At 39.5% G+C, this 241,636-nt stretch overlaps 3 protein-coding genes across 19 annotated transcripts; 2 read left to right on the forward strand and 1 right to left on the reverse strand.

The window, feature by feature from the left end:
- Positions 1–25,116: 25,116 nt before the first annotated feature.
- Positions 25,117–68,310, forward strand: NPL (N-acetylneuraminate pyruvate lyase). 15 transcript variants are annotated; one of them, XM_070591552.1, is made up of 12 exons: positions 28,032–28,152; positions 31,882–31,967; positions 40,992–41,065; positions 42,806–42,893; positions 47,004–47,061; positions 48,093–48,168; positions 56,062–56,154; positions 57,432–57,580; positions 57,705–57,751; positions 60,026–60,131; positions 63,232–63,271; positions 65,911–68,310. In XM_070591552.1, exons 2-12 carry the CDS (start codon positions 31,900–31,902, stop codon positions 66,093–66,095), a joined length of 984 nt encoding a protein of 327 aa, XP_070447653.1. In that variant the 5' UTR covers positions 28,032–28,152; positions 31,882–31,899; the 3' UTR covers positions 66,096–68,310. The 15 variants fall into 15 exon arrangements, with proteins under 15 accessions (XP_070447661.1, XP_070447653.1, XP_070447654.1 ...); XM_070591553.1 differs by having other exon boundaries at positions 60,047–60,131; XM_008521677.2 differs by having other exon boundaries at positions 28,074–28,246.
- Positions 68,311–83,913: 15,603 nt separating this feature from the next.
- Positions 83,914–132,259, forward strand: DHX9 (DExH-box helicase 9). 3 transcript variants are annotated; one of them, XM_070591096.1, is made up of 29 exons: positions 83,963–84,094; positions 85,426–85,504; positions 87,131–87,255; positions 87,911–88,051; positions 98,972–99,083; positions 100,068–100,180; positions 100,773–100,921; positions 103,297–103,343; positions 105,204–105,340; positions 105,699–105,788; positions 105,884–106,045; positions 106,187–106,264; positions 106,982–107,173; positions 109,911–110,052; positions 110,485–110,567; positions 114,864–115,020; positions 117,361–117,461; positions 118,989–119,202; positions 119,384–119,478; positions 119,757–119,830; positions 121,005–121,157; positions 123,084–123,244; positions 124,067–124,178; positions 125,024–125,185; positions 125,300–125,427; positions 127,446–127,675; positions 127,842–127,957; positions 128,568–128,768; positions 131,613–132,259. In XM_070591096.1, exons 3-29 carry the CDS (start codon positions 87,145–87,147, stop codon positions 132,004–132,006), a joined length of 3,855 nt encoding a protein of 1,284 aa, XP_070447197.1. In that variant the 5' UTR covers positions 83,963–84,094; positions 85,426–85,504; positions 87,131–87,144; the 3' UTR covers positions 132,007–132,259. The 3 variants fall into 3 exon arrangements, with proteins under 3 accessions (XP_008519959.1, XP_070447197.1, XP_008519967.1); XM_008521737.2 differs by lacking the exon at positions 85,426–85,504 and having other exon boundaries at positions 83,914–84,094; positions 87,123–87,255; XM_008521745.2 differs by lacking the exons at positions 83,963–84,094; positions 85,426–85,504; positions 87,131–87,255; ... (2 more) ...; positions 100,068–100,180; positions 100,773–100,921 and adding an exon at positions 102,324–102,460.
- A 7,485-nt stretch (positions 132,260–139,744) lies between these two features.
- On the reverse strand, positions 139,745–172,132 carry SHCBP1L (SHC binding and spindle associated 1 like). The gene is made up of 10 exons (XM_008521920.2): positions 171,377–172,132; positions 169,205–169,354; positions 160,441–160,655; positions 159,032–159,118; positions 158,742–158,960; positions 152,934–153,039; positions 143,596–143,749; positions 142,144–142,394; positions 140,973–141,095; positions 139,745–140,104 (listed from the first exon to the last, which is right to left on the reverse strand). Exons 1-10 carry the CDS (start codon positions 171,785–171,787, stop codon positions 139,853–139,855), a joined length of 1,968 nt encoding a protein of 655 aa, XP_008520142.2. The 5' UTR covers positions 171,788–172,132; the 3' UTR covers positions 139,745–139,852.
- Positions 172,133–241,636: the final 69,504 nt, after the last annotated feature.

A 241,636-nucleotide genomic window follows, 5' to 3' on the forward strand; every position in this document is an offset into this window, starting at 1 on the left:
ATTGAGTATGTTCCCAACTTTTATATCCAATTTCAATGTTCTTCTTTCTGAGATTATGGCTTTTCTATATTTTTTATATTAAAATGTCTTTTCTTTTATCAGACAGTACTGATATTAGATAACACTTTGTTTTGCATTTTAATATTTTTACTTGACGGTATAAAGTACTATAAACCCTATGTCTGTTCCCCAAGTTTTAAAACTGTATTTATTGCTCTGTGAAATCCGCAAGGCTGGGAAGCACTGTCTTATGAATTTTGTTTTATTCACTCCTCTCCTTTTAGAGATGAATGTCCAACAAGACAATGGGACTTCTGCTCCAGGATATGGGTTCAGAAGCACAAGCCTCAGAGCACGGTTTTGAGACTTGGGTTTGACCCCAGGCACTGCTCTTCTCCACCTGTGTGACATTGGGCAAGGAACTTGATCACGCCAAGCCTCAATTTCCTCATTTGTAAAGCAAGAATCATTTTTACCTCATAAGATTGTGGAAGGATTAAATGAGATAATGAATATAAAAGCATTTTTCATATTGCTAAATAAAGTTGTTCTCATTACTGTCATTGTCATCATCGTCATCTTTATTATTTTAACTCAATACTGCCTGGTTAATGGCAGAAATTGGCTTGCATGTTGGGTTTGGGCTCCACACTGGGTTGACTCCCCATCTAGTGATCTTCAAACTACCACTTAGTGAATCTATGTCAGATTGAGTTTTCTATTTAGCTCAAGAAACATTAACCACTTATTTAATATTCCTGCCAAAATTGCATAGTCTGACTCTAATCATGAGGGAACATCAGACAAAACTTAATTGGAGGGACATTCTAAAAAATAACTGGCCTAAATTCTTCAAAAATGTCAGTGTCATGAAAATCAAAGGCCAGAAAACCATCCCAGCTGTATGATTCTGGACTGGATCCTGGACCAGAAAAAAAGCATTGCTATTAAAAAACATTATGGGAACAACCGACAAAATGTGAATAAGATCTGTAATTAGATAATAATATCCCATTGTTAGATATCCTGAGTGAATATTCTTCGTAGAAAATATATACTGAAGTATTTAGGGACAAAGGGGTATGATTTCTGAAACTTGTCAAATGGTTCAGAAAAGGATATACATACAGAGAGAAAGAGAGAGAGAAATAAAAGAAAAAGAGAAAAGAGAGAGGGACTATGATAAAGCTAATTTGGCAAACTGTTAAAAGTCCCCATTACATGTAAGGCACTGTGCATGATAATAATACATGATATTATATAGGACTTTACAGTTTACAACATACTTTCACACGATTTCCCATTTGACTCGATTCTTACTGAATTCTCAGTGAAGTACAATGAAGCTGTATCTTATGAGGGTGGAGTGGGGAGGAAGGGTCTAAAATTTTAGCCAAGAAGGCAAAAAATTATAAACAGTTAAAAAAAAATTACCCTCCTAGAATATCCTTTATGTTTACCGAGTTATCTTGTAAACACAAAGGATTTGGCCTTCTACTGGGGGCCAGATTGTGACAAAGATATGATTCTTTAATCGTTCTACTGACTTATTAAGAATATACAGACTTAGAGAGGCAAGATTCTCACACTGTAGAGGTACACAGGAACTGAGACCCGCTGAAGAAACAGAGGGTCCGTGTCTCCCTTCTCACACTCACTCCACATCTGATGCTCACTCCTTGAGGAGATTGTTAACACAATTACCTACCGTGTTTAAATACCTCTCACCTTCAATGAACTGGTTTGGTTTTGCTGAGTACAGGTTGCTGAATTGAAGACAGTTCCATGTGCGTATAATGGGACTCGGGTAGGGCAGCGTGCAGGGTTTGGTTGATTGTGGCTCAGAATCTGTTCTCACCTATTTCCAGTTGCCTTCCAACTGGAAGCGAAAAACTACATTTTCCAGATTCGAGAAAGGGGTCTAGATGTGACTTAAGTTCTGCCAGTTAGATGCACTCATGAGAGATTTGGAAGGTGGAAGTGGGGTAGAAGCCGTCTTCCTACTGCTTTTGCTCTTTTCTGCTGAGAAGCTTTTCGTGTTTTCAGTGTCCAGTCTCTGCTTTCATGGATCTTGAGAGGTGGTGGATCTTGAGAGGTGGTTGGGCAAGGGAGATCACCAGACTCCGCATTCCACCATCCAGATGATTTGGGGAGCGAGCAGCAGTAGCCGCTTGTTAATACTGTCTTTCTGATCTCTAGATCTATGCCATTGTGTCGTGAAAGTCAGTGATTGCAGCCTCTGACTGCCCTTCCTAACAGGGGCAGAGGTTGCCATTTCCCTGTGGGTCGGTTCTGCAACGTTCTCGGAGTCATTCTGGAGGCCCAGCTTAAAACCCACTCCTCCTAACTCTTCCAATAATTTTGGAAGCTCCCAATCTCCTATATTAATCCCCCTTCTACTTAAAATACCTGGAGCAGTTTCTGCTTCCTGAACTGAACCCTAACTGATTTTTCTCTGTTTTCCAGATACAGAGAGACAGGCTACCAGCGGTTAAAGTGGTGCAGTACGCGAATGAAGCTCTCATACAATCAAACACAATAGCTGAGATTTACTGCACCTGGTCCGTGAACACAAAGCTGACTTCGGGTGTCTAGAACACATTTCTGTCTTAGATTACACAGTCCCAAAACAGAGACAGCACCTCTGCGCAAACTACGTAAAGGTGCCTAACATTGACCAGGCTCAATGAATAATAAATATTCAAATTGTTATTCCATAGTTTCTCTTCAGGAAATTAAAGCAAACTTCCCTCCATTATTGGCTCAAGTTTTTACATTCTAAGGCAAGAAAGTTAGGGGAGGGCTCCAGACAGAAATGAATAGGGGTGATGTTAACTCTTCAGATTCAGTAACGATGAGCACAGGTTCGGAAAACACTCAACAGGGAACTTAACGAGGAGGAGGAGCTCAAAATCAAAGTACCCATATACAAATGCAGTCTCTATCTTACTTCTGGAAAGAGAAAAGAGCAAAGATAGGTAGGTAATGGAGAGCGTTAACACATATCCAACATACAGGGCTCTTGATCAATTTTCACAGCAAATTTAAGAAGCAAGTATTAGTATTATCACCATTTCCTGAGTGAGGGGACTAAGGCTCAGGTGAAGTGAAGTATCCACTCAAGGTCAAGGTCGCACAGCTAGTAAACATCCCAACCCAGCTGGAGGACCACGTATCCTAGCCCAGGCTTACCTAACGCCAAAGTTGTTTCCTTTAACCACTTGCAAAATAACGCAGCTCTCCACAAAGGTGAATGATTGCTAATATTTTTTTCCACCCCCAAAATAGTGTTTTCTAAACTGAAATAGGAAACCATTGATTAAACCCAGCAGCCCTCATTAATCAGTTTCTTGAGTGAAAAATAAAACAGCAGGTTCCAGCATTTTTATTCTTAGCTCCCTTATTAGGAGAAAGGAGAGGGAAATTTGCATCGAGACCCAACATCACTGATTCAAATCCATCTTTCTCCTGCCTGGCCGCCTGCCCCTGGACTCCCACCCACACAGCCCTTCACCAGTCCCACTACGCCACAACTCAGCACCTCCCCCTGAACCCACGCAGGATTTCCATTCCCTATAGCCATTTATTCCTCCACAGTGAGTGACACCCATAGGATTCTGTTTCCCTAATGTGAACAATGAGTTTTCCCTCAACAGCAACTGGCTAAATTCTTGAGGTTCAAGTCACAATGCATCTGCCATGTGAGCCCTCTCCCCACCTCACCCGCCCTGCTGTCCAGATGCTCCCTGCTCTTGGTTACAGCGCCAAGGTTCTAGCACCCCTCCCCGCCACCACACAAATGCCCACCATTCCCTTAGAACTGACACCGAGGCTTCACTACTCACTGTTACAAAAAGAACTTTGGAATCTCTAAGAGTCATAACCTTTCCCCATTTTTCTTTTCTGCTGATGGATTCCGGACAGCAGTAGGGATTGCAGTAAGACATCCATCATCTTGTGGGGCTTACAAGCAGCTGGAGAGACATCCTCAGCCAACATAACTGCAAGCTGGCTTTAATCATGGTGTGCTGACCTCAGCTTCCAGGAACATTGCCTTGGTGCATCATTCTATTCCTTTATGCTGAATGCTCTAAGGAAAGCTTTCCGGGTCTCACCATCCAAACCCCAGGGGAAGGCTGGCCCCATTGCCCAGTGGTTAAGCTTGGGCGTGCTCCGCTCCAGTGGCCCTGGTTCATGGGTTTGGATCTCAGGCTCAGACCTCTTCCGCTCATCAGCCATGCTGTGGAGGCATCCCACATACAAAATAGAGGACGCCTGGCATGGATGTTAGCTCAGGGCTAATCTTCCTCAAGCAAAAAGAGAGGAAGATTGGCAACGGATGTTAGCTCAGGGTGACTATTCCTCACCAAAAGTAATAATAATAAATGAACCCCAGGGAAGGGGAAACTACAACTAAATCCTAGCAACAAATGTATATTCTGGGGAGATTGTAGAAAACTCTTATATCATTTGCAAAGATAATAGGAAAACACTTGTATCTTAAAAGTCCATGGGCCTGGAAAGAAGACAATTTAAGCTAAAATCTGAGGACCTAAAAGTATTTGCAAATGTTAGCAAAATCTGTGCCAAACAAATGTTCTATCTTGTTGAATTTCACTGATTTTTTCCAAAAATGTGCATTGAGTGTTTCCACATTTTCTAAGATGACTCTTAGATTACCAATAAGGCTAGTCACTTTTTATAATCAATGGTAATCTGAATTTTTGAGTCTTCCTCAAAATTTCACTACTTTCAGTTCTGCAAAAATAAAACTCAGCTGACTTGAACATCATTCCATGATCAGTACGGCTTTTGATTATGTGAGGGGATGGCTCAGAAATGGTGGGCTGCTGTCCCCTGCGTCTGAGGGGACAAAACAACCCTGACTATTTCGTTTGAATTGGCAAGTGCTTAGATCAGTGGCCTCCAACTATTTTGCACACGCACCCCACTAAAAAATGTTAAGCACACTCCCTACATGCTAGGCCATAATAACAAAGAGACTCAAATGTGTATAATGGCTCAAAGAGACAGAAGTTTATTTCTCGGTCCTATAACAGCCTGAGGTGAATGTTCTTAGTAAGTGAGCATCTCCCCTCCCAGCAGGATTTCAGGGATGCACTTTCCTTCCATCTCAGGCCTCCAGCACCCCCAGGACCTGGCCATTTTCTGCATCTAAGCCAGCAGGAGGGAGAAGTGTGCAAAGGAGGCATGACTGCTTCTCAAAAGCCTTGGTCCAGAACTGACGTATATCACTTCCGCTCACCCTTCATTGGGGAGAACAGGTAACAGCTACTTACAAGGGGTCTGAGAAAGTTGCCCCTGGCTGGGCAGCAGCTTCCAGCTACAACTGCATATTCTGGAGTGAAGGATAGATTTTGGTGAACAGCTAGCTGTCTACCACAACTCACAGTTTATTCTTTCCTTTATTCAGTTATTCTTATTTATTTATAAATGGCATACTTACATGTACACATATAAAACATCATACTAACATGCATTTTGTAAAGCACATACAGAAATAGACATTAAAAAGGATGAGAAGAGAAACAAGTTTAGGTGGAGGTTTTAAATGTTCCTCCTGCAGCCCATTGGATCATCCTGTGCCTCTCCTGGTCAGGATTCATCCCCTAGATTTACTGCTCAAGACCCTGGGAGGTCCTGAAAGTTAGGAAGTACTCTTCTAGAGGAGAGTTTTAGGAAATGAAGGACGTCACTCTCTCCTAGGCTTTCCTGTCTTTGTAGATGGTGTCACGCACACAGCTGCTCAAGCCCCAGACCTAGAAATCATCTTCAATTCCTCACTGCCATTTACCTTCATATCCAGTCCCCAGCTGGTCCTGTCTGCTCACCCTCCCAACCAGGCCCAGAATCCCTGCTCCTCTCTCCACCTCTATGACTCCCATCCTACCCCAGATACTATCGCCTCTTATCTGGAACTCTGTAATAGTCTCTTGTCCTGAAAATCCACCCTCCATTGGACAGCCAGTGGGGTCTTTAAAACATGTAGAAAAGATTAGGTAATTGCCCTGCAAATTCTCCAGCTGGTTGACACTTCTGATAAAATCCAACCTCCTTATCCCAGCTTACAAAGCACAGTAAGAACTCAATAAATAGCGCTTGAATATTGTTAAATGTATGGACAGTAAAAAAAAAAAAAAGAAAGAAAAAGGCTGAAAAATATATACAAAACTGTAGTTATCTTTACTGTTAATTTGCTCAATGGCGTTTCTTATAATTGAAAACAAAGTTGTTTACATTTTGTGAAGAAGAAGAAAGAGAAGGAGAGGGGAAAAGAGGAGGATAAAAAGAAGAAATGAAGGAATCTGTTTCCAGGGAAATTCCACTTTAACAACCAATTACTATTTTTACTACTATTTTCCCCTTCTAATTCAAGCAGATTCTAGCTTACATGCTTTGCAAGTGTTTAGCAGCAAGAAAGAATAGAAAAGATATGCTACTTCCCAGCTTTCTTTTTTTCCCAAAGAACAAAACCCATTGAGCAGAATAGAGTTTGATGAGAGAAAAAGTGCCTCAGAGGAAAAGCAGGGATGGGATTTCCCTCCGAGAAAAAGAAACTGCCCTGAGTCGAGGGGAAAAGAGAGAGGTCTAAGGGACCTTGGAGGAAAAGGCCATGTGCAGCCTAAGGAAAGCTGGGAGGCTGGGTTCTCACCCAGGGCTGCTAGATCCTCATAGGGTTCAGGGCCCCAAGGGCCAAAGACAGCAGTAGTCTCAGTAGAAACAGCATAGATAATTGTCCAACACAATGTGTTGACCCTGCATAAGGCCCCAGAATCTTGGCACAGGCTCATGGGAAGTAAGAGAGTTTAGCCCAGAATGACAGAGGCCAAATTTCCAGCCAGTCCTAGACGTTGGTTGTGCAGAGCCAATATTAAGTTGATTTACAGAAACAAAAGAAATGTCATATTTCTTGGGCACCTTTATTTGTGTCCTAAGATTTATACCTACTATCTTCTTGCACAAAAATGTGCAAAGGATTTATCACCTTCATAAATTAGTTCTGATTCAATGTCATCACTATGATAATGTCACTCTTACTCCCATGCATTCTAATACGCTTTCCTGGGGCAGGAGGGTGGAGTGAAAGGGGTGGAATTATGCATCATGCTGGTGTTGTCCCAGAGAATGCATCTCATACATGCATTATCAGCTGGCATGCATTTCAGTGGGCAAAAAGCTGATAACCAGTGTTCTATGCCTATCTATCTCATTCTGACTTCATTACAGTTGTTTGTTTGCATGCCTAGCCATGCCTACTACAGAGCTTCGGACGCAAGGAGATGAGATGGCAAAGCAGGTTCTGGCCTAAGACTGTCTGGGGTGGAAATCAGGCTCTGCCAGCTCAACAAACTCTGTGATACGGACGAAGGTTCCTAATCCGTCTCTCTTCTCATCTGAGGATAATAATATTCTTACTTCATGTTGTTATTATGAGGATTAAATATGATAATAATTTTAAGATGCTTAGCACAGTGCCTGTCACATGATAAGCTCCATTAATGTTAACTGTAATTACCAGCTTTTATTATAGTAGGCATTTGGAAAATGCTGAATGAATAAATGAATGAATGACCCATCCCCCAGAATATTAAAAGCAAAAAATTTCCAAAACTACAATGAGATATCACCTTATACCAATCAGAATGGCTATAATTACCAAAACAAAAAACAGCAAATGTTAGAGAGGATGTGGAGAAAAGGGGACCCTCATACACTGCTGGTGGGAATGCATATTGGTGCAGCCACTATGGAAAATAGTATGGAGATTTCTCAAAAAATTAAAAATAGAAATACCTCACGATCCAGCTATCCCACTACTGCGTATTTATCCAAAGAACTTGAAACCAATGATCCAAAGACATTTATGCACCCCTATGTTCATTGCAGCATTATTCACAATAGCCAAGATGTGGAAGCAACCCAAGTGCCCACCTATAGATGAATGGATAAAGAAGATGTGGTGTATACATATACAATGGAATAGTACTCAGCCATAAAAAAGACAAAGTCATCCCATTTGCAACAACATGGATGGAACTTGAGGATATGATATTAAGAGAAACAAGCCAGACAGAGAAAGACAAATACTGTGTGATTTCACCCATGTGTGGAAGATAACAAATACAGGGATAGAGAGAACAGATTAGTGGTTACCAGAGGAGAAGGAGGTTGAGGGGATGGGAGAAAGGGATAAAGGGGCATATATGTATGGTGATAGATAAAAATTAGACTACTGGGGTGAGCACAATGAAGTGTATTCAGGAGCTGATAAACTATAACGTACACCTGAAATTACACAATGTTATAAACCATTACCATCCTAATAAAATTACTTGGGAAAAAAAGAAGCAGAAAATTTCCCAAGAAATATAGAATTGACCAGGTTATCCTCTATTTAAGTGCTGTTCTGGGCCAAATACTACCACACTTTGTTTTTGCTACTAAAGCGCATCCATTGGGGTACTTGTCACATGTCTGAGGGGTGGTGAGGTGCTGCATGGAACATGCCCTCTCACTTGGGGGTCAATAGCCGACATTGTCAATAACTTCAGCCACGATCAGGAATGTGCTTTGTGATTATGCCAAAGAATTTTTTTCTAGAAATGCTAGGTGTCTTCCGTGGGAATCAATCTTTCAATTTTGGCCTCAAGTAGCATTAGAATAAATCAATTTGAGGAATAATGGGAAATCAAGAAATTTGTATCCTTCTGCTGTGGATGTTCTTAAAACAACCCTCAGCCAACAATTCACCAGGGTGACCACTTGGACAGCAGCCATGTAAAAACACTCAAATTTCAAGAAATAGTGTTGATAAATTCCTTTCCAAATATTCTCTAGAAGAACTTCCGTGATGAAAAAAAAATGATGCATATATGATCAATAGGTCTATGTTGCTTTCCCACGCAAATTCAAAGGGAAAATCACAAGCATGTCATATTTTCTCACATCTTTGTGCTTTTGTCCATGCGATTCCCTTAGCCTGGAATGTCCTCCATGCCCCCATCCCCACTCACCCCCCTTATCCCAGCAAATCATAACAGTACGGTGCAGAGGTTGGTGGCACAGGTTCAAATCCCAGCTCCACATTTCCCCAGCTAGGCGACACTGGGCACGTTATTTAACTTCTCTGTGATTCAGGTTCCTATGGGGATGATAATTGTACCAAGCTTGTAGGGTTTTCAGAAAATTAAATAGGTTAATATATGGAAAATGCTTAGAATAGGACAGCTTGTGGAACATAGTAAGCACTACATAATCGGTGTCATCATTGTCCTTCACATCCCAGCTCCAGCTCTAAACCCTTGAGAAGATTCTTTCATTCCCCTGGGCAGAGTCACACACTTCCTCATCCGTGCTCGCACCTGTCTCTATTGTGGTATGTATCACGTTCAATTACAGCCATCGGTGTGTATGTCTGCCTTGTCACTATGCAAAAATATGAGGAATGCAAACACCATCATTTTACCCTGAGAGTCTTCAGGCCTTACAACAGAGCCATGAACACAATAGATGTGCAATAAATATTTGGTTTACATACGAATGCATTAATTAAATGCTATTTAAGCTTTTCGAACTTCCCATGCAGTCAGTATTTTCCCCTCCTTGCATGAAACTGTGGAGCAATTGCTGTTGCCATGGCTGCTTCTGAAGTCAAATGAGGTAAGGTTTTGAACTCTCTCAGAGTTTGTATGATAGTCGCTAGTATCATAAAAATTCATTATTAGCACCGTTAACGGAGCAGATTAACGTTATCACTGAGGCGGCAGAATGACTCTGCTTGGCACGTGTTCTCTGTAGAGATGAGCCTGAAAGCTTCCTCGGGCAGCTCTCAAGCAGTGCATCCCTCCAGTGTTGCTGGGACATGGGACAAGCCTCAGTTCCAGCTGAGAGGAGATGTGGGAGTGGTTAGTCACAGTCAATCTGCAAGTGGAGAAGGACCTTGGCAAGAGTGTGATCCAAGGAGACACTAAAAATAACAGGTCCATGGAAGGCCAAGGGAACTTCCCCTTGTGAAAGTGAGAAGGGGATGATGAAATAAGCTTCCTGGCAGTTAAAAGAAAACATCCTGAGTTGGAGTGTGAGAGAGGAACCAGCGAAGGCTCTGGCCGCTTTGGGAAGGCAGCGTGGAGCAGCGGGGAAAGCACCAGATTTGGAATCAAAGGAATCAAATCTTAATTCTTCCATTTGACGAGTTTTCTTCTCTTTAAAATGGAGAATCGAACGAAGAAAAGTATAAAACACCATATAAATATAAAACACCATATAAACATAGCAATGATTCAGTATAGTTAGAAAGGTCCCTTTCACACATGAACTCATAGAAAGGGCTCCCACCCTGAACAGAAGCCTCTCCATCTTCTCCACTCTAGGGTTGAAAGAGATGTCTCGGCCTCCTTTTCATTTAAGTTAGCAAGTTTTAAAGTTCAGAGGGACAATAGGCTTAAAGGTTTTCTTACAGATAAAACTTTTTATTGGGAATCTGCTTTTTTGTGGCCACTATAGCTTTGAAATGTAGGAAGCCATACAGTGTGATTTATGACCTATTTGGAATTTTCTTACCTTAAAAGCAAACATTTAAGATGCAAACTGCCAGGCATGTGCTTCAGGAGCTGGCTGCTCTAGCTGGTAAGGGCCGATGTTGCGCATCTCTTCCCAACTCCATGTTCGGCAACAGTACATTGATAGCTTGAAATTAGCCATGGTGGGAATATTTAACCCAGGCAATTGACAAATGTTATAAATTAGGACGTTTTGGTTTTTTTTTTTCTAAAGGCTGACTTACCAGCGCAGTACTGAGTCAAGAGTCCCCCAGCCATCACCCTCCAATCCTAGTGCTACAAAAAGGAAACTGAAACCACACACATAAATATTAGATGGGGAACATTATAGAGATACAATACTATGAGGATAGAAAAAACAATGAAAAACGCTGGTATACCAACTGCACATTTCCACTGCATGGGATTCTGGCAATGAGATATCTTGAGTTCTTTTTAACTGAGAGTAACTGTAATATGCCATAGAATTTTGAATCAGCCTTATTTGGAGCCTCAAATGAATATACTCAAAGTCACGTTACAGCTGGAATTCAAACATCTCAATTGCGCTTTGAGGGTAATAGAATGATGGAATCACCACATTGTCAAAATAGGTGATCTGTCATTGATCCCAGTGAGCTAATGAAGTGCTGCATTTATAACCTTTCAATCTACATAATTGTCAAATGAACGAATAGTCTTTGTTTCCTCTTACATGTTTTATCTATTCTCTTAAAGTTTAAATGGATTGTTCCTTTCCTTCTGGAACTCCAGACGTTATGCTATGTTCTCAAGGCTGGTGCTTATGTTGGGGAAGAGAATGATGCCTTGCATGTATAAGGTGCTTGATGGTTCTCAGAGGCCTTTCTCACATGTAATGCTCAATTAATACTTACACATACCCCCCAAAGTAAGGTGCACCCATTTTCAGATGAGGAAAAAGATATTCAACATGATAACAAGAGCTGTGGACTCTGCACCCTACTGTCATTATTTCTACTGGACACTGGACACTGACTGTCATAGCCATCAACACTGCTACGCTAGATTGACTATCAACCTGCCCCTTCTTTTGTGTCACTCTTACAGTCATAAAGCTAAGGACAAGAGCTTAAATCTCATGTCCATACACTACAGCTTATGTCAAAATTTCAAGTGAACCAGTATCCAGTCTTGTTTTGGCTTCTGCTGTAGGACGAAGATCCTTCACCTAGCAGGACTCACAAAATGGTAGATTTTCCAAACATATGAGGGAGTTCAAAGTCTGGACAGAAGAATTATTATTATTATTATTATTATTATTATTATTATTATTATAGCGAGCATCTATCCTATTCATAGCAGTCTATCATCTTTTGAGTCTCCTTCCTGTATTTGGGGAAATATTCAAGTTATGAGTCATCACTGCTCCAACATAGGAGTCAGAATGCAAACTTTCAGCCTCCCTTGCAGCTAGGATTCACATGCATGAATTAGTTACTGCCAATCAGGTATGCCAGCATAAGATTTTGATTCTGAAGTAAAGAACAAAAGGAAAGAGGCTCTGCATGGACCTTCCATCTTTGCATCTTTGCTGGCGAGGAGGAGACAGAGGTGTTTGGTGTTCTGTGGTGGAAGCAGCAGCAGTGGCTATTTCCCAGGGATTGCAATGGTGTATTTCTCATGGAGGAGCAGCGGTTTTCCATTAGACCTGCAGCTGGGTTTGTGGTGTTGTTTCTCAAGGCTTGTCCTCAAGCCCATTTTTCCAGTCCACCCAACAGTTCTGTGGTCCACCCAATATTTTTTAAATAAAATGCTTTCCATTTATTCAGCAAGTGTGAGTTTCTTTTGCTTAGAGAATGCTGACTAATACAAAAACTCTGACTAATCCAATTATTTTTCTTATATCTCAGATGTGGAAACTGAGGCTTTAAGAGTTTGTTAAGGGGCCAGCCCTGTGGCCAAGTGGTTGGGTTCATGCACTCCACCTCGGGGGCCCAGGGTTTCATCGGTTTGATCCTGGGCATGGATCTAGCACCACTCATCAAGCCATCCTGAGGCGGCACCCCGCATAGCACAACCAGAGGGATCTACAGCTGGAGTGTGTATTGGGGGGCTTTAGGGAGAGGAAGAAGAACAAAGAAAGAAGAATGGCAACAGATGTTAGCTCAGGTGCCAATCTTTAAAAAAAAAAAAAAAGGTTTGGGGGCTTGCCAGTGGCGCAGCGGTTAAGTGGACACATTCTGCTTCGACAGCTCAGGGTTCGCCAGTTCGGATCCAGGGTGCAGACGTAGCACCGCTTGGCAAAAGCCATGCTGTGGTAGATGTCCCATATATAAAGTGGAGGAAGATGGGCATGGATATTAGCTCAGGGCCAGTCTTCCTCAGCAAAAAGAGGAGGATTGGCAGCAGTTAGCTCAGGGCTAATCTTCCTTAAAAAAAAAAGTTAAATTGCTCAAGATCACAAAGTTAGTCAGTGACAGAGCAAGGATTTGAACCAGGACTATGATAATCCAAAGCCCACATTGTAAGCCAGAAGGATGACACCACAAGGCCGTAAAGCTGATGCATTGGAGTTGAGTTGCTATTTTTTCAAGTTAGAATAAATTATAAACATATCTACTCTAACCTGAAGTTCTGAGAAATAAAGTCACAAAACAGAGGCCACAACCCAAATCTTCCGATCTGATATGCTTTCCGAGGTACCTCTCATCTTCACAATCCCGTCACATTTTTGCTTTATGTATTTTGAGATGGATTTTTAAGTGCAATTGAGTGCACGAATATTATACAGGGAGGAGATTACCACTGTTTCTTGCATCCCATACCTTCCTTCTGTATTCAATGTGCAAAGTATGTTCTTTGGGAGTTCTTTCAACAAGAGTCTATTTTTTAAACTATTCATCAAAAAATACCCTTATTTTTCCCTCATTCTTGAATGACAGTTCAGTTGGATATAGATTTCTAGGTTGAACATCATTTTTCATCAACACCCTGAAGATATTATTTCATCATTTTCTAGTGTCTGTTGTGGCTGATAGGAAGTATGCTATTGATCTACTTGTCTTTCTTTTGTGATTAATGTGTTTTTTCCTAGCTGTTTTTAATGTTTTTATTTTACTTTAATAGTCTGCAATATCAGCCCAATTTGCTTGGTTTATTCTTAAATAGAGCTTGGGGCGTGCTCCATTTTCAGTCTTAGGACCCTTGTCTTTCATTAATTCTGGAAAACTCCCACTCATGATATCTTCTAATGTTGCCTCACCTCTGTGGGATAAAATGCTAGTTGCCCTCCAATATCCATTTTTCTCTATTTTCTTTGAGAATAGAACTATCAATTTTTTCTGGAACATGGGTAGAAACTCTTCCTGCCTCCTCAATGGCTTTGTAATATGAAAAGTGATACATGTATCTTCTGAATAGTGCTCTTAAAGGAAATGGGCATGCATGCCCCTTTTCTCTTCCCTGAAAACTCCCCCACACCACCCCTGCCTAGGAGGCAGACCTGAGGGCTGGAGCTAAAAAAGCCGGGAGGGATCCTGAAACAGAAGCCACAAAGTGAAAATAACAGAGCCACTCTACCAGCCCTTGACATCTGGACTGCTATATGGGAGAGAAATAAATTTCTATCTTGTTTAGGCCTCTATATTTTAGGGTCTTTTTTTTTTAAGCCACTTCTATTGTATCTTAACAATGTATCTCTGTTCTCTCTACTCTCCCCTTTCCTCATGGCTTCCTTTATGTGTGTGTGTGTGTGTGTGTACGTTTGTGTTTATGTGCACACGCACACACACACACACACACACACACACACACACACCCATTCTCATTCTAACCTCCATTTCTCCTATGCATGTTCATACTCTTCTCCCTCATTGTTCCTCTGTGCTGTGCTCTGGGTGACTGTCTTCATTCTTTCTTCCAGTTCTCTCGTTCTCTTCAGCTGTCTAATGTGCTATTTAACATGTCCCTTTGAGTTTCTAATGTCAACAAACATATTTTTAATTTCTATACTTTCTATGTGGTTCTTTTTCAAATAAACCTGCTCTTTTTTCGTAATAAACTATTCTTTCATGGTATTCCTCCCTTTATGTCTCTGACATTTAAAGGATACTTACTTCGTAACCTCTTTCAGATTTTTTAGCTCAGTTCTTAGGTTGCTAATTTTCCGGTTTATCTTTGCATTTCCCCTTCAATGTGATTCATTTCCTCATTTGTTTGGTTTTTCATTTTTTTTTTTTTCTTAGGAAGACTGGCCCTGAGCTAACAGATGTAGCCAATCGTGCTCTTTTTGATTGAGGAAGATTGTCGCTGAGTTAACATCTGTGCCAGTCTTCCTTGATTCTATGTGGGACGCCGCCACAGTGTGATTTGATGAGCAGCGCTAGGCCTGCGTCTGGGATCTGAAGCTGCAAACACCGGGCCACTGAAGCAGAGCGCACAGACTTCACCACTGCACCACCGGGCCGGCCCCTGGTTTGTAATTTTTCATTAAGACTTCGTCTTCAGCAGGGCTGGTTATCCCAGTGGACACCTGTGTGCCTAAGTTGTAGGAGTAGCCCAGCACAGCAGTTTGTTTGTTTCTGGGGAAATTCTGAGCGTTCAAACGTCCTGGACCAGTTTTTACGGTAATTTCTCAAGTTGAGATTTCTATATCCCATAGGTTGTATAAATTTGAATCCTACAATTTACTCCTGGAGAGGCCCAAGGGACACTTAACTTTTCCCACCCACAGCCCCAGACCAATGACAAGCTTCCTACCCGCTTCCTCACAACAGTTGTCAATGTTTTCTCTAGTCCCTTCTTCATGTACGAAGGTCCCCCTGGGCTCCAGGATTCATTGACAGAACTCTGTCACAGTTAGGGTTACCAGGTAAGATACAGAACACCCAGTTAAATTTGAATTTCAGATAAACAATTTTTACTGTAAGTATGTCCCATTCAACTTTTAGGACATACTTGCACTAAAAAAAAATTCACTGTTTATCTGTAATTCAAATTTCCCTGGGCATCCTGTATTTGTATTTGCTAAATTTGACAACCCTAGTCACACTGCCCTGCCCGAGCTTGGGCTAAGGCTACACATCCTATTCCTGCGTGGCCCTCAACACCACAGCCCCCAGTCTTAAAGTTCAAGACTTCAGAGCTTGAGCTCCAGGGACGCTGCCCATCTCAGCAAAAGAAGTTTTCCTTTAGGATGGATTCTTCAAAAAGAGGCAAACATGTCCCAGTTTTAGCTAAGGTTTGACTTCCAAAAAATCTGGCTGTCCAAAGATTTCCTCTATATTTTGGGGGCATAGGAAAGAAAGTAAAATTCTTTCGCTGCATTTTATTTTCACTGGGCCAACGGGAAGATGAGAAGCTAGAGGATGAGGTAAAAATAGAAAATTATTAACTGAATGCATTCAAATATGTATATTTTAAGACCTTAAATTAGTCGAAACCTAGAAAAATGGAAGACATCAAATCATAGGTTGAGGAAATAAAATGTTTTTGTATTAAAATGTTTCAGAGAAAGGCCCCTTTCAAAACAGTTCTAAATAAAGTTCTCGGAATAGAAAACGAGTATTTTGTTTTCACTTTTAGACATGGAAAATCCCAGGGGCCAAAAATTCCAAAATCCCTTCCAGATCTTTTCTGACGTTTTTCAATAATTCCACATCCCTCACGTGGTTTCAAGGCAGGGCCTGATTTGGCCTGGACCCCACATTCACCAAAGATCTCAAATTCAGGCTTCTGACATAACCTCCAAGTATTTTCACTTCCTGTTCTTGTATTTTACAAGTTAAAGGTATCGATTTGTTCAAGACAAGCATTTCAATACACCACAAATTTTTTTTAACTCTGTTTTGCTACATGTATATTTTTTTTAATATTCCAGAAGTCTTAGAAATTGATTCATGCCCTGGGCTTTCCGCTCCTCTGATGGGCTCTGCTGCTAAAAATTCACATTGTACGAGCCTGAAAGAGTGTGCATACTTCCGAAACCTCTCCCACCTTGATTTGAGTTCACAAAAGTAAGGTATACACTCTGCTAAATAGGAATTAATTATAGTGGAAAGGAGAGTGGCATAATTCTTCCGATGCTTGTGTCTTGGCCCAGAACTTCTTCGTTGTGTGAGATCTTTGGCTCTAACCTACCTCCTAGGTCTGTGGGAATCCCTCCAGGACAGCTCTACTCCACTCTAGGAAAACTCCCTGGATGACAGTGCAAAGCAACTCCCCAAACTTCCAAAACAAATCAAATCAGAGAGCTGGAGGATTTTTAATACACATTTTATTACAGAGTAAGCCATGTAGCTTGGAAATTACACAAAAGCATAAAGTGGAAACTACATCTATCTTCACCACTCAGATGTTTCTCTGCATAAAACATATTTTTAACAAAAGTGGAATCATACTCTACAAGTTTCAGATTTTTTTTTTACTTATCTACATACTGTAAACATTTTCTATCATATTAAATATCTTTCTATGGTAACATTTTGGTGACTACACATTCCATTTTATAAATATGTGTTAATTTATTTCATCAGTCCTCTATTTGGGGACATTTAGATGTCCCCAGTTTCTCTCAACTCTGTGATAATTATCTTTGTAGAACAGTTATTCTTGCAATCAGCTGTGATTACATCCTTAGGATGATTCCCCAGAAGTGAAACTGATAAGCTGTAGAATATGCATATTTTCAAGATTTGAAGTACACATTGCTAAATTATCTTGCAAAAGTTTTATCAGTCCTGCCAGTAGTAGTCAAGAGTATCTATTTATTTGCTTTAAGGAATCCTGTATAAAGATAGACTAGTAAGTGATTATCATATAAAAGAATTCTTCGTTAATGAAAAAAATTTATGACACGATTTCTTTAAATACTGAACTCTCCTAGTACACGTAAAACATTTTTCAATTTAAAATACAATTTTAGGTTTCTGTGGAAATTTTCTGTAACATAATTAATAAAGAAAATAAGGTATTTCTCTATTCTCCTTTTTAATGGAGAATACCACCTCTCAAAGAACTCTTTCTCTTTCTGTCCTCATCCAGACTGAGACGAGACTCCACGGTACAGTACGGTTATTCTGTTCTTAATCCATCTTCTATTTCATATTCAGTTTCCCATCATGCACTGGGTAAACACGGCAGCCTGACATGATGAGAAGCCTTCCCTGAAGACTACAGCCCACACTCATCCATCCCTTCACTGAACTCCTATTATACTTATTGTCTGTACCACACAATTAGCACTTTATTATATACTGTCTTGTTCTCTAATTGTCTGTACCACACAATTTAGCACTTTATTACATTCTGTCAGATTCTGTAATTCTGTCATGTATTTTTGTCTTGTCTCTCCACCTAGATTATAAGCATCAGGGTGGCAGGGACTCTGTATGGTCCTGCTTTAGCATTTCCCACAGTGCCAAACACTGTTCCAGGAACAGCAAAGTGGGCCTTCAGCAAATGCTGGCTGGTTTATTGGTTGGTGGGTGGGCAGGTTGGTGAGCGGGTTGAGAGACTGGTTGACTGATTTTCTGAAGGGCTTGAAGTAGGCTGTGTTATCTAGAACCTAGAGCAGGAAACAGAGAAGTTGCAGGTAACAGAAGTCTTGTGCCCCATGGTCATTCCAGCCACTATCCTTCAGTCCAACCTGCCCTGTTGCCTAGCAAGCCATTCAGTTTCTCTCTACCTAAGTTTTTCTATGTATACATAGAACACGGAAACCAAAACACATAACCAGACAATACCACTTTTTAAATCTCATAAAAATCAAATGTATTTCCTCTGAAGATTTTACATTATAACATTCTCTGACTGGGGAGGCACTGCCATGTAGAGGAGAGAGGTCAAGCTTTGGAATTAAAGAGACTGCTTACTAGTTGTGTGATCTTCAACAAATTGCTTAACTTCTCTCTCTCTCTCTGAAACTAAACCATCATTCCTCATCTCTGAAATCATTCCAAAGACCGTGATTATTTATGATATTGCCACTGTGTGCCTGTAATTGCCACAAGAATATTCTTATTTTTTCCAATTTCTGCAAATGCCATGCCTTGAAGTAAGTGTTAAGTATTATTATCCTAATAAACATAATTAGTGTCTCTGTTTGTCTCACACACTAGTTGAAGAATGTCTGTCTCAGCTGTGATTCATAGGTTTGCTTCTCAGAGAAGAAAGTCAGGTAATTATACAACTTCTTTATCTTTCTTGGTTGAAGAGTCATTTACACTTACTGGTCTATCACACATCAGCCTTACTTCTAATAACTAATAAGAGAATAAACGCCCCATCTCCAGCATTAACAAACCCATGCCTCAGTGTGTCACTTTTACCTCTGCCACAAACATTTAGGTGGATCAAGCATTGAGTCAACCACATTTCTCTGAATTGGGGATGATACAAATAAAATGTTCTGTCCGTGTGTGTCATCTGCTTTTTCCCCTTCTGATCGATATGTTTTGCCATACTGTACCCTTTACCATGTTTTTGTCCTTGTTTTTTCAATTGGCAGATACACAGTAAAATGTGACTAGTCAATCACTGTTCCACATGTTATTCTCTCAAAAAAGATCAATTTAAGCCTCTCCTAAAAGTGCTACTCTGACCCTGGATCTTCTCCACCCTTGAAAACCCAAGGAGCCTCCAGAGCTCTGAATGGCGATTTGCAGGATGGAGGCCTCCCTTCCAGAGGAGCTTCCCTCCCTCGGCATGTGTCGCCTGAGCATCCCTTTGGTAAAGATGAGCTGTTTCCTTTTGCAAATCTCTGCTAACTGACCATGTTCAATTATTCTTTCAAGAGTATTTATCAAGGTCTGCCATGTAACAGGCAAGGCCAGGCTGCTGGAGATACAAAGATGAATATCACTCAGTTAGGAACTCACACTTGAGAAACCCACAGTCTAATGGGAAAGCAGCCAGGCCAACAGATAATTACCGTGCCGTGGGATAAGTGTGAATAGACTATGTGTGGCCAGGGTGTCAGCCTGAGCCCAGTTGTGCCCACCACTAAGCATCAACTTCTTCTGATAAATCTAAGCGAGCAGTTGATCTGGTTAGAGCTGATTAGACTGAGGGAAATGACTGCTTGAAGATGTTTTTGTGGCAGCCTAGGGGTGGAGAAAGGAGGATAGGAAGGGGTGGTGTTGGGGTGGTGAAAGGGGGATGGGAAGGAAAAAATGTCTCATCTCTGACTTTGGTTCCCTGCCTTAGCTCCAGAGACTCATGCCTGAGCGCTGTGGAGGGAGAACCTACAGGTAGAGAGGGAAGGGGCTCGGTGAGACACTGGACACAAGTCATGCTGCTTTGGGGCCTGGATGAAAAAATGCAGCAAAGCAGAAGAAAAGGGGTTTCTCTCCACATCTTTAGGCACCAGGAGAGAGCAACCTTGGCCGAGAGTGACTGTGACAGTGGCTGAGATGAGACAGTGCCCCCCAGTGGCTTCATGGCAGGGGACACCAACAAGGAGCTCAAAGTAGAAGGAAAGAAAGGATGGGAGGGAGCATATTGGAGGTACCACCATCCCTCCCAGAGAAACTGGGGGAGACTTGGAGGGAAGGGTGGTTCTGCACTAGGCAGGTGAAGGCACAAACCAATGCAACGTGTCATTACCGTTAATATAATAACCATTACCATTAGGGCTGAGGCATAGATAAAACTTAGAGAAACACAGCTTCTATTTACACAAAAGTTGTGTGAACATGAAAAAGCACTTATTACCTTAAACCGAGCAATGTTATATGTCAATTATATCTCAATAAGCCTGGCGAAAAACTTTTTTTAAAACTCTGTAGAGATAGAAGTTAACTTGGAGAAAACTGATAGTAATGCAAGTAACCCTTGTTCAGAGAAATCCAAGTTGTGTCCAGTGGAATGCAACTGGTCATCAAGCTCTGGATATGCCCAGTTCTGCTGGTCTTACGTCGATCTGTAAATTCATTTCTTGAATTGCTTCTCAGTCCACATACATGTGGTCCTTTGAGTTCTCCTTCGAACTGGTTGTAACATCTTCCTGGTTTCCGTATTAATTATTGAGTTAAATAAAATCTTTGACATGTGTTTGGAAAAAACCCACAGGATTAAGCAAAGTGATACCTCTCCTAGTTATTAACAGGACAGAGGTCTTGTAGGTGGAGAGACAAGAGGTCCAAGACAAGTAACAAAAGGAGATTCAGACACCCGTGTGGGGTGGGGAGGGGGGGGGGCTGGAAGTGGAGACTGAGTGATGGTGAGAGGGAGTTCGGCCAGGCTTCTCCTTCCCCACGAGGACAGGGGCTGACGGAAGGCTCTGCGTGGAGGCGTTCCTGGTAAGATGGAATGAAAGAAATCGGCCCTGAGGCTGTAGACAGACTGGAGTCAGATGACTTGCCAGAAATGTCCAGAACCAATTTCTAAAAATATGACTTATCTCCTGAGCTGAACAAAATGAAATTCCATCTAAAGTATGTGAGTGAATAGAATTCAAACAAAAAAAAATCCATTCCAAACAGTACTAAAGGGCACCCTGGAAAATAAGTTGACAGCTGCTGGCGTGCAATAGTACAATGGCACAGGTTATTAAAATATTTAAATATTTCCCTACCAGTTTGCATAAAGCCACAGCTCCAAGCCCCTGGAGTGCTGCCCCCACAGAATTTCAATCAATCATTGAAGGGTTAAAGCTTAGACATCAGAGCATTCCCAGTAACCCTCCGGCAGCCATCCCTTTGGCCAACGCTGAACCAGTTGTTCAATATTCTGAATTAACACTGTTATCCTTCCAGGTAACATACCTGCATATACAGGTATCTCCTTACACACACCCCTTTTTTTCTTTTAATACAAATGAAAGAACTGAATAAATACTGTTCTGTATTTTGCTTTTTGTACCTGCTTGGTCCACCTTTAAATGCATGATCAAATATAGGTTGTATGTTTTTCTTTCAGAGCTAACATAATTTAGCTATAGCTAAGATACCTACCCTGAGAAACGGAGCACAGCAACAAAGAGTGCGACTCTGGAATAACTTAGGGGAGCTTTCCAGTAGGCCCAGAAGAAGCTGGCCAATGGGGACAGTGGCAATGACACTGCAAGCTGCAATCTGAGTGTACTAGTCCAGGATAACTATGATGGCTTAGGGGGAAGGAATAAGGAGGCACAGGACCACATAACTCTCCCCAAGTGCTCCCCAGAGGCGATCTGGGCTCCTGCCTTGTGTTACCAGCTGACAGAAGGCCTACACCTCCGGAGCCCACTATTAGCACCTAAATTTAGCTGTTACGCAGAATTGAACCAGCCTTGGATGCAAGCAAATTAAATTTCAAATTGTACTGACCTCACTGAACTATTTCCAGGGAATTTCCCCTTCATTCAAAAGGGACAGAAAACGAAAGTTCTTCATAAAAGAACTAAAATATATTTCTCCTAATTGCCCATCTTCAATTCAAATGCTGAAAGGAAGCTTAGAGTTTTATTCATGAGGGAGAAAATACTTATAAACTAAACTTGCACCATAATTTTAAGTATCCTCTACACATCAAAAAGTCGAGACCACTGGTCTTCGTCTTCACAGCCATTTCATCTTCAAAACTCAAAGAACTAGTATTTAGGGGGGAGGGATGTCTAATTTCTGTTTCTATAAATCGTATTTTTTCATTATTTTAATACTAATGAGAGAGACGAAGATTAAAGAAGAATGTTTAAAATGGAAGATGTTAACTGCATAGATTTTTGGGAAAAGGAGGATGGGAAAATGGGATCACGAAAAGATTGTCTAATGTTTTTTGGTTTACTGATATTCCCAGACACTTCCAGTTTGGAAAGGAGTCATTAACAGAGAAAGCAATTTCTGCTGATAGACTGTCACCTAGTGGTGAGTTTTTACCATATTCATAATATGAGCAGCTACTGAGCTTTGGGATGGATGCTTTCAGAAGATATGTTTATTTCTCTTTGAGATCCCTGGGGAACATTTTAGACCACTGTCACAAGTAGCATAGACCCATTTGTGTGCTTCCCAAAGGCCTAATGCTCATGTAGGCAATCGTAATACAGGCTGAACAACTCTCAAAAGGAAGCTTTGCCTCTGTAATTATTTGAATATTGTCAAAGATGCCCTGCCAAGCAAAATCAACATTATCAACTTTCTCTTCTCTTTTCAACAAATGGCACCCTCATAATTCCCCCTTGCTGGTAGTCAAACTAAGCCCAAATTTTCAAAGGGTTTTCCAATTATTAGGGAATGACAAACCGATGTGTGCAACCCATTGGCACATCAGTGCGGAGATACAATTCCGAATGAGGGTCTCAAAGCCCACAACAAGGCAACATCCCCAGATTTAATCCACGCTAGGAATCCCTCCCTTCTCACCCTCAAAGAGGCATTACAATCCTCTTCGTCCAGCTCCTGTGTCCTGGTGCTCCCTAGTTTCCCGTCTCTGTGCTAACACCACCCCTCTTGGCCACCAGGGGCCCTACTGCTGCATCAACACCAGTCAACAAGGAGGCATTCTCTTCCCACCAGTGCAAAAGCCTATGTTCAGGCCACAGAGTTATCAGCGTTCATTCTGCATTTCACACTATTTCAACTATTTATTGAGTGCCCACCATGTAGCAGGCACTACGTGTGTCCCAGGAAACAGGACAGGTCATTGTCCTGACCAAACTTCCATACTAATAAGAGAGAACTAAACACACTAATAAGTTGTGATAGGAAGGGAAAGTACTGGGTGCTATGAGGAGGAGGGTGTCACCCAGATTGGGGGGGGGGGGCGGGGGGTGGGGGTCTGTGCTTGGTAACCTCTCAGGAAGGTTACTTTTGAGCCACGATCTGAAGGATGAGTAGAAGTCAGCCAGCTGCCGAGCATCCTGGGCATGTGTAAACGCCCTGATCTTGGTAAGGACTTGGGGCTCCTGCAGAACTGAACAGAGGCCAGAATGCTGTAAACTAACTGCACTGGGAAAAGGACACCGCAAAATTCCAGGAGGTTTAAAATCTGCAATCACAATAGTAGCATTATTCATAATAGCCCCAAAGTAGAAACAACTCAGAAGTCCATCAACCAACAAATGGATAAATAAAATGTGGCATAGTCATACAATGGGATATTATTTGGCCATAAAAAGGAACAAAGTACTGACGCATGCTGCAATATAGATGAACCTTCAGAACATTACACTAAGGGAGAGAAGCCAGACGCAAAAAACTACATAACGTATGATTCCATTATATGAAATGTCCAGAATAGGCAAATCTACAGAAACAGAAAGACTAGTGGTTGCTTAGGGCTGGGGGCACAGAGTGGGAAGGAAAAGGGGAGTGACTGCTAATGGGTACAGGTTTTTGGGGTGGATGAAAATGTTCTAAAATTGATTGTGGTGATGGTTGCACAACTCTGTGAATATAGTAGATTTTTGAACTATTGTATGCTTAAAATGGGTGAATTGTATTGTATTGAATTATATCTCAATAAAGTCATTATTTTAAAAAAACCTGGGGTCCAGCCCCATGGCCAAGTGGTTAAAATTCCACATGCTCCATTCCGGCCACCCAGGTTCATGGGTTCAGATCTGGGACACAACCCTACTTGACTCATCAGCCATGCTGTGGAGGCCTCCCATATAAAAGTAGAGGAGGATTGGCACAGATGTTAGCTCAGAGCTAATCTTCCTCAAGTGAAAAAAGAGGAAGATTGGTAATGGATGTTAGCCCAGGGCCAATCTTCCTCACCAAAAAAAAAAAAAAATCTGGAATCACAGATCCCAAGTTAAGAATGCCAAATATGGAAGTACATCTCTCCTGTTCAATTCATTTTTTCCTTCAGGCTCCTTCTTCTTAAGAATCCAGTATGCATTCACCAAAGGGCTGAGCCAGGAGACAGTTGAGCATGACTGCACTATACTGTTCTCAAAATTGTCCCTTCCTGTGACCCCAAAGGGTTCTCTGAAACCAAGCTTATGCACAGGCTTTTCTTTTCTCCTCTCAAGAGATGTCCCTCTACTAGATGGCACTCAGCCTCAGAAGTTGAACCCTAAAAAGGAAGGGCCTTTGTCCTGGGGACTGGCAATCAGTCCAAATTCTAGCCACAGCCTGCTCCCTTCTCTGAAGATCTCTGGACTTTGATGCAAAAATGAACCCCAGCTTTTCCACCAGCCCCACTGACATACCCATACAACCAGAACTTCTGGGAGTAATTCTCATACCTCTAACCTGGTTATATGTTCTTTACACTGAGTGGAAAGGTCTCTCGCTCACCTATGCACAGAGCTTTTTCTGGTCCACAATGCAATGCAACACTTCAAAATCCAACTTAGTTCTCCTTCATGGATGTTCCCCAATGTAGCGGTATGTTGGCTGTCTAAAATCCATTTCCTCTTTTCTGGTAAAGGCAACTGTGACATTGTGATTTTATAATAAGAAATATATATTTGCTCCTCATCCAGTTGCTGGCGCAGAACTCCTAAACCCTTGGCATCTTCTAAGTGATGAGAGCATAAATCTATCTTTTGTTATGTTAATGAGGTGACTCTTGGAAAGCACCTAAAGATGGGGTTTGGTTGCCGGGAGAACCAACCTGTGATTAGAATGTTGGAACTTTCATTCCCACTCCCTGACCTCAAGGGAGCCAAGAGGGGCTGAAGGTTGAACAATTGCCAATGGCCAATGATTTCATCAATCATGCCTATATAATGAAGCCTCCATAACAACCCAAAAGGACAGGGCTCAGAGAGCTTGTGGGCTGGTGAACATGTGGAGGAGCTGGGAGTGGCACGCCTGAAGAGGGCATGGAAGCTTCACACACTTTCCCCAGGCCTTGTCCTATGCATCTCTTCCATCTGGCTGTTCCTGAGTTATATCCTTTTATAATAAACCCGTGATCCAGTAAGTAAAATGTTTCTCTGAGCTCTGTGAGCTGCTCTGGCAAATTAATCCACCCAAGGAGGGGGTCACAGGAATCTCTGATTTATAGCCAGTTGGTCAGAAGTATGGGTAACACCCTAGGCTTGCAATTGTTATCTGAAGTCCAAGGAGGGGATCATGGGAACCACCAATCTGTAGCAGGCTGGTCAGAAGCTCAGGGAGCAGCCTGGGTCTGAAGTGGCAGCTGAAGTTGGGTCGGGGGCAGTCTTGTTGGACTGAACTCTTAACCTGTGGAATCCGATGCTATGGGTAGTGTCAGAACTGAGTTAAATTGTAGGACACCCAGATGGTGTTGGGGGACTGCTGCTTGTTAGTATGGGGAACCCACACATGGGAACTGGTACTAGAACCTTTCAGCAACCTTACAAGAAGGTGCGGGGAGCCTCTGTGGGAACCACCCTTCCGCCACGGTCAGTTCAGTAGCCTGTGATAGGGCTCTATGTCCTGCTCCAAGGATGGAACGTGTGGCCAGTTACAGTGCACTAGGTTCCCCAAGCCCTTTCTTCTACATCACCAGGTTTCAAACCTGAATTGTAGCAAAGAAAATATGACATGGAACCCCAAGAGATTTTTTAAAAACAACGGAGAGTTGAAGGGAGTAAATGTCTCCGAATCCACCCTCTTGGCCTGCAGGTGGAGAGGCACCACGCTCTGCACCGTGGGAAAAACAGAGAAACAGGATGTGGTGCCTGCTTTGAGCACTCCCAGTGGAGTTAGGGGGCAAGAAATAAAAGCATGAAAAGTTAAGTAATGATGATTTTAAAACACCAGATAACAACAGAAGAAACGTCACAGAGCCCTCCGCCCTTATCAGAAAGTGTTAGAGGATGCCACTGGGAGCCTTTTGCTGACTCTCCCTTCTTTTAAGGCCTACTCGGTCATCCAAGACTGAGCTCAGGTATCACCTCCTCCAGGAAGACTTCTCCGAAACACTCTCCTGCCTCATCATACTCACAAACATACACGCACTCGCCTCTCCACCCAGATTAGCCTCCCCTCAGCGTTTCTTAATATCTTTGCACAGGTCTGTATATTTTTAAAGATGTCTCTCCCACAATTCACAGTAGAGGCCATGAATTTCTTAAGGGCATATGGTGGATACTGTGATGTGCCCCTCACCACTCAGTGAGACTCTTCCTCCCACACCCTCTTTCTTGCTGTCTCCTACCACAGGTGTCAGCCCTGCGTGACAATCTGAGGGCTCTCCCTGCCTTCTCCGGTTTCCTCCGCCAATAAGTCTCCTGCACGTCAAATCCCATTTTAGCATCTGCTTCTGGACAAAACCTAAGACATTATTCTAAGGAGTTCCTTTGTATTACCACATTTATATAAACAGTAGCTGATGCATTTAGAATATTGCTTTATTGGTTGACAATATTAAGCCTAATGACCTATACCTTTTGGGTACTGAAATACTTAGTTTTGCATATATTAAAGAGTGATTTTGAAAAAAATTACTAACATTGTCCCGTTAGGATCTAACTTTCCTGTTAATATTACAAAACAAACAGAGGTTCCAAGGACTCTTCCTTCCTTTTTTGCAGGGTAACATAGAGTAGTGGTTAAAAGTACCAGCTCCCAGATTACTGAAATCAAATGACAGCTCAACCACTCATTGGCTCTATGGCCTTTGGCAAATCACTTCAGCTCTTTAACCCTGTTTCTGATCTGTAAAATGGGATGATGCTTCCTTATCTGTAAAATACGAATTAAAAAATTAGTACCCACCACGTAGGATTGTTTTACGAATTAATTTCTGGTACTATGCGCAATGAAAGGACCATTGTAACAGATTTAAAAAAGCATTTTGCAAACTAGAAAGCCCTTTGGGAAATTTATTTTCTCTAAATGAAATAAGCATCAGCCATTTATGGAAAATTGAGGTTAACTCATATCAGCAAGAGAAAGCTGGACTTGTTTATGGCTATGCTTCCCACTTATTAACACAGTACATGATATTAGAAAATAAACTCTTGACATTCCCGCAAGTAGAGATTTTGATGAAAGATGCTTTTCCCTTTCAAAAGTCTTTCGATTGTTCTCCAGAATACGCCAGAAAAGCTGCTGCATTCGTAACTGATCCGCTTTTAATACCCGTTCATCACTTTTGAACTTGAGCTTGCGGGCAGCAGCCCCGGCCTGAAGAGCACAGAGGCCCCGCCGGGCCGTCAGTGTTCTCAGCGTGCTTCTGAAACAGCAGCCCAAATTTCAACACCCAGAACCACGAAAATCCTGTCGTTGCAGGGCCCTGCTCAGAAGGAAAGTAAGACGGGAACGAGCCCAGGAGGCGTCCGCAAGCGGAAGGACCGGCCGGGAGAAAGAGGAAGGGAGAGGTTTGGCCACGGCGGGATCAGGCGCGTGTGAGCGCGAGCTCCCGGGCACCGAGGTGCAAGTTCGGACGCTTGCAACTCTCGGGGGCCCGGGGCGGCGCGCGCGTGTTCCTTTAGCCCACACCGTTCGGGGACCGCCCAGGGAAGAGGAGACTCCACGGATGCATAACGTCTTGGGGGCGCGGGACGCGTGACCGTGCAGCCACACCAGCGCCGCAGAAAGAGGCGCTCAACTACGGTCCCCAGGGCCCCGGGGCGTGGCGGGCACGTGGTGCCGGGCGGAGCATCCGCGGGGCCATAAAGAGCGCGGCGGGGCGGCGCGGAGCGGCGGCTGCACAGCGCGGAGCGGCGGTGGGTGCCGCGGCGGCGGAGGCTGACCTCGCGGCTCGGGTGAGCGCGGCCCGCGCCGGCGTGGATGGACTGACCGGGACGGACAGACCCCCAGGGGGTTCGGGCAGAGGGACGCGGGGGACGAGACTCGGGGGTGGGTGAGACGGGGACGGCCTGAAGGGAAGGGGGAAGGCAGATAAGCTGGGAAATGGAGCTGGAGGAAGTGTGAATGCGACACTCTGCGGGCCGGGAGCAAGTGCCCGACAGACCCGGGCAGAGGGACCTGCGCCCCTGGATTCTTTCACACCGCATAGCCGGTCTCTAAGGATCCTTTGCCCAAAATGATCAGAATCATCAGTTGAGCAGAAGAGAGTTTAGAGATTAAATTGGATATAATTCTTTCATCTTACGGGACATTGGTTGTATTTCTGCGTTTTGTTGTTTTTGTTTTTTTCAGTTTCTCTGTTATTTCTTCCTTTCCAAAGATTTCTCTCTCAAGTCATCTTCTTGCCCAGAGCCGCATCCTTCTCTTCCTCCGGAGATTTTTGTTTTTTTTTTTGAAACTTTGCCCTTTTAAGATCATTTGACTTGGGCAACCTGAATTCTTTGTACTAAGTGTTCTTGTCTGTGGATATAGGTAATAAGATCCAAGAATAATAGCCCCTCCCCAGTGTTTCAGTAAGAACATTCTAAGTTCACATTAAGCCTCAAATTTAGAAACTGTCGATCGTTCTCAGTTACAGTTGGTGTTACACAGTTGCAGTTGTGATCTTTTCTCCATCTGTCCCATAAGAGTCTCACAGTTCACAAAGTTAGCAAACTTGGCTCATTTATTTGGTGTATTGCTCTGTGCAGAGAGATTTTTGAAGCCGTTCCTGCTCCCTGATGGCTTACAGTTCAGAAAAGGAGCAGAAACTACCCTGCTAATAACTCTGATATAAGGTTTTTAATAAAAAGCAAGTGTTTGAGGACTTCTAAGAGGTAAAAAATTGTATTCATCTTGGCAGATCAGGGAATGTTCCCTAGCGTTTAAAAAGTGAGTTTTAAAAGTTGGCTAGACTGAAGGGGCTACAGTGGGAGATAATGGCATTCCCAGGTGGGGGAACCACAGGAGAAAGGGAAGCAGGCCAGTCAGTACAAGGTAGGGAGGAGCAACGGGAGACAGTGCAGTGCATGCACTCCAGGCATGAAGAGATCTGTCCAGAAACCCAGACCAGGGAGTTTGGTGTTTATCCTGTGGAAGCCAGGGGATGTTATTGGCATTTTCTGTGCAGGGCAAAGGCAGAGCAGAAATATCTGTGCTACTGGAAGATTAATCTGGCAGCCTGTGTGGATTGAAGAAGAGTGAGGATTAGGATAGAGATGCCCGACTCCCATCCCACACCCCCACAGGCCCCCAGGGTTTGAGTTTTTAATTAATCAGACTGCACCTAAGTGCACTTAACTTGATTTCTTTCCATAAAAGATAGGTATATATAACTGCCAGTCCAAGCTTCCGACCGTCCTAAGCATATCAGTGTAACTGCCCTAAGTATGGAGTAAATGCTACTAAAAGCACAACAATATGGAATTTCTAGTAACATCCTAGTAGTGTTGAACTTAGGAGAATTTTAATGCTGAACCCAGCTCTCACGCTTAAAGTTTCTTGAGCCCCTATGGGCCCCTAGGTCCTGGGCTTATGCGCATTGGCCTAGATAAGAGGTAACAAAGGGTAAGTTATGAGAAGGGCAGTAAGTGGGGGCGGAAAGGATTGCAGGAAAAGAAGATAAGAGAAGTGAAGTGACTTAGTCCCTGAACTGACAAGAGTAAGGAGGGTTGAAGAGGAGTTACCAGTAGAGCTGAGATGACAGGAAAGAGGGTGCTGGCAAGGGACTAATAATCTACTTGCTAACGTGCTATAGCCATCAGACAGGCTTCACGGAGCAGACTGCACTCACCCTTATTATGTACCTGGCTCTGTTGTTAATCACTTTACAAGAAGTAGTGCGTTTAATTCTCAACAATCCTAAGAAATATGGTCATGTTATCCCCATTTACAGAAGGGGAAACTGAAGCACAGAGAGGTTGAATAACAGTGCCAAGGTCACAAAGCTAGCAGGTAGTGGAGCCAGGATGCAGACCCATGAAGTCTGACTCTAGGGCTAGCGCTCTCAGCCCTCTACTGTAAGAAACAAAGGAAGAAATCCTTCAGAGAATGAGACGGCAAGTTCCCCTTGGGGTATTGAGATGCTTGCAGAAGTGCCGGGAGGAGATATGCAGCAGGCATAGTATCGATCGTATCTGATGCTCAGACATTCCTCTGGGGTAGACAGGACCTGTGTAATTGGTCTGATGTTTTCCTCCTAGACCAGGTGATTACATTTTATCTTTCAAAACTTCCAACAGGAGTTTAGTCTCATCCTCAAACTAGGAAAAGTCGGAGAAATCTTAGTATCCTATATATCTGGTGAGGTTCTCCTTGATTGCCCTTCAGAACAGAGCAAAGCTACTTGAAGGATTTGACTTAATTTCAGGAGCAAGTCTTGCTGGGGACTCATCTGTTTGTAAGGGGAGGTATCAGATTGGCTTTCCACAAGAACCACAACTTTTGCTATATTGTACTCTTTCATGATTTTGTCCTGTTTCTGGTTTTAGGGGCTCACCTGAGCTGGGATGCTTGGGAGATATAGAAAAAGTAGAAGATGTGACCTCTGTACTCCAGAAGTTTATACTCCTTTTTGGGGATATGACAGCTATAAAAAGCAAACAAAATGAGCTAGTTCATAATAATTATATGTGTCAGATTTAAGTATAGTGGGCACTGGGTTTTTAAATATACCAGTGACCTCAGAACTTATACCCCCTCTTGTTGATTACCTATAGACATCACTGTATTTGCTCTAAGCCAACCATCTTTTATGTAATTGTCACCAAATACTATTTGATATTTTATTTTCTTCTTTAATTGTTAGACTCTGCTTTTGTAGTTTCAAATTTTTATGTCTTCCAGCTCAAAAAATAATAATGCTTCTGTGACTAGTAAGTGGCGGAGCTGGGAGTTGAACCAGGCAGTCTGCCTGCAGAGTCCAGACTATTAAGCACAATGCTCTATTGCTCTCATTGCCAGTTTTGGACAACTTCTTGGCTTTTTTATGCTGATTATGGACATGTACACTCTCTGCCCGATGGTGAGGGATCCTTTTGCCCCACGTGAGTGAGGTCAAGTTGACTCGGTACTGGTCTCCCCATCTGTGGAGGTCATCATCCAAACAATCTGAACACCTCATTCAGTCACCCACACATTCATCACTTTTTAATTGAACACGAGGCGTTCAGCAAAGTGCTCAATGCGGGGAAAGGAAAGACAATGAGATATGTCCCCTGTCCTGGGAGCTTGGTCTAGTGGGGGAGAGGTGAATAAATAATTGTGATGCAGTTTACATGGTTTGCTGGAACTAGGAAAACAGGGCAAAACTGGTCAAAATTAGAATTTGAAAGAATCGCTCGATAAATTTGAAAATAGTTTGATTGCCTCAGTCATCTATATAGATAAAATGGGAGGCCTTTGTGATGATAGTTTCCCGGAACATTGCTGCCTTCTTGTCACCACCGTCTCCTGTCTTTAGAGAATAATTTCCTCCCCTATAGAATTAAGCTCTAAAATTTTACATTCCTCTCATTTGCTCTGTGTGTTTGTGTCCTTGTAAGCATTTCTCACAGTTCTAAACTGGGAACAGACTTTGCCCAGGAGTTTTATCATTAATTAGCGTTCCTTGAAGAAGGAAAAGAATCACATTGTATGTTTTCCAGACTCTTGTCAGCAGCTCAATGGCCTCCCCGAAGAAGAAACTTCAAGGTCTTGTTGCTGCAACCATCACGCCGATGACCGAGCATGGGTAACTATCATTTGGGACCTAAAGAAATTTGTTCTCACTCTGCCAAAATGGACAGAAGGTCTCGATCATAACAGTCACTCAGACTCTGCCTCTGTCGCCAAAGGGCGGCTTCTGTCAGTCACCCTGCTGCACTGTCTCTGACCCCAAGTCAGAGAGGAGGTCTCTATACCACAAATAGTGCAGACAGAGAGAAGGTAAGATGTGGCAGCTTGCCTGTCTGCCAGTGTCTGTAGCTCCACAAAGCAAATCCTCCTTGGATTTCATCAGAGCCCCGGCTTTGCCAAATAAAGCCAGTGGAGCTGAATAAGGAGAATCTCATTTGAGCAAGATTTGATGTCAAGCACTGGCCTGTCCCCTCTGGATCCTGTCTCTAGACACCTGCGTGACTTCACCCCAGGCTATTCATAGACTTCATGAAAATGTCCTGCCCTGAGGAAAGTGGGAAAGGTAACTAACTGCAAGGTGGCCCCCTTAGGGGTGTTTACAGTCTCATTCCAACATTGGTTAAATGTTGGGGAGCCTGCAGGAGTGGGAGGTTACAGCAGATGTTTGCTGAGAAATCATTACCCAAGCAAGTATTTTACTTCCAGATGAATAGTATGGTGGTTCCTTTGCTTATACTATCAGATAATTTGCCATAGGTGTTCATGCACAGACTATAACTCCTCTCTGGATATTGCCATTAATAAAAAGGGGATTCATCTACCTCCTGGATCTAAATGTTTTTGACCTGTTAAAGGAATCAGTCTACCGAAATAGAATTTTGGCTTCTTTAAGCTTCTCCTTTCTTCCTCTATAAAATATAATGATAATCATACCTACATCATGGAGTTATGAGCATTAAATGAGATTATCCATATAATACTGCTTAGCACAGGGTCAGTATGTACTTAGGTCAATAAGTTTGAACTGCTATTGTGGCATAAGTTGGGTGAAAGGAAGATGAGGTATTTAAGATATCTTTAAATAAGACTTTCGTTTTTTTGGTCTTCTGTTGGTGAATTTGTAAACCTTAAGCCTACCCCTTTAAAGTAGATGAAATTTCTCATGACACTCTTCTCATTCAAAGTTGGCCATATCACAGTTTTCCCTTAGATCATTGGAGTTCAAGGCTTCCAGCTTCTAAGATTCATGAAAAATCACATCTTTACTGGGTCTAAGTAAAATTCTTGGTGAGATGGCATTTAGATTACTCAGTGGTTAACAGCAATTTTTTTTTTCTGTTGCTCTCTTTCCACTAGTTCTAGAAAAGCCTGAAGTCAGCTTTTTCTCAGTGTGTCAGACACTTATTGGGCAGATAAAACAGAAGACATGTGATTGCATGAGCAAGCAGAGTTTACTTCCTATTATGGAGTAATATCCTGTTTACAAGCTCAAAACACTAAGTCTGGTTGATGCTCCTGTAACCTGTTTAATCAGACCCCTCGTAGTCTACAAGTGGCTTCTTAAAACAGCCCTTTTTGTTCATCTGGGACTCACTGAGAGTATCAGTGTGTTTGTCCTCCTTATTCTGCTGTTTTCCTGGGACAGCAGGCCCTGTGTATTAGAGGTTTCAAAAATGACTCTGCTTTGCTGGGTCCTTCTCCTTTTCCCAAATACCTCTGGCCCTGCTGCCTCCATTTCACTATTTCCTCTTTTTTCATCAATTCTTTTCTCTTCCAGGACCCTCACTTTCCTCAGGTGTGAAATCAAAATAAGAATGCATTTTTTTGTAAGGGCCTTGTTAGAATTAAACTAAATTATAATGTGTGTTAGTATGTAGCACAGAGTAGGCACATAAGCTTTGTTAGTTTCCTTCTCCCACCACCTGCTCCATGCAAACATTCCTATAGGTACAAAGCAGGTTTGGAGCACGTGCCAAGAGCAAGTGAGCATTAACTTACTTGCCCACAAGGGAATCTGCACTTCAGACACGTTTCCAAGACACAGGACAAAAAGAAAGGTCACTGGAATCTAACACCTGGAAATTCTGCCTGGTGACCTGCTGTCACAGAAATTTTCCTAACCTGGCTCATGCTGTATACCTTGGCCTCCATAATTTGGAATGGCTGAGCAATAACTATTCCCCTGCATCCTTTTGTCTTAGTAATTCTAAGGAATATTCATTAATGATTCAACTCTCTGAATTTAAGTTGATATCCTGCACTGGGGGAGATTGGCAGAAAGAACATGGTTAAATGGATTTTAGTTAGAGTATCTGGGTTCTTGACCACCAGCTAGTTGTCTGACCCTGGGGAGGTCTTGTCACTGTTTAAAAGTTCCCTTTCATATTTGCAAAGAGAAGGTGTTCAACCACATTATCCCTAAGACCTATTTGAATTCTAAGAGTCTGTGGTCCTTTCGTGTTGTCATTAGGGATATTGTGGTGATCCCCATGAATGAGAATGTGTGAAGTCCCTGCAACTCCAGTGCAGCCTCCACACTGGCGCCCAGTGAGCGTCCTCAGAAATAAAGCTAATCATGCCACTCTTCTCTTTAAGAATCTCTGTTGACTCCCTTTTGTGTAAGCCTTGCTACTCATTGTATGTCCGTGGGCCATTTGCTCCAACATCACATAGGAACTTGCTAGAAATGCAGAATCTCGGGCCCTACTACATACCGCTGAACCGGAACCTGCGTCCCCGGATCATTCTGTAGCACATTAAGGTCTGAGACGAACTGGTCTAAAGTGTAAAGCCCAGACTCTGGGATGACATAGTTAGTCCTTTACAATCTACCTTTCCTGCTTTGTTTCTGTTTCCCCAAACACTTCGTACCCTTTCTTCCCTCTGTGCCTTTCCCCATTCTGTTTCCTCTGCCTTTTTCTGTCGCCAGTGTCTCCTTTCTCTACTCCACTGCACACTTCTGTTCACTGGTCAAAACCCACCTTTGGTGAGTCTTTCCCATTTTCCCTAAAAAGAGTTAGAGAGCCCTCCCCTGTGAGCCCACAGCACCGTGTACATATCTTTTCACATTACATTAGAATTGTGTCATTATAATAATTACTACAATAACTCTGTTACATATCTATCTCTCCCAACAGGCTTTGAGCTGCTTAACCTTACTCAACAGGTATTTACTGAGTATCAGGCAATACTGAGGACTGAGCGTGTATGTTATTTATCTTTGTATCTTAAACATGTGGCACAGGGTGTGGTACATTTATTTCGTGATGGGTACTTTTGTTATTTCATGAGGAAAGGGAGCTAACACTGACTGGCTAAACACCATGTGTCAGTCACTGTCCTGGGCAGCTTAATATACACGTTGCCATTTAATCTTCACAGCAACTCTGTTAAAGGGCTCTTATCTCTGTTTTTGCAGTTGATGAAACCAAGATCCTAAAGATTAATGCTTACCCCAGCCACATGACTGAAAAGGAAGAGTTTTTCTCTACCCATCCCAACTCTTATCTTTTTCTACACCAGAGTGAAAGGCTTTTGCTTTCCTTAGTTGTTTCAAGAAGTCACTTTTTCCTTCAGGCAAGTACCCAGTCATTAGGACAGAAAGTCCATTTTCAGATTGGCCAAGATGTCAATAAAAAGTCGTGTTTTCTCCCTTTAATGTCCTTGACTTCACCATGGGAATCTTCACAACACCCTGTAGTAAAAACAAAGTTAGAGCGGTTCTGGCCCACTGGAGTCGGAGTTGTATAGATTATTGTCTTTTTAACTGTGTTGGGACACTCAATGACCCAGGCTCCCAGAACAGAACGTTGTCTACCTCTGGCAAGATGGGGCAGTACGGTCCCTGCATGCTTCTCTGCTGAAGGAGTTTTGAAATAGCCGAGTAGAGTTATTTTGCCGAAAGCGTACATAACTTCCATCTGACTTTGACTGCTGAGAGTTATACATAACAGGCAAAAAAGTGGCATGTCAGATTTTCTGATGTGCATGCCAGATCATGCCAGTTATGAAAAGAGCCTGTCCTGGTGATTCTGTATTCTCAAAGTGAAAGTCTTTCACTGTGTGTCATGCACCAGGAGAGGAAATGAACAGCAATAGGGAAAGCCACGTCAGAAAAATTCTGTTATCCTTATACCCTAAGGGAAGAGAGAAAGTTCGCATGCAGTTTCACAGTTTGGTTTGTCCAAAAATAATTTGGTAAACTTTTTCTCCTCTTATATAGTTTGAAAGCAAACTAAATGTCCAAGAATAGAGGATTAGCTAAATCGTTTATGTTCGGCTGTACATGAAATGCTGTGTAGCCAGTGTAATAATGGTATCTGAAGATGTGGGAAAATATTCAATTTGGGCTGCTAAGTGAAAAAAATATAATGCTATGTACAATATGACTTTATTTATTTAGGAAAATACTATATTATGTATTTGTGAATAGAAAAATATCAAACTAATAAGTAATAATCTCCAGGGAGATCCTGAGGGTTTTTTCCCCTTTTTTATTGTGTGTAGCTTCTAAAATAAACTATATAGCTTTTGTAATATGAAAAAAATAAGTACTTTTATTTAAAAAAGAAAAATCATGGACCTAAGGCAAAGAATCCGAAGCCATGAGAATTGAAATTAAGACATTGAATTGGAGTTAAGTATGGGAATGACCGCAGCAGGCATGGCATTTGGTCCTGGGACACTCTCCCCTGTGGTGACCAGTGGTTAGATCTGTGCTTGGAGCTCACAGAGGAAGAGACAATGCAATGGAAAGCCAAGCCAGTGTTTTCAAGTGAACTGGCTGTGCCACCTCTTGCTTCCCTGAGCAACAAGCCCCAACCAGCCAGCCAGTGGGGAGAAGAAGAATCTAATCTGGTCGTTTCTATCCTCTCTAGCGACTTCCTGATAACGGATGGAGTGCCTGCAGCAAGGACCATAAACCCAGATACCAAGGGGAGGGCGAGTAGGGTGGGAAAACAGGGAAAGAAGCGAAGTCCCAGAGACAATTATCATCCTGTTGCCTCCTTAGCCCTGCTATTTGGGGCACCTTTGTGACAAATGTGACAACAGCCATGGGTGATTTCACTGCGCTCACTTGTGACTGGAGCTGCTGAGCATCTCTGCCGAGGGCCACAAATTTGCACCTCTAAACAGGCAGGAATCTGAAATCCCTGAGGTGACCTGGGGGGCTTCTGTGCCTCCGAAGGGGGCAGTCACTGCTCTTCCCAGCCAGTTGGTGCTGTATGGAAATGTAGGCCTGGCCTTGTTAGATCTTCTGGCTTTGCAAATAAAGTCTTTTTTTTTTTTTTAACATGAAAAAAATTCTAACATTGTGAAAGTCAAACAGTGTGCTTAGGAATCATCCCTTATCAACCTGTGATCTCTCTAAGGGGATTTGGTAGTTCCAAAAGGCCGTAAGTCCAGGGATGTTTTTGGGTGACTCTGCCACTGCCCCAGAAGTCCCACGATTAGTGTCACTCTTGTGGGCTAGGGGCATTTTATAAGACGCGGAAAACTGTGCTTTCTTGAAGAGATAGATGACATATCACCCGTTAGCACCCCTAACCTGAGTGAAATTGTCGTAGCTGTCATCCAGCAAGGCCTAACGGAGCGTGGGGAGGGCGTAGTGTAGACAGAAGCACTACCCACTGAAGCCATAAAATAGTGTGGAATTCACTGAGGAAGGAGAAGGAACCATGGGTTTCACGTACTGGCCTAGATCTGCCTAGGGTGCAGCCAACTGCCAGGAAAGAGGAGGACGCTGGAGTAGGGCCAGACAAATAGCAGCTCTGGAGGATGTAGGTGGGAGGGAGGATGATGGGATTTCATCCTATTTATTATTCCACCTCCTCCCTGGAGTTTCCTTCCCAGCCTCCCTCATTGGAATTAGCAGTCCCCCTGCTGAACCCCTGTACACTTTAACTCAGTCATATCCTTCATCATATTTTCCTCAATATTTTAGTTATTTATATATGCTATCTCCTTTGCTCAGTTAAAATCATAGTGGAATTTAAACGCATCGTGCCAGTATGGGTATAAGCTGCCTTTAAGGCAGAGATGATGGGTATTTCACCATCGTTGTAAGTTTCTGAGTCACACCTCCTTTACCAGCCTTTATTGAGCATCCGCGCCGTGCCAAGTGCAGACGAGGGATTGTAAGTGTAAAAGGCACAGCTCCTGCCTTTCAAGTTCTTGCTCAAGCCTGGAGAATGGATATAAACAATTTACCGAATGATTTTCATGATGACAGAGATGTGAGCTTTGCTGAGAGTGTGAGATATTTCCAGTTTTTGTCACTGAGGAGTAATAACAGCATTTAATTGGAGCCAGACAGAATGCTGAGCACTTGTACTGGGCTCATTAGAGGCCTACTCGAGGGGAGTGGGCAGTGTCCCTGCTGAGTTTAGAGTCCACGTTGGGGGATACACACATACGCCCTAGAAGACTCAGTTGGTTTCTTCTCCTTAAGGATTTCTGAAAATGGAAGCAAGCTCTCCAGCTTCCCTTCCCAAATGAGAAAGCATTAGATTAAACCAGAGGAATGCAGATCAGAGTGAGGACAGTGCCTAGCAGGCCTCGACCATCCAGAGCTCTGCAGGCCTCTCCTTGGTGAAAAAGCCAGGCCTGCTCTCAGTGTCTTTGAGGGTGTGGCCGAGGTGGGACAGGGAGGTATCAAGACTTCAGTGAGGGCCGGCCAGCCCAGTGGCGCAGCGGTTAAGTTCGCACATTCCACTTCGCACGTTCCACTTCTCGGCGGCCCGAGGTTCACTGGTTCGGATCCCAGGTGCGGACATGGCACCATTTGGCACACCATGCTGTGGTAGGCGTCCCACATATAAAGTAGAGGAAGATGGGCATGGATGTTAGCTCAGGGCTAATCTTCCTCAAAAAAAAAAAAAAAAAAAGACTTCAGTGAAAGTATACAGGAGCCACTGTGTTTGAATCTGTGACTCTGACAGGCTATTGCCCAGTGAGTTTATTTCCAGTTTCCAACCTGTGATTCATAAGTCTCCTGGGTCTGCCAGAGGCTGTTTCCTGGTTGCTTGCATGAGTAGATGGACATCAGTGGTCAAAACCAGAGTTAGTGTCACACAAACAAAGCGCCTGCTGATTGTCCTGCATTTCAGAGCTTATCCCAAGTGGGGAAGAGCTGATGGAAGCAGCAAGGAGCAGGTGTACAGTCATGAGCCACATAATGACGTTTTGGTCAACAGTGGACGCATGGTCCCATAAGATTAATACTATATAGTCTAGGTGTGTAGTAAGCTACACCACCTAGGTTTGTGTAAGTCCACCTGTGATGTTTGCACAACAAGAAATTGCCTAACAGCACATTTCTCAGAACTTCTCCCCGTCGTTAAGCAACTCATTACTGTATTGTAAAGGTGTGGTTCCAAGAGGCCAGAAATGTCTGAGGCAGAGAGATTTCGAGAAGTTGAGCAGGTCAGGCTGACCTAAATGAGGGTCTCGAGATGTATTGTCTAGGCACCTCACTTCTCCATCCTCCATTTAGGTAAGAACAATCTAAATTCGTTCCTGTCATGCATTCAAGGAGCCTTCCCTGCTTAGCAAAACTGAGACCAGGATTCTGCATTTGAGCGAGTGGGGCAGGGCAGTGCTGGGGCGTGAGCCATCACAGAGGGAGTCTGCTCCCCTTGGAGGCTTATAACTACATGAAAGCACACCTTTTCCCAAGTGGCAGGCTCCAGCTAGTTGTCATTTGCGTGTTGTGGGCATTGATTGCCTGTGCAGTCTTTGTTTTATCTCTGTTGTTTCTATTCCCTTTGACAAATACCTTTTGATGTCTTTGTTTTCTCTATGCATCAGATTTTTTGTGTTGTTTTTGTTTTTTAAGGAATATAATAATAAAGATGAAAAGAATGTTAATAAGGTTAAAATTAAGTTAGGATTCTCTGGCCCCGTTGACAAAAATGCAAACGGCAGCCAACTGGTACTTTGTGTTCTTGGCAAGGTAACCAGGGGTTCTGCAACATTTAACGCAGACTTGCCACACAGTTTTCCTTTGGATTTTCTCTCTCAATCCCCCATCCTTCCCACCTTCATTTTGATGGAGAACAGGTCGCTTTCTATGATTTGTGTGTGAGTCCGTTTCCAGATTTTAAAATCAATATGACGTTAAGGAAAAGAGCCTTTGTTTTCTTAAGCATCAGATCCTTACAAGGTCAGAGCTCTTCAAACTGCACAGTGCATGCAGATCACATGAGGATCTTGTTACAATGCAGATTTTCACTGGGTAGGGCTCCGTGGGACCTGGGACTCTGCATTTCTAACAAACTCCCCCAGGTGCCTTGCCTGCTGCTCCGCAGACACGCTTTGAGAGGCAAAGTGACACAAAGTTCCTTTCCAAATGTTAATCCTGTTCGATTTAAAGCTAGCAAAAACAGTTTAAGCCTTCATTTGTTATCACAAATATTAAGTGCTGGGGCTGACCCGGTGACCTATTGGTGAAGTTCACGCACTCTGCCTCGGCAGCCTGGGGTTCACAGATTCAGATCCTGGGTGCAGACATATGCACTGCTCATCAAGCCATACTGTGGTGGTGTCCCACGTACAAAATGGAGGAAGATTGGCACAGATTTTAGCTCGGCGACAATCTTCCTCAAGCAAAAAGAGGAAGATTGGCAATAGATGTTAGCTCAGAGGCAATCTTCCTCACCAAAAAACAAGAAAGAAAAAAAGAAAAAACTGTTAACTGCTGAAATTCTTAAATTGTTAAGATTGAATTTTCCTATCTTGTAAACCTAAAAAATTATTGTTTCCCACTGAATGGAAAATGTTAAGTTCTTTTTTAACCATGCTCCCAAACATTGCTCTTCCTAAAAAGGGCAAAAGATGATTAAGTAACTACTTTTTAAATATTACTTGTGATGAGATTTAAAGGTAAAGCCTTTGTTGATAACTAATAGTGTTTTGCTCACATAAGTGAGACACACCTGGCTGAGTAGAGAAATCACCAGACTCAAGAGAAAAAAAAAGCATTACTCAGAGCAGGCTAAGAATTTCACAAACTGATTAGGTGGATTTTAATAAATATTAACAAGAGAGAAGAGTTTATAGACTTGGAGTTTGGTTGAATAAAAATGTCAAAAAAAAGCTAAATATGCATTGTTTTCTATTTCTTTTTCCTGTCTTTTAGAGAAATCAACTTTTCAGTAATTGGTCAGTATGTGGATTATCTTGTGAAAGAACAGGGAGTGAAGAATATTTTTGGTAAGTCATTTTTAGAGATTTCACTACATATCTCTAGCTCAGTCCTCAGAAAATAGCTCTCAACTGATTGCTAACCAGGAGGTCACAGTGTCACTGTGTCATCGGTTGTGACTGAGCCTGGCTAAGCTGTGTAAAATCCATGAATTTGTGGACTCATCCATTTTAAGCCTATAAAGCACTCAGGAGATTATCTAATTTGCTGGTGTGCCTTCCAAACAGATAAGCTATTATTTGTATTCCCATTTAAAGAAGAAAATCTATGGCTCAGGTATATTATTTAGGTTGCTCAAGTCCACTCAGCCAAGAGGTGGTAGGGTAACTACAAAACCCAGCCTTCTCTCTCTTAAGGGGCTTCACTCTCACTTCACCCAGACCTCTCCTACTGTAAGCGTAAGAAAGGCTCTGAGTGCAGCACACAGAGGAATCGTGGGTCTAGCACTTACCCTCATTTACTTCGTAGACGATGGAAATTAAAAGATCAGACCTTGAACATTTTAAGCCTGAGAACTATACTTACCTGTGATTGAGCTGCCCCTCATGTTGCGTTCTGGTCACTCGGCCCCTTGGATTGCTTCTCATTCTGGGGACACTACACCTTGGCCCTGAGCTATTGCTCTGCCAGCAGGGGCCCCTTCAGAACTGGAGGCACCGTGGTCATAATCAGAACAGGCTAAAACTTCTGTGAAGAGGTGTCCAGCCCACATGTCAAAAGCGAAACCTGATTATAGAACCTCTCGGTGTCCCTCTATAGCTCCAGGCCATAGATGGGGAGACAGATTCTTCCTCCTCAGAGGGATACAGGTTCCCATGGGTTTGGGGAAGAAGTAGGAACATCCCTGCTGCTGGAGCATGCTTGACTTGTGTCAAGACCCCAAAGGAATGATAAAAACTTTCCTGCTGCCCCTCACCTCCCACCCTCCTCCTCTACCCCAAATGAGTGCTCAGCATTGGAGATCCAAAGTGCCGCCATATGCATTAGGCCCCAGTAATGTATCCTAGTGCCATTTGCATCCTTTCTGTGATCCATTAAGAGATGATTGTCATAGAAGGGAAAGTTTGGGAATCATACAGATGTAGATTCAAACTTAGGTTATTTAGTGATTCACAACGTCACATTTTCATTTGTAAATGAGAAGAATCATTCGTACTTTGCTGGGTTGTTGTGAGAATAAGTGAATATATAAGAGTGCTTGCTACAAGAAATATTAATATCCTAGTGCTTTCTTATGAATTATCATTTAAAACATGAGCTGTCATAGAGCACTGCCATGTCAGACTTAGACAGAGGTCATGTTAGATCTGTCATATATACCACTGTCCTCGTAAGTAACTCCCACTTACGACCACTTGACATCCCAGTACTCAATGGTCTTGATTTTCCTGCCCTTCAAACCCAAATATAGAACTGGGGGATGTGTTTGGAGATTTGCCTAAAATGTGGGCAGTCATCTCTGTCTCCATTCGAAATATGTGCTCTCTGTCCCTGATAGCAAGGACAGATTGTAATTACAAGTCATAATTAACCTTCCTGCTGCCTTTGACAAGAGGAAGGCAGAAAAAAGACTGAGTCTCAGGTGAAAGTGGAAACATGGCATTTTCCCCTCCTGGATTCTGTCTTCTGATGTTTCTCTGTGTCACTTGCTCGTAAGCAGGGATTTCTGACCCTGCACTCCCAGCATTGGCGTTGGAGGAGCAAAGTGTGTTTGTTGGTCCCACTGACTGCCTCTTTGTTTGGAACAGTGAACGGCACAACGGGAGAAGGCCTGTCCCTGAGCATCTCAGAGCGCCGCCGGGTCGCAGAGGAGTGGGTGACAAAAGGGAGGAACAAGTGAGTGGCCCCACGGTGATAAAAACTCTCATCTGCAAGAGCTGGAGTGCAGCTCTTCCCTGGGTGGCACAGCCTCCCCACCTTCTGCTCAGAGGTCAGGCTCAAGGTCAGCTTGTGGGAAAATGAGCAGGACCCGAGGATCCTAACACCTGGGCAAAGAGCTGAGGCAGAGGAGCGCCCTTCCTTTCTGTGTGCAAGAGCAGCCGGACTGCAAGACACACCTGGCCCTTAGAGGTTCCATCTGGAAACTGGAAACTGCCTCTTATCTATCTACCAGGCCAGTCCCCCCTGGGTTACCTGTCCTTGGGCTAAGGGGACATGAGAGGAAGGTGCTGGTGACCGACTCTGCTCTGCTCCTGGCTCTTCTGCTGAACAACTCATGCTCCTTCCCTTCTCAGGATGGATGCCTATCAACCCTGTTGCTTCCTCAGAGATCTTCTTAGTGCATGACTCAGCATGCTCTTTATGGTACTTCCTCATAATCTTATGGAACTTTCTGCATCCTCCAAGCTTCAGTGTAGTGATATATTTTTGTTATAATGCTCAATTCATGCCAGGGTTAAACAAATAGGACAGGATCAGTTCAAGAAGCACATTCAATTAATCAAGCTTTATTCATTGTCTATTTTGGGGGCCACCCCAGTGGTGCAGTGGTTAAGTTTGCACATTCCACTTCGGCAGCCCAGGGTTTGCTGGTTCAGATCCCAGGTGCGGACATGGCACCGCTTGTCCAGCCATGCTGTGGCAGACATCCCACATATAAAGTAGAGGAAGATGGGCATGGATGTTAGCTCAGGGCCAGTCTTCCTCAGCAAAAAAAAAAGAGGAGAATTGGTGGCAGATGTTAGCTCAGGGCTAATCTTCCTCAAAAAAGAAAAGTGCATTTTCTATTTTTTGGTTGTGTGTTATGCACTGTGCTGGCACTAAGGATATAAAACAGCTCTCTGCACTCAGGTTGCTTACTGTCCAATGGAGATGTCAGATCATGGAAACTAACCTTCTGATCCTTGTGATAAATAGTATAAACAGGCATCAGGGAAAGGAGTGATTGCTGTTGCCTTAGGGAGAGGCGAAGAGTAGAGGGAAGTCCCAAGTGAGCCAGGAGCAGAGGTGGTCAGTGTGAAGCCCATGGCCACCTTGGGAATCTTTTATTTTTTGAGGAAGATTAGCCCTGAGCTAACTACTGCCAATCCTCCTCTTTTTGCTGAGGAAGATAGGCTCTGAGTTGACATCTGTGCCCATCTTCCTCTACTTTATACGTGGGATGCCTACCACAGCATGGTGTGCCAAGCGGTGCCATGTCCACACTTGGGATCAGAACTGGCGAACCCCGGGCCTCTGAGAATCAGAACTTGCGAACTTAACTGCTGCGCCACTGGGCCAGCCCCACCTTGGGAATCTTTAAATGGCTCCCGAGCACCTTGAGGACTCTGAAATTGTATTGCATGCCAAGTTGAGTGTATGTCCACATAAGCATTTTCTGGTGATCCGTCAGCTTTCAGCTAATTTTCCATCAGGTCCTGGTTCCAAAAATATTAAAGACCATGGGCAGAGTGAGAAAAGAGGAAGGTTAAGGATAAACATTAAGAAAAGCACCAGATGGGCTGGCCCGGTGGCGCACTGGTTAAGTTCGCACGTTCCACTTCTCGGCGGCCCAGAGTTCGCTGGTTCGGATCCCGGGTTTGGGCATGGCACCACTTGGCAAAAAGCTATGCTGTGGTAGGCATCCCATGTATAAAGTAGAGGAAGATGGGCATGGATGTTAGCTCAGGGCCAGTCTTCCTCAGCAAAAAGAGGAGGATTGGCAGCAGTTAGCTCAGGGCTAATCTTTCTCAAAAAAAAAAAAAAAGAAAAGCACCAGAAATAAGGGGGACAGCAAAGTGGGCAGAGACAGAAAGCTCTCAGGAGGGTAGGAGGGAGGTCGGGAGTGAATGTTGTCACTGCCAGAAGGGTGGTTTCAGAGAGCTGCGATGCAGCGTGGAGGTCAAGAGCGAGGACTGTAGAGCCAGCCCGCCTGAGTTTGGGTTCTGGCTCTGCCTCTTACTAGCTCTGTGAACTCAGGCAAGTCACTTAACTGCCCTGTGCTTCATCTGTAAAATAGGAATAATAGCACCTATCTTGTAAGGTGGTGGTGAGGATTCGAACAGTGCCTGACACATAGTGCTAAGTATTATATATGAATTCATTGTAATTATTTGCAGAAGATGCTGTGTTCGTTATAACATTTGTTATAATAATTATTAGATGCTGTGAAAGTCAGTAGATAGAGGACTGAGAAGACCATTTGAAGTGACCTATGACCTCGAGAGCAGAGCCAGCAGGTTATTGTGGCAGAAGCAGGCTGCGGTGAGCTGTAGAATGCAGCAGACGTGTGGAAGTGGGGGCAGCGAATGCAGCTTATTCTCACAAAAACTTTCCTGGTGAAGGGAAGGAGAGATGCATTAGTAGATTAAGGAGGAGGAAGCAGGATTCAAAGAAGGGTAGTTTCTTTTCTTCAAGTGGAGAAGTCTTGAGCACGTTTCTATGTTGAAAGCACACTGCCATGGGAGAAGAGATTAAAAGAAAGTAGAGAGCTGATGCCTTTGATGGAAGGTCTTGGCAGGGGGCTTGAAATAAAACCAAAAGTAGATGGAGTAACTTTAGAAGACAGCTGAGAAGCTGGGAGGAAAGCGTAGACGGTGACATAGCTGAGTGTAGAGGTGAAGAGGGGGAAAAGTGAGAGAGACTGTGTGAAACCATCTTTATCTTTGGTGTGTAAGAAGCGAAGACATCTGCCAAGAACAAGGAGTCGCGGTGGAATTTAGAGCTTGAGGAGAATAGTCGAGATTTGGAGTAACGGCTGCAGGAAATTGGAAAGGGAAGTGAGTCATGGCGACCAGAAGGCTTTTTGGAGCCTCATTCTCCTGAATTGGGAAATTTCAAGTTTGTATTAAAGCCATAGGGTGGTTTTCTCTAGAAGCAGGGTGGAGAGGAGGAGGGTAGAGGTGATTGCTTTAACCTAAGCCTGGAGGAAGGGTAGTGAAGGGTTTAAGGAGGTTGTGCGGGAAAGCTGTTGGTAAGAGGAAAACACATCAGTCAGCCTTCTCTTCTCCTTTCAGAAGTCTTCTCTATCCTTTAAAAAGGCAACCCTGATCATGTCGCTTCCCACTAGTTCCTATTTTACCTAAGATACAACAAGTCAAGGATCATGGGAGGACTCAGTGATTGGGCCTAAGCAGGCACGTGATGTCTCCATCCCTTGAGGATGGCATGTGTGTCATTCAGAGTCCCTCGCTGACTGAGTTCACGGCTGAGTTTTGTTAATCCTTCCTGAGAACACCAGTCCTGCCGTGGCCTCCCCCCGTGGGGCCATGTGAAGCACCCCCAAAGGTGAACATTGGAGTCTCAGAAAACCTCTCTTGCGGCCAAATTCTGAGGACTTACAAGATAGGGAAAAGATTTTTACACCGAATTCATTTCTCATATAGCTGGTTTCTGGTTGTACTCTTTGAGGAATCTCTTTATTTTTATCTCCAACCAAAAATATCTCAGTTTTATACTTATCTTCACGCACATGGCACTATCAAATACAGCCTCTAAAACAATGCTTAGTCGGGTCCGGCCCAGTGGTGCAGCCATTAAGTTCGCACATTCTGCTTTGGCACCCGGGATTCACTGGTTCAGATCCCGGGTACAAACCTACACAGTGCTTGTCAAGCCATACTGTGATAGGCGTCCCACATATAAAGTAGAGGAGGATGGGCACGGATGTTAGCTCAGGGCCAGTCTTCCTCAGCAAAAAGAGGAGGATTGGCAGCGGGCATTAACTCGGGGCTAATCTTCCTCAAAAAGAAAACAATGCTTGGTCAAAATAAGTATTCAAGTATTGATTAATCAATTTATTGGTTTCAAAATTCCACTGCCTGGTTGAACCTTAAATTTTATTCCCTGGACATTATTTTTAGTCCCTAATTACATTAATCTTAAATAGACCACTGTAGAATTTAATAGTCTTGAGATTGAGATTAATGAGATGTTCACTAACTGCTGAAACCAGCACAAACCAGGATGGCGAGGCCATCTGTGTTCCTGTAAACTTCGAGTGATGCCACAGTGTGTTCTCTTTTGCAGGTTGGATCAGGTAGTAATTCACGTAGGAGCGCTGAGCTTGAAGGAGTCACAAGAACTGGTATGTATGCAGGTCCATCTGCGAGAGACCACTCAAGGGGCCTCCTCACTGGTAGTGACGTTTTTCATGAAATTTGGCTAATTTTCTACTCTCTAGTGGTGCATCGGTTGGCATATTTAAAAAGTTTGTTGCTAAGCTCTAGTATCTAAGCTGTAGGTGAAATAGTAAATCACTTATTCCAGGATAGTTGTGACATTGTAATTTATAATAATATGTATTTGGTCTTTGTCCCATTTCTGGCACACAGCTCCTAAAATCCTTGGAATTTCCTGTGATGAGAGCAATAAAGATGTCTCTTTTTATGTTAATAAGGTGATTTTTGGAAAGCACCTAAGAATGGGGGCTGGTTACCAGGAGAACCAACCATGTAACTAGAGAGTTGGAACTTTCAGCCCCAACCCTCAACCTCCAGGGAGGGGAAGGGATGGAGCTGGAAGTTGAAACAATTGACGATGGCCCACGATTTAATCAATCAGCCTACCTAATGAAGCCTCCATAGAAACCTAAAAGGGCGAGTTTCAAAGAGCTTCCAGATAGGTGAACCTGTGGAGATTTGGGGAGGGTGGCACCCTGGAGCTGAGAGAGGGCATGGACTCCCCAACCTTTCTTCATCCCTCGCCCTATGCATCTCTTCCATCTGGTTGTTCCTGAGTTATATCCTTTTGTAATAAACTTGTGATCCAGTAAGTAAAAGGCTTCTGAGTTCCGTGAGCTGCTCTAGCAAATTAATCAGCCCGAGGAAGGGGTTGTTGCAACCTCCCATCTATAACCAGTCAGTCAGAAGCATATGTGATAACCTGGGCCTGGGACTGACATGTGAAGGCAGTTGTGGGGGGGGTGTAGTCTTGTGGGACTGAGTCCTTAACCTGTGGAATCTGACTATCTCCGGGTACATAGTGTCAGAGTTGAATTGAACTGTAGGACACCCAACTGGTGTTGGAGAATTTGCTTGTTGGTCTGGGGAAACACTCACACCCACACACATCAGAATTGTGTCCAGACCCGTAACGGTCATCCTTCTTCTTTTGAAGGCCCAACATGCAGCAGAAATAGGAGCTGATGGCATCGCTGTCATTGCACCTTTCTTTCTCAAGCCATGGAACAAAGGTGAGTAGATAGGTCCAAACACACAGTGCTTCACACAGTCCACTTCTTTTTGCCTTCATTCAAAATGGTTATATTTAATTCATGAAAGTAAAGGTTTGTGGACTGGAGGCATGAAGTTGCATTGGTGTAGCAGTTCTCCCAAATATTTGGCCTCCTTGGATCCGTAAAATAAGACTATTAAACAGCCTCAACTCTTTTGCCAAGAATTCCGATTGAATCATTCACCAAGCCCCGGGTCAACCTATAAGTGCCTGTGTTTGGGTCAGGGGTCCACTCCTTGTCCAATCAGTTGTGCAGAGTAACAGTCACATGGGAAAGCATGGGACCATTTTTCTCAAAAAAGAGAAATATAAATGATGGGCCTTTTGAGACTACAGATTTTATTCAACCTTGAGTCAGTGATGAACTTGAAAAGAAGTTTCACAGAAATATCCATTGTCTTCCAAAATATCAAGTTACTCCTTTCTCCTTCTCCTCTGCTTTCTCTATAGAAACTGTTTCTGGTTTCCAAGTATACTGAGTCTTTTTAATCCTTTTGATTAGCAAAAAAAGAAATACAAATTTTAAAATGATTAAAAACAGACAAGATGTTATTTGTAGGCAGGATTAAGTAAATCCACAACTAAAGGTATGATGGGTCAAAATTACCGTGAAATATCACCTATTATTGATAGAAGAAAATAGTTGTTAATATAGATAAGTAATTTAAATATTGCTATTTTAGGAATCTAGAATGGAAAAATTTTGAAGTTTTTTTCCACATGGTTTAAAAAAATTTTACATGAATACCTTTCCCAAAAGATAGACAAAGGAAAAATAGCATATTATACATAATAATTTTGTCAGAAATATTTATTGTAGACGAAATACATCATCACAGTATTCAGAGGAAGTACGTAAGATTCTCTCTCCTACTATCCAAAGCGTAAGCAATTCTGCTGGATTTATTTATCATCTGCAGTGATGTTGCAGTTGAACCTCACATTGGATGATGTAGGAAATCCCAATTCCTTAGTAAACAAGAGTGAGCTCTCTTCTGATATATCTGGATTTCTCCCAAAAAGGGAAAAGTACCAAACTATGGTTGAATTATTTTGCAATGTGCCACTACTCTTATAACTTCCCTCTTTGAGTGGTTGTTCTTTATCTTTTTATTGTAGAATTTTCTCAGTTACAACTTTATTATTTTGATTCTAATGCAAAGTCCTTGTTGTTCACTGACCATACTTAGCTGCCCTCTGGGGCAAAAGAGCAAGAGTCCTGCTGATGGTCTTCTGCTTTTTATAAGAGTATTTCATGAACCTCTCTTAATACGTGGGAAGGTTTGCACCAGTTTTGTGGGTTTTTTAATCCATGTATCAGAACTTTGGGTCTATTTTATTTCCAGTTTCTTTTTTTTTTAATTGAGGCAACATTTGCTTATAACATATACATTTCAGGTGTACATCATTATATTTCAATTTCTGTGTAAACTGTATCATGTTCTCCACCCAAAGACTAATTAACATCCATCACCATACACATGTGCCCTATTACCCCTTTCACCCTTTTCCCTTCCCTCCTCGCTCTGGTAACCACCAATCTAATCTCTGTATCTATGTGTTTGTTTGTTGTTGCTTTTCTCTTCCACTGAGTGAAATCATACAGTATTTTACTTTCTCCACCCAACTTATTTCACTCAGCATAATACCCTCAAGGTCCCTCCATGTTGTCACAAATGACAAGATTTCATCTTTGTTATGGCTGAGTAGTATTCCATTGTGTATATATATCACATCTTCTTTATCCCTTCATCCATTGATGGGCGTTTAGGTTGTTTCCAAGTCTTGGCTATTGTGAATACAGTGAGGAACATAGGGGTGCAAATAGCTTTTCGCATTCGTGTTTTCATGTTCTTTGGATAAATACCCAGAAGTGGGATAGCTGGATCATATGGTAGTTCTATTCTTAATTTTTTGAGGAATCTCCATAGTGTTTTCCACAGTAGCTGCACCACTTTACATTCCCACCTTTTCTCCACATCCTCTCCAACTCTTGTTATTTCTTGTCTTTTTAATTATAGCCATTCTGATGGGTGTGAGGTGATATCTCATTGTAGTTTTGATTTGCATTCAGTGGGTGTAATGCCTTCAGCTTTGTTCTTTTTTCTCAGGATTCCTTTAGCTATTTGGGGCGTTTTGTCATTCCATATAAATTTTAAGATTCTTTGTTCTATTTCTGTGAAAAATGTTCGTGAAACTTTGGTAGGGATTGCATTGAATCTGTAGATTGCTTTAGGAAGTATGGAGATTTTAACTATGTTAATTCTTCTAATCCAAGAGCACAGAATGTCTTTCCATTTCTTTGTGTCTTCTTCAATTTCTTTCAACAGTGTTTTATAGTTTTCACTGTACAGATCTTTCACCTCTTTGGTTAAGTTTATTCCTAGGTATTTTATTCCCTTTGTTGCAATTGTAAATGGGATTGTATTCTTAATTTCTCTTTCTGCTACTTCATTGTTAGTGTATAGAAAAGCAACTGATTTTTGTATGTTGATTTTGTATCCTGCAATATACAATGAATAAATGTATTCATTTATTATTTCCAAAAGTTTTTTAGTGGATTCTTTAGGGTTTTCTATATATAAAATCATGTCATCTGCAAATAGTGACAATTTCACTTCTTCCTTTCCAGTTTGGATCCCTTTTGTTTCTTTTTCTTGCCTGATTGCTCTGGCTAAGACTTCCAACACTATGTTAAAGAAGCGTGGTGAAAGAGGTCATCCTTGTCTGATGCCTGTTCTTAGAGAGATAGCTTTCAGTTTTTCTCCATTGAGAATGATATTAGCTGTGGGTTTGTCATATGTGGCCTTTATTATGTTGAGGTACTTTCCTTCTATACCCATTTTATTCAGAGTTTTTGTCATAAATGGATGCTGTATCTTGTCAAATGCTTTCTCTGCATCTATTTGATGCATCTATTTAGATGGCCATGTGATTTCTATTCTTCATTTTGTTAATGTGATGTATCATGTTGATTGATTTGTGGATGTTGAACCATCCTTGCATCCCTGGAATAAATCCCACTTGATCATGGTGTGTGATCTTTTTCCTGTATTGTTGTATTCGATTTGCTAGTATTTTGTTGAGGATTTTTGCATTAATGTTCATCAATGATATTGGCCTATAATTTTCTTTTTTTTTTGTCTGGTTTTGGTATCAGGGTAATGTTGGCTTCATAGAATGAGTTAGGAAGCTTCTCCTCCTCTTCAATTTTTTGGAAGTTTGAGAAGGATAGGTATTAAGTCTTCTTTGAATGTTTGGTAAAATTTGCCAGGGAAGCCATCTGATCCTGGACTTTTATTTTTTGGGAGGTTTTTGATTACTGTTTTGATCTCCTTACTGGTGATTGGTCTATTCAGATTTTCTGTTTCTTCTTGAGTCAGTTTTGGAAGGTTGTATGATTCTAAGAATTTGTCCATTTCTTCTAGATTATCCAATTTGTTGGTGTATACTTTTTTGTAGTATTGTCTCATAGTCTTTTGTATTTCTGAGGTGTTTGTTGTAATTTCTCCTCTTTGATTTCTGATCTTATTTATTTGACCCTCCTCTCTTATTTTCTTGTTAAGTCTAGCTAAAGGTATGTCAATTTTGTTTATCTTTTCAAAGAACCAGCTCTTGGTTTCATTGATTTTTTCTATTTTTTTTTAAATCTCTATTTCGCTTATTTCTGCTCTGATTTTATTATGTCCTTCCTTCTACTGATTTTGGTCTTTGTTTGTTCTTTTTCCAGTTCCTTTAAGTGTACTGTTAGATTGTTTATTTGAGATTTTTCTTGTTTGCTGAAGTAGGCCTGAATTGCTATAAACTTCCCTCTTACAACCACTTTTGCCATATCCCACAGATTTTGGCATGTCGTATTTTCATTTTCATTTGTCTCCAGGTATTTTTTGCTTTCTCCTTTGATTTCTTCATTGACCCAATCATTGTTTAGTAGCTTTTTGTTTAATCTCCACATATTTGTGGCTTTTCCAATTTTCTTTCTGTAGTTGATTTCTAGTTTCATACAGTTGTGGTCAGAAAAGATGCTTGGTATTATTTCAGTTTTCTTAAATTTATTGAAACTTGTTTTGTGGCCAAATATTCAGTCAGTCCTGGAGAATGTTCCATGTGCATTTGAAAAGAATGTGTATTCTGAGGTTTTTGGATGGGATGTTCTGTATATGTCTGCTAAGTCCATCTGGTCTCATGCATCATTTAAGGCCAATGTTCCCTTATTGATCTTCTGTTTGGATGATCTATCCACTGATGTAAGTGGAGTGTTAAAGTCCCCTACTATTATTGTGTTGCTGTCTATTTCTCCTTTTATGTCTGTTAATAATTGCTTTATATATTTAGGTGAGCCTGTGTTGGGTGCATAGATATTTACAAGTGTTATATCCTCTTGTTGAATTGTTCCCTTTATCCTTATGTAATGTGTTTCTTTGTCTCTTGTTACAGTTTTTGCTTTAAAGTCTATTTTGTTTAATATAGGTATTGCTACCCCAGCTTTCTTTTCATCGCCATTTGCGTGGAGTATCTTTCCAGCCCTTCGCTTTCAGTTTGTGAATGTCTTTAGGTCTGAAGTGTGTCTCGTATGCAGCATATATGTGGGTCTTGTTTTTTCGTCTAATCAGCCACCCTTTGCCATTTGCTTGGAGCATTTAGTCCATCGATATTTAAAGTAGCTTTTGATAAGTATGTGCTTATTGCCATTTTGTCACTTTTTCTCTGGCTGTTTTAGCAGTTCTTCTCTGTTCCTTTCTTCTTCTCTTGTTCTCTTCCCTTGCAGTTTGATGGCTTTCTTTAGTATTATATTTGGGTTTCTTTCTCTTAATTTTTTGTGTATTAATTATAAGTTTCTGGTTTGCAATTACCATGAAGTTTATATATAATAATCTACATATATAACGATCTATATTAAGTTGATGGTCTCCTTAGGTTGACCTCCTGCTAAAAGCTCTACTCTTTTACTCCCCTCCTCCCACATTTTATGTTTTTGATATCATATCTAACCTCTTTTTTAATGTGTATCCATTACCCTCATATCATGGAAATAGGTAATTTCAGTAATTTTGTCCTTTGACCCTCTTATTATCTTCATAGGTGGTTGATCTGCTACCTTTACTGTATTTTTGCCTTTACCAGTGATTTTATTGTGCGTTTTTTTTTTTTTTTTGGATAATTTCCTTATTCCTATTTGTGGCCTTCTCTTTCCCACTTAAATAAGTCCCTTTAGCATTTCTTGTGAGACTGGTTTCTTGGTGATAAAAGTTCTTTAATTTTTATTTGTCTGGGAAACTCTTTATCTCCACTTCCATTCTGGATGATAACCTTGCCAGGTAGAGTATTCTTGGCTAGAGGTCTTTTCCTTTCAGCACCTTAAATATATCATGCCACTCCCTTCTAGCCTGTAAGGTTTCTGCTGAGAAGTCGGCTGATAGCCTTTTGGGGTTTCCGTTGTATGTAACTTATTGCCTTTCTATTGGGGCTTTTAGGATTCTCTCTTTATTTTTAATTTTTGACATTTTAATTATAATGTGTCTTGGTGTGGGCCTCTTTGGGTTTATCTTGTTTGGTGTTCTCTGCAGTTCCTGTACCTGGATGTCTGTTTCCTTCCTTAGGTTAGGAAAGTTTTCAGCTATTATTTCTTCAAATAGATTCTCTGCCCCTTTGTCTCTGTCTTCTTCTTGGACCCCTATAATATGAATGTTGGTATGTTTGATGTTGTCACAGAGGTCCCTTAGACTGTTCTCGTTCTTTATAATTCTTTTTTATTTTATCTGTTCAGTTTGGGTGAGTTCCTCTAGTCTTTCATCCAGCTCGCTGATCCATTCTTCTGTATCATCTCCTCCACTGTTGAGTCCCTCTAGTGAATTTTTCATTTCCAATATTGTATTCTTCATTTCTGATTGGTTCCTTTTTAATTTTCCAGTTCTTTGTTGAAGGTCTCACTGAGTTCATCCATTCTTATCCCAAGATCAGTGAGCATCCTTATGACTTTTTGTTTTGAGCTCTTTGTTAGGTAGATTGTTTATTTCTGTTTCTTTAGTTCTTTATCTGGGCTTTTGTCCTATTCCCTTACTTGGAACATGTTTCTTTACCTCCTCATTTTGCCTCTTTCTGTGTGCTTATATCTATGTATTAGGTAGGTCAGCTACATCTACCAATCTTGGAGATGTGGGCTTATGTAAGAGATGCCTTATGGGGCCCAGCAGTGTGCTTCCCTCTCATCACCTGTTCTGAATGTTCCAGGAATTTCCACTGTCTGGACTGTGTATGCCCTTTTGTTGTGGCATGGTTGCTCTTGCTGCGGGCACACATGTAGGCTAGGCTGGCCCCTGGGCTGGCTGGTTTAAGGCTCATCTGTGTGCAGCTGCTGTAGTCACTTTAGTCACTTAGTGGGTGAGGCAAGCCCCTACATGTGGCTGGCTGCAAGGTCTAATAGCACACACCTGCTGCTGTTTAGCTGTTACGTAAGTCAGGCCCCCAGAGTGGCTGGTGCTAGACTTAGGAGCTCACAATTGCTGTATGCCTCTCATAAGGCTCCCTGCAGTGCAAAGCTATTGTTAGCTCTCTCAGGAGCACAGATGGGTGGATCCAGCCCCAGGCATGGCAGCACACAATTGTTTCAGGCATTGGAAGGTGCGGCAGATCCCCCGTGTGGCTATTTGAGATAGCCAGTGGCACAAGTCTGCTGTGGCTGATATGCCCCACCGCCCGTGGGCCTACATACCCCACCAACACAGGCCAACCCCTCACGCATGCCCTGCTGAGGGGAACCCATTCACCCTGCTGCAGAGATCCCACACGCCCCACTTATGTGGGCCCACAGGCTTGCTGGTGGGTAGGGCCTGTCCTTCACATAGGCTGCCAGCCCTGGCTGAGCTGAATTAAATCGTGCTCTAATGGGAGGGTCAAACCCCTGTGCTAACAGGCCAGAGGGAGAAATCCAATAGCATCTGCCAGCGTCTGTGTCAGCATGCCTGTACCGGGTCACAATAATGGCTGTCGCCAGTGTCTCAGTCCCTAGAGAGATGGGACCAGCTGCTCCTGCCTCTGTGAGATGCACTCAGAGCTTAGCAAGTGAGTCTCTTTTACCAAAGGACTGTGTACTTTTCTTTCTTGTGTTTTTGTGTTAGAACAGGTGAATCTATGTGTGGGCCCTTTAAGAGCATGCTTTTCTTTCTCTGAAGTTTTATAGTTTTTCTGGGGGTATTCCCATTGCTTGGAAAAGCCAGAAAAGCCAAGTATTATGGGAACTTGTCTTGGTTGTGCTGAATTCAAAGGCTGGGATGCCTATCGTGGCATAGATCTCCCACTCAGATCTCCCCACTCCTTGGGGAAAAGCTTTCGTGCCTTTAAGATTGCTCCTGGCCGTGAAGCACCACCCTAGGATGTGGTTTTTCCCTCAGCAGAGGGGTATTTCTGCCTCTTCCACCCCTGTCAGTGTTGTCCCTTGTTGTGGGGGTTCTTTTTTTCCAGTTTCTGGATCTCTCTCACAGGGAAGTTGTTCCACAGGTAGTTGGAGATTTGTTGCGTCCGTGGGAGGTGGTGAGTTCAGAGTCCTGCTATGCCACCGTCTCCCCAGAATCCTCTACACCAGTTTTTTTAATAACAGTTTACTATGGCAGGAAAGTGATCATCTTGTTTTGGCTTCTCTACAGAAAGGAAAATAAAACTTTCAGTGAAGTCAGTTGCAAAGACATTGCAGTAGCAATCTCGGGGATGGTAAGAGTGGTCAAGAACTTTTGGCTTCCAAAAAGGATGGTTACATTTCACTGGAGGGTTCTTTTTTTTTTTTTTTTTTTTTTAACCAGGGAAAGCCAGTGTTTTCCGCTTGTTCACACTATGACTTTTCCTGCTGTTCTTTCAGATGTCCTGATTAATTTCCTAAAGGAGGTGGCTGCTGCTGCCCCTGCATTGCCATTTTATTACTATCACATCCCTGCCTTGACAGGGGTAAAAAGTAAGTACTCCTTCTTTCCCTCCATGTCTCACGTCTTACTCTGTTTCGCTAAGAAACCCCGACTCCATCCCACCGCACCCCACCCCACGTCACAAAAGCATGACACTATTGCCTACGTGTTCCAGTTGCTTCAGAATAAGTCATTCATCAAAAATAAGTCAGCCCTTATCAATCACTGACACCATCTTATAATGAAGGTTAAGTATGAAAGATGAGTTGACCCCTAGGCACGTCCACACACTTTGTGTCAATCACACACCTCTCCTTCTTATATGGGGAGGTACAGCCTATACACCCCATAGGACAGGGACTGTGTCTACCTTGTACTCTACTGTATGCTCAGTGCCTGGCACTTAGGAACATACTCTGATCCCTTCTCACTTTTCTTCTAGCTTTTCTTTTACTAGTATTATTATACTTCTCCAGCAAGAAGATTGTTGCAATTAGATGAAATTTCTTAGATTATTTTTTAAATCCCATTCCTTTCTAAGTTCCTTAAAAGAAAAATAGAAGCTGTGCTTTATAAATGTGTAAACATTCATCTACTGTCTTCAAGGAAGGGAAGCCTTAGAGCTATAATTTTTGTTTTTTTTAAAGATTGGCACCTGAGGGGCCAGCCCAGTGGCATGGCAGTTAAGTGCGCATGTTCCCCTGTGGCAGCCTGGGCATTTGCTGGTTCAGGTCCCAGGTGCAGACATGGCACTGCTTGGCAAGCCATGCTGTGGTAGGCATCCCACATATAAAGTAGAGGAAGATGGGCAGAGATGTTAGCTCAGGGCCAGTCTTCCTCAGCAAAAAAAGGAGGATTGGCAGCAGTTAGCTCAGGGCTAATCTTCCTCAAAAAAAAAAAAAAGATTGACACCTGAGCTAACAACTGTTGCCAATCTTTTTTTTGTTTTAATTCTCCCCAAAGCCCCCCAGTACATAGTTGTAGATTCTAGTTGTGAGTGCCACTGGTTGTGCTATGTGGAACGCTGCCTCGGCATGGCCTGATGAGTGGTTCCATGTCTGCGCCCAGGATCCGAACCCGTGAAACCCTGGGCAGCTGAAGTGAGCGCGAACTTAACCACTCGGCTACAGGGCCTGCCCCTGGGGCTATAATTTGACAAGTACATAGGAACTACTCAGCAAGGGCAAGTGATTATGTCCAATCTGCAGTCAGTTCCAGCTGAGAACAGCCCCTGGTAGCTCAATGCAGATGTGTAGGTCTCTTTGAGATGTTATTTGATATTTTCCGGAGGTGTGCAGATTAATGAGTCGTTTATTGTTTTGAGCAGTTCGTGCCGAGGAGGTGTTAGATGGGATTCAGGAGAAGATCCCCACCTTCCAAGGGCTGAAATTCAGTGACACAGATCTCTTAGACTTCGCGCAGTGTGTTGATCAAAATCGCCAACGACAGTTTGCTTTCCTTTTTGGGGTGGATGAGGTAAGTCACCCCCCTGGCATATCCCAGTAGGTTAGTTTCCCTCCAAAACAATTTATGTAGCTTCTTATGTAGTAGCATCTTTTTCTCTTTTTCATAAAAGTGAATACTCTTTGTTTCTGATTAGCAACTGTTGAGTGCTCTGGTGATGGGAGCTACTGGAGCAGTGGGCAGGTAAGTATGACTCATTTTTCCCAACGGTTATAAATGTACAGTCCCCCCACAGAGACATTCATCATCTAAGTAGTTGTATTTCTTGCATGTACACCTTTTCTAATAGAAGCTGCTTTTCTTTCCCACATTCTTTCAGTGAAAGGAAATTAAGTAGAGCTTAGCAGTTAGCAACTCAGTCGTTATTAGAATCATCTGTTGCCTTAGCGGTGTGGCACTCAAGCTGAGAGCATGCACCGAATTTCTTTGTCAGAAATCATTTGGTTACAAATAACAGAAACCCATTCAAACTAACTTACATGAAAGAAGGTAAGTTATTATAAAATACTGGGAGATTACATAAAACCCAAGAGGCAGAAGTACAGCCAGGCCTCAGAGAGGATGAGAACCTGGAACTGCAGAGCCCTCAACAGCCAAGGCAGATCCTTCTACACCTTTGGCCCTTTGGACTCTCACCTCTGCATCTCTCTGCACATCTCTTTATTTCCCTCTGTCTTTCTTTCCAGATGGGCTTTCTCTGATTCCACTTGCACATGGCCAATCATGATGCCCAAATGTAGCATCTTAGGACGTTGCTAGATAGCACTGCCTAGTCCAGGTGTCCACCTAAAATCCAGTCAGCTGCAGCCAGGAAAGTAGAATCACTGCTCAGCAGAAGGCTTAAGGAAGGTGGGCAATTCGATTAGCATGTCCACTGCACGTGTTAATCTAATTCATTAGAAGCGCACCTGCAAGCAGATTGATCAAAATATTTGCATTAACTGAAAGTACGTTTCCTCCCAGTAGGAAAAGTACAAGGGAAGCAAAGTAATATTCATAATGTGTCTGGGTGAGTGAGGCTTTGAGGAAGAGTAATTGAGTTGGATGGTTTTAAGGGCTTGTTCACCAACCAGGGTGGCCTGCAGTATCCATCACCACTACAGGGACATTTCTACCGAGGAAACCAGAATGCCTGCATCTGCTGAACATGGAACATTTTTTTCCCCTGGAAATTCTTACTTTTTTGACTCTTGTTTTTTGACCTCCATACTAGATGTTTTAATTCTGTCAACATAATCTATAAGCAAAGTGCATTTGGTTAGACTTCGTTTCTTCTTGATTATCATCACATTCCTCTCTGTCTAACTGAGGATACACCTAAGACCACTGGGATTAGAATTTTAGTAATCTGAAACTCTTCAGACATTCATGTACATGTCATGACTTAGGAATATTTCACATCTGCAAGTGACTTATCTCCGCTCATAGATTTTATTTTTCCTTAATTTATTACCAGAAGATGATGCGACTTCACGTTCCTGGAATCCCTTGCTGTTGACTCCAGGGTCTACATATATGAGGTACCAACAACATTCTGTTCTTGGTACATCAAGATAAATACATTTTTCTGATACTAACTTACTATATGAGAAGTCATTAGAAACTGAGGAAACATCCTTGTTACGAATTTCTATAACCTTCTGCCTGCTGGTTTCCCTAAGAATTCCATGATTGGTCTAAGATAATTTTCTTTATTGGTACGGTTAGGGATTTTTTTTTTCAAGTCCACAAGAACATTTTATGAGATCAAATAACATTCTCACCTTCATTTTTGTTCACTTGTAATAAAAGGCAGCATGAAGTGATGGAAAGCCTCTGTGACAATTCTGTGGCCTTTTTTTGAGCCATAGTTTCTTCACAGTGAAATAGAAAACAGGTCTAACTGGCAGGACTTTGAGAGGATTGGACATAATTTATGTCAAGCACCTGGAATATAATAGACACTCAACAAATGGTCTTTCATTTTATTATTATCATTATTAATATTATTAGAAACTAGGTAATAAATAAGTTGGCAAAGAATTTAGGTCATCTGCTGGGATTTTCCCCTTTTACTGTGGTGCTCCATTCACCCAGTTCCTCAGCATAAGGCTTTAGGACTCTCCTCAGATACTGCATTTTATCCACAGTTCTTACCCAGCACTGCACCTCTGTGTGGGCCCTGGGGCAGGTGCCGGCCTCAGTAGCTCCCTAGCAAATACACCTCCATCTTTCACTCTTTTTTCTTTTTCCTAACTATCTTTTTTCTGTTTTTCTTCCTTTATTTGCTTTGGTGTTCTCTGCCTCCTCCTGGCACTGCGTGGTCTTGCTGGAAACCTCAGAACTTGAAGACACCTGATCCTCTGATAGATTAGGGCCTAAACAGACTTCTGGAAGTCCTGGCATATTTTTTTCCCTCTTAAGCAGCAAAGGGGTTTGAAGATCTGGACCTTTCTCACTGAGTTATTGATCCTGCAGGATGTGCTGTTTTCTTTCTAGCACCTATAATTACCTGGGAAAAAAGACAAACCAGATGTTGGAGGCTTTTGAACGAAAGGACTTCTCTTCAGCCCTGAACCATCAGGTTAACTTTTTCTTCACTTCACATAAATCGCAGCCTTTTTCTTCCCCACTGGATAATTCTTATTCTCTCTCATCAGCATTCCTACCATGCCTGCCCTCATTAAAATCGCCTAGCTGCCTCTTTCTTTGCTTTCCTTCTGTTCCTTACTTTTTCTTGTTTAAAACCAAACCTGTCCTTGTTATCCATGTTCCCTACATGTCTAATCAGTACAGGCCCCATACGGGAATGACTCCTCTCTGTTCCTCCTAGAAATGATCTTATTTTTACTGTATGTTCAAAGTATTTTTGTGACTGTAAAATAATAGTGATAGATTTCTGGGGAAATGACCACATGCTATCCCCTTGAGGACGTCACACCTGAGTCACCAGGGTATATGTGAAGCTGGTAACCTAAAATGGGGAGACTCAATCCAAAGTTAGAGCAGGTCAGTGCTCTTCACCCTGGAAATGTGCTGAGAACTGAAAACATCCACCAGGCAGGAAACAAGAGCCTTGTGGTTGATCCAGGAGAAGATACTGACTTTGAAACAGGAAAAGCAGCAGGAGCTGATATGTTACAGGGAGGACCCCAGAGGAAATGGTGGTTGCTGTTAATGTTACATAGAGGACAACCTCTCTGTGCAGAAAATGAAGAACCTCACTGAAAGGTAGAACCAGTCGCAGCAGCTGAGTAGGGTGTGTACTGTAGACAAATGGGATGAGGTAGAAAGAAATAGGGTAGGCACAAGCAAAAGACTTTTGGAGGCTCAAAGGCACAGGGGTTTTCAGAGTAATAAAAGTGACTGAGAGGAGCATCCCAAGAAAATAAGTGGGAATGAAAGGCATAAGCAAGATCAGGGCAGGTGGTCGGTCCCAGTAGAGCTCAGATAAGGGGTCTTTTTGGACTGGACAGGCCACCATCAGGGCAATCAGAGATTACAGAGCAGAAGTGCAAAGCATCCTGGAGGTTAGAGGAAGTGACCTGAGCTCCAACCCAGAAGCATATGAGGAAGCAGTTGCCAGGAGTGATGAATAATCCCCCACCCTTTAGTCCTGAACAGTGAGCCAACCTGAATCTACATTCTACGTAAAGTTTAAATACCTTATTTAATTTTCCCTTTGTTCAGCCCCAGACCCAGTGAAGCTGAGAGCAGGAACAGGGTAAGGACTTAGGAAGCTATGCCAAGTAAACTAAACATTGGCAAGACTTTGGTTTAAATTAAGATAAGAGGTCTGAATTGTACGGACTCTGCCATCTCTTTGCATTCACGGTTATTATCTTTTCCCTTAGTTTCCAAGAAAAAGTTATTTCTGAAAATTCCAGCCCGTTCTGAGCTGAATGACAGGGAAATCATAGGATGGAGCAAACTGAGACAGCTGTGATATGGACCCTTTCACTCAGTGGTTTCTTTTGTTGGCTGATCCAGTTTCCATCTTTTTTTCTTTTCCTTTAGTCCCACTCAAATAAATCATCCCACTCAACAGTATTGGTAAGGAATTTAGTTTACCACATTCTCTGTTTCTTCTTACTGAAGGCAAGTAGGAGTGGGTCTCATTTACTCATTTATTCATATACAAAGGGCTGAGCTGAGTGCAGAATTTCAATAAAGCTGGTCTCTGTCCTAAAGGAGTTTGCAATCAAGTGAAGAAGCAGACAAGTAAAAAGTTAGGGCTAAATTTATTCATTATCATGGACTTAAATGCCCTCTGTTATGCTTACATAAAGGAAATGACACGTGTACAAAGATATTCCTTACAGCATTGTTTATAATAACAAAAGGTGGAAACAACCAAATATCCATCCATAAGGAAATTGTTAAATACATTATGTTTGAGTTATGCAATGGAATTACATATGGTCCTTTATAAGGATGAGATATTTTGTATGTACAGATCTGGAAATATCTCCATGATACATTAAGTATCAAAAAGCAGCAAAGTATGGACTTGTGAATGTAATGTGCTATAGCTTGTGTATGAGGGGAAAAAAGAACATATATATATATATATTTGTTTGTAAGGCTCCGGGTATTAAAATTTTATTCTGCATTGAATTTTTTATTAGTAGTATACAATTGATTAAAACAACATAAAAGTAAAATGTTATTGAAAATGCATCTCTTAATGAGATGGATGGGAGTCTTCTTTTAATGAATTAGTTCATGAATTCATGGATGAATATTACTTAATGCTAGGATGAGTTAAAGTTCAGCATCAGTACTATTTCTGTTTTTTGTTTGCAGAGAAATAAGTGCTGTGAAACCCCATTCCTATAAGTTAGTAGATGAGAATAGAAGAAATTTTGTTATAGAAGTGTCACTCAATTCTTCGAACGATTTTTTAGTCATATGCCAAAAATCACGGAATGCTTGATCATTTAATGATTTTCAGCTGACAACCTGAGTAACAACATTGAAAGCAAAAAATTGAAAACTCTACGATTTTTTAGAGGACTTGTTATCCATTAATTAGAGGAATCACTCTGTCACTCTTTGTCAGTGCCAATACCAACATTTTGATTGGCTCCTTTATTTGGTTCCCAGAGGTGTCCCTAGGCAGTGATATACGAGGTATGTTTTTCAAAAATGGGAGAAGGACTGTGAAAGGGGAAATATAAAAGGACAACCTGCTCCTCCATTACATGTGAATTCTTATTCTGATCAGTTTTAGAAAATAGCACTTATGGAAGTTGAGGCTATAGAAATTAATTCCCATAAATCTTAGCCGCAGCCAAGTGCCCCTTAGGTATCTTGGAAAGTGCCCCAGAGGTTAGTGTGCTCCTCTTTGAAAACAACTGTGCCAGCTGATCAGTTTACCTACATAAGCCAGGTGGGTAAAGGATGCCTTCCCCCATCTTATCTCTCTTGTACAATTCTATTGTTGGACCTTCTTTTCTGCGTGGGCCCATTTTATAAAACTTGTATGTATGAAAAGATCCTAATATATCCTGGATGGATCTCAACCATCCTCTGTGGCTGTCTTTCTCCACTCTGACAGACCTTCAGAAAACTAAGGTGTGTGGACTTTTTAGTTTGGGGTTTCTGCAATTTGACCTCTAAGTGCTTGAAGTTGTTATCACAGTTCGGTAATACTGACTATACATTTGTTTGTTCCTTTTCAGTTTTGTATTCAGAGATTCATCAACTTTGTGGTCAAACTAGGTAAGTTTCCTGCTTTGTCTGCTACTGGAGAGCGTAAAGGAAATGGACTTTTCACTGAGGGTTTGAGAGAAAGTGAGGAGGGACTTGCATCACTTTCTCTGAAGGTTCAACAAGAACGCCTTTTAGTGTTCTGTTGTGAGCAGAGTTTTATTTCCAATACTAACCTTCAGGGCCAACCCTATAAATTGGTGAAGTACACCTAGTTGGAGGGACTTTGGCCCCCTTCTACAAATCTCTCTCCTCCATTTTAGCACTTTGTTCACCTCCCCACTCTGCACACACACCATTTTTTGTTCCTTCTCTCCTATACCAGCAGCACCCCCTCCCTTTACTTGCCTCTGCTCATTAAAATTCTACTGCCCCACTGTGGCTGATTTCAGCCTAAGTGCTTGGAAGAAGGGAATCTGAATATAGATCTTACTAAACTGTGAATGACTGACAGCTCTCCCAAGAGTATTTGCAATTTAAAGAGAGTTTATTCACAGGTAAGCTTAAATGGATGGAGGTTTGGATGACAATGTAAAATTTGAGGAAAATGTTGTGAATTTGAGTAAAGAAATCTCTCCAGAGTCTCCTAAGTCTTATCCCATGGCAAATGACAAATGCCATCATTCACTCCATTTCTATAAGAGATTGGCCCTTCTTGAGAACCTGGGTCAAGTCCAGGAAAAGTTTTAGGTTTCTTCTTGGCAGATCTCCCACCTCCTTTACAGAACCTTTCTACCTCATCCTGGCAACTTCTCCTGAGCGCCAAGCACCTGTTATGTGTTATGCCCCTCATTCTCACAGGGTTCTCAGCTAGCTACCTTAATCCTGCAAAGACAATGTTTCCCATTTGCTTTTCCACCTTCATGAGTTTTGTGGTATTTGTGTGCTACCAGTGCTATTAATTGCCTATTATTATTCCCTTGTTGTAAGCAATGCTTTTCACAGAATTTTGGGTTTGGTATGATATTTATATGTCCCTAAAATGCGTTAAAGTAGATATCAAACTATTAAATTTTTAAAAGAACTAAAAGTTTACCTGTGTATATAAGATCACTTTGCACAGCAGCCATAATATTGCAACAGTTTTGCAAAATATAGCTCTAAGACGTTAGCTGAAAGGATTGTCTCTTTGGCCATAATATTTGCATTTTAAAAGGGGACTCCTGAAGGTAGTTTTTATGATCTAGAAGAACATATCTTCAAAGAACTCATTTCACACTGCCTTTGGGGTTCTAGTTTTCGTGGTTTAGTCAAAGAGAGACTTATCTTAATAAACTTTTAGTCTTATAAAGGTAGCTCCCTATTCCACCATATGTAATAAGCCTATGAGGGCCATTTTGCATTCATCAAACTATATTCTATATATTTAATCATGCTAGTATTTTTCTTCCCAATGGTCAGTTGTTACTGTAACTAAGTTAACTTGGATCTGAGAACAATAGCCAGTTAAGAAAACAAATATCTTTCTCTCTGTGCTGTGTTCTGGATTATTTCCTTAGGTCTACCTTCAAAATCACTAATTCTATCTTTAGCTATGTTTTCTCCTATTTAGTTTCACTAATTATATATGTTTCATTTCTTTTTGGCTTTATTTCAAGTTTTCCTGTTCTTTTTATATTTTAGCCTATGGCTTCTACTCCTTTTATCTCCATGAAGTCTCTTTTGGAATTTTGTATCAGCTGTTCTCAGGATGTGAAATTTGTCAGTTGTGCATTTGCTGGCTCTCATGTGGCTTCTTTTTCCTCACATGCTTAGTAATTTCTGAACTCATCTTCAGAACTGTTGTTTTCTGGGGAATCCATTGTGAGGTGGATTGTGAGGTGTCCTATGAAGAGCTTTTACATTTGCCTCTGCTAGGACACTATAGTTTCACCAGTTCTAATCAGTCTTTAGGGTAATTTCTTAGTCTGGTTCCTATAAAAGTGTGCAATGCAAATATGGGTCCATATTTCTGTATAGCACAGGATTGGCATTTCTTTCATATGATCTTTTTCCATCCACAGCCCAAGCTTCTTTGCTTCTCTATCCTCAGGCCAATGGGCTGGATATTTTTCTATTGCTTTTCCTAAAAGGCTGGCTACCAGCTTCACAAAGGGAATTTAATTCCAGCTCCTTGCTGTGCACAGACCCAAGGCTTCATTTTGCATTCCTGCTCCAGTGTTATAACACCAGCTCTAAAACAGTGGCTTTGAGTCATAAACTACTTTAAATAGTACATTTCTCAGGGACTTCTTAGATGTGCTTGAAATAAATTCTGTGCTGGCGATGAAGTCCTACATCATTTGATCAACAACAGTATATCCCTAAATCAGATGATCCTCACGGACCATTTGGCTTCAGTTACTCCTCACCACCCTGACCTCTTTATCCCTGATACCTTTGGTCCCTCCTTGCTTTCGAGGTTGACTTTGAGTCTTCATTTTATAGTTTGTCAACTTGTTAAAAATTTTCCCACGTTTCTATGTATTTGAATCAGGAAGAAGGATTTCCTACATCTGCTCAGTCTGCCGTATTGACTAGAAATGTTCCCATCTTTTAGTACCCCCTTATCCTATCACAGTAGTCACTGTAAGAATGTGATCTCTTCTTTGGGATGTTGTGGTGAAGCTGACAGTCCCAGTCACGTTCCCTCATTTATTTTTCCTGTCTAGGTTTTGGAGTGTCACAGACCAAAGCCATCATGACTCTGGTCTCCGGGATTCCGATGGGCCCACCCCGGCTTCCACTGCAGAAGGCCTCGAGGGAGTTTACGGATAATGCTGAAGCTAAACTGAGGAGCCTGGATTTCCTTTCTTTCAACGACTTAAAGGATGGAAACTTGGAAGCCTGTAGTTAGTGCCTCTCTATTAAATCAGAGTGTGTACGTTGAGATATAATCCACCTTGAATAATCCATTTGTTTCTCAAGAACTTTTTAGAAGAACTTAAACTAAACTCTTTCCTAGCAAGTGAAATCTCACATCAACAAGTATTTAAGTACCTACTATGATCATTAAAGAGTTTTATTTTGTGAAGAGGCAAAAAAAGGAGTGATGAGCTGTAAGTCATTCAATATTTCACAAAATATTTGTGGAGAAATTTCTGCTTATATGGATGAGATGGAATCAAGAGGAAAATTTTAATTGGTTAATTCCAGCTGTCTTTAGGAGGTCTCATTATCTTGATTTCTGACTCTTAATCCCATTTTAAGCTTTTCTAATTTCAAACCACTGTAACATACTTTCATTTTAATAAATATTCACTTGGAATCTAGGGCTATTGCTTTTAGGCACGCCCGCTAACTTTAATGCCAAATTACAACATGCCTCAACTACACACAACTGTTAACACACCAGCTACCTTGGCTGCTCAGTCTAACTCAAGAACATCTGCTTTCAGATTAATTGCAACATCACAATTTTCCCCCCAAAACACTGGGTAAGGTAAAAACTTGCTTCAGTTCTTATAACCAAAGGTCCGGTTAGGGTGGTTTTCACATAACAAAGGAAAGGTCTTCCCCAAAGAAGAATTCAAGTCTCTGCTTGTCGCTATACAGAAAACTCAAAGTTTCAAACAAAGAGCTCTGCTCTGGGCACCACGAACTTCCCCTCTCCTCACTGAGAAGAAAGTCTCTCCCCCGTAGCACCCTGAACTATTGGAGGCGAAGGCCTTTTTGTTTTTCTTGCTTGAGAAAGACTGTCCCTGAGCTAACATCTGTGCCAATCTTCCGCTGTTGTGTATATGGGATGCTGCCACAGCATGGCTTGATGAACGGTGTGGAGGTCCACTCTGGGGTTCCGAACCCATGAACCCCAGGCCGCCAATGTGGAATGCTCGAACTTAACCATTATGCCACCAGACTGGCCCCTGTCCACGCCTTCTTTACTCTTTTCTTTCTCCGTAATATATCTCTGGCTGTTCAGTCTCCTTTCTAACAAACCCTGGTGTGTGCTTTCTACTAAGACAGTATATTGACAGTTAACCCCTGGTGATGTTAAACTTGATTATCCAGTCTGTTAATTACCTGAGATTTGGTTTTTGTTTCTTCTCTAATTAGTCTGCTCATTGGCAGAGGAAAAGTATTTGCAATTCATATCAGTTTACTCTTTAATTCTTAAAATTAAAAAGAGAACTTTTTCAAAATGAGAATTATAAATTATCAGTGGACTCAGTTATCTTTTCTAACCCTCTCTTCAATTGGTCAGCTGGTTAAGAAGAGTTACATTTGTATCTCCTCATTTTTTTTTCTAGTTATTTTATTGAGGTCGTGTTGGCTTTCAACATTGTGTAAATTTCAGGTGTATGTTGTTATATTTCAGTTTCTGTATAGATTGCACCGTGTTCACCACCAACAGTCCAGTTTTTATCTGTCACCATACATATGTGTCCCTTTACCCCCTTGGCCCTCTCCCCACCCACTTTCCTCCAGTAACCACTAATCTGTTCTCCTTATCTGTGTTTGTTTAACTTCCACACATGAGTCCTCACTCCTCTTTTCGCCCAGGAATGACATATACTGTTTTCTCGTATTTCTTTCTCTTTCAAGAGTAAGGTATCTGAATTAAAAATTGATCCACAATGGGTTATGTGAGCTTATATTCTATCACATTGAAACTTTTATTTCTTTATAGCTGTTAACTTCTTGAAAGAAGAAAAGTGAGGTTTTTGTTACAATGTTTGGTTCTGGATGTGATATCCTTACTTAATGATATTAAAGCCAAATTAATATTTCAATGAAGATAAATCTTGGGCATCCAAGCAAAGAACTCTGTTTTTCTGTTTTTGCTCTGTGAAGTCGAAGCTTAGAGGACTTTTAAGATGGTTAATGAAATCTTCTGAACACAGAGTAATATCATGATTGAAAATGATAGCTCTATCTATTTTAACATGCAATTCCTTAGAAATGAATGATTATATATAGCAGTAGATTACTAATTCATCACAAGTAAAATTTTGGAATATTATGAACTTACTATTATCTTTGAATTAGTTTTTAATGTTAAAACTAAAGTAATGATGTGAAATATTTCATTCAACACAATACTAAAAGCTGATTTTTAACCTCTGTTTCAAGATGGAAATCTGAAATCGTTTCATTGGGGATGGTTGGAAGGACAAAGTGGTTTCAGGGCTGGTTTTACTTAGGATCTCTCTTGGGTTTATTCAAAGTTGTAGGAAGATAACCAGAGTGTGTGGGGTTGGTGGGTAATGTGCATTGTTCCTCAGAAAGGCCGTTTGCTACAACTTGAGGGAAATTTCCTCTTTATGATCACCTGAAGGGCACAGAACATCTCTGCTCTCAGGAATCTGAAGTCTAAGAGGAGGCGAGGCTGGGCTGGGGGACTTTCTAGAGTGACTCTGTAACCCAAGGCCATGTACACCCCTGGGCTCACCTAGGCTTTTCATATGAGGAGAAATGGAATGGGACATACAAGCCCATCAAATCAAGAAGAGCAAACAATGTATCTAACTCATTTAACCATCCCTCTTATCGCGTGCTCACTCAGCCCCCAATTTCCTTCAATGAAACTAAGGAAACTTGGAACCAAAATTATGCAAACAGCAGAGCTAAGCCCTAGGTAGAGGTGGGACATCACCTTGCACTTGGGTTTCTGGAGCTGAGAAATGGCTACCTGGTGGACAAAATAACTGACCTAAATCATGTTTTTCTTTGTCAACCCCTTTGGTGACTCTTAGGAAATCATTTGATACACAGGAGACGTCTTTTGCAGTTTAAATTAGACAACCAAAAGAAAAAGCTTACAGGAATTTCTTAAATTTTATCACACAGTTAGTAAATGTAATGGAATGGGTTCCATAAAATGCATACAGAACTCGTATCCAGCAAGACTTGTTACCTACACGAGTACACCGGTTACAGGGAGTGTTCAAGTTCTGTGCCAGGTGGATCACCTGAGGAGACTAGACATCAAGTCTTCACCCCTGATACATCTTCTATACAGCAGCTGGGATTCCTTTTATAAATGCCAGGGTCCCAGGTTTGAGCCATATGTTGGGTGAGGCCATGTAGGCACAGAAGTGTTTGCAAATGCCAACCTTTGGTGTGAGGAACAGCCCTCCTCCCACCCATTAGCCAGCAACCTAATAGAGTTATCTTTGAGGTCCTAGAAGTGGGCTCCCCCTAGCAGGCAAGCACATCAGCATCTCAGAGTGCTCTATAGTCCAAGTCCAGTTTGCCCCATTTATAGGTCACCCTGCAGCAGGTAGAAGGAGGTGGTACAATTACCACGTAGACCGTTCCTGGGAATCCTTGGACTTGGGTGAAACAAAGTGATCCGCCTCAGGACTTCATCGAATAGGCACATCTAAAGCATCTCGTACTGAGGGCTGCAAATAATATTCACAAGCCTAGATTGTCTTCAGGTTGCAATCGCTACCTGGACTCCCCAGAACACTGATCCAACTAGCGTTGTCCTTTTCCTAAGGAAACAGCCTCAATCAGCTTTGATGTCCCAATTTGAACAGCCCTCCAGAATCATTTTACTGAGTATCCTTCACCTTTTGCTCTTGTGCTCGTCTATATAGAACTGCACCTGTCTGTAGGTCTTCCGTCAGGATCACTCAGTATGGCCAGAGGAAAGTGACGGAGGATGGGGGTGCAGGAGAAGAGAGACCAACTTCCATGAGGTGGTGAGGGAGGGTACTCTGATTCCATCAGACTTAATCTGAGATTAGGAGGCTGGGAAGGAGCCAGGCAGGTAAAGAGTGGCAGAGGATGCATTCCAAGTAGGAGCCACAGATTTGACAATTCCAAGCCACAGAAGAGTCTGGAGTGTGAAGAACTGAACAAAAGTCGGTGGACTAGAGTTCAGACACCAAGAAAAGAATAGGAAGGAAACAGTTTAAAAGGTTTGGAAGGAGACAGGTCCTATAAGCCCTTATAAGTCATAGGAGCATTAAACTAAAAGTGTTTTTAAACTAAAGGTGTTTTTCTGACTATAACTTTATTTTTAATGTAAAATAACTATAAGCCCCACAAAAGACTGAAAAATTGGTAAAGGAAACAGTGCAGAAGGAAGAAAAGAAAGTTTACAATACGCCTTTATTATATTATAGTTTATGTACAAACTATATTGTTACAAATTGTTGTTTATAAAGTTTTGTGGAAAAATTGATGTATTTTTCTATTTGAAATCTTTCGTTTTCTTGGGTTTGGATAATAGGGATCATGATTCTTCTGGTTAAAATTAAGCAAAATATTTTTTACTTTAGTGGCTTTTTATTTAGCTGTCGGGTTTTCAGGAGTGAATTAAACATATTATTTAAGGATAAGTACACTTACATTCTGTACCAGATAATTCTAGTATCTAAACCTTTACAGGCACGATTCTGATGTCTGTTTTTTTCTGCTAGTTCTCACTCCTGGTACTTTAGATCCTCACATCTTGTGATTTTTAAATTTGAGATTGTGTTCAATGGAACTTTATATGTGGGAATTATTTGAAGTCTGGATGAAACATGCATTCTACCCAAGAGGACGTGGTTTTAATTCATCCAGGTGATTTATCCCTGCTGACTAGTGACCACTTTAAAATAATTGACTTGAGATTTTGGGGAGTATCACAGGAAGTGAATCTTTTTTTTCCCTCTACCCAGCATGTAGTTTGTAACAGACAAGTTTCCCTAATATACTTTTCTTTGGGGTTTGTTTTTTGTTGTTATACTGTGTTTGTTTTTCTTTTTGTTTCATTGTTGCCGTTGTTGTTCACTGTTCACTGAAGGCGTGAGGCATCCTGGCTGGCTGTGCGGTGGTCTCAGCCTCTGCTCTGGACAGCCTCCAGGCTTGGTCTCCTTTCTCCTAAGCCCCATGCAGCTCTTAGTAAAAGGAAGGTCAAGTTCATCAGGGGTCAGCACACTCTTTCAGGGCAGGTGCTTAAACAGGGTTCCCTTGCCTCTTGGAATTCATTCATTCACTTCATGTTTCTTTACCTTTAAGGCATTTTCATACTTTCTTGGCAGCACAGTAATGCATTTTTTAAATTGTATTCAACATTTTTGCTATTTTTCAGTGGTATTATTTAGGGCATCCTCCCTCCCCCCTATTTTTTTTCAAGCTTCTAGAATCTTTCGCTTTAGATACCTCTTTTAAATACAGCAAATTTATATTGTGCTTACGTGTTCCAATCCGACAGTCATTTTCTCCTAATGGGTGAGCATATCCCATTTACCTTTATTGAAAGTTTTTCTAAAGTAGTTCATAAAAATACAGTACGTTCTATACTAGTATCCAGTAGAAAATTACAAATTCTGAATATGTGAAACTATTTAACATTGAAAAAAAGTAAAACCCCATAACCTTATAGAAAGGTATTACTGGTATGAGTGAGAGCTGGTATAAAGCAGGCAACAAAATGCTCGAATATACAAATGCATGGGGAAATAATGCTTCACACTGTAACATGAGAATCGTAACAGCAAATGTGAATATCATGTTTCGATGACTATGTAAGTAAGAAACAAGCCAAACTGTAAAGTTAAACTAATTCCTATAGAATAAAGGCAGAGAAAGCAAATATAACTGTAAAAGTGGAAAAAAGCAAGTTGCAAAATCCAATGAACTTGAATAAATTTCTGTACAAGTAGCCACAGAACTTGTAGATAAACAAATGATTTAACAGAAATTGGTACAATGGATATAGAAAAATAATACATGGGATTGACTTCTACTGTCGTGCTTGCTTGTTAAAGCAAAAAAAGCAAATATTCACTGACCTATATGCACAGCAAGCCATAAAAAAGTAATAATTCTAATAGAAATTGGCATTTCAATGAATACCATGACTATATTAACAAGGAAGAATATAATTTTAAAGGTATCAGATATGTTTTATTCTTCATCCTCAAAATCTGGACACTCATTTCTGCTGGAATCCAGGTTACACGCTTCATCTGTGACATTCATCACGTTAAGAGTCATCAGTCCTTTAAGTCATAGCCCATTATCAGTACCATTATTGCACTTTTTAAAAATAATTTAACTTTTCTCTTGTTTTAAAGCATTGCATTTGCTGTGTCTGGGTACATTTCAGGCCCTGTCCTTATTTTCTCCAACTCTGTTTTGTTTGCTCGGTTAGTGGGCACCCACAGTTGTTCTCAGCAGCATCCTTCTCTGGGTCTACAGCATCGTTTGAACTTAACGGTAGACCAAACTCTCCCTGGCTTTTGAGCCATGGGTTACTGTAGTGACACGTTTAAAACTAAATCTTGGAAGAATGATCCAGATTCTGCCTCTGATCAGCTTGGTGTTTTGTGGCTTGTTATTTTAACAAAATTATGCCTAGTGGGTAAAATGTGCATTCTTACTGGGATGTTCTGGGTTGGTGCCTTTTGTCCCTAAAGGGTGGCACATCACTTTTTGTGCTCTAGGACATACTGATCACTGCAGCTCACCCTGGATCCTCATCTGTACACCTCTCGGCAACCTTGCTCTTGGTGGGGCCTCAGCCTTTCAACCATATATGGGTGCAATGAACACAATGTGATTTTCAGATGTTATGTTTTTTTAGAAAAAAATAGTTTTAAATATGGTGTATGCCAGGTACTGAACTTCACATGCTTATTTATTCTTTATACTTACTTTATAATGTAGGTAATGATATTTCATCCAATGTAAGATGCTATTGATTGTAAGACATCATTATTTTATATACCTCTGAGAAAGAAAAAAACAGATAAAGTTTGACATGCCATCTCATTCCAGAGATATCAAAATGTTTTGTAAAAATGTGTTTTAGAAGTGATACAATATAGCATCTTCCCATTTTTAAAATCAAGTAACTGTGGCAGGAAGAAGTTAAATATCTTTATCAAGGTCACACATGGTCTGTGGCAGAGCCATGATATGAATCTTAACTCCGTAACACTAGACCATATTTTACACCAGGAATCTTAAAACCATTTGTCTACTATTAACAACACCTCTTAGCCAGTGTTCAAGATTCAAGCCCAAGGAGCTACTGATGTAGTGGAGAGTTGGGTTCAGTAAAGTACAAAATGGCAAACAGTATAACATGGTTGTATGGGAGGCAGGGCTGCCTCGTGGTTATGAGGATGACCTCAGATCCAGGCTGTGTGGGTTCAAGTCCCAGCTCCACCATTTACCAGCTGTGTGACCTACAATATGTTATTCAACTTCTCAGTCCTTCAGTTACCTCGTCTATAACATGGAAATTATATCTACCTTCTTGTGAATACACAAAGTAATACATGTAAAGTTCATAGAAGAGTGTCTGGCACATCATATGCACAGTGAAGTATTAGTTATTAGTTTTGGTAGCTATCCACGGCATTCAGTATGTGTTTATACAACAGAGAAACATATCACTGCTAAACCTTTTAACTGGTAGCTGGCAAAATACAGTGGAAAATGATACTAAACCCAAGGCAAGAGCTGAAATGGAAATTTGCATTTAGTATTACTACAGCCCAGATTATAGTACCACCCTCATATTTTTTCCTAGGTTGCGAATTTTTGACTCTGCTTCCATCTAACAGTAGAGGGTACGGAATGGAGAATATCTGTGAGCTCTTGAATGGCCCATGTGTGACTATTTGAAACAGTAACTAACACAAGAAGAGAATGCCTTTTGCTAAGTGATTTTAGAGGAACGTCAGGTCAAAGAGGTATAGACAAGAAATGGGAAACCAATGAGTCACCATCATTGAGAGATTTGAAGTATTTATGTGTGTATGGGGTAGGGAGGTATGTGACGACTTTTTGTATTAAAAATGTTACTCTTGGGGCCGGCCCAGTGGCGCAGCAGTTAAGTTTACACGTTCTGCTTTGGCGGCCCAGGGTTCGCCAGTTTGGATCCCAAGTGCGGACCTATGCACTGCTTGTCAAGCCATGCTGTGGCAGGCATCCCACATATAAAGTAGAGGAAGATGGGCACGGATGTTAGCTCAGGGCCAGTCTTCCTCAACAAAAAGAGGAGGATTGGCAGCAGATGTTAGCTCAGGGCTAATCTTTTTCTTCAAAAAAAAATGTTACTCTTGAAGCACTGTGATGAGTACCTGGGAAGACAGACTGGGAACAAGTAAACCATTTGGTGGTCTGCTGCAATAGGTAACCAACAATGAAGCTCTGAACTAAGGAAGTGGTAGCAGGGATGGAGAGGAGGGAATGAAATGAAAGATACTTAAAAAGAAGAATCTACAGAACCCGGATATGGAAGATACTTGTGTTTATTATTTATTCTGTGTAACAAATCACCCCAAAACTTAGCAGCTTGAAACTGCAAATATTTATTAACTCACACAGTTTCTGAGGGTCAAGAATCCAGGAGCAGTGTGACTGGGTGGTTCTGGCTTAGGGTTGCAGTCAAGCTTCACTCATCTCAAGGTCCAACTGGAGCTAGACAGTCTGCTTCCAGGTTCACTCACACAGTTGTGGGCAGGCCTCAGTTCCTTGTGGCTGTTGGTCAGAGGCTTCAGTTTTTCACCACACTATGGCACCTTGCTTCCCCTAGAAAGATCCGAGTGAGCGAGAGAAGAGAGTAAGAGCAAGCATGAGCAAACCAAAGCCCAAAACAAAAGCCACAGTCTTTTAAAGCAATCTCAGAAATCACCTACCATCCCCTTCTGTATGCCTTTAATTAGTCAAAAAGATCAACCCTAGTACAATGTAGGATGGGACTACACAGGGTATAAATTTTAGATGGCAAAGAGTACTGTTGGCCATCTTAAAGGCTGTCACAATAATGAAGGAATCAGGATTGACGCCCAAGAATCAAAGCCTGGGGGACATCATGTAGAGAGGTCCACCATGCATTTACACGTGTTGGTCTGAAGCTCAGAAGAAGGTTTTGGAAGGAGATAGATGTTTAGAAGATAGCAACACATGGATGGTAGTTGAAACCATGGGAAGAATAAGATTGTCCAGGCAGAGTGTATATACAGTGCTAAGAACAGAACCTGGGCATGACTGGCGTTCGGCGTGCATATGAAGGAAGTTGTGTAGTAGTCTGAGATGGAGTGATCAGAGACATGTGAGCAGAGCTGTGCTCAAAGGAACTCCAAAAGCCTCAAATGGGAGGGGTGAAGGTGCTCAGAGAGCCTTTGCTTCAGGAGTCTCATCCTTGGAGGAGAACATAAAGCTTGGGGAAACAGGCAGTTGGCAAGCGTTGCCATCCTCAAAGGACCAAGGGTCTTCTAACCACCACTGAAGGCCGCTTTGAAGTGTGGAAAGCCCTTGAACCTCAGCAGTTGGGTACCGCATGCGGTGCCACTGCCAACCGCCCCATCACGGGCTGAGTCTGAGGCTCAGGAGGCAGGCTCCACGGCAGCTCAGAAGCAGCACAATTCAACATCAGGCTTCCCAGCTGCAGAGCAGGAGGCCGGAGCTGAAAGACCAGCATCCACCCTACCCCTGACTCAAGAGAAGGGAAGACTCAACCCAGAGGAGCCAAAGGACCTGCCCAGACCACGGCCAGTGGTGAGCGAGTAAATGGTTAACAGCTGGCTCTGGCAGAGGTTGGGGAAAGAAGCCCAGATTTGTAGCATTTGCCAGTTTCCATGGTCTTAAGTATTCCCACCATGATGATTTCAAACTACAACATGACGTCAGCTGGCTCACAGACTTCCTGGAAGTTGAACAGTTGGCTCTCAGGAGCATGACACTAATATTTTTCTTCATGTATTATTATATCATTTAAATTTTTTGCAATCATTTATGCATTGTTTTGTTTTAAGATTGGCACCTGACCTAACATCTGTTGCCAATCTTCTTTTTTTTTCCTTCTCCCCAAAGCGCCCCCTCAGTACAAAGTTGTATATTCTAGGTGTAGGTCCTTCTGGTGGTGCTGTGTGGGACACTGCCTCAGCATGGCTTGATGAGCGGTCTAGGTTGGCGCCCAGGATCCGAACCAGCAAAACTCTGGGCTGCCAAAGCGGAGCACATGAACTTAACCACAGGGCCAACGCCTATGCATTAACTTAAGAATTAGATAGATAAATTATTTTTTAAATAAAAAGGCATATTAGCAACCAATCTTAGCCTAGGACCCAGGCTGACTCTCCCTAGAGAGGTGACATCTGATTCATCTGGACCAAGAGGAGTGACCATACTGTTCAGTAGCAGATACCCAAAGTCCTGCACTTCAGGACTTGGGTTAGATTCCTGATGAAGCACAGTTCCTGGGCACTCAAACAGTGGTACCTGCCACATTCCAAGCCGTAGGCCAACAGAGACCACTCTCAGGAATCAGAGCCAATGTCCCTTCTCTTAGTCTTTTCCTGCAGGTTTCTTCCCGCACTCCCATCCACATGGTTTTCATCCTTCCAACAGGAAAACCATCATTTGCTCTCTGGTCAATGGACCATCAACAACCCACTTAAAACACTTCAAACTTAGCCTCATAAAATTCATTTAGTCTTCCTAAGAGCAAATAAGACCATGGTCTTTTTAATGTTCTACCATTCTCTCAAGAGTGTGACCTACAGAAATGTGAGATAATAAACAGGTGTTGTGTTAGCCACTAAGATTGAGTACTTTGTTATGTGGCAACAGAAAACTAGTATAGCCACTTAGTGACTCTTTTGTGGAAACACTGCATTCAATCTACACTTTCTTTTTCTTCAGTCTTTGAATTTCTTCTTCAAAAGGCTGCCCAAAGTCTTTTAAATTCTTTCGAATCATGATCAGGAGACTCAACCATCTCTAAGCCCTCCTCACTGATGATAGTTAGAATTAATGGCTACATGGGCTGGCCTGGTGGCGCAGCAGTTAAGTGCACACGTTCTGCTTTGGCAGCCCTGGGTTTGCTGGTTCGGATTCCGGGTGCGGACATGCCACTGCTTGGCACACTGTGCTGTGGTAGGCGTCCCACACACAGAGTAAAGAAGGATCGGCACAGATGTTAGCTCAGGGCCAGTCTTCCTCACAAAAAGAGGAGGATTGGCGGCAGATGTTAGCTCAGGCTAATTCTCCTCAAACAAAAGAAAAAAAAGAATTAATGGCCACAGAGCTGGGGTCACATTTTAATAAAATTATTAAATATTGCTTTGATGGAATCTCAATACTGCAAGCAGTTCAAAGGGCTGTGGTTTCCCCCATTGCAAAAAACCCCAAAAGACAAAAAAACAAAAGCAGAAGGACCAAAGACTTAACCAAGAATGTTCATATCAGCTCTCTTCGTATTAGCCAAAACTAGAACAAATGTCCATAAACAGGAGAATGAGAAAACAAATTGTGGAATATTCATAAAATGGAAGACTAAACAGCAATAAAAAAAAGTACTGCTATGCCTAACAACATGGATGCATCTCCAAAATACTCTATTGAGTGAAATAAGCCAGACACAAAACAGTACATACTACACAATTCTACTTTTATGAAGTTCAGGAACAGGCAAAACAATCGTGATAAATGTCAGAATAGTGGTTACTTTTGGGAAGGGACACAAGATAACTTTCTGGATGATGGAAATGGTCAGTGTCTGGCTCTGGGGGTGGTCCCACTGGTTACACATAGGTACAAAATCCGAGGGCTGTGCACGTAAGGGTTGTTCACGTTCACCTTTATGTATGTAAATACTACCTCCATTTTTTTTAAAAATAGAAAGGACCGGAATTAATTGAATTGATTACATGTGAAAATTTGGGGTGAGTTCCTTCAGCTTAGTCTGCATCTAGTTGAAAACATGCTGATCTGCCCCAACAGTTTACCCCCTTGGAGGAGTTCAGGAAAGAGTCATGCTGGTGCCACACAGACAGAAGAATCACAGAACTTTCTTACAGGGCACTGTCTGAAAATGGATCAGAAGAAATGAAATAAACTACAAAAACTATGGCCACTAGGTCTGCTTCCAAGGCAGGAGTTAGGATTGATGCGGGCTCGGAGAGCCAAAGAGTCGAAAGAAAGATTTCTTGGATTCTCGAGATCTCGTAGGAGTGCTCCTTTATTCAGAGGATAGCATGGGGACGGGACCTATGAGCAGTGAAGAGCTGCAATGTGTTGAGGGTTAGGGCTAAATTTATAAGGCATTTGTGCGTGAGTTATTTTTACTAGACAAAGGAAAGATGATGTAAAAAGTCATTAAATGGTATCAGTGCAGGTGGGGTCTGGTTACTGTGTGGTCGTACCACTTTAGATATGTATTGGGTCATATAGATCGGCAGGTAGGCCAGGATGCCCTGGGCTTCTCTCCCTGGGGCAACCCTGATCCACACCATAAAATCCATCAGGTCATATAGATCAGCATGTAAGCCAGGACACCTTGGGCTTCTCTACCTGGGGCAGCCTTGACCCACATCAGGATCACATGGAGAAACAATAGCCATTTATCCCCCACCATCACTTCCTCCCAAATATCCAGTTATTTGGGTCCCAGACCGTCCCTGTTGAAATAAATTTCTAGGCCCAAGATGGAGCTGCTCCTGTCCAGGGTGCCACATGGCTGTTTTATTGTCCACCATTCAGATGTTAGCTTAAATATTACCATCTCAGAGAGGATTTCCTTGAGCAGCCATTGTAAAATAGCCACCCAGTCAAATTGTATCCCAGAGTTATATTTAATCCTCTGCATAACACTTATTACCAGTGAATATTTTACTTGCTTCTTTGTTTATTGTTTGTCTCTCTGCTAAAATGCAATCTCTTTATTGAATCTGTGACTTTGTGTCTTCCATAAGTTTTGGAAAATATCTCTTCATATATTGCTTTTGTTCCATTCAATGTCTCTTCTACGTCTGAAACTTGAATTACATGGACCTTTGTACCATGTTTGAGTCATCTTTTAGGTTCTTTTATGTACTTATCATTTGTCTTTCTCTGCAAGGTCAATCTGGATCTTTTCTACTGATCTATTTCCCATTGACTAATCCTCTTTTCTGCTATGTACAAACTATTTTAAACTCATTAATTGAGTTTTGAATTTTAGTTATTGTATTTTTACTTCTAAAATTTCTATTTGATTCTTTTTCATTTATTCCAGCTCTCTGTAAAATATCTCCAATGTTTTCATCTATTTTCTTAAACATATTAATCACAAGTCTTACGCAGTCTCTGATAATTTCAATGTCTGAATCATTTATGGCTCTGTTTCTATTATATTTTTTCTCTTGATTTTCAGTCATTTGGCCTGTCTCCTGGCTTGCCTGGAGATTTTTTTTTCTAAAGAATGTGGAAAACTCTATAAAAAAAAAATTGAGAGGTTGTAGATTATTTTATCTTCCTCTTCTGGCAGGAAGAGTAAAGCAGAGCACTTTGGTCTAATCAGGAAATGAGAGGATTCAAGGCTAGCTTTCATTCTCCAGAGTCTGTCCTTCCCCTTAGAATGTAGCTCTGCAGGGGGTCTCAGATGAAAGCCTGCAGCGTTTACCAGGGCCTCTCTTCCCTGGTGGACTCCAGGCTTGTCTCTCCAGTCCCACGAGACTGCTGAGAGCTCTGCTTAGCTTTTCAGCCTCTTACCACTGTTCTCTACTTGGCATTTTGATCTTTTGCCCCAGGCAGCTTGGGATTCAGCAAATGCCTCAAAGTGAGAAGTGACACAAAATCTCTGTTGTTCTCTCTTCCCGGGGATTTTGGCCCCTCATATGTTAGCTGCCCTGATTGCTTTCTAATGCTTGAAACAGCTGTTTTCTTTTGACTTTTTTTTTCCTTCAGATTTTAGAGTTGTTCTTGGCAGGAGGGTTGGTCTGATAAAAGCTATTCTATCGCAGAAGTCTCTAAGTGTAATCTCCATGAGCAAAGGATCTCATCTATCTTGTTTATGGCTGTTTCCTCTAGAACAGTGCCTAGTACCAAAAAAAGCCTTCAACAAATAATTGTTTTAATTAACATAAGTAGGAATTAGACCATGTGTCTGTCTTTGACATCTTTATCATTTACAATCTTCCATATCTATCTGAGTCTAGAATTGTTGAAATCTCCCTTTTTAAATAATCCCTCCCTCCCATTCCTCTCCCCCATAACATACATCCATTCTAATGTGTTTAATGTGTATCTTTAAAAATTTTGTATGCAAAATATATATTGTCATTTTTAATCTATATAAATGATCTTATATAACTTATTTTGTTCCTTATTCTTTTCACTTATCCCTGTACCCTCAAGGTCTATGTATATCCAATTCATTTCTTCTGCTGCATTTGATTCCATGGTTAACGTCCACTACATTTTATCTATCTAGGGAGGAACACCCAGATTGCCTACAGCTCCCTGCCAATACAAATAATACTGTAATAAATATATCTGATTGTTCTCTTTTGGAATTACATGAGAATTTCTTTGATATGTATATATATATATATATCTTACTATATATGTGTTCATTAGAATCAAATTCATTAGAATTTGATGTGTGTATATATATATATAATCACTATAAATATATATAGGTATATATATATCCAAGAGCAGAGTCTTTTGATTTTACCCACTTACACAATTTGTTTGACTAAGTAGTATCAGATTTCTCTCAGAATGACTGTACCAGTCTACTTTTTTACCAAGTGGGTATGGTGAATCTTTTATTCCCACATCACCACCAACACTTGACATTTATTCACTTTTTTAATTTTTGCCAATCTAATGGATATGTGGTGACATCTGAGTGCTGTTTTCATTGCATTTCTCTTGTTACTAATTCTTTTGAACACCTTGAGTATGCTTAGTGACCTTTTGGTTTTCCTCTTCTGAAAACTGCTGCTTCGTGTCCTTTGCTCATTTTTCTGTGAGGATTGCTACATTTTTCTTATTGATTTGAAGGAGTTCCTTGAATAGTTTAGAACAGTTAATCATCTCTTGACAACCTCAAACATCATGAATATCTTCCCCAACTCTGTCAACTATCTATTAACTTCATTCATGGTGTCTTTTTTTCTTCTTCTTCTTCTTCTTTTTTTCTTTTTGAGGAAGATTAGCCCTGTGCTAACGTCTGCCGCCAATCCTCCTCTTTTTGCTGAGGAAGACTGGCCCTGAGCTAACATCCATGCCCATCTTCCTCTACTTTATATGTGGGATGCCTGCCACAGCATGGTTTGCCAAGCGGTGCCATGTCCACACCCGGGATCTGAACCAACGAACCCTGGGCCACCAAAGCAGAACGTGAGAACTTAACCGCTGGGCCATGGTGTCTTTTATTAAGCAGATATCCTTAATTTAGATATAATCAATGCCTTTAGTTTTTTGCCTTATGGTTTGTACCTTCGAACTTTTCTTTAAGGGGACTATTTTTTTATAGATCTTTCTCGTCAACCTGTCTGACATCCAGGTTCCACGGGTGCACTGATAAGACGGCCAGAAGAGTCTGGCCCACAGGACCTTCTGGACTGGATACCTTCTTGGAATGCAGACAGCACCCACCCTCTCTGCCTGCCTGCCTTCATTTTGCCTTTCTCTCTACCCCCCCTGAAATTTCACTTCTTTTGCCTTTTTATATGCTCTTAATGTAAACCTACCAATTTTAACCTAATTTATTCTGGGTTTCGAAGTGAAAAGAGTGTAATACTCCACTCATAGGTGGAAGTTAAACATAGAGACAAAGAGAACTGATTGGTGGTTACCAGGGGAAAGAGGGGGTGGGGGGAGGACACAAAGGGTGAAGTGGTGCACTGACAACATGACTAACAATAATGTACAACTGAAATTTCACAAGGTTGTATAATTCAAGAAGAATCCTGAATACAAGGACTTCAACCTATTCAACAGCATAAGCAACTTCCTAAGAGTCTGAAGTCAAGCCACCCCAGCAGTCAGAAGTCTCTGTGAGACTTTTTTTTTTTTTAATTAAAAAACCCTTCATCCCTGTCTGGGTACAACATTGTATATGCTAGTACAAGAGTGATGAAGGGCACAAGTGTCATTAGTGTTCATAACCTTCTGAGTGGGCTCCAACTTCACCAGCCCTGGCCTCCTCAAGACAACATGACCTTGCTTAAATGCTAGTTCTGGTATCAGGCTTTCTTATTTCATTCCCTCTCCCCAGCCCTTTGTGTATTTGAAAAACAGAGTGATGAGCCAAAGCATCCTCTTCCATTTCTCATCATCCATTTTAACCATAAATGTCGGTTATAACCATCCCATCCTCCTTGCCAGAAACTTTGCCTCAGTCCAGTCGATTGGCAGAAGTAACAAATGGTCTGAGAAAACTTGCCAGTTTTTTCCCCCCATACAATCTACAGATTAAATTTAATATATATCTTTATAACCTTTATTATCTACCAACCTCAGGAACTAAGTTATTTCTAGCCAGAAAGGTACATCTGAAATGTTAAGTAACCCATTTGAAACAGACCTTTTATTATTTGATCCTTAAGAGTGATCTGTAGCCTCAGTTCCACATTCTTAGGTAGAAAGAATGTTACTTATTTCCTTATCATAGCTTAAAATAAATTCCCACACTTCTCTGTCTTGCTTTGCCAACCTCTGTAGTTTTCTAGATAGTCATATACTGGGAACAGTTAATAGTTGGATTGAAATCTGTCCACTTTCTTTATTTCTGGAGCATGTTTTGAAGCTTCATCTGCAAATGTTAAGGAAGGTCTTAGAGGGAGCTGGTTGCCAGGGGCAACCTACAAAGGTAATGCCGGTCCCCTGGGGATTGTAGGTCTCAGATGTAATGCCTAAATTAAGAACCAAATCAATAATAAAATTTTCCTTAGTCCTTGGAGGGTAAAGATCCACCTGTGAAAATTTTATTTACACTTACTACGCTGACACTTTTGCTGTGTTCATTGCCTACTACAAAACAATTGCAATCCATTTATGCTAATTGAGTTTCCCTTATCACAAATAACTATCAGGTACCTGCTGCTTTGATTACTCTGATGGGTAAAAAATAAATTAAAAATTAAGGTTTTTCCCTCAGTGATTTTATTCTTAATTGAAGACAGCAAATATATGGAGAAAATAAAAGGAGGAGTAAATGATAAACTGTGTTGTTCTGATTGTAAGAGCTACAAAGTGAAAGGGATTGATTACTGTGAGCAAGAAGAGTTAAGAAAAAATGTAATGAAAGAGATGGAAAATAAGGATGGATAGTATGATGGGCCCAGATAATGGGACAACCACTATCTGGAACAAACCCAACTTGAAATGTTTTGTAATGTTGCCTTCATGGGAAGAATTAGAGTTAAAAATTTTAACAGTGACTATTATATGATAGTTAAGGATACAAATTATTCCAAAGACTCTGAAGACAAAGGATATCCAATTTAAGCAAAGACAACCCTGCAGGTTTTATCTACTCATTAAACTAGTTTTTCCCAGGCACTTAGGATGTGCCAAGCACTGCGGTGAGTGGCCTAAGCTAGCCAGGCAGGGGTCCTGCGTTCATGAGCTTATTTTTCTTTCAGGAGATGTTCGCATTACAGTATCGAAATCACTACAATAACACCTATTGAACATTTATCATGTGCCAGGTACTGTGCTAAGCCCCTTCACGTGCCATCTCAATCATCTCAACAACCCTATGAAGCTAGCACTCTAGATTTCCAGTTCTGGCTTCAAAGAACCTCATCTGTCCCTATAACAGAAGGTGCGAAACATTTTGCATCATCAAAACTACCCAAAATGTTCCAAAGCAGCTAGGCCACGACGGGAAAAAGCCGGCCTAGGGAGCGGCGGGCAAGGGTCAGCCGATCTCCCAGGCGACGGGACGCTCCCCATCGCGAGGTTGCGGCGGCCCCGCCCCTCCCGCGGGACGCCCTCGGGCCGGGCTGGCTTCCTGCGCATGCGTACGACCACTGACCCCGCCCCTCTGGCGCCGCGGTCGGAGCCATTTCGTCGCCGCCTCCACGCTAGTTGCGGCGCGTTTGCCGGGTGTTTGTGAGGAAGGCCGGCGTCAAGGGCCGCCTGGAGAGAGCTGTGCTCTCCGGCACCGGGAAGCGGAGGCCGGTAAGAGCAAGGCGTCTTCGCCACCCGTTGGGGCGGCGTGGAGCCCCGCGGCCCTGCAGCCGGGCTTTGTTGCGGAGCGCGGCGACGGGTGGGGGAAGGGGAGCCGCCCGCCGGGTTCCCGGATTGCGGGTTGGGAGCCTCTAGCTGCACGGCGCTGGCGCTGCTGGGAGCAGCGTTGTGGCCCCCACTCCTTCTCCCGGCCATCCCCAGTCCTGTGTCCGAAGCAGACAAACCCCACTTTCTCCTCCGACCTTCGTGCGGCGGTGGCGCTGTCGCCGCCGATCGAAAGGGGGTGAATGGTCTGGTGGGGAGCCCGCCGTGACGCGGACGCGCCCAGGGCCTTTCATTCATTCGTTCAGGCCGTAAATACGGGGCGCTGCCCCGCGGGCGCTGTGGACGGAGCGGTGCACACGTTAGGCGCAGTCCCTCCCCTTCCCTCGCGGAGGTCGCGGGCCTGGTGGGGGAGGGGGACTCCAGGAAAACAAATGCCTGCGGGTTTCGGGAAAGAGGAGTTACAGAGGGAGAGGGAGAGAGCTGCTTTAGATGGGATGGAAAGGGGTGGCGTTTCCGAAGAGGTAGCCCTGTGGGCTGGGATCTCGGCCTTCAGACCGAGGGTGCGTCAGCTGTGAGGATGCGGAGGGAAAGCTGAACTGCAGAGGCAGCAGGGATTAGTGAGCGCTGAAAGGCGGCCATGTGACTGGAGTGTGGCGAGATGGATTTAAGAGGAGAATGGATTTTAGGGTGGCCAGAGTGGAAACGGGGAAATCACTTAGGACGTTATTGGAGTCCTCCAGGTGTGCAGTAGCGGTGGCCGGGGAGATGGAGAGAAGCGAATGGGTTACTGACATGTTTTGGAGGGAGAATTGCGTAGTAGATTAGCAGTCGGATTACCCGGTTTGGAATTCTGAGTCCCCCCCCACGTAGAGCTCTGTCCTTTGGGCAAGTTGTTCTTTGTCTCAGTTTACTCACCTGTGAAAAGGAGATGACGATAATGCTTATTTATATAGTTGTTGTAAGGGTTATGTAAAATAGTTCGCGTAGATGATCCTGTAAGGATTCTTACTGCCTGGCACGTAGGAAGGGCTCCACACGGGATCGCTATGGAGGATCTTGAAGGAGTGGATGACTCCCAAATTGTGACGTGAGTGGATGGTGGTGCCGTTTAAGGAGATAGGAACACAGGGGATTAGGAGGAGGAGGAACAGGTTTGGGAAGAAATTTAAAATTCTGTTTTGACTGAGATGCCACGTTAGTATTCACCTGGGTATGTTACTGCTGCAGTTGGATGAACGTGATATTTTTTTAATTTTTTAATTTTTTTTTTGCTGAAGAAGATTAACCCTGAGCTAACGTCTGTGCCAGTCTTCTACTTTACATGTGGGTGGCTACCACAGCGTGGCTGATAAGTGGGTAGGTCCCAGCCCGGCATCTGAACCCTCAAACCCCCAAACCCCAGGGCCTCTGAAGGAAATGCCCTGAATTTAATAACCACTATGCCAGGAGGCTGCCTCTGGATGAACTTTATTTCGAAATTTGAAGAGAGAAGATTGAATTTTCAACATATATATACTTGGGAATCATTGGCATACAGTTGATATTGAATATTACAGTTAGGTGAAACTAGGGAGGAGGGAATTTGATAGTGTAGTCCTTCATATGTCATGATACTCATTCATCCTGAGGACTTGTTTTTTGAATTAATTATTCGGGGGGGAGTTTATATATAGACATCTTCAGCTTTCCATAATTTTTCAGTTAATAGGATGTCCCCAGGGTTAGCCCGTGACTACGGAATAGACTTATTAACAAGTTTATACTAGGGGGTCCAGTGTGATGACATTAGACTTATGTGCTAACAGAATGCACTAAACATTAACAGAAGACCAAAGTTTAATGTTAGTAATGGGGTTTCTTCTCACAGCAAACTAAATTCATAACATATTTTCATTGGTTCTAAATTTGATCTCAGATACCTTGTTTATAATTTAGACTTAGATTCATGGGTTCCGTATGTTTTGGTATCTTATAATTGGAGTAGAGGGAGAATGCCAACTATGTTGCGCTTCTACAAAACCTAATATCCTCAAGTTTTAATGATAAAACATAAAGGAGAGATTGGTACAGAATATTTAACATTACTGTTTTCGGTTCAAGTACTGAATATTTAATACATTTGGACTTAATATAATATATAACCTGCAACTTTAAGGACAGTCTACCAAGGAGACGTGATCGGAATGAGAATAAACTATTGAGTTTATGCACAAAATGATTGGTAACCATTTCATAATGTAGTAACTTGGATTTGAATTTAGGCCTCCATGGTGGGTGACTTGGAAAAAAGTTACTTAAACTTTCTATGCCCTAGTTTCTTCCTCTGTAAAAGATGATAATAGTATCTACCATATAATGTTATCTACCATTGTGAGAACTGAGTTAAAACACATAAGCTGCCTATTCTAAAAACAAAAATGGGGCGGGGTAGGGGGACACATTACATAAAATATTTTTTACAAAAAGATAAAAATCACTCATAGTCACCCAAAGATAACCATTTTGGGGGCTATTTCTTTCTAGTCTTGATTTATGCATATATGCTTTTTATGTAATTCAAATCTTACAGTTTTTCTTTTAATGTGCCATGACTTTCCAATCATGTCTAAAATTTCCTCATAGGCAATTTTAATAGCAGCATGATAGACTATCCTGTACTTAACTTAGATTTTCAGTAAATTCCAATTATTGGTTATTTCCAGATTGTTAATTTCCAATACTTGCTCTTATAAATAATGCTGGATTTTTGTTTGTTTTGGATTTTTTTGGTAAGGAAGATTGACCCGAGCTAACCATGCCAATCTTGCTCTATTTTGTATGTGGGACGCCTCCACAGCGTGGTTTGATGAGTGGTCTGTAGGTCTGTGCCCACAGTCCAAACCTCGGGCACCCAAAGCAGAGCGTGCAAACTTAACCGCTGTACCTTCGGGTTGGCCCCAATAATGCTGTTTTTAACTAACTTTTGTTTTCTTAGGTCTGAAGAAGGCACTTGAATCATGGGTGATGTTAAAAATTTTCTGTATGCCTGGTGTGGCAAAAGGAAGATGACCCCATCCTATGAAATTAGAGCAGTGGGGAACAAAAACAGGCAGAAATTCACGTGTGAGGTAATAAAGAATAACGTTTACATTTATGTGATTTTTGAGGCTTGTTTTGGTGTTAAAAGAACATTTTCTATTTGGAAATGTTAAAGTGTTGCATGTTAGAGAATGCTCTTTATTGTGATTTGCCTGCTGTTGTTTCATTATAAATCATTTTCAAGTGAACATTACTTTTAGAACAATCTGATAGGTAGATTGTTCTAATTAGAACATGCATCTTCCTCAGCTTCCATACCTACCAGCAGTGCAGATTAGAAAAGTTGCATCTGCTGTTTGCACTTCTACTGACTCCTGTAGAAAGTAGAGCAGTTCTTGATCGCTTCCAGTTGAAGTGCTTAAAATAAATACAAATGGAGAGCTTGTTCTTGGATCTTATGAAATTGGATTTTAATGTGGAACATTCTGTTACGTGAGAAGAGAATATCTAAGCCACATAAGTTAATATTCTTCTTTTTGGATTAGTTTATCGAGGGACAGCATGATTCAAGCTTTTTCATAAGCTAGCCTGTGAAGTCTCATAGGTGTGTTATTTTCAGTGTGTTTATAGAGTATGTCTCCAACAGTTAACTGTTATCCCTTAATGGACTATTGAATTATGAACTTTTTAAATCCCAGGATTACCCAGGTCAATCTCAATACATTTTTTCCTTGTCTGTTAAAGGTTCGAGTGGAAGGATATAATTACACTGGCATGGGCAATTCCACCAATAAAAAAGATGCACAGAGCAATGCTGCCAGAGACTTTGTTAACTATTTGGTTCGAATAAATGAAGTAAAGAGTGAAGAAGTCCCAGCTATTGGGGTAAGTACTTATGGCTAAGCACTTGAGATGTATAAGGTTATGCCAACCCACTATGTATGGTGATGCATACATAGTGGCCCATACATATAAAAGTCAGGAACAATTTAAGACACTGTTTGCTCCCATTGACACTTAGGTAGCAGGGAGAAAATAGTATTTTGTGCAATGGAATATCATTATTGTGTTTTTTATTAGCTTTAATTATATTATGTAAATATGCAACAGAGCCCCCTCTCTAGTACTGTTTTTAAGAAATGTTTTATTTCTCATTTAATTAAAAGATGAAAATTTGAATTTTCACAAAAATAGAGGGATTGTCATTATAAAAAGATGTACATTATGACTTAAGTAAATTCCTTAGGTAACTTAAATGAAAGATTCAGTTTTCATAAAACCTTCAGGAATGATATCTGTGTCGGTTTTAACTATTTTCACTGAGTTTTTATATTCTGACTTGTTTATAAAGGTAAAAATGTTTTATAGGCATAGCTCAAAGATACTGCAGGTTCGGTTCCAGACCACCCTGATGAAGCAAACATTGAAATAAAGCATGTCACACAAATTTTTTGGTTTCTCAGTGCATATAAAAGTTATGTTTATACTGTATTGTAGTCTGTTCAGTATGCAATAGCATCGTGTCTTGAAAAACAATAAATACATTAACTAAAAAAACCTTGATTGCTAAAAAATGCTAACCATTGTCCAAGCCTTCAGCAAGTTGTAAGCTTTTTGCTGGTGGGGGGGGTCTTTTTAAAAAATGCAATAAAATGAGATACACCTGTATTTCTTCCATTGCTTTGACCCAGAAGTCAAGAGACTTACTTTCTAGTAGATTGTACCACTAAAAGATTATAGGATTTTGATTATATTGGTTTGCACATCTGTAAAGTGAAGGGATTGGACAAGATGATCTTGAAGATTCTTTGAAAAGAATGTTGCAAATATCTTTCAAATATTTGAAACCATTGCCATTTGCTCCATCTGTTACGACCTATTCTGTATCTTTTAGCCTTTTCCTCTTTTGTAGTATAGATCTGCTCTTAGCAGATTCTCTTTAATTTTCTTTTATGTGAAATGTTTTTTATTTTACCTTTTTTCTTGAATATTTTCACTGGATATAGAATTCTGGGTTGCCAGTTTCCTTCTCTCAGCACCTTAAAGATAATGTTCCATTATTACTTTATTGTCTAATGAGAAGTCAACTATAGTCAAATTATTTTCCTCTATAAGTAATGTGTTGTTTTCTTTGGTTGCTTTCATTTTTTTCTTATCTTTGATTTACAGCAGTTTGACTGTAATGTGAGTACATATGGTTTTCTTTGTACTTAATGCTGCTTGGGGTTTACTAAGATTCTTAGTCTGTAAATTTATGTCTTTCACAAATTTGGGAAACTTTGGCTATTGTATCTGCAGCCTCATTTTTTCTCCTGGGGTTTGTATGTTAACATATATGTTAAACCTTCTGACATTATCCCAAAGGTCCCTGAGGTTTTCTTCTTTTTTTCCTACTTTCTCTCTGTTCTTCAGATTGGGTGATTTCTGTTGATTATCTTCAATCCACTGATTGTTTTCTCTGTCACTTCCATTTGTTGTTAAGCCTATCCAGTGAATTTTTTATTTCAGATTCTGTTTTTTGTTTCTAGAATTTTCAGCTTTTTTTTTTTTTTTCAGATTTTATTTCTCTGGTGACATTTCTTACCTTTCATTCATTATAATCATGTGCTCATAATATGAATGTGAATTTCCTTGATGTCATTGTTCATAGTTATAATAGCTGCTTTTAACATCCTTGGCTACCAATTCTAACCTTTGGGCCATCTCAAAGTTGGGCTCTCTTGATTGTATTTTCGCTTGAGATTAGATCGCCTTTTCCTGTATGTAAAGTAATTTTGGTTTATGTCCTGGGTAATTGTGAATATTATGTTGTAGAGACTCTAAATTATATTTCTTAAAAAAGTATTGCTTTTGTTGTTTTGGTGTCAAGCAATTAATTTGGTTGGGCTCAAACCGCAAACACTATCTTTTGAGTAACAGCTCAAATCTCACTTCAGTTTCTGATCCTTTGCTAGCTGGCTTGGAGTCTGTCCTGTATATGTGTAGTTCAAGGGTTAGCCAGAGATTTGGGCAGAGTTTATACACAGAATTTGAGGTTCTTCCTTTCCTTTACAGGATTCCCTCCTCACTTCTTGCAGCTTTGGTTTTCCCAAACTTTTACCCTCTGATTCTTCAGGCCAGAAAGACTGAGTTTTCTATTGGAGATTTAGCTACCTCACATGGTTTCCTTTAAGCTAAAAGCCGTAATAAACAGGAATTACACTCTTGCGATTCCTTGCTTTCTCATTTCAAGTTCCCTCGAGAATCTGACAGCTTTTGTTTATTTTTCAGTGCCTGCATATAGTTGTGGGGGTCTTTGGGGCGGGGCGGGACAGGGTGGGAGGTGAGAGGGTTGTGTTTTTTTTTTCCCTAGAGCTCATGTTGGTTATTTGCTGGAGGAGTCAGTCTAGTAGGAGCTTACTTGGCCATATCAGAAACAATACCCTGTTGTCTTTTTCTTATTAGCATTTTAACACGTTCAGATCTTTCCCATTAAATGCTCTAACTATGCATTTCCTGCTTTCTCCCTCACTTCCTTTGTTCCTGCTACACAGGCCTCCTTACATTCCTCAAATATGCCAGTCCTTTTCTGCCTCAAGACTTTTGTACTTAACTATTCTTTGTGCCTTGAGCACTCTTCCCCAGCCATCCTATTTAAAATTGCAAATCCACTGCTACCTTCACCTTGGTACTTTTTATTTCTTTTCACTGTTTCATTTTTTCCATAGCACTGACTAACTTCTAACCTCTCAGTTGGAGGTGATTGTATCTGCCACAGATACTCGGCAGTGCATGGAGACATTTTTGTTGTTACAACTGGAAAGGGGTGGTGGTAACACTGACATCTGGGAGGTGGAGGCTGGGGATGTTATAAACCCTACAATGCGCAGGACAGCTTCCTACAACAAAGGATTATCCAGCCCAAAATGTCAGTTGTATTGAGATTGAAAAACCTTCTTCTAACCTAATTTTTCCCCCTAGATCCTCATATTTCATGAGAGCAGGGATTTTTGTCTCATTTTAGTTCATTATACTGTTCCCAGCATCTAGAATAGTTCCTGGTCTGTATAGCAGGCATGTAAATGTTTTTTGGTTTAATGAATGAATGAATGATAAGTGGATGTATTTGGGAAGAAATCATATTACAAGCCAATCTCTACTTTTAACTATCATCTTTATCTTACCTCCCTGTCTCCGCCAAACTCTTGTTCATGTCACTTACTTCATCTAGCACTTAACCTTTCACTCCACAAAACGCACTTGCCAAAAGTGACCCGTTTCTAAATGAAAAGGATACTTTTAAAACTTTTTATTGTAGATAATTTTAAATATGTATAAAAGTAAGAATCATATCATGAACCCCAGTGTTTCCATAGTGCAGTTGCAACACTTTTCAACATGACCAGTTATGATTCATCTCCAAGTTCTGTCTACCTCCTTCCTTCTAGATTACTTTGAAGCAAATCCCAGACATCCTATCTTTTGTCTGTTACTATGTCAGTTTGTATCTCTCAAAGATAATCCTTTTTAAAGGCATAATAATTCCATTATCAAACCTAAAACAAAACAGAAAAAACATATAATGTCCTCAAATATCTCTCAAGGAGGGGGAAATTTCCCCCTTCCACCTCTCCTGAGTTCCTGTGGCTGGACTAATAATGAAATTGATGTAAGACTAAATTAACAAGAGAAAAGTCAATTTAATGCGTACATATGGGAGATCATAAAAATGATGCTCCAAGAGTGAACAAAGCAGGCAGTTCACATATATTTTACACAAAGAAACCATAAGTTCATGAGGAATTGACAGGACAAAAAAACTTAGGTTTAGGGTACATAGTTAGTGAAGAATTTAAGCAGAGTTTAGGCTTGAAGTGGTAAATTAGTAAAAGGTTTGTTTATACAGGCTTCAGCCCCGAATTCCCTAGCTCAGGTGATAAGGATGCAGGGACAACACCTTTAACGTGTGAGATTTATTTCCTGCATTCAGAGAGACAGAGAAGGGTCAGAGTGCCCTTCTTGTACTGGCTATTTCTGAAGTGACTTTAATTGAAAATAATCAGTATGCCGTTCTATATGAATGTGTTGGGGCGGCCTGTCCTGGGCCCCAGCATAGCCAATTAGTATTCAGATTTTCCTGATTGTTTCATAAATCTATTTTTTAGTTTGTTTAAATCATGCTCTAAATGATGTCCATATTCTGTTGTTGATTGATATCTCTTAATCTTTTAATTACTAGATTCTCTCTTCCTCTTGCTTTCTCTCTCATTTTTCTTTGCAGTTTGTTGAAGAAAGCACATCATTTAGTTTCCCACAGTTTGGATTTTGCAGATTGCATTGCTGTGGTATTATGAAACATGTTTCCCTGCCTCTCCATTTCCCGTAATTGGTAGTTAGATCTAGAGACTTGATCAGATTCCGATTTGATTGGAGTGGAGGGGCAGGAACGAGAAATCACCAAAGGTAATGTTCTATACTTCCATTAGGAGGAGGCACATGATGTTAGCAGCCACTGGTGATCATTGTGTAGATTTATTATTTTGTTAGCAGATTCTTTTGATTTTTAGCTGGAATGCTTTTATAACATTAAACCTTTCCTTATCAATAATTTAGTCACCCTGAGGTATAATTTATACAGGACAAGCAAGATAAATGTTTGATTCTTTCCCTTTATTTTAACAATTTAAAAAAATAATAAAGTGGTTCCTAGCACTTTCCAAAGGTCATCACTAGTTTTATTTTTTTCCAGAATCATCAGGAACTCATTGATTCAAATATGTAATGTATTTTGATTCATTTGTTGTCTTCTTTTTGATGTTTAAATTGTCTCATTTTTGGCTAGATGTTTAAGTTGTCTCATTTTTGGCTCAGATTGATTCCTGAGGTTTTGTTTGTTTTTTGGTTTTTTTTTTTTTTTTTTGTGAGTAAGATTGGCCCTGAGGTAACATCTGTGCCAATCTTCCTCTCTTTTGTGTGTGGGTCACTACCACAGCATGGCTGATGAGTGGGTGTATGTACATGTCTGCGATCCAAACCCACAAACCCCAGCTGCCAAAGTGGCACATGCCAAACTTAGTCACTACACCACTGGGCCAGCCCAGGTGTTTTTTAATTTCAATGTTCTCTAGGGACATGCACTTAGAAAAATTGATCTAAAATGAAAAATGTAATGGAGAACTTCAGTCCATTGATTTCACGAGTTCTTTTGCCATTTCTGAGTTTCCTGGGTCCCCCGGCATCGTTCCTGTGATTCGGTACAGGTCACAGCGTGACAGCATCTGCAGCAGAGGAACATCAAGGATCACCTTTTTAAAATCAGATAATTATATAAAACGTTTACATAGATTTGACTTTAAATCAGTAAAATAAGTATATTTAGAAAAATCTGGCCTCTGTCCTGCCTCTTCCATCCTTTTTCACATCTTCCAGTTTTTTGTTTTTTAATTTTTGATCAATATTCCTTTTTCTAACTATAAGCAAATTATGTATATATATTAATATCCTTTACCCCAGCTCTCATTTCTTATGCTAACACTATCTTATTGTACATATTTTTCTTTTTCTCCACCTACCGTGTTTTTTACTTGCATAGTACCATAGGTTACTCAACCAGCCTCTGTTGATGGACATTTGTTTCTTTGGTTTTTTTCCTTTTACTGTTACAAATAATGCTGAAATGAATAGCCTTATGCATATGTATTTTTCTTTGTCTGTGGGAAAGATTGCTTGAAATAAGATTGCTAGGTTAAAGGATATATGCGTATGTGATTTGGCAAGCTGTTACATTTCTCTCTCCATAGGAGTTGTATTATTTGCATTGCGAAAAGCAGTGGTTCTCAACAGGGGCGAATTTACCTTCCTGGGGGTGTTTGGCAATGCCTGGATGTGTTTTTGACTCTCAGGACTTGAGGGGGAGGAAGTGTGCTGCTGGCATCTAGTGGCTAGAGGCCGGGGATGCTGCTGAACATCCTAGGATGTTCAGAACAGTCCTCTACAACATAGAATTAACTAGCCAAAATGTCAGTAGTGTCAAAGAGCAACCTTGGTCTACAACCTCACCATTGGCATATTTTTGTCAATCTGTGGTAGATATCTCAGTGTCTCTTTTATTTGCCTTTCTCTTACTGTAAGTGAAGTTGAAGATCTTTTGACATTTAAAGGCCATCTGCATTTCTTTTTCAATGAACTTGTTCCATATGTCTTACCCGTTTTTCTATTGGATTCTTAGTCGTTATCTTCTTTGCATTTGTTTGTGATGTGTTTTCTTCTATACCAAAAAAAAAGGTGTTCTTAATGTAAATTGAACACCCTCCCTTCCCCCCCATCAGTGTTCCAGCTTTATTGTTCACATCTTTCATCTCAACACACTGTTTCTTTGTTTTTTCTAGCACCCAGTTTTCTTGATTATCTTCCTGTCTTTCTGACTGTTCCTTAATTTTATTTTTCATCTTCCCCTCACTCAGTAGGGTTTGGCCCTATACCCTTAAATGTAAGTCTTGCATACCATAATTATCGCATCCTTTGTTCATACTATTCTGTAAGCTTCACATTCTGTTAGGTATTGGAAATTGTATCTTTTTTGTAATGAATTCATCAGTTCTTGACTTTTACTTAGACTAAAACATGATTAATCTTTTATTACTACTTGACAGGGAGCTATATATATTTCTTCATCTTGAACAAGACCTTTTGTTTCGATAGATCAACTTTAATCTAACAGGCTTTCAAAAGTAAGACTACAGTGAGAATTCATGAGACTTCCTTATACAACTCTTCTCCTTTCTTAAAACTTGAATTTTTAAATTATATATACTAAGCAGTTTTTCTGGCTTTGCTTCCTTCTGTTAGATGAAAACGTTTTTGGTTTTTATGGGGATTTTGTTTGATTTATTCATAGAAACAATATGCCCTTTGAAATAGTGAACCTGTTTCGTCACTTGTGTTGGGGGGGGTTGGTCACATCAATCTGTCAGTAAGTATATATTGAATAGTATGAATTCTTAATGTAATATTGCAAGATTTTGAGAATACTTGAATAATTTTATATTTCAGTGTATCTATATCAATAGATTTACTAGTTTTGGTAGTCTTTAAAAAATTATTTGTCAATTTAAGAGAGAAAATGATAGTTTGTTTTAATATTATGCATTTCTTTAGTTAATAATTGGAACACTTCTCAATGTTAACTATTTCTAATTTCCTCCTTAGAATTGCCTGTTCTTCACTTTTCACTAGTTCATGTTTTACTGACTATATATAATTCCTTCTAGAACTAAAAAAATCAATTTTACAGCATTTAAATACATGTTCATTGTAGAAATTTGGGGCAACATAAAAATTATAAAGAAGTCAAATATATTGCCAGTGTTGCTGAAATCTACTATTTAAATGTTTAAGTATTTAAATGTGTATTTTAACATGATAGAATATATATTGTATGTATGTTTTATAACCTGCTTTTTTAAAATATAATAAACATTTTGTCATGTCATTAAACCTTCTTCTTTAAGCAGAGCCAAGGTTATACACCATGACACACTTTTAATACACTCTTTCCTTCCACTTTTATCTTAATTGATCAAGAAATGTAAAAAAGAAAATCCTCCCTGTCTTAGTTTGAGCTACTGTAACAAAGTACTGTAGACTGGTGGCTTATAAATAACCAAAACTTATTTCTCACACTTCTAGAGGCTGGGAAGTGTAAGATCAAGGCTCTAGCTGATTCACTGTCTGGTGAGGGCCCACTTCCTGGTTCATACAAGTCTGTCTTGCTATATCCTCACGTGGTGGAAAATCCAGAGAGCTCTCTGTGGTCTTTTTTATAAGGGCACTAATCCATTCATGAGGGTGCCGCCCTCATGACCTAATCACCTCCCAAAGGCCCCACCTCCTAATAGTATCATATTGGAGGTTAGGATTTCTTTATTTTTCTTTATTTAATTTTTTTGAGGAAGATTAGCTCTGAGCTAACTACTGCCAATCCTCCTCTCTTTGCCGAGGAAGACTGGCCCTGAGCTAACATCCATGCCCATCTTCCTCCACTTTATACGCGGGATGCCTGCCACAGCATGGCTTTTGCCAAGCAGTGCCATGTCCATACCCGGGATCTAAACCGGCGAACCCTGGGCCACTGAGGTGGAACGTGTGCGCTTAACTGCTACGCCACCGGGCCAGCCCTGGAGGTTAGGATTTCAATATATGAATTTTGGGGAGACAGAGCATCCAATTCATAGCACTTCTCATCACTGGAAAATAGGAAGTTGTTTACTTCCTCAAGTCTTAAGGAAGAAGTTTTTTAAGTTGATATAGATAGAGAGTGAGGTAGAGCATAATTGTGGCCCTAGAGTGGGCAAAGTGGTAGAAAGAGGAAAAGTAAACATTGTGGTACCAGTGCTGCCTACTGGTTTTTTCGTGGGACCTGGCTGTTAGGCTCTTCCCAGAGTAGGCTGTACTTCATCTCCACAGCCCTGCCCTTGGAGGAGCACGGTGCCTCAAGCCATATGCTATTGGTATAAAATAATAAATCTTTCAGTGAGGAAGATTGAAAATAAAGACATGAATAAAGCTATAGCAGGCAAATGAAGTACAAAATAAAATAGTAGCAAAACTAATAGCAAAATCAACTTTAAGGAAGAAAGCAGAAAAGACGTCAGTTCACAATGTACCAGTCCACCTAGCATTAGAAATGCTAGTGTATATATTGGCAAAACTAAAATGATAAATTGAGAAAGTAGCAAAGGGATGAAAAATGCTGAGGACACAGTGGGTCTGTATCACAACTGAGGTACTTTGAGCTTAGGAAAACCCTAGTCTTAAAAGGAGGATGCTGGCAAACCTGCCACCTGTCTTTATTATCCTCCTTGGGAAACAGTCTGCCTCCTACCCTGGAGGAAGATATTATCTCTGTCTTGCAAGGTTATTTGCTTTTTAAACATCCTTGAAAAGATGGTTAAACAGGACTTGGAGAAACACAACATATCCATGGAGAATTGTCTCACCAGATAGAAGACTTGATGAAATGTAGAGCCATACCATGTTTCTGGATGAAAGGTTATATAATAAGGTGTCAATCAGTTCATTATAAGGAAGTCAGTTCTCCCTGAGTCAATTATATAAATTTAATATATTATTTGATAAATTAGATTAAAAAGTTAATTGGGAAAAGTTATTACTGAAGAATAGCTAAGAAGAATTTGAGAAAGTTAAAAGTAGTTTTCATAATACTAGCTCCAAAATGAAAAAAAATACATATTAGAAGACAATGCCAAATAGGGTTCAGGATACTGAAGGCCATTTTATGCAGGATGACCAGGCAGAAACTAGATTTGACTACAGAAACAAAAACAAAATTTTGGGGGGGCAATAAGCATCATTAATAAAGTTAAGAGGAAAAGGGCAAGCAAAAATTATTTGTAACTTGTATGACAAAGAGTGAATGGCACTGAAATGTTAAATTCTTAGAAATTGATGAGAACAGTGAATGTCCAGATAGAATAATGGACAAAGAAAATGTAAATTAAAATAATAGGTTGCTATGACAAAAAATGAAACTAGTATATTATGATAAAGATGTAAGATGCATGCCATATTTCCCAGAATTGGAGAGGATGTGGGGAAGTAGATTCTCATAGATAGTGCTGGTGCAAGTATGGAAGTAAGCAACCTTTCTGTAGAGCACTAAGGTGCTTTTTAAAAGTTTGATGCCTTTTAACCCAGGAATTTCACTCCTATGAATTTTTCCTGAAAGAAATAAGCCAAAATACAGGGAGTTTATGGTAGTATTGTTTTATAATTTAAGATTGACTAGTCTAATGTCCATGAACATGTTATTACTTGAGTTATATGTAGTACATCCGTACAATGGAGTAGTAAGTCATTAAAACTCATGTAGACTGGGGCCAGCCCCATGGCGTAGTAGTTAAGTGTGGCATGTTGTGTTTTGACGGCCTGGGTTCATGGAGTTGGATCCTGGGCATGGACCTACACCAATAGTCAAGCCACACTGTGGCAGTGACCCACATACAAAATAGAGGAAGATTGGCACAGATGTTAGCTCAGGGCTAATCTTCCTCACCAAAGGAAAAAAAAAATTCATGTAGATCAGTATTTAAAGAAATAGATGACATACATAAAATATTTTACATTTGTTTTGAAACTTGATGTTCCCTCTCTCTCTGGAAATCTCTTTTCCCGGATAACTTGCTTCATATCTCTTCTCAGATGTTACCTAATGAATGCAGCTTTCACTGTTTGCTTTATTTAAATAGTGCTCTCTCACAGTCCTTATTTTTCTTTTCTGCTTTTTTTTTTCTAGAGTATTATGTCATACTTGGCATATTATGTATGTATTTATTGTCTATCTATCAGAATATAGAATTAGAATATAACTATTTGAATATAGCTCTCCAAGTACAGAACATTTGTCTGTTTTGTTCGTTGTTTTATCCTCAGTACTCAGAACAATGTCTACCATGTAAAGGGCTCCTAACATACTTCTTGAATGTTGAATATTATATGTATAAAGATATTAAGTTGAAAAAGTCAATTAACTATACAGCATAAACCTTTCCTTCTTTTTGTGGAACATTTTATATTTGTGTACATATTGTATATATAATCTCCAGATGGAGAATTATGGATAATTTTGTTACCCTTATTCTTTTCTTCCTGAAATGAGAATGTCATATTTTTTAATCACTGAAAACAAAGATGTTAATGTTATGGGGAGAAGAGGGGTGACACAAGGGCCTCTTTTAAGTATAAAATAGTTTACTAGTCCCTGTGAAGGTAAAATTACTGACACTACCTTGACTTTTCCTCTTGCAGGTAGCACCTCCTCCATCCCCACTTACTGATATACCTGACACAGCAAATACTGGTGGAGGTTTACCAACAACCATGGGAGGGCCACTTCCTCCACATCTGGCTCTCAAGGCAGGTAAGGGACTTGCATGTTTCCACATGACTGAGAATAAGATATACACAGTCTTGCTTGGTCATCATCTCAATAGTATAGAAAGAAATAGCTACAGTAAACTTGTAATGCCGAGAGAATCCAAGGCCTTCATAAATTTGCAGATACCATCAGATCATTTAATTTCTCTTATAAAGTGTGGTACAGCTTAAATCCTTGCTGTCATTAGCGTTTACTAATTTTTGATCTCTGGATAGATTTTGCATAGGCTAAAACATTTGATTAAAGGGTCTTATTTATTCCCCTTTTTGTTTCTAACTTACTCCTACCGAATATATTATATAGACTTGTTTACCTTGTGGATCCAAGCCATTGCTGAATTTGTTATATTATCAAAACTTCTATTGGAATGTCCACTGTAGGGTAGATTAACTAGGATATTAGCCAAATTACTTTAAATCTCAGATCCATGTATATATGAAACGAGAATAACAGTAGTAATTACTTTATAAGATTGTTGTGAGGAGTAAATTTTTTTAAAAGCTTGTAATAAACTTAGTAAAGTTAATAGTAACTACTGTTTTTAGTTACTGTCTCATTCATCACTTTCTCACACGTTTTCAGCTTCTCCTTATTTCCGTCATCAGCACTAGCAGTTAGCTTTCTTTCAAGATCATATTTAGCAAAGAAACAGTTTTATCATTTAATCAGTTATTACATATGTAGCAAATGAAAACCAAAGCTACATTGATAATGTATGACGGATTGTCAGTCACTTATGATCATTACTAGTGCTTTCGCCTGCATACCAGCCTTGGAATTAGCAATTTTGACCTCTACTTCAGTCATGTAACACTTTTCAAATAAGTCATGGAAATTTTGGGTCCATTTCTAAATAATTGAAACCTCCAATTTCTAATTATGGAGTGCCAAAAACTAAATTAGGACCATCCTTTAAAATATTTAGTTTGATTCATCAAGAGAACAAGCATTTTCTTTCCTTAATAGAAAATAATTCTGGAGTTGGGGCCTCTGGCTATGGTGTTCCTGGACCCACCTGGGATCGAGGAGCCAACTTGAAGGATTATTACTCAAGAAAGGAAGAGCAAGAAGTGCAAGCGGTAAGGTTATCACCCTATATTCAACTCCAGGAATGTGATTTAGGACTTAGTGCACAGCAGTATTTAAAATATTTGCAACTTAGTAATTTGATGATTGTTTTAAGTGGTTGAGACTGCTTGTACACACAAGATACCACAAACCTAGGCTAACCATTAAATCTGGTCACTAGCGTTACATATGAAATAAAACAGTATTTTTCCTGGTAGTAATAAAAGGTCTCCTCAAGTGCTTTATTGGAAATGTAGTCACCTCAGTAAACCTCATTTCATGAGCACTCATAGTGAAAAGGTCTTGATAGGACAGCTTACTTTTCCACTTAATATATTTAAAGTGTTAAAACTACAAAAAAAATTGTCAGAGATTTCCTAGTAACAGTTTAAATATAGTACATTAACAAATAGCTTGTTTGTACATTGGGGCCATGAGATGCAGTAAAAACTAATTCTGGCTCAGTTTTGACTAGTAAAATAGCTTTTCCATTATAAAGGATGGTACAAAGAAAGTATTGTTATAAATTTCTGTACTTTAAATATGCATAACTGAACTAAATAAAATTAGTGCAGCCAAATTTAATTATCATTGATTCAACAGACACTAGAATCAGAAGAAGTGGATTTAAATGCTGGGCTTCACGGAAACTGGACCTTGGAAAATGCTAAGGCTCGTCTGAATCAATATTTCCAAAAAGAAAAGATCCAAGGAGAATATAAGTACACCCAAGTGGGTCCTGATCACAACAGGTTTGCTTGTTTCACTCTTTCCCTTCTATAATAAGTTAGGGTTGTTTTGTCTATTCATTGTTCTATTTTTGTACATGTTATCTGGTTGAGTTTGTGAATTAGCAACAAATTGTGAAAAAGTATATACTTTGCACAAGAAAATTTGTCATTGATTTGTAATGTGCAGTTTACTATAGTTTCATTTATGAGTGTGATTTTAGCTGTGTTAAGTTGTTCTGCAAAAATATGCTGTTTGTTGTTGCTAAACTTTTAAGATTCTCATTTGAATTTGAGAGGCAAAAGTCATAGCCACAAGTGGTGATTTGTACGTAATTAACTTAAAAATCAGCCTGAGGTGGTGAGTTTATTCACCATGGTATTGTTAGAGGCAGTTATGATTATTTCTTTAATGGGTCAAGTTAGACACTTAAGGTTGAGAGTCTCAGAGGTAGATTGCAGTCTCAGAATTTCCCTTCAGCTTTGAAAGTTGCCAGCTCTCAAGAGTTCTGTTGTTGACGTTTTAAGGGCTTATTATAAAGCTGAAGGACAGCCTCAGTCTGTGAATTAAATTAACCTACTTTTATTGTTAAATTTATAAACTGAACATAAAGGGAGGTTGTTGTAACAGTGACAGTGTGTTTCTCAGCCTGCTTGCTGTTCTTCCTGAGAGCATTCCAGGGTGTAGTAATTATTACTCCCAGGAAGGCTCATATGGATTAGACTCTTCTGGGGGCACTATATTTTCATTGGAAGGGAGGGAAGGTTATAATGGAAACCTTCTTGATGATTTAATTTGCTGTCCTTTACTTATATGAAATAAATTATTCAAAATACATTAAAAGTATTTTCCTTGAAAATCAAAGTGTTCTCCCTTGGGTACATGTAGTAACCCTAAAATAATTATTACTAAAATAAAACTTTGACACTGTGGTCAAAATGATCTTCAGAGCATGGTTCCCTCTGCTGCCCACTGTTTTGTTCAATCCTGAATTCTCAAATACTTAATTCTGATGTCAGACTTTTAAAAACCCTTACAGGTTGTAAAGAAAAGATAACATTTGTTGATGATTTTACTTTTAATATTTTGTCTTTCTGAACCAATTGGGTTTAGTAGCATTTGGTGACCTTAAGAACAGTTAGATAAGTGTGGCTGAAGCTTGTTGTAAATTTTTTTTAACAGTATCTTACCATTGGCTTCTGATACAAAGAATTGAAGAATTCAGGATATGACGATGAGGGAGGCCAAAGACAGTTGGGGGAGCTAGGACAGCATTGCTCCTTGTATGTCTTTTATTTAAAGGCATAACAGACAGCAACACCAGAGGTCTGTGTTCATACACACATGTGCTACTGCTTAGGCTGAACTAAGCAATCACATGGGAAACTATTGTAAACTGATTTCTGGTGTCGCTGTTCCCCCTAGGTGGAGGAGAATGAGATTGAGTGCTGACTTTAAGCCTGGCTGAGAAACATACTGGCATCGGTGTCATTAATGAAAGGGTGGATGTTGTTCCCCTGAAAGCCAGTGGCCTTTGACCCCTGAAGCCGCTGTGCCTGAAGGTCAGTTCACAAGAGGTATAGGAAGGAGTCTTAACATTTATTTTTTTCTTAAGCCTCACCTAACCTTTTATTCACAGCACAAAGTCAAGGTTAGAGTATACCTGAACAGTGGAAGGACCAGAAAGCGTAGTTTTCAGAGGGTAGTTTTTCCCTCGTTAAAACCTAAATTCATTTCCTAGAATCTGCTGGCAATTTTAGTTATAATTTTCAAAAATACTTTGCTCTCCAGAACCTGAATTAAATAAATGTGATATAAATAAGCTAAACTTTTTATCAAGGGCTGCTTCCAACTGCAGGCAGATACCAGACCCCTGCCTCAGGAGCCACTGATATATGCATAGTGTTTGTGTGTCCATGTGTATGTGTGCCTGCATGCATATATTTAGCTTAGCTTAACAGATTGAAGTTATTACTGGGTGGCCTGTGCAAAGGGATCTTAAAATAATCACTATAATTTAGAGAGTTTTGGAGCTATTTTATTTTTTGGCCCCAAGCTAAGTAGAAAATTCCTCTTCATCGAGTGCATTATAGCTATTCAACTGCAACCTTTGCAATAAGGGTAAGAGTAAGTAAATACAGAATCTAAAACCCTAACATTTTCTTTTCGTAAACAATTGGCTCATGGACTTTGATTATAGCCGTCTTCTGCCATGTCATACATTATTTGAAGTTTACTTCAATACTTCATTTGTTCTAGGATCGAACAGAAATAAATGTTTACAGTGGTTTTTTTGCTGTGATTTGCCTAAGCAGTTGGAAACCTGCCTGATTTGGGAGTCCTGGATTTAGTAATTTCTAACAGAAATTCCTAACCTTGTTTGTGTATGTTGTTACAGGAGCTTTATTGCAGAAATGACCATTTATATCAAGCAGCTGGGCAGAAGTAAGTGTTACTGCTTCTCTGATACTCTGAGTCTTGTATAGTGGAATAATATTCACATTAAAGTCTTGAGCCACATATATGTAAGCTCTGTTAATTGAAAGAGTGCATGTTAGAAGGTGGCATCTAGGATGTTGTAGAATATTAGTAATTATATGAAGTAGAGGGCCCAGTTTGCATGTGAGGAAAAGAGTATGCCAGCATCATATTTCAAAGAGTAAGAGATGGTAGACTACTTAGGAGCCTGCTAGTGTCAAAGAACTTTAAAACATCTTTTTTATCTTTTTACGTGAAAGTGTTCCTTAGTATTCAGGTAAAACTAGCTAGGTGAAATTTAGAAAGGAGTGAATCAGATGATGAGATTAGAAGCCTAAAGGTGAATGTATAGCATTTAAGGGTCATAGAGTCAAGAACAAAAGGTGAGAAAGTTACCCTGAGTAGTAGATTGGGGTTATTCATAAAGGAAATAAAAAAGCAAAGACATGATGCGTGTATTCTTTATTCTTAGATAATATCTAAGTTTAAAGCAGGCAGTGTGTTAGCTTGAAAGTAAGGAACTAGCCCTGTGTACCTGGTTTTGTTACTAACAAAGTTTTGTGACTTTGAATAAATCGCACCTTACTTGCTGGACTCGATTTATTTATCTGCACATTGAGAGGAATGGCCTAAGATTCTTTCCAGCGTGAGAATTGTATGACTAACAATGATGATTTAAATTTAGTATATGAAAGACTTTCCTGATAGAATCAAACCTTTGAATGAGTCATCAGGAGATGATGTTGAATTCTTTATCCTAGACTTTAAAAATAAGTTATTTTGAATGGATGAAATGTTAAGAGGGTAAAGGCAGTCTGACTTCTGACAGCCCATTGATCTGACCATCATTAATTTGACTGAATTGGCTAATTAGGCAGGAAGGTATCTGTGCCCCTTCCGTGCTCTGTGTCATCTCTCCTAAAGCTGAATGATACTGGAGGAGAGGAATATAGCATTTTCTTTAAGGATATGAGTAACTACTAGATTCAGTCTAATGCCAGGATCAGCAGACTACAGCCCTCTGGCCAAATACAGCCCATTACCTGTTTTATAAATGACATTTTATTGGAACATAGCTACATTTGTTTATGTCAGGGGATAGCAAACTTCTGTAAAAGGCCAGATCATTTATATTTTAAGCTTTGCAGGTCACGTACATCACTTGTTATATTTGTCTTATTTTTACAGCTCTTTAAAAACATAAAAGCTGTTTTTAGTCCCTGGGACTGTAGTTTGTCAAACTCTAGTTTAAGTAGTGTGCATGGATGCTTTACACTTTTTTTTTTTTGAGGAAGATTAGCCCTGTGCTAACTACCTCTTTTTGCTGAGGAATACTGGCCCTGAGTTAACATCCATGCCCATCTTCCTCTACTTTATATGTGGGACACCTGCCACAGCATGACTTGCCAAGTGGTGCCATGTCCGCACCTGGGATCTGAACTGACGAACCCTGGGCCACCGAGAAGCGGAACGAGCAAACTTAACTGCTGCACCACCAGGCCGGCCCTGCTTTCACACTTTAAAGGCAGAGTTGAGTAGTTGTGATAGTGACCGTGTGGCCTGCAAAACCTAAAATATTTGTGAACTAGGTTATTTGCTGTTATAATGATGGTTTGTATGTAATCAAGATGGTTGGTTATTTAGTTGATAAACTGTATGAAATTGCTTTTGGTTAGCAGTTAGAATGAAAAAGAACTTAGAACCCGTGGCATACTCTGTATTTTAGTGTGGCTTTTGTACCTAAACCCCTAGTTGCTTATGCTAAGGTATTTATTTACTCAGATGATTTATCCTTCTGTCCTCGGTAATCCTGACCTTAAATTATAGGGATTTTTGCACGCGAACATGGATCAAATAAAAAACTGGCAGCACAGTCCTGTGCTCTGTCGCTTGTCAGACAACTCTACCATCTTGAAGTGATTGAAGCTTACTCTGGACTTACAAAGAAGAAAGAAGGAGAGACAGTGAGTCTTTAGACTTAGTAGCCCAAGGAGATATTATAAGATTCAAGTATTTGAAAACAACAAAACAGGGCAAGAAAAAGCAAACTGAAAAAAAAAAAGATTCAAGTATTTGGCTCAAGTTTAGTTTATAGTTTTAGTAGTCTTACCTCAAGACATGGAAATGGCGTAATTTTGTGTTCATAGTGGGTAACAAGTAAATAATTGGTGAAGTAATTCTTTCACGAAAGGGAACTGACTCATTGGCTTTAGGAATAGTGTAGACCTAGGGCTGACTGCGTATGTTTAACCCTGCCATAGTAGATGTGAGTAGTGCACATGTGTGTGTTACATGATTTTCATGACCATACTTTCTCTCTAGGTGGAGCCTTACAAAGTTAACCTCTCTCAGGATTTAGAGCATCAGCTGCAAAACATCATTCAAGAGCTAAATCTTGAGATCATTCCCCCGGTAAGCATACAGCTATTTATTTCACTTTTATATAGAACTTTCTAGTCAGATAAGCAACTGGTATTGCTTTTTCTGTTTTTCTTATTTTTCAATAGCCTGATGATCCTTCTGTGCCTGTTGTACTCAACCTTGGCAAATTGGCTCACTTTGAGCCGTCTCAGCGACAAAACCAAATGGGTGTGGTTCCTTGGTCACCTCCACAATCCAACTGGAATCCATGGACTAGTAGCAACATTGATGAGGGGCCCCTGGCTTATGTAAGTACAGCATTGTTTTTGAGATCAGACTCTTGTGTTTTACTCTTGCATGTACTTCAAAAGGATGTCTAGATAAAAAATAACTTCAGTTTGAGGCAGAGTTATGTGCTTTTGTTTGACTGTTGCCTTCCCATTTTACAGGCTACTCCAGAACAAATAAGCATGGACCTCAAGAATGAATTAATGTACCAGCTGGAACAGGATCATGATTTGCAAGCAGTAAGTCTGTGAAGTATTTAGACATATGGTGCCCAGAGCCTCAGAACTTTCTAAGTGTGGGCAAAAGGAACGTGAAGAATGTATTTTGCCCTTTCTAGGAAGGAAGATCAAAGATATTTTCTAAACTTCTAATCCTAGTTTCCTCTGAGGGTAGTTGTTGTCAGTTAAGCGCCTGTGAGTTTTAGTTAATATGAGTGGAAAGATTTGGAGTAATGCTCTTTTTTTGTTTTTGGTGTTTTTCACTATTTTATGAATAAAGCAATGTTGAAATGTTAGAAGAAAGGGAATGTATATGGAATGTTCAAGGAGAAAGGAGGAAAATAAGGGTGTGGACAAGGCCGCAAGATAGATTCTTCAGAAATTTAGTAAAAAAGAGGCAGTTCTATTAGAGATAGAAATACATACTTTTATGAGAAAGTATATTTTGAGTACTAAGCCAGTGGGAAGGAATACGTTTTTGCAGAGACAGCACATTTTTTTAACGTTAAGACAGTTACTTTGGGGGCCGGTCCTGTGGCCGAGTGGTTAAGTTCGCACGCTCTGCTTCGGTGGGCCAGGGTTTTGCTGGTTCGAATCCTGGGGTGCGGACAGACTATGTATTGGGGAGCTTAGGGAGAACAAGTAAAAGTAAAATCTTTAAAAAAAAAAAAAAAAGACAGTTACTTCTAATGTGTATATTGGTAGAAATCTGACTGAGGTGTAAATTTTCTAATATAGATCTTACAGGAGAGGGAGTTACTGCCTGTGAAGAAATTTGAAAGTGAAATCCTGGAAGCGATTAGTCAAAATTCAGTTGTCATCATCCGAGGTGCTACTGGATGTGGTAAAACCACACAAGTTCCCCAGTTTATTCTAGATGACTTTATCCAGAATGACCGAGCAGCAGAGTGTAATATTGTAGTCACTCAGGTAAGTAGCGAGCCAACTTACAAAGGTGTGTATCTGGTGTGGCTGCAGTTTGAGAGGTGGAAATACCTGTAGGCTACTTAAGCCGTATGTGAAAAGGTGGCTCTACAGGTACTGATAGATGTTTTATCGGTGAGCCTTGCTTTGTATTTATTCACTGTGGGACGGTATGTAAAACAATTATGGAAGCACAGGAGATCAAGGGAAAAGGGGTAAATTATTCAAGGGATACGAAGATCAGCTTCTTCATAGGCTGTCAAGTGGCATCCAGTCTGGGAAGTGTTGAAACATTCATTAGTAGTCTTAGATTAAGCAGTGTTCTCCCACACAAAATGCCTATCCTGCCAGTCTTTATAATGAGCTAAGAATTATCATAAGGATTAGATTACTTTTTAATTGCCTTTTTTCTGAGCATAGTACATACGCCTTGGGAAAAAATTAGCCAATAGAGTAAATTTTAAAAGAAACGAAAGCCCACTCAAGATCCCACCATCCAGAAGAAATCATTTTACTTTTAGTCTTTATCCTTTCAGACTTTATTGTATACAAGCTGCATGTACACCATCTTAACCTGTCCCTGTTATGTAAACGTTGTGGCGTTAGAGCAACAGCGTAATTATTTAATGACTTTATAATTTTCCATTTTATGCTTATACCCTTATTCTTAAATGATGGAAGATTTTTAAAGATTCTTCCTAATATTTTGGTATTACATATGCTGTGATGAACGTACTTGCGCATAGATCTTTATACACTTGTTTGATTATTTCATTGGAATAAATTCCTAGATGTAGGATTATCGGATCAAAGGGTGTGCGTATTTTCACTTTTTTGCACTTTGCCATACTGCCCTCAGGAAAAATCACACAGATTTCCAGTCGAGTCAGTTGTAAATAAAAGAAGTGCTTCTCTTTAGAATGTATTTTAAATATTTTCGTTTTACAGACAGGGCCGTTGAGGAAACTAGAAGCTGCTAAGTCAGAGAAGCATATAAAATATGAGGAGGAGATTGTAGGGTCATTTGTTTCTTTGTTGTTGAGTCTTGATATTGATGTTTTCTGTTCATACTCAAGGAAATTTGGTCAGTAGGGTGTCTGAAGATGGTTGTTTCAAGGTGATAAAAGCAACCCCTGAATTCCCAGTAGCGTTATGGTTACACCTCAGGAGAGTCAAATTTCCTAGTGAATTTCAAGTTCTTCTAGAAGCCAGTTATTTAGTAGACATGTTGAAAACTGTAGGAAAAACAAAAGTAGAGAAAGTAGTATTGAGCATTTACCTGTTTATAGAATGCAAAGAACTTCTTTAAAGGATCCAGAAAACTTTGTATTTTATATCTCTAGTGAAATATCATTCTTACATTCCCTCGCATGGCTATGAGCAGAACTCTCTTGATGGACAGACAGAGTTCAGTCCTTCGTGTGACACTATTACTGAGGGCTGGTGAGGTGCAGAGTACTTATCAGAGTGGTCAATAAAAGCTAGCCTAGTTCAGCAAGTCAAGGCACATAAACCAGACAAAATACGAGGTCAGGAAAATTCAACACAGTATGTTCAAGAAGGCATCTTTTAATCCCTTATTTTTGTGGACAGAATAAATACGAACTAGCTGATTGTACACTTACCTGTATTTGTTACTAACCCCATATCCTAAGGGACCCTTGTATTAGGGATATAGAAATTAATAAATTGTATTTTGTGTTAATTCAAAGGATATTGATAGCTATAGTGAAGTTATTGGGTTTTTGGTTTTTTGGTTTTTTTTAAGATTGTGTTAGCCTCTGATTTCCTAAATAGTCTTGTCGTAACTTGGAATGTCATCATGTAGGTACTGAGCTAAATATGAAACTCAGAAAGTTTTCTCAAGCAAGGAACTAAAATACAACCTGACATTAGGAACTTTTTCACACAATAAACTCCAAAACAACTTAGAAGCATCTGGTCTTTATAAATCTGTATGTCCCTCCATAGCTGTACCTTTAGGGCATCGTAATAGGCGTAGTATCCACGAAGTAAATATTGTTTTGTGTACTTAGAAGATAAGGAACCCTAAGGAACAGTTTTCAGAAAAATGAAGGCCCAAAGCTTAAAACATTAACCTGTAGCATTCCCTTTAGGGTTCAGCATATTTGTTGCTGGAAACAGTAGTATACAGTTTTTCTTGATATGTAAGCTCATCAAAGACAGGAGTGATTTCATTCAGTTTCCTCTCTCTTGCACCTTCTGTGGCACCTGTTGCAAATATGCAATGAATGCTTACCTTGTGAGTTAATAAGTGAATGAAAGGTGGCTGCAGTAGATTTGGCATAGAAGATTGTTCACCTTCCTAATACCCATATATCTCAGTTAAGTAATTTTCTAAACGTATGCCTTCACTGTGGTAGGCAGTTACAAGAAAAGTTACATGCACGCTCTGCCCCCTTCCCTACTGGAAAATCACTCTGCATATCATTAAGAGTTTGGGCCAATGGTGGAGAAATTTGATTTTCTATAAAAACCTTGGAGTCATTTTATATACAAAATGAAAAACAGCATTTTTTGAGTGTCTGCCATAGAATTAACTGGTAACATTTTTTGTCCTGATTTTTTTCTTTAATAAGATTTGGAGCTTCCTAAGGATAACATTACTATTGGTTCTGTTGTTTACTGGGACAGATTTACTACAATAATTTAATAATTCTAATAAACAAATGTAACTGCAATTTTGTAGCTTTTATATCAGTTTTCTTTTTCCTTGTCTCAGCCCAGGAGAATCAGTGCGGTTTCTGTGGCCGAGCGAGTTGCATATGAGAGAGGAGAAGAGCCCGGAAAAAGCTGTGGCTATAGTGTTCGATTTGAGTCTGTACTTCCTCGCCCTCATGCCAGTATAATGTTTTGTACCGTAGGTCAGTAATGAGTTTTATTTTAGTGTTTCATTTGTGTTTTGTATTGTATTGTTTGTGAAGAACACTCGGTAGCAACACAAAATGGCTGGAAATCCAGGAGCCAATCGCAGGATTCTTAAGTAGAACTTTTGGCAGTTTTTTCCTTCATGGATAGTATGTACCTGCTGGTGGATATAGCTCAGAGAAAATGAAATACGTTACTAGAGTTCTGTCTTTGAATAGACAAATGTGTTCATTAAACAAATGTGTTTCAGAGTACACTAAAGCCTTTTTAATAATTTAAATATACAAGTGATTATTTCTTTCCTAAATTGATGCTTGGGGTTATATTAGTTGAAGCATAGTTGTCTAGAATTTGTTTCTTTGCACTTTTCTATGCCCCCCTACTTTAATCAAAATAGAAACTCATCTCCAGTTGTTTTTCTTTTCAAGGTGTGCTCCTAAGAAAATTAGAAGCAGGCATTCGAGGAATCAGTCATGTAATTGTAGATGAAATACACGAAAGAGACATAAATGTGAGTAACTTGAGCGTTATAGTAAGATACTGATCCTAATATTCTGTACAAAGAGAAATCAAAGTAGAGTCTTTGTTTTATTTCCCTTTTCTTCATGCTTGCGTTTTCTTTTTTTTTTTTTTTTTTTTTTTTTTTAAGAGGAGAATGATGATTTTTTTTTTTTTTTTTTTTTTTATTTTTTTTTAAAGATTTTATTTATTTTTTTTTTCCTTTTTCTCCCCAAAGCCCCCGGTACATAGTTGCGTATTCTTCGTTGTGGGTTCCTCTAGTTGTGGCATGTGGGACGCTGCCTCAGCGTGGTCTGACGAGCAGTGCCATGTCCGCGCCCAGGATTCGAACCGACGAAACACTGGGCCGCCTGCAGCGGAGCGCGCGAACTTAACCACTCGGCCACGGGGCCAGCCCCCATGCTTGCGTTTTCTATCAAAACTATGAACTTCAGTCACCTAAGATGTTGGACACCTTTTTTTTAGCAAGGCCATTAAGCCTGTTTTTCCTTTATTAAACTCACACAATTCTAAAAGCGATTAGTAAGTATAGGGACCAACCCTGTGGCTGAGTGGTTAAGTTTGCATGCTTCGCTTCGGTGGCCCAGGGTTTCATGAGTTCAGATTGTGGGTACAGACGTGGCACCTCTCATGAGGTCATGCTGAGACAGCATTCCATATAGCACAACCAGAGGCACTCGCAACTAGAATATACAACTATGTACTGGGGGGCTTTGGGGAGAAGAATAAGAAAAAAAAGAAGAAGATTGGCAACATGTTAGCTCAGGTGCCAGTCTTTAAAGAAAAAGTATAATAGCAGTGCTCAGTAAGAACTAGCATAATTCAGCAACTGAACTAATGTTTATGACTATGAATAGATAATGGAATTTTAATAATCAGTTTTTCTTTGAATTGGAGATTTTATAATTTTAAAATTTAATATAATTAATAATGTCGTCTTGGATGTTTACAGCTCTTATCTTTTTTAGATGTTAATGATAATCCTGCCAGAATTAGGAAAAAACTAGAATTTCATCCCCTTTCTTCTTCTGGTCCTTGGCAGAACTTGTATAGAATTAACTTATTATATAATTGTATAATTCAAAAATTGATACTATAAAGCAATGACTTGCTTTTATACCACTATTTTACATATCCAAACAGGTGTTATTGGATGGGGACAGTATGTCATTCAAACTGTCACCAGACTCCTATTCCGCAAAACATTCATCGGAAGGCCTCCTCTTTAGAAAATACTTTTACAGCCATTGTTGTTAATCATCTTTAGTTTTGCCAAAACTTTGACCTTTATGATTGAGCTAAAGGAAGTAAGAAAGTTTGGATGGTTTATCAGATGGCTTTTTAAATCAGAAATTTTTGCTAATTTTTGTCATTGAGGCTAAAATTTTTGCTGTTTTTGTCATTCAAAATCGCTTGAACTCTTTATAGGTTTTTTTTTTCTAATTAGTTAAAATTATTCAATATTGTCTAACTAGCATGGTAACATACCAGTATTCTTAAAGTTTAAATTATTCCAAATCATACTGAAAACATAATGGATTATCATTGCAGTTTTCGTAAGAAAAATTAAGTGGTTTTGGTCAACTTTCCTGGAAAGACTGTCAGGTCTATACTAATATACCATTCACAGTGAAAAATGCCTTTGCAGAAACTTTTTATGTTCTCTTTCAGATGAACCTTAGCTAAATTTGTCACTTTATGGGGAACACCCAAAGGAACTTAACAGACCAATTATTTTAAACAGTGGGAGAATAGGAAAATTTAACAATGTGGCTGAATAGAAGATTAATACACAGAATTCAGTTGCATTATATATATTATAAACGAACAGCTAGAAAACAACTAAAAAGATACCATTGCAGTAGTCAGTATGTCAAGTACCTAAGAATAAATCCAGCAAAAAGACATGCATGATCCCTATAAGAAAAATAAAACTTTATTACAGAACATTAAAAAAGACCAGATCATGTTCTTGGCTAGGAGGACTGAATATTATATGGATGTCAGTTGTCCCCAAGTTGATCCACAGTTTGAATGCAATTCTAATCAAATTCTCAGCCGGATTTTTCACAGAATTTAATAGGCTGATTATAAATACTTATGGGTAAGATGTATGGCAAAATATAACCAGGACTTCTGAATAAGAGCAGAATGGAAGGTCTTGCTTTACAGATATGAAGACTTAATTTGAAGCTATAATAATTAAGGTAGTATAGTATGTGGATTGACAGTTTGACCAGTGGAATAATACAGAGTGTAGAAACAGATTGTGTGTTGTATGCAGCTTTGGTCTAAGAGTGATGGCATATCAGATCAGTGGAAAAGGGAGTGGGCTATTTAATAAATGGAGCTAGAAACATGGTCATCCATAAGGAGATAGTTGAAATTGGATCCTTACTTCGTAACCAAACACGGAAATCAACTCCAGATAGATTAAGGATTTAAATGCCAAGGCAATTTTAACTCTTGAATAGAAAAATCTATTCAAGTAAACATCTAAACAGCACTATCTGATAGAAATATACTCTGAGCCACATAAGTAATTTTTAATTTTCTAGTTACGTATTTTAAGATGAAACAGGTGAAATAAGCTCAGTATATCTACATATTTTCTACATGTAGTCAATATAAAAAAATATATTGAGATATTTTACACACTTTTTGATCTTAAGTCTTCAAAATATGTGTATTTTATGCTTACAGCACATTTCAACTCAGATTAAGCACATTTCATATCCTCAGCCACGTGTGGCCAGTGGCCACTGTACTAGGTAACATAGTTCTAGATCTTCTGGAAGGATTTCTTAAAATGTGAAATACACTAAACATGAAATAAAAGACTGATGTATTTGTCTATATTAAAATTAGTTGTTCATTCAAAAGATAATTTAAGGTACACCGCAAGCTAGAAGATTCTAATGTAGCCAACAAAATTTTAATATAGAAATATGTAAACACCACCTACAAATCAGTAAGAAAAGTACAGACGACTCAATAGAAAATAAGCAAAAAATACAAACAGACATTTTACAAAAGAAAGCACATGTTTAGCTAATAAACATGAGGTGGTGTTCAGTCACATTGGTGAATAGGAAAGTTTAGATCAAGACTATAATAAAGTACTTACTACTTTATATCAATTTGACTAATAAAATTTAAGTGGTGATGCCAAGTGTTAGAGAATATGAGGATTAGCAGGATCTCTTATCCACTGCTCATGGTGGTATGTGAATTGATGGAACCACTTAGGCGAATAGTTCAGCATTGTCTCCTGAAGTTCAACATTTACACACCCTTTAACTTTATAGTTCCATATCCACACTTAGCTATAGAAGCTTACATATGTCGAGCAGAAGACATGAACAAAATGTTCATAGTGGCAAATGTTCACAATAATAAAATCCTGGAAACAACTCAGATACCTTGAGTAGGTACCACCAGATACCGACTGGTGAATTAATTGTTATATTCACACATTGGAGTATTAAACAGTCATCAGAATAACTGTAGTAACACTTAGGGATGAATCTTAGCAGTACTATAGTATGTAGAAAAGGAAATCCCAAAAGATTATATAAAATATCATGTTCCTGTAAAGTTAAGAATAGGTAAATTTAAAAACATATTTCTACATATGTTTATATATATATATATTTTAGGTATCTGTATACATGAGAGGAAAGTTATGGAAAGGAATAATAAAAGATTCAAGATGGTGATTTTCTTTAATTGAAGGAGGCAGAGTGATGGGCGAGAGGACTACACAGCCAGAGAAAAGTTTTATCAGAGTTTTAGCTTCTGTGTTGTTAGGTGGGCTAAAGGATACTTTGCGTTATTAAATAACAAATGTCTTGGCCATTATTTTGTTTGATTGAACCAAATATGACCTTTTCAGTATTTTTAAGATTAACTTTACAGGTGATTGGATAACTGATTTTTGGCTCATCGTGGCTTTCCCCTTTTCTCTAGTTAAAGTTTGTGCCTACATAAATTTCCTTGAAAAGTCTTAGGTGAATTCTTTGCTCTCGTTAGTGTTTGTTTCTCTTCCCTTCCCATACCCACATAGCACTCATTTCTAATCCCAACAGCTGTTAGACTACAGGTGTTCTTAAAAATACCGTTAACTGCATCCCATTGTAACCCTTTATCTTAACACTTCTACAAGCCACCTAAGAAACCGAGTTTCACTGATGTCTTGTGGCTGTATAGCACAAGAAATCCTTTAGGTCTCTCATTAGCACAGACTTACTATGCAATTTTTGTTTCATTTGTGTTTGTGTTTTAATAGACTGACTTCCTTTTGGTAGTGTTGCGTGATGTGGTTCAGGCTTATCCTGAAGTTCGCATTGTTCTTATGTCTGCTACTATTGATACCAGCATGTTCTGTGAATATTTCTTCAATTGCCCTATCATTGAAGTTTTTGGGAGGACTTACCCAGTTCAAGGTAAGTATTGTGGGAGTCAGGTGGGAGGGCGAACATCTTTTGTGCAGTAGTGTTTGGATTTTCTTAATTCTGGAGATTGGAGTAGTAGTCTAAAGGATATTTAAAATACTGGCCACATTGGACTATTAGATGCATCGTAGTATCTTGGGATTTTAGTTGAGCAGCAGTGAGTACAATCTGAGGAGGAGAACAAGTTTCATTCACTGCTTGAGGAATTTGCATATCCAGTAAACTTCCTGGCCTTTACTTAGAGCCAAACTTAACTTTTAAAATTATATACAGTCAAGTGTGAATCAATATGGCCTATAGACTTCATGGGAAATACTGTTAAAAGTTCACGCAGCCAGGGCCGACTTAACAAGAGAATCATTCTTAGAGCCAGAGCAAGCAGATTTTGAAATGAGATTAAGTAGTGTTTCAAGGTCAAGTATTTCTGAGTAGCTAAGAGCTTCTTTACTTCCTTTAGAAGTTTTATCATCACCATCTTCTAGGAAAGTCATGTAGTAGCTTGGTTAAAAAAATGTATTACAGGGCCAGCCGTGGTGGGCTAGTGGTTAAGTTCAGCACACAGTGCTTTGGTGGCCAGGGTTCAGTTCCCAAGAACAGAGCTACGCTGCTTGTCTGTCAGTGGCTTTGCTGAGGTGGTGGCTCACATACAAATAAAAAGGAAGATTGGCAGTGGGTGTTAGCTGAGGGCAGATCATCCTCAGCAAAAAATTAAAAAATAGTCTAATTGAGGGCTTGAAAATAAGCTGAAAAATTTGCAGTGCAGATATGAAATGATGAGTAGGTACATAAGGGTTCTGATTTTTGAAATTCGAAAGTAAGGGTAGCTCTGAGAAGCCAATGCAGTTGTATCTTACGAGGGTACAGGTTAACAATTCTAAAACTGCTTTACGTGTATACTGGGATTGAAAAAATAAGTAAATGGATGTTAGGTGGTGGGAACCAGGTTTATCTTTGGAGTGAGAGGTTACAAGAAAGGAGGGAAGGCTTGAAGGAACCATGTGGTACTGGATTATAGTTGGAGACGTCAGTGAGAATTTGTGTTTAGATACAAATGGATAGGTACAGAAGTAATTATAGATGTGTGTGGATACATGGGTTAGTATACATACATATTTCCTAGCTCTGTCTGCTGAGTAGGCCTAGAAGCAGTGACATCCCAGTAGTAGGGAACATGCCCAACATCCAGATCTTATTTCCAATACGGTCTCCAATTAAAGGAACCAGTTGTCCTTGGAGAAATGGGTGATTCTAAGGCTGAAGCAGTGACTATACAAGATGAACCTGGAGCATCTTGCAGTGCCTGAAAGTAAGAAAGTGCTTTAAAACAGCACACAATAATGGGAACAAAGGGGACAGAAGAGCCAACCTGAAAGCTGTTAATGGTCAAAGCTGGAATAATTTGAGCAAAAAACCAAAATAACATAGTGCTGGATTATAACCCTAAGTATAAAATATAAATACCTATGGATCTATATGATGGTTGAAGAAATAAATAGGTAATAAAGACAAACCTCTCATATGGAAGAATTCCAAAAAACTTATATGGATACTCTCCCTCTCCCTCAAAAAATGTGAAGCTTAACTCCCTATCCATTGAGTGTACTGTGCTTAATGACTTGCTTCCAAAGAGTAGAAGATTGATGGGGGAACTGAGAGTAACTTAACGGTGGAGTAACTTGACAGACACTACAGTCCTCAGGTAAGGAAGTTTAACATCATCAGTGATGAGTCACGTTGATAGTATGTACCCTTGATGTATTGTGATGAGAATGGCACTTTGGGGCACTTAGGGTACAGAGGTGAAATGTTTAGATTATGGGACACATCTGGGCCCATCAGACAACCTCAGGAGCATAATTGATCAGCCAGATGTTCCAACCTTTGCATTGAGGTCCTTCTTCAGAGTAGTAACTAAAAGGAACCCATTTTATGTGTACATTCTGGTAGAGGAAGGATGGACTGTGGTATGTTACTGTATTGACATTACTTCTTTGTACATGTACCTCCCCCACCGTGGGAATGTACAACGTAGTGCACATGCACAATAGGCATTCCGTGAACTCCTTGACTGAATATTGTATATAGAGGATAGCCTGACTGGCTTTGTAGGAACGTGTAATAAGATACCTCACCGTCCTCCAAGGTCCAAGAAGTGGGAACACTGAGTTTGATTGGGAAAAGAGGCTATTGCCACTAGAATTTGTTGGCAGTTTTGAAGAATCAGATTGAAGGGTATTAAGGTAATTTTGTATTAGGAGTTCGAAAATGAGTTTTACAGACTGCTGCATTCTGAAAGTTGGTAGTACTTACCTAACTGGATTGTCCTGGCAGAATATTTTTTGGAAGACTGTATTCAGATGACCCACTTTGTTCCTCCACCAAAGGACAAGAAGAAGAAGGATAAGGAGGAGGATGGTGGTGAGGATGATGATGTAAGTGAATTTCATGAAGAACTTTGATTTTGGGCAAATGATTGTAGGGAAGAGAATGATTTTAGTTAAAAACATACAATGAGTTAGCATTATAAAAAACTTTTTAATGGGGCTGGCCTGGTGGCACAGCGGTTAAGTTTGCACGTTCTGTTTCAGCGGCCCAGGGTTTGCCAGTTCGTGGGCATGGCACCGCTTAGCAAGCCATGCTGTGGTAGGCGTCCCACATATAAAGTGGAGGGAGATGGACACGGATGTAAGCTCAGGGCGAGTCTTCCTCAAAAAAAAAAAAAACTTTTTAAAAAACTGACTACAATGTCTGTCTTTGAATTGACTCATTTCACTCCAAAGAGTTCCACATTCAATGACAAGCTCTTTTCATACTCTGAGTTAAATCATCTCTGGCATGAAGATCAAAACAAAAGAAGAGGAAAGGGTAAGATGGTTAAAGGCCCCATGCAGCTAGAGATAACTCCATTTTATAAGGCTTTGGCTACTCAGTTTTCCATGGGCCGAAGCACCTGGGAAACAGGTAAAAGGCAGTCTTGTGCCCCACCCCAGTCCTACTAAATCAGAATCTACATTTCAATAAGATAATCCAGATGATCCATGTGTACGGTAAAGTTGAAGAAGCAGCAACTGTAGATTAGAGAGACTGTATGGTGATGACATTATCAGATGGAGAGAGTTTTAAACTAGAGCGTAAGGAGGGGGTTCCTAAGAAGAAACAGTAAAGAAAAGCGACAGTTACTCTGTAGTGCTTGAGAATTGGACCCAGGATAATATAAAAATGCATCTTGGAGCTGGAAATTTGAACAGAATGAATAGTGTAAGACAGCCAGCAATGCAGAATTTGATAGAAAACAACCTGGGATTGGGTATTTTTAATCAGAAGACCTCAAGGATGTAAACAAATAGCAAATAGAAAGCTTATCAGAGGAAAAGAAGACCAATTTTAACAGCTTTGTTTGTTATTACTGAAGGCTTGGTTTATCATTGATTCTAAGGCAGACTTTTTGGAAAATACCACATTATTTCAGAAATAGGTGGAAATGATCAAATACCCTGCCTGCAGGACACTTGTCTAAGAATTAAAGGACTTAATATTTGGCATGAGATGAGCCTGGAAATCACACAGGAAGGCATTGTGTATAGATGAAGTAATTATATAGGGATTGATACACAGAGAGGATCCTAGGAACAGTTCATTAATCAGTAAGGAAAGTATTTTTGAAAAACCGAGAGTTTTTAGTCCCAAGAGTTAAATATTCTTGGTAGAAGGAGCCATTAGAAGTTTCAGAGGCAAATTTAAGAGTTTGTGCTTGAATTTTAGTCATGTTCTATGGGAAATATTACTCAGTAGAAAAATTTGGTATGTCAACCAGTAGGTTCTACATTTTTGGAAATTAAATTACTATATGCTAGATGTGACTTATCAGAATTAATAAGGACATTGGGTGTCATTTGAATGTTACCTCATGAGCTGTAGTAATTGAGACAGTCCAGAATATATCTCCCTATTTTTTGTAGGCAAATTGCAACCTGATCTGTGGTGATGAATACGGTCCAGAAACAAAGATGAGCATGGCTCAATTGAATGAAAAGGAAACTCCTTTTGAACTCATTGAGGCTCTACTTAAGTACATTGAGACCCTTAATGTTCCTGGAGCTGTGTTGGTTTTTCTGCCTGGCTGGAATTTGATTTATACTATGCAGAAGCATTTGGAAATGAATCCGCATTTTGGTGAGTCTTTGAATTCTCACATATTTGAGAGAGAAAAATGAGTATTTTTGCTTGTGCTGTAGCCAAAATGTGAAAACAGAATTTAGTGTTGTGTCAGTTTTTGAATAAAAAGATGCATAATGTAGAGCAGTTTTAAACTAGGCTCCTAGTTTTAGACCTTAACCTTTTTGTATTGTTATAGGAAGCCATAGGTATCAGATTCTACCTCTGCATTCTCAGATTCCTCGAGAGGAACAGCGCAAAGTGTTTGATCCGGTACCAGCTGGAGTAACCAAGGTAAATGATAAACATTAAGTTTTGGGGTTGGAAGTGACATAGATATCAAACAAATGTTATGTGCCTTCAAAGAACTATCCAAAAAATTGTAATCCATATAAATTGAGGAAGAAAGGGTCTTTTCTTCCTGAGCTTAGCAGATTTTTCATTATCCAGTGATTTTTTTAAAGACTTCTGTAATTCTCCGTGTTAGCTGTTACACAAGCAAATCAGTCTTTTCAAGTACATAACAGGAAAATATTTTCTGAAGTGTAATTTTTCTTAATGTCTCTTCACAGGTTATTTTGTCCACAAATATTGCTGAGACAAGCATTACTATAAATGATGTTGTTTATGTCATTGACTCCTGCAAGTAAGTTCCCAAGGAACCTGTTTGCCTAGAATAAATCTTCAGAATGTCCCATGTAATATCTAATATCAGTTAAGAGAATCAGAAACACCTTATTTTTATCATCAAAATTACTGTGCATCTGTATTTCCTGGGTAATAGGCTAATTGATAATTCTTGGTATCGATCATCACAAATCACTTATCATGGTAAAAAGTGACAAAGCTTAACTCTAACTTCTGGCTACTTCCCACTGCTCTTCTGCTGGTGTTTTGCTCATTTTGCCTTGGGTGTTTCCCTTGACCACTGCCATACAATAGCATGTATAAAGATGACCAATATTTAGCTCAGGACAAGTATCCTACCTGTAGGTCACTCATTTAAGAATTAAAAGACTTCATATTTGATATGAGATGAGCCTGAGAAATACACAGGGAGGCATTATGTATAGGTAAGTAATATGTGGTAATCGATATATGGAGGGGACAAAAAAAGACAAATGTCCCCTGTGTCCCATGTGTTCTGATGTCCCATGTGTTCTCTGTATAGTCCCTCAGCCGTTGCTGGCAGTTGAAACAGATTTGCCAGTGCCCACTTTAGGGTGTGGCTCTTTTGTGCCAATCCCAATTGTTTAGGGCTAGCTGCCTGTCTGTAACATTGAAGGATTCTGAGATTGCACAGAGGTTCAAAAGGACCACACATGCACTGCTTGGTGATATCATCAGAATTGCCACGTATTCTGGTTTAGTGCATAATCTTTAGATCATAGATACCTTAAAAGTTAAGCTAAACTTTGGGATAGAGTTGGCCTGCATAGTTATCAGTTACTTGCATATATGTGCCAGATTCTGTGTAAAAGCTTTACATTCATTAATTCACTTAAAGTTTATGCATAAAAACCCTATGAGAAAGGTAATAGTGTTATACTCATTTTCCGATGAGGAAAATGAGGGACAGAAAGGTTAGTAACATGGGCAAGATCATCCATCAAGTTAGTAAGTGGCACGTGTGCATTATTGCCTTTTAGTAGGTTGATAGCTAGGAGAGTATGGAGTCAAATTCTTATTGGTGCTGTTCACAAATAGACATCACAAGTAAGCATAGCTATCTGGAGAGCATCTACCACTTACTGGAAATATAATAGTTATGTATTGGTAGTACATATGAGTCTTAGAATTAACCACCCTTTCCTATTTAGGCAGAAAGTGAAGCTGTTCACTGCTCACAACAATATGACCAACTATGCTACAGTATGGGCATCTAAAACAAACCTTGAGCAGCGGAAAGGACGAGCTGGCCGTGTGCGGCCTGGATTCTGTTTCCACCTCTGTAGCCGAGCCCGCTTTGAAAGGTGAGGCTAGTTCATGAGTAAAGGTTTTTTCTTGAAGAAAGATTTTTTTTTTTTAACCCTTTACATATCCACACCCCACCCCACCCCCGCCCTGCTATGAACTTAATGAACTCAGTGCATAATTGCCACCAGTTAAGTATATTGGAGGAAACATCTTGGATAATGAGATTGTGGTAAGAATGAAAAGAAATCAGAAATAGTTCATGGTGGCATGTTCAATATTGGTTTACTAATAACCTTTTAAAGGAGGCTATCTGGACATTATTTTGGCTCCACATAGCTTTATCACGTTGGGATTACTGATGTTTATAGAGTGGTTAGCTTTCTCAAATTACATTAAAATAATAGTACTTATATATATATAGAATGTTTCTTTTTTTCCCTGTTAGCACATCACCTGTCTCGTATGATTTTCCTTATGTGCCTGAGATACAGAGGGTATTATTTGGATAAGGAAACTAAAGCTCAAGGAGCCTAGCTGACTTGTCCAGGACTGAAATCCAAGTCTGTTAATACCTTGTCTGTTTTCATTTATACTACAGAGTCTTTTTTGGGAGTGTTTGTGATGGGACCTATTGGTTAAAAAATCTTTATCTCTCTGAGTTATAGATTTAAGATATGTACTTAGGTGTGTGTTTCTAGAGATCCATGTGGTGTGCATTAGCTTTAACCACTTGATAAGGTAGGTTGGGGTTTTGTGTGTGTGTATGTTTATCACGATAAAGAATTGTGGGACAGACTAATTTAGATGACCAGATGTGTATAATGCACTGAAGAAAAATCAAAACAGTTTTGATGTACTTTTATACTGGTAACATATGGCTCCCTAGTAATTATAAATGTGGGTTTATTTGAGCATCAGAAGTTAACTCAGGAGACTGGCTGCAACATTTGGAAGATATACCTAGTTCTTTTTAAAGGTTAGATTGTCCCTTGAACTGAAGAAACAACTACTGTACTCTTAACGTCTTAGAGTAAAACCACCTGGTAATTAGTAATGGCATGAATAGACCTAAAGAAGGGATTTTTGTTTTTTTCTCTGTAGGGTGAGGAATAGATATGCTATATGCATTTATGTAAACCTGATTTCTGTTCATCTAAGTCCTGCCAGCAGTGTTGGAACCACCTGTAAATGGTTCCCATGAATCTTCCTCATAAATAATTTGTAGGGAATAAGTCTGAATTAGAAATGTACAGACCTGGATTTTAATGCTACTTGTGCCTGATATATTGCATACCCTTAAACATTTACACTCTGGGCCTATTTCCCCATTCTATAAAATGAGAGTAAGTTACTTAATCTTTCTGTGTCTGTTTCTTCAGTTGAAAAAGGAAAATAATGTAATACCTCATTCATAGGATTAGTTGAAGAACTAAATGAGTTAATAGTGTAAAATACTGAAAACAGTACTTAACATGTAAGTGCTCAGTAAATGTTAGCTATTATCATTGTTTATGTTAATTTATTATAACTTTCCTTGTTAAAATTGTAAAGGGTTAGATGATCTGTAAGGTCCTTTCCAGTTGCCCTAAATTTATATGGACCAGGAAGGGGGGGGGGGTAGTGGGGAAATGTTAGTATTAGCCCATATCTCTCACAGAAGGTCTCGCTACCGTTTTTGACCCATGTTTGTCATCAGGCAGGACCTCAAGCACCCATAGGTGGGAGTAAGAAAATGAGGATTGTGCATAATTTTTTTCATCTTCCTTCATTCAGCTGAAAATGCCATTAAGCTATAAGTGTAAAGTCGTAAGCCAATACTGAACCAGTTAGAGAGTCTTTGTGGTAAATATAAAATGTTCTTTGATGATTGTAAAAGGATGAAGGATAGGCAACTATATCTATCTGATTCTTTCTCTGCAAAGATTTTATTAAACAAACGTGTACACAGGGGACAGTGGTTATTTATGCTTGTTTCCTCTTAGACTGGAAACCCACATGACACCAGAGATGTTCCGAACACCATTGCATGAAATTGCTTTGAGCATAAAACTTCTGCGTCTGGGAGCAATTGGCCAATTCCTGGCCAAGGCAATTGAACCTCCACCTTTGGATGCTGTGATTGAAGCAGAGCACACTCTTAGAGGTACCCACAAATACAGACCTACCTAACACATGTTAATTATACCATCTGTCTTGTCCTGGCATGTAACACTTAACAAATGAATCAAGAAGACGATACAGTCCACAGGGCTGTGATAATAAGGCTTCCAAAGTTGCCTTATGTACTAGTATGGTCAGTATTATCAAATGAACAATATGAGGTAAGAAAGTGGTAACGTGAGTCTTACTTCGGAAAGAAATGGAGAAAAGGCAGGATGTCATCCCTTAACCAACATATAATGATCAGAACATGAATTACTCATGGTCCCCATGGTATTTTGTGTTCATCTCTTAGAAGATCTATCTATGTTTTCTAGTCACACTTACTATGGAAGCAGTGTAGTTCAGTAGGAAGAATAAGGGCGTTGGAGCTGGGGGATCTGAATTTGAGTTTTGAATCTAGTACTCATCTGCTAGATGAACTTCAGACTTTTGTTCTTCAGATTTCATTTCCTTCTCTCTCAAAATTATCAGTAGATAGTATGAGACTTATGAGCACATAGGTACTTATGCTGCCGTTATAGTTATTACTGTATTTATAGACTTCTCATCGACCGTCTTTAGCTTTACAACATACGGGGCCTAATTCTGGTACCTTCTTGTTATTAGGTGCTCCAGGATTTGGCTTTTTTCTATTTTTAAGAGAATTGTTGGCTGTGGGCATGATGCTGGCAGTTGGCTTGACAAATAATGAAAACTTAAGTATATGATTGTAACCTTAATCTATAAAGAAATGTTTTATCTTTGCCTAGGTTAAAGGGTTGTTTGTTACTGTTTCTGCTCACAAAGAAATATCTCCCCATAGAGCTTGATGCGTTAGATGCCAATGATGAGTTGACTCCTCTGGGACGAATCCTGGCGAAACTCCCCATTGAGCCTCGTCTTGGCAAAATGATGATAATGGGGTGTATTTTCTAGTAAGTGGTTTGTTTTATTGCTGGTAGTTAAATGGTAGAACAATTTGACAAATCTTATCCCACGCCCCACAAAAACAGGATGGGCTCAGATAGAAGAAAAAATTAAATATTCTTAAGTAGAGAAGTGGCATACTTTAGATACTGAGAAAAAGTATGAACCAGTAGATGAACACTAGGCCCAACTTGTTGAGGGAAGAGCACAGATTTCTCAAAAGAGAAGTATAGTTCCTCTTAGGAGGTTAAGTAGTTGTCCTTGAACGAGAAGTAGCATTAGGAAAACAGGTGTATCTTATTAGAAAGTTTTGAAAATTAAGACATTTGGTAAGATGGGAAAGAGAATAGGGAAAGAAAAATATAAATTTTGATCATAATTTATGGTAAATGTTCATCCATTAATATAAGAACTCATTTTTTCCCTTTCTGCTTTTGGAGAGAGCAGCGGTAAAGTTCTTTGTTAAGCCAATTTCAGTGCTGATAAAGCAGGATCATAGCCGATAAAGACTGACCCACAGTTGACAATCCTGCTTGAGCTGCTGGAACAAGAATGTGATCTAGGGGACTGGCCCAGTAATGTAGTGGTTAAGTTCTCATGCTCTGCCTCAGCAGCCCAGGGTTCACTGGTTGGGATCCTGGGTGTGGACCTACACACAGCTCATCAAGCCATGCTGTGGTGGCATCCCACGTGGAAGAACTAGAAGGACATAGGATATATAACTATGTACTGGGGCTTTGGGGAGAGAGAAAGAAAGGAGGAAGCTGGGCAAGAGATGTTAGCTCAGGGCCAGTCTTCCTCACCCAAAAAGAAGAGAAAGAAAGACAAAAGATGTGATCTGTCTGTGTTTCAGTGTGGGAGATGCTGTCTGTACTATCTCTGCTGCCACCTGCTTTCCAGAGCCTTTCATCAGTGAAGGGAAGCGACTGGGCTATGTGCATCGAAATTTTGCTGGAAACAGATTTTCTGATCATGTGGCCCTTTTATCAGTATTCCAAGCTTGGGATGATGCTAGGTATGAGCTTGAAAGAGGAGAGTTGTAAAATTTGGGTGAACTGTCTCTAGTTGCTAATCTCTATCTAGTTCTCTGGGTTTTGAGAATGACTCTCAGCATACCTGTTTATTTTAGAATGGGTGGAGAAGAAGCAGAGATACGTTTTTGTGAGCACAAAAGACTCAATATGGCTACACTAAGAATGACCTGGGAAGCCAAAGTTCAGCTCAAAGAGATTCTCATTAATTCTGGATTTCCAGAAGGTAAAACTCTCACATTCTTAAGACATATCTGAAGTGACATTTATGTAGTACACACACATGCAGTGCAGTGTATTTTAGCTTTAAACTTTGGACCCTATGCCTTTTCTGTGTTCCCAGCTATTTCTTGGTTCTTTGTACTATGGTGATAATCAGTTTTTCACATTAATTCAGTCTTTTAAAAAAGGAAGAAAAGGTTATACTCAGATTGTACCATAGTACACAGATGATTCCTAGATGTTTTAAGAATTGTGCTACTTTTGGGGAGGTTTTTTAAAAATCTCTTTTATCTTGTGAAGAGTACTGATCTAGCTTTTAGTGCTTTAGAATCAGGAGTATGTTGAATAACCTCAAATAGTGGTTTGTGAAGTGATTTATCAGTGTGCCCGTATATTCATTGTTAGATGTGAAGTAAACTCTATCCTGTTAAATTTTCAGTGGCTTTGATGTTTTGGTGTACGAGGACAGTTACAGAGGACTTCAACATGTGATGTAGAAATTGTAATCTAACTGCTCACTTCTTGTGTGTGGTTGAGCTGTTGTACCAAGAGAGACTGAGTTATTTCCTAAAACATTGAGAGCTGGAACACATAACCAGAAATAGCTGTTTAGTTGAGACATAGAAAGTAGTTGGACAGATGGCAAATTTTAAAGGGATATTATCTAAATACAGTAGTCCCCTCTTGTTCAAGGAGGATGCATTCCAAGACCCTCAGTGGATGCTTGAACCCTCTATATACTATGCTTTTTCCTATACATACATACCTATGGTAGAGCTTAATTTATAAGTGAAGCATAGTAAGAGATTAACAACGATAACTAATAATAAAATAGAACAATTATAACAATATACTGTAGTAAAAGTTACCATAAATCTTAACAACCTCAACATATGATTTTCTTTCTTCGTTGAGTCAAGAACTTGTACCTGCTTCACTTAAAGGACACACTTTACAGCTTCTCTTTGCCATATCCGAATTGCCAGCATTGCTACTTTTGCACTTCGAGGCCATTAAGTGAACTAAGGGTTACTTGAACACAAGCACTGCCATGTCTCAGCAATTGATCTGATAACTGCAGTTGCTACTAAGTGACTAACAAGTGGGTAGTGTACACAGTGTGGACGAAGGGATGATTCACGTCTTGGGTTAGGACAGAGTGGAATGGCCTAAGAACAGTGTGCATTTTAAAACTTATGGATTGTTTATTTCTGGAATTTTCCGTTTAGTATTTTCGGACTACTGCTGATCACAGGTAACTGAAACTGTAGAAAGCAAAATTGTTCGTATGGGGGGACTACTGTAGTTCTCATCTGTTGTAAATTGACTAAATTAGTATATTTTTATCAAAATCAAAGGAAAAGGGAAGAACATTTTTTATATGATAGAATCTTCATGACAATCCTAAGATGCAGCTATTACTACTCCATTTTATAGAAGAGGAAAGTGACACAGAAGTTTAAATTACTTGTCCAAACTCGTTCAATTAGGAGGTTATAAGACTAGAATTCAGGTTTGTCTTAGAACAAAATATATTCACATTCCTAGCACTTAACCCTCATACTTTCCAAACTGTGATGAAGTACTCATAAAACATAGTCTGAGTGAAAACATCAGCCCTCATTCCAGTGGGTTCCCTTTAGATCGGTACTCCATCTTCTCTAGAAGGAACAGCTGTTTAAGAACAGCAGATGGAATACTTAGACTGGCGGCGTATTAGTCTCTTATTCTGAGAGTAGATGATTGAGAGATTTTTTCTTTTAAAGTAATCACTCCAAGCTTATCTTATGGTTGAGTCTATAAGAGACTATAGACATTTTAGTTTTCTTATTGTGGAAACTTAGCAGAATTTCTCCTTGAACTTAATCTGGGTACAAGAGTTCTGAGAAGAGAGGAAGTTAGGCAGATTATTTGAAAAAAGAGGGTGGAGGAGGAGTCAGTTCTCCTAATTCTCTTAGTTTATATGCAATGTGAGTAGCAGCCAGATATCTGATTTTTTTTTTACCCCGTTCCTCTTAACAGATTGTTTGTTGACACAAGTGTTTACTAACACTGGACCAGATAATAATTTGGATGTTGTTATCTCTCTCCTGGCCTTTGGTGTATACCCAAATGTATGCTATCATAAGGAAAAGAGAAAGATTCTCACCACTGAAGGGCGTAATGCACTTATCCATAAGTCATCTGTTAATTGTCCTTTTAGCAGCCAAGACATGAAATACCCGTCTCCCTTCTTTGTATTTGGTGAAAAGGTAAGAAAAGATTAGTTTAGAAGTTTATTGAAAATCCAAATCATCTTAACTCATTAATGGGCGGTCGGAATATGAGTTTTAATTTTCAAAGCATAGTTCATTATGTGGCAGTTGACTGTCAGTTGGAATGTCAAGTATTTCTCTTTGCCTCTTTCTCCATCTGCAGATTCGAACCCGGGCCATCTCTGCTAAAGGCATGACCTTAGTCACCCCATTGCAGCTGCTTCTCTTTGCATCCAAGAAAGTCCAATCTGATGGGCAGATTGTGCTTGTAGATGACTGGTATGCATTTTCAGATGTGAACTCCAGACTGAATTCTTAGAGTAGTATATCATGGTAGTGTGGTTCATGCCTAGTGGTAAGTCTTAAATCAGCTATACCAGTAGAAGCAAATGCATTGGGCCTTGGAACTGCATCTACCACCATGAATACTATACTAAGGAATTAGAATCTGGAGTTTGAGTACCTTTTTCATGTACTCTATACATTGGTTAGAGACTGGTGGTAAGTGTGTAGAAAGCACTTGGCAAAAAGGGAATACAGCTTAGTGAACAGTCATATTCCTGAAAACTTAAAAAACTCCAACAATCTGAGTCTAGTTTCATTTTTTGTAGGAGCCTGAGAGATCTGTATTGCTAACAGTATTTTGCTTGATAGATTTTGTGGTTTACAACTTGTGCCAATAGCTAGCAGTGAATTTTATGTAGTGTAGATTATTGTTATTCTTCATACCTGTGTTTGCTTAAGTCTGAGGCTGTTACAGTAGTTGGAAGTATTGGTACTTGGTAAGAAGTTAAATTTATTTCATCACTTGCCATGTGTAAAATTGAGAGGTAATAGTCTTTTTCTGTGTGTACCCCCTCTCGTTTTTTATTGTTTTTCTCTATTTTAGGATCAAATTGCAAATATCTCATGAAGCTGCTGCTTGTGTCACTGCTCTCCGGGCAGCCATGGAGGCTCTGGTTGTTGAAGTAACCAAACAGCCTAATATCATCAGCCAGTTGGACCCTGTTAATGAGCGAATGCTGAACACAATCCGCCAGATCTCTAGGCCTTCAGCTGCTGGTATCAACCTTATGATCGGCACGACACGGTGAGTACCACAAGAACTTCTCTTGGAACCACGCAGAGGACAGTAAGCTTATACTGGCCTAAAATTCCCATAGTTAGTTGGTAGAGGCCTTGTTATTTAAGTTAAAAATCTAGACAAACACTGAATATGAAATTTAGTTCTGGTTAACACACTCATAAAAAAGGATGTTACTTGCTTTTGTCTCTGTTAATAATCTGTTACATCAGTGCATGTTACAGCTAGAAAGGGACCTTAAAAGTACATACAGAGTCCAGGGTGGGTCACATGACAGGAAAGTGACGGAGCCCAGACGGTCCTCTTTGCACAGTGCTGTTTTGCCATCTCTAAAGAAAAAATGTTGATGAGGGGTAAGTTGCTGCTGCTTCAGATGAAAAGCTTCAGGGTTTATCTTAGGGAAATACAAGAATGTGGATACCTTAAAGCAAAGAAGTGTGAAATTTCTCTTAATTCTTAAAAAGTTTTCTTTGCTTTAGTTTTTTTCACCTTTTAAATTTCTCTTTGGCCACAATTTTTTATTTGGAAATATTTAATAACTGGGGAAAAGGCATAAGAATAGTACAGTGAGCATGCCATACAGTCTTTTAACTTAGGTTCAGCGTTTGTCAGCATTTTGTGACACTTGCTTTTATATATATGACACACACCTGCTTCTTTTGCTTAATCATTTGTGATTAAGTTGCAGACGTTATGACATTTACATCAATATACTTCATATATCTTTTAAGAATATACCTACAATTCCCTGATCATACTAAAAAAATTTAAGTGTTACAGTAACACTACCTAATACACAAATGTGTAAAACTTTTTATACTTACCTAAAAATGTTCTTGAATCTCTTCATCAAGGATCACTTATTGCATTTGGTTATAAACTGTTAGAATTTTATTACACAGAACTGCTATGTGCTTTATGGATTCTGGTTTCCCATTTTGGCTATAACTGAGTTAATTGCTTTTTAAAATTTATTAACCAAACACATAGTACTTAGTGTGTGCCAGGCACCATGCAGGTGCTTTTCTGATATTAACTCATTTTGATGTTTGGTCTATCCCCTTTAATATAAATAAATAAACTAGATACAGAAAAGTTAAGACCCAGGGTCATAGAGTTAGTGAGTGGTAGAACTGGAGTCCAACTCAGGCGATATGACTCCCAAAACAGTGCTCTAATTATGATGCTACATTGTGCTCCTCCCAGCGGGTGAGGTGTGTAGAGGAATTATTGAGAAAAGGAGAATCTACAAAAACAAAGATAGAAGGTAATTATCCTAGGAAGATACAGATGCTGTGCTCATGGGTGTTGAGAAGAGGATAAGTTACTTTCGGCAGGAGGGATGGTGATCGAGGAGGCTTCACATATAATCTGCTCTGTGAAGGGCAAAAGTCCAGAAACTAGAAAGGATGAGATAAATACAAGAAAGATTTTAGGATGTATGAATATAATTATGGCCTGAATTACAGTAGGGAGAATTGAAATGGGGAGAAATAAATAGATGAGACAGGTTTGCATAGGAGGAATATACAGTTTGGAGTATGTTGAATTGGAGTAGTTGGTGAGACATCATGATTTCTGCACATTTTCTTTGTTTGCCACCTGAAATAGATTTAGCTGTAAACGAATTACCAAAGACATTTTTCAAAAACATATTTGAGGGCCGGCCTGGTGGTGCAGCGGTTAAGTTCACACATTCCACTTCGGCGGCCTAGGGTTTGCCAGTTCAGATCCTGGGTGTGGACACGGCACCACTTGGCAGGCAAGCCATGCTGTGGTAGGCCTCCCGCATATAACGTAGAGGAAGATGGGCACGGATATGAGCTCAGGGCCAGTCTTCCTCAGCAAAAAGAGGAGGATTGGCAGCAGATGTTAGCTCAGCGCTAATCATCCTCAAAAAAAAAAAAATTTCAGAGTTAATGCAGGAAAATATTTGGTGATAAAGATCAAGTAATTTATTGCTAGCTCCAGGAGCCTCATTCTAGTGTATTATTGCTTTGTTAGAATGCTTTATAGTTGAGCTCAGTGAAAGAGAACTATCTTAAAGTTGTAAGAACTGTTGGGGAAGTGGGAGAATTCCTCTCTCCCCCCCCCCTTTTCCTTAAGGTTCTTATGACTGGTCAAATAATTAAAAAGGCAGGTTAGCAGGAGAAAATCAAACGAAGTTTAATAGCATGTATGCGTGGGAGAAACCCAGGAGAAGCTGAGTAACTCAGCCATCTGGCTGAGGCTGCCTGTTTAAATATCTTCAGCTATAGACAAGGAGGATTTTGGGGTAGTGACTTGGGATTTCAGAGGGAAAGGCAATTTACCTGGAGATGGAATGCAAATGTTTGTTAAATAGGTTTTGCTGGGCCAAAAAAATGTGTCTGTTGGTGTCTTTCTATCACACTTATTTTACATCATACTATAGCTGTCATATGTGATGAGCTCCTTCCTGGAACAGGCCTTCTGTGTTAAATTCTTTCAGACAGTTTGGAGGCGGGGGGAGGTTGATGCTCTTTCTGAGTCTTCTGAGCCCTTAGTGTTTTCAGCTCGAAATAAGCCCCATACCAGAGTGGCGCATCTTGGAGTGGCCTGCCCTGAACCCCATTAGGACATACTGCCAAAATTTAAAATCTTTGAGAATGAATCAGAAAGAACGTAAGAAAAGCACGTGGTTCCATTTGATGCAAGCTCCTGTGTCTCTCTTGGAGTAGCAGATTTATTTCATTTCAGTTTGTATTTGTGCATTTGGCTTCATTCCGTTTATGCATTAAATTTTCAAATATGACTAAAGGTTTCTATTTTGTGACTAGTTGACAAGTATTAAGGAGGCTTTGCTAAAGTGGTGGTTTTATCTTTTCCTAGGTATGGAGATGGTCCTCGTCCTCCCAAGATGGCCCGATATGATAATGGAAGTGGATACAGAAGGGGAGGTTCTGGTTACGGCAGTGGTGGCTATGGCAGTGGAGGCTATGGCAGCAGAGGCTATGGAGGTGGCAGAGGCTATGGTGGAGGTGGAGGCTATGGTGGCAGCGGCTATGGTGGTGGCTCCAACTCCTATCGGGGAGGCTATGGTGGAGGTGGTGGCGGAGGCTACAGAGGAGGTTCACTAGGTGGCTATGGAGGCAGCTCGGGAGGAGACTACAGAGGGTCTAGTGGAGGAGGCTACAGAGGTTCCGGGGGATTTCAGCGAGGAGGTGGCAGAGGGGGCTATGGGAGTGGCTACTTCGGACAAGGAAGAGGAGGTGGTGGCTATTAAAGCTGGTTATGTCAGTGCCTATGCATAGAGAGTAAAAAAAAATGCATGCTACCTATTTCCCCAAGTTGTTTATTTGCTGCCGATAAGTAAACCCGTTTTCCACCCATTCTGTGGTTCACTGTAGTTTAAGGAAACCAAGCGTATAGATACGTTAGTGATTTTGTTTATATTATGTAAAATATAATGACCTATTATAAAAGTACCACAGTTTGTATTTTTTCTTTAAGAAGTAAAGATTTGCCTTTAAAATTAACTTGATATTTTCTTGAGTTTAGTTTAATACAGTAGGAAATGATGTTATTTTATTCAGCATTACACTAATTACAGTATTCAGTATTACACTGAATGCTGGCCATATAGTTAATTGTTGATCTTACATGTTAGAATAATTTTACAGTGCCAATTATATGTTAGTTTTAAACATCAGAGGAAAAACTGTCCACTCTGTTTCAAAGTATGCCAAGTGCTATTATTTCTTGTAGTAGTCAGAATAAATCACCTCGGAATGGGATTGTTATTCTTGCAGTAAATACTAGCCAGTACACAATGCACATGGACCTCTGCACCCGAATAAAATTTTTGACCTAGGGCTAAACATTTCAACTTTTTCTCAAGCTTTATCTTTGAAAAATCTAAGACCAAGGTCAGCATTCTCTTTTCTATGTTCGTTTCCAGTGTAAAAATTAATTTTTAAAAAATTAATTTTAATTAGAAGTTAATCCACAAAACTCTTGAATAAAGAGTTTAGGCAAAGAATGAAGGTAACTGAAGCTTTACTAGTGCAGAAAGTTTGGATATTTCACAAATAACTGTCTACATTAACATGTATTCCAAAGGATATTTGTTAAACTGGTTTATTTTAGTAGAGATGTTTATACATTTATAAAGCTTTACAGTTCCCAATGAATTTTCACATATTTCTCATTTGAGAAATAGCACAGTATAGTAGAGATTACAAAGGTTTTAGACTAGGCAGAACTGGGCTCATATCTTAATGCTGCTGTCTGACACATGGGTGATCTCGGGCAAGTTAGATTTTGTCTTAGTGTCCTTTTCAAAATCCACTTCTCATTCTACATATGTCCTTCACCTCACCTTACTGTCACTAAGCTGGTGACTATCTATTTGGACTCTCAAATCTGTACCTCCAACTGACATTTCCATTCTGAGTATCAAACCATATAAACAAGCTGCTCACTGGGCATACATTTCTGCTTAGATATCCCACAGAAATAAAAATTCAGCACTTTGCAAACTGAAGAAAACCCCCAATTCACCCTATGCCCTGTAGTCTGTTCCCTGTTCACTTGTTTTGTTTGTTTTTTAATCACAGATAGAAGCTTTCAGCTACTTAATTGCCAGAGCTGTGTATGTTACCACATGTAGTCGGGTCACCTTCCAAAACATCTTTTAGTCATGCTTTTATAAACCAATGGCCTCTGTTCTATTCAGACTCTCATTAACTTGGATGTACAGTGATGCAGCAGCCTCTTAACTGATCTTCCTGCCTGTGGTCCTGCCTGTCTGCAGTCCCTCCTCCACACTGCAGCTGGAATAAACATTCCCATACAAATCTAATACCACCATCACCCGCTCCTGGCTTAACCAGTGCTTCCTGTTGCCTTCAGGGTAAAGCTCAACTCCCTTCTTACCTCCTCACTCCCACAGCCGTATGGAACTTCTGGCATCATTAGTGCACCATGCTTTCTCTTGCCCTTTGCACATGTCCTGAAAACTTCCATAAAAGGTGTTAGTACTTGGCTGGTACTCATTCTTCCAACAACTTCAACTAGAAATGAGATGTCAAATGATGGCTGCAAAAAGGCCAGAAGCGATGTGAACTTACATTCTCAAAATTTGAAAGAACCACTCAGGTGTAGTTCTAATAATCTTTTGGTATTCAGCTAAAAACCTAAGGAAATCCCTATGGAGATTTCTAGAACTCTTTGTGCAGCTTCCTCCTCTTTGTACTGTCCCACAAGTTTTAGCTACCCTCTCCAAACTTCAATCTCTTTCTCTTCAACTCAGTGAGTCTGTGCTCTGCTTGGTTCTTTCTTCCTCTGCTATGATCCAGAAAGTGCCTCCACACAGAAGGAGTCATCTTAGGACTCATCTCATCTCTTTCCCTTATTTTGGGGATCATAGTTCTGCATTGCTTGTTGTATGATATCTGAAAGCAGTTGATTCATATACACATACACATAGCTACGCAATATATATATGTAAACATATAATTATGTGAGTATGTGCATCTGTGTATATATTGGTTTTTTAAGATAGTTTGATTTTCTAGTTGTTTACATTGGAGGGACTCAAGTATCAGACTGTCATAGCTGTAACTGGAAGTCAGCTTAAGTCAGTTTTTAACATCCACAGATTCCTTTGAAGGAATGATCAGACTTACAGAGCAGAAAGCTACATTTAATGTTACTCTGTGGTATATTAATACCTGGAGACATCAGTGTGTTGCATTTCCTTCCTTTCTCAACCGTCCTCCTACAGTCTGCCTACGACAGAGAATATTCAGTCTAAGGGATGGTGCAGCAGGTGTGAGATGACTGGGGAAAGGTTTTCCAAAATGAGGGCTGATTACATCCCTGAATAGGAGATTCAGGAGGTGAAAGGGGCTGGATGCAGAGAATTTTGGGAGAAAGGTGTCAAGTTGCTGCTCACCACTCCTCCTCTCACCACACACATACATTGGGGTTTGGGAATATAGTAAGAGTTGGCGCTGACAAAATTGGGTCTACCCTTCTAGAATTTCAGGCACGGATGAGTGTGGGCCTCATCTTGTACCTGTTCTGTGATTGGCAGCTTATATACTGGCATCTTCACTGTGTACTTCTAAGTTTGAAGGTTGTAGCAGTGACAACCTGAGAGTGATGTGGAAGAGAAATGTAAATTTCCTTTGGCTCAGAGAAATGCCCAAAAGTTAACTGGGGGAATAAGCTGATGTGCCAGTTCCAGGAAGCGAGGCTGCAGAGCTCTCTGTGTCAAGAGAAAATATGTTGGCACAGTGTCCTTGAGCAATCAGCTACAACTTGATGGGATCTCCCGTGCTGTGAAGCTCCACATAAAACCCTCTGGACATAAGCTATGTCAGAGGAACAGACCAGGAGAACATGAACAGTTGTATCAGTTCAGAGTCAGCACAGACAACTAGAAAGAGGACATCATCACCTGTGGTTAGGCACATATTTGAATGCCAGTTTCCCTCTCTCTGAATCTAGAAGCAGAATTGGGATGGGAGGATAGTAAAGAACACCAGAAACTGAATTTTTGATTGGACTGGAACTGACTTGTGAGTTTTGATTTTAACTGGAAAAAGCTTCCTGAATTCCACTGGATTTATCTGAAAGGTTTAGATTTGAATTGGCCAGAAGACAGGAAAGTTATTAGAAGTGTACTTGTGTACCTTTAATATTTGTGGACTGTCCTATTACTTGCAGTATAAAAGTTTTCTGAATTGTGGGGAAAATTTACTATTGAATCTTTCAAAGTTAACTGATGTCATCTGAACTTATCAGACTACTTTGGTTATAATTTAGCTTTTAAGAAAATCTACTTCCTGGGAACTAACTGAGATGACCAACTTGCCCAGTTTGCCCAAAACTATGTGGTTTCCTGAGACACTCGAAGTCCTGAAACTGGGAAAGTCCTCAGCAAACCAGGATGAGCTGGTGACCTTAGGATTAATGTTAATAGGAGATCTTTCAGGAATTTCCAAACTTTGAAATTGCGTATTTCTTTCAAATCTAAAAATAAAAATTTAAGTTAAAGGAAACAAAAAGAATTGGCTACATAATCCAATGTTTAATGTTTTTCATCTTAATTGGTAAACCTGCATAATATTTTCATGTTAACCTGTAAAAAGTAAAATATACTTAGTGGTTATTTTTAATATTTTAGTAGTTACTCAAATAATTCAAATTTATAACTAAAATATTCGGAAGCACAATAGGATTAGGTTAACCTGCTGATCTAAATAAAATGAACATTTTTTTGGTGTTGCTAATTGTTCTAAGCACTTCCAAATTAAGCTAGTATTCTAATGGTACCTGCCAATGGCTTCAAAATTTTATTGGTAAATAAATGTTCATCTTTCTTATGCAACTGCAAAATTTGAAAATATCAGATTACCAAAAAATAGATAATGGCATAATGTTTAGTATTAAAATATTAATGAGTTATAAAGTTGCCTGAGTTTTTTACAGAACAAATCAGTGCCCTGTAGGAAAAAAAAAATTGTTAAAAGACAACTGTTTTAGGCCTCAATTGAATAACAATAAAAAATATGTAAAAGAAAACTTAAATATTATCTAGTTCAGTGGTTTTAAGCTTTTGAGGGCTGAGAGGCTCTTGAGAATATGATGAAAGCTATGGACTCTCAACCAAAAATGATGAACACCAAATTTTTTGCTTATTGGGGCCGGTCTGGTGGCGTAGTGGTTAAGTTTGCGCGCTCCGCTTCGGCAGCCCAGGGTTCGCCAGTTCAGATCCCTGGTGTGGACCTATACCCCGTTTATCAAGCCGTACTTGGGCAGGCATCCCACCTATAAAGTAGAGGAAGATGGGCACAGATGTTAGCTCAGGGTCAATCTTCCTCAAAAAAGATTTTCACTTAACATTTAGGTAGTTCACAGACTCTCTAAATTTGTCTGTACTTTAAGAAGACCTGATTTGGTTCAATCACTGAACATATAGTATATTTATGTAGTTTTCTCTTTCACTTTAATACTTTGAAAAATTAGAGCCCTGTTCTCAAATTTATTGCTTTCTGGTTGTAACTGTTAAATCTATAGCATGCATACACTTCCCAACTTGGGTGTCTCACAAAGAATAGCAACTTGTTCCTATAACCAGAGCAACTTCTCTACCTTGTGCTGCTGAGGAGCGCCTTTCAGTCCTTTGGTTTGTAAACCACCTGCCGCTTTCACTGCTTCTACCTCATAGACTGACAAGCGGCTCCAGCTTTATGGTTCCCATTCTGCTCTTCAACTGAGGGTCTACCTTAGCTGCTACTGGCATGGCAGTGGCATGGCCACTTTCAGTGTTAGGCCCTTACGAAAAGGCCAAAAGGGGTTCTAATTCATCCCTTTTCATTCCACACCAAAGCCACTCTTCTAATCTCGATTTAGCCAGTCCCCACCCCCTGAATCCTACCATTTCCATCCTCACCAACTGTGATGAGATAACCCTTAAAAGTCCTGGATTGTAAAACTCCTTTCAGTCTTTTGCCTAGGCAGAGACCCATTGGTAGCATTCTTTTAAAACTACTTGCCATTCACAGTAGTTTGGGATGTGATGGCTACTAAGACCCGCTGTCTGTACTCCAAGAAATTCTAGTAGGAATTGTACTCCAAGACAGTCTAGTAGGAAAGCCAAGTATGTGCACGAAAAGGGAGGGCAGGGCAGAAATATGGAACCATCTCTCCTTTAGGTTCTACATTAGAATCTCTTTTAAACATAGACAAACTATGCACTGGATAGTTGGTCCTGGTGGAGGAAACTCTTTTTAAATCCTATTTTAGGAGTAAAATTAGAATTGGGCCTCCCTTGACCTAGAAAATTGGTTAAGATAGGTGGTAGAATAATGGCCCCCTAAAGATATCCACATCCTAATTCCCAGACCCTGTGAATACATATCTTAGGTGACAAAAGGGACTTTGCAAATGTGAGTAAGGTTAAGGACTGTAAGATGGGGAAATTACCCGGGATTCCCCGGGTGGGCGCAATCTAATCAAGAGTCCTTAAAAGTGGAAGAGGGAGGCAGAAGAGTGGGTCAGAGAGAGAAGACTGAAGAGGAGGCAGGAGAAATTCAAAGCAGGAAAGGGACTCAATCCATTGTCGGCTTTGAATATGGAGAAAGGAGGCCGTAACCCAAGGAATGCAGTGTCCACTGGAAGCTGGAAACAGCTCTCAGCTGACAACCATCGAGGAATGGATCGCCATCCTACAACTGCACGGAACTGAATTCTGCCAACAACTCAAATGGGCAAGGAAACAAATCCCCTAGAATGTCCAGGAAGAAACAAAGCCCTATCAACACTTTGATTTTAGCCCAGTGGGACCCATGTCAGACTTTAACCTACAGAACTATAAGGTGATAAATTGGTGTTAGGCCTCTAAATTTGTGGTGATTCGTTATGATGAAGGGAAATAGGGGTGGGAAGGTGAAGGAAGGAGAAAACTTTATGAAAGATCAAATTTTTACAAAGTCTTAAAAATGCTTTGTTGGGGCCAGCCCCATGGCTGAGTGGTGAAGTTCGCGTGCTGTGCTTCAGTGGCCCAGGGTTTCGCTGGTTCAGATCCTGGGTGCAGACCTAGAACCACTCATCAAGCCATGCTGAGGTGGCATCCCACGTGCCACAACTAGAAGGACCCACAACTAAAATATACAACTGTGTATTGGGGGGCTTTGGAGAGAAAAAGGAAAACTTTAAAAAAAAAAAAAGCGGCTTCATGCATGGTTTAGGGTTATGAGACTACATATAAACTATTCTGAAGTGGGCCTGGGAAAAGAGAAATTAGAAACCAATGGCAGCAAGAGAAAGAAGACAGATAACCAGCGAGTGAGCAGTTTGCTCACACAAGGCTATTGCTCTTTCTGCTCACTCTGAAAAGATCCTGTCTGTCCATTCTCTACTCTTCCTGAGGCCAAAAACAGGTGGAGGAAGAGGATTGGAAAGGAAAATCCCCACCATTATAGCTCATTGAATTCACTCTAGAAACATTGTTCTTGTTAAGGCCTGCATGGGCATTCCCTCAAACTATCCTTTGTGTCATCCAGCTAACAAGACCTGGTGTAAAAAAAAAAAAAAGACTAGACAGTGAAACACTAAAGAACAGCCTTATTCAACTCAGCTTTAAGAGATTCTCCATGGTGACACGGGGTCACCTTTACTAGGTTACAGGTAACAGGAAGTAAAAGTCAAATTGAGGAAGGAAAAGTTTAAGCCTGAGTGCTTATTTCCTTTTATATCCTAAAGTCAATATAAGTTCCGTTTTGTGGAAGAAATGTTTAGCTGTATCTTAGAATTGAACTATTTTAGTAAAGGACACATGGCCATCCAATTTAAAGATTCTATTTCCTGGCTCCGTTTGCAGTTAGGTGTAGCCATGTGATTAGATTCTAGCTGGAGGGAGGCATGAAAGTTGAAATAATGTGTGCAACGTTGTAGAAAGCTTCCGTCCCTTCTGTTTGGATGGAATTTAGACATAATGGCTTGAGCAACAACTGCTATCTTGGACCGTTTGTGGTTTTGAATGGAAACCATACCATGGTAAAACAAGGTAGAAGCAGCTTGAATTTCTAACATGGAACACCTACCTACCAGCCCTACGCCGAGTACCAACGTGAAACCTCTACTAGCCCTATAGGGGACCTCTCGGCTTCCTGAATGTGGGGGAGAAGTACACTGCTAGATTGTTTACCTCTCAGTTTTGGAGTACCTTGTTTCCTGCAGCTCGAACCTAATCCTATAGGATATCGTGCTATCTTACCTTTTTCTGTTCTCTACATAGAACACCTAATGCTACTTTATTGGACTAAGAGTATTAAAAACAATGTTTAAAACCATATTTGTTCTTGGAATTAGTGATGATGGTAGTACTATGTACTAAAAATAGACTAAATACCACTGAATTACATATGTTAAAGGGTGATTTTTATAATGTGTGACACATCTCAAAATTTTATTTTAAAAACATGTTAAATGAATCACTCAAAGGAAGACCATTAAAATGTTTAAATATTTTTAATTGTTTTAAATTTAAAACTACCATTTCTGTGGGATATGAGATTTATTAAATATCTGAAATATAAAACAACATAAATCCAGATGCTTTAACTTGTGACTATTCTGATATCCCCCTTTAAGTTTGCTTCTATTTTATTATTATTCATTTCCAGATTCAGATTTTGAATTACTTTGGAGAGCATATTATCGTCTTTTTTATCTCCTGAAGCAGCCCCTTTGTTGAGGGCTTCTTCTGCTACAATAAAAAACTGTTCAGTTGGTTGGAGAATGCTTACTCCATAGCCATTGTTGTTGTAAATATGATTATTAGTCATCTTCAATTTCGGTGCTGGAAGAACCTGTTAAATTATTCAAGGAAATCAGTTTTTCAATAATTTCTATAAAAATAAAATATGAACTAATGAACATGTCATAAACTCTAGAACTTATTCTTGAGTTTACACATTTCTTTAAAACAACTGAATCAGTTTTGAACAAGTGTTATTTTCCTTACACTGATTAATTTTATATTAACTACAAAAATGTGTAATGAGGAAATAGTAAATGTTTTTAATTTACTTTTATCAGTTACTGATAAACATAACTGATTCTGTATGGGGTTACAGCAGTGTCCCATGAAGTTGACTTTTACATGATCGATATGAAGATAAATAATTTCAGATAATGAAAATGATAAACATGGAAATAATTTCAAATAATGATATCTAAACTAGAGTTCTAGGGAAAAACTTCATTAACTACACGAGTCTAGAGAGGCACCTGGAAAGGCAGAATTTATAGAAGAAAGTCGGAATGGGAAAGCATTTCACTTAGAAGATGTTGCTATATACTTTAGTTGGTGAGCTTAAATGATTTTACAGAGTTTGAAAGTAAGACAAATTATTAATGTATTATTCTCTTAATTTGCTGTACTTTCTAAAATGTATTACAGATCTGCTCAAGTGAAAGTCAAACATTTTTATAAAAGCAAAACTCATCCATTTTCTCATATTTGAAGTTATTTGCTAAGAATTTAAGTTGAAACTATTAAATTATAAGACTAAATTTGTTCCCTATCAGCCATCATTTAAACCATATTTTAATTATTTGTACTATTTTCCAAATCAGATAACATTTAGACTAAATATTAAGACTAAAACTAATCTTTTAATATCTTTCTAATAATTATAACTCATAATGACTCTATGTTAAGAAATATGAGAATACCTTCATATTAACTCCACCTAAGGTGCTTTTTGAACTGTCACTGGTTCTGATGTTATTACAATGATGAATTTCATTCCTTTCCAAAATGGCTATGCTCCCAGGATACAGCTCAACACCAGCACCCTGTAATTTAAAAGCAAATAAAACAGTCTACAAAACACATACCTCTCCAAAATTTTCTTTATATTTGAAAACTGTAATTTTGTATTAGCACTCTGAACACGCTAAGTTATATAAAAATATTTGACAGTGAATGCAACAATTTATTGTAGAGATAATATTTAAAAATGCTGAAAACTATATCTGTTAGAGAATGATTAGGCCTAGAAGGAAGGCTGAAGTCATATAGTCCATTACACTGTTCTCCCACCCAAATGATGTCTCCAGAAGGGAGTCAAAAATCCCTTTAAATTAAGCAGTTCTTTTCAATAGTTTCAAAAATTTATTTATGTAAACACAAAGTCCCTCATAATGCTGCTAAAGTCTATTTCCTCCTTTTAGTGGAAAGTAAGAAAAAGTCATTCTATAAAAAGACCCTCTTATTTTTCTGCTTCCTTTAATCTTTTTTCTCATTCAATTTTCCAGTCCTTTAATGATCTTTTTGATTAGTTAGCTCAAGACTCAAGCTGTCAGAGAACTAATCATAATACCTTACAGCAATGTCTGATAGCTTATAAGTACTTATTTTTCCTTTTAAATAAATCATCAAGTAACTGACTCATCTGTTTTATTGCCACTGATTCCTGGATTTTTTGTGTGTGTGAGAGAAAGACTGTCCCTGAGCTAACATCTGTGCCAGTCTTTCTCTAGTTTGTATGTGAGATGCTGCCACAGCATGGCTTGATGAGCGGTGTGTAGGTCCTGCACCCAGAATCCAAACCCGTGAACCCTGGGCCACCAAAGTGGAGTGCACGAACTTACCCACTACACCACCAGGCTGGCCCCCCTAGATTTTTTTAAAATCACGCTTAAGGCTAGTAATTCCCTACTTTGGACTTAGTCCATTTTTCCTAAGTGTACTATAACACTCTTGTACTTCTCATTTTATTTTTGTTAGTTTCTAAGCTTGCTTATAATTCAATTCAAAGATCAAGTAATTGTTACCCTTTGCATATTAAGATTAAAGTTATCTATCGTCATATAAAGCTGTAGTTTTTATAAAATGAAGTACCTGGGCACCAGTTATCTCACTGTCTGTAATTGTCAAAGCAGCCCCTGTAAGAACACACACTCCTGTTCCTTCACATTTTAATATACAGTTTTCTATAGTCAGGTGACCAGACTCCACCACCACAATACCATCAACTGTCCCTTGTTGTATCAAAGATAGATGCATTAATTTCACATTATCAGCTTTGGACACCACAAAACTGTCATGAGAAGGTTCAGAAGTAATCATAATTTCCTCTCTCTTTCCAACTCCTGATTAATAGGGATAAAAATACATAATTATATCAGTAATCCCAAAGTTTAAAGCCTTTTAGTCATGCAATAATACTGTTATTCTTTTCACATATTTTTAATAATATATGTAATTATTCAGTTGTTAACTAATTAGATACTTAACTATAATGTAATCTTTTGTTCTTATTTTGATGCCATGATGGAAGAATCCGGGTTTAGAATCAATCTAAATGTACCTATGGTATTTAGTCAGCATACTCATTCCACTACATATTTCCCTAAATTATATAAGCAGCAGTCATCTACAAAATGTCTAAGATAGAAAAAGTATCTTCCCATACCCTGGTTTCAAAGCCATAATAAATTACCACAACTGAAAAAGACTGGCAGAGCTTGAATTAGGTTACAAGATTAATGTAATCGTATCCATAATTTTGCTCTAGAGTAGTAAAAGTAATTGTCTAAATTTAACATCAATCCAAAAATAAGGGGTTGGAGCTTCAAGAAGACTACAAATATTTAAAATTACAAATAGGATCCTTATTACCCACGTGTAGCTCAGCAAAATACTACTGATTACAGTCATCAAAATCGAGTGAAAATTGTGTTCAATTTTGAATTGACAGGCAAAGGTTAAGTCACCTGTTCTTTTCCTTTAGCCAGACAGTGGGAATACCCTTACTTCAAGGTAAAAGGGGAGGATAAAAGTTACTAAATATGTTCAGAATCTAAAAGAAATTTAGTAAGCTCTGCTTTTCTACTTATATTTTAGCAAATTTGCTAAATTAGCAAACTTGAATTAACCTTTTTGAGACAACGCTGAGTATATTTTACTATAGCGTTTCATTTGGGTTCTCCTACTAAAGTGATCTGAAGAGCAGTGGTGATAGCTGAGAAAAAAAGTAGTTTGAGTAAAAATATAGAGGGAGCTAGGAGAAAATATTATGAACTGGTTTTTTAATTTTTTCTGGTTTTGATCATTTATTTAGAATCCGTGCTTGTGCTACAATACCAGATTGGTTTGCTCTGGTGCAGTATGTCCAAATAAGGTCACAGATAATATGAACAGATGAGAAAATCTTATGTAAAGAGCACATAAGGGATTTTTGTGAAACAGACTCTGTTCTGATTTCTAGTAATTTGATTAACCATGTTTATAATATATAAATTTGTCCTGCATACACTGCTATAAAAAGACTGCAAAGGATGCCCTGCTAACCCTTTATAATGATGTCATCAGTCAATAGAGCAAGATTTATAGCTTGATATTCTCCTGGAAAAATAACTACTGTGTCTCCACTATAACAGCTGTCCAAAGCCAAATCCAAATCATCATGCTGTTGGAGAAGTGTGTCTGAAGATAAGTCCTTCACCTGAAAAGAAGAAATAAAACAGTACACCTTCAACAGTAACCGAAACTGACGCAGGTCATTTTAATCAGTTAACTTACTGGTGACGTGCTTTTCCCAGACTTACCTTGCGTAGGTAAAACACTGTAAACACTGTATATTCATGTTCTTTGCTCAAAGTATCAATCCATCAATTAAGAGAATGATGAAATGATATTTTCTTTGCGATCACTAACAATTTTACAGCTATTAAATACTGTGTGCCAGAAGTCATATCTTAAGCTTTACATATTACCTCCTAAGCCTCACAACAGTTCTTTGAGGTAAAGTATTATCCCCTTTTAAGGTTAAGGAAACTGAAATTCAGTGAGATTAAATGACTTGCCCAAAGACAGAGAGTTAGTGAGTGGTGAAGCTGAGCTTTAGATCCAGGTCTTTATGACACCAGATCTCTTTCTAACATACTACTTTGTTTTCTTTAACTCATACTGACCCTGTAATTTTGGTAAATCAACAACATTTTATATATTAAAGATTCTAGAACTAAAAACAAGCAGTACCAGCAATTTGCAGTGGGAGTGGTAACCGGAGAGTGAGGAACTTTTAATATAAAACTTGGAAACTAAAAATACATTCTGAAAAAATGCCTACTCTTTTATCCTAATAGAAATGGCATTATCATTCATATATCTTTTTTCTTATAAAATTTGCATGTTATTAAAAAACATAGAAAATGAAAACATTACAAAAATGGAAATTTTAACCTATAAATTTTTACCTAAGTAAAATCTATTTATATAGATATTTCCTTTTAGTCTTTTTCACATGCATATATTCATTTATTCATAATACTAATATACCATACATGTATATGGTTTTGAATCCTGATTTTTCATTACATTAGATCACATTTCCCCATGTCTTTAAATATTTTTGCAAAGCCTAATTTTTACTAGTTACATAGTAATGCATCATATGGATGTAGCATAGTTTATTATAATTATATGACTAATTTCTAACTCTTATTTAGATGGTTTACAAATTTCTAATATTATGAAAATATTACAAAAATTAAATGCTTATGCACACCTCTAGTTATTTCTTTAGGATAAATTACTAGATAGGGAATTCCTGAGTCAAAAATATAAAACATTTTAAGCCTCTTGGATACATATTGCTAAAGGGCCCTCCAGAAAAGTTGAACCAATTAAAGCTTGGTTTAAGAACTCATTTTCCGGGGCTGGCCCCATGGCCGAGTGGTTAAGATCGCGCGCTCTGCTGCAGAGGGCCCAGGGTTTCGTTGGTTCGAATCCTGGGTGCGGACATGGCACTGCTCATCACGCTGAGGCAGTGTCCCACATACCACAACTAGAAGGACCCACAATGAAGACTATAATACAACTATGTTCTGGGGGGTCTTTGGGGAGAAAAAGGAAAAAAAAATTTTAAAAACATTTATAAAATATTTGCCACTTTAATAGGCAAAAATCCTCACTGCCTTATTTTAATTTCCATTCCTTTGATAAGCAAGAATGAATGAACATTTTTTTCCCAATACATAGGAAACTTTTATAATCCTCACTAAATCAGCAAACCACTATATTCATTTGTGCTGGTATTGCATATCGCAATCTCTAAATGCTTTAGAGGCAGACAGTACCACGATTACCTCTGTAAATAAATAATTTTGAAGAACTCTAGAATTCGTTTCTATGTTTTTCTTATTCATTGAAACAGGAAACACAGGAGAGAGAAAAAACATTTGCTGGGGGAAGACAATGAGTTTAATTTTGGTGCCAATTAATTTGAGGTACCAGTGGAGTTGCTAAGGAGAGGTATCAGTAGACTGTGGACACAAGGGTCTAGAGTATAGGACTGAGATCCGACTAGGCATAGAGATCGTGGAGTTGTTAACTTATATGATATTTCGAGCATAGAAATGGATGAGATTAGCTCCAAGAATGTGGAAAGAGGGAAAGACAGCACCCTAGGACAGAGCACCAAGGAATAACATTTCAAGGATAGGCAGAAACAGAAGATCTCACAAAGAAAGCTGAGGAGTGGCCAAAGAGGTGGTAAGAAAATCAGGAGACTAAGAGGTCATAAAAGGAGAAAGCAGTTGATAATGTCAAATGCTGCTGAAAGATTAAATGAAAGGGTAATCCCTGAGTTGTGCTTACTGCATTTTACCACCGCTTTGTCCCACATGACCACAAGAGCATTTTCACTAGTATTCTGGAGGCAGAAGCCAGATCATAGTGAATAGAGGCATGAATGTGAAAGAAGCAAAGACAAATGCAGACAAATAGTACAAGAAATTTTGCTCCACAAAGCAAGAGATAGATATGAAGTATTTAGGGTAGATATTATTTTGTTATTTAAGATAGAACAAAACTGAATATGTCTCAATGTGTTCAGAAAGGAGAGCATAAAGAAGAAGACACAAGAAAGAGGTGACATCATAGAAATGGAGTAAAGAGCTCCAAGAATTGGTTCTTCCACTGAAGCAAACAGTAACTTAGCAAAAAATGACAGAATCAACTTTTTTGGAACTTGAATCTAATCAAACATAGCAACCAAGGGAATGCTTAATGAAGAGGCGGTTAAATTTTCAGTAAGAAAGTATTGTGGTGGTTTTGCTTACCTGCCTACCATTCCCCATTCTCCAGCTTGGCAGCAGCTGTGAAAATAACAAACCATGTTTCTGGTGTGGCTTGCTGGTGCTGGGGTTGGTGTTGGGTGGGGGCAATAGGACCTTATTCTCAAAAAATTGTGGTTTTTCATTTTGATTTGTCTGATGGTCAGTTATCTCAGGGGAGGGACTGGCAAAGAAGCTGACCTTGTTTCACCCCTCTCAGGATGGAGCAGCTTTGCAGGCTGCATCTGATGAAAGCATTTAAAGACATACACTACCCATGGCTGCCTTGGGCAAAGGATGGAGAAAGGGGCAAGGAAAAGCCTGCAAGGGGGGCAGGCTGAGGAGGAAGATTCTTGGGGGAGTAAGGGCTACCTCATATACTGAGTACTCTCCAGTGAAATGCACATGCTCAGGGCTGGATGCATGCACAGAAGAGATCTAAAAGGACCCCTAGGCTTGTGAGTTCAGCTGATCATTGGACCCTGTGCAAGCAGGAGGTGAAAGCTAAGGCAGAGTTGTAGGCAGCCTGGCTTAGTTTTGAAGGAGTGCCTCAGCTCAGGGCTAAGTGCAAAAACTGAGAGTATTTTTTTTGTCTTTTTAGTTTCAAGTGTTTAAGGAAATCTCTGTCAGGTCACTAGCTAACTACTGAGATACCATAATAGAGACTTCAGTAGCTACACACAAAAAGGAATACAGCCTTTGCAAAATAGTTTTGAAAATTCACTCAACATTTAGACAACTGCAGCCCTAAACAATCAATACAGCAAACCCTGGGGATGGGGTAGAGTCTGATTTCAAGAGTTGATACATTATAATATTCAAAATACCAAGTTTTCAACAAAAAATTACAAGACATACAAAGAAACAGGAAACTATGGTCCATTCACAGGGTAAAAATATACTGATGGAAACCATCTCTGAGGAAGTCCAGACAAGACTTTGGACTTACCAGACAAAGATTTAAAATCAACTGTCTTGGGGCCAGCCCAGTGGCGTAGTAGTTAAGTTCGCATGATCCACTTCAGGCCTGGGGTTCACCAGCTCAGATCCTGGGCACGGACCTATACACTGCTCATCAAGCCATGCTGTGGCAGCGTCCCACATACAAAATAGAGGAAGACTGGCACAGATGTTAGCTTAGGGCCAATCTTCTAAAGGAAACCATGGACAAAGAACTAAAGGAACCAAGAGGATAATCTATGGACAAATAAAGAACACCAATAAAGAGATAAAGGAACCAAACAGAAATTCTATAGCTGAAAAATACAATAGCTGAAATGAAAAACTCACTAGAGAGGTTTGACATCAGATCTGAGCAGGCAGAAGAAAGAATCAACAAACTTGAAGACAGGATAATTGAAATTATCCAGTTTGAAGAGCAGAAAGAAAAAAGCACAAAGAAAAAAAAACAAATCTGAAGGGACCAGTGGTGTACTGTCAAAAATACCAGTAAGATCCACACCAACACAAACCATAGACTGTCAAAAGTCAAAACAAAGAGTCTTGAAAGCAGCAAGAGAGAAGCAATCAATATGTACAAGGAATTGGCAGTAATATTAACAGCTGATTTCTAAACAGAAACCATGGAATTCGGAAAGCAGTGAGATGACATTTAAAGTGCTGAAAGGAAAAAACTGTCAACCAAAAATTCTATATCTAGCAAAACTATTCTTCAAAAATGAAGAAGAGGGGCCGGCCCTGTGGCTGAATGGTTAAGTTCTCACTCCGCTTCCCATGGCCCAGGGTTTCCTAGTTTGGATCCTGGGCACAGACATGGCACCACTTGTCAGGCCACGTTGAGGCGGCGTCCCACGTACCACAGCTAGAAGTACCTACAACTAAAAAATCACAACTATGTGCTGGGGGCATTTGGGGAGGGTAAAAAAAGCAGGGAAAAAAAAGAGGATTGGCAACAGTTGTTAGCTCAGGTGCCAATCTTTAAAAAAAATAAAATAAAATGAAGAAGAATTGGGGCCGGCCCAGTGGTGTAGTGGTTAAGTTCACATCCTCTGCTTCAGCAGCCTGGTTTTCACTAGTTTGGATCCCAGGCACGGACCTACACACTGCTTATCAAGCCATGCTGTGGCAGGCATCCCACATATAAAATAGAGGAAGATGGACACAGACGTTAGCTCAGGGCTAATCTTCCTCCAAAAAAAAAAAAAAGAAACTGAATTAAGACATACCCAGATAAACAAAGGCTGGATGTTCCCTATAAGAAATGCTAAAGGGAGTCCTTCAGACTGAAGGAAAAGGAGACTAGCTAGTAACTCGAAACCATATGAAGAAATAAAGAACTCTAGGTAACTACATGGGTAAATATAAAGCCAGTATTACTGTAATATTGGTTTGTAACTCCTCTTTTTGTTTCCTATATGATTTAAAAGAGCAATGTATATAATAATTAAAACTCCATGTTAATGGGCAAGTATAAAGATGTAATTTGTGTCAATAGCAACATGAAGGGGAGATGGAGCTGTACAGGAGCAGAGTATTTATATGCTATTAAAGCTAGGTTGGTATCAATTCAAACTAGATTGTTATAAATTTAGGAAATTAATTGTAATCCTTATGGTAACCAGTAAGAATATAACTAAAAAATATACAGAAAAGAAATAAGGAGTGAATCAATACACTAGAAAAATATCATTAAGCACAAGAGAATATGACATATAGAAAACAAATAGCAAAATGGCAAAACTAAGTCCTTTCTTATCGGTAATCACTTCAAATGTAAGTAGATTAAGATCACCAATTAAAAGACAGACTGGTAGAATGGATAAAGAAACATGATCCAACTATGTGATGTCTACAAGGGACTCATTTTAGATCCAAAGACACAAATTGCTTAATAGTGAAAGGATAGAAAAAGATATTCCATACAAATAGTAACCAAAAGAGAATTGCAGTGGCTATATTAATATTAGACAAAATAGATTTTAAGTCAAAAATTGTTACCAGAGACAAAGAAGAACATTATATACAAACAAAAAATTTTTAATTCATCAAGAAGATATACTAAGCATATATGCACCAAACGAGGCTCCAAAATATATGAAGCAAACATTAACAGAATTTAAGGGAGAAATAGACAATTCTACAGTAATAGTTGGGAGACTTCCATACTCCTCTTTCAGTATGACTAGAACATCTAGTCATTCTCCTAGACAGAAGAGCAATAAGGAAATAGAGGACTTGAATAATACTATAAACCAGCTAGACCTAACACACACAAATAAACCTAAATACATATACAGAACCCAACACAGAAGGATACATATTCTTCTCAAGTGCACATGGAACATTCTCCAGGATACACCATATGTTAAGCCACAAAACAAGTCTCAATAAATGTATCATCTTTGACCACAATGAAATTGTTAGAAATCAATAAAACCAGGAAAACTGGAAAATTCACAAATATGTGGAAATTAGACAACACAAACTTAAATAACCAGTGGTTCAAAGAAGAAAACCCAGGAAAATAATAAAATGCTTTGAGATGAATGAAAAATGAAAACACAACATACCAAAACTTATTGGATCCTAAAAGCAGAGTTCAGAGTGAAATTTATAGCAATAAACACCTATATTAAAAAAGAAAGATCTCATATCAACAATTTAACTTTATTTCCTTTTTTTTGTGAGGAAGACTGTTGCTGAACTAACATCTTTGCCAATCTTCCTCTATTTTGTATGTAGGATGCCACCACCGTGTGGCTTGATGAGAAGTGCTAGGTCCACACCTGGGATCCAAACCCGCAAACCCTGGGGCTGCCAAAGCAGAGCACATGAACTTAACCACTATGCCACTGGGCTGGCCCCAACATGGTTTTTCTCTCTCTATTTAAAGCACTCTGCAAATAAGGAAATTGAGGTTCAAAAGTTAGGCAGCTTGCCCTAGATTACAAGTTATTAAGCAGTCTCAGACAGGCTATTTATACACTGAGCTAGCTATCTACAAAGTCCATGTCTTTTCACTACACTACTTGGGAAGATCACCAACATAAAGATGATGAGCCTGGATGAAACCATTTAAGGAGAGAATATAGAGCAGGAAGAATACCAAGTAAAGAATCTTGAAAGTTGAGGGGCCAGCCTGGTGGCGCAGTGGTTAAGTTCACACGTTCCGCCTCAATGGCCCAGGGTGTGCTGGTTCGGATCGCAGGAGTGGACCTACGCACCACTTGGCAAGCCCTGCTGTGGCAGGCATCCCACATATAAAGTAGAGGAAGACGGGCACAGATGTTAGGTCGGGGCCAGTCTTCCTCAGCAAAAAGAACAGGATTGGCAGCAGATGTTAGCTCAGGGCTAATCTTCCTCAAAAAATAACAAAAAAACCTAAAACAAACACAAAAAAAAATCAAAGAAATTTCTCCCTGTCACATAGAAAAATAAAGCCAAAACCAGATTTACAAACAAAAAAGTAAAAATAAAAATGATAAAATAAGGCTGGAGATAAAAAGAAATCTATATCCTTACTTTCTACAAAGATAATTGGTAGAAAAATTAATATTATTGAATAATCTGATCCAATAAGTAATTAAAAGGAATATTAAATTTTGTTGAAAATAATAAAAATGGGTAGGATAGCAGACAAGACCAGTCTAATAAGTCAGCTTTCTCTCTCTCTGCTCTCCTCTTAGGTGAGTCCTTGCTGGACTTCTTTCAGTTCCTCCTAAATACTATACTGTCTTGTCAAGCACTCATTTACTAATTCAACAAAATCTGTTGGGCACCTACTATGTGTCAAGCATCATGCTAGGTGACTGGATGAATGGTAAACACACACCCCTTGCTCTCAAAAGCTCATATTCTAGTAAAAGAGACAGACATTCAATAGATAGCCACAAAAATTATTAAATACAGTCGATAAGGAAAAGTGCAGGGTGCTATAGGAGTATAGCAGTCTAACATATTCTGGAAGGCTGAGAAAGCCTTTTTCTGTGGAAATGATATTTAAATTGAGACATGAAGGATGTGCAGCAGCTCTGAGAAACAATATGGTGTACACCAGGATGTGGCATTAGAGAGGGGGGAAAGTGGGTATATGAAGGTGATGAGGGATGTGATTAGGATAACTCTCAGAAAACTGTAATTAGCAGATGGGTAGATGGTGGTGCCATTTACTGGAACACAGAACTCTAGAATAAAAACAGGTTAATGGATAAGATCGTGCATTTAATTGTGGACATGTGAGTTGAAGTACTTGTGAGATAATTAATTGGTGATGAGCACTTGGACATACAGTTTTGGACATATAGGCAGTTGGACATACAGGTTTGGAGCTCTGAACAAAATCTTGGCTGTGGATATACATTTTAGATGATCAGTATCTATAATCAAAGTCATGGGAAGAGACCAGATAAATCACTTTGGGATAATATAGTGCAGAAAAAAAATAAGCACCAAGCATTTAGAGGACAGGAGAAGAAAAAGCAACTAGAGAGAATGAAAATGAGGCAAGTATAGTAACAGAAGACAATGAAAAAGAATATTCCAAGGAGAGAGTTGTGAAATGCTACTGAGAGGAGATGGAAATATTTACTCTTTGACTTAGAACATTTTTCCCTCGTGGCTGGTTAAATTTATACCCATCCTTCAGGTTTCAGGTGAATTATTTCTTCCAGCCAGCATTGTCAGAATTCCTAATTCTGACTATGTACCTGTCCTATGTGCATCCTGTACATACTCCTATCATAGTATTTATCATTTTGTGTGGTAACTGTAACTGCCTATTTACTCATCCACCATAACTCAAACTTGTCAAATGTATAAAGCAGACCACACGTCGGTCTGGTTCAAAATTCTATCTCCTTCAAAATTATGTTTTTGCCACTGATTTAGCCATATGAAACTCATCTCATCACCCTATTCTGGGTCTGAAGCTGCTGTCTCTAAAAGTGTCATCTCATTGTGCTTCCTATCAGTTAGTGCTGGAGAAATCTTGAATAGCTTATGTACAAAACTGTTTTAAAATTTTATATTCTTTTGAAACATTGGTTCTTTGGGGTTGGGGCGCACTGGCCACTCCATTTGGTTGTGAGAGCTCTCTACAGTCTGAGGGTTGGCAGTGTGCTGATCTTCTGAAGTTTCTTTCCCTACCCGATCCTCCCTTTTTGGAGGTTTCTGTGAGCGCTATCAGGTGTGCCTCCTGCAGCTTATTGGCTTAAAATGTACTCTCCTTTGGTGTGGTTTCTTTGGGGGCCAACTGGGAGAAAGAGAAACCAATAGTGCAACGTTTTGGTACTAAAAATTGATGTGTCTTTTTGAAATTAAAAAAAAAACCTCCAAAAAAACCAAATTCTATCTCCTTCAAAAGCAGTCTTTCTCATATTTGTCTCCCATCCTTCCCATAGCTACTAGCATGGTGCCTAGCAGCAAGGTTAGTATGAGTAAATAGTTCTTGACACTTATTTAATTAGTACTTATTATATGCCAATCACTGAGGTGGATGTAATGGAGGAAATAAGGCATTAATGCCAGACAAGAACCCTACCCTCAAAGACCTTCTTTTCTGATTATATGCAGCTAAAACTTAAATGAATAAAAATGAAGTGTATTTCTTACCATGTCAGTAGTCATCACTTTTGCTACAATATGTGTTATAGTCTTTCCAAAGTCTCTTCTTCCTTTCCTACGCCTCAGAATTCTTGGGAAAAAAGGTCCATGAACTCTAGAGTAGAAAACATTTATTTATTTTAAATTAACATTAAATTAACATGGAAAAGACAACTACACTTACATAGAAAATACAAATTGGTACTAAGCATCTTTGAGAAGTAGATTTCACTAATTTTAAGCTCCTTGAGAACAATGGAATGATTAAAATCTTTTAGATAACTGAGTGTTTAAACCCTTGAAATCTAAAATCTTTTCATTTTAATGGTTTGTACCTGGAAATCTGCATGCAACCCACTACAATCATAATCCATGAAATTATAGCGTCAACACAAAGCAGAGGTGGGTTATGTTTGTGATACTGAGGCATGAGAATGTTTGGGGATATTCCTAATTTTAGATACTACGTTCAATTAACAGATTGTTTTGTTTCAAAGGGTACAATCTCCAGAGATACAGTTGGCAACTGGCCTCCCAGCAGAACAATTTTAGCTTCTCTCGTAGATGTTTTTTTTATTGTTCATTGTTCAGCATTTCTAATTAATTCCATTCTTTCTCTTCTTTCTGTTTTCCTTTACAGTTCCTGTTTCCTCTCCCTTAATCATTTCATTGTATCGAAAGAAAGAAAACAAATTTGAGTGTAACTTTTATCATTTTGTCTGTCAGCCGAAAGGGACATTCCTTTTCCAGTAGATATAGATTTACCAGTATTCACCTTAGATGTAATCTTTTGCATTCTCTGCAGCACTTTATTGCTTGATGCTAATGGGATGTACCTTTAGTACCAATATTTTTCAGCTTTATTTCAATTACCAAATATTTTGCGAAGCTTAAAATTTCAGGAAACTGTTTCTAAGAATTTACCATACAAGTTATTAAAATTTGAATTCCAACATATTAGCAATGCCCTCCAAAGCAAAAGTTTCATTTAACACTTCAAAATCAAACCCAGTCAGGGGCTGGCCCCGTGGCTGAGTGGTTAAGTTCGTGCGCTCTGCTGCAGGTGGCCCAGTGTTTCGTTGGTTCGAATCCTGGGTGCGGACATGGCACTGCTCATCAAACCACGCTGAGGCAGCGTCCCACGTACCACAACTAGAAGGACCCACAGTGAAGAATATACAACTATGTACCGGGGGGCTTTGGGGAGAAAAAGGAAAAAAATAAAATTAAAAAAAAAAAAATCAAACCCAGTCAACATTTTTTTTATACCAATTTAAGCAAGTGGTTTTGATCTTGAGAAAGAGAACTACTCACACATTTTTTCACCATATACCTGATTACTAGCTGCTCAAAGAGTAAAGCATCCTATGTTTAGGAAATACAGTAGTTTATCATGCAAGCCTAGTTTTAAAATCAAAGGTCTATTTAAGTGGTTTTCTTTAAATCAAATTTATTAAGGCATCATTTACATAACACTCATTTTAAGTGAACCACATTTCATGAGGTTTCATAAATGTATACACATTTAGCTTAGTCACAATAACCAGGACGCAGAACATTCCCATCACACTAAGTTCCTTCATGCATCTTTGCAGTCAATGCTCCACACCCACTCCCGGGCAACCACTGATCTGCTTACTGTCAGATTTCCCTTTCTTGGAATTTTTAAATGGAATTTTAAAGTGGAATAAGACACTACGTACTCTTTTGTACCTGGCTGTTTTCACTCAGCCTATTTTGAGATCCATCATGTTATTTTGGGTATCAGCAATTTGCTTCTTTATATTGCTGAGCAGTACGTCATTATAGGATTTTCTTTTCCCTTCCTCTTCTCCCCAAAGCCTCCCAGTACATAGTTGTATATTGTAGTTGTAGGTCCTTCTGATTGTGCTATATGGGATGCTGCCTCAGCATGGCCTGATGAGCAGTGCCATGTCCGCACCCAGGATCCAAACCAGCAAAACTCTGGGCCCCGAAAGTGGAGCACATGATCTTAACCACTCTAAAGACACGCTAAAGGGCTAGGCCACTCAGCCATGGGGCCAGCCCCTTTTTTAACCTTTCTTATAGGGCCAGGCTATTGGTGACAAATTCCCTCCATTTTTTTTTTCAGGGGGGTCAAAGAAAGCTCATTTCCTCTTCAGTTTTGAAGGATAATCTCACTGGATCTAGAATTCTAGCTTGGTGGTTCTTTCTTTCAACACTTTGAATATTTCACTCCTGTCTCATCTTGTTTGCATGGTTTCTTATAAGAAGTCCATTGTAATACTTATTCTTGCTCACTTACAGGTAAGGTGTTCCCTGAGCTTCTTTCAAGCCTTTTTCTTTATCTGTGGTTTCCATCAGTTTGAATATGATATGCCTAGGTATAGATTTTTTGGTATTTATCCTGCTGGGTGTTCTCTGAGCTTTCTGGATCTGTGGTTTGGTGTCTACATTTAATTTTGGAAAATTTTCACTATTAATTCAAGTATTTCTTGTACAGCATTTATTCTTTCTTCTTTTCTGGTATTCCAATTACACATATGCTATGCCCTTTGAAATGGTCCCACAGTTTTTGCGTGTTTTGTTCTGTTTTTTCATTCTTCTTTTCTCTTTGCATTTCAGTTTGAGAAAATTCTATTGATATATCTTCAAGCTCAGATTCTTTCCTCAGTTGTGTCCCATCTATTGGTGAGCCCATCAAAGGTATTCTTCAATTCTATTTACAGTGTTTTTGATTTCTAGCATTTTCTTTTAATTCATTCTTAGTTTCCATCTTTTGCTTACATTACATCTGTTCTTGCACATTATGTACTTTCTTCCATTAGAGCCTTTGACATACTAATCAATTATTTTAAATTCCCTATCTGATTAATTCCAAAATCATACCTGAGATTGGTTCTGATGTCTGCTCTCCCTCTTCAGACTTAGTTTTTTCTAGCCTTTTAGCACGTCTTGTGATTTTTTGTTGAAAGCCAGGCATGACATATTGCCTAATAGGAACTGAGGTGAATAGGTCTTTAGTGTGAAGCTCTATATTAATCTGGCCAGGAGATGGGCTGTGTTTAATGTTTGCTGTAGCTGTAGGTGTCAGAGACTTCAGATTCCTGTACTTTCCATATTTTTGTCTCCTCTGTTGTCTTTGGGACTCCCTAAAGACTCCTCTTTAGACAGGCTGTGGTTTGCAGCTCTTTTAGCTATAATCCAGTTATTAAACTGGAGCCCTATTGGTGTGGCTGTAAGGTATGGTGGAGAGGAAGGGCTCTATAATCTTATGACTAAATATTAGTCTTTTAGTGGGTCTATGTTCCTGGACTGTGACCTTCACATGCATTGCTTAGTCCCCGTCCCTGACCAGACAGGAAGGCTAGAGGGGGCTGGAGTCAGGGAAATGCCCGTCCCCTAGGTGGGAAAAGGCTCTGGTAGTCTTTGCCCCTGGAGAGCAGATCTTTGTCATGGAGGATAGTCTGGGTGTATTTCACAATGGTTACTTTCCCCTCTTCCTGCCAGAATCATAATGGGATCTTTCCTGGCTCTTCACCTGAGAACCTCGTGAGATTCCTGGAGATAAAAACCCACAAAGGTGTGGAATCTAAGAACTGTAGGCCCTCAGGAATTTCTCACTCTCATGCTTTTCTATACTCAGACTCCAGCAATTTATCAAAATTATCATTTAAGGGTTATTACAGTTTATGGCTCTAGCAGGTTCTTTCTAGGTAAGCTGATCTTGGCTGTGACTCTTTGAATTTACCTATCTTTCCAGATTTTAGGGTGGCCATTTGCCCTGTGACCTCAGTTCTCTGATCGGTCTAAGAAAGACATTTTCAGTTTGTTCAGCCGTTTTCTTGTTGTAAGGATGGGAGTGATAGCTCACAAGCTCTTCATATATCAGAGCTGAATCTGGAAGTCCTTGGTTCTTTTTTATAGTTTCCATTTCTCCGTTGATATTCTGTGTACTTATTAACAATATATTTTCCTCTAATTCTGTAATCATGTTCTCCTTTAATTCATTGAACATATTTATGATAGCTGTTTTAAAGTCTTTGTATGATAAATCCCACATCTGGGTCCACTCAAAATCAGATTCTATTAACTGCCTTTTTTCCTGAGTATGGATCTACTTTTCCAGTTTATCTGCATGTCTATTAATTTTTGGTTGAATGCTGAAGATTTTGGATAATGGATTCTAGTAATTCTGGATTCTATTATGTTCTTCTGAGGACTGTTAGTCTTGTATTCTAAAAGGCAGTTCACTAGCCTGGCCTCAAAATCTAAAATGTTTCCCTTGAGGTATGTGGCAGCTGACATCTCTGCTCAGTTCTCTCAACTTGCATGCTTCAGTTTCAGGGTTCCTTTTTTAGCATGGTTCCCAGATTTCTCTCCCCCATCAATGCTAGCATACTTTAGTGGTCAGCCAAGGATATGGACAGAGTTTATGCTCAGATTTTGGATGTCATTCCTCTTGCAGCTCTCTTACTTTCAAGATATCCCACCTAAATTTCCAGCTGCTCTGCCAGCCCTGAACTCTGTCCTTTGTCACCTTGAAAGACTGCATTTTTTGCTGCCAGAGCTATGAGAATTGGTGAGCACCTGCAGAACAAAAAGCCACAAATTCCCATTTCTTACCCATTACAAGGATAAATTCATTTCAAGGATAAACTCTTCTAGTTGCTGCCTGCTTTTAGTCATTTCATAATGCTTTCAAATAGCTGAATACTTTTAATATATTTTGTCCAGATTTTATGATTGTTATCCATGGAAGGGTTTTACCAATTGAATCACTCCACCATTCCCAGAACTAGATTCTCTGTGATTATAACTGTTAAGATGACAGAACTCTGTGATGCCCTATGTAATTAGAATCTAAAGTCTAGTGATGATAACCTGTATTCAAATCCAACTGTAGTTGAATCTGGATTTCTAGATAAATTAATTTCAAAAATATTATCTATATTGACTTCCTAAAGTAATTCCAAATTATATGGATCCCAATAACAACGAAACATCAAAAATAGGCACTAGAATAGGATTCTTAGTGATTAAAAAAATAGGTCAAATTTGAAATAAAATAGAAAAAGAAAATACTTAGGCTAACAGTTAATTGTTAGACAAGTAAAATATGGCTCAGAATTCCTAAGGCAAAGAATGAGTAAAGGTAGAACACAAAGGAAGGAGTTTAACAATTTAGCATGAAATAGTCAGAAGTCCTCTGGCTCCATTCAAGATTTTCCATTAATTTTGGGAACATGAGCAAGAAGTCCTGTTTCCCCTCTATTTAAAACAAAGACAGAAATATATACTTTTTTTTTTTAAAGCTTCAGTGTATGGTTGTGAATCTTAGAGAAACATATACTTTTACTGCACAGTATGTAAAAATATTTTAATACATTTTGAAGTATTCTGGAGAATGATGCTGGTTAAATCTACATGGTTTTATTTATCATCAAAACAACTTATCAACTTATGTTGGTCAGAAAAGCAGAAGTTATGAGGCAGCCAAATTCATTAACTCTCTCTTTACTTTGCATATTGTATGTGGAGGAAGTCTACCTCCTCTTTTCTTATGCTTTGGTCAAAATCAAGAAGGTAAAGATGAAAGATAAGGATAGGACAAGATTTATGAGGTTTTTTGCATTAAAAAATGATTTCAGTGAATTCAGCTAATAGAAAAATAATTTTCAATATTGGTAGTTGGATCTTGTGTTTATCTCATAAATTGGACATCTAATTTTATAACCTATTTCAATCAGGGTAACATATGACAAGTTAAGTGACAGGATAAAAGAATGACCATGTAATCTTTTTGTTTCCATTTAAAATAGAACAAGTTATTACCGGAGGCGTAAATCTTCCCACATTTTCAATAATCCACAGAGCATTACTATCTCATAGTATTTTTTCCAGCATTCAACAGCCTCTGCTGCAGATGGATCTTCTTTAATATTGCTCTGATACTCAATGAGCTCTACACGCTTGTTTTTATATTTCTCCAAAGTTTTTTTGAAACGTTGTGCAATAGGACCAGGTATTGTTCCATCTTGTATATCACACCACCTGAAAAGTATCAATATAGTTACAATGTTTATCTCATATAATGTGCTCAATAAGTTTTTAACTATACTTACAAATTAATTCTTTCTTCAATCAAAGCAGTATAATTCTCACAACTTTCTTCATCATCCCAGTCTCTCCAAAGAAAGTCATAAAAAAACCTAAGATAAATCAAATTAACATGAAAGTGATCAAAAACAGTCAGTATCATGTATAGAATTAAAAAGACATTCTCATGTCAGAATTCTTTACATGAATCTTAATTCTTGAGAAAAATATTTTTAGGGTCTGGCCCTGCGGCCAAGTGGTTAAGTTTGGGCACTCTGCTTTGGCGGCCCAGGGTTTCACTGGTTCAAATCCTGGGCGCAGACATGGCACCGCTTGTCGAGCCATGCTGAGGCAGCATCCCACATGCCACAACTAGAAGGACCCACAGTTAAAAATACACAACTATGTACTAGAGGGCTTTGGGAGAAAAAGGAAAAATAAAATCTTAAAAAAAAAAAAATTCACCCTTTAAAAAAAAAAGAAAAAAATATTTTTAAATGACCTTTCAGTGAACTAATATTAAAGGTAAAACTGTAACAATTAGATGATCTAGATTCTATTTGAGGTTACTACAGATAAGACAATGTTTCTTGTAGTGGGACTACAGAATTCAGGTTCCAAATTTCATAGATTTTGGCTCTTGATTTTGTTTACCCAAGAAATAATACTTAAGATTATAATTAAATTTGTATATTGAGGAGGGGAAGCATTAGAAAAACAAAAACATACCCTCAAATATTCTGCATTATGGTTTTGGATAGCTTCTCTCAAATTGTATCAACTTGTAAGAAGCAATCATAATATGGACGATGACATCTAGCATTTGTAATGCCCTTAAATGTGAAAAATGAAGTCTAATATATTTAACATGCTTAAATATAAACAGAATTTAAAGTTACTTATCTCTAGAATTTTTTTTAATTCAACAAGTTTTTAATTTGTAAAATGCAAGATCAAAATATGGTAAACTGGGGCCGGCCCAGTTGAACAGCAGTTAAGTTCGCACGTTCCGCTTCTTGGTGGCCAGGGGATGGCCAGTTCAGATCCTGGGTGTGGACATGGCACCACTTTGTGGCAAAGGCCATGCTGTGGTAAGTGTCCCACATATAAAGTAGAGGAAGATGGGCATGGATGTTAGCTCAGGGCCAGTCTTCCTCAGCAAAAAGAGGAGGATTAGCAGTAGTTAGCTCAGGGCTAATCTTCCTCAAAAAAAAAAAAAAAAAAGGTAAACTTTTCATTGCCCACATATAATCCTTTTGCAAAAGAACGTTTAAAAGAATTACAAATATGTTCATTACAAATGGGCAAATTGAATTCAGCAGTGAGTAAAAAATCAATAAATATTTATAAAGTGTTTGTATGAACAAAACTTACATATTAAATTAACTTTTTGAATATGATAATTTTAACTTTCAGAAGTAAAAAGCTCTAATACCTTACAACTTCCAAGGCCAAAGCAATATCATGTATATCAGAATCTTGTCCTTCAACAGGGTACACTTCCAAGAGAGGCACACTATGCTCGAGTTCTTCCAAAATCTCATCAACCAAATCCCTTGGAATATTTGCAATGTTACAAGAAAAGGGCTCAGCAACAGAAACAGTAACTTTGAAACAAGATGATAAGCTTTGGCGTGGTTTACAAGTTACCTAAGATGAATATGATAAAATTTGTAATTGCAAATGAAAGTATACCACAAAGATTTTTTCTCATATATAAGCTACTTATAAAATTTCTTTTAAATTTTTTATGACTTCTCTAACAACATAGAGACTAGAGGTCAATATGAAATAAAATTCAACATAATTTATCAAACCCTACTTCTTAGACACATTAGTTTTCAAGGTTCACGAGAGGAATTACATATTATTTATTTTTAAGTTTGAGGTGCCAGACTTTTGGATTTTATAGAACAGTAGTATTTTTTTTTAATTTTGGACTAACTTTGCCATGAAAGTATGTTTTAAAAAATCCTACTATCTATATTACATCATTTGTAAATAAAGGAGGCTATCCAAATACCAAAAAAAAGTAGCAAGGACACAATCAAAGAGTAAAGTCCTTAAGTTGAATAAATTTTGCTTGGTAAACAACATACTATATTGTGTTTAGTTGTCTCATTTCATCACAATATAGTAATAACCTCCAGCACTTGTCTGAAAATCAGTGCTTGAGAACCACTGAGTCGACAGTACTGTTTTAAAAGTTGATAAATTATATTAAATATTAACACAAAATTAAAAATTAATAGAAGTTGGTAAAAGGGTACAAACTTTCAGTTTAAGATGAATAAAGTCTGAGGATCTAATGTATGGCATAGTCATTACAGTTGATAATGTATTATATAACTGAGATTTGCTAAAAGAGAACTTAAATTTTCTCACCAAAACAAGGGGGTAAATATGTGAGGTGATGGATGTGTTAATTAACTCAATGGGGGAAATACTGTCACAATGTATATCAAACCATCATATTATATACTTCAAATATCTTACAATTTTGTCAATTATACCTTAATAAAGCTGAAAAAAATTAACATTTCCAATAATAAATTTTGAAAATTTTCAAGTACATGTCCAATAAAATTCTTTATTTTTATTGACCTAATAGAGCTATTTACCCTAAAGCTACTTATAGCAGCTTTATTCCTAACTGCCAAAACTTGTAATCAACAAAGACATCCTTTGTAGGTAATGGATAAACGGTACATCCAGACAATGGAATATTATTCAGCACTAAAAAGAAATGAGCCATCAGCCATGAAAAGACATGAAGGAATCTTACGCATTACTAAGTGAAAGGAGTCAATCCGAAAAGGCTACATACTATAAGATTTCAACTATATGACATTCTAGAAAAGACAAAACTATGGAGACAGTAAAAAGACCAGCGGTTGCCAGAGGTTGGGTGGGGTGAATAGGTGGAGAACAGAGGCTTTTCAGGGCAGTGAAAATACTCTGTATGATACTATAATGATAGGTACATGTCATTATACATTTTGTCCAAACCCATAGAATGTACAACGTCAAGAGTGAACCTTAATGTAAACTATGGACTTTGGGTGATTATGCTGTGTCAATGTTCAAGGTTCATCAATTATAACAAATGTACCACTCTGGTAGGGGATGTTGATAATGGGAGAGGCTATACATGTGTGGGGGCATGGGGTATACAAGAAATCTCTGTATCTTTCTCTTAATTATGCTGTGAACCTAAAGCTCTCTTAAAAAATAAAGTCTTTAAAAGATTTAATGTTATATTAAATATTAATACAAAGCTAAAAATTACACAAACATTTCCAATAATCAATTTTGTAAAATTTCAAGTTCATGTCCAATAAAAAGTATTTTTAGGAAAATTTAGGTAAAGAAACATTTTAAATATCACTAAGTGTTACAGCATCAATATATATGACAATAATCATTTAAATATAGGAAATATCCTCAAATCCCTAACTAAACTTTGAAGTACAAATTTTATATCAATTTAATATAATTTTATTTTTCAAGGAAGTTATGGGACAGAAAAAAAGTAGGAAAAATAGAATAACAGTTTAAAGCTGGGTGTTTGAATATAAGTGATCTACAATCCATATTAGTGGCATAACAAAAACATATTTCCCAAAAGTAAATATAAAATTTGATAGAGCCTTATATTTTAAAAAAAATTTAGTTTTTATTTTTTAAATCAGTATTATACATGCATTACTGCTCTTCAGAGTTCAGGTTCCCCATTAGAACTCCACTGATACCACCCTGGCTGGGAGAGAGAGGAGTACCTCATTACCGCTCCCACATTGTCTCCACTAACACCATGCAGTGGTGGTGAAAGTTCTGGTTATCTGCTGCACTGTTTCTGACACCATAGGGAGTGGAAGGAGTCTCTCCTTACAGGTGGGGGTGGTAGTCTAGGCTTCCCATTTAGTCTACATTGACACCATGGGGCTTGGGGAAGTTTCTTATCACTCAGCTCTCCATTTTCTTCCCACTAGGTCTTCTCTAACACCACTGTGGCAGTGGGGTTAGTGTGCTTTGTTATAACTAGGCAAGGGTGGAAGTCTAAGCTCTTCACTTCGTCTTTTCCTGCAGAGGGGAGAGAGGGGGAACAGTTTTTTCCTGTGTTATTGGCTGCCCCTTTCCAGATCCTTTGGCTAGAGAAAGCAGGCTTTGGAGGGGACTTTTTCTGGGGGGGCTCTACACTCTTTGGTGTTTCCCTGTTGCCAGCTCCTCTGGGATATACGAAGCAAAGCCCAGGAAACTCACCGTCATGTAATTCCTTGGGTCACAAGGTCCCTAGCCAATCTGCCTTCTCTCCACCTTTCAGAGTCTTCCTCTGTTTGCTTTATATATATAATCCAGGTGTGTTGTTGTTGTTCACTCTGAAGATTTACCCTGAGCTAACATCTGTGCCAATCTTCCTCCACTTTGTATGTGGGTCACTGCCACAGCATGGGTGAAGAGTGGTGTAGGTCCATGCCCATGATCCAAACCCGCAAACCTGGGCCACTGAAGCAGAGCATGCCGAACTTAACCACTATGTCACAGGGCTGGCCCCAGTCCAGGGTTTATAGTTGTACTTGGTAGGAGGAATAGAGAAAAGTATTTCCACTCCATCTTCCTGGAAAAGGAAGTCCCTGTTTCCCAAATAGCTTTCAAGCAATTATTCTTTCTTAGCTCCAACTTCAACCCTATTTCTAGAGTTCTAAGTACAGTCAATTCCTGAGCCTTTGGAGTTATGCTATGTAAATCAAAGCTTTTTTTAGCTTTCCCTACTACAAACTTAGAAGTCAACTTTCTCAGTTCTAAGTCAGTTGCCACTTATTTATCTGTTTTATGCCTTCTAAATTTTGTTGCTATTGCCTCCTTTCCCATCTCTTGTCCTCAGCTACCTTTTTAAAAATTTCTTGGGGTCAGCCTGGTGGCATATTGGTTAAGTGCGCACGTTCTGCTTCAGCGGCCAGGGGTTGACCAGTTTGGATCCCAGGTGCGGAAATGGCACCATGTGTCAAGCCACGCTGTAGTAGGTGTCCCACATATAAAGTAGAGGAAGATGGGCACGGATGTTAGCTCAGGGCCAGTCTTCCTCAGGAAAAAAAAAGAGGAGGATTGGCAGATGTTAGCTCAGAGCTAATCTTCGTCGGAAAAAATTAAAAATTAAAAAAATTAAAAATTAAAAAAAACTAATAAAAATTTCTTTGCTGTCATGTGGTGGAGGACTCTGGGGACAAAGAGAAGCTCCTACAAGTTTTCAGAGAGAAAAAAATATATAGGTATTATCAAAGGATCAATGATGCTGGCTCCTCAACCAGCAACACCAGAACCTTGAAGACAATGAAATAGTATTTTCCAAATTCTGGGCGTGAAATTGAACCTTGAATTCATGTACCCAGTCAATCTACCAAATAAATAGGAAAATACTGTAAAGATATTTTTAAGCACACAAGATTGCCATAATTTTATCTGCTATTAGGATAAGGTCCCTGGCCAAACTGAGAGCATAAACTAAGAAAAAAGAAAGACAGGAATTCTGGGAAATAGGTTATTTGCAGAAGAGAATGGTGAAAGGAATTCCTAGGATGATGATGGAGGGAGATCTCAAAAGGATAGCTATCTAACAGGTCTAGAGATCACCAATCTACATTGTAGATCAGAAGGATGCAAGAGATACTTATTTAAGAAGACAAAACTGACAGACATGTCTGAATATAGTGAGAAGATTTACATGATTGAGGAAAAATTTTGGGATAAACTAGTGAGAAAATTAACACAATGAAAAAACAAGGTTATTAACTCTAGAAAAAAATTTTTAAATGTCTAGGAAAGGAAAATTAACCATAGTACACTAAATAGTTTATCTATCTATGAAGTGAATTTTATCTATCTATGAAGGTAAACACTCAGTATCTGATCAAATCAAAATTATTATTTAAGTATTTGAGAAGATGGGAGCATGTAGAAAATACGACTATGAGGTAGAACAGTGAATAGTAGTGGTGATGATATACAGAAGATCTAAATCCCCATTTTCCATAGTAGGAGGCTATATGTAAAAGCTAAAATAGAGAAATCAAGAAGTAGCAATATAAGCATGATACTTGGAGATAGAGAATTAATTATAATAATTAACTAAACTGGTTGAAACTGCACCTGGAAAATATAGGAAATGGCAGCAAAGGTGGATAGAGGTTGGGCGACTGCATTGTTTCATAACAAAAGTTGTAATTCTATTGACTCTAAAAATTATGTGCATGAGTAACACTGATAAAACTAAAAACACTTAACAACAAATGGATAGACAGAAGGTAAGGAAATTGAGGCTATTAATTTAATATAAACTACTATTTTGGGGACATTTACAATGAAATAAAGGAGAGAGACAGAGCAGCAGCTAGAGGAAAGAGAAGGGTCCCAAGCAGTCCAAAATGTGAATTTAAATGCCTCCTAATTTGTTCAGAAAGCAAGTTACAGAACAGGCTTTAAAACCAAGAAGTCTATTACTGGAGTTGGAAGTATGTGGAAATAGCCACGATGTAAGATGTGAATGTTGAGAGCAGCTCAAAGTGACTATTTCCCTCTTTAGAACTATCATATAGTAGAATCTGGTAAACAACCAGTTTCCAGAATCCACTGAGACTTCCCTTAAACAACTCCAAATTAAGGATTCTCTAAGCCTGATCAAGGGATTTAAGCAAAATTCTAAAGCATGTTGACAAAAAAGTGGGGATGGGTTTCAACAAAAAAGCTTATTGATAGTGACTAGCTATGCTCTTTGTACAGAATTTTTAAAATCAACCATAATCCTTTCACCAGAGACAACCACTGTTAACTTTTTGCTCTTTACCTTCCAGTTCTACTCCTAAGTATTTATGTAATTTACATAGTTGGATCACACTGTATAACTAGCTTTGTGTCGTCTATTTTATTTTACATACACAATGAGCACTTTTCTAAATCATTACAAGTGTTTTTGTTAATCTAAGATTTATGACTACATAATATTCTATCTCATGGATAGATCTATCATTTATTTGACCAGCCTCCTATTATTAAACTTCTATGGTATTCCCAAATTTTTATTTCATAAATATCACTGTGGTCACCTTAATACATACATCTTTTTTCTGCATTTCTGATTTCTATAGAATACATTTCTAGAAATAAAGTGAACCTTTTAATTTTAATTTACTTTACTGTGCAGTGGGGTCTATTTATTTATTTTTATTTTTAAAATTTTTCCCCAGTGTCAAATTAATAAACAGAAACCTCATTAAATTGGAGTTGGGAGGCAAAGGGGGAGCTCTCACACCCTACATCAATAGCAGAGCCCAACAGGAAGAAAGACTTCCTCTTCCTGACGGTAAGAAGCTCAGCCAATGACACACTGGCACAACTCAGCCAATGAAAAACCAGTACACACAGAACTCTCAATCCCTCCAATACAACAGCCCTCTCGACTTCCTCTTCCCCTCTGTAAGAGTTTCTCCTCCTTTGCTGCTGGGGGATTTGCACGTGGCCCTCACCATGGTTGCAGACCTAGAATTGCAATTCTTTGCTGATCCTGAATAAATGCATTTTTGCTATAGAAATAACTGGCTATTTGTTTAAGGTCAACATCAGCTTTATTGAGATACGACTGACATATAATGAGTGAACTATTTTAAAATTCTTAATTTATTTTTCCAAATTAATTTCTACAGAGGTTAAAACTTTCCTTAACTTCTGGACCACTCTGTAACCAAGATTAAGAATATGCTAGATTTCTTTCCAGTCAAATATTGTTTCCAAGTTTTTTTTCTTTGTTTGTTTGTTGTTGTGTCAATCTGTAGTAGGCAGAATAATGGCCCCCAAAGATGTCCACGCCCTAATCCTTGGAACCCATGAATATATTAATTTACATGGCAAAAGAGACTTTGCAGATGTGATTAAGGTTAAGGAGTTGAGATATGAAAGTTATCCTGGATTACCCAGTTGCGCCCATTCTAATCACAAGTCTTTTTAAAAGGCAAGCACCTTTCCAGCCTGCAGAGTACGAGAGAGATACAGTGTGAGAAGAACTTGGAAGATGGAAGAAGGGGGCCAGAAGTTATAGAATGGAGGCAGCTTATAGAGGCTGGAAAAGGCAGGAAAAACATTCTCCCCTAAAGCCTCCAGAAGGGAAGGCAACTCTGCCTACACCTTGATTTTAGCCCACTTAGGCCCATGTCAGATTTCTTTCCCATAGAATTGTAAGATAATAAATGTATATTGTTTAAGCCACCAAATTTGTGGTAACTTATTGCAGAAGTAATAGAAAACTAATATATTATTTAAAGAAAAAGACAGAGATTGAGGTCCATGGGAATAAATTATTGTGACTTCAGAACAAAGGAGCATTACATAGCACTGTTGATAATTCAGTCTAAGTAAGACTAAAGAAGCAGAGGCAGACAAAACAAAGTCTGAATTGTGCAGCACTGCCTTAAGAGGTCCCAAGAGCTAGTCTCAGTGCCACATAATTCAAAGAATTAGAATGGCCAACATACTATTCTGCTTTTTCCCATTCTCCCTTTTCTCCTTACCTTTATAAGGTTTAAAGAACATTAGCAGACCCTAGAGGATTCTAAACAATCTATTATCTGTAATCTTGTTTGTTTTTGGAATAAGGAAGACAGCAAATAATGTGTTATATGTAAAACCTTAAAACTTGATGGAATTTTTAGATAAACTAATCCAGTGACTTTCCAGTAACTTTAGGAATCTTAAAAGTTTTAAGGAGTGTAGGGGCTATTATGAGGTGTTGAAGCCAAGCAATTGCTAGGATACTACCTCTCATCCTCTCATTTCGATTAGAAATGTTCCGCTTTAATGTATTGTATATGCTGGGCTTCCACATGAAATTTGACCAAAGAAAACCCCCAAACTTATACTGCTAAAAAAAAAATGTTTAAAGACACTGATATGGTCCACCTTCTCTTATGTTATCTACATGAAAAAAGTCCAGAGACATTATGAAAGTTCCAGGCAAAAGCTACTCAAAATCTGAGGTTGAGCAAATCTCAAACACTAAAAATAGAGTATTATTAAAAAATTAATCCCAAGACTTTTTCACATTCTTTTGTAGTCTCTATGATTGAAAATATGCCATTCTTTATAAAAATACTTTTACTTGTTTTTTTTATAGAAATACTTACTTTTCCATAGGACATAAAATTGAACTGTTTTCAGGTGGTGTGCAATGTATTGAGTTTCAAATACAAGTTTTTCTTGTGACCAAAACTACAGATTTGAAATATCTATCTGAGGCAGGGGTACCACTTGTGACTGTAAATATTAATTTCTATACAAGAATAATTGACCTTTAAAGGAATCAAATTTATAACACCAAATATGCCACAATATTTAACCTACAAACCTCAAAAAGCAAAATCTTATCAGATGAAGGCTTGGAAGCTGATGTATTATACTAAAAGGGTACTTTTCATAGGAAAAAATTTCAAATTTTACTAATAGCTTTCTGATCCATTTTTTTCTAACTAAAGAAATTTCAATTAGAAATTTCATTTTTTCTTAATCTAACTAAACTTCATCATTTAGATAAATGAAGATTAAAGGGAGGGCTGGCCCGGTGACACAGCGGTTAAGTTCGCACATTCCGCTTTGGCGACCAGGGGTTCGCTGGTTTGGATCCCGGGTGTGGACATGGCACCGCTTGGCATGCCATGCTGTGGCAGGCGTCCCACATATAAAGTAGAGGAAGACGGGCACAGATGTTAGCTCAGGGCCAGTCTTCCTCAGCAAAAAGAGGAGGATTGGCAGCAGATGTTAGCTCAGGGCTAATCTTCCTCAAAAAAAAGAAAAAAGGGTTAAAGGGAAATGATGAAAAAAGAAGCCATAAGTTTGTTAAAGCTTAAATTACTAATTTTTAAGAAATCTACTTTTGTTGTTTTTATATTATTTGAGCAATTGGAACAAGGTTAATAAATACTGTCTGATACTACTAGATCCCACTTCATGATAACTATTTACAAGTAAATGGGTGCTAATATCCCTCCTTATCTTCTTTTTATGCCATTAATTTGCTTACAAACTTAAAATAGACATAAACTTTTGTCCACTTCTGTTTAAGTGTCAAAGCCCCAAATTAATAAGGACATATTTTGGTCTTAAAAAAAACTGACAATTTCATCCAAAAGAACAAAGATCAGGTAAAAATTATTTACCTCAACGAGTATACCAACAAAAGGGATAGAAGCTTCTTCATATTTCACAAAGAATAACTCAGGATTAGTCTTCCAGACTCCAAGCCATTTGTCTTTCAATTTTAATTTTTCTGATAGATATTTACTCATAGCCTCATCAGCATCTTCTGCCTAGCATAAGAAAAAAATATATATGTATAAATATATGAAATTATATATTTATATAAAAATATTTTTATTGATTTCTATTTAAATACAGAACCAATATACTCTTAAATAATGAAATATCCAGAAAATAATAGGTTTTAACTGAATCTATATTTAATGGAAAACATTAGAAACATTAAAAATTAAAGCTAAAAAGAGATCTATTCACTCTATAGAGTAATTCAGAGATGACACATCAACTTATTTGTTTTAAGTAATTTGTTTTATTTATCAACTGAGCAGAAAGAACCATAATTATAGATATAAAGACACTGTAATTATCATATTAAAAAACATAGTAATTATTTTTCCTGAACTTTAAAGACGTAATGACCTATTTAAAATAAATTCAGTACATAAAAATTTTAAATAGCACTCCAGGGGCCAGCCTGGTGGCATAGTGGTGGAGTTTGTGCACTCTGCCTTGGTGACCCAGGGTTCATGAGTTTGGATACCGCTCATCAAGCTATGCTGTGGCGGCATCCCACATACAAAATGGAGGAAGATTGGCACAGATGTTAGCTCAGCAACAATCTTCCTCAAGCAGAAAGAGGAAGATTGGCAATGGATGTTAGTTCAGGGCCAATCTTCCTCACCAAAAAAAAAAAAAAAAAAAAAAGGCACTCCATTCAATAAATATTTGCCCATTTGATGGGCCAGCCCCAGTGGCCTAGTGGTTAAGTTCCACACCCTCAGCTTTGGTAGCTTGGGTTCAGTTCCCACGTGTAGACCTACACCACTCATCTGTGGCCATGCCATGGTGGTGGCTCACATAGAAAAAGAGGAAGATTGGCAGCAGATGTTAGCTCAGGGCAAATCTTCCCTTGCGAAAAAATAAAATATATATATATATAACATATATTTGCCCATTAGATTTTTTAAATTTAAATTCAGCTACCTGAGGGATGATTAATAATCTAAGCTATTATGAAACTCAGTCATTAGACCCTGTCCGATTAATGATACAATTTATAAAAGCAGTTTTCAGTTGCCTTTCAGAAACCTCACATCCTCCCAACCTTCAATATCAGATATAAGTTGGTCATTAATACTATCCTAGTTTTATGGTAACAATGCTTTTAGAAATAAAATCTTCTTCTGATTAAAAAATATGGTTAACCTACAGAAAATCCTAAAAGTACAGAAAATATAAGGAAAACAAAAATCACCCCTACTCCTGGCAGCCAGAACAGCCATTTTGATATTTTGGTGTATTTCCTTCCAGTCTTTTTTCTATGCATACATTCACCCATACATACGAACCATATGTTTTGTTTTCTGATTGGTTTACTTGTCATTATAGCATATCCATAGCTCTTGAAAACTTAATTTTTACAGCTGCACTGGTTTCCATTATGTGAAGCCACCACAAGCCCTTTACTGCCCCCATAGTTGGAAATTTAGTCTCTAATTTTTCATTTTTAAATAACACTGCAATGAATATGCTCGTACAAACATTCTTCTGCTACAACTTCTCTAAAACCAAACAGATTAGCAGCCTACGACATTGGGTCTGTTCAGTGGTACCAGGCACGCGTCTTCTATACAAAACCTCATTCCGCAGCCGAGACTGCCGTCTGGGAACCAGTCCTACGGTGCAGACGTTTTTAGTATCGCGGCAGACAAGCCAAACCTCAGTCACCTTATTCTTAGGTTTGGGCACGAAGTGTCAGATGCCAACACCGAGACGCATGCCCGGGGACTGATCAAGCCCGTCTATGCCCATCTTTAGGAGCGCTCGGAAGACACGGGCAGAGCTGTCCCCACGCCTGACATTTTCCATCTCACGGAAAATCTAGCAGAAACTCCTTCAGGACAGGGCCTGGGCGCCTCCAGTCAGGTGGAAGCCCCCTAAGAGTTGAGTAAATTGAACTTCTGGAAATGCAGGTTTCTCGGTGCCCTGTGTCCCCCTCCCCCTGACGCGGAAGGGCCGATTCCCCCCGAGGACCCCGCGCCCGATTCGCGCCCGCCCGCTCGCTTTCTCACCTTACAGCCCTGCAGCACCTCGTCGCAGTACAGCGCCACCTTCTCGCCCCGCCACATGCCCCTCATGGGGGACACGGAGAGCGGGGGCAGCGGCTGCGCCTCCTCCTCCTCCTCGGGCACGGAGAGAAGGGGCTCCTCTTCCTCCTCCCCGGCCCCCTCTCCGGGGCCCTCAGCCTCAGAGGCGGGTGGGAGCTGGAGCCGCCGCCGGGCCGCCTCCCGGCCCGCTTTCCCCTTCACGGGCCGAGGGGAGGCCATCACCGACCGCACCGGGGACGCGGTGCTCCCGCTGCCCTTCAGGGGCCCCGGCTCCGCCGAGCCCCGGACGGGCGGGGAGACCTTCTCGCCTCGCCTGCCGGGGCTGAGGCTTCGGACCGAGTCCTCGGGCACCGCAGCGCTGGGCCCGGACGCCATCTCCTCAGCGCGTCGAGGGCCCGCGGCAGCCGTTAGCCACGCTTCCCGCCCTGAGCCGCGCCGGCCAATAGGTGAGCCCAACGCGCGCCGCGGCTCGAGGGTCGGCCCGCCGGGCTGAGCTGGGGGCGGGGCCTTGCGGGTGGTCGGGGCGTTGGGAGGGAGGGGGTGATGTTGGGGGGCGTGGCGCGAGGGCGGTGTGTTGGGGGCGGGGCATGAGGGCGAGGGGTGGGGTCTTGGGGCGGGGCGCGAGCTGCGGGGCGGGCTGTTGTGGGCGGGGTGTGAGGGCGAGGGGCGGGGTTTGGGGCGGGGCGTGAGTGAGGGGCGTGGTGTTGTGGGGCGCGGCGTAGGGGCGGGGCAATGGGGGCCGGGGTGGAGCGTGTGGAGGTGAGCGAGATACCCCCTCGAGGTGATGCTCGCGCCCCGGGCGCGCTCTCTAACCCCACCCCTCTCTCCTCAGCACCGCCCGATACGGCTTTCTCTCCCTCACGGTCCTCCTGCGTTTTCAGGGTAATTGTGAGTCACCCTCCAGGTCATGGCGCCCTACCAAATGCGCCACCTGCCACCCACACAAGCGTATCTGCGCAAACCCAGCCTGAAAGAAAATTTGTTTTTGTACTGGGAGGCGATGGTAACTGGAACACTGTGGTTATAGCAGAGGAAGCTCTGGAGACAAATGCAGCGACCTAGATTTTCCCCCAACCTATTCACACGGTTCCCAAAATAAAATTTCCTTTACATTTTAAAAAAGGTGCTCGCTTTCTGCCGAGAAGGGTAGGTTAGTCCATTTTCATGTGTCTGTTGCGCTGCTCAAAATTCTCACATAAAACATCATATTATGTAACTGTTAAACTGGACGCAGATTTCCAGCTGGGAGTCATGTGTGCAAACTATGAACACTTTCACAGTAAAAGTCTGCTCAGGATAATACATTTTGGAGAAGAGCGGAGACCACTCGTTCCCTGTTATTTTACTGCTCAAAGTCCATTGAGCCAATTGGAATAACTTTTGTTTACCGTCTAGCTGTGAAGCACTGGGGCTCACGGCTCCCACGGAGAACAGCAGCCCTGGGAAAACACCTGCCTTCCCTCACACTCATCTGGAAGGACACAGTGTTAAGTTTGGAGTTTATTTTGAGGAAAATATTAGTATGAATATTGTGTTACTATAGTTCAGGGAATACTTACAACATTCATCATGTTTTGACTCTAAGTTTATTCCTTCTGTCAGGAATCCTGGGCTTTGCTTAAAATGATACCTAACTACAGATTTCACTCACCAAAAGTAAAATCCATTAGTCTAGCATTTCTTCAAAAAGTTTGTTTTTTATTAAACTGCGGGGTTTTTATTCTTAGGTTCAGAATGAGGGACGGCTTGTCCTAATCAAAAGTTCAAAAACAGCAGTCCACCTCAAAAAAACAATGCAAACCAGTATTTGTTAGGAAACTGCTATGTGCCAGGCGATGCATAGATACCAAAGACATAGAAATAAAAGACAAAATTCCTATCCTCATAATCCTAGAGAAGGGTGCAGATGGCTCAATCGATGATTGTGTTTGGTAAGGACCATGATAAAAAAAAATTGAGATATAGATATAGATATAGATATACATTTTAATCCATGTTGTGAGAAAAAAGGACCATTCTTCCCAGAAGAAGTGGTACTTAAGCTTAGACTTGATTGTAAAAGCAATATCTGTTCCCTGAGCCAGTTTAGACAATACAGAAAAGCATAAGAAAGAAGAAAATTTAAATCAGCTGTACTTCCGATACCTGGCCATAACTACATACTCTCAGATTTTGGAGTATTTTCTTTCAATATTTGTTCCTATCACATTATTACAAAGTTTAGATTGTATTAAATTCTTAATTTTGTTTTTTATTTAGTATATCATAAGCATTTTCTTATCATTGCAAGTTATTTAAACACATCATTTTCAACAGCTGCATACATTTTCTTTGTATGGATGTAATTTCCGTAAACCTATACTTTCAGATGTTTGGGTCACATTGATTTTTATAATAATAAATATACCGTTCTTGGTGTCTTTGTGCATAAATTTTTACCTATATTTCAGATTTTTCCCCTCAGGGAAAAGTGAGATTCCTGAGTCAAGATGTGTAAACATTTTAAGGCTCTCAGTATTGCCAAATTTTTCCCCAAAAAGGATGTCTTAATTTCTACTTCAGTTGGCAGATAAAATTCCAGGATGGCTGGGTTATGAAATAGAAGTAGGCTATAGGCACCTAAGGCGGGGGTAGAATGGGAGATGGAGGAGTGTAAACATTCCAGGCAGTGAGTTGTTAGTGGTTTTATAGAGGGGTAAGAAATCTTGATCTAGGTAGCTTGGTATGGCTGGAATAGAGGGGGCAAATTGGGACAAAACCTCAGATTGGAGAGACATGCAAATCCATATCGCAAAGGGTCATGTACGTCATGCACATAAGGGATTGAATTCTTGCCATACTGATAAACTCTCCCTTATCCAACTTTATATTCCACTCTCTGATCCAGCACTGTCGGTATCCATTCCCAAACAAACTTTCCCAGCTCCTGCCAGTACATGTTGGCTACTCCTTCAGTGTCCTCGTCCTCCCTTAGCTGACCCCATACTTCTCTGGCTGGATCATGTTGTGTCTTAACCCTATTTGTTGGAGTGGTGTCCAGGAGGGAGTATGGAGTAGATCCTCAGCAGTGGTGGGTGTAGTCTTCCAAGGCAGAAGCCTATGCATCATCTCCAAACATGGAGGGACTTTAGCCTTTAATGGGGAGAAGTGAGCTCAGAGGGTTCAGGGGAATCTGGGCATTCAATATTTTCAAATGTATCAACCAAGATGTTCCCATCCCAAGTCTCAGGATCTCACTCCTTCCCAATCAGAGCCTGACTTTGGTTTAGCAATCCTGCTCTGGCTGAGAACTCAACCTTCTCTGGTACTCCATTACTTTTAGTGGAGCTCAGTTCACTTGGAGCTCAGTTTTTTCTGTCTTTCAGCAGGAAATGAGTCTTCATGTGCTGCAATGGAGGCCTTCTGGCGTTGAAGGCCGTCTGACTTCACCTTAAATTGGTGATTAATCAATCATCTCAGCCTCTCTTTATCTTATGGCCAGTGAATAGATAAGACTCAGCAAGAACCATCTGATTCCATAGTCCTTATAATTATGGCTTCCATTAACATTCTCAAACTCCTGATGTTGCTCCACCAGCGCATTCTCTTCCCTTTCACCCACAGTAAAAGTTTTAACAATTGTACCTGCATAGCATGCTAGGAACTATCAGTATTCCACTGACCTTCCATGACAGCGTCCTCATTGACAGCTGGCTAGAAGGTGATCCAGCTCCAAAACATCATTTTATAATCTGCTTCCATACCAATTGTCTGAGGTTAGGTCTCCTGGGAAACAGGATCTGAAGCAATGATTTGCATAAAGAGAATTTGGGAGGAGTGCTTTTGAGAACAACATCTGTAAGAGAATGAGGGAAGCGAGAATGGGCATAGAGAGCTATTCAACAGTGGTACTTTTCTAACAGAGTCCTCAGCCATTCCTGCTGGAAGCTCTGGACTGGGATGACCCTTTAGAGTTGAGGCAAGGGGTGGCCCATTGTATCTCTGCATCTTCCAGTTACTGGAGGTCTGCCCACAGAGAGAGATCATCACCTTGATGTGGCAGCTCCCTTTGTAAGAAACTGTCAAACAGTCTTCCAAAGTGGCTGTACCATTTTGTATTCCCACTAGCAGTGAATGAGCGTTCCTGTTGCTCCACATCCTCACCAGCATTTGGTGTTGTCAGTATTCTGGATTTTGGCCATTCTAATGGATGTGCAGTAGTGGCAGATCCCTTTGGCTGATGGCAATTCCCACAGAGGGATTCAGATGTGTCTTTAGCAGCCAACACTTCCGGCAGCTGGGAGAATGAATGTCTTGGTCCTAAAAGAGGGATTGGGGCAGCTCATCACAGAATGCCCTACACGCAGTTATCAGAACTGAGATATAAGACAGAATAGAACTCTATAAAAGTAGACAATGCTGACTCATCTGAGCTATGGGCCTGGAAGGCAGCATTAGTACCAGCACTTGAGATTATTGTCTAGAAGTCAGTCATCTTAGCTCTAGGTATTGGAAAATTAGGCAACCACACTAGACTGCATAGTATTCGTTACCCTCTCCCTAAGGCTGGGACTCAAGGGGTTTAAGGAATGGAGACATGCAAAGAACTTGAAAAGTCTGAACATCTGTATAGCCAGTCTCATTGGATTCATGTCTTTGAGCTTTCTTTTCCTCCAATACTTTCTCTCAATTCAGTTCTTTGCCAAAGTTATATTGTATAATGAATGGTCAAGAGCGTGTCCTCTGGCCATAGTGCCTGGGTTCCGTGGCTCCTCCTGTCTATGGCCTTGGTTTCCTTGCCAGTAAAATAGGACTTAAATAACAGTTTGTGGTAACAAGATTGTGTATCCTTGGTGTTCAGCTGTTTAACGTAGTGCCTGAGACACACTCCATCAACATTAAATCAGTCTGTGCTTTCTCGCAGCAGTTAAAACAATTCTCACATTTGATTGGTGATCCTAACTAGCAAGTTAATGAGGCTAGCTCTGTTCTATATCTTGGGGGGAAAAAACTCATTTCTCCTCTTTTTGCTTAGAGGCTTTTTTTTTAAAGATTGGCACCTGAACTAACAACTGTTGCCAATCTTCTTCTTCTTCTTTTTTTGTTTTTTTTTTGCTTTTTCTCCCCAAACCCTGCAGTACATAGTTGTATATTTCAGTCGTGGGTCCTTCTAGTTGTGGCATGTGGGACGCCATGTCAAGGTGGCCTGATGAGTGGTGCCATGTCCACGCCCAGGATCCGAACCAGCAAACCCCTGGGCCCATGAAGCAGAGCGCACAAACTTAACCGCTCGGCCACGGGGCCAGCCCCTGCTTAGAGGCTTTTCCTTGAATTGGCTCTTCCTTGCCATTGAAGAGGTAAGATGCATGGGGCCCCAGGAGGGAAGGGCAGGATGCTTTTGGGCTTGTGTGGGCACTAGGGCTCAGGCCTGCCTAAGAGGGACAGGAGAGTCCACGGTCCCTGCATACATGATCTGGTTTCCACGTTGGGTTTCGTGGCTAACACCTCTGGTCTTGTCTTGTTTCTCACGAGGACCTTGAGCGAGAGGCCTGGCTATGGCAGAATTGAATTGGAGAAACCAAAGTCCTGTATATCTTTCTTTATCTCTTGTCCCCAGGGGTACTAGTAGCCATTGTTCTACCTTGCTTATGTGGAATGCCCTTCCTGCTTGTTTCCACCTGTCAAAATTCTTCTACACTGGGTTCCAGTACGTGTCCCTCATCAGAACTAACCATTCTCTCCTCTGTGCTCTCAGAGCACTTTCTGCACAGAACTATAATACACTGAAAACACTTAATGTGCAGGGACAATAACATTCATATTTTTTATCCCCAGTACTTCGCACAATCTTTGGCACATAACTAGTAAAAGTTTTAAGAATAGTACCACTATAGGGGTACAATAAATATTTTTTCCAACTTCTGAGTTGAAATGTGTATCTGTCCTTCTCCACCCCTAGGTTGTTACCTCCTTGATGCCCAGGATCAAGTTCTGCTCCTCTTTATGTCCACTGCAGAACTTATTCAGCGTAGGGTCCTCACACTGCTGGCTCTCAATGCTTGTGTCCTAAGTTGTTTTTTTTTTTTTGAGGAAGATTAGCCCTGAGCTAACATCTGCTGCCAATCCTCCTCTTTCTGCTGAGGAAGACTGGCCCTGAGCTAACATCTGTGCCCATCTTCATCTATTTTACATGTGGGACGCCTGCCACATCATGGCTTGACAAGCAGTGCCATGTCCGCACCTGGGATCTGAACTGGTGAACCCTGAGCCGCCAAAGTGGAATGTGTGAACTTAACCACTGCACCACTGGGCCAGCCCCCTAAAATTTTTTTTTTAAATAAAATTCCCGAGAGAAATGAAAACATATGTCCACACAAAAACTTGTACATGAATGTTCATAGCAACATTATTTATAATAAGCAAAAAGTGGAAAGAACCCAAATGTCCATTAGCTGATAAAAAGAAAATGTGGTATATCCATACAGTGGAATGTTATTTGGCCATTAAAAGAAATGAAGTAATGATACACTCTACAACATGGAAGAACCTTGAAAACATGCTAAGTGAATGAAGTCAGTCACAGAAGCTTACGTAACATGTGATTCCATTTATACGAAATGCCCGGAAGAGGCAATTCTGTAGAGACAGGAAGTAAATTAGTGGTTGCCTAGGACAAGGTTGGGTAGTGGGATGGTTTGAGTGGAAATGGGGATTGGCTACTAATGGATCCAGGAGTTCTTTTGGGGGTGATGAGAATGTACTATAATTGATTGTAGTGATGGTTATACACCTCTGAGAATATAGTAAAAACCATTGAATTGTATGCTCTAAATGAGTGAATTGTATGATATGCGAATTATACCTCAATTTGAAAAGGTAAAATTTATAGTACATTCAATGGTAGTAAGTGCTATGAAGAGCGATAAGAGTATGAGTGGGAGGCAGAGCAGGGATGGGGGAGTTTTGGAGGGTGGGGCTGGGGATACTATTTTATACAGAGAAGGGAAGGTAGGTCTCACCCATAGGTGACAATTGAGTAAAGATCTAAAAGAGGTCAAGAGGAAAATCTTGGATTTTGACAGCTGCAAAGGAAGGAAAGCTTTTGCCATCACCCAATAATTCCCAGAGGGCATTTCAGACATAAGGCACACAGGTAAATAGGAGTAACTACAGTTTTAGAAAGTCCATAATACTACTAACATATTATTTTCATATTTCCCCACATAATAAGCATTTAAATAAGGCTCACATTGGTCAGAAAGCCCTAAATGAGTACATCTGGGGATTTAGGAATTTTGGAAGTTTTGTATGATGGAGATTTGGCTCTTATTGTTTTGGAAGTGCACACAACAGGATGCTGTGAAATGTAGTTGTATTTGTTTTTCCTTTTGGTTTTCTCAAATTGAACAAATCAGTAAATATTAACAAGTAAGCAATTTATTCACAAATACTTTAACTTTTCCTCTCTTAGAACACTAGTTTTTCCCTCTTCCTTAACTCTTTGATGTTAACTTTATAAACAAATACCCTGAAACGTAGGACTCGAAAGGGACAGCTCTCTTGGAAGCATGTGGCTCCTCTTTTTGGCCGGTAGAGGGCACTGGAGAGCTTTTGGACTGTTTTAGGGCCCCCAATCCCAGAGGGCTGGGTGGAGCCTGAAGCATTCCTGCAGTCCCGCCAGCTCCAGCCCTGACTCAGAAGCAGCCTGCACGGCGCTTTGCTAAGGGACAAGCTCAGACACATTTCTCTAATGTCTAACACTTCTTTAACCTCGAACGTGATATTCTGCTGAATCTTCAAACGCTGACAGTGCGTACGAACTCCCTGGTACTTGTTTTGTGGTCTGCTTTTGTTTTAACTCTTTTGAGGTAAATACAGGATTTTAATTTCATTTTACGTAAACCACACAAAAGAAAAGAATCACCTGACGTGTTTCAGGGCACATGAATTCCACCAAGGAGAAGCAATCCAGGATATGGACAAAGCACGACCTAAAACCACTGACTATAGCTCCCCGGTAGAAAGCTAGCGGCCCAAACTTGCCTTAATAACTCTCATAACATTTCAATCTTGACAGTAATTAGCCTACGTTTTGAAAAGCGCATAGATTACCTAATAGTAGAGCAAATGTATTTAAAATTGATAATGACAGCGTAAGACAGGCGCTCGCAATCACTGTTGATGGAAGTAGAAATTGTTAAAGATTTTTAGGAAGGGAACTTTCAAAATTTTAGATGTGCGTGAAAAGATGCTCATCATCACTGATCATCAGGGAAATGCAAATCAAAACTACACTAAGATATCACCTTACACCCGTGAGAATGACAAAAAATATCTAAAACTAATAGCAACAAATGTTGGAGAGGTTGCAGAGAAAAAGGAACCCTCATACACTGCTGGTGGGAATGCAAACTGGTGCAGCCACTATGGAAAACAGTATGGAGATTCCTCAAAAAACTAAAAATAGAACTACCATACGATCCAGCCATCCCACTACTGGGTATTTATCCAAAGAGCCTGAAGTCAGCAATCCCAAAAGTCCTGTGCACCCCAATGTTTATTGCAGCACTGTTTACAATAGCCAAGACGTGGAAGCAACCTAAGTGCCCATCAACAGACAAATGGATAAAGAAGATGTGGTACATATATACAATGGAATACTACCCAGCTGCAAAACAGAACAAAATCATTCCATTTGCAATAACATGGATGGACCTTGAGAGAATTATGTTAAGTGAAATAAGCCAGCGAGAGAAAGATAATCTGTGTATGACTCCACTCATATGAGGAATTTAAAACTATGGACCAAGAACAGTTTAGTGGATACCAGGGGAAAGGTGGGGTGGGGGGTGGGCACAAAGGGTGAAGTGGTGCACCTACAACATGACTGACAAACATTAATGTACAATTGAAATTTCACAAGATTGTAACCTATCAATAACTCAATAAAAATAATAATAATAAAAAAAAATTTTAGATGTGCTTAACTTCAACCCTGCAATTCGGTCTTTAGAAATCGGTTCCGCAGGAAGGCTTTATGTGCACACAAAGATATTATATATAATAATGTTGATAATAGCATTTAACACTTCCTACATGCTAGACACAGTTAAAGAACTCTACATATGTTGACTAATTTAATTCTAAAAATAGCCCAGGGAATCCAACTTTATTGATGAGGAAACTGAGGCACAGAGAGGTTAAGTAATAGCTATAAAGTGGTGGAGCCAGGTTTCATATGCAGGCAGTCTGATTTCCAAAGTTCGTGCTCCTAACCACTATGCTATGCGGTCCGGGGTATATTCCGTAGCATTGTTTGTAATAGTGTAAAACTAGAAACAACTTGCATCTATCACTAATAGAAGAGTTAACCAATGATACCTCCATTTTGTCAAAAAGAAGTCAATCTAGATGCACTGACTCAGAAAGAGCCCCAAAGACATATTGTAGGGAAATAGAGTAAGGGGGAAAAGCGATTCTCAGAATTAAACATATAGTATGATCCCATTTATGGTTTTTTAAATTGCATATTTGTATTTGGACATATATACAAGCACAGAAAAAGGATGGAAGCAACATCACAGACAGCAAACTATGCTAGTTGTAACCTTTAGGGAGGAGAGTGGTACTGGGGATGGGGGTGGTTGTAAAAGGGGAATTTCATGTTTACCCCATATAATTCTGTATTACTTAAAAGTTTTAAAATAAAATGTATTTATGTGCTACAGTAACACCTTTTCAAAGAAAGAAAATGATATAGTGTAAAAGTAGAAAGGACTCTTGTCAAGCAGTGCAATCAACCCCTTCACATAACTAGTGAGGAAACCAAGGTGTTAAGAAGTCCAACGGAGTGTGCACTGTTCCACATACAATGCGTGAGCTACTGGAGCCTGCCAGCCTGCCCCCTGCCCCAGGCTTCTTTGTGTTACACCATTTTGCCTTTACCCTGGTGAAATCTCGAAAATAAGTTATGCACTCTTAATGTGATTCCACAGTTACATTTTATTTTAGAGCTTCATAATTAACTGGCCTTTAAAAAGTTTTGGAAGCATACATGATGTCAGTCATTCGGTCAACAAATATTTATTAAATCAAATAATTAGATATCACCAATTAGATGCTAATCGTTATATGCCAGGTACTGTGCTAGGCCCTGGAACTATAATGTTGATCAAGATAAAAACAGTTGTTGCCCTCAAGAATTATGGGAAAATGTTCACCACATAACCGTATATGAAAAAAATGTGTGAAGGTGTATGTACTAGAAGGAAAGCAAAAAATGTTAACAGCATTATCTTAAGAGTTTTAGGGAGTTTTCTGTAGTTCTTTACATATTCCTACGTTTTCTTTTTTTAAAAAGCTTTCAATTTGCATGTATTTCTTTCACAATCAGAAAAACATATTTTAAAGAATCAAATAGTAGCTCCTTGTCTAAGCTTTGAAGCATGGTGAATTACATGAAGAGGGAAGAAGGTCATTATACCAGAGGAAATGAAATGTTTCCTGGGGAAATAAAAGGCTTGGGCAAGCCCTTCTATTCCTGACACTGAACCACAAGTCTATGGAACCCTCCGAGAAAAGGCCTCTCAGAGGGCACTGAGTGGAGGTGGGAGACACGTTTTGTCACATTTCTAGGGAGCATCAAGCAGCATGTTCAGGGGAAGGAACACGGGAGGCCTATCTGGGCTAGTGGTTTAGCCCTCAGGCTTTGGAAACAGTCAGCCCCATTCTAGCTCTGCAACATTGAGAAATGTATTTGCCTTTCTGAACTCCAATTTCTCCATCTGTAAATGAGAATAATGATATCATTTGGCGGTTATGAGGATTAAATGAGATCGTGTATGTGAAAAGCACAAACCGTGGGTGGCACATAGTTGTGCTTAGCTGATGTCACGTGCTGCTAAGCTCAGTAACAGAACCTAATTCCCTGGCTGCTTACTTCCCTGGCCATCCCCCACCCCCCGCACCACAGCCCACACACGTATATGCACCTGCACACTGGAAACCACAGGCTATACCAGAGAGAAAATGTCATTAGTGCCATTTCAGGCCGTCATACAAGTTAGCTCATTTATCTAGCAACAGAACTGGAAATAGAACCCTGCATAGTAAAATATAATAATAAATAGAGAGTGATACATTAGAAAAAATTTTTTCACATTATTTTTTAGGTTTCCTCTCTGTCCATAGAAATAGATCTTAATATTTTATTATATCCATTGCTTCCTTTTGCAAATCCCTTAAAAATAACCAATGATGGAAGGACTCTGAAGAAAACTGGCCGTAAGGTAATGCAGGAAGGCTTAGTCCTGAGTGCCAGGGCTCCCAATAGGCAAAGGCTTGGATGTTCCGCTGACATGTGACCAACAGAGCTATCCAACCTGAGACCATGTGGGCTGGACAATGAGGACATCCATGGCACGCACAGTGAATTAGCCCCTCCTTTTGTCCAGTACCAGAAGTTTGGTGCTTCAGCACTACAGAGCTTTGAAGAACCGTTTGTTAAAGACTCTGCTTTTGTGTAATAATGCAGCACCTGCAAGATTTTGAAGGAAAGTACGTAAAACAATTCATTAAACCTACATTGAAATCCTGAGATCATTTTGTAACAAGTAGCCTTATGGCTGAGAGCACTCTTACAACCACGAAGGAAACCAACCTGGGTACAAAGCCAGCACAAATGAGGACAGAAAGAAGAAAGCCAGAGCTTTTTTAAAAAAAAAATCACTACACTTTTTCAAAAATAACCAATAATAGGTCATTTATATTGTATATCTTTGTGAAGCAAACAGGTATTTGGTAGAAGTTTCCTATTCTGGTTTTGAGTCATAGAACCAAATTTGTGGAACGTGGACTTAGGCAGAGTCAAACTTAAGTTTTAACCATAGTATGTTTGTTCCCTGTCACTAGGAATTCCGAATTCCATTTTTTTTGGAATACTTTTTAATTCAGATTCATTTCATAAATATTAAAAGTCAAAGCCGTAAGTATGTTTTACTGGTGAACATGTTTCATAAGGCAACATATTGGTGGCAGGTTGGGAAGGCTCCCCAGGTGCAGGAATCACCCTAGTGAGAGGTGCCTGAGCACTGGATGACCCGGGACTCCTGCCAGATCTGGGCTGGCCGAGGCACTGTACGAACAAGCACCGTCACAGGGTTGCTCACCCATCTTTCTTCTGTGGATCTGTTCCTGGAGGACACATACCAAACACTAAGGAAAGGGGAAATGAGCTAGATTTGAGATAAGGCACTGCTCGTCATAAACAGGATTTCTCCATACCCTTCTCTTTGATCTCAGAGAGAGTGAGTAAGAGGAACGAACTGGGCTAGTAGAGAGTTGAATGAAAAGAACAGTCATGTCTTTGCCTCATAAATGCTGAAAGACTTGAATCACTGAATACTTTTAACTGGCTTTGCCTGTTTGGATAATAAAACCACTTTCAGGCAACCCAGGGAAGAATATAGTAACGGGAAATTGGCAAACTCCAGGAAAGGCCAGTTCAAAGCAGGTTCCAATATGACTTATAAATGTAATTCATTTTATCTTGTAGCCTTGAAAAGTTAATATCTTTCTACAGAACTTAGCATCAGAGGATAACTAATGGACTAGAAAAAAGTGGAATGGTTTGGGGTAGAATGATTTGGGATGAGTTGGGACTCCTCGCCCCCAGTACAAAACAATTGAAGATTTCATTGCATTCTTAACTAAGTGCCTCTCCCCATCCTAGAATTGAAACCACTCCACAAATTGGTCCATGCTTCCTTTACTAGCCTTGTCCCCTGCTAAGCTTTCTTTATTCCATACAAATACTTATGACACTTTTCATACCATTCCTTACCTTTGGGCTTTTATTCAAGCTGCTCCATTCCTGCTTGGAACGCCCCCTTCCTCTCCCTCTCCTCAGTATCTGCCCACCAAATTTGCGCTCTTCATTTAAGGCATAGCTCAAACCTGGCATATTCCAAAGCCTCACAAGGTTCTTCTGGCAGGAAAGAATCTCACTGTCCTTAATATTCCCATACTATTTTGTTTGTAGCGATATTGTGCACTTATTGCCGTCTGTCTTGTATCATAGTTATTTGTATGTTTTTCATCTACACTTTGTTTCCGGCTCAGAATGCAAGGGCCATGTCTCTTTCATCTTTGAGCTTTGTGCATATTGCCATAGCTCACAGACTTAGTATATTCCCATTTCCTTATAGTATTTATGTGCTACCCGTAATAGCTCACCTTTATTCATTCAAGCACTATTTTAAGAGCTCTACATACATCAACTCATTCAAAACACACAACACTGCTATGAGGTAGGTTACCATTATTATTCTCAGTTTACAGTGGAAGATACCGAGATGTTACAATAAATTGCCCAAAATCACAAAGCTAATAAGCAGCAAAGCTGGGACTTGAATCCAGAAAGTCTGGTTCTAGAGTCTTGCTCTTAATCACTGAGACGTATATATAATCACAATTAATCTTAACTATTGTATTCTTAGGGAGAAATGAGAGACTTTGATAAGCCACACATTGTGTGTGGAATTCCGGAAGTCTGATATTGTATGTATTAGGAGAGTTTGATTGAACATTGGTAAATCTATTGAAAATTGGAAGCTGTTGAAATAGACATTTCTTACATTTTCAGGCTGCCCAGCATCTTTTGATCACTCTCACTATGGCTGGGAAATCTCTGGCCTTAAGAATTCTACTTCTCTGGGGCCGCCCCGGTGGCGTAGTGGTTAAGTTCGCACATTCCTCTTCTAAGCGGCCCGGGGTTCCCCAGTTCGGATCCCGGGTGCCGACATGGCGCCGCTTGGCATGCCATGCTGCGGTAGGCGTCACACATATAAAGTAGAGGAAGATGGGCCTGGAAGTTAGCTCAGGGCCAGGCTTCCTCAGCAAAAAGAGGAGGACTGGCAGTAGTTAGCTCTGGGCTAATCTTCCTCAAAAAAAAAAAAAAAAAAGAATCCTGCGTCTCCAAGATAGAAACCCAGAGAACTCAGTTCCCTGGGACCCTCTGCAGCCAGTGCATAGGCATGTGAGGCTTTATGTCAGTTTTATGAGGAGACAGGCTCTGCGGAGGACACCCATTTTGCAGACAAGGACGGAAGCAGAGGGGACGGCTGTGGTCGTAAGATTGAGTTCTCACCCAGGAGTTAGCTTTGGTGCTGGTCAGCGGTATGAGCACTGTAAAGTGAGTCCGGGGCAGAAAGGCCACTGCTGTGCCCTCCACGGTGAGGAGAGCTGGGCCAGCAGCAGCAAGTTCCTCATCAGACCAGTACTGCACCGTGGTTTTCCGTGTTGTTCCTGGAAGTGTAGCCTCAAGGCTGTTTTATCCATTCCTCCCACTACTTCTGTGAGCCACCCTTTGATATTGTGATTTATAATAAGAAATATATATCTGGTCTTTGTCCCAGCGATGACAGCAATAAAGCTTTCTGTTGTTATGTTAATAAGGTGGCTTTTGGAAAACCCCCCCGGGGGACGGAAGGATGGAGGCTGATTGCTAGGGGAACTAATCATGTGATTAGAGGGTTGGAGCCCCTACGACCGTCTCCTTCACCTCAAGGGGTCGGGGGGAGCAGGGGGCAGTGAGGAGCTGGGGATTGAGATCAATAGCCAACAGCCCATGATTTAATCAATCATGTCTATGTAATGAAACTTCCATAAAAACCCAAAAGGACAGAGTTCGAGAGCTTCCAGGTTGGTGAATACTTGGAGATGTGAGGAGAATGGCAGGCTCAGAGGGCATGGAAGCTCCATGTCCCTTCCCGCACTTCTTGCCCTATGCTTCTTTTCCATCTGGCTGTTCCTGAATTAATATCCTTTTATAATAAACTGGTAATTTAAAGATTTCATTTTTCCTTCTTCTCCCCAAAGCCCCCTGGTACATAGTTGTATATTTTTAGTTGTGGGTCTTTCTAGTTGTGGCATGTGAGACGCCGCCTCAGCATGGCTTGACGAGCAGTGCCATGCCCGCGCCCAGGATCCAAACCGGCAACACCGTGGGCCACCAAAGTGGAGTGCTCGAACTTAACCACTCGGCCACGGGGCCGGTGCCTAAACTGGTAATTTAGTGAGTGAAATGTTTCTCTGAGTTCTGTGAGCTGCTCTGGCAGGTTAACTGAACCTGAGGAGAGGGTCGTGGGAACCTCTGATCTATAGCCTGTTGATCAAACACACAGGTGACAACCTGGACTTGTGATTGGCATCTGAAGTCGGGGGGAGGGGACAGTCTTGGGTGAATTGCTTAGTAGTGTTGAAAAAAACACACATTGGATACCAGGCATCCTTTTTTCTTTACACATTTATTGAGCCATAGTTTACATACCATAAAATCCACCTGCTTTAACCCAATATCCTTTAAAAACTTTTTTTAATGAACTGCTTAAATATGCAAAGTCTGGTTCAGCCACTATGGAAAACAGTCTGGAGATTTCTCAAAAAACTAAAAATAGAAATACCAGATGATTTAGCTATCCCACTACTGGGTGTCTATCCAAAGAACTTGAAATCAGCAATTCAAAGAGACTTATGCACCCCCATATTCATTGAAGCCTTATTCACAATAGCCAAGATGTGGAAGCAACCTAAGTGCCCATTGATTGGATAAAGAAAATATATAAGAAGATTGATGATTGGATAAGGATAAAGAAGATGTGGTATATATATATATACAATGGAGTAGTACTCAGCCATAAAAAAAGACAAAATCATCCCATTTACAACAACATGGATGGATCTTGAGGGTATGATGTTAAGCGAAATAAGCGAGATAAAGACAAAAACTGTATGATTTCACTCATATGTGGAAGATAAACAAACACATGGACAAAGAGAACTATTTAGTGGTTACCAGAGAGAAGGGGAGTGGAGATGGGCACAAAGGGTGAAGGGGCGCACCTGTATGCTGACTGCCAAATAATAATGTACAATGGAAATTCACTATGTTGTAAACTATCCTAACCTCAATAAAAAAAAAAATCCAGAGTCACCTTCTGTTGTTTGTAACTAAAAACTCCGAGTTATTTATAATCATAAGGTGATATGCCATTTTCTTTGGGATATTTTGTTGCTATTTTTATCATCATCGTTAAATCATTCATCAGTCTCTCTTACCTCATTTGTTCAACTGCATTTTGGGGGCACACTTTATCACACTCATGATATATTTTTAAAATAAGGAATATCATATAATGGCTTAAGTCAACATTAAAGGAGGCGCTGTTTTAAGGACCTCCACCTAACTGACCGGTGATGCCCACAGCATGAACTCTCGAGGCAACTGGCTGCTCTATTATGCTTCAGGTGTTTTGCTAGTTAAACGAAACATTGTTTAACCCGCCTCTAAGCCAACAACTAAGCAACTTTAAGTGATTCGATCATGTTGAGTGTTTCCGGGCACTCAATTTAGTTTTCACAGAAACAATTTTTTTCTTTTTACTCTTACATTTTATTGCCTTATGTGATTTTAAAAATTAAATTATGTGATTAGATAACTACAGATGGAAATGCCACAGTGAAATGTTACCCATCAGGAAACCCATTCTTGGGGACTGCTCCTGCCTAAGGCCATTCTGATATTGTATTAGATACCGTGTACCTCATGAGAGAGCTAAGGCTGTCCCTACGTCAGTGTTGGAAGCTAGGATCGCTCAACAGGTGTATCTTGCTTATCACCAGAAGAGAAACTGAAGACCAACTCAGAGCCTGGAGCAGTTCAGGCCTTTAATTGAAAATTGACAGATAAAGCAAAGGAATGAAGAGTCTCATCCAATGAGTCTGACATCTAAACCATAATAAAATTAAATCAGCAATGACAAGCTGCTGGGGGTTTATGCTGTCTTTTTTTTTTTTTTTTAATCTGAGGTTTCAGGAGGTCTTAAACATTAAATTAGTTTGTCTAGAAATCCTGTGTAAAAATGGACAGGGATGAATTCAAGACACAGGAAGACATAGTATTTTTAAATGGTATTTTTTTTCTGCTTTTTCTCCCCAACTCTCCCCAGTACATAGTTGCATATCTTACTTGCAGGTCCTTCTATTTATGCTATGTGGGATGCCACCTCAGCGTGGCTTGATGAGCGGTGCCATGTCCGCACCCAGGATCTGAACTGGCGAAACCCTGGGCTGCCGAAGCGGAGCTCGTGAACTTAACCACTTGGCCACTGGGCCAGCCCTCAAATAGTGTCTTTAAGACAAATCTAATCATGTCTTTTCAGCATTCAAAACTCAGTAAGTCGCTCCATACACAGCTGTACCACTGTGAACAAAGGCTCAGGGCCTCAGAGGGACGGAGAGAATGAAAACCCTGAAGTTCTTTCTAGCCAGAAGTAAATACGGCCAAACAATGGAGGATGGTTGTGGTATTTTTCAAACATGAGCTAAATTCGGTCTGGTATGTTACCGAGCACAATTTGCTCAGCGTGAAATGTTCCAATCCACAAGGAGGTGTGGGGAGCAGCCCCAGTGTACTTTACCTGCAACTGCAAATGTTAAAGGAAGATCAAGTTTAGAAGTTATTTTTCTCATTCTAAAGTTTACTTTTGGTTTTTAAGGACTCCATGGTTCTCAGGTCATGGAGGCAAAGCATGCCTGTTGTTTTCACGGGAAGTTAAAGTAACCAACTCTGGTGGTTTTTAGACATGCATAGAAGCTTGCCTCTGTCAGCAAGCTACCAGAAATAAACTGTTGATTAACCCCTGCTCGAGGACTGATGTTTAACTTCGTGAAGCAAACATTTGCAGGTGACGGCAGCGACTCTGTAGGTTTTACAAATCGCTTCAGGTGGAGAGGTAAAGCTATTAATGGTAAACTACACATTTACTCAGTGTATCAGTTCCCAGTGTTTAAGAGTTGAAAGTGAATCAAACTTATGAATGAAATCAGTCTCTCAGATTCTGAACTATAAATTCCCAAGAATTTCAAGTGAAATATTTATAACTTTACAAAGTCAATATGAAACCATGATTTCTGAAATTAAAAAGTTTGCAGCAGAAAACCTTAAAATCTTTAAAATGTTTTAAAACATTTTGTTTGTTAAATTTCTCGGACACGGTAGGAACTGAAACATTCTGGTAGTTGTTCGATTTCTGGAAATAATTACCTGCAGGGCGATTAACACCTCTCACCTAGTTAGTGGCCCAGCTCTATGCTATTGTTTGTTGGTGAAGGGGCTATTCATTCACAAACCTGGACCCACCCAACCAAACAAAGAGACTCTTGGTGGCTGTTCAAGTGGACTCCAAGCCAAGAAAAAGGGATTTCCTTATTTCCTCAAGACTGAACTTTTGATCAGTGCTGTGTGGCCAAGCTAAAAAGTTTGAAGGAATTTTAAGCAAGGCTTTTATGGCATTTCGGAAGCCACCACCAAATATCCTTCAGGAAGCATAGTAACAAGCTAGATGGAGTCAGGAACTTAGTAAGGAAATTCACCTCTCTTACTACAATATGCATAGAACTCTCTTGGCATCTACTGTCAAGAGTGATGAACATTTCACAAGTAACAATAAATTATTCACTTTGGCAAATCTGAGGATGTTATATGGGTCTTATTCACAAGAATCAAGTTTCAGCAGCTAAAATGTGGTTGATTTTGCAGGATGCTGGGGTACAACAGAGCAAAGACTGACAAAGCTCCTGTTCTGGGGCCTGGCCCAGTGGCTGAGTGGTTAAGTTCTCACGCTCTGCTTCCGTGGCTCAGGGCTCCTTGGTTCAGATCCTGGGTGTGGCACTGCTCGTCAGGCCACGCTGTGGCGGCATCCCACATAGAAGAACCAAAATGACTTACAACTGTGATAACAACTATGTACTGGGGCATTGGGGAGAAAAAATAAAAGAGGAAGATTGCTAACAGATGTTAGCTCAGGGCCAATCTTCTGGAAAAAAAAAAAAAAAGCTGTTCTCATGGATCTTATATTCTAGTGGTAGAGACAGATTGTAAACATCTTTTTAAAAAATATTTTTACAAATTATGATTAGTGTTTAAAGGAAATAGGGTACTGAGAAGAAAATAACGGAGAGGAACTAATTAAACAGGGCGGTCAGAGAAGTCTCCTCTGAGTTGGGGACTTTTAACTTGAGACCTGAAAGACAGAAAGAAGCCATCCATGGGAAACCTGGTGAGAGGACAATGCAGGCAGACGCATTGCAAGCGCAAAGGCCCCACAAGGCACAGGGCTTGGCGTGTTAGAAAAGAACTGGCAGAAGGCCCGTGTGACTGAAGCATCAGGACCAGGGGACGGTGGCATGAACCGAGGTTGGAGAGATAGGTGGCTACAGATCCTGTAGGAAAGCTTTTCTCAAGATCTTTTGACCATGTCTCACAGTAAGAAATATATTTTATATCTCACTTAGTACTTAAATAAAACAAAATGTTTACACAAAAGAAAACCTACCTATATAACATGTAATGCTTATATTTTCTATTCTGTCCTATAATTTCATTTAAAAATGCTGATTATTACTCATTAAAATGATTTCCTGACCAACTAATGGATTTTTGCAAAAACACAGATAAATGTTGTTGTAGGCTAGGGTAAAGAGTTTGGAAAATTATTGGAAGTCTTTAAGGAAGGAGGAGCATGACTTATAAATGAAATCATTTTGGCTGCTGTAGGAAGAATGAATTAAAGGGTTACAAGAATGAAGTAGGAGGATCAGTTATGGTATTATTGCAGAAGCCCAGGGGAAAGAGGGTAGTAGCTTGGACTAGGGTGGTGGCAATCAAGGCAAAGAGATGTGTTCAGACTTAACGATATATTTCAGTGGTAGAACCAACAGGACATAGTGATGGGTTGGATGGGTGGGGCTGAAGGAAAGGGAAGCATCAAGAGTCAGTCCCAGACTTCTGGTTTTAGTGACTGAAAAAATGGTAGTGCTATCTATTAGGATGAGGAAGACTGGAGTAGAATAGGATATATGGTGGAAAATTAAAAATTCCACTTTAAATATATTAAGTTTGAGATCACTCTGAGTCATCTAAGCAGTTAATTATACAACAGGAGTTCAGAGAAGAAAGCTGAGGATCAATAAAATTGGGGTCTAAAACAAATGAGTAGTATTTAAAGTCATGAAAATGGATGAGTTTACCTAGAGAAAGTATGGATAGAAAGGAAACAAGAAAGGGCTCAGGAAGGACTTCCAAGGGTCTCCAATGTTGAGAGTGGGATGGGGGGATTAGGAGGAGCTGGCAAAAGAGATCAAGAAGGAGCGACCATTGGAATGTGAGCAATGTCAGCAGACAGTGCTGTCCTGAGCATGACAGGGCGGAGTGTTTCAACGGGAAAAGCTGCACCGAATACTGTCGAGGAAGCAAGTATAGTGAGAACAGAAAATTACCCATCTGGCACTATGGAGGCCTTCGGTAACCTTGACAAGGGTGTTTCAGTAAAGTTGACAGAACAAAAGCTAGATCAGACTCTATAACCCAGAAATTCCACGCCTCAGTTATTGGAAACAAAAAACTCTTGCACAAATGCACCAAGAGACTCATACATAAGATGGTCATAACTGCGTTGTTCACTGGAGCAAATAACTGGAAAAGACCCAAATTTGCATCCTTAAGAGAATTGATAACTAAACTGTGATATATTCATAGAATGGATAGTAAGAGTAATGAAAGTGAATCCTCCAACATGGGTAAATCTCACGAAAATGTTGACGACAAAAAAGGGCACAGAACGACACCTGCAGTATGATTCCATTTATACAAAGTTTAAAAAATGAACTAAACAGTACATTGTTTAAGGATACATAAATAAGGGAATGATAAACACAAAATTCAGGAGGGCTGTTACCTGGGATATACAGAAATGCTCAAAGATTAATCTGTATATATGTTATATACACATTTTGGTGTATATGAAATATTTCGCTAAAAGTATCTACCTAGCTCTGTCCACTGAATAGGCCTAAATGCATTAACCAATCCAGAAGCAGTGAGCACCGCTAGTACCCAGCTGTGGTCTACAAAAACTATTTCCTATTGAAAGAACAAGGACTCTTTGGGAAAAGGGCCGAGTTTGGATATGGGACAGGGAATATACAAAACTAGGTTTGAAAATCCTGTCTTAGGGGCTGGCCTGGTGGCGCAGCAGTTAAGTGCGCATGTTCTGCTCTGGTGGTTCAGGGTGCCCTGGTTCGGATCCCGGGTGCGGACATGGCACCGCTTGGCAAGCCATGCTGTGGGAGGCGTCCCACGTATAAAGTAGAGGAAGATGGGCATGGATGTTAGCTCAGGGCCAGTCTTCCTCAGCAAAACGAGGAGGATTGGCAGTGGATGTTAGCTCAGGGCTAATCTTCCTCAAAGAAAAGAAAAGAAAGAAAATCCTGTCTTAGACTGCAAGGAAGATTTTAGACTGCTAGGGTTGTGTCAAAAGAACTCAGAAGCCAACCTGAAGAGGCTCCCTCTGGCAAAGACAGGAAAGTTTGAGCATCCATAAGGATAAATACAGTAATGGATTGAAAAACATGTCAAATATGCTTATCTACTTTTCTTATATAAACTATTAGTATTAGTTATATAAATAGCAAATAAGGGAAGTTTCTCCCTATATTATTCCAGACAATAAACAAAGAAGAAATAGGAAAAAATATAATCATTTTGCAATCCGTAATCAATTAATTGATTTAGGCATTGCTTGTCAACTGCTGCTAACATCACAGAGAGAGAATCAGACCTTACGTGCCTCCTGGGGGAAGAACACAACCAGCTGTGACGTCTAGCCAAAGGAAATCAAACCTGAATCTATGATCAAGCCTCTAGATCCAACTGCTGATTTGCAGGAAATGCAGAGGACAGAGGAATATTGTAAACCGCACCACAGGGATGCAATCTGCAAAACCCACACTGTGGAAAATTCTCAAAGACAAACAACTTGTTTTTTTTCAACAACAATCAACACAATTACAGGGGCCGGTCCAACAGTGCAGCGGTTAAGTTCGCACGTTCCGCTTCTTGGCGGCCGGGGTTCGCCGGGTCAGATCCCGGGTGCGGACATGGCACTGCTTGGTACGCCATGCTGTGGTAGGCGTCCCACATGTAAAGTGGAGGAAGATGGGCACGCATGTTAGCTCAGGGCCAGGCTTCCTCAGCAAAAAAAGAGGAGGACTGGCAGTAGTTAGCTCAGGGCTAATCTTCCTCAAAAAAAAAAAAAAAAAAAAAGAACAACTATAAACCAGCAAAGGAAAAATGAGAGATGAAGGAGGAACCTATAGATTCAAAGAGACTTAAAAGATATCTCAAGCAATCCCAATATGTGGACCTTATTTGGATTTTGATTCAAACAAACAAACTTCTCTAAGAACTGTAGGAGACAATTGGAAATTTGAATACTGACTAGATACTTAGGATATTAGGAAATTATTAAGTATTTTTATATGTGATAAAGGTATTGTGGTTATAGTAAAAATTAATTTTATTTTAAACTAAGCTTGGTTTGGGGGTAAAATTTGTTGTAAAAAGGAGCTAAATTGGATTAAAAAGAGAAAAGAAACATTTAGTTAAAATAGTTAATTGAGGGGCCAGCCCCGTAGCTGAGTGGTTAAGTTTGTGTGCTCCACTTCAGTGGCCCAGGGTTTCACCAGTTCGAATCCTGGGTGAAGACATGGCACCACTCATTGGGCCATGCTGAGGTGGTGTCCCACTTGCCACAACTAGAAGGACCCACAACTAAAATATGCAACTATGTACTGGGGGGATTTGGGGAGAAAAAGCAGGAAAAAAAGGAAGATTGGCAATAGTTGTTAGGTCAGGTGCCAATCTTTACCAAAAAAGCCAATTGAATGCACTTTGACAGCTGCTTCCTCTCAAACAAACTTGAGTGATAGAGAAGTATACACACACACACACACGTATGAACTTTAAAGTCATAAATCCACAAGTACAAAAGATAACGGGAAAGAAACAACAACAGAATTCTGGACTTGGGGACACAAGACCCCCGTGAGGGTGGGGTACACCAAATACAGGGGATTAGGTGAAGGGTTCCTTGGCCCACCCAGCTTAGAGAATGTTGGAGTTATCACTTTAATTTTCATTTCCTTAATTGAGAGTGAGGTTGATCATCTTTATTATTAACCATTTAGTTTCTTTTTTTGTGATTTGGCTACTCACATATTTTGCCTAATTTTCTATTTGGTGGTTTGTTTTCAAATATTCTGAATAATTATCCTTTATTGGTCATATGTGTTGCCAATATCTTCTCTGAGGCTTCACTTGTATTTTAACTTTCTTTATGGTGTCTTTTGTCATATAGATGTTTTTAATTTTTATATAATCAAATTTATTGATATTTTCTTTACGATTTATGGTTTTCATATCTTGTTTCAGAAAACTTTCCCCTCCCAAGATCATAAAGATTTTTCCTATGTTTTCTTCTAAAAGCTTTAAGATTTCACCTTTCGTATTTAAACTCTTAATCCATCTGGAACTGATTTTTGTGTAAGATTTGAAGTAGAGATCTAATAGCTTTTTAAATTTTTTTTAAATTTTTGTTTTATTTTTTTATTTTTCCTTTCCATAATAGCTTTTTTTAAAATGTGAATTATCTAGTTGTCCCAAGATCATTTATTATATAGTCCATCATTTCTCCATTAGTTTACATAGCTGTTTCCACCCCATACCAAGTTCTCAAATATTCATTAATCTGTTTTTGGTTTTTCTATTCTGTTTCATTGACCTATTGTCTCTTTACCTATGGTTCTTAGTTTGAATTACTATAGCATCAAAATAAATCTTGATAAGTGATTGGGCAAGTAAAAGAAGGCTCTGTTTTTTACAGCGCAATGAAAACATATTGTTAGAAAAGAAAGGAATTAGATTGAGAAGGGAAAAAAAGCCTACAAAATGCTACGCTTTAAATCATCTATAATGGCTCATTGTTATTTTCAGTCTTTAGAAGAGAATTAACAACATGCTTTTTTACGGAGTAGGATTTGTTCTGGAACAAACTGAGCGTTTGTGTTACAACTAAAAACGAACAGAGAATTCATACTAGACAAGACAGGAAATTGCCCTTTTGTACCCAACCTGTTTATGCACAGACTGAATTTTTATCCAAGTACTGATCAGATATTGGTTAAGCTTTTGTAGGAAATGAATGTGTACTGATCAGATATTGGTTAAGCTTTTGTAGGAAGTGAACGTATTATGAGTAAATCACCCAGATGAGTTACCTACTTTTTACCTACTTTTTGTCTAAAATGTGTAAGTAGGGGCTGGCCCCGTGGCCCAGTGGTTAAGTTTGCGTGCTTCGCTTTGGTGGCCCAGGGTTTTGCCAGTTCCGGATCCTGAGCATGGCAATGTTGAGGCGGCGTCCCATGTGCCACAACTAGAAGGACCCACAACTAAAATATACAACTATGTACTGGGGGGATTTGGGGAGAAAAAGGAGAAGAAGAAAAAAAGGATTGGCAACAGTTGTTAGCTCAGGTGCCAATCTTAAAAAAATAAATAAATAAAATAAAATAAAATAAAATTCCTAAGTACAACTTGCTATAATGGAGCATATACCAAAGCATGATTAGGAGAAACAGAGATATTCTGTTTTGAAATATTCCTAAATTAATAGAATTTATGGCTTCCATTAGTGGTTCTTTTAAAAATTGTTTCACAAATATCTCAGATATGATTTCTATTTGAAAAAGTAAGTCACTTTTATAAGGATAATTTTTTAAATGATGGAGGTGGTTTTATGACAAACCAGTATATTATAAACTGATATATGTAGTACAGAAATTTGAAAAACTGAGGCCAAAAAATCACCCACAATTTCAATGCCCTAACACAACTTTTACTTTCAGTGAACATTTTCAGTAGTTTTTTTTGAAGATTTTTGAATTTTTCTTTTTTCTCCCCAAAGCCCTTGAGTACACAGTTGTATATTTTTAGTTGTGGGTCCTTCTAGTTGTGGCATGTGGGACACTGCCTCAGCATGGCTCGATGAGCAGTGCCATGTCCAGATCTGAACCCATGAAACCCTGGGCGGCCGAAGCGGAGCCCATGAACTTAACCACTTGGCCACCGGGCTGGCCCCTAGATTTTCATCTGAATATATTTCTACCAGTGGCTTTTTATTACATTATACATAGACATGTATAAATGAATTGTTACAAAGTGAACACATCCAGTACCGCCACCCAGAGGAAGAACAGTAACAACAGCCTAGAATCCAAATGTGCCTCCTCCCTTCTTTGCCCACAATTGCTAATGCCTTTTTCTCTTAAAAGGAATCACTGTCCTGCCTTCTAAAGCCATAGATTGTTTGTCTGTTTTTAAATTTTATGTAAATAGAATTAAACAGAAAGTTTTCTTCTGTCCCTGGCTTCTTTTAGTCAGTATTGTTTGTTTCACCTACGCTGCTGCATCTAGAAATAGTTGGTTCATTTTAATTGTACATAGTATCCTATTCCGTGACTAAACTACAATTTATTATAATCTTTGTGGACGTCTCGGTTGTTTACAGATTAGAGCTAATAAGAATAATGGTGCTATAAATATTCTTATAGTTGTCTTTTGCTGTACATATGTATTTATCTCTGTTGGATATCTATCTAGGAGCGGATTTGCTAGGTCATAGGGTATGTTTAACCTTGGTAGACAGTGCAAAACAGTTTACAAAGTAGTAGTACTAATTTACTCTACCGTAAGTAGCGTATGAGAGTCTCAGTTGCACTACATCCTCACCCAACTCTTGGTATTGTCAATCCTTTTAATTTTAGATATTCTGATGGGTGATGGTGATATTTGATTGTGGTTTTAATTTGCATTTCCCTGATGATTAATAGTGTTGAGCACTTTTTCATGTGTTTATTGGCTATTTGAATGCTGTCATTTTGAAGTCCTAAATCGCTTTCCAATTTTTCTTTGGGGTTCTTTCTCTTTCTAATTGATATGTAGTTCTTCATATATTCTGGATACAAGTTGGTATATCTGTTGCAAATATCACCTCCCATTTTGTGGCCTGCCTCTCTCCACCCCCACATCTTAATGCTGTCTTTCGATGAAGACAGGTTTCTAATTTTAATGCATTCCGATTTATGTATGGTCTCCTTTTATGGTTAGTGCATTTTGTGTCCCAATCAATAACTATTTCTTTAAGATTATGAAAATATTCTTCTAAGTTATTTTCTTGAAACTTTATTGTTTCACCTTTCATATTTAAACTTTTAATCCACCTAGAATTAATTTTGTATATATCCAATGTACAAGTCAATATTTACTTTTTCCTAAATTATGCTGTCCTAGGATCATTTACTGAAAATGCTGTTCTTTCCCCACTACATAGAAAATTAAAGTGGCTTCTTATAGAAAAGAGAGAAGTATCCACACAAATAACCCATAACCAACCTATAAATCAAAATTGGGGTGAGTTTATTATGAGCCAGAGTGAGGGTTATACCCCAGGTGTTCTGGAGAAGCGTGGGTTTCAGTACAGTCTTATATCTTTTTAGAACAAAGAACATACAATAAACACACCCAGGCTACATTTTCATCAAAATTTCAAAGAGGTATTCAGTCACAAATTAGCAGGTCAACATGACCGTGGTGTCTGGAAAGAAACTGATCCGAGTGTTACCAATAGAGAGTGACCAATAGGGTGTAGGAGGGGAAGTATGCATTCTTAAGAGAGTTCATTCTTTACTCTGATGGTTAAGCAACGGCACAGTATATGTTTGATAGGCTGTAAATCAGGTTTTTTAGTTCAAGCCGAATCAGTTTTTTGTTTTATTTTTATTTTATTTTTTATTTTTTATTAATGTTATGATAGATTACAAGCTTGTGAGATTTCAGTTGTACATTTTTGTTAGTCATGTCGTGGGTACACCACTTCCCTCTTCGTACCCTCCCCCCACCCCCCCTTTTCCCTGGTAACCACCGATCAGATCTCCTTCTCAATATACTAATTTCCACCTATGAGTGGAGTCATATAGAGATCGTCTTTCTCTGACTGACTTATTTTGCTTAACATAATGCCCTCGAGGTCCATCCACGTTGTTGTGAATGGGCCAATTTCGTCTTTTTTTATGGCTGAGTAGTATTCCATTGTGTATATATACCACATCTTCTTTATCCAGTCATCAGTTTCTGGGCATGTAGGCTGGTTCCACGTCTTGGCTATTGTAAATAATGCTGCGATGAACATAGGGGTGCAACGGACTCTTGAGATATCTGTTATCAGGTTCTTAGGATAGATACCCAGTAATGGGATGGCTGGGTCATAGGGTATTTCTATTTTTAACTTTTTGAGAAATCTCCATACTGTTTTCCATAGTGCAAGCCGAATCAGTTTTGAACTTGAATAGTTACCCCATGTACCTCAAGATGTGAAAATCTCTTGTCAGAAGAATTTCAGTAGTAAAGTAAAAGGGAACTTTTACCTTTCCATATTTTCTGAATTTTTACAAGAGCATTCATTGCCTTTGAATTTTTAAATAATTAAAATGAAAAATGTACTCCAAAAAATTAAGAATTCAACTTTTTTTTACTACCATTTTAAGTTGTGTTTTTCTAGGAATTTATTCATTTCATCTACAGTGAAAATTTTATCATCATAAAATTGTTCTTAATATTCTCTCATTACGTTTTTAATGTCTGTAGCATCTATACTGGTATCCCTTCTTCATTTTCCAGTCTTGGTAATTTTTGCTTTTTCGTCTTTTTTCTTTATCAGTTTTGCTGAGATTTATCAGTTTTATTCATTGTTTTAAAGAACCAGCTTTGGCTCTACTGATCCCTCTCTACTCTGTGTTATTTTTTATTTCTCTAAGTTTTGCTCTTATCTTTATTATTTTATTCCTGTTAGTTTTGGGGGGGTTTAATTTGCTGTACTTTAAAAGTTTTTTGGACATATTTACTCAAATAATTAACTCTCAGTTTTTCTTCATTTCCAATGTATGCTTTTACTCATATAAAATTTTCTCCATGCGTGGATGTAGCTATATCCTGTAGGTTTGATATATGGTATTTTTATTACTGTTTGTTCTAGGTATTTTGTCATTTCAACCGTGATTTATTTGTTTAACCCATGAGTTAATTAGAAGCGTATTGCTTAATTTCTAATTATTTGGAAATTTTTTAGTTACCTTAACGGAATTGATTTTTTAGCATTATTTCACTATGGTCAGAAAACATACTGTGTAATTTCAGATTTTTGAAATTTATTGAGATTTGCTTTATGGCCTAGTGTATAGTCAATTTTGGTAAATGTTCCCTGTGCACTTGAAAAGAATGTATTTTGCAGCTGTTGGGTAAACTGCTCTATAAATATCAATTCTGTCAAATGTGTTAGCTGTGTTGTTCAAACGTTCTCTGATTTTTTTCCTGCTTGTTCTACCAGTTACTGAGAGAGCTGCATCAAAATAGCCCATTATAATTGAAGACTTGTCTGTTCCTCTTTTTATTTATCCCAAATTTTGCTTTTTACATGTTGAGGCTCTGGTGTTAGTTACATTCCTATTTAGAATTGTATTATCTTTTGGGTGGATTTCTTCTTTTATCTTTACAAAATATTTCTCTTTATATGCAGTAATATTTCTTGCCTTAAAGTCTACTTTGTGTAATATTAAAATAGCTACATAAGCTTTCTTTTGGTTAGTGTATGGTTTATCTTTTAACATCCTTTTACTTTCCACCATTCCATATATAGTTAAGGTGTGTCTCTTATAAGGAGCATGTAATTACACTTTTTCAAAAATCCAGTATGTGAATCTTTGCCATGTAGTTGGAGGATTTAGTCAATTTACATTTAATATTCTTACATTTGGGTTTAAATATACCATCTTATTACTTGTTTTCAATTTCCCCCACCTATTTTGTGTTCCTTTTTCTCTCCTCTCTTACCTTCTTTTGGATTAATGTTTTTGGATTTTTTTTGTTTTTCCCCTCAAATAGCTTGCTGGTCCTATATTCTTTTACTATTCTTCCAGTGGTGGTCCTAGGGATTGAAACATGTATTGTTGACAAAAATTTTTTTTTATTCTAGTACAATATACATAGCATAAAATTTACCATATTAATCTTTTTTAAAAAATGCTTGCCATCTTTTTTTTTTTTTGGTGAGGAAGATGGGCACTGAGATAACATCTGTTGCCAATCTTCCTCTTTTTTTTAATTCTCCAAAGCCCTAGTACATAGTTGTATATATCCTAGCTGAAGGTCACTCTAGTTCTTCTATGTGGGATGCTGCCACATCATGGCTTGATGAGCAGCATCTAAGTCTGTGCCTAGGATGTGAACCACTGAAACCCGGGGTGCTGAAGTGGAGCGTGTGAACTTAACTGAACTTGACCGTGGCACCGGACTCCATTTTAATCATTTTTAAGTGTACCATTCACTGGCATTAAGTACATTCACAATGCTGTGCAACTATCACCACCGTCCATCTCCAGAACTTTTTTATCTTCCCAAACTGAAACTCTGTGCCCATTAAAATAATAACTCCATTCCTTCCTCCCCTTGGTCCTTAGGAACCACCATTCTACTTTCCATTTCTGTGAATTTGACTACTCTAGGTACCTCATATAAGTGCAAGCATACAATATTCGTCCTTTTGTGTCTGGCTTATTTCACTTAATATATTCAAAGTTCATCCATGTTGTAGCATGTGTCAGAATTTCCTTCCTTTTTAGGGCTGAATAATTTCATTTTGTGCGTATATCACATTTTGTTTATCTGTTCATCTGTTGATGTACATTTGGGTTCCTTCCACCTTTTGGCTATTCTGAATAATGCTGCTATGAACATCAGTGTACAAATCTCTCTTCAACTCTGTTTTCAATTCCTTTGGGTATGCACCCAGAAGTGGAATTGCTGGATCATATAGTAATTCTATTTTTCACTTCTTGGAAAAACTTCATCCTGTTTCCATAGTGGCTGCACCATTTCACATTTCCACCAACAATGCACAGTGTTCCAATTTCTCCACAGCCTATCAAGACTTGTTATTTTCTGTTTTTTTGGTAACAGCCATCCTAGTGGGTGTGAAGTGAGTTCCCACTCTGGTTTTGATTAACATCTCCCTAGTGATTAGTGATGTTGAGCCTTTGTTGACCTTTTAAAGTTACTAATACAAATCACAACTTTTGCTTCTTCCAAGATGATGGAAGGGCCTTAGAACACTTGCTCTTCATTTTACCTCTTACTGCCTTATGTGCTGCTATCATTATGTGCTTTAATTCTAGGTATATTTTTAAATTTCATGATGCGCTATTATTGTTTCATAAAGTCACTATTGATTTATTTTCCTGAAAATAAAAGCTAAGAAACCCACTCTGTGCCACACATGCTTCCTGTTCTCACATCCATTTTCCTTTGTTCCCCTGCTCTGCTCTGTAGCACAGGGAATTACATTTCCCAGGCTCCCGTGCTAACTGCTCCTGTCAGGTTCATCCAAATGGGAGGCAGAGGCAAAAGATTGGAAGGTAGGAAGGAAAGGAGAAGCCAAGGCATTTTTTTCTTTCTCATTCTGCTTCAGGTGACATCTCCAGCAGTTACGGTGCCTTCTCTGTGGCTGCAGCTCGTACTGGACACCCCTCTCCTCTGAGGTCCTAGCACCCACTGGGCACTCCCTACTGTAGTTCTGTCCCCCTGCTTTTTGGCCCTGACCTCTAGGGTCTGGTAAGAGCCCCCATCTCATTGCTGCTGCTAATACCTGGGCTGCCACCCTATCCTCATGAGGCTTCACAGTGCCTCTGTCACCTACATAACCAATTCTTTTTATTAAAGTCCCTTTGTTCATAGATCTTAGGGTGGTTTCCATTTCGTGACTGGACCCTATTATTATACTCTACAAAAAACATCTGCTCACCAAGGTATAGCATTAAGAAGATGTTACGTAGTTGTTCTGAAAAGAGATCCAACAAGAGGAATGCAATAAGGTGTGTGTTAATTTTCATTCTTGAGAAGGGTGTGGGTTGATTTTCATTCTATTATAAACCTTAGAAGCCCCACATCAATGTTTGCCAAATAGGAAAAAATAAATACATTAGTATTTAAGGGAAGGAAATGTTATTTTGTAGAGTCTAAGCTACATATTTAAAACAATAGAATGCTTAAAAAAAAGGAAACCTTAAGAAGATATAAAAATAAGCCAGTTTCCTCTGAAATACTGCAAATCATTATTTCCTTTATGAAAAAAATTCAGTCAATACTTATTAAGAAAATAAAAATATTCAACTATATTTTTAAAAGCAAATTTAAATTTGTTAAATTTTAAAATTTAAATTAAATAATAAAAAATATATGGGACACCAGCTATATGCTAGGTAAATATTATGAAGCATACAAAGATGAATAAGATAAAAATAACTCAAAAGACAAAAAGAGGAAGAAAAAAATGTACATGACTGAAGATGAAGTCCATGCATAAGATCACATTCCACTTAAGTTAAATTTCACTAACACTTATATAATACCTATTCTGTTTTATTATGGAATCAGAATGCAGATTCAATATTAGAATCCTAGTGATATAATGCTGATTTCAGCTTCTATCACATTCCTTTTGCTCCCCCTCATTCCTGCTATACTGGACTTATTGCTATTCCTTGAACAAGTTAAGCATGGCAGAAGCAATGGGAAATAATATATAAAAATATAATACATAGAATAAAAATATAATGCACAAAAATAACAAAATATATTAATGATGATGGATGCGAGTTCCTGATTTTTTGGAGAAGGAGGTTACACATATGGAAAAGGAGAAAACTAGAACCAACACTGCATTGGATTGGAATTAGAGGTATGGTTGTGAAATTGTGGATTTCAGTGTACATAGCTGGAAATGGAAATTAATATAGATATAACATAGATACATTCCCTAATTCTGGCCCAAGCAGCAACTGCTCCCCTGCCCCCAATAGCAATGAGCACACCAACTATCCAGAATTTGGCTTCTAAATATCATTCTCCACTAAAAGGAATCATTATAAAAATAGCTGATTTCAGAATTGATGCAGGGAAAGTAAAAAATGAGCCTGAAATATTTTATTGTGCCAGACAGAAAGGGAATACTCCAAGAATGATGGAGACACGTCAAGAGGACACAGAAGTCAATTTGAAGAGAGTTCCCACTGGCCAAAATGGGGACTATTTGAGCAAGAAAATAATGCTTGTAACAGGTTATGAATCCACGAGTCCATACTAACATAAATTAATAAATAAATAATTGAAGGTTTGGTGAAACTTTACGTAGTGGTCAAAGTACCGCTTTTCAAAATATTTATTAATGACAAAGGGCAAAATAATAACTGTAAAGCAGAGGTGATGTTGGCTGACATCACCTTAATCAAATGATCAGAGTTAAATGGAGCAAATCAAAATTCTGTGCCCCTGGATTGGATGGAATGAGAAAAACAGAGTATTACTTCTGTGATGTTCCTGACAAAGAAGCAATAACTGGAATTGTAAAGAAACCTCAAACAAATCCAGGTTGAAGGGCATCCTACAAAATAACTTGCCAGCAATTCTCAAAAATATCAAGGTCATGAAAGTCAAGGAAAGACTAAGGAACTGTTCGGTACCGAAGGAGTCTAAAGAGACATCACAAGTAAATGCAGTAGGTCATTCTGGATTGAATCTGTTTCAAGGAGATCATAAGTGTTAATTTCCTGATTTTGGTGATTGTATTGTGGTTATGAATTGATAAGTATTCCTAGTGTTAGGGCATCAAGTCAGCAACTCAAATGATTTAGGAAAAAGTTCTTTGTAGGGTATTTGCAATTTATCTCTAAGTTTGAGATGATATGAAAATAATATGATGTATACAAAGAAAAAGAAGGGAACTCTCTCACAATTCTCTGGGTCAGGAATTCAGGCAGGACTCAGCCGGGCAGTTTTTGTGTTCCAGGTAGCAAAGGCTGGGGTCATTCACTCAGCTGCATTCAGCTAGAGGTTGGGCTAGAAGTTCTAAGAAAGCTTCACTCACTGTCTGGCTCCTCTGTGTTTCTCCATGCAGTCCCCTCTCTCTCTACATGGTGTCTTATCATTAGGAGTCTAGCCCAACCTTCCTTCAGCCTGATGGCTGGATTCCCAGAGCAACAGAAGCAGCAGCTAGGGCTCTTAAAGGCTTCTTTACCTGGCTGGTGGTTGCATAGGTGTATTCAATTTGTAAAAAATTAATCAGGCTAAGGGGTTGGCCCAGTGGCACAGTGGTTAAGTGCACACATTCCACTTCAGCGGCCCAGGGTTCCCCGGTTTGGATCCCAGGTGTGGACATGGCACCGCTTTGCAGGCTATGCTGTGGCAGGCATCCCACATATAAAGTAGAGGAAGATGGGCACGGATGTTAGCTCAGGGCCAATCTTCCACAGCAAAAAGAGAAGGATTGGCAATCTTCCTCAAAAGAAAAATTTTAATCAGGCTATATACTTAAGATTTTATGTACCTTAGAGTATATATGACATTTTTGTTGTTACTACCATCAAGTCAATTCTGACTCCTAGTGACCCTGTGTACAGCAGAGTGGAACTCTGCCTGGTCTTTTTGCACCATCCTCTCATCTTCTGGCGCTGTATCAGACCATGCCTTGCTGCTATTCATGGGGTTTTCATGGCCAATTTTTTCAGAAGTGGGTGGCCAGGTACTTCCTAGTTTGTCTTAGTCTGCAAGCTCTGCTGAAACCTGTCCGCCATGGGTGACCGTGCTGGTATTTGAAATACCAGTGGTATAGCTTTCAGCATCATAGCAATATGCAGCTACCGCAGTATGACAATTAACACATGGGGGTGTGGATCCCTGACTGGGAAATGAACCTGGACCCTGGACTGCAGAGGTGAGAGCACTGAATCTTAACTGCTAGACCAGCAGGGCTGGCATGTATAATATACTTTAACAAAAAAGGTAAAAACAAATTATAGTTACTATTTTTCTAACTGTACATCCTCCTTTCTTACCTTTCCAATTAACATTATATGATAGGCAAATTCTTACTGGGATGACGCTAAAATAGTAACATAAACACATGTATTTGATAACCTTCCTTTCTAAACATCTGCTGAAATAGTCTAGCAAGTATGAAATGGATATATTTTGCTTAACCCTGGAAAATAAAGACCTGTCCTACCTATACATCTCAAGACTAAAGGAATTTTCACTGAGCTAACATAAGCAGGAAAGAGGAGCACCGACCTGTCCACAGTTAGCTTTACCCATTCTCTCTAGGGAAAGAGAGGGAGAATGGCTTTGACTCGTATTCTAGGAGAACTGGCTGGTTCACAAATATTTGTTAGCCTCCCTCCCTGGAGGAATCCTCTTTACAGGTTTGCCCCCAGGGAAAGTTGTGCCTGGCCCTGCTTTCAAAACCACTCAGCAAAGAGGAAGCCTGCTTGGAAACGGCTCCGGAGAGATTGCAATCTGTGTAGCTGAATGCTCTGCTCCTGCTCAAAGGAAGCAACCTGAGAATAAGAACGAGAAATATTCTTTAAACAAATCCAGTTAAGATAGATTATGACTGAATGAGCACCAAATTATAAAAAATTAAATGTGTGAATTAAGTGTTGGTCAGTTATCCCATAATGGAGAGCAAAAGGTCAATAGCAATTATCAGATAAAAGGTAAAACCAGATGTAAGCAATCTAATTTTTTTAAATGAGTGGCAGAAAGCAAAAAAGGAAGAGAAGTAAAAATAAAGAAAACAACAAAAAGAAATTTGTAAATAGATATGCAGTCAGGATCACTGAAAAAGAGATATACACCTAGATGTATTCTGATAAAATTTACTAATTTCAGGGGGCTGGCCCCGTGGACGAGTGGTTAAAGTTCAACACATTCCCCTTCGGCAACCCACGGTTCCCTGGTTTCGATCTGGGGTGCAGACCTACTCCACTCATCAGCCATGCTGTGGAGGCATCCCACATAGAGAGCAGAGGAAGATTGACGCAGATGTTAGCTCAGGGCAAATCTTCCTCACCAAATAAATAAATAAATAAAAGTTTTTAAAAACTTACTAATTTCAAAGATAAAGAAATTTTAAAGATTTTTTCTTTTTTCTCCCCAAAGCCCCTCAATACATAGTTGTGTGTTTTTAGTTGTGGGTTCTTCTAGTTATGGCATGTAGGATGCCACCTCAGCATGGACTGATGAGCGATGCCATGTCGGCGCCCAGGACCCAAACCGGCAAACCCTGGGCTGCCAAAGTGGAGCACACAAACTTAACCACTTGGCCATGGGGCCAGCCCCAAAGGTAAAGAAATTTTATATAGTTCAAGAAAGAAAAATATTTATCTACAAAGGAAAAAATATTTGTCTACAAAGGAAAAGTAATCAGACTGGTAGTGGATTATTCCAGATGTTCACAAAGATGTATGAAATATTGGAAACAAATTAAATATCCTTTGATAGAATTTGCAGGTTACTTTTTTGAAGGAACAAATGAACACCATCACAATATTTAGTCTTCCTATCCAGGAATATGATCTATCTCTCCGTGTGTCAGATTGTCTTTTGTGTTTTTGAGTAAAATTTTGTAGTTTTCTTCATTTGCGTCTTGTTCATGTCTTAATAGATTTAATCTTCAGCATTATATGAATTTTTATGTGTTTATTTGTTTTGCCTCTGTTTGTTTTTTTCATTACATTTTGTAAGTGATTATTACTGGTCCACATTGCTACAAATAATGACCATTTGTGTATCCCATTTCAAAATGTATACTTAATTTTTTTCTTATCTCATTGCAGTGCTTAGCACCTCTAGTACAATGTCAATACTATTAATCTTTGCTTTTTCCTAATTTCATTGGAATTGCATTTAATGTTTTACAATTAAGTATGATGTTTGCCACAGAGTCTGGTAGATCACTTTTATCAAGATTTATTCCTAGTTCACTAAGGGTGTTTACAGATGTGGAATTTTCATTGAATTCTTTTTTTAAAAAATATTTTATTTTTCCTTTTTCTCTCCAAAGCCCCCCAGTACATAGCTGTGTATTTTTAATTGTGGGTCCTTCCAGTTGTGGCATGTGGGATGACACCTCAGCATGGCCTGATGAGCAGTGCCATGTCTGTGGCCAGGATTCGAACTCATGAAACCCTGGGCCGCTGAAGTGGAGCATGTGAACTTAACCACTCGGCCACAGGGCTGGCCCCCTCATTGAATTCTTTTTTGTCATCTTTTGAGATTATCACTTTTGTTTAATTTTAATCTAATTATTTTTTAATTAAAAACAATTTTTTTTTGTCCTTTCTCCCTGAATCCCCCCAGTACATACTTGTATATATTTTTTAGTTGTGGGTCCTTCTAGCTGTGGCATGTGGGATGCTGCCTCAACATGGCCTGATGAGCAGTGCCATGTCCACACCCAGGATCCAAACCAGTGAAACCCTGGGCCACCAAAGCAGAGCCTGCTAAACTTAACTGCTTGGCCACAGGGCCGGCCCCAACTTTAATCTATTAACATAGTGAATTATGTGCTTAGATTCTGTAAAGCTGATGCATCTTTATATCCCTGTGATAAACCTAATTAGGCAAAATATTCATCTCTTAATACACTGAAGGATCTAATTTGCTAGTATTTAATTAGCATTTTTGTATCTTTGTTCATTAGTGAGACTGCCTATAATTTTCTTTTTGGTGTGCTATAATTGTATTTTTGAACTAAAACCATGTTTATATCAGATTCACAGAATGGGTTAGAAAGATTTTTTTAAACACATGTTCTTGAACAGTTTCTACAATACAAAAATTGTTGAAACTACATCAAGAAATTGTATAAAACTAGTTAATTTTTTTGGAGTGGTTCTTTGACAGACTCCAATTTCTTCTAAGGTTTTAATGTATTTGTTGTTTCTACCCCCTCTTAAGTCAAAAGTAACATTCATATTCTATTTTCATAGAAAATCATCCATTTCAAATAGTTTGTCAAATTAATTTTGTATAATCATTAACAATGTTAACTAAGAATGTCTAGTCTGGCTACATGCGGTTTGTCCCATTCTTATTTTTAATGATGTTTAATGATTTCTATTAATTTTTTTCCCCTCAATTAGTCTTTTACCAAAGATTTTTCTATCTTATTGGTGTTTTCAATAAAGCAGCTTTTGGTTTTCTCAATTAAGACTACATTTTTAGGGGTCAGCCCTGTGGCCGAGTGGTTAAGTTCGCGTGCTCCACTTTGGTGGCCCAGGGTTCGGATCCTGGGTGTAGACATGGCACCACTCATTAGGCCATGTTGAGGCGGTGTCCCACATGCCACAACTGGAAGGACCCACACCTAAAATATACAACTATGTACTGGGGGGATTTGGGGAGAAAAAAGCAGGAAAAAAAAAGAAAAGAAGATTGGCAACAGTTGTTAGCTCAGGTGCCAATCTTTAAAAAAAAATGGATTACATTTTTACTTTTGGTTTGGAGTTCTTATATATCAGCTCATTTCTTTGTTCTTATTAATTATTTCTTTCTACTTATTTGGATATATTTTGTTACATTTTCCTCTAACTTCTTGAGTGGAATACTTAATGCTTGTATTTTATTTAAAATTTTAAAAAACTTTCATCAAAGTAATATATACAAATAGATAAATTATCAAGTAGTACTAAAGACTTATATCAAAGAATAGCAGTCTGAGGGGCTAGGCCCATGGCTTAGTGCTTAAAAGTTTGGCGTACTCCACTTCGGCGGCCTGGGTTTACAGGTTAGGATCCTGGGTGCAGACCTATGCCACTCATCAGCCATGCTGTGGCAGCAACCCACATGTAAAGTGAGGAAGATTGGCACAGATGACAACTCAGGGTGAATCTTCCTCAGCAAAAAAAGAAAAGAAAGAAATAGCAGTCTCTCCTCTTTGTGCCACCAAATATAACTCACTAGGGCTAGCCATTTTCAGTTCTTTTAGCTGTGTCTTCTGCTATTCATCTCTATCGTTCTAAAATTACACTTATGTTGCTATTTCTTTTTTTTGGCTGAGGAATATTAGCCCTGTGCCAATCTTCCTCCACTTTATATGTGGGTTGCTGCCACAGCACAGCTGACAAGTGGTGTAGATCCATGCCTGGGAACTGAACCCGGCCGCCAAAGCAGTGCCTGCTGAACTTAACCACTAGGCCACAGGGCTGGCTCCTGCTGTTTCTTGATTTATCAATTTTACAGAATCTATAGATTACCTATTATGGTAGTGGAGGATTTACCTCCATACTTCTGTTCTTCCATTCTCAAAAAAAGTTAAAGCAACAGCCAATGCATATATTGTTCTGATTATATAAATATTGTTCACTATTGAGCCAAACAATGTTCTTTGGTTATGTGCCCTCTCCCTAATCCTTTCTGGTTTTCCTGCAAGTAATAATTGCCTCCTTTTTTTATTTGCTTAAGCTTTTTCTGTACCTTAGTTCTAAGTTTTTTCCAAATGCTCCTACCATTTGTTTTTCTAATACACCTAGCACTTATTTTTCCAAATGCTCAATCACATCAGATAATCTATGAGTTCCATTTTTATTTTGCTGGATACTTTTGTCCCAAAGTCCACCATTCTCCTACCCTAATATGAACCAATTGCCCTCTAGGCCTGGTGTGTAGTTGTTAAGGTGGAACATTTCTTTATCATTCTCCTGGAGCAGATCTCCTGTTTTCTGGCTCCCACGGGTATTGTTGTAGACTCTTAACAGTCTAGAGACTATAGTCTAGCTGGGTTAAGCCCAAAGAAATTTATTTGACTTATACAATCATCGAAAGAACTGAAGGAAGAATTTCTAGGCCGAGCTTCCAGGACCTCTCCCAAAATCAGTCATAGAACAAGGTAGTGGCTGACTGTCGTGATCAGGAAGCTGCTGAATCAGGAAGCTGCTTCCTCAATGGCTGGCATCAGGACCAGGCCACCTCTTCCACATCAAAGTTGCTGAATCTAAAAGCTTCCTGCTAACTCCAGAGGATCCCTGGGAATCAGAATGCCACAGCCATTGCTGCCAGCTCTAGAAACAGATCTCCTCTCCACCGTCTCTATCCGTCTCTACTCTCACGTAATTCAGCTCCAAATCAAGTTCTTTCAGAATGCATCTGCTTGGCCCAATCCAATTAATCTGAATCTGTAAACTGAGCTGCAAGTTAAATCTCAATTCGGGGATGAATGGCTTTCAGCTTTCCAACCTCTGCATTATAGGAAGGCTTTCTGGGACTAGGGGGACATAGGTGTTGTGCAAACCATTCTACAGTATGTCTGATAGTCTTCTTGGATACCCAATATCTATACACACTCTTCTTCCTGTACTTAAACTTCCAACAACAACACATTCCCACTTAACACAATGCAACTACACTTCGTACAAATGAAATCATCCTTATCCTCTTTCCAAAGAAGAGACTCAAATCTCGGTCACTGCATCCATCTCTAGGTGATGCTCTTTGCTCCTCTAGTTCAGTCACAATCCCCTTTTGATAAACTGTGACATGAGGACTAAATAAACTCACCACTACCAACACACTCTAGATAAAATAGCAGAGGAAAGAAAAAGGGGGAAAAGGAAAATTGGTCCTTATTTATAAGAATATCCATAACAGAAGAAAATATGCATAGCGAGTGCTGTCCAGTTTCTGTAACTGATCATGAAGAATAGTTAGTATTCATTACCACCTTATTCCAAAATAGAATCCATGTTCCTTTTGACCTAAATTAGCCCCTCAGCTGGTAGAGGGCTTTCATCTGGTAGGGTGACTTAAAACTTTATTGTTGAGGTGTCTGAACCTTTGGCAGTCCTGCCTGCATTGAGTTGCTGGGTTTCCCATTAAGTTTTAGCACTAGACATAGCAGTAACAGGAGGTGTTCCAGAGGATTCTCTGAGTTCTAAACATACTTTTCCTTGGCCCAGTGTGTGATAATCATAATCAGTCACCTCAGCCAATATGTTAATTCCCCTATTTGTAGTCCAGTGGCGTGAAGAGGCTAAAATGGCCAGGTGGGAATCTCAAGGTCCCATTCAATGGAAACATTGGTGGAAACATTTCCTTTCTGGGCACTAAGACTTCTAAACCAGCAGAGCTGAGAGTTGCAAGGGTGAGAAACAAAACTTTTGCAAGTGGGTCACTAGGTATAATAATGAGAGGTACCACTCCCATTTCTTTCATTCCTGGGGCTATGTATTCTGGCTACGTGAGAAACCACATTATATACTGACCACTTTTTAGGAGTACGTACCATAAGCTTATAAGATGTTGTCTCCCAGCTGGGAAATAACTGAATCTTAAACAGTCCATTCCACTATTCTATCAGGTCAGCTGCTTTGGGGAAATACATACATGGTGAGATAAGCATATCTCAATCATATCAGTTCATTGTCTTGCTTCTTTTGCTGTAAAATGAATTATTTGGACAGCAGCAATACTGTATGGGATACTGTAATGGGGATTAAGACATTTAGTAAATCCATAGATAGTATCGCTGGCAGAAACACGGTAAGTAGTAAAGAGAAATTCATATTCAGAATAAATGTTTTCCTTCACCTTCACTCCAGTGGATAATGTTAAATGTTGGATCCCTGAGTGTGTGTCCCAGTGTTGAGTTCTGTAGCACTGAGCGCTGATGGGCACAGTTGTCCCCAGTGCTTTCTTTCTTTTTTTATACCATAGTAGAGTTTTTGGCTGGCCACGTGGCTGCACAGAATCAAGACTAAGTTTTCCAGACTCTCTTGCAGTTTGACCGTGAAATTAAGTTCTGGCAAATAAGATGTGAGCCTAAATCATGCGTGATCTCAAATGTGTGCCCTTAAAAGGAAGGAGTGGACTTCCCCTTCCCTTTTTCTTGACCCCTGCTGGCTAAAATGTGGACCTGATGATGGGAGCCAGAGTAGCCACCTTGAACCATAAGATGAAAGCTGTGTTTTGAACATGGCAGAAAAGCAAGCAGGAAAGAATCTGGATCCCCAAACTATAGTAAAGCTGCCATACTAGACTGGATCACCTAGAGATTTTTATAGGAGAGAGAAATACACTTCATCCTATTACTTTTGCCTTGCTTAAGCCACTGTGTTTTCACCTAACCTGTAATCTAGCCTGTACAGTCACTCAGTAGTAACAATCACTACATCAGCGTTGACAAGAGGAAGTCCGTTTTGATGAGCCTGTATATAATCTCCATCATTGCCATCATGACTAATTTGTACTTGAGCCCAGTAAACATCCATTAGAGTTGCTGGAGAAGGAGGTCGATTGATATCCACAGAGCAGATTAACTTGTCCTCTTGATTATTTAGAGCTTTCTCTAATGTGGGGTGGGATGGAGAGTTGGATGATCATTCACATGAAACATGAATCCTCAAATTCTGAATCTGGTCTGAGAGTTTCATCTATATAGTTTCCCCAAATCTCCTGGTTATCGATTCTCCCATTGGGCGTTCTTCCCAGTTCCTGACGGTTCAGCTAAACCATTGGATGGTGCCCAGAAGTCACTGGCAGTTTTAACCTTTGGACACCCATCTTTCCAGGCAAAGCAGATAGCCAATATTGCTGCTTGAAGTTCTTCCCACCAGGGAAGAATTGTCTTTTAGGGCTGCTTCCGGGTGGAGTTCTAATTCTTTTCTTTGGTGGATTTATAAATTTTTTATTCGTTTTTTGGTTCTGCTTAACAGCGTTTTCTTTTTTTCTTTCACTTTTATTGAGATAGTGACACACAGCCCTGTATAAGTTTAAGGTGCACAGCATAGTGACTTGACTTACATGTATCGTGAAATGATTGCCACAATTAGTTAAGATCCATCGTCTCAGAGACATGAAACAAAAAGAAAAGAAAAAAATGTTTATTTCCTTGAGAGTGAGAACTTTTAGGACTTACTCTCTTAGCAACGTTCAAATATACCATACAGCATGTTAACTATAGTCATCAAGTTGTACACTATATCCTCAGTACTTATTTATTGTATAACTGGAAGTTTGTACATTTTGACCATCTTCATCCAATTCCCCCATACTATCCCCCTCTTGGAGTTCTAATTCTATAGCAGTCTGCTTCTTGTCAGTCCCAACATATACTTCAAAAACCATCTGTAAGTCAGGCTTGAACTCTTCCTCCTCAGTTAACTGATGATACTGGACTTCCACGAGGCCACATGTGTGGGGTCAGGGAGAGGAGTCAGTGTATAGTACGAATAAATGTGATGGAAGAGTGAGCCACCTGTTCATACAACTTACCTGTCACTTAAAGACCTGCTTCAGACCAAAGTCATTGGCTGCTTCTCCTTAATGATGGAGCACAGCTGGTCATGACAAACTTTTCACTATGGTGGACTAGATAAGAAAAACCCAGTGTGTGATGAGTAACCGCTAATTAATCATTTAGTGTCCTATGGTCAGGTATATAATCTTTATCAGGACCCAATAACAAATTAAGAGATATATATCAAAAGGAGAGTAGTTATTTGTCGAAGATAGAATGTCTTTGTCATAAAATCCAAAGGGGCTTTGATATGATACTCTTGTTTAGGTCTGCCACAGGTTTCTACAGAGCATTCCAAATTAGCCATGGATACATCAATCACCATTGTATCCTCTGGATCTCAAGGACCAGGTACTGGCACTGAAGCCTAGAGCAGCTTAAGCCTTCTCTTACTCTAGGCCTATTCAATGTCAGTGACTTTGTGAATTACTCAATAAAAGGTCAAAGCCAGTACACCCAACTATGGCACATATTAACTCCAAAATGCAAACAATCCCACCAAGTGTTGTACCTTTTTCTCAAAGTAGAATCTCAAGGTGCATCATTTTGGAGGGAATGTCCTGATGTGACTCAAATAATTGGAATCTCAGAAACTTCACTGAGGTGGCAGGACCATGCACTTTTATGGGACTTATCTACCATTCCTTGGCACACATGACATCTGCTTACTAAGGTAGTGAAGGTGTGCTGCTGTCCATGTTAGTGAAAGCAAGCTGCAGCTAGAGTTCTCAGCTTATTAAGATAGAAAAAAATGCATTTATCAAATCAATAGCTGAATGCAAGATGTGGTATTTTGAGATTTGACTCAATAAAGAGACCATAGGTACAACTGTTTACTCTTCTTGATTAAGCTTATGATGCTAGAACCTATTTGTCTTCAGGACAGTCCAATGTCAAGTTCAATGGAAATAAAATGGAGAGCACTACTCTTGTTTGCGTCAAGTCTTTAAAACTCTTTCAAGCACTAATTTCTATGAGTCTCCCAGGAATGCAGTATTGCTTTTGGTTTGCTGTTTCGATTGGGAAGGACATTCTACTTGACCCTTTCTATCATAATAGCCCTTACTACTTGGATTAGGGAGCCAGTGCTAGAATTCTGCCAACTGCTGAGTGTACCATTCCAATTATACACTCTTGAATAATGGAAGTAACCATAGAATGGGTTGGTAAATGTCAAGGCCCAATGTGAGATGGACTTGAGCTCAACTCCATTTATGACCTGATCTCTGTAAGTCAAACACAACTGGATGATCATAGCAAAGTTCTGGGTTCCCAGGGTTTCATGGCAGCTCAGAGCTCTGAGTGTCCAATAATTGCTGAAGAGTATTTCTCTTTCCCCAGTGCACAGCTGCCTTAGTAAATGACAAAGGGCCTGTGGAAAAAGCTAGGATCTCTGGGTTTGAAACTGACTCAGTACTATGGTGTGGAGTCATGACTATTGCAGTGTCTCAAATTGGGCTCTATATACTAGACCTAATGGGTTTTTTTCCCCTTTTTCTCCCAAAGTCCCCCAGTACATAGTTGTGTATTTTTAGTTGTGGGTCCTTCTTGTTGTGGCATTTGGGATGCCGCCTCAGCATGGCTTGATGAGTGGTGCCATGTCTGCGCCCAGGATTCGAACTGGCGAAACCCTGGGCCGCCGAAGTGGAGCACGCGAATTTAACCACTCGGCCACAGGGCCAGCCCCATTGGTTTGTTTTTTTGTTTGGTTGGTTGGCTGGTTGGTTTGGTTTGGTTATATAGATCGTGCAGAACCATAGTGTGCTGCCCAGCTACTTAGTCCTAAGGAGTCCATGATCAATTAATGATTGCAGAAGATCCCTGAGGATAAAACCATTCTGACTATCCCTCCAGCCCTGCTGCCTATTACAGTAACCATGCCCATTTTGCCTGTGTGGGTATGTGCTGCCAATTAGTCTTTGCATTCCAGGTTCCCATCATCCCCACTGAAATTAGGGAGCTCATTTAAATGGCAGCATCTCATTTCTTCATTCTTAGCCTAAAGGAGAGCTACGTCAGCAACTTTCAAGAATAGTCTTCTTCCTTTCACCATTAAGCTTCTTATGCCCAAGTAAAGAAAATACCCTTAGCACTTCCTGAGAGGACGTCGGGGGTTGTTGAGCTGGTCACACATAATTAATCCACTCCAACATCCCTATATCCCTGAGTCTTTAGATTTTTTTCTCCTATATCAGTGATAGTCCTGGGCATGGAACTTTTCCTGAGGGATTTTTGGAAATCCACCAGAGCATTGGATATCACAGTGATTGGACATGTTGCTGGAATTTATTGGCAGGGGCCAGGAATAGTAAATGCCCTGCAATGCATGGGACAGACTCACACAACAAGAATTGTCCTGCATCCTGTATAACATTCTGTGGTCCCCCAGGCATGACTATGTGTGAAAAATTCATTTATAATAATCTGAACCTGGAACCTAACCTCATCTAATATATAAAACCAAGTATTTTTGCAAGGTATTAATATACATTAAATCTTCTAGAAAGCAAGAGTCATGTAAATAAAGGTATTATTATATTGTTTTGTTCAGAACTTTAACAGTTCTTTCCTCATTTTGGAAAAATCACTGACTGCGATACTGCCTGTGTAATTTCAAAACAACACATCTGGGACCAGCCCCATGGCCGAGTGGTTAGGTTCGTGTGCTCTGCTTTGGCGGCCCAGGGTTTCGTGGGTTTGGATCCTGCATGCCGACATGGCACCGCTCATCAGGCCATGCTGAGGCGGCGTCCCACATGCCACAGCTAGAAGGACCCACAACTAAAATATACAACTATGTACTGGGGGGATTTGGGGAGAAAAAGCAAAAAAAACGACAACAACACATCTGTATCAGTCTGTTTTTGGAGCTGTTGTAATCAAGCTCATTCCACATATGGATGCAGACGTGTGATACTTTGCCGTGTCTTCGAGTAGAGTTGTGCCTAAGCATTCACACGTTAAAATAATACTTTCCTTTTATTTCTTCTTTGTGTTACAGTTAGGATACCATGTTGATTTTAGGAAATAGCATATATAGGTAGGTTATATTAACTATGAATTTCATTTGAGAATAAAGGAGACATTACCAAAAAATTATTGTGAAAAGAACACATTAGGTCTAATAGGATTGAGAATCACTGTTTCATACAATACCAAGGAATTTCTGTTATCTCAGCTTAACTCAGCATAGAACACGTTTAAATCCAGGCCAACAATTAGAACTATTCTCAGCTGCTTGAGTTAGCTCACTAAACCTAGAATCTCTCGTGGATACATGCCAATTGACAAATTCAGCTCGAAGTTATATTCCCGCTTCCTGATCTAACATCCTTAGCTTTCATTACCACACAATTCACTGGCCAGGGTTTGGACAATATCAAGTAACACCTAGAAGCAGCCACTCTACCTGACAGTTTTTGATTCCTTCTGCCCTCTTAAGATCTGTTGTAGTAGACATGACATCTGCTAACACCTTGTCTTCAATAGACACTTCCTTCAAAGTCATCACAAGTGGTAATGTAAGTGTTCTATCACTGGTTCTTGAGCTACCAATCCCATTCTTTTCTCAGGATGGTTTTCTGATACTGGTTCACAGAGGATATGTCTTCTTGCTTTTTATAGAAGAGGCAAAAAAATGAAAATTTTCCTCTTAATAATGCTCTAGATGATTTTCATAATTATGTTTTGCCCTCTCCCCATTGGATTGTTGGTCAATAAATACTCATGGAGACTCTACTATGTGCTTGCCATTAAGTAGGTGTCAGGGCTATAAGACTGGCATTGTCCCTGCTCCCAAGGCATGTTAAAGATACTGTTCCCTTCCTCTTGTTCTGCAGAACTTTTTCATGGTGCACACTTAGTTTTTATCTCTTTCCTAATTTCTCTATCAGATGAAATTTTTCCAGACTTTTTATTTGTTTTATTTGTTTCAATAACAGTGACAGTTGAATGGATCCTTTTATCTGATTCTGGATTATGCCTAAGCATCTGCTAATTTAATTCAAAAAGCATGTATTTACCATATGCAAAACATCGTTCTAGGAGGTGTGGCAAATAATAGTATAATACTAGCACTTACTGAATGCTTAAAAGTATCAATTACTTTTAAGTACTTTGCATATATAACTTGTTTAGTCCTCAATCATACTATGAGGTGTTGCTATTATTACTCCCATTTTACAGATGAAGATACTGAGGTATTATGTGGCTTAGAAGCTTGCTCAAGGTCACATACCGGTAATTAAACACAGGTGGTCCACATCCAGGGCCAACACTCTTGACAACTTCCTTGTGATAAATAAGATATTAACTTGAAAAATATGACTTGCTTCAAACAACTCACCATCAAGGGGAAGCTTTAAAGATTTTTTAAAAAAATTTTTTCTTTTTCTCCCCAAAGCCCCCTGGTACATAGTTGTGTATTTTAGTTGTAGGTGCTTCTAGTTGTGGCATGTGGGATGCCGCCTCAGCATGGCTTGGTGAGCGGTGCCATGTCCATGCCCAGGCTTCGAACTGGTGAAACCCTGGGCTGCCAAAGCAGAGCATGCGAACTTAACCACTATGCCACGGGCCGGCCCCTCGGGGGAAGCTTTGAAAATTACTGTAACTTATTATTAGTTGAAAGAAGAGTCAACCAAGATTCTGGAAGTTTTTTAGAACAGCTAGCCCAGGTAACTTTTCTGTTGATTTTTTTTCCCTCTTTCACTTTATTTTTTCTCTAGTGATTCACTTGACCATTCATAAAATTGTACTTCTTTATGTTGACTTTTTGATCTCACTATTTATCTTCCCTACTAAAATGGAGATTTCCCTGAAGGTCAGAACTGTATACTATTTAGTTTCTCATCTTCAGCACCTAACATATAATAGAGGATCGCTAAATATAAGGACTAAACAAATGATTATATTCAAAATAAATAGCAATAATTATTTATACTTAATATTACATTTCACCTAAGAGTGCAGCAGTATTTTAAAGCCTTTGATTGAGTGGCCAGCCCTGTGGCCGAGTGGTTAATTTCATGCACTCTGCTTTGGCGGGCCAGGGTTTTGCCAGTTCTGATCCTGGGCATGGACATGGCACCGCTCCTCAAGCCATGCTGAGGCAGCATCCCACATGCCACAACTAGAAGGACCCAAAACTAAAATATACAACTGTGTACTGGGGGGCTTTGGGGAGAAGAAGGAAAAATAAAATCTTTAAAAAATAAAAAAATAAAGCCTTTGATTGAATAAGTCCTAATAATATTCTTTTTGAGAGTTAAACATTATTTTCCTGTTTCACAATCAAGGGCTTAATTGTCAAAAGGTCAAGTGGCTTACCACAAGTTATGAGGTCAGCCAGTAGAGGAAAAAACAGAAACTAGAGTTTCTTTTCTTATTACAAAACGATTACCCCCAAGTTAAATGAACGCACATAAGAATACACAAAAAACCCCCCACAAAGATACTTTATCAAAACCAAGCAATATTGAAACAAAAACATTAACTTGTGTTAACTTTATGTGAATAAGTTATTCTGAAAAGCAGCTAAAGATTGTGTTCAAAAACTTCTTTCCATGCTATTTTTGTTTTCTACACATTATTTTAGTAATAAAGGCGATATCCTCCCATGAGATCTACCGGGTGGATATGAGATAAGCCACAGATGAGTTAACTTGTTTTGGCTTGCATAAGGAAATGTGGCTGCTCCAGATGCTTCCATGCTCCAAACACATCGCATCTAGTAGGCAAAAAACTGGGCTAAGACTCAAAGAAGGAGGGGGGGGTGGTTTGAGCTAAAAGCAAAGTCTGCTCCTTCAGTGTTTCCGTAGATGAGGATTTTTTTTAAAGAAAAATATTATTATAACATAGTTATAGATTAGTTCTTAGTAAACTAACTCTGACAAACGATGATCCTAGCATCTTGAATTTCTAACTGTACAAAGTTATTTTTTACTCTTAAATCTATTCCAATGACTATTTTTCCTCCCTCTGTTCATGGCTTCACCATCCATTGAACCAACCAAGCTAGAAACCTCAAATTTATTCTCCACAGCTCCTTCTCCCTCACCCTCACATGTCAATGGTTTTCCAAGTCCTGCCCATTTTATCTTTTAAGTAGGTATATCTTCATTGCATTTTCCAAAGGTTGAACCTCTTCACTTCTCTTGTGGACTATATGATAGTCTCCTAGGTGTTTTTCTGCTTCCAGTTTCTCCTCTTCCTCCTTGTTTTTCACCAATCTGATAAAATTATTTATTTACCCAAAAACTCCCAATGGCTCACTCTTGCCTACAGATCAGATACAACTTCCTCCACATGATATTTATGCCCTCCTCAATCTTTATAATCATCTTATTTTCTTCTACTTCCTTGAAGCCCTCCACTCTAATAGCAAGTTTCTTCTTGCCATTTCCCAGACACCTCCAACATCTCAAGTTCTTTCATGCTTCACTGTCCTTGCACATGATGTTCTCTTAGCCTGCAAAGTCCTTCCTCTGTATTCATCACATGGCCAACTCCTAGATGTCCTTCAAATCTCAGCATTAATATGGCCTCCCTGTGAAGAATTTCTTGACTCTCCCATATAATTAGTTAATCACTCATTTCACATCTATGGCAGAAAGTCTTGCTCCTCACTGAATAGTCTTTTGGTGCCCCACATTTCCCAGCTCTCTTTTAATGAGGTAGGGCTATGTGACTTCTTCTAGTCAAAGAGCTGTGAGTGGAAATGAGATGTGCCACTTCTGGTCCAAAACACTTAAGAATTGGTACATGACCTTCCACCTCTCTCTTCTCCCATTGGCATCTATGAAGGTCTTGTGATGAGATGGCAGAACCACAAGATGAAAATGGTCAAACACACCACATGAGACAAGCTGCTCTGGAAAGCCCTTTGAACCTGCATTAAAGTTCATATAAACAAGAAATAAACTTTGTTAGTTAAGTCACTGAGATTTGGTGTTCACTCATTACCACAGTATAACCTCACCTATCCTGACTAATTTAACATTTTACATATCTGTATTTAGCCTTTTATTATGCTGAATTATAACAGTGTGTTAATTATTTTTCTCCTATACTGTGAACTCTCAAGGTCAGACACTATGCCTTATCTTACACCTAACATAGTGTATGACCAAAAATGAACTTGTTGAAAATTGAATTCAGCATCTTCAAACTTTACCCCTAAACCTGTTCTCCTTCCAGTGTTTCCTATCTCAGTAAATGATATCACCATTAACCCAGTCACTCAATCCAGAATCTATAAGTATCTTTCTTATTGTCTTCTTAATCTTCTTAAGTAAAAAAATACCTAAGTGGTACTTATTCTACCTTCAAGTATTTCTTGAGTTTGCCATGATTCTCTATCCCCTTATCCATCATTATCTATCTCTTCTTGGGACAGAAGCCACCAGCTTTCTAAATGGCCCTCTTCCATTGCTCTTTTGTGATTCACTTTTCATCTGCAATAAGAGAAATGTGTTTTAAAACTTGAAAATAGCATCTTATTACTTCCATTCTTAAATAACTTCCAGTTATTTACTATTTAATATTTCCTTCAGTAACTTCCAGTTATTTCTATATTTCTTATATCATATCCCATCTTACTTTTTAATAATTATTTATTTAAATTTTTATCCTCCTCTTTTGGATGTTTTGAGACTCAATTTCTGTTACCACACAAAATTGGAGTTCTTCTACCTGATGCACACACAAAGAAGCTATTACAGCATCAGCTTTTGGAAAAGGAAAACAGCTTTATTGCTAGATCAATCTTCAAGGAGACAGGAGGCATATGCCCTCAGATCTGTCTTCCCTATCCAGAGCTTGGGGCAAAATTTATAGGATAAAGGGCAAGGTGGTCTAAAGTGTGGAGATAAATGATTGGAGGTAAGGAGAAGTGAGGTAATTGATGACCTGCACAAGCGTAGTCAAGCTTAATGACTCTTCATAAGATGCATGTTCATAAAATGGTGTTAGCATGATTTGAGGGCAGAGTTTTCAGCCCTTTCACACCAAAAAGGTCACTTATCAGGCATTTGTGTAGGCCCAGTTGATGGGTTGGTGCTCTCAACTGTCCTGAACTAGACAAGGGGTCTCAGTTCCTGAGAAACCACTCTTAATTACTCTCTTGATAAGATAGGGTCAGTTGAACTAGTCCTAGAGGACCTGTGGTTACAAATCCCCCCTTTTTGTTGTTCATTCCTCAATTTTGAGGGAAATGAGGTGAAGACTGTTCTAGTTTCTTCCTGCTGATAAGGGGCATAGGTTGTTCCATCTCATTGAACCAGTCTCTTAGTGAGACAGTGATGCAGGTGGGCTCCCAAAGTTAGGCCTATACTATGTAAGCAAGTGAACAGGTATTTAATAAGAAGCATTTCTAGAGAAACAAAAAGAAAAACAAAGCTAATGGTTGGAACAAATTATAAACCAGTTTCTGAGCCCAGAGGGCAGCCAGTCAAGAAGATTTCTAGATGTCAGGGTTGAAGCATCTTTTGCAGTTTGAAATGTCTCTGATGATGTCATTTGGTGTTCTGGTATCTTTCTGAGTGGCTTACACAGCAACAGGTATGAATCCCTCTTAAGTTTATATCAAATTGTCCAGCTTCAATTTGCAGGGCTTCAGGGAAAAAGGTGGTTTCAGTCTGAATGATTCCAAATGAAAATCATGGAAAAAACTGAAAATGTTAGTTTGGAGATTTGTAGCCAGATAGTTCAGGAGACTAGAAGAATTCAAGATCCAGTCCAGATTACAGATAGAAAACAAAAACCTCAAAGACCATTAACAGAATCTAATATCCATGAATGTGTACTATAACTTTTATTGAAACATAACTTTTCTCTCTAGAATCACCCTCATTTTTACCAAAGATAACCTAATCAAGACTCATTGGTTGGCAAAATAAATCTAGTTTAAATAAACTTGGCCCAACTATTTACCTAAGAACCAAGAATAGCAGTTGATCATATAGGCTCTTGTAAATCTGCTTTGCTGGAACTTTTCATAAGGAATCTCAGATTGAACTTTAAAGGCCTCTTGAGGCCAGGAAAACCAAGCCAAGGACTTGTCCTCAGACTCTACCTGCAATACCTGTAAATTTGGGTGAATTCCTCTCTTCTCTTGAGGTTCCCCAAAATATCCCGAAGTACTTTGCAGCTGCCAAGGAAGTGACCTTCTTTACTCACCTGGCAATGTTGCTGGGCTCCCTATAAGCAAGGTACCAAGCCAGTATTTCCAAATGGCTTTATTCCATTAAGTCAATCTTTGTTCCTCAAAGCTGTCTACAGCAGACTGCATATTCTTCTCATCCTGGTTTGGAGATATTTGTATTGGTCAATTGAAGTTGTGTGTCAGAAAGAGAGTGGAAACTCGCTCAGCCTGGTACCTAGAGATCCAAGAGTTTCCTCAATTTTTGTTGCTTTTCCTGAAAAGTAACTTAAGATCACTTAGAGGTTCACAGGAATACTCTTGAATAGAAATGCCAGCCATAAGCCTCCATGGCCACCCAATATTTGGATGATTTGGTCCTTCCATTTCCTGTTGTCTGTGAAAGGTGTTACCAGTTTGAGAATTATAAAAGGGACAAGGGGTTCCTGGATAGAAATTGGTACTATTTTTACTTGTGAGTGGTGTATGCAAGGTTCAATTCCTTTTAATTTTACTGAAGAATGTGTAACCAGAAGGACTTCATAGGATCCATTCCACTTAGGTTGCACCTGGTCCTCAGGGTGTGGACTTTTCCAAATCTTGAGGAGGACTCAATCCTCTGGGCTTATGCAATGCAGGGAAAAGTTGGTAAGAAACATTAATGAGCTAGAAGCATATTTATGTAAAGCAGATAAAGTAGCACCTAAAGATTGTGCACATTTTATAGCATCCACTTCTTTTACAATATGGCTGTTTTCAAGATTTCCATAATACTTAATCTTAAGGAAGGGTTTCCCATATAATATTTCATAAGAGCTCAACTGAAGCCTATTTCTAGGAGCTACTTGTGCCCTAAGCAGGGTAACTGGCAAGACCTTATCCCATGTTAAGTTGGTTTCCTGACATATTTTGGCAATTGTTTTCTTTAAGGTATGTTCATCTTTTCAGTCTTTCCTGTAGACTGAGGTCTCCATGAAGCATGCAACTTCCATTGTATTCTAAAGGCTCCAGACAACTCCTGTGTTACTTAAGCTATGAAAGCTCCTCCACTGTTGCTTTGACTTGAAAGAGGCAGCCTGAAACAAAGGGTAATTTCTTCTAGTAATGCCTTTGTTACTTCCGAAGACTTTTCTGTCCTGCATGTAAAGGCTTCAACGCATCCTGTGAAGATGTCCACAAATATCAGCAAATATCTAAAATTTCCCATGGCTTTTGGCATAACAGTAAAGTCTATTTGCCAATCATCTCCTGGTTCTGTCCCTCAGGTTTGCACCCCTGATTATTGGTGGTGTTCCAGTTTTAGGATTGTTTCTGGCACAAATCAAGCAATTTTGCACTACCTTTTGGATAGTCCTTTGCATCTGCAGACCAACAATAACCTTTTGTAGCCAATGACAGGTTATGTCTCTCCCATAATAGGTTCCTTGATGTAGGTGAGTAATGATTTTTTCCATTAAGTGCTCGGGTATAAGCACTAGTCCCTGTTCATTATAAATTCAGCCTTCTTTAGTTGTTTGATATTGATTACTATCTAAGCCCTGAGAGTCAGTATGAAATCCCCATTTGTATGCTCTGTTTAAATCTGTTTCTGAATACTGAAGCTTAAACAGGGAGAGATCCATGCTCAGGATGAGTGCTAGGGCCTTAGGACTTGGGATTTTGGTTCTGGCTGCTTGTTTTGTGGCCTGATCAGCCAAATTATTTCCTTTAGCTATATAACTATCAGTATTTTGGTGGCCCAGGTAATGTACTATGGACACTTTTTCTGGCATCATAACAGAATCTAATAAGGCCAGTGTCTCTTCCACATATTTAATCTCTTTTCTTCCTGATGTTAGTAGACCTCTCTCTTTCCATATAGCCCCATGTGAATGCACAATAGAGAAGGCATACTTAGAATCAGTATAAATGGTTACCTTTCTGTTAGTTCCAAGATGCAGGTCCCTCATGAGGGATATGAGTTTTGCCTTCTGGGCAGACGTACCTGGAGGGAGTGTCTCTCCTTCTAAGAGCTCCTGATGAGTTACTATTGCATACTCAGGCCTTTTTTCTGTTGTTGTTGTTGTTGTTGTTGTTGTTTTTTGAGGAAGATTAGCCTTGAGCTAACTACTGCCAGTCCTCCTCTTTTTGCTGAGGAAGCCTGGCTCTGAGCTAACATCCGTGCCCATCTTCCTCTAGTTTATACGTGGGACGCCTACCACAGCATGGCTGCCAAGCAGTGCCATGTCCGCACCCGGGATCCGAACCAGCAAACCCCAGGCCGCCGAGAAGCAGAACGTGCGAACTTAACCGCTGCGCCACTGGGCTGGCCCCCATACTCAGGCCTTTTGAAGTCCGTGGTCCATGAAGCTGCTCCTGTCAGTAAAAATTTCCATATCTGGATTTTCCAAAGCCTGGTCAGTCACATTGGATCTGCTAGAATAAACTTCTTCAGTTATTTATATACAATTATGGACAGGTTCTCCTGTCATACTGGGAAGCAAAGTTGCTGGATTTAGGGTGGATACTGACTTTAATTTCACACTCTGGCTGTCCAGTAGTATGGCCTTATATTTTCCCATTCTCCCTGAAGTAAGCCAATATCCACCCTTTTGTTCAAGTAGAGGTAGTGCACAGTGTGGACTGTGCGCAGCAGTAGGCTGGCAGAGGGTAAGTTTTCAGCCTCTTGTAAAAGGTCACAGGTCATGGCTATAGCCCAGAGACAAACTGGCCACCCTTGAGTTATGACGTCCAGTTGTTTGCAAAAGTGAGCTACTGGTCTTCTGGCAGCACCAAAATTCTGAGTTAGCACACCAAGGCTTACATCCTGTCGTTCATGTACAAAAAGTTCAAATGGCTTTCTAGTGTCTGGGAGACCAAGTGCTGGGGCTGTTAAAAGTTTCTCCATGATGGTATGAAATACCTTATGGCATTCTGCAGTCCAGTTTAATGGTTCATTGTCATTTCCTCTAAGAGCTTCATGTAGGGGTTTGGCCATGAGTCCAAAGTTAGGAATCCAAAAATGACAAAACCCAGCCATTCCTAAAAATCCCCACAATTGTCTTCTTGTGGTGGGCACAGCCACCCTAGCTAATGCCTCCCTTTGACAATAAGTTTCTTTGTCCTTTTGATAACTCAAATCCTAGATATTTTACAGTCACTTGAGAAATTTATGCTTTTCTCATCGAGATTTTATATGGTCTTTCTGCCAGAAAGTTTAAAGTAAGGATTGCATTTTTGTCTGAAGCTTCCTTAGTTTTAATGGCAATCAGTATGTCGTCCACACATTGGTGTAAGAATCCCTCACTTAACTGGGGATCCCGTGAGTCCTTGGCTAAGGCTTCCCCGAAGATGGTGGGGGCATTTTTAAGTCCTTGTGGAGGTACCATCCAACAATATTGTTGTTTTACATTCGTCTCTGGATCATCCCATTCAAAGACGAACAGTTCCTGGACTCAAGACTTAGGAGTATGTAGTCAAAAGGCGTCGTTTAAGTCTAGAACTGTAAACCAGTAGAAGTCTCCAGATAAAGTTTTAAGCAGAGTATAATGATTTGGTACCACCAGATGTAGATCCTCTACAATTGGTTAATGGCTCTCAAATCCTGTACAAAGTGGCAGTCTCCGGTCCCAGGTTTTTGTACTGGCAGGATGGGAGTGTTATACGGAGAGTGACAAAGTCAGATTAATTGGCATTTAAGAAAGGTGGCTATCAGAGGCTTTATACCCTCTTTTGCATGTCTCTTTAAAGGGTATTGCTTCAAATTTGGAGTCTTGGTGTCTGGGCGGAGCTGAACTACTGTTGGATCAACTGTCTTGGTTCTTCCCGGCCTCCTATCAGCCCAAACATCTGCTCTTACTTCTTGCAGAATTTCTTCAGGGATTGAGGCTGGTCTCCCAACTGCAGCAGCACTGCTTGGAAGGCATAGGCTTGACCTGGGAGGGCTTTATGTCTACCTTTTCTGGTGAAAGAGTCACTTTGGCATTTAATTTTGTTGATAGATCTCATCCCAACAATGGGATGGGGTACTCAGGCATATATAGAAAGCTGTGCTTCAGGTCCGTCTTCCCTGTGTGACACTCTAGTAGTTGTAGGAAAGGCTTATGAGAGACCTCCTCAGATACACCAGTAATGGATGTGGTCTTGGGGGAGAGGGGGCCCCGTCTGGTGTTTAGTACAGAATAAGTAGCTCTGGTGTCAGTTAGAAAGTCTGTAAGTTTCTTTCCCACTGCTATTTTTACCCAGGGTTCCTTGTGGGAAATGTCGATGGAGCTAATGGAGTTTAAAGGAGCCCCCGGACCCTGTCATTCCTGGTCATTATTCCCAAGCTGTGGCATCGGGTTGGAGGTTTTGAGGCAAGCCTCTTCTCTTTCCAGCAGAGGAGGGTTGGGACATTCTCATTTCCAGTGTCCCTCCTGCCTACAAAGGGCACATTGTCTTGGCTCAAGCCTGAGTATCCCTTGTGGTTGGAAGGTGGGGATCCTGGGGGTTTTACCCACGGCTGTCTTTTCTCATTGGCCTTGGCAGATTGTCACTGAGGGCTGCTGTGAGAAGAGTGGCTTGCTTTTGCATCTCCTGCTGTTTTTGTTTCTCTTGTTCCCGGCAGCTCTTGAACACCTTAAAAGCAAACTCAGCAAGCTGTGACATAGGGATTCCTAATCTCCCTTCGAATTTTTGTAAATTTTTCCTTATATCAGGGACACTCTGGCTGATAAAGGTCATACTGATCAGTCTCATGTTATCCAGATGCTCTGGGTCAATGTCAGTGTACTATCTGTAGGCTTCAAAGACACTCTAGAAAGGTCAAAGGATTTTCTTTTGGCCTTTGTTGTTCCTCCTGGACCTTACATATGCTCTTCAGTTTTGGGACCCCCTTCTGCATTCCAGTTATTAAACATGCTTTATAATGGTTTAATCTTGCCTGGTCTCTGGGGGTAATTGGGGTATGAGCCTGGGTCAACTCCAGGTACGGCCTATACCACTAGAGCCCTGATTAAATTGTTAGGTTGTAACTCATGAAGTCCCTCAGCCTTCTGATGAGCTTCATCCAGTGTCATCCTATGCTCCTCTGGGGAGAGAAGGGTGTTCATAAGGGCCTTAATGTTGGCCCAGTTGGGGTCATGAGTAACAAAGATGGATGTAAATAAATTTTCTATCTTTTTTGGATCGTCTTGATAAGTAGGGTTGTTGTTTTTCCAGTTGTCTAAGTCCAGAGTTGAAAAGGGAGCATGCACGTACAAAAATCCTCCGGGTTAGCCTTGGTCATCGAGACCTGCAGGGACTTGTCTTAGTGGGAATTGCTCTGTTTTGGGTGGAGCATTCCCTGGGCTGAACTGAGCACTCCGAAAGGGATGAGGAAGGGAGATCATTCCTGTCTGACTAGTAGGTAAAGAGGGGTGTAAAGCCCAGCCAGCGGCTCCAGGGAGGGCATTATACCCCTCCTGGTCATCTCCAACTGCACCTCCGGCATATGGTGGTGGCACAGTAGGGGACAGCAAATGAGGAAAGACAAGGTCATCATCTGACTTTGATTCTGGAAGAACAGGTTTTTTTCTGTGGATCTTCCCACTGAACCATGATCTTACGTCTTTTTTCCAGGTTCTTATTTTGATATAGAGACATAAAATACTGCACATAAGGGATCTCATCTCATTTTTTTTCTCTTTTACAGAATAGGTCTAATTGCACGATGATACTATAGATCAGAGACCTGTTCTGGGGCCATACTTTATCTGACCCCAATGTGAATTGGGGCCAGCTTGTATTACAAAAGAAAATGATTTTCTTTTTCTTCCTGGGCTTATAACTGAACATTGCCCAATTTTGAAGAATGTATTCTAGTGTGTTACATTCTGCTATACAATTTTTATTTCCCATTTTGGAGGGGCTTGTATCAAGGCGGCCGCAAGAAACAAGGTCTTTCTAGGGAATGGTGTTTAAGGTCTGATAGTGTGCATGTGGGAACAGCTCCTCCAAGAATAGCCAAGGGGTCAGCTTTTTCCCTTGTGTGTTCTGGCACCCACAAAGTTTAGGTGATTGAGCCCCAGACAAGCTGCCGCCACTGACTGCCTCACCACAGACAATCAGGGCCCAATATGTTCTTCAGAAGGGGGTCCCTATGAGGCTGTTGCCCATCATGGGCAGATGCCCCGACAGCTCTGTGAAATCCTCAGGCACCTGGGAGTGTCCCGAAGGACCAGAGAGAATAGTGCCTCTTTTCTTTGAAGTCAGAAGATCCTCAGAAGATTAATCTAAAAAGGGAGTTTGTCATGATCACCGAGAAGCTCAGTCCCCAAGCAGCCAATTTTAACAAGTAACACAGTTAGCCATAGACAAACATGAACAGACACAGAAATCCAATATTCTAGGACTCTAACCTAGAATTTGAGCCTCCAACCCAATCCTTCGAGTGCCCTAGCAGCTGTAACCCTTTTACATTGTCTCCCTCGAACCCACAATTCTAGCCTTGGGATTTTAATCTGGAAAAAATACCTCCCACTAGGGAGATATGTTTCTCTTGATGAGATGGTAGACAATTTTAGGCACAGGCACATTTTAACAAGGTCACTCACCCAATTATGAAGTCACTCATCTGATCCTGGAGCTGTTTCTTCTCTCAAAAGGAAAAAAATCCTTATAGCCTGGAGTACCACAGTGGGAAATGGGAATCTGATCAGCTGAGTCTCTTCTAGACAAAATTGTCTAGGTAGCTGCTTAGGGTCAATGAAAAGACCCCACACCTGACTGGGGGCTCCAGAGCCTCAGGCAGGCAGTCCCTTTGTGGTCACCAAAATTTGTTACCACACAAAATTGGCATTCTCCTACCCAAAGTGCATTTAGAAAAGCCAATTATTATGGCATCAGCTTTTGAGAAAAGAAAAGTACTTTGTTGCTAAATCAATCTGCAAGGAAACAGGGGGCATTTGCCCTCAGATCTGTCTCCCCAATCCAGGGCTTAAGGCAAAATTTATGGGATGAAGGGCAGGGTGGTCTGAAGTGTGGGGATAGATGATTGGAGGTGAGGAGAAGTGAGGCAATTGATGATCTGCCCAAGCGCAGTCAAGCTTCATGGCTCTTCCTAGGACGCACGTTCACAAAATGGTGTTGTTAGCATGATTTAAGGGTGGAGTTTTCAGCCCTTTGATGTCAAAAAGGTCACTCATCAGACATTTGAATAGACCCAGTTGATGGGTTGGTGGTCTCAACTGGCTTGAACCAGACAAGGGGGTCTCAGTTCCTGAAAAATCACTCTTTTTTCACTCAGGAAGATTAGCCCTGAGCTACCATTTGTGTCAATCTTCCTCCACTTTATATGTGGGTTGCCTCCAGAGCATGGCTGATGACTGGTGTAGGTCTGTGCTCGGGATCTGAACCTGTGAAACCAGGCTGCTGAAGCAGAGTGCATTGAACTTAACCACTATGCCATGGAGCTGAACCCCTGAAAAACCACTCTTTTCTTTAAGATTCTATTTTTCTCCTTTTTCTCCCCAAAGCTCCCTGGTACATAGTTGTATATTCTTAGTTGTGGGTTCTTCTAGTTGTGGCATGTGGGATGCACCTCAGCATGCCCTGATGAGCAGGGCCATGTCCACACCCAGGACTCGAACTGGTGAAACCCTGGACAACTGCAGTGGAAAGCGCGAACTTAACCACTCAGCCATGGGACTGGCCCCTGAAAAACCACTCTTAATTACTCTGTTGATAAGATGGGGTCAGTTGAACTGGTCGTATAGGGCTGGTGGTTACATTTCCAACATGGGGGGTGGTTCCCCACACCAACAAACAATTCTGGGACACCTGCAGAGTGTCCAAGAATTTTACACAATTCTGACACTTATCTACCTGGAGATAGCATCAGATTCCACAGGTTAGGAGTTCAGTCCCACAAGACCCACCCCAACTCCCTTTAGATACCAATCTCTAGTTTAGGTTGTTACCTGTACTTCTGACTAACTAGCTATAAATCAGAGGTTCCCTTGACCCCCTCCATGGGTTTGATAACTTTCTAGAGCTCACAGAACTCAGAGAAACAGTTTGCTTACTAGAACACCAGTTTATTATAAAAGGATATAACTCAGGAGCAGCCAGATGGAAGAGATGCATAAGGCAAGGTATGCGGGGAAGGGGTGTGGAGCTTCTATGTCCTTTTCAGGGGTGCTACTCTCCCAGCACCTCCATGTGTTCAGCAACCTGGAAGCTCCTCAAACCCCATACTTTTGGGATTTCATGGAGGTTTAATCACATAGGCATGATTGGCTAAACTGTTGACCACTGGTGATTGAATTCCATCTCCAGTCCCTTTCCCCTGGGGAGGAGGGGAGGAGCTTGGAGGGGCCACTGAAAGTTTCAACCCTCTACATCAAGGTTGGTTCCATTGGCTATCAGCTCCCATCCTTAGGTGCGTGTCAAAAGTCACCTCATTAACATAACAAAAGACACCTTTATCACTCTTAAAACTTAGGAAATTCCAATGGTTTTGGGAGTTGTGAGCCAGGAACTGTGGACAAAGCCCAAATTTACATGAGAAATGTATTTCCGTCATCTGAATGACCAAATACATGTATTTCTTTTAAATCATAATATTGCACCTCCCCTTGGATTTCAAGCGTGTTCAGGGAATAGCCTTGTTCTGCCTGTTCACTGCTATATTTCTAGCTTCTGACACCCAAACAGGCAGTAAAAAATATCTGTTGAGTGAACAAATGAATGAATGCTTGGAAAACAGTAGATGCTCAATAGATGTTCCTTGAATAGATAAACAGCCAACTACTCATATATATTCAGGCAAATGTGAATTTCAATGCATTCTGAATTGCTTCATCAGTGCATATTTTAACTTCCAGTGCTCCTTCTCTTCTTTCACGCTAGCCACAACCCTGGCAACCTTTTAAAATTCTAGTCCATGGCTCACTTATTTACTATTTTATTGGGGAAGGAGGTTCTTTGCATATATAATTCTTATCCACTTATGTATTTGAGTTACATAAAATCATTTAAAATTTTGTGTTATTTTGTAAACGTGCTTGAATAATTTTTACATTTCTATACTCTATGTTGTTGACTGAATTATAAACTCACTTAGAATTGAAACCATGAACCCTGTTCGTTTTGAAACTCTTGCCTCCCCTCACACCCTATACCCTCCTGGTGCCTAGCAGTGTGTTTTGCAAAAGGGGATCACTTAGTAAGTAATAGTGACTGAAGGATCTGCACGACTTAGCCTACAAGAGTGACAGATGGATGGGAGAAATGCTCAGCAGACGGATAATTGGAGTGGATTCCTGGCTTTGCCTCAGGGTAGAAATGAACTTTGGGGTTGGCTAATGAACTAAGGCTTGGGTCAGAGGTCTAAGGTACCTGGTGTTCATTGTCTTAGTTTTGTTGAGATCCATCCCAGAATGCATTTTTTTCCCAACAACTCAGTCAATTATGTTTAATGGCCCTATGTTACAATGTAAGAGACCTTAAAAACAATATATGAAGAAGAAAATTAAGTTTCTCTAAGGTCCTTCTAAATTTACTGAAAACTGGCAATACCTAGGTAAACTGCATTTATTAATTAGAAATTAGTTAATATTAAGATCTAACTTATCCTTGTTTTCTTACAACCTCCTTCCCATCAACATTTATTTTTATTTTTATGTATTTTATTTTATTTTTTGAGGAAGGTTAGCACTAAGCTAACATCCTCCATCAATCCTCCTCTTTTTGCTGAGGAAGATTGGCCCTGAACTAATGTGTGTGTCCATCTTTATCTATTTTATATGTGGGATGCCTGCCACAGCATGGTTTGCTAAGCGGTGTGTAGGTCCATGTCTGGGATCTGAACTGGCAAACCCTGGGCCATCAAAGTGGAGTGTACTGGGTTGGCCCCTTGGCATCAATATTTAAAACAAAACAAAAACAAAAACAAAAACAAAAAACCTTGGTCTTTAACTTCAGATGATCTGAAATATAAGACACCTCTCACGTAAATTAAATCAGGCACACATGTGAATGTATTCTCTGTGTGTCACTGACCATTAGTCTGACTCTGCCTGTGCCAAGAGGGACACTTTCTTGGCTGGTCTGCCACGGCAGTGGGAAACACATTCTATTTTTTGTAGCTCCAGCGCTGCTGTGTAATTACATATCTCAGATGAGGGGATAAGACTAATCAGCGGGCAGCCTGATGACAATGATTCTTTCATGTGCTCAACAGACATTGATATGATGTTTTTATAATGAGCCGTCTTAAGACGGAAGTTCCAGAATACGAAATACTCCAGTATTTCAGAATAATCTAAAGCCATCCTGTTACTTAAAGTAATTCTATACACAAAATGTGGGAAAGGTACTATAATTCTTAGTTTTTACAACTTACTTCCATGAAAATGTTCACATGAGTGAAGAAAATCCATTCTTAAAATTACTGAAATTAAGCTTTAAATAGCTAAAATAACAAGATTTCAGAGCCGGAACATACCTTAGTGCTGCAGGCACACAGCATTCTGGCATCTTGATGTTGTGACTACTTGAGCTTTACAGAGTTACTAAGGAGCTACTTTTATTGGTATGTTTTAGAGGTCACTGAATATTAGATGGTGACAAACTTGGGCATGTTAAGATATAACTTATTCCTATTTCTAAGTTCCACAACCAATTACCAAAAAAAGCAGATTCATCTTCAGCACATACAAAGAGTCACAATTTCTGAAATATAATAGGTTCATTTTGTGTCTACTGAAACAAAGGGAAGGTAGTTTTTAACAATTGTCGTAGTCAGCTCAGGCCGCCTTAACAGCTACCATGGACTGGGGGGCTTAAACAACAGAAACTAATTTTCTCACAGTTTTGGATGCTCAGAAGTCCAAGATCATGGTGCTGGCCAGTTTGGTTTCTGGTGAGACCTCTCTTCCTGGTTTGCAGACCGCCACCTTCTCGTTGTTCCTCACGTGGCAGACAGAGAGGAAGGGAGAGGGAAAGAGAAAGAGAAAGGGACAGTGTTTGCTCTCTGGTGTCTTTTCTTATAAGGGCACTAATCCCATCACACTGGGGCCCCACCCTCATCACCTCATCAACCCTAATTATCTCCGAAAAGCCTGTCTCCAAGTACTATCACTTTGGAAGTTAAGCCTTCAACATGTGAATTTTGGGGGGAGTGGGGGACACAAACATTCAGTCCATAACAGTCATTTAAAGGTTTTTTTTTTTCTTGAAGCACCTCTGGCTGTTGGGAGCTGCCATGGTGCCAATCTCCACAGTGTGTTACTTTTCTTTACATTCTGCTGGTTTTTATTCCCCAAGCTTTAGCAATTTGCTTTGACCTTCATCTTGTGACACACTGAGAAGAATTCTTTGGAAGTGGTTATTTTCTTTTTCTGCTTAGGAATCCATATGAAATATTTTCGCTTACTTGCCTTACTTAGTGTTTGAATGGTATTCCTGCTTTATAGCCTGGAGAATTTTCTTTGCTATGCAGTGATGTCACAGAGGTCCTTTCTATTCAGACTGTCCTTTTCATAACTCATTCCAGAATAAATGATCAATGCTTCCATTAGCACAAGTGTTCAGATGCTATTAAAAACAAAACAAGGGTGCCTTTTGCCAAAAAAGTTCTATTGACGCATGTGTAAACCAGACATCCGAAATATCACCCAGCTCTTTGAAAGAAAATGTCATTCTTGTATTCAGTGAATACTCTGATGTCAAATTGCTTCCTGGAATGACTTTTCCGTAAAATCAATTTGAGTCAGCGTTCATTCTTGCTTTAGGAAAGCATATCCTGTGTGATTAACAAATGGGAATAGTGAACACACACCAAAGATCAAGCGAAAGGTTAGTAGAAAACTATTATTACTCCAGTCAACTATGATTGGATAAAGGGTTTAAAGTCCTACACCTAAAATTGTGGCTCACTAAGACTTAAAAGCAAGTTAAGGACTTCAATTACTGGATAATTTACTGAAGAGTTTGAAAAAATGGGATGTGTGGGGAAAGGATTGTTCGGGTTTGCTGTCATTAAGCTTAGTGGGTTATTAGGTGACCCTGTCTCTGGACTTGGATGAAAATGGACCCTTTTCCCTTTCATGTGGAACTAACACCGAATAAGCTTTGTCACTACAGGATATTTATGAAGTCCTTGAGTGGTTTAACATTAAAGTTTAACTTTTAAACTTTAATAATTCAGGTTGCAGCCATGGAGAAAATAACCCGTGTGTGTAATTTAAAGCAAATTGAAGTTTTCTTTCCCTCAGCTGATCTTATCTCTAACAGCCATTTCTTTTTGTCATAGAATTCCATGTAAAAATATGTGTGTTTTTGTATAATAATATTTGTCCTAAACAGCATTGTTTGCAGGTTATTTCTGTTGTACCTATGAATTGTTTTTAAATTTCAAAAATTGGAAAGAACTTTATGAAGACCTTATTTATGAGCAAAGCATCCATTCAGAAATAAATGTCTCATCATTTCTGACATAATTATCAAACCTAGGTGAACGTTAATTTGATAATTTAATACATGTGAACGGACGTGATTGACGCTGGCCATGTCCTTGCTAAGTCAGTATAGTTTGGGAGGCAGTATTATATAATGGCGAAGACAAAGACTCAGCAGCCAGGCTGTCCATATTTGAACCTCTGCTCTGCCACTTACTAGCTGTGTGATCTTGGGTAAACTACTGAGCCTTCCTGTGCTACTATATGCTTGTCTATAAAATGGGATAATAGTAAAAATACCTACCTCATGGAGTTATTGCAAAGATTAAATGAGTTAATATGCACTGAGCGCTTAAAATGTCATTGCTACCTAGAAAACCCAAATAAGCATTAATTATTATTATGCGTAGTGGTTAGGAACATCAGCTCCAGTGTCAGACATCCTGACTTTAAATCCAGACTCCACCAGCAGCTGAATGACGTTGGACAAGTTACTTAATATTGCAGTGCCTTTGTTTCTTCATCTGAAAATGGGGCTAGTAACAGACAGAAAGATTAACTGAATTAATAGAGGCAAAATGCTTAGGAGAGTCCCTGGCACATAGTCAGAGCTGAGTAAATGTTAACAATGAATATTATAATCACATTATGGGGACTGAATTATATTCATGTCTCCTAAATATCAAATGAAATATGATATGATAAATATGATGTCAAATGAAAAATGTTACATCCTGTTTCACAGCTTGGAGAATAACTTAAGGTCACATATTTTTAGTAGTAATATGACTCCAAACATCTACCCTGCTTGTTTGAGAATGTCTTTTCTTTTCTGGATCCTCATGTCATGGTAAGTCCAGGAACCAAGGGGTTGTTATTCAGTCTCAAGGCGTCAGTTCCGATGACTGTTGTCTGCTACTGAGAGGCCACTTCTGCTCCTGTAGCGCTCACACCCCCTCAGGGTACTGCGTCAGAGAGGGTCTGGTGCCAGCTCTCCTTTTCCAATTTGCTCAAACCACAGAGTCCTCTTTATCACCTCTCTAAATCATAGCTATGAGCAGACTCCTTAATCCAAGCAAGACAATCACAATAATCAGAATTACATTTCCTAAGGTCCCAGTTATTAAATTTTAAATAACAATATAAGAACAAACAGTATAATAACAAAGATAACTAGAAAATCTCCAAATGTTTGGAAATTAAGCAACACACTTGTAAATAACCCATGGGACAAAGTAGAAATTGCAACGGAAATTAGAAAATATTTTGAATTGAATAATTATAATAATGATATGACACATAAAAACTCATGAGATGTAGCTAAAGTGGTGTTTAGAGGGAAATTTATATCCCTTGAACACATATATTAGGGGGGAAATGGCTGCAATTAATTATGTAAGATTCCATTTCAAGATGTTAGAACAGGATATCAAACTCAAATTTGAAGGAAGAAAATAATTTTAAAAACCCAGAAATAAATAATACAGTAAACAAATAACAGAGAAAAATTACAAAGCCCAAAGCTGGTAATTTGTAACAATTATTTAAACCAATAAACCCTAGTAAATGAAAAAAGAGAGAGGGGCTGGCCCCGTGGCCGAGTGGTTGAGTTCGAGGGCTCGCTTTGGCGCCCCAGGGTTTAGCTGGTTTGGATTCTGGGTGCGGACACGGTATGGCTCATCAGGCTGTGCTGAGGCGGCGTCCCACATGCCACAACTAGAAGGACCCACAAGTAAGAATATACAACTATGTACTGGGGGGCTTTGGGGAGAAAAAGGAAAAAATAAAATCTTAAAAAAAAGAGAGAGAAAATACCAGTTTTAGGAAGGAATAAAGTTCCTGCTATCATTAAAAAGAGAATAAGAAGTTATCATGAATAACTCTATGGCAATAAATTTGAAATTTAGATGAAACTGACAAATTTCTTGAAAAACCCAAGTTACTAAAACTGACTGTAGAAGAAATAAAAAATTTAAATAATTGTATATTTATTTTAAAAATTGAATTTACTATTAAAATGTCTTCTATCCTACTCTCCTCCTCCCCAGAAAAGAGAACCAGATGGCTTCACTGGAATTATTTCAAACATTTAAAGATGAAATAACACTTAAAATAATTCTCCCAGAGAATAGAAAAAGAGGGATACTTCCTAACTTGTTTTGTAAAGCTACTATAATCTTGATATTAAATCCTGAAAGGGATGTTAAAAAGAAAGGATGGTGGGGAGAACCTAAGAGGGCAATTTCTCTCATTAATGTAGATGGAAAAAAATCCTAAATATAATATTAGAAACTAAATTCAGTGATAGATAAAAAGATAATAGTACAACAAAATGGGGTTTATTCCAGGAAGACAAGGTTGATTTAGCATTTAAGAATTAATCAATGTAATTCAGCACATTAACAAAATAATATCATATGGTATGGATAACAGAAAAGTCATATGGGTGCTGGCCCAGTGGCACAGCAGTTAAGTGCACACATTCCACTTTGGCGGCCCGGGGGTTCGCTGGTTTGGATCCCAGGTACGGACATGGCATCGCTCGGCAAGCCATGCTGTGGTAGGCGACCCACATATAAAGTAGAGGAAGATGGGCATAGATGTTAGCTCAGGGCCAGTCTTCCTCAGCAAAAAGAGGAGGATTGGCGGCAGATGTTAGCTCAGGGCTAACCTTCCTAAAAAAAAACAAAAAAAGAAAAATCATACGAATATTTCGGTAGATACAGAAATATCATGACCAATTTCAACATTCATTCATAATTTCTTAAAAAAAAACTTCTTATCAAATTAGAACTGTAAAGGAAATTCCTTAATCTGATAAAAGGTAAATATAGACAATGTACAACAAACAGTATACTTAATGGTGAAATGTTGAAAACTTTCCCTCTGAGATCACAAAGAAGATAAAGATGTCTACTACCACCATTTCTATTCAATATTATGCTAGATGTTCTAACCAGTGGAAGTAGAGAAGAAAAAGAACTAAAAGGTATTAAAGAAGAAAATAAGAAATAAAATTGTCACTATGCGGATGACCTGAGTGTGTAGATGGAAAATCTAGAAGAATTTACAAACTATTGGAAATAAAAGTGAATTTAGCAAAGTTGCTGGATTGCTGGATACAAGGCCAACATAAAAAAATTAATTGTATTTTATATTCTAGTAACAAACAATAGGATTGAAAAAACCAAATACCCACCAAAACATTTAATTAAAAATGTGCAAGATTCTACACAGAAAACTCTAAAAGATTACCAAGATAATCTAAAGAAGACCTAAGAAAATGGAGCAATATATTAAAGGACAGAAGACTCAATATTGTATAGATGTTACTTCTTCCCAAATTAATACATAGATTGAATGCAATCTCAAGCAAAATTCTGGGTAGATTTTTTTTGGTGGAAATTGACAAGCCACTTCTAAAATTATATGGAAATGCAAACAGCCAAGAATAATCATGAACTGGAAGAAACAAAAGTGCTGGAGAACCTACACTACTGGATATTAAGACATTATAAAGCTAAAATACAACAGAACACAGATACCTGAAACAGACTACTCGGGCATTTGTTTAGTAACAAAGGTCATACTGCAGAGTAATGGGAGAAAGAGTACTCTTTTCAATAATGGTGCTTTAGTAATAAGGTAGCCATATGGAAAAATATATTTTGACCTCTATCTCACACCACTCACAAAAATCAGTTCTAGGTGGCTTAAAGATTTGAACGTAAAAGATAAAACACAATTTCCAGATCACAGCATAGGAGGATATGATAATAACCTTAAAGATTTTTAAAAATGAGATTACAGCAGTAATCTTAAAGTTGAAAATTAGATTACATTAAAACGAGGACTTTCTTTCATCAAAGGACAACATTTAGCACAACCAGAGGCACTCACAGCTAGAATATACAACTATGTATGGGGATGGGGTCACTTTGGGGAGAAGAAGGAAAAAAACAAAGAAGATTGGCAAAAGATGTTAGCTCAGGTGCCCATCTTTTAGGAAAAAAAAAAATCCAACATTAAATGAAATGGTATAATATCTGTGATTTTGCTTCAAAATAATTAAGTGGTAATGGGAGGGAGCATAGCTGAAACAAGATTGGTTATGAACCTTTTTAGAAGCTGGGGTTTCACTGCTTAATTTTCTCCACTTTTATTTATGTTTAAGTTTTCCCATAATAAAAGTTTCAAAAGGAGAGATACTCTTAAAGAGGGAAAAGACAAAGAGTGAAAGAAGATATCTGCAACACATAGAACTGGAAAAGGGGCCTATATCCAAAATGCATGAAAAATACCGACATATTAATAAGAAAAAGACAGTCAACCCAAAGAAAAATAAGCAAAAAAAGTGAAAAGGCACAAAAGAGGATACCCAAACAGCTAAAAAATATGTGAAAAGGATGTGAGTCTAACTAGTAATCAAGGAATTAGAAATTAAAGCCACAATTCAGTACTACACACTCAATGATACAAGTAACTATCATTTGTTCAAATACATATATAAACTGGAGTGAGAGGTCCTTGAGTTTGGCACCAATACCATAATAATTTTAGCCTGGAATGGTTAAGATTTAAAACACTGACAATACCAAATGTTCATGAGGATGTGGTGCAACTGCAACCCTCATACACAGTTGGTGGGAGGGAATATTGGTACAACTAGTCTGGAAAACAGTTTAGCAAGATCTGCCAAATTTGAATATGCTTGTCCCTGTGACCCAGAAATTCCATTCCTAGGTATATACCCACAAAAATGTGTGTGTGTGTGTGTGTGTGTGTATTTCCAAAGGACAAGTAAGAATTTTGATAGTAACAACTAATGTTGTTCATAATAGCTTCAAATTAGAAATGACTGAGATGTCCACCAACAGTAGAATAAATAAACAAATCATTGTTTGTTTATACAATAGAATATTATGCAACAAAGGAAAATAATGCTACATACATCAACATGGATGCATATAAGAACATCATATTGATCAAAAGAAGCAAAGCATGCACAAGATAGATACTGTGTGATTTCATTTAAATAGCATTCAAAAACAAGCAAAGCTAATCTGTGGTGATAGAGGTAAGGATAGATATTACATTTGGGGAGAAGGGAGGGGTACTGATTGTCAGGGGACATGATGAGGCTTTTGGGTTAGGGTAACATTTTACTTCTGGACCTGGGTAGTGATAATGCAAGTGTGTGCACTTTGTGATAAGAACTATGGAACTATACTCTTGGAATTTGTCCATTTTTTTTTCTGTATGTAAACTGTACTTTAATAAAAGATGTCTATTAAAATACAATAATGATATGGACTAGGAGAGGAAATTCTGATGAATGAGAAAGTCATTTTAGTGTTGTAGAATTATGGATGAAATTTTTAAAATCTTGCTTTGATTTGATTGTTAAAGAAAATTTGGGGCTGGCCCCATGGCCAAGTAGTTAAAGTTCTGAGCATCCTGCTTTGGCGGCCTGGGTTCTCGGGTTCGGATGGCAGGTGCAGACCTACTCCACTCATCAGCCATGCTGTGGAGGCATCCTACATACAAAACAGAGGATGACTGTCGCAGATGTTAGCTCAGGGCTAATCTTCCTCACGCAAAAAAAGAAGAGGACTGGCAATGGATGTTAGCTAAGGGTGAATCTTCCTCACCAAAAAGATTAACATAGATAAAAAAATCTGAGTGAGAGAAAAAAGAAATTTAGCATCTGTTGAAATACATATATAAACCAGAGATGGAGGCTCTTGAGTTCCATGCCAGGACCACAACAATTTCAGCCAGAAAAAAATTTTAAAGCTGGTGTTATAACAGCCTCACAAAGAGCCTTGCTCAAAGAGCTGTGAATTACTAACTCTGAACAATAAAATTTCCAGGCAGACCCTCCAAAAAAGAAAAAAAAAGCTGTTGCAATATATATCTAGTAATTGAGGTAATGAACTATATGGCAGTTAAATGTTGAGAGAAAACTACAAATAATAATAACTTTAGCTTTGAATAGATTTGGATTTTTTTATTTGAGGTATAGTTGACACATAACATATTAGTTTCAGGTGCACAACATCATAATTTGATATTTGTATATATTTTGAAATGGTCACCACAATAAGTCTGTTGACATCTGTCACTATACATAGTTGCAAATTTTTTTTCTTGTGACAAGAACTTTTAAGATCTATTCTCCTGGCAACTTTCAAAAATTCAGCAGAGTATTATTAACATAGCATGCTATACACGTATCCTTTCTTTCCAACAGTATTTGACCATTCAGGGTCAACAACTTATTAAGGATATTCTGAGTTCCCACAATAAAACCATGTCATCTGCACGTAAAAGATTATTTATCTCTCTATCTCTACAGTGGAGTGCAGCCCACATCTGGTTAGTGGAATAATACAGTTTTGGAGATGTGAAGTTCTCTGTTCCTTTCACGGGAAGATTTTAGGTCAGAGAGGGATTGGGCTTTGTTCCTCATTTTGGGAAATATTTCATTTTTTATTGTCTTTGTAATAAATTAAGTTCTAGTTTAAATGTTATGAATTATGTTATGTGTCCTTTTCTCTCATTTTTAAAACCAGTA

The sequence above is a fragment of the Equus przewalskii genome, chromosome 23 (assembly GCF_037783145.1).
Source record: "Equus przewalskii isolate Varuska chromosome 23, EquPr2, whole genome shotgun sequence".
NCBI classification, from domain to species: Eukaryota; Metazoa; Chordata; class Mammalia; order Perissodactyla; family Equidae; genus Equus; species Equus przewalskii.

Coding starts and splice junctions, on each gene's coding strand:
- NPL (XM_070591552.1), top strand. CDS start 31,900: ATGGCCTCCCCGAAGAAGAAACTTCAAGGTCTTGTTGCTGCAACCATC. Junction 42,894..47,003: donor GTGACAAAAGGGAGGAACAA/GTGAGTGGCCCC, acceptor TCTCTTTTGCAG/GTTGGATCAGGTAGTAATTC. Junction 63,272..65,910: donor CAACTTTGTGGTCAAACTAG/GTAAGTTTCCTG, acceptor TTTCCTGTCTAG/GTTTTGGAGTGTCACAGACC.
- DHX9 (XM_008521737.2), top strand. CDS start 87,145: ATGGGTGATGTTAAAAATTTTCTGTATGCCTGGTGTGGCAAAAGGAAG. Junction 124,179..125,023: donor ATAATGGGGTGTATTTTCTA/GTAAGTGGTTTG, acceptor TCTGTGTTTCAG/TGTGGGAGATGCTGTCTGTA. Junction 127,676..127,841: donor TCTTTGTATTTGGTGAAAAG/GTAAGAAAAGAT, acceptor CTCCATCTGCAG/ATTCGAACCCGGGCCATCTC.
- SHCBP1L (XM_008521920.2), bottom strand. CDS start 171,787: ATGGCGTCCGGGCCCAGCGCTGCGGTGCCCGAGGACTCGGTCCGAAGC. Junction 160,656..169,204: donor TTGTTGGTATACTCGTTGAG/GTAAATAATTTT, acceptor TATTCATCTTAG/GTAACTTGTAAACCACGCCA. Junction 143,750..152,933: donor AAGTGATGACTACTGACATG/GTAAGAAATACA, acceptor TCTTCTTTTCAG/GTGAAGGACTTATCTTCAGA.